Below are 231703 nucleotides of genomic sequence, written 5' to 3'. Positions count from 1 at the left end.
TGAGGGTAATCACAGACTCACAGTGATGTTGAAAAAGACAGCTCTAAGAAAGGCCAGCGATTTTTCAGGTGCTTGGAAGTTGCTGCAGAGTGGGGTTGTAAAATGCTCCAAAAGCAGTATTTTGAAGCAAGATTTAACAGCTTTTAAAAGTGAAGGCATTGACACAAACGACAGAATGAGCCTTAGACAGCCTTCTCTAAAATTTCTTCCAACTTTCCCTGTCCTTCAGAACCAATGAAAACACTTGCAGTATGTTTCATGGCACATCTTTATTCAAGACATCTATATCCCATGTGGCCCTGATCAGAGGAAACAGAAATAGAGAACTGTACTGATGCTTCTGTGAGAGTATCACTTATGCCCTTGGTTGTTAATGAGGTCTTTGCGGGCCTAATAGGAGATGACAAACATACTGTCTCGATCTATCCCAGGCTCATGTCAATTGTCACTAATGATTGGTCACAGAACTCTTTACAGTAACCTGAAGTTTTTTCAGAAACTTATATCTAGGCAACATCAAAATACAAAATAAAACTTACCATTTCTAAATTCAGCTTGAACCATATAGCGTGACAATTCTTAACTTTTAATAGCATTGTCAAAATTATGAATTAAGCCCTTTTTGTACACAAAGTTTTGTTCTGTTCATAGCTCCTCTTCTTTATTTAAGGACAAGAACTGGCGACAAATTTCCATCATCATACCAGGGGAGTGTGCGTGAGGCATGTCAGGTATCAGAGGGGCAGCAGCTCCTTGACCAAATTAGAGAAGAGACAGAAGTGAAGCAAACCCTCTAATACCACCTTGACAGTGCAGTGTCTCAGATTACAAAGTCACCATGCTATGAAAGTTTTCTCTCATTGTTTTCTGAATTTGAATTTGCTAAGCTCAACTGGTTGAATAAATGTTATGCCAGGAGACTGTGAAATTCCTGATGGCTATGTCTCACAGACCTTTAAACCACCCAAGTTCCAGGGATAGGGCATGGCATTCAATAAATGTGTCAACAATATGTATTGGAATCCATTCTCCTTTTATAATTTTAGCTACCCAACTATCTATGTGCTGTCATTTCACTGGTTCTGCCCTTGACCAAATCATCCTCCAGCAGAGGCACCAGACAGGGGCATGCTTTTTACCACAAACAATGAGAAGGAAAATGGCAAGCCCATTGGCAATGGACACTAAAAGAATATTTTTTCCCTTCCTTTCTCCAAAGATTTAACCAAAAGTAATTAACAGAGGAGGCTGAGTGGCTATTAAAGGGTATTATTTATTAGATGTATCTTCTCAAATTTTCATAGACAAGCTAGTTGGGCAGGAAACAAGAAACAGATCAGGGAGCTTAATTTGTATAACAAATTTAGCATAAAAGCCTGGTTTGGGGATGTCCTTTTCAAATCTTCCAGTCTGGTTTGATCATATCAAAAAATCTCAGTCCAAAAGGAGATATTCTGGAGAAGTCATTATTTCTTGAACTATATTACTACACAGGTAAGAAATTTTAGAGAAGTCCTACTTTTTAAGAGATGGAAACCATCATAGCTGTGACCATATATTCCTGTTGTAGCAAACAGTGGGTCAAATGTCATCCTGGATGTCTACTTAGTCACTGAATACTTTGCACGTGGATAGAAAATGAAGAAAGAAAGAGCAGACATGATTACCCAGCACTCCGGTTTGCACGTGCTAGGCCTACCTACAGTTCACCATTCAGAATTGATCCATGGCATCGCATAGCGGTAGAGGTGGCTGAGAAATGTCATCTAGCTGTGTGCCCACAGAGAAAAGGAAACAGGGTTTGAAGAACATGTAGCAGCCCTGACACAAATACGAAAAAAATTCAGGCAAGTCTCTCATTTCATTTCCCACCAGAGACTTCAACAAACATTTATTCAACTTATTTATTCAACAAATATTTATTGCTCCACCACTGCACACCAGGCACTGTTCACCAAAATTATGATGGTGAAATATGACAGGTACAGATTCTGCCCTTATGGAATCTATGGTCTAGGTCCAAGAAAGGTGGGTACACAAGAGAACAAAGATATAATATAAATAATTATAAAAGACAAACTTTTTTATAACTGCTACAGTTGCTAGAAACAAAATTATAAGATGTCCCTACAGATTATCACCTATTCTCTATTTAGCTCTACTCTTGAACTCATTATCACCCATCATAGCCCATTCAGGGTTTGTTTGTTTTTAACAATGTAATTGTTTAATTAATTTCTTAATAGTGAAATAAAATCTTTCTTTTCATATTATATTCTTCCATTTAAAGCTAGTTCTGCTCATTGAGACTAAGCATAGCAAATGCACGTCCAGTCCTATCTTTGTCATATCAAGGCCTTCAATAAAATCAACACATCTTTCAGTTCTTACTCCTCATCTTATCTTTTGCACGATAACAATTCTCACTTATCCAAAATATTTCTCACAATTACACCTGCTCATAAAAACAAATTTTGTTCATTTGAAGAATGTCATCAGAACAACCAGGAACACAAATCAGTGGCACAGGGACCAATCAGGGATCCCCCTGATGTCAATGATGTCAGTCACACATGCATTTAGAACAAGGCTTTTTGAGGGCACTTATGTTTTAAAATGTAGGTTTTATTATTATTCAGGTATAGCGAGGTCACGAGATCAGGAGACAACCACCATTGAAAAGACAGTTTGTTACTCACAGTTCCCCAGAGGAGGTGACACGCATGCAACACCACCCAGGGCCACACAGGGAAGTGCAAACAGAGGGCAGAGGGATTGAGGAGAAATGTGGATAAGGGCTTTTGTTGTGGCTTCTTTTGTTGTTGAAAGTTCTTTAGCTGCCTAGCCTTTATTGTGGTTTCCAAGAAAAGGAACAGGTGAGGCAGGGTAAGCAGACCTAGAATTGGTTGGTTTGAATAATTTCAGGTGACACTGAGATGTAGGGGCTTTCTCTAGTTGTCTAGTACCTGGCCCTTAGGTGATAAGGCCAGGGGGACAGTGGCACCCCAAGTGGGAGCCTCCAACCAAAGGAGGTGGCTGGGCATGGGCTCTGGACTAGCTGATTTGTATTCGAACAGCGGGCTCACTGGCAAGTCATTTACTACCTCTAGGAATTGGCCAGCCCTGGGAAGGGCAGTCTTTCCAGGGTCAGCTAGGCTAATTATTTACATGATGTTAAAGCATCAGGATTAAAAGACATGCTTAATACAATTGATTTGTACATATTGACCACCCCTCCCATGGGAAAATACCTGATCCCAAACCTTATGTAGGAAGAATAGAGCAATATCTGTCCATCTTGGAAGGAAATTTTTTTTAAGATATTCATGTGTTTTTCCTTCTCTACTTTCCCTCCTCTGGGTTCAAACTCATGCCTAAGGCTCTTTGTAATTCCTCACTTCAAGAATGTTTACAAAGTAGAAAGCTGGCTCCCAGGCTCCTGAGGCCTCTGTGCCAGCAAAGATTACTGTGTCTCACACAAGGCAACAAAGAGGAGAATTTTCTATCTTCAGGGTTTGAATCATGAAGAAATATGCAGATATTGTGAAGACTCTAGAACACAGGCACTTAATCCCAATTTCTAGGTACCACAGAGGCCTCTCTGTGAAGGGAACATCAGTTTATTAATTCATACAGGTGCTCCTAGTCATTGAGCACTGACTAGACCATGTGCCCATCATTAGTGTATTAGTTTGCTAGGGCTGCTATAACAAAGCACCTCCAGCAGGCAGCTCAAACAACAGAAATGTATATTGCCACACGTTTCAGGAGGCTAGAATCCAAGATTAAGGTGTTAGCAGGATTGGTTCCTTCTGAGGGCTGTAAGAAAGAATCTGCTCCATGCCTGTCCCCTAGCTTTTGGTAGTTTGCTGATAATCTTTAGCATTCCTTGGCTTGTAGAAATATTATCCCAATCTCTGCTTTTATCTTTACATGGTGTTCTTTCTCGCTGTATGCATGCCTGTGTTCAGATTTCCTCTTTTTATGAGAACACCAGTCATATTAGATTAGGGCCCACCCTAATGGCCTCATTTTAACGTGATCACCTCTGGAAAGACCTTATCTCCATGTAAGGTCATACTGGAGCTCAGAAAACAGCACCCCAAAATGAAGTCCTCAGAAGCCAAAGTTTTTCTCTGACCTCCTGTCCTTCTGTCTCTCAGTCTCATTCTCCCCTGAAACCAGCCATAGAAACCAGAATCCCTCTTCCCCCAGGCAGGTCATAGAAACCAGAACCCTTTTCTGAAAGCCAGCCATAAAACCTAAAATTATTCTGTGGAAAAAAAAAAAAAAACTGACCATAAAGAAATTATCTGACCTATCTTGTTTAACTATAGGTCATGAGACCCCCATTCTAGGGAGGATCCTGCCCCACACCCAGAAGGAAGGAAAGCACAGTCAGAAAGGCCGAGAAGAATCTAGGCAGGCCTTGCTGAGTTTCCCTACTCAGTCTGCTAGCCTTAGATCACACCCTTTTTGTCCAATAATATTTCTACACGTCTGTCCATGTTTTGGTGAACCTAAGCATAAAAATAAACAATTTCCCCTGTATCTTTGAGTCTTCATTCCGAAGGCTCCTGTTAAATAAATACGTATGCCTTTTCTCCTATGAATCAATCTGCCTCGTGTCAGTGATTTCTCAGGGACCCTTTAGGAGGCCGAGGGCCCTGGTCCCCACAGTCACACTCTGAGGTACTGGGACCAAGACCCCAACGTATCTTTTTTGAGGGATACAATTCAACCTATAACAAATAGAGAGAAAATAATGAACAAACAGGTAAGGTTCCTCCTCTTGCATAGTGTGCATTCCAGTGATATTTTGTAATTTCCCACCCATTCGATGAGATGATGACACTGCAAATTGATTTCAAGAAAATATAAGTATTCCTTGAACATAATGCACTTTTGGTGTGACAATCTACAAATCACATAGCTTGTTCCTGATGCAAAGGACAGAAATCAAAGCAGTATCAGAAAATAACAGGGCAGAGGGAAGGGGCAAAGTCATTTGAAGAAAGCTGCTAAGAGGCAGTTGAGAAGTCATTGGATTAAGAGGGGATTCTGAGACTGGAACGTAGCCAGCCAATCGCAAACTTCCCTCACCTTTCCACGCACTTTTCCCAGGGATCAAAAGTCCCCCTGCGTACTCAAACACAAACCAAAGCATTTGCAAGAGCTTCTCTCAGCCAGGTAAAAATATTTAACCAGGAGGAGTTAACAATCCCTTTACAAGTCCAGGTAGTAGCAGAAGGGATTTGCCAGACGGCAGGCAAGCTTCACCGGAGCTGTGATCTGGTCTCACGGAGACTTTGGTAACAACTTCCTCCTCTGTACTGTCCACCCTCACCACATTTTACAAGCCTCAAGTGCCGCAGTCCCCAAACATGCTTGGATTTAATTCCATTTGGATTTTCCCCCTTTGGAAAGAAAAAACATCATTTTAAGTGGGATGGGGCTGACTGAGGTTTGGGGGTAGGTGAATGGGGAAAGCAGAGTCAAGGAAAGACTTTACCAAAATAAATCTTTTTTTTTTTTCTTTTTTATGGAATTTTTTTGTTTGTTTGTTTTTTGAGACAGAGTCTCACTCTGTTGCCCGGGCTAGAGTGCCGTGGCGTCAGCCTAGCTCACAGTAACCTCAAACTCCTGGGCTCAAGCAATCCTCCTGCCTCAGCCTCCCGAGTAGCTGGGACTACAGGCATACGCCACCATGCCCGGCTAATTTTTTCTGTATGTATTTTTAGCTGTACAGATAATTTCTTTCTATTTTTAGTAGAGACGGGGTCTGGCTCTTGCTCAGGCTGGTCTGGAACTCCTCAGCTCAAACAATCCACCCACCTCGGCCTCCCAGAGTGCTAGGATTACAGGTGTGAGCCACCGTGCCCGGCCCAAAATAAATCTTAATAGTAACTCTCACGCCCCTCAGGCGGTGGAAACTTCCTCTCCTCAAACTACACATCCACATCATTGGCCAGGGAATTCCTGCTCATTACTCCTCAAAACTCTCTGTGCACATACTAGACAAGCTAAAGCGTGACATGCACAGAAACTTGATTTTTTTGTGTGTCCTGCACATTGAGCCCTAAAATGTTTCTAGTCTTGAAGAAGAAAATCATAAAAATGTTTGCTATTAAAATAATCCCTTGGCACTCATCTTAATTCTACGTCACCCAACTACAAGAAAATCTTCATCTTTATTGACTTTTTTATCAAAAATAATTCAGGTTAATGGCGGAAGGGGGCTATAAGTTTTCTCTCTCTAAAGTCTCCTTTCCAAAACACCATTCCTTCTTGAAGTTAGGATTTAAATTTCTGAAAGCAATTTTATCTGAACTTATGGAGACCTCAACTCTCAGATGGTTTAATGGCTCCATTCTTTGGGAAATATACATCTATTTCTTCACAGAATTTAAATCTCTTATCCAAACAGGTTCAAAGCAGCAGTCCGATTACTCTTTCTAATTCACATTCCAGAGGAGTCCCAGATGTCATTTGGACAGTTCCATCCGACTTCCTCACTCACACATTCCCCTGTACCTGGGTGAGAACAAAAGCCTGCCCAATTGCCCTCAACAGTCTATACAGGAAAATATTCTTTAAAAATAGACTCTTCAGGCTGGGTGTGGTGGCTCACACCTGTAATCCTAGCACTTTGGGAGGCCAAGGCAGGAGGATCACTTGAACCTAGGAGTTTGAGACCAGCCTGAGCAACAGTAAGATCCCCGTCTCTACAGAAAATAGAAAAATTAGGCAGGCATGGTGAGCACACCTGTAGTCCCAGCTACTCTGGAGGCTGAGGCAGGAGGATCACTTGAGCCCAAGAGTTTGAAGTTGCCATGAGCTATGATGACGCCACGGCACTCTAGCCTGAGTGATAGAGCTAGACTCTGTCTTAAAAAAAAATTTCTTCAAAGAAAGAGCCTAGACATTTGCTCAAAACAACCGTAGTTTTTTTCCACATTAGTTTTCCACGTAGATTGTATCAGCTACTTTTCTGCTTGCCCCTAAAGATTAGGGATAACAATTTCCAAAGGTAAGGCATTGCAATCAAGCATCTTATACACTTGATCTTTTGGCAAGAAGAATCTGAGAGGTAAAGTAGAGAGGAGATCTGAGCTCAGCCCTCAGGTCCCAGAATCATGTCTATTTCCTTTTTCCACTCAACAAACATTAATTGAGTGCTTACTATATGCTAAGCATAATACCAGGTCCTGAGGATAAAAAGATGGTTACTGTCGTCTCTGTCTTTGAGGTTTCCATAGTGTAGCAAACCAGGTAGACCAGCAAACAAAGGCAGTGACACATTTTGAAAGAAATATTTGAAGTGAGAACTCTAGGAACTGTAAAGGAGTGATTAATCTATTTGGGAATAGCTACAGGAGAAAATGGAGAAATAAGGGAAAAGTGTCATTTGAACTGAGCCCTGAAGAATGCTTAGATGTTTGTCACAACATCTAACGGAAGAAGCATGTTTGCAGGGGGTAGGTGGAGAGGGGAGGGAGAGAGCAGAAAAGAGGAGGTGGGGAAGGGGAGGAGGAAGGAAAAGGAAGGAGGGAGAGAGAGGTCTAGAATGTAGAGCAACTGGAAGCTGCATTCCAAATATTACCCCACACTTGTTTTCTTGGGCTTACACTTAACTAGAAAATTTCATATAAAATCAAAATTTCCAGATTCCTTTGTAAAAATCGGAAGTTCTAGCAGCAGAGTTCCCACATTCGCACATGGAAAAATTGACAAGTGCCCAGTGAAGGCTGCTCCCTATAGACAGGGTACATTTTCTCTGGCTTTCCTCTTTAGCATTTGCTACCTGCCTGGCTCCGTAGAGCATTGAGGACATGGTGAGCAATGACGGAGGAAGGTCAAAAGTAGGCTGGTTACACAGGCTGTCAAATGCCTACCTGAGCAGCTTATGTTTAGCTCAATGTTTCTACTGCTATACTCTCACCAAACTGGCCATCCACAAGCTGGATCAAATAGTTGATTTGTTTTCCTTATAATTCTTTTCCAAAACCTTGAGACTGGCTGCCGCTCATTTATATTGGTGTACCAGGAAAAGAATATTGGTTACTTATAATCATAACTACCTGCTCAGAAAGACAGTTTCTATTAAATAGAAAATGCTCAGTTCTGTTGAGAGTTAATGGCTTTGGACTTACAAATTTTTAGAGAAGAATTCAGAGTTTCTAAGGCTCTCCAAAAGGGAGGAAGCACATGAGGAAACGGGGAGGAGACACCAAATGAAACCATGAAATTTGGACACTGACGAACCAATGGGTCAATGAAAATTCTTGGTGGCAGGATGGCCCAGGGGATTTTAAGGACAGGGATGGCTAATGTATGGTTTTAAGTTGTTTACTGCTCAGTGAACAATGGCACCCATGCAGCCCCAGGTTTTCAGTAAAGTGAACACCAAAATGGTTTATGTGATATTGGGCATTTAAATATCCAGAATCTCACAGAAAGCTTCAGAAGAGGTTTAGATGTCCACAGGCATGGAATTGTGTGTTTAAGCTAGATATCATAGGACAAGAAAGCTTTGGCTAATATTAAGTTTATGCTAGATTCTAATCACTGACGAAGTAATATTAAAACTATTTATTAAATTATTTTATGACTAATATTAATATTTAATGATAATGTATTGTTTTTCTCTAAGAAGCAATGTGATTCTCAGGAGCTCTGACACCTGAACACATTTGATGACCACAGGGCAGGAGAAGCCTGCCTGAGGTTCTTCAGTTCTCTACTTGAGAAGTGGTTCATGGAACTCAACCTGAGAAAAACCAGCAGGTATTTTCTCCAAGTCTCTACTTGTCTCGTGGAAAGATACTTCCCTTGCAGGCACAGACCCTGGCAAAGCCCGTGCCAGCTTGCCTACTTGCCCTTTGTTAATAAGTGCAGCTCTACCTGCGTTAGAATTGAATTGCGAAGTCTCACCAGCTGGTGAAACAGCTTTGGTCTATAATTCACCTTCTGGCTCCTGGTCCTCGTGCCTGATGGATGCAAATCCCCAAGCTTGCCATTTCATTCCGAATGGTGCCTATAGTAAACCTTGAGTCTCGCAGTAAATCAACTCATAATCCTGCCTTCAGCAGGAATGAAATGTGTTCCTCGAATTTCCCAGTCTGGAGACTCTTGCCAAGTCAACAAAGGCCTGCCAGGTGGTTGGGGCTCGAGCAAGCATCTGCTCAGCTTCGTGTTTGACCAAAATGACCACCGGGAAGCATGTATTCCACAGACGAGCTGTCAGCATCAGCAGTGAAAAAAGCCCCCAAGTCTGCCTTTAAAAGGAAGCTGTATGTTGTAATTCACTTCTAAATAAATAATTCCCACATATCCACTGCGTCCCTGGGCACAGGATCTCATATCCCTTTTGAAAAGGAAATATGCAGTGAAGGTGGCCAAATTAGGTATCTAATTGAATTAAAACATACTGATTGAGTGCCTGCTGCAATAATGGTGACTGGCAGAGTTCTTTACACTTTACAATATTTTTCACATACACTCTATATATTTGAGTATCACAGCAGCTCATTATGAGAAAAACAGGTATTACTGAAGATCAATGTTTGTAACAAGTACTTCCAAAAATTCAACTATGAAGTACAATTTCCCACCATAAAATAAAGTACAAATAAGAAATATAAAAAAGCCCTTCAGATCTTAATATAACTAGAAATTCAAGATTAAGGCCATTTATAAAGTCATTAAAGTAAATTCTACTACAGAAATAAATTACACATCACATTGCATTATTATTACAGTAGTAATACTCTTTTATTGTCTGCATATGCTGATAATAAAGAAAAATACTTCTTAAAAGCTATAAACTAAACTTCCCACATAAGTTTGGGTTTAAATAAGCCACTGCTCCCAGCCCAAAAATCTATATTTAAAGTACTATATCATAAATGAAATGGAAAAAAAAATTCATTCATTATAGTAATAAATACTATAATACAGAACAAAATTATAAACTCTCATTGTAAGGCAGAGAAAAAGATTCAAGTACATGGAGGAGCATACCACATTCCTAGAAAGGGAGAAAAGAAACAAAAGACAGCATAATGTGTAGAGAACTGGCCAGGTGTGGTGGCTCATGCCTATAATCCCAGCACTTTGGGAGGCTGAGGTGGGAGCATCACTTGAGGCTAGGAGTTCAAGACCAGCCTGGGCAACATAGTAAGAACCCTGTCTCTACAAAAAAATTTTTAAATTAGCCAGCATTGTGGTATAGGCCTATAGTCATAGCTACTCGGGAGGCTGAGGCAGGTGGATTGCTTGAGCCCAGAAGTCTGAGGTTGCAGTGAGCTATGATGACACCACCACACTCTAGCCTGGGCTACAGAGTGAGACCCTGTCTCAAAAAAAAAAGAAGAAAAAAAAAATATGATAAAATGACACAAAATTAAATTTATGCAAATCTAAATGTGTTTTAAAAGAGAACCTTAAAACAAATTGACACAGGAAAATTGAAAATAAAAGAATAGGAAAAGAGTACCCTAGATAAATGCTAGCAAAAAGATTTTTTTAAAGATGTATAAATAGTAATCCAACAAAATAAAATTCAAAAAAATGTAGTATGGATTCTCTAGTATTTCAAAAGGTTATAAATCCACCTAGAAGATTCAATAATCAACTACTTTTTTATGTACCTAGCCATTTAGTTTTGAAATATATAAAGCAAAATCTATTAAGAGTTCCAAGGAGAAATTTAAAAAGCCACAAGGGACAAAAATTACACAGTTCTCAGATTCTAGAAGATCAAACGGTTTTATTTTTTTCAAGAAAATTTAGGGAAGATTTTAATAAGACAGTTAATAAGTTTGATGTAATAGATAAAAATATTTAACTCTGTACCCAATAAACAAAAAAATGCACATTATTTTCAAACACACAGAACTTTCATAAAAATTGACTGTGAATATTGAGTCACAAAGACATTCTCAATAAATTTCAAACAGAAGAAATTACTCAACACAATGGAAAAATTAGAAGTTAAACAACAAAATAAAGATACCACACCACCAAAAAATAAATGAACCTACAGATTTAAAAATTAACTTCTAAGTAACTCTTCGATTAAAGAGGAAATCAAAATTCAGATTGCAAATGGCTGAGAAGTAAAAGTCATGTGAGTTCTAAATACCAATACTTATTGGTACGTAACCAAATGGAACTTAGTGAAATGTGTGTGTGTGTTCATACTGTTCAGAAAGCAATCTTTAAACTGAACTAAGCTTTCAGCTCAAGAAATTCAAATAAATAAAATTGAAAGAATGAAATAATATAGATAAAAAAGCAGATATTAATCCAAACTAAGTAGAGTTGATCAATAAAACAAAAAGTTGATTCTTTGGCAAAAAGCTGTAAAAACAGCAAACTACTGACAGATCAGATCATTGGTCAGGGTGGGGGAGAGCTACAAACAGACATCAGCAATTAGCGTGTGAATTTAATTTCATATACATCTATGCTGTCAATGTTATCAATTTCTTCCTCTCAGCATAACTTTTAAAATAATTTACGTCTGTCTTTTGGTAGAGAAAATCCTAGAATACATGAGTTCCTACCTATTTCTCTCTGTAGACCTTGCTCCCGAAGAGCCCTGTAGGCTGACTCAAAAAGGAGCATCAATGGTATCAAGCATTCCCTTTGACAGGACAGTATGAACTCCCCTTGCTGCAAGGCCAGCCTTGATCCTATGTTCCCTTCTGCCAGGATCCCTAGGCCTGAGTTCCCCATCTACTGAAGCTCGGGATCCTGTGCTGACCATCTCCCTCCCTGCCCCAGACCACAAGACTGTGGTAGACACTGCCTTAAAAGCGAACACATACCTGATTGTCTAGCCTTGAATGCCCCTCTTGGGACTGCAAAAATGTCAATCCCTGATTAACAAAAGGAACAAACAAATGAAAAAAAGATAAACCTAAGAAGCACTTATGTAATACAAGGGGGAAAAAATGAGATAAAAATGATTTGAGGAAATAATAACTGGATACGAAGAGCAAATCAGAGAGATCTGGCCAATGAAGGAAGAAAAGAGAACAAATGAAGTAGGAATAATCAAGAACAGACCAAAAAAGATGTTTTAGACTGAGAGGGGTCACTGTACTCCAGGCAATTTACTGAAAAAAGATTCATGCCTAAATAAATGCAGTAAATGTTTACATTTAAAATAAAGAATCTTCAGGCATCCAACCTATCAGCAAATCCTGATGGTTTCTTCCTTTGAAATATGGCAGCTCCAGGACCCACCCACATCTCCCCATCTGTTCTCTGGCCCCCCTGGGGACCATCACCTCTGCCCTTCGCTATTGCAGTCATCTCCTAACGGAGCTCCCTGATGTTCCCCTTGCTCCACACAGGACCCAGAGCAAATCTTTTACAATCTGAGTCACAGCATGTCTTTCCTCTGCTCAAGCCCTTCCAGTGGCTTTGCATCTCCCTGACAGTAAAATCCAAAGCATACAAGGCTCCGTAGCATCTGCCTCCCCCCAACTCCCAACCTCTTTTGACCTTCTCTCCTGTCAATGCCCACACCCTGCTCACTCCTCTTGAGCAAAAATGACCTCAGTGCTGTCCCTTCCCAAATGTGCTCTATCTCAGTGCCTTTGATCTCGAGGTTTCTTCAGCCTGAAATGTTCTTCCCCGAATGTCTACATGGCAGACTTCCTCCCCCTCTTCCTTCAGGCTGCAAGAGCAGCCTCCCCTGCCACCCCATGCACAAGAGGACCCACTCGCACTCCCCTCTCTGTCCCCTTGCCCTGCTTTATTACTCTTGATTGCATTTGGTGCCTATTTATTGGTGTGCAGTGAAGAATTAACCTTATCAGCCGGGCGCGGTGGCTCACGCCTGTAATCCTAGCACTCTGGGAGGCCGAGGCGGGTGGATTGTTTGAGCTCAGGAGTTGGAGACCAGCCTGAGCAAGAGCGAGACCCCGTCTCTACTAAAAAAAAAAAAATAGAAAGAAATGATCTGGCCAACTAAAATACATATATAGAAAAAATTAGCCGGGCATGGTGGCGCATGTCTGTAGTCCCAGCTACTCGAGAGGCTGAGGTAGTAGGATCGTTTAAGCCCAGGAGTTTGAGGTTGCTGTGAGCTAGGCTGACACCACGGCACTCACTCTAGCCCAGGGAACAAAGCGAGACTCTGTCTCAAAAAAAAAAAAAGAGGTCTGGATGTTGACCTTGGCTAATGGGAGGTGGTTTCCAGGCCCCTGGAATGTCTTAGCTCATAGAAATGTCTTTGTCTGGAGGCTTTGGTCACGGGACAGTCTAACAGTATGATTTATGATGGGGCTTTGGCCCACACCATATCAGTTCCCACCTCCAGGAGAGGCTAGAGACTAAAAGACAGCTCTGTGGACAGTACGTGATCAAGGCTCAATAAAAATCTCTGGACACCAAAACTTGGGTGAGCTTCCCTGGTTGGCAGTATACGTATTATCATACATCATGGTCTGGAGCAGGTAATGCCATTTAGAACTCCATGCAGGAGGATGACCAGAAACTTTGGCGTCCTAGGTTCTGCCCTGTGCATCTCTTCCTTGGCTGGCTCTACTTTGTGTCCTTTCCCTGTAATAAACCACATCTATGAGTAAAATAGCCTTTAGTGAGTTCTCTGTGTCCTCCTAGTGAATTATCATACCTGAGGGTGGTTTGGGGAATCCTCCAAATTTACAATTGGTATCAAAAGAGAGGGCAGGGCAGTCTTGTGGCAACTGTTCCCTCAGGATTTGCAGTTTAGCTAACTTTGGGTAATTGGGCTATTGTCTTTCCCCTCCTACCATCGTCACCCCAATTAGGCTGCCACCGTCACAAGGTTTGGTACATTGCTATGTACCTAGACCCTACAACTGTGTCTTACACATAGAATATGTCCTAGGACCTTCACCACATATTTCCTTTTTCAATTATCTATGCCCTTTTCAAAAGGGATGTGAGATCCTGTGCCCAGGGCTGCAGTGCGTATGAGTCACTGATTTATTTACTATTTGATGGAATAGTTTATAAAACTTAGGCTGTGATGACTTTTAATGGGGAAATTTAAACTCATTGCATTTATTACATTTAAACTCATTAATTTATTACATTACAATGTAAACAACTGTTACATTGACTGATTTCTCCATTTTCATGTTTTCTTTCTATTTCATTCTATGTACGTATCTTTTGGTCCTACTTAGCCTAAGTCATAACTTGTTAGTTCTTATAGTTCATCTTATGTCTTTATCCAGCATTTTTAAACACCTTTCATAGAAAGTTGATCTTAATTATAGCTAGACAGTCTTTTAAATATTTTATAAGTGGTTACAGTAAAGCTTTTTATTTAGTTAAGAATATGCTTAAACCTATATTCATCTAATCACCAATATCAAAATCCAAACAATTATTTTTAATTCTTCTTTTTAATCGAAAAATTTAGTGTCTTTGTCTGAAAGATGCCTTGCTTTATTTTTTTGTGTGTGTCTTCATTATCTTTTTCTGGGATTCTGCACCATATCATTTGAAAAAAAATTCTTTTTCTTTAGCATTCAATTTTGTAAATAATAAGAGAAGTAATCATTTAAAATCATCAATATTAACTTCTGTGTTTATGTCTTACAGTTTATTAGAAGCAGTACAGCATAAAGGCAAAGAGTGTGAAATTTGGAGCCCAAATGCTGGGGTTCAAACCCTGGCACCACTTCTTATTGGATGGATGATTTTGAGCAAGAAAGTGAATTTCTCTAGGCTTCAGCTTCCTCATTGGAAATGAAGAATAATAATAGTAGCCATCTCATTGGTTTACACAAAAAGAATTAAATGAATTAATATATGCACCCAGAAGAGTGCCTTGCACATAGCAAGCACTATTTATTATTATTATTATTATTATTTTCTCCTTTCTTTGTGTTTGATTCATCTTTCAGTGTTCTGATAAATGTCTTTGGAAAGTGTCTTTTTCTTTATCCAAGAAAGCCATGTAGTTACTAATCTTTTGCAATCTTGCATATTTGAATATTGGGTTTTGGGGTTTTTTTGTTTTGTTTTGTTTTTGTTTTTTTGCATTTTCACATAAGCACAAGAAATTGGTGGAGTATAGGATTCTTGGATAATAAATTTTAATTTTTTCCCTGAAAGCTGGTAAATAGCATTTTATTGTCTTCTAGCACTTATTGTTGCAAAAGACAATGCAATTTTTGTCCCTTGAAGAAGAATTGTTTTATCTTCTTGGATTAATTAATCAATTCAATAAATATTTATGGTGCTTATTCTTTGCATAAGACAGGCTGAGCCTGTCTGCGGAGTAGGTGTATATATGTATTATGTATGTAAGTTTCTTTGAGTGTGTGTGTCTACAAGCTGTTTCAGGACTTGGCAGGTGCCTTCCACATCAGTGCTATCAGACTCCTTGTGAAAGAACCCTGCCTTTTAATGAGTTTACCATTAGGGAAAAAAAAAAAAATTGGGACACTGCCTGGTTCCACAGTGTTAAATGAAAATAACATTCAGAGTTGAGTTAATCTGATTGCATGGGATCTCTTTTCCCCCTTGCTGCAAATCAGAGCAGTTTTCAGCTAACAAGAATGGGTGCCCTACTTGAACGGGCAGCAGGCATTGCTGCTAGTCAGAGCAGCACTTAGCATGGCATTGCCATCATTACATCCCCAGGTTCGCAGCAATGAAACTCCAGGAGCGGCAAAGTCAAATCAGTTCAATTGTCTGATTGTTCATACTCATAAAGTAGGGAAGCTGGCAGGGGTCCGGCATAAAACTTGGAGTTCTGCAGTGGAGCTCCTTTAAGGTAATTCATTGCCCTCTGCAGTAGCTTAAATCAGAGGGGCCAGCATGGTCACAGTAAATGCAGCTCCCCATACTGCTTGAGAGCAATATCGCAGATAGCCGGCTGCTATGCTAGATGTCAAAGGTGCACTAAAAGCACTAGGTTTTGATCTACCCCATTCCCGAGAAGTACAATGGATGGGCCTTTAAGCACTGCCATAAAAAAAGATTGTGATTAATGAAGCAGCACAACTTAATAAACCAAGTTGACTCCCGCTTCCTTCTCCTAGGCATTTTCACTGTCCACAAAGCAGTTCTTTTACTTAGCAGCAGGGACATGTAAAATGTTAATCATCAATCTGTGGGCCATTAAAGAAGTTGCTTTCCCTTTCTCAAGTTGAAAACCAAGGGGGAAAGATAATAGGTTTGGTTAACAGAGCTGTTCACATAATGGAGATGTACGCTGGAAAGCTTTGATGGAGTCAGCGTGGGAGCCCTTGAGCACTAATCCATACTGCTCTCGGGACCACGAGTTCAAATCCTAGCTGGGGCTGGGAGGCTCAGGACGGAGGCTGGGGTGAGCGTCTTGATCGCAGCTGGACCAGCGGGAGGTTACTATACCTGAGTGGGGCCAAAAATAAGATGAGAAGGCACAGAAGCTTTCTGTGTCAGCAGACAGGGCACGGGCTTGCTGGTACTGTCTGACCTTATATGGCCTTCCTCCCTCCACAGAGTGCCAAAGCATCCTTCCTGGGAAGGCAAGTGGCCGCAAGGGGAACCCTGGGCAACAGAATCTTCCCTAGTCTAGAGAACAGCGCAGTTTTTCGCTAACTCTCCAAAGCTTAATAAAAGATTTTCTCTGGGAACTCAAAAGTACATCAGTCAGAGCAGCACAATTTTAAAATGTACTCATGATGTAGGAATTACTTTGGATAGGGTCGGGGTCAAGAGTCAGAAACTCAAGGAAATACCACTTCCCTGCAAGAACGTTTAGCCTTCAGCTACCTTTGCTTCCCCTAAAAATTAAATAGGAGAAAGACCATTTTCCATCTTTTGAAATCATGCACTCCTACAGTCTGTCTGCCTGTCTGTCTTTCTTTCTTTCTTTCTTTCTTTTTTATAAAGAGACAGGTCTTGCTCTGTCACCCAGTGCAAGGGCTCCATCGTAGCTTACTGCAGCCTCAAACTTCTAGGCTGAAATGATCCTCCTGCCTTAGCCTCCTTAGTAGCTGGGACTACAGGCATGAGCTACCACACCAGGCTATATATATATATATTTTTTTTTTTTTCATTTTCTTTTAGAAATAGGGTCTTGCCATACTGCCCAGGCTAACTCCTGGTCTCAAACTCCTGGGCTGAAGCCATCTTCTGCCCTAGCCTCCCAATTCACTGGGATTACAGGCATGAGCCACTGCACCAGACACCTAGTCTTTTTTTACGTGTTTTTCCTCAGCATACTTCTCCTGAGTACCCAAGTTCAGACTCCATGGCCCAATGAAAATCCGTCTATTACTAATCCAAATGGTCCTTTCAGTCCAAGAGAAATCAAACATGGTCAAATATGTGGCACTCAATTTCTCAGAAAGGACATGCAAGTAATGAAAAAGATGCTAACCACCTTGAAAAGTAGACTATGGCAGAGAAATGTCCGGCAGTTTATACTGGGGCCACGCTTTTCATTGTTTTATGAGATTTCTTGGAACACAAGCATGAACTTATGGGACAGCTTACTGAGTCCGTAAGTGGGCTTCCTTTCTCCTCACATCTCACCTGAATTCACTGGATGGTTATAAAACAATAAATGCTGGTCAAATGAGCCTGAACACTATCTTCAAAACCTTTTATTCATCAAGATGACCAAATTATTCTGCCACTTTCAGCCTCTCATCTCTCTTCCACAGAGCAAACAGAGCAGTCATTCCAAAACACCTGATCCTCCAATCAAAGCAAACCACACCTTGTTCTCTGGCATGCCCTCTGCTTGAAATGCCCTCTCCCCTCCTCTTCCCAAAAATCTTCTCCAGGAAGCCTCCCCAACACTGTATACATGCTGCATACACCAAGTGCCAACAGGAGAGTTTCTGCATGCACCTTGTCTCTCTGTCTCTCTGACTTAGCACCTATGCTTTAACAATTACTTTGGGCTGCACATCTCTTAGTACAGATGAAATAGAATATCTTGTCTCAGAGTACAGAAAACCTGTAATGTTGGCTGCACCATACTTCCTATACAGGACAAATGTGGGGAGGGGACAATCAGATCAAAAGAGTGGGCTACAGATCTTTTTACTTGCTTGCATATTAAATACATTGTTTTCACATAGGGTTTACATTACAGATCAGTAAGACAGCAGCGTTTTCCAAAAACACATTTGACAAGGATTTGAGAAAACTTCCATCAGCGGCATCAAAGATAATAATGATGTTAATGGCGACATGAAGTGAATTTGGAAGGGGTTGATGATAGGAGCAATTAAAGCCCTTCCCAGAAAACCCTTGGAAACATCTCTACTGGTTGCAATCATTCACCAACTATAAGTTCCTATGGGCAGGGTCTACATCTTATTCACTGTCACACTTCTAAGACCAGGTAGTTTGCATTCAGTGGATGATTCATAAATGTTGGCAGAATTAATTAATTAGTTAATCAACCCAGAATCAATTTTGTTTAAAACATTTCCCACTTCCCTAGGCTGCATGATAAAACTCAACTTCTTATGATTACAAGAAAGGCTTTTCACAGATTTACCCAAGCAGTCTTTCCAGATTCATCTCTTGCTTCCTCCTACCTGTCCCAAAATGTTGACCACTAACTAGCCACACAACTGCCCACCATTCCCTAAACATCTCTCCCAGATGCAGTTCCCTCTACCAGGTAAACTGCTCATCATTCTCTGTGAAACTTTCCCTTCCCTTTTCTCTCAAGAGAGGGAGACCCTTTGTTGCTTGACTCCAATAGCATTTTTCTTTTTCTTTTTCTTTTCCTTTTCCTTTTTTGAGACAGAGTCTTGCTCTGTTACCCAGGCTAGAGTGCCGTGGCATCAGCCTAGCTCACAACAACCTCAAACTCCTGGGCTCAAGTGATCCTCCTGCCTCAGCCTCCTGAGTAGCTGGGACTACAGGCATGTGCCACCACACCCGGCTAATTTTTTGTTTCTATTTTTAGCTGCCCGGCTAATGTTTTCTATTTTTAGTAGAGATGGGGTCTCACTCTTGCTCAGGCTGATCTCAAACTCCTGGCCTCAAGTGATCTTCCCGCCTCAGCCTCCCAGAGTGCTAGGATTACAGGCATGAGCCACCATGCCCAGCCTTTCGCTAGCATTTTTCTAATGCCTCCCTCACTTGTAGCACTGGGTTCAAGGAAGTTGTTTTACGTGTCTGTCTTCTCATGGACCTATGAGTGCCCACTTTACTATTCTGGGCACAGTGACTGGCAAATACTAGGAATGAAATTAATCTTAGTTAAATCAACAAATCAATGACTGAACCAATAAAGTAATCAAGCAGCCACCGGGGAGTTACAAAAAGCTCACATGCTCTGTCTACCTATGCTTTGTCAGCCATGGTTCTTGGGGACTTAAAAAAGGTAGATCTTAATTTTCTACAATAGTACTCTAGAAATGTCTCCAATTTCAAAATTTTATAAATTAAAACATTTCATTAGGAGATTTCAATTCTCCCTCCATTGCCTTTCAAGAAATGGTCCAAGATGACTCTTAAAAATCTTTTTCCAGCTTATGAACTCAAGTTTAAAAGTTGGAGCACCTTTTAAGATCTTCTACTTTGTGGGAAAGGTATATGATAATTAACTCTCTTCATAAAATTTAGTCAATTCCCATCTCTTATATATATCCAAGTTTTCCACTTCCATCTTAGGTCTTGCAGTGGTGAAAATTTACAGTGATCATGGTCATTCAGTGTAGGAAATGAATTAACATTCTCCAGAGGTCCCTCATTTGTATGGTGTATTAATAGCCTCCTTATGTAAATTTTGGCTCTTACCTTACTGTTTATTTGCCTGCTAGCTGGTTGTATGCAATTTAGAAAGGAGAGCAAGAAACATTTGATTTCACATGATGTTGCTTAAAAGAATGGGGAGGTGGGGGAATGGGTGGGGTCAAGCAGTGAGAGGAGAGTTACAGTGGACATATTTCATAGCTGTCAGCAAACTCACAGTGCTCAACGAAGCCAACGCTCATTCCAATCAGATTTTACTCCTTGTGTCCAGTGGATTTTGCCCTTATAAATGCATTATGGGAAAACAAAGGGGGATATATATCTGATGGGATTTTGAGGACACCTGGTGCAAGAAGATGTGGAGAGTTAGTCAAAGGGTGCCACGTCCTAAATAAGGAGAACTTTGGATTGGGCATTTCTGTAGAAAGAGGAAACTCACTCATGAAAGCCATACCAAAGAACCTTCCAGAGCCACCCTCAATCAAGTGAAGAATTGGACCAGAATTCCCTAATTTTACAGAGATTGCTAACTGTTCATTAAAATCTGTTTTCCCTTTTTCTTGGACATACTGCTAGACTGCATTTCCTGGTCTCCTTTGCAGGTAGGCACGGTCTGGTGATAGAGTGCTGGCCCATGGCATGTGAACAAAGGACGTGTGCCACTTCTAGGGCAAGCCCATAAAATCTCCCATGTATGCTCCTACACATTCTCTTCCCCTTCTGGTGATGGGGCTGAGGAGCCCCCCAGGCTACCTTGGGATCCATCAGTCAGATGGCAGAACCCTCTCAGCTTGGGTCCCCAAAACACCATGTGGTGCAGAGAACCCAACTACTTGCCACAGACTGTCCTAGAATTTTAAGTGAGCATGAAATAAATGTCTCCTGTGTTAAGTCATCACATTTTTGTGTCTGTTTATTGTCGTGGCCTAGCTTACCCTAATAAAGAACCCTTCCAATTCTGGCATTCTAGGATCTAAGTCATGAATTATTTGGTCTTTCATTTGGAAAGAGAAGCACCTCCAGCTCCACCAATTTTGGTTTGGAGATCATTTTGGTGATGAAACAAAATAACTTAATTATTTATAATTTGAATATGAAATCGCTCATAATGTGAAATTATTCACAATTTCCCATCATGCCTATCATGTGCCAGACACTGTATCAAGTGCTTTATGTACATTATCTTTAGTTCTCAGAATCATCCTGCTTGGTAGACATCAGGTAACAGAGGTGAATTTGCTCTACAGCACTCAGGTGTAAGAAATGGCGCATTATCTTATCTTTGTAAGTCTAGACAGAGGTCACCTCTCTACCATGATGAGAGTCAATATCAGTCAAATTTGGGGATTCTAAAACATATGAGAACAAAAGTAGTTTACGGGGGGCCTGGAAAGCAGGGGAGGGCTTCTAACATTTAGACCACCAGACCCACAGCTCAGGCCCATGTGGTCAATTCGCAGGAAGGTGGCTCTATTTGTTTTATGACTCACATGGACTTCTTAGGCCATAGCTCCTGTTAGTCCTCCTGATACCTATGAATTAGCCATACACCTCTTACTAAAAACATCATCATCTTCCCTCTCTCTATGAATTAATCTCTTTTCTCTTTCCTGGGGTAGGCTCCCTTTGCCTCAGCAACTCCAAGTTATAGCTCTCACCCATTTCCAGAACTCTTAAAGGGAGGTTGTCATACTGGGGCCTTGCAACTCATGTCATATGCAATTAATGTCCTGAGGCACAAGATCTGCTTACCTTCTTGAGATGGAGAACAGCATAAAGACACAAAAGTCAGTATATTAACAGATTATCCTGCCATGTTCGGATGACAGATTGAGGTTCAAGTTGCCCAAGGCCACAAACTATTCAGTGGCAGAGCTTCAGTTCAACCCAAGTCTATCTGGCTCCAAGGCTGAGAGAATTTTCTACCATCCCACACAGCCTCTTCTAGGAAAATTCAAGATGCTACAGGCTAAAGAGGGTTTTTTTTTCTCACCCAAGTAGCTACTTTCTCATTATTAAACATACATATGGTGGCAGTAGGAGGGGTAGAGGAGAGACATACAAATAAGCAAAGAGAATTGGTAAAAATCATTAATTTGCAATATCATTTTGCAACTAGGGTTTTAAAGTCACTTATCTAATGAATTATTTTCATTGAAAAACACAGACAATTAAAATCTCATTTGGCCCATCTTAGTGACAGTCTTATAAAGATTTCCAAGTTAAAAAATTTAGATACATAAATATTCTGAATATTTTTCAGGAAAGCAAAGAAGGATTTTAATACAACAAGAAAGCATAATTTGCTTTAATGTAAAAATGTGGCCATCCTCAGGCTACACAATGGTGATTTAGGAGGCCTGAGTTCTAGTCCCTCCTCTAATAGTAAGTACATTAACTTTGGGTGAAACATAATTTCTTTGGATCTCATTGTCAGTATCTGTCCTTTTAGCTCTCACATTTTCTAATTCTACATTTCTGGGAAGTTGGTATCTCACTTGTAAAATTAATGATATTTCTTGGTCCATATTTGCAGCTGGTGTAGTGTAAAAAGATGTAACAGCAAGAGGGAATCAGAAAAAGGAAAAAAGGAAGGAAAGAAGGAAGGAAGGGAAGGAGAGAGGGAGGGAGAGAAGGAGGATGGAAGAAGAGAAAAGAGATATTTTCTAATCGTTGTTCCTGTTTTTCAAGGCTGATCTGAGAGTTGCTTGAAATTCTGTTGCATCCTTTGGAATCAGTCTGAAGTATTTCAGACTTTGAGTGCTCCACTCCCACTGGCAGGCCCATCTCTCCAGAGAAGATGAGATGAAACAGGATGTCTTAGCCTGACACCATTAAAAATTTGATTTATGTACCTCTCTTTGTTCTGATTCCATGCACTTCATGCAACTTCCTGATTATAGTCCAGCTTCCAAGGTCTCCAGGGACACAGTGTGATGGTCAGGCTGATAAAAGTTTTGTAGTTTGCATAGGTTCTATTTTTCACCATAAATTGATAAGCTGGCATGTCACTAGATGCTATCAAATGGTAAGTATTGTTGTGTTGACCAACAAATATTTAGTCGTCTAGGAAGGCAAAAAAAAAAAAAAAAAAGATGGGACAAAGGCAAGTGGAGGCAGAAAAATTCACTGGCAGATACAGTGCCAGGCTCAAAAGAACCCACCCATTCCCTCATGACACATCAAGAGGGAGTGGCTTTTCCGTGGACTCACAGGGTCCACAGATGGCCAATAACTAACTGTCCAAGAAAGATTTCCTTGATATGACAGAGCAGAGAGGACACCAGGAAACATTCTACAGGCCCCCATTTGGATTTTCTCATCTAATGGCCTAAGTTAGGTACTGATTTTCAAATCTGTATCTCAAAACACCATAGGCATTCATGCTCTAGTAATTTTGAGTGTGCTGGCTAGCATCACATAGCCTTCTATGTCATTGATTTGATCTACTTTTAAATCTCAGCTTCCTCTTTAGTAGCTGACTTAGTCAAGTTACTTACAAGCAGCATTTTCAAATCTTTTTAATGGGCATAATAGACCTGGCTCATTAAGTTATTGTTCAGATTAAATGAAATTATGTGCAGTGCACATTTAACACACATGCCTAGGACATAATGCCTAGGGCATAATGACTGCTCAATACATGTTACCTTAATAATAATAAAAAGTTATCATTATAAGGATTATAATTGCTGGGCAATGATGGATCAATATATTGCAAACTTTTTACTTGTCTTGGAGACCCTCGAAGACAGAAACGGATCTTATCTAACATGTCTAACCTTAGTGTCAGGGCACAACATGTGGTAAGGCTCAAAAAATATTTTTTAGATAGGATATACATCAAACGTTGCATAAACCACAAATCACCACCACACTCTCTTCCCACTCTATCTCTTAAGATATCCCCAAAAGCCCTTTAATGGTAGGCAAACATCCCATCATCTGCAACATACATGTGATCTTCCAGAACACATCACTCCCTACTTCCTCAGTAAAAGAATTCACCAATCCTGCCACCATCCATGACACTCTCTAACCTCACCCACGGCAGACATATGTACTTGACCCTCACTTCTCACCCTCCCCTTCACTGTTGTTGCCAGCACTCTGCTCTCCAAGTCCTTACCAACAAACTTTCAAAGCCGAATAGAGAATTCCAAAACACGGCAACACACCGAGGGTTTCTTTTGGTCACCAAAGCATCCTGAGGCTCCATGACCTGTGGGTGGTGACCAATAGGACACAGAGCAAAAGAGTTATCCAAGCCAAAGTGCAAACCCATGATATCAATAATGATTTCCCCAAATCCCTCCAACAAAAGGTGATTGTTATGGCCACTTTGAGGCAGTCATTAGCAAAAGAGTCTCCACAATATTTGTGAGGACTTTGTGACTAATCTAGCAGATGGAATTTTTTTTTTTTTTTAGAGACAGGGTCTTGCTCTGTCACCCAGGCTAGAGTGCAGTGGCATGATCAGAGCTCACTTGTAACCTCAAATTCCTGGGCTCAAGCAATCATCCTGCCTCAGTCTCCAAAGTAGCTGGGACTATAGGCATGCCCCACCACACTTGGCTATTTTTTTTTTTTATTATTTTTTGCAGATACAGGGTCTCACTATGTTGCCCAGGCTGGTCTCGAACTTCTGGGCTCAAGTGATCCTCCAACTTTGGCCTCCCAAAGTTCTGCGATTACAGGCATCAGCTATCGTGCCCAGCCCCAGAAGATGGAATTCGTAAAGGTTCACAATGAAAAAATCCACTAGGAGATAAGACTTCTAAAGGAAGTTAGTTGCTAAAAGAAGATGCCAGCAAGCTAAAGGCAAGAATGTTCTTATTACTAAGCCCTATACTGACAAAATGTAAATCACTGTTAATTAAAATTTTTTTTAAAAACTTCAAGTTTTACAAGCATCAGGATTCTAAACCTACTCTCTTTTCATACCCAAAAATGTCACCTGTGATGGTGCCAGCTTTGGGCTTTTACCACTTCTCCTGGAAGGCTTTCTTTGGGCAGAGGATGGCAAAAGAAATTAACTGGATAAACCTAAATCCATCAAAAAGCTAAATAAGACATACTGTGAAAGGGTGAATTTCCTAATTTTGAACTGTTTAATTAAGTTTTAAAACAAAAAAAGGAGCAATGAGCTTTTTCCCCTTAGGAAGGGAGAAATAGCAGAAATCACTTTTGTGTTTATACTGAAACAAGTCCACTGAGCATCCTCTATAAACATTAAATAATGATCACATAATATCAAAAATGAAAATGTCTTATTATTTATTAAACTGCATACCATGCTCACAAGAAGCCTTTTAAATGAGATTCTCAAAGAACTTTATAAATGTTCTGTCATTATCATTCACCTTCATTTGAAAAGGTAAGTATCTTCATCTCCGTTTCAGCATTAGGGGTTAACAGAAAGGTTAAATGAATTATATAAAGTTATATTAAAAGCCTGAGAATGATAGAGACCAAGGTTTGTTATCCCTTGAGAACTACGTCTTTCTTTGAAAAATTAAGCAACTTATCTAATTATTTTTAAGAGAGTGTTTCACAAAAATACAGTATTTTATCTGTACATCATGGTCTAGAAAGAAAAGTCACAAAATAATAACCATGCTAAACAAAAAATCAGTTTGGTTTTGAGAATCCTTTCTATTCTGTGTACCCACCCATGTGGCTGGAGATTTGAAATGCTATTTAAGTCTCATTTTCCTTCAGAAGCTAACCTCTGTGGAATAAAATGCTGTTAAAGGGGAAAAATCTTTTCTGTCATTTGACTTTAACTTATGATAAATTAGCTTCAACTAGTTTCTTAGAAAATTGCCCAAGAAATGACTACAGAAAATTAAATACCAAGACTTCAAAGAGGTAAACACACAGCCTTCAAATTCCGACCTCAGAGAATAATCCTCCCTTTCTCATGCTTTGGAGAGATGTGAGTAAAGAAATCATACTAGGGCATGGTAATGAACCATCTTTCAAATGACTTTTCTATCAATCTTCTTTTCAAAGGGTAATAAAGTGATGATTATTTCTAGGCCGTTTCTGGGAAGTTATCATCTCATTTCAACAGTCACCAGTAAAGGACTGCACTCTGGCGTTATCACCAATGGTGATAAGGGCAAGAACTGGGTGAGAATTCAATAGACAAGGTTGTTAAAAGCTATTTCCTAGAAAATTAAAACAGAGAGAGATCAAAAGAATTGTGTTGGGTCTTAAGGAATTGGTAATCATTTCCTTCTAGATTAAAAATGCAAATCTGATTTATTACCTAGTGAAGGAAATCCACTAGCATTTGAAAGTTTTATTTCTTTCAACAAATATTATCGAAAGCACGTTAGGTGCCATGCTTTGTGCTAGATGTTGGTGACTGATTGAGGACAAGACATAACAAGCGCATCTGTGTCATGACTTATAGAACCAGAGCCATCAGTCTCACCTAAAACAACAGTAACAAACGACCACCACCAAAGAAACAATTGTTTTCAAAGCACTGACTCAATGATTGTTAGGGAGTCTTAGCCACCCCCCAGTACTCGTTTTGCAAAGCCACAGAAAATAGTAACAGGGTAAGAAACATTAAAGAAACTATATTTAATTCTACTCCCCAGAGCCATGAGAAGCTTTAAGACAGCATGGGGCAGAAGTCTCTCCAGGACCCTATACAGCCTCTAGGAAAGAAACCCCAATGTCCTGGATGCCTGCAGAAGAGGGCTCTGGAACGTGGCTGCTTCTCTGTTCCCCAGAGGCAGATCCCATCTGTGATCTGGGCTTTGTGTTCAGATGAGGATTATGGAGTCTGTTTTTCCTTGGTGGTTCCTAAAACCAATCCTAGCTGTGTCTTCTCCTTTGCCCTAATTTTCTTATCCCAGTCTGAACCTGCTGCCCACTGGCAGATAGGGTATGGGTCACATCTCTGGACTCAACATCTTGCCAGAAGTCAAATTTTTCTTTTTTCTTTTTAGCATTAACTAGAAATCCAAATGTGGAACAAAAAACAAGCAAAAAGAAACATGAGACAGAGCTTTTTGAGGGCACAGAAATGCTACGTTCACCACTGCATCCTCATCACTAATGAAGTACTGAGAAGGCACTTAATAAATATCTACTGAATAAAATTGACTGACTGAATGAATATTCCACCCTTTTGTGGTCGCCAATCACTCAAAGCCAAGAATGTCACATCAGTATTTGCATGCAAGCAATCCCACAGTGACCTTTGCCCAGCAATTTGCCTTTTAAAAATATTATTCTGTTGATTTTTCTTAAAACAAAATAAAACAGCACATCACAGAAATTTGAAATCAAAATGTATTTGCTTTCAAGTTCCATTCCAGGTAACAAATATTTGGCCAATGAATTGATGCCTTTAGTTCGACCCTTGGATAGGCAAACTCTGCCTCTTCCCATAGTTGAATGCAGCACTGAAGTGAGTACCAGTTGATTCCTTATTGATTCACAGAAAAGGATAAAGCTGTTAAGTCCCTGAAAAATATTTATTTTATCCTCATTGCCAATCAAAAAATCACCCAAATTTCCCACCTCCCACCACCCCCGAGACCAAAGTAAAGGGGTAGAAATTAGCCCTTGTATAACTCAAACTTACAAGAATCAGACACAATCATCGGCAAACTAAATTTTTGGTTTTCCATCGCCCTAAGCAACATTTCCTCTGAAGTATAACCAAAGAAGGCAGGAGAGTAGATTGTAAGAGCAGGTTTAGCAGCAAGTCAGCTAACATAAGAACCAAAGATAATGGTAAGTTGAAAATTTTCAAACCCAGGGGGTTTGCTGTTGGTAGATTGGAGCACCTTATAATAAAAAAAGGAGATGCAGGAGGAGAGGGGAGAGCGTTCCCAGCCCTCTACCTCTCTTGTGTGAAAAGCTCATGTTTGCTCTGAGGTAGGGCAACCCGGCCCAGCATGCAAGAGGACAACTGATCCCCCAAACATGCTACTCAGTGTAGCTTCCAGTTCTTCATGGGAAACTGGCAACATATTCTCAGGCAGTACTTTAAAATATATACGGCATACTTTAAGGCTTGGGAACTCTGCACCTGGAAGGAAGCAAATATCTGGGAAGCCTGAAATCACATCTTCCTGACATAGGGGTAATTTAACCTGCAATATTACATAAGCAACTTTGGAAAAAAGGAGTGGTGTTTTAAAGGTTGATTTAGTCAACTCTAACTGATAATACCCCTGAGCTTAAGGGAAGAGAAACCCTCTCTTAAGAATTTCCAGTTTTTCATAGCTTTGTCTCTTATTTAAAAAAAAAAAAAAAAAAGGGAAAAGATACAAGAGCATTTGTTTTAGATTTCCCTTTTCCTTTCTTTCAGGAAAACCTGAAATGCTCAGGCATTGTAGAATTCACTGACAATACCTCAAACCCCTTTAGATTTCACCAGGATACTAACTGTTTACAGGTTAGCTTGTGCAGAAGGGTGCTCCAATCTGTGCATAGACACCCTCGTTCCATTGTTTTCCCTATTGTTGCTATTCAAAGTCCTATGCTGTGGAGAGGGGAGAGGAGGAAGTCACATAACTTTTTTTTGTACATGTACAGACATAAATACAGTCTGGGGGTGAGGTGATGAATAGCGGTGGAGGAGTGCTGTCTGCACATGCAGTGAGAAAATAAATTAAACTCATCCCCCTGGTGCTTTAGCGCGCAGCATTCTGCTGCGAGGGTTCCAAGCGACCAGCTAAAGCAATGAGGTATAAAGGAACGCCATTCCCAGCTGACTCGTCCAAGTGTCTTTCCGAGGAACTTGAGGATGGAGATGCAGAGTGCCCTGCACAGAGGTCAATACCTAGGAGACCTCAATCATCATACACCAGTGAGGCCTTGGGTCAGGGGCAGAGAGAGGCTCAGAAGGCGTGTCCCAAGGAGCCCACAGTGTAAGGCGGTCCTGACGGAGACTCGGGTGTAATTAATAACGGTTGCGTCAACCAATCGATGTCACCGTAGAGCTCATGGCAGGAGGGGCCAGCACATGGCCATCTTGCTTCTCCCCTTTTCACAGTCGTGTATGATCTTCTGGGGGATTTCTAGCCCTCTCCCTTGCCGGATGTCCCGCAGCTGGTTCTATTTTGACCTCGGGTCCAAAGGTGGAATTTATCCGTCCAGGGGAATAGTCGTTTCTTTTTAAATCTGCAAGGAAGACAAGTAGGAAGGTAATAGTGGATCCTCAAGAACCTACCATTCATGCAGATAGATTGGACTTTAGGCTTTGGCAAGTGTTCTGAGAGGTCTCTTCTTCCTCAGGCCATGGACACATGGCACTCAAACCCCAGACCATGTCCAAACTAAGCCTCCTCTCCACCACAATGCCCACGAGAGACCCTAACTCCCCCATGCTTTTTAGGCACTGTTTGCAGGGCAGAGATTCAATATGCAATGCCCTATATGGCACAACCTGGCCAGAGCTAAGCGAGGCAGAACTGGAAACTGGGCATTTCCACTGCAGAGGGACGGGCAGGGCAGGGAGGGCAGCTGCTGGTGGCTCCAGAGCAGTGGTCAGTTTTCTACAACAAAAGCTATACCTCAGGTTTGGTGCTGCCTGAAAAGTTCCATCCAACCATCAGATCCTATGCTTCCTAAGGCCTCCTTTTTCCATTTGAAAAAAGAAATTAAAAGAAAACATTAATAATAGGGGTAACTTCTGGGAAAAAGGTATGGAGGAAAATGAGTTTTAAATGTTTGGTACACCTTTTTGTGCTGCACTGATTATATTTGGTAACCTGAAACATGTATTTCTTATATTAATTTTAATGTTAAATGGGGATTACCTGGACATAAGCTAATACATATTTTATATACATATATATATATATATTTTTTTTTTTTAGACAGGGTCTTGCTTTGTATCCCAGGCTAGAGTGCAGAGGTCATCACAGCTCACTGCAACCTCAAACTCCTGGGCTCAAATGATCCTCCTGCCCCAGCCTCCCAAGTAGCTGACTGGCTAATGTTTTTATTTTTTGTAGATATGGGTCTCGCTCTTGCTCAGGCTGGTCTCAAACTCCTGACCTCAAGCAATCTTCCTGCCTCAGCCTCCCAAAGAGCTAGGATTACAGTGTGAGCCACCATGCCCAGCCTATATTATATTTTAATAAGAACCAACATTTATTGAACATATACATATGTCACTTAATTGAGTCCTCACACCAACTTTATGAGACAGGTGGTATTATGCCCAGGTTACAGATAAGGAAACTGAGGCCCAAGGTCACATAGCTTGTAAAAAGCAGAACTGGGATGTGAGTTCAATCTGTCTGGCTCTAGATCCCATGCCCTTTCCACTAAACTGCCTCTCTTTAAAAAAAAAAAAAAAAAAAAAAGTAAAGCATAATCAAACAAAAAAGAAAAATTGCCTCTAATCCTGTTTGACAGACAACTTTTTTTTGTTCAGATTACCAAATGTGAGTAAATGAAGATATTTCTTATTTCTATTTAAATGTTAGTTAAAAACTAAGGTTTTGAAAAGAAACATGAATTAGGACTAGAAATGGAGAAATTACTGAATTACTCACTCAAAACCCACCAGTGTAGTATAAAAAAAAATTATCTCAACCTTAATCCTACAGAACAGCTAACTGGGCTCAAGGGTTAGAAGCAGCAAGTTATGTCTAGAGTCTCCCTGCCTCCCGGCTGGTCAGTGTAGTCCCTGTGTCTTTAAGAATGGAGGCTGCCCTGTACAGGGTACAGTGAATCAGACCTGGGGAGAGGCCAGCGCCTGAAGACATGGAGTTAATGGATGGACTCCAACCTGCAATCATGGGATGACTCAGATACCTGCCAGCTCCTGCCTCCTGCAAGACCCTCACTGGAGGCCCCAGTGGCCCTCAGCTTAGCCCCTTCCTGGGCTCCTTCTGACCAGAGAGGAGGCCACTGGGCAGCTCAGCTCTGCGGTGGTCTCTTTGCCCAGGCAGGGTGCGTGATTTGTAAGAGCAAGTCCCGGCAGTCATGAGAGTCACGGCCCCCCACTCCTTGACTGCTCTGTTTTGATCTCCCCATCTCCCACCCTCCTCCACCACCCCTGGCTGACACACTATATTCCCTCTGGGCCTGGAGGCCTGCTCCAACTCCCAGTCTTTTGCTAGGTCTTGCCCACAAGAGTTCACCTATCCAACAAGACCAGAAATTGCCCCTTTTTGTTACAACTTTACACCTGCTCCATCCCAGGTTACGATGGCGGGTGCTCTCTTACTGATTTCCAATTCAGGGTATGATCATTTACTAGAAGGCAGGAAAGGCTACTCAACTTAAAATATGTGAAATCCCATTTTAAGGGCAAGTTTGGTGTGACCAAAGAAAAACAGTGAGCAAGCTGAGGCGGATGGAAAACCTCCCTTCTGAGACAAAAGAAAAGAACGCAACAGAGCTGGAACTGCCAATTTGGAGGGCACAGGCTTCCAGCTGCTTGCTTTTCTAGTAGGAATATTTTCTGTGGCAACTGTATTGGTTTCAGAGAAAGTGGACTATATTATTGAATCAGATTTTTTTTAAAAAGTATTACAACGTATGCTTAAAGTGGCAGGTTTTTAGCACCATTTTAATTGATGGCCATTATGTTCCTCCACACCACACCCTCCGAAGTGTCCAGTGGGTAGATTAGAATAGAAAACAAATGCTGTGGGCACCACGCTGCAGCCATGATCCAAAGCAGAGGGGCAGAGACCTGCCTCGGTCAGATTTCACCCCATTTAAGTCAGTGAAAGTTTTCCCTTGGAGTGACTGTGACAAGTATTGGGCCCCATGTTGTTTTATCACATTTTGGCAGAACCTAAAGTAAATCCCTGTCCTTTTAATCCCTTTAGAGACTTGAAAATTTTGCAGTCAGAAAGTCAGGCTCTGCGAATGACTGCGAATGAGATAAAAATGTGATTAAGATTTTCTACTCTATCCCAGGTTACAATGGATGTTGTTCTATGAGAGATTTACTTAGAGAAAAATAGAACTGTTGGCGGCATACCCGGGAGTTTGAGCTTCCGGCAGCAGGAGTTGCAACGATGTTTTGCAATGAAGTTTCTAATTGCATCTTCCCCCAAATTGGCTGGTCCAAACACCATTCCTCTTGATCTAGAGGAAATATCAGAATATCAATTAGATCACAGCTAAGGAAAAGGAGCTCAACTAGGATTCTCTGAGATACCGAACAGTATCCCGTAGTAACCCAGTAAACTTGAAGGAGCCAACAAAGAACAGAGCACTTTGGGGAAGCAACAATGTTAGGTTTGCAAATTTAAAATTCAAATGCACTTAAATCTTTGTACCCAACTCCAAGACCTACTGTGAAACGCATTTCAACGCTAATCTGATAGAATAGCGAATTTTCTGTGTACCACATTAAGACAAAATACAGCAAAACCCTTTTTAATGCATATGGGGTGAGAGGATGACATTCATTACCAAATGTTCTCCTGGAATACCCCAAAGGTAAGGTATAAAGTAAAAGAAATTTGCTATTGGAACACACCTTCTAAAAAGATACATATACATTGTTTCCAACCCAAATAATTTTCTTACAACAACCGTCCTGAAAAACAAATACCAGAATAAACCCTAGATCCAGTAGTCATAGCTCTTTCAAAAGCCACTTTCTACCCTGCAAACTGCAATATAGCTGGCCTCTTCCTGGAAAGACAAGGCTATTAGATAATGTGATTGTGGCAGTAAACTACATATGCTCCACAAAGATGAAAAAATTACAAATAGAATCAGTATATATAGGGGGACATTTTGAATACTCTGTAATTATAATAGGTCCCTAGCAGATTCTAAGATCAATGTTCATCCAGGTACAACCATAGCATATCAGGTACAACCATTATTCTTCAGACTTTGACACTTTTGCACAGCACAGAACACAGCACACCACAAACACTTCCCAAGAAACTTTACGAAAGCTAATATTTTATTGTAATGACATGCAGAGTGGAAACAGCACATTTTAAAATCTGAACTCAATTACTGCTCTTAAATACCATGTCTTAAGAAAAAAGAAAAGCAAACTATCACAAAAGGAAACAATAAACTTCGCTTCTAAGGAATGCGGTTTTTCAAAAGGATTGTGGTGTAAAAATGGACTTTTTTCCATCCGAGGACTGAAACATTTATCTCAATTTCCACTTCCTTTTGGCAGAATAACAGTAGCTGCTCTGAAGATGTGCCAAGCTCAGAATGAGGGCTGATGTCAGTTTGATCTCAGATTGCCTCTTTGCTCTGAGGCGAGTAGGTGGAGGAAATCTCTTGGGAAGACAAAGTGAACAGACACCCAGGATTAACTTTCCCGGTCACTCAATCGCTTTTACAAAGTACAGCTCTGGTGGTATTTACCGGGCTGCACAAGCTGCCTCCTGTTAACTGTTCCCCTCTCTCGGTCCATCTGGTAAGGAACCACTTCAATAAGGTGAAACTGAAGGTGGCAAAAAAGTAGACTCACTTGGTATTTAGACCAGAATTCTCTGACGCTCGTAAAGTGAAAACGAAGGCATTATTTTAGTCATTTAAATTGAAGAATTCCTTTTTTATAGTCTCTCCAGCCTGACCCTGTTGGGAATATTTCACTCATTTGCATTCCGTACCTGCCATTTCTTCCCTCCCAGTAAAGCACGAAAATTCCCAACGTAGAGATGTAGCATTGATTCTCAGATACAAACGGTACACTAAATCATTTCCCTCTCTACAAGCTTTGTGAAAGTTAAAACCAAATAAGCAAAATTACCACCAATGTATATATCAGGGGTTCAACTACTCCCTGTGCAGGGGAGAGTGGAGGGGGGTTGTAGGGACATTCATTTACATCTATACACTACAGGACGCCTAGAGCCTTGCAGTCTCAGATAACCGAGTTTAAAAAAAAAAAAAAAATACAAGTAGCTGTTTTCCAGATTTTTCACAACACAGGAAAAGCAGGTGGTAGCTTGGTTCCACATGCGAGGAAACGCTAATTAGTGCCATCTATACATAGATTTACTAAAGAACATCTCATCATCGTCTCATACTTGTCAAATGCCCAAAACCATCAAGGCAGTAAGCTAAAAAGATATAATCCCAAACTACCAATAACCGAGGCAGAAGTTTGGGGAGAGTTAAGAGACAATGGGCATTAGAAACAATCTTAGAATTTACACCACAAAAACATCTCTTTTGGTAGAGGATCATTCGCTTTCATCGACCCCTTTTCCTCCTAGGCAAGTTACCATCTTCTCCGAGCTTCAGTTTTCCCATTTGTGAACTGGGATTGAAAATGCTTACTCCCATTGTTGCTAAGGCTAAAATATTATAAATTACGTGGAAACACTCGCTCAGATCGGTGCTTCTCAAACTTTAATTTACACCCAATGACCTAAGGATCTTATGAAAATTCAGATTCTGGTTCCGTAGGTCTCGGGAGTTTGCTGAGATTCTGCCTGTCTAACAATGTCCCAGATGATGCTGATGTGGTTGATCCGTGGCCCGTGCTTTGTGTAGCAAGGGCTTCAACACAGAAGGCATTCAAAAATGTGAGCCTCATCAAACTAATTAGATGTAATTCCCCACTGTCGTGAGAAAACAGCATTCCTTGTTATCTTGACCATGAAGACCAACTGCACCCAAAATTGGGTGACCCCACAAAACCAGGCCACAATGATACCATCCCATCAGTGTCCTCAAGTCCCAAAAAATAAAAGTTGCCACAAGACAGAGGTTGTCAACCCTGGTTGCCCACAGAATCACATGGGGAACTTTTAAAAAATACAAGTATCAGGGCCCTATCTTCAGAGATTCTAATTTGATGCCAATCCTAGGCATCTTTTTTTTTTTTTAAAGTTTCTCAGGTGACCTTAATAGAAATTGAGACCCACTGGCCTATAGAATGCAATTAAATACTCAACTGTCAAGTGGGATAATATAATTTTAAAATTCTAAAAGATGGAATATTCAGGTCATATTAAATGACATATGCCAAGGTCAAAATTTAATAAATGATAGACAGTATACATAAACTGCATTCATTATATATGCAAAAAAATTTTACTGCAAAATTATAAAGAAAGTACTTACAGTACAAGTTTCCTACTACTAACTCTTGGGCACACAAGGCTACTGAAGAAATAATATTCTTAGCTAAAAACACTGTAGCTCTGCTAAAGTGAAAAATAATAATGTCTTTATGTATACCCTAAGGGTTACAACATGGGCTCCACAGTCAAATAAATATCATAGAAATTAGATGCATATGAACAATATGGATCACTTTTACCTTGTCTAGCTCACCTAGTCCAATTAAATGTGTAATACACTTTTAGGAGATGGACCTCTTTGCATAGAAGTCTACGTATTTAAGAAGCCAGGTGTGGTAGCTCACACCATTAATCCCAGCACATTGGGAGGCCAAGGTGGGAGGATGCCTTGAGGCCAGGAGTTCAAGACCAGCCTGAGCAACACAGTGAGACCCCCATCTCCACAAAAAAATTTTAAAAATTATCTGGGCATGGTGGTACATGCTTGTAGTCCCAGCTACTCAGGAGACTGAGGCAGGAGGGTCACTTGAGCCTGGGAGTTGGAGGTTGCTGTGAGCTGTGATCACACCTCTGCACTCTAGTCTGGTGACAGAGACCGTGTCTCAAAAAAAAAGAATGCTACATATTTGTAGCATAAATATTGCTACATATATGTAGCAATATTTATATGTAGCATAAATTTTGCTATATATATGTAGCAAAAAATATGCTACATATTTAGATTAAATCATTCAGTAAAAGAACAGAGCATTAATGCAGTGAACATAATATGAGTTCTTCGGGAAGGAAAGTAAATATTTCAGGTTGTATTGTATTGGGAGTGGCCATTTATATAGTTTATATATATTTTCTACCACCCAGGGATCAAGTATAGACATTTATGACAACTAAAAAGTAAAAACGCTCTGTGTGTTAGCAGTTCTCAAAGAGTGGTCTTTGGAGTATCAAAATCACCTGGGAACTTGTTAGAAATGCAGATTATTTGGCTCCACCCCAAAACTACGGAATCAGAAACTCGAGGGGTGGGGCCCAGCAATCTGTGTTTTAACAAGCTCTGCTGGTGATCATGATGCAGCTCATGTTTGGGACACTATTGTCTGCCATGTTGATCAATGCTTAACGAGCACCATCACTTCTTCCTACTCCACCATTAACAGAAAAACATAACCTCATTTTCTCTGCTGCCAAGTCTTCCCAAAAACTTGCTTATGGAATAAAATGCCCATGGGAATTCAAGGACATGCAGGTGACTCACCCTTTATATAATTTAAACTTCAGCTACGAATTAATTCAGGTAATCTGATACTTCATATTTAAGCCCCATTGTTTTGGCGTCTCAGATTTGCTGTTACTAAATAGCACACTTTAAGCCCTCAGTTTCATTTCATAAGCATGTGATGGAAGATGCCACCCATGATAAGATGCAATGACTCCATTGTGAGGGCAACAAAGGAAACTGTGCTTCTCTTATGACGTTAATTATTTTCATGTCAAAGCCTGTAGAGGCTAAACTTACCCATATTTTTCTTGTGTTTCAGCCACTAGAACACTTAGAGTCAAATCTGCAACCCAATTCGGACTACTGCACTGGTCCTTATAATTTCCATTTATGTGTATTAACTCCAGATTTAATCTTATTTTATGTCCATGTTTTCTTTTTACCCCCATTCCCTAATCTATACTTTTTTAAAAATCTTATTATATTGGGTCTATAGACATAAGCTGCCTCAAAACCTTTCTAGGATCTAGGCAAGAAACATATATGTTTATAAATTATTTTTAAAAACCATTTACAATGTGTTAAATGCAATTTTCTAAATGATAACACATAAATTAACTTACTGTTTGTCTTCAGGTTTTATAACAGATGGATCTGTCAAATTTTCTCCAACGCCTCAAAAGAAGAAACAAAATTCATTTAGCAAATGGAGGTTTCATTTTCTTAGAAATTCAAGAAGATAATAATCAAATCCTAATTTCTTATTTTAAAATTCAGTCACTCTGTGGTAAATTACATATCATGTAAATTAAATGTACTATAAAAATTGTCCAAGAGTCTTTGAAAATTTACGTTAATGCACTGTCTTCCCCCATCCCCTCTGTTATAATAAACTTCTAGGCCACAAATGAATGTTTTAGTGGTGTGTTTGCTGTTACCAATGGTGGCATCTGTCATTCATTTCTCACTTGTGTATACTAGACATTCTTAATTTTATTTTTCTTGAACTATTAGCAATCATAAGAGTATTATCCTCATATCCTTATTTTACATTCTATTCTCATTTATATCTATGAGTGCATTGATGTTCAGAGACATTATGTCATTTGTCAGAGACTGCACAGTCTAGGCATGGTCATAACAGGTTTGAAGCTGAGCCAAAGTTGGTGTTCCTCCCACTAGTCTGTGGTCTTCTTAGGTGGACTCCATCAGTGCTCAGCAAGGTGCATGGTGCTGTATAGTTTTGCAGGTACAACCTCTGCTCCATCAAAGAGACACATCAAATGATATATATATATATATATATATATAGCGTTTATAAACAGTAGAATAAAAAATGACACTAAATTTTTGATCTAGGTGCTAGTTATACCTGTGTGCTCAGTTGTGAAAATTCTTTGAGAGGTAGGCTTATGCTACATGCACTTTTCTGAATGTATGTTAGTCTTCAATAAAATTTACCCTTTAAAAAATGACACCAAAGCCTAAAAGGATAACATAGGTGCAATTTAAAGCTGAAATTTATCAAAATAGAGATCAAAGTGAATCTCGTAAAATGCAAACAGTGAGAAGGCTGATTTCCAATGGTGGTAGCATTCTAGGTCCACCAGTTAGACAGGTGAATGTACCATTTGGGCACAATCCAAATTGTGTGATTTCTGAGATCATTCTCTAATTAACACTGGTTCTCTTTGCTTGAAAGAGATCAGTGTTGTCGAAAAATTATTTAAAAATTACATGAAATTTATAACATTGTTATGTATTTCTACTTATTGAAAAGACTCAGGTTTTCTAATTTTTTAAAAACAACTTATGTTTTCTAATCTTTTCTTAAAAAGATTTTTGCTATGTTCTGTATGTTTTACAATATGCCAAACCTTCACAAGAAACTGTCATCCTTACAGACTTTTATCCTAAGAAACTGACTTCCTTAGGAAAATAATGTGGAATAACCTAGACCTTGGAGTAGAAGTTTTCAACATTTTTTGTGTTATGACCCTGTTTGTAAATCTGGTAAAACTAAGGGAGCCCATTCTCAGAATAATGTTTGAAAATGCATAACTTAAGTACATAGGATTATAAAAGAAACCAAAGATACTGAAATACAGTTACCAAAATATTTAAATACTTACATTAGAATACATGGGCCTCTTTATTAATACACTAAATAACAGATCTAGCATAGGTCTATTAACTACTATAACATCCAAGAAGCGGCAAATATAGACAGTATTTTGAGATATCTGCCAACATTGTAATATGCTATGTTAATATCTATAATTCCTATTGCAAACAGTCACAGGTACCACTAATACCACTGTGGTTTGTGGTCTACAGCATAACTGAAGGAAATGATGAATTTCAGTCACAGGTTAGCGAAAATAAAGGTGTGATGGATTTTCTCATCAAAGTGTACAGACCCTCTGAATTCTATCCTGGGACCCTTTCAGAACCCCTGGCTTAGAATCTCTTTGTGCACTGATTTCGAATAGGGGTGGAGAAAGCAAGGCTGAAACACAAGCACAGGGGAAGTGTGTAAAATGTGCTTTGCTTGGCCCTTACTCTTTTTAAACAAAAAGTCATAGGAAGAAGCTGGGCTCTTTATATTTTTCTCATCACATATATAAGAAGGAACATCATAGAGAGACCCTGCTTTTCTAACCACGGAGAAAACAGAACAACAGACAGAAAGAAGACCCCAACACCATCAGTAGAGAGATTAAAGGCTACAAATCCTTTACCTGTCTAAGTGCAGACCTAACTTTAAGCCTGAAGTCTACAGCAAGGATGAAAGCCTTAAGCTGATGTCTGAGAAAACTGTTAAGTTTAAGCTAGGAATATGCACAGTACCTAAAGACGTAATGTCGATTAGGAAAAAGGAAGTTTTGTAGGAACAAAAAAAAGTCTATCAAAATCGCATCAGCCTCCATTTAGTTTAAATCTTGCTGCTCATTAGGCAGAAGCGAAAGGATCCGCGTTCCACCCACAGCTCCATCACCTTCTAGGTGTGTAGCCTGGATACCCTCCTTAACCTCTTTGAATCTCAGTTTTGTCATCTGAAAGTGTGAATAATTATGAGCCTTGTCTTGCAGAGTTACTGAGAAGATTAAATGAATCATTGTACACAAACTGCTTGGCAAAGTATCTGACCCATAGGAAGCTATAAAATGTTAACTGTTATTTTTATTATCTTTCTTCTATTAAAGACCTCTTGTGAAGTGAAATTTTACTCTTTGACCATTGGCAAAATCATGTTTCCGATTATCTCAGTACTGTGTTCTCTAATGAACAGAACCTCTTATAAGAATGAGGATAAGGAAGTATCCACAAACCTTTCTACCCCTAAACCCAATCTGACAGTTCAAGGTTAGCTAGTAAATATATATTTTGGGGCCCTCAAGTGGCAGAAGGACCTTCCAAAGTATGAAAACTAGAGAGCAACGCTCCCATATACCAACAGCATTCACACAATCACGCCACACCACTAGCTGTCTCTCCCAGATACACAGGAATCACCAAATTGGCAAATTGTAACATCAGAGCTCCTCCTACCCACATATTTTACTTAATGTTTGGAAAACATGGGAAAAAAATAAGACATTTTGACATCTAAAAATCCCAATGATATCTCTTTACCAGCTTTAACAGAGTAAATGCCCATGTCTAGGATGTGCAGCAGGCCCTTATAAGCAACTCAGAAACTCACATTCTGACCCAAACCAGCTTTGGGTACATTTACATCTGTGGAAAGAAGCTACCTTCGTTGTAGCAGCAGAATTCATAATGTTGATGCTAAAGCTGACTTATTCTGGAAACTATTTTGTTGAATAAGGGATTAGTATCTCCAGAAGTCCTTTGAAAAATAATGAGCGAAAAAAAATGCTATGAACCATTATAATTTGAAATACAATTATTTTTAATTTCCATTGCTGGGAAATAAATGTTGGAGTTTAAATATAATGATGATGATTCGGGCCCTCACACGTAGGGTTTTTAACTGGAAAGAGACCAGAAAACTTCAGTATAATTACAAGTGACTGGAAATTGTTCACGCCTCTCCTTAGAGTACAGCTTCCTGGCCTGGTGTGGCAGCTTCTGGGTTAATGATTGTCACCCCCTTGGAAGAAAGCAAAGAGGGGAAGAAAAGAAGAAAGTGAAAGAACAGACTACCCGAGTTAAGTCTCACTCCTTTCCCTCAGAGCAGTAGGGAGCCACAGAACACTGATCAGGTCCTTATTCTACAGAGACCGAAGCTGGAATCTCCCTGCAGTACCATCAGGGTCACACAGCTGAGGGTAGAGTCCCCACAACTGCAGATGAACCTCCATTTTAAAGGGTCACACAGAGATTAATACTAACAAAAACAATAACATTTACTGAGGGCTACATGTCAGGAACTTGTCTCATTTCCACCCCTTAGCAACCCTACGATTTGAGTGCATAATGCTATTGTCCCCATTTACAAATGAGGGAAGTGGGACTCAGGGTGATAGCTCTGCGGACCGTGCAGCTAATGCATGGTGGGGCCGGGAGTCAGACCCCAGCACTGCAACTCCTGAGCCCTCCTCCTCACCGCTGCCCCTGAGCCTCTCCACCTCCACTCTCGCCACCCAGGCAATGCACATCGTCTCTCCAAAAACTAGAAATACAAATAAATGAGATACAACACAAAACTGAACTAGAAACTGTTAAGAGACTTTAAAAATACATTTTATTTTCCCCATTTTTCCTTTCCAAGCTGGTTTGGATTAAATATATTAATACACATAAGCCTTTAGTCAAGTGGCTGGCACAAAATAAGTACTTAGTAAATGTTAGCTAATACTATAGTAGTAGTAGAACGGTTTATAATTGCTATTATAGGATTCACATTCTTCCACAAATTCAGGCCTAACCAATTGGTCAAAACTCTCCGATAAGTATCTCAAATTTCATTACACTCATTCTATGACGTCCACTCTTCCCTTCTTTGAAGGTCAATGTTTTGACATAGTTTATTTGGAGTGGCCTATTTCTGCAATTCACATAATTGCCCAGTAAAAGAATAAAGTTAATTCTCTTTTCCCCCCAAGACTATCAACACAGCATTTATTCTGTTTAATGTCACTTTGGATTACTAAGAGACATAAAAATCCCCAAACATAAACATCATTAAACAAAAACCTATTTAAGTGGAATACAAAACACACTGAAGAGTCATCATTAATTCCTTAAAGTTTTTCTTTGGTTGTTTTTTTGTTTCTGTTTTTCCTTTTTAAACAACTCCACCCAAAGCTCAAAGCACAAACAGTCAAGTACAGATGAAAACAATCTTTCCCCAACTTGAGCTACAACAACAGATGCCTTGGGCATCAATGCTCTGGGTTTATATGGATCCAGAACTTCCTGGTTTAAAAGCTGAATCATGTTGGTCATTTTAACTTTGTTTATATTGCTTCCTAAAATACTGCGTTTGAGGGTTAGAAATAGAATTCAACCCTGTGAATAGCCCAACTCTCAAAGGACAGAAGTACTTATATATAGTTTAAAAATTGCCTCTGCATCCTTGAGCATGTGACTTAAATTTCAATAATGTGACTTTGCAGTCTTGCTGGACTTTGCTTACGATGCCCCAGGACTGTCTGTTTATCTAGACTTTTCCAGCCTCCAAGCCTGGCTTTCAGCATAGACTCCCAGAACTGGAGAGCTGGGAAAGTCAAAGAGGAAAAGAAAAAAGGCCCAAGTTGTTTAAATGAACCATAAGATGGTTATATCCTCTAGGTAGGAAGCTCTTAAGGAAATAAAAGATAGTAGAGTGAAAAGAAAAGAATGTGGATGGTCAAACCAGCTTAGGTCTGTATCCTGGCTGCCCCTTAAGCAGCTGTGCAACATTGGGCCAGTTATTTAAACTTTCTGGGCCCAAATTCCCTATAATATCTACCTCAAGGTGCTGCTTCTAGGATTAAATGAGATAACTTCTATGAAAGTTCCTGGGCTAAATCCCTTATTTAAGACCAAAGCCCCAGTCAGTGAGCCCAAGGACTAAACTTTGGCCTTAATACATATTTCGTTCTGTCCCTGCGTGGAAAGCCTGCTAGAGATACTCTGTTTGTGCTGTAGGATTATAAGTCACTGCGAGGTGGTGATAGTAGAGAGATGTGCTGATCAAAAATTTCCCTTAAATAAGAGTGCACTATGTTGCCTCTCTCAGACTGAGTGCGTACGTACTTTCATGAACTATTATATCAAGGGACACAGCAAAGACAGCAAGCTAAATTATAAATTGCTAAAGCAATGATCTTAAAATCATGAAAAATTCCCACAATTTAAACTTTCCTGTATGTATTAAATGCATACCTATGCTTATTGTGAACATAAGACTAAGGTAAAGGCATAAAACTGAAAAAATCACTTTTGGTACAAAATTTTTGTGCCAGTGATTTTGGTACAAAGATCACTCTCCCTTTTAGTTCAAAATTTCAGGTGTCTTTAAATTTTAAGCAGCTAATCATCTGCTTACATTTTTCACTCCATCTAAGTGGGAAATAATATAGTAGGTACCATGGTCATTACTGCACAATGACTCTTAAATAAATGTCCCCATGTCCCTTCAAAACTAGATAGAGCAACTCCATACATTGCCCATCCTGGTTCTTACAAGATCTCTTTACACTTTGCCTCATGCTTGTTATAAGTCCTACATCATCAATCACCTTGCAAATCTAAAACCAGAAGCTCTCCCCGAGTATATTCATAGGTCCAGTGAGAGAAAGCCAACATCAGCTCCTCCAGGGTGTTGCTGGGGATGATTTCATCACCATTGTTGTTGTTGTACTTCCGGAACTCCCCTGTCATATACTTCTCAATGGTCAACCATTGGTTGGCTGAGTGGCAGTAGATTAAGAAAGCTTCCAGGAACCTGCCAGGAAAAAAGAGGCCATTGATCCCCACAAGACAGCAAAAGCAGGATTTACCTTACTACATGGTCAGTAGCAGGAAAGATTACTGAATGCTAGTCTGATGCAGCCTCAATGCACATGCCCTTGCCTTTTTTATGGAAAGACAGGATACAAAGATTAAGAGTTTTTCCCCACATTTACCCACCTCACTTCCCTTTGAGGAAATCTTCCAACTCTTTCATGAGTAAGGGACCCAACTGTGCTTTATAAAGTTCCTTGTAAATGAAACAATAAAGCTTTACTATAGGTCCTCAGCACCAAATTATGATTTGTCTCAATAAATGAATCCAAGTGTACAGAGACACTCAAGTGAAAGTAACAAGAGTTCATTCTTACAAAGTTCCTAATCTCTATAAGATATTGGGGGAAGAAACCATGCTTAAAATAGAAATGTTTTCCTGCCATAATGCTCCTAGACATTAGTAACTACACCCAGGATCTGTCTGTTTCACATAATTTAAATGTTAGTCATGGGCTCTGCCAGAACTTCTTTTTTCTGCTCACCTAAGTTCTGTGATTTCAGCTAAGGTATCCCTAGAATGTCTAATTCTCCTTCTACCCGTCTCCAAAATTATGGAAGGAAGAACCCAAAAATAATGTCGTAGGGAACTTCCCCATGGGTCTGATTTCTCACGACTAAGGGGCTGAAAAGAGACTTATAGAAATCCCTACTAAAATGAAGGACCAGAATGCCAAGATCTTCTTACCTTGGCGTGTAGGGAATGGTTTGTGGCTTCACTTGGTTGAAGGTATAGATCAGTTTTTGAGCAGCTCTTTGCTGTTGAATTTCCTACAAAATGGGGAACATTGATAAAAATGTTGGTTTACTATCACAAACCTATGATGATAATGTGATTTTTAGCTATATTCATCTCCCACCACTCCCCAACCCAAAGGCAAAAGCCCTACAAAGTGAAAATAACAAAACCTACTACCTCTAAAAAATAATGGGCTCCCCTTTGGGTTGGAGATAATGGCCTTAGATAATGATGTAGCCAGACCTCTTTTCTTTGGCCTATACATCTGGACTATGGGTCTCTAAGTATCAGACTTACCCTGAGGCAAAGATGAAGCACAGTACTCTCCTGGAAGATTTTATGCCACATCTGCACAACCTCAGGCAGAAAGGACTTCACAATGAAAACCTGCCCTGGCTTGAGGACGTCATCCTCAGACCAAGTGCTGATGACTCTCATGGCTTTGCGGAGGCCACCATCCATCTCCTCTCGGGACAGCACCTGGATCATTGCAGCTCTCCCATGCTGGGACCAAGAGGACATGCTCTTATCAAGGTTCAAAGGGGAACTCTCCTCCAGCCTGTAGATAGTTATTTCTTCTCCTGCTACAAAGAGGAAGGTGAGGGATTCAATGGGATCACTGTGTCTGCAACACTGACAGCGTCCCCAATATCAGTGCAGAATCAATTCAGTTGCCCAAATAATCACAAGAGAATGGAACTAGCAGGGACTGGAGGATCTGACCATGTTTCCACGTTATTTACTGTCTAGTAAATCTGGAAAGGTAGAGAAGGGACTAAGTGCCAGAAGATACACAAGAATTAAGTTGTTCTTACTAGAGACAATAACTAGACAAAAACAAAACCAAAGTGATAACAATATGCTTCTTCTGTTAAGAGTCCATTTAACCTCATGTCTTTGTTCATTATCATCCCCCTAAGGAGTCTTATTTTTCTAATTGCTCTTCCCATAGCATATTAATACAGGTTGAGTCTTCTCTATCCAAAATGTCTGAGGCCAGAAGTGCTTCAAATTTCAGATTTTTTTCAGATTTTTGGAATATTTCCATATACATAATGAGATACCTTGGGGATGCAATTTTACGTAATATTTCAAATAATTTTGTGCATGAATCAAGCATTTGATTGTGTATTGACTATGACCTGTCACATGAGGTCAGCTGTGGAATTTTCCACTTGTGGCATCATGTTAGCACTCAAAAAGTTTCAGATTTTGGAGAATTTGAGGTATTGAATTTTTGGATTAGGAATCCTTATGCTGTATTAAAAATTACTGTCTATCTGCTTAGATAGCTACTATATGTAGTTCTGTGCTTTATACCTAAAAAAGAAAACAAGAGTGTTTTGGCAATTTTTTTTTTTTTTGCTCCCTTTGGGATATTACACCATTGAGAATGCATGATTTAACCCAGCTGGAGCCAGTTCATACTCCAAGGTCATACTCCAGAGCCTTTTCCTCTCTCCTTTGCACCTTGGGACAAGTTACATAAAGCCTCAATTTCCTCATCAGTAAATGGGGATGAAAATAATGTCCATTTCATTGGGTTGTTGTAAAGATTAAACAGCTTAACATGGTTAAAGTGAACTAGAACCTCAGATACAAACTCAATCCCACTTGAGGATTTCAGATACAAAATGCTACTTAACTGCTATAGAGTGTCTACTTTTAGGCTGTTGAACATGGAGCAATTCTTTTTCAGCCTAGACTTTACCAATGGTTTAACACATTAACTGCCACACGAGTTGTATTTAACTCACGCTCATTTTGAGCCCAGCACCTAGTGAAGCATATGTAACTCACACTTCTCTTCACCTTGGGAGCTGTGTGAACTATTTTTAAGTTGCATATAACTCACTCACAGAAAACAATAAAAAAAAATTCATTAAATTAGAATCATTTTGTTTTCGAAGTTTTTATTCTATTTTTGTAATAAAACACCATGGCCTCAAGGAAAAAGAGTTTTTTTCTAGTGTGGCAGTCAATGTGTTAAATACTTATTAACAGAGGTAACATAATCTATACACACCTTCTGTTGAAGCTGTGATTCATTTCCTCCTTACATCTTTGCTTCAAATGAGTTTTTTTGGTGAACACTGTACTGGTTTACCAAGAAAGAACTCTATTCCTTCACTCTAGCACCTAATTCCTTACCAATAAACACATCTGGGTAATGCTTAGTAACATATTTTCAAATATTTATCCTTGATGCCCAGATAAATAAACGCCACTTTAGATCTCTTTGGCATTCTAAACCCCTAGAGGCTTTAGAGCAGAACTATTGATTTGCAAGACCAGCCATGAAGCCAAGCGGAAGTAAAAGTCATCTGCATTAGCTCTCAGAAGCCAACCTGGTCTGTCCCCCATGTGAACAGTGTGAGGAGAACCAAGATCAAGGACAGTGTGGGGACATTTATTATATTGTCAATCGTCTCACGCCTTCTCCTGCCAGACAGAGAAACTTTGGTAGCCCTGGCTAATGTGAGCTTGTTTTTCTTTACTGCTCCAGCCTTTAAAAATGGCATTTGCTGTCTGAGGTAAGAGCAATTAGTGTACACGAAACAAAACAAACAAACAAAAAACAATACACAAAGCATTTCTCTTCACATGCCTGTTGGCTTTCACCATATTGACATTTATCGCTTTCTTCTGTGCTTATTATACATGGCTGGTTTGTTCTTTTCTTTCCTACTTACTTCCAGCCTTGAGTCAGCGGATGCCAGGTGCAACATTATTGCTTTCTTCCCAACGGCTGCTCCTCATCGGTCCCTATGCTCACAGTATTCGATTTTGACCCTACATGCCGGCTGTGGCAGTTAACAAGAGTGTTCCCTTTAGAAACGAATTTCACTAAACTACAACCACCAGCAAAACAAAACCTTCAACTGAAATGAGGCAATGTGATTTCTCCTTTGATTTACTCAGATGGTTATGCCATAGCCTCGAGAAGGTAGAAGTGCTACTCACCAAACAGTTGGATTGGTGTAAACGGTATGGTCTGAGAGAGCCTCATTAAATTATTCCTTTCAATGGCTGCAAACAAAAACAGATTTCCTATTTTAAGTATGCACCAATGGCTTGGATTTACGGAAGGACTCTCCACATCAATATACTGAGCTAATGCTAAAATATTTAATTTCAAAGACCGCTTATTTTTACCATTATCAAAAATATTATCTATAATACAGTTTAAAAAAAAAAAACATGCCTTAGGAAGCATATCCCAGTCTTAGAAACATTTACATGAGATTATAGCACATGGTCTGAGGTAGAGCTATCACCTCCACTCAGGAGAATGCCAAATCATGTACTAATCCATACATAGGTGGGACTTTCTTTTAAATGGCATTTTAATCTGCGGTCTTCATTCTCCGCTTTTCCTTTTCCGAAGCACGGTGGACTGTGGAGACACCTACTGTTCACTTCGCGCAGTTCACCTTCTTTTCCCAGAGAGCGCTGAAGGCCAATTTTAATTAGAAGCAAATGAAGTGCATTTTCCTGTTATGAGCCATACCCTACCAGATCAGAGTCACTGTGGGTTTCGGTATTCCTCACCAGAGACTTAAGTTGACAATCGGAGTAAAATAATAGATAAATGCTGAGCTGAAAAGCCCAGTTGTAAGAGCCTGGAACGAGGAGTCTGGAATCCTCTGAAACACTTCACTACAGAGGGGAATTCAGGATAAGGCAGTCAGTCTATTGCTGGCCCCTGAACAAATGACCTTGATATAATGATAACAGTAATTATAGCACCCATAAGCTCTTACACATGTACCAAGCTTCAGATTGTGTAAAAGCTTTGCCCGTGTATTATGTCATTCAACACTAAGAGCAATGACCCCCAAGGAACCACCTAATGGCACAAGTCCAGTTGGTTTTATATTGCTTTGCATTTCAAAGTGTTTTCCTCTTAATTCTCAACTAGCCCCTTGGCAGACTGTTCCTCAGGAAGGGCAAGTACAATTATTCCCACTTTGAAACACAGACAACTGAAGCACTGTGAAGTGATGTTGCTTAAGAGAGTCAAGACCCTTAACATCTTTGTTTAATAACATCTTTGTTGAACTTACTCTGTGGGATTGGCATTCATTCAGTGGTCGTGTTCACTGAGGGCCCAGTGAGGGTACAAAACCATCCCTCGAACAGCAACTTTCAGGTCTGTTTTTTCCCAATACAAAACACAAAAATCTCTGGCATTGGGCTGGCTTTGAGGTTGTGAGGAATTTTTACATCCCAAGGTCGTCTTTCACCTTCACAGTTAGAACTTGCCAATACAAACATTTTTCAAAAAATCCAAATTTTCTTAAATTCTGAAAACTTGTTTTCCTACGTCAATGGCAAAGTGAGAAATCTGAATGTTTTTCCCATTAGCGTGAACAACTTTTTCAAGTTGGGAACCGTACAAATAATACAGAATTCATCAATGTTTCTGTTTACAAATGCAGAACCACAGACATTTAGTTCAGTTGACACGTCTATGTGCACATGCATCCTACCTGAATAATGATGGTGGGGCTCTTGAGGGCTTTTTAAGGAGGCTGAGATCTCTGAAATTATAGAGAAGATTGGCATTTTAATTACTTGGCTGGAGATAAATACATGCTTATGAATATATTGCCTTCAAAGTTTTTATTGAACAGGTTAATCAGAATGGCTTCTCAGTATTTGAAAAAAGCTTGCCTAATATCCTTTAACCACATTATTGTGCATGGTATCCTGACAGCTTCCAATCATCAATGTAATATCTGCAAACATATTTATATAGGGAATTAAAGAAAGACAGGTAATATTAGCCTCAAAGATGTATTTCCTCTGAACCAATTACACCTCTGGGTTGCAGAAGGCACGCAGCTGCCCATCATACTTCATGACATCCCAGAAGCACGATTCTCTGAGCTCCCTACCAAGATGCAGAACCCATAGGAAGACATTATTAATACCAAGTTATTAGGAGACTACTTCACTGACTTAAAATAACAACAAAATGATGAAAACACATTAAGAGCTATATCCCAGAAACAAAGGATGGGTTGGAAAATATAGCACCAAGGGATTTGTTTGGTTACACAAAGACTTTGTGTTGGGAACACCTCCTCCAAGCTTAACTCATTCTCTTCTATCTGCTCTGGTCCTAAATGACAAAGCTCCAGAGAAATCCTTTGCAACAGTTTTGCCATTTCATAAAGTCAAAATTAAAGTGGAGAACTTTTTGTCTCATGGTGGCAACTGCTTGATACCTAGTAAACAACATAATGAGCCCAATGGCACAGATCTCTCCAGCTTCTTGTTGCTGGATCAGGAAAGGAACAAGAATCATTTCCTTTGGGGAGGACTAGGAAAAAGTAAGATCAGCAGAAAAGGCTCCTCCTTTATGAATTCATCCAATAAAAGGAAAAAGTATTTAGCTCCTACTATTGTTCACCCTAGGCATGAGAGATGTCAATAAGATGTGGTTCCCATGCAACAAAGAAAGAAAATATACTACAAAAGACATATAATCACAATACAGTTTGTTAAGTAATATATGTAATAGAGGTATATAAGGATTATGGAATACACTAATTCCGTCTGGAAGGTGGGACCTTCATAAACACACAGTATGAAATACTTAAATGGTGTGGTCATCTGAGTCTAACAAAGCTAAATTCCAATCCTGGCTTCACCATTTAAGGAGCTGTGAGACCTCATTCATATTAATTCAACACATATTTATTAAGCACCTACTGTATGCTGGGCACTGGGCTATGCTCAAGAGAAAGCAATAATCAAAACAGATAAGGTCTCTGGCTACATTCTAGTAAAGGGAAATAGAAAATAAATAAACAAGTAAATGTATAGTATATATAGTATAGTATGTGTGTCTTATATACATCAAGGTAAGGTTAGAAAGTGTGGGGAACAGGGAAGTTGCTATTTTATACAGGGTGGTTAGGCAAGGCCTCTCTGATAGGATGAAATTTGATCACAGCCTAAAGGAAGAGAGTGGGTGAGGTATATGGATAAAGGAAGAGTATTCCAAGCAGAAGTAACGGCAAGTAGAAACACCCTGAGTCAGGCCCATGCTTGCCTCATTTAAGGAAGAGAGTGTGGCCAGAGTGTAGTGTACCGAATGAAGTGGGAGAGTTGCAGGGAAGCAGAACAGAACCTGTAAACTGTGTTTGGACTTTGCTTTTGTGTTTTTTGAGACTCTGTCATCTGGGCTAGAGGTGGCGTCAGCCTAGCTCACACCAGCCTCAAACTCCTAGGCTCAAACAATCCTGCCTCAGCCTCCTAAGTAGCTGGGACTACAGGTGCATGGCACCACACCCAGGTAATTGTTTTCTGTTTTTAGTAGAGACGGGGTCTCGCCCTTGCTCAGGCTGGTCTCGAACTTCTAACCTCAAGCTATCCTCCCGCCTTGGCCTCCCAAAGTGTTAGGATTACAGGCATGAGCCATTGTGCAGGGCCTTGGACTTTGCTTTTACAAAGTGAGATGGAATGCAATTTGAGCAGAGTGACTTGGTTCGACTTTCGGTTTAAAAGGATTATTCCAGCTGCTGTCTGGAACTAGACTATTGGAGAGCAATAGTTGGGAGGCCATACCATAATCCAAGGAAGAGGTGATGGCAACTTAAAATACGGTGTTTGTGGAAGTAGCGAAGTGATCAGATTCTTGATATATTTGTAATGATTAATAATGGACGGGATATGGGGATGTGAAAAATTGGGGGGCAAGTATGACTGCAAGACTTTAGCCTCAGAAACTGGAAGGATAGCATTGCCATTTCCTAAGATGAAGGAAGAGAGTGTTGGAACATTTTGTTTGAGATTCCTTTTAGACCCCTACATAGAGGTCATAATAAGCGATTGACCACTTACTTCTGCAAGGCAGAAATAATAAATGAAAGAGATCATGGATTTGAGCCTGGAAATTTGAATTAGGATCAGGTTGTCATGAGCACTGAAAAAATTTCAGGGGTTTGCAGTCCATCCTTAGGCAATAGGGAGCCATTGCAGACTTTTACACAAGTGAAGATTTATCATTCATAATTCTGATAGGAACACAGGAAAGTTTAAAGGTAAAGAAACCAACCAGAATGCTAACACAAACTCAAAGGAAAATGAAAGTATACACCTTTTATTTAGGAAAATAAATGTTGGCAGTTTTAAAAGTGGAGCAGTGGGATAGAACACAGACAACTTTAAAGATGCGAGTGTAGGATGGAGTTAGAAAGCAAGACTGATAGCTAAGAGCGATGTGGGGTGGGCGGGGGGAAGAAGATTGTAAATGACTAATATTTCCAGCTTGGGTGAAGGAAGAAGAGGCTATGAGAAAGATCAAAAGCAAGTCAACAACCACATAGGACACCCAGAGAAGCACAGCCTCAAGGAAACAGAAAGGAGACAGTACCAAGCAGGAAAAGTGGTCAACATCAAATGCCACAAGTTCACTGAGGACTAAAAAGAGGTCAAGTGACTTAACAATTGGAGTGGAGTTTCAAGAGATTGACAGGGACAGACACCATGGGCTGAAGATCAAGTGTTATCACTTTTTCAACTAATTTAGAGATGGTGGATAGGAGTGGCAGTTGAATGCTAGCTAAATCCAAAAAAGGACTATTTTTTCTTTTGTATAGAAAATGACTTAAGGCCAGGCCTGGTGGCTTACGCCTGTAATCCAGGCCAGGTGGGAGGATTGCTTGAGGTCAGGAGTTCGAGACCAGCCTGAGCAAGGGCGAGACCCAGTCTCTACTAAAAATAGAAACATTAGGCATGACGGTGCCTGCCTGCTGTCCCAGCTACTTGGGAGGCTGAGGCAGGAGGATTGCTCGAGCCCAGGAGTTTGAGGTTGCTGTGAGCTGTGATGACATGTCATTGCACTCTAGCTGGAGCAACAGACCAAGACTCTGTCTCAAAAAAAGAAAAGAAAAGAAAAAAGAAGAGAGGAGAGGAGAGGAGAGGAGAGGAGAGGAGAAGAGAGGAGAGGAAAAGAAAAAAGAAAATGACTTAAATTTGGTAGTAGGTTAGGGAACAGAAATCAACAACAAAAGAAGTACTGAAAACTTGAGAAAACAAGAACAAGACCGTAGAAGATGAAGGTGCCTACTCTACATCAAGAATGTGGAAAGGAGCTCATAGATTATGGTAAAGTTTGAGAGCAGCTATGAAGAGTGGCTTTACCACAGAGCTGTCTCACGTGACCTAGTCCTGTTTAGCCATTTGGGAATAGGGTCCTACTGAAACCATACAGGAAAAGGCACCTATACACAATCTTATGAATGGCTCTTAATGAGCAACATGTAAAAAAGTGACAGAGTTGTTGAATAGTTGAAATGACCTCAGTGATCACACTCTCACCCCCAGAGAAAAATGGGAAAATCACAAGCAAAAACAGGTCATTCAAAAATTTTTAAATCAGACATCAGTCTTGATTTGTCTGTAGAAAGATACTCACTGTTCTATTTTTCTCCTGAACTTCCTACATTGCATAGTAGACAAAAATCATAAATACAATTATAAGAACTACAAAAATCTCAGGACAGTGAACCTCACCATTAATAAGATGAAAAAATAAAAATAAAATATTTAAATATAAAAACTTACTGTCAATTCCATTTGAACTTCTCAACCTGTTTGAAAAAAATGAAGCCATTTAGATAATGCTGCTTTAAATCTGTCAATGTTCAAAAGCAGGAAAAAGCATTTGAAATAGTAACAACACAGCGTATATATTATATATACACACACATATAAATAAAATATATATACAGTCATTCATCACATAATGACATTTTGGTCAAAAGACTGCATATATGACTAGGGTCTCATAAGGTTAAAATAGAGCTGAAAAATTCCTATGCCTAGTGACGTTATAGCCATCATGACGTTACAACACAGTGCATTGCTCATGTGTCTGTGGTGATGCTGGTGTAAATAAATCTACTGCACTGCCAGGCACATAGAGTCTAGCACATACAATTATGTACAGTATATAATACCTGATAATGATAATATATGACTATGTTCTTAGTTTATGTATTTATTTACTACGCTATACTTTTAATCATTATTTTAGGATATACTTCTACTTCTTAAAAATAAAAAAAGTTAGCCGTAAAAACATCCTCAGGCAGTTCCTTCAGGAGGGATTCCAGAAGAAGGCATTGTTATCACAGGAGATGACAGCTCCATGGATGTTATTGCCCCTGAAGACCTTCCAGTGGGACAACATGTGGAGGTGGAAGACAGTGATATTGATGATCCTGACCCTGTGTAAGCTTAGGCTAACGTGTGTGTATGTGTCTTAGTTTTTAACAAAAAACCTTAAAAAGTAAAAAAAAAAAATTAAGGATGGAAAGAAGGAAAATATTTTTGTATAGCTATACTATGTGTTTGTGTTTTAAGCTAAGTGGTATTACAAAAGAGTCAAAAAACTAAAATTAAAAAGTTTATAAAGTAAAAAAGTTACAGCAAGCTAAGGTTAATTTATTATTGAAGAAAGAAAAATATGTTTCTATAAATTTAGTGTAGCCTAAGTGTACAGTGTTTATGAAGTGTGCAGCGGTGTACAGTAATGTCTAGACCTTCACATTCACTCACCACTCACTGACTCAACCAGAGGTACTTTCGGTCCGGAACTTCCATTTCCAGTAAGTGCCCTACACAGGCGCACCATTTTTTATCTTTTATACTGTATATTTACTGTACCTTTTCTGTATTTTTACTGTACCTTTTCTATATTTAGACATGTTTAGATACACAAATACTTACCATTATGCTTTAATTGCCCAGTATTCAGTACAGTAACATGCTGTACGGGTTTCTAGCCTAGGGGCAATAGGCCATACCATATAGCCTAGGTATGGAGTAGGCTATATTATCTAGGTTTGTATAAGTACCCTAGGTGATGGTCACACAATGATGAAATCCCCTAATGACACATTTCTCAGAAAGTATCCTCGTCATGAAGGGATGCAGGACTGTATATATATTGAAAGTAAAGTATCCATTATATCTGATCCCTATCATTATCAATAGAGAAGTTTATAACCCTACAAGTATTTTCATAGAAAAATGAACACCAGATATGAATGTAAGTCATTTACTGTGTTTGCCCTAAGCTAATTGAAAAACAGTTGTATTTTATTTAATTAGCTATGTGATCACACAACATATATAAAATTTAACGTATTTGTGTTGTTCTGGATCAATTAAACTAACGGGTTCCTGAACTATGCAAAGTAGATGCCTACAAATGAGTCTATGAATGTCTCTGGACAAGCCTACAAATCAGTTTCATTAGCCCACGTGGCCCCTAAATGTTCACAGGCTGAAATTAGCTCTCTTTTAATTGTTACTTGCCCTGCTCAAGTGCACAAGTGGCCACAGGCAAGTCTGAATAAGTGCATTCAAAGAATATCTCCACCCTTGAAGGTCTTTAGGGGAGAAAGTACAATTACAATTATTGTTTAATTTCATGCTGCAATAAACCACTGCTCTGCATGAGCACAAACTACTAAACTTTTGGGAGAAGAAAGTCATGTGTCCTTTAAGTCTGGAGGCAGACTCACATGGAGACCATGAAAGCTCCAGAGAAAGGCCATCTTTAACTGAGCTAACTGCAAACTGAAAGTCACTTTCTACCTGCCCGGTAGCAACTGGCCCTTCCATAGAGTAGATGGTTTTAAATTCTAGCCCCAATAGTTATATGGAGAGTCAATTTGTTGATATAACTACAAAAGTCCAGAAAACACTACAAACAAAACAAGATTGTTTCAAATCTTTGTTTGGTTGGTTTTCAGATTTTATTTCTCTGAATAAATAAAATTCCAGGAGGATACTCAAGTATATAACCCTGTGAGTTTTCTATCATCTCTCTCTCTCTCTCCATCCTGTCTTCCTTTCCTTCTCTGTCTCAATACTTCTCAGAGTTACTGCTTTGACTATTAGGATATTACTGAGAAACCAAAAATAAGAAAGATCAGCTTCATAAGCTAAAAGGAAAGAATTGAGGGAAAAAAAGAATTGTTTTTAAAACTAAAAAATAAACATAATCAGGTGCTCAGTCCATTTCTTTAGGGAAGATAGATTTCTACTCTTTAATGCAAATTTACAATCTTATCTACCCAAAAAGATATGATAAATCATTATTCCATGTGCTGGTTTTTTGACACTGAAAAGAAGAATGTTTAATCTGCTATAGAAGTATGTATTTCATTATATTCTTAAAAGGCACTCGAGTGATACCTTATTGCCAAAAACAGAAAAACTTGGAGAAGAAATTATTTTCATTCTCGCTAACAAAATGTGTGCTTTTTTCCTCCTTTCCTGACCAAATTAAATCTTTGTTCCTAATTAGGTCAAAAAGCAGAAGCCGTTGGCATGGATGAGGAGAGACAGGAACACGCATACACTGCTGGTGGGACTGCAAACTAGTGCAACCCCTGTGGAAAGCATTATGGAGATACCTTAAACAGATTCAAATAGACCTACCATTCGATCCAGCAATCCCATTATTGGGCATCTACCCAAAGGAACATAAGTCATTCTATGACAAAGACACCTGTACTCGAATGTTTATAGCAGCACAATTCACAATCGCAAAGATGTGGAAACAACCCAAATGCCCATCAATTCATGAATGGATTAGTAAATTATGGTATATGTATACCATGGAGTATTACTCAGCCATAAGAAATAACAGTGATACGACATCTCTTTGGTTCTCCTAGAGAGAGTTGGAACCCATTATATTAAGTGAAGTATCCCAAGAATGGAAAAACAAGCATCACATGTACTCACCAGAAAATTGGTTTCCCTGACCATCACCTAAATGCACATTTGGGAATGATACCAATCGGATATAAGACTGAGGTGGGGGGGTGGAGGGAGGGGATGGGCGTATGCCTACATGATGAGTGCATTGCGCACCGTCTGGGGAATGGTCACGCTTGAAGGTGCTGACTCGGGGAGGGGGGGGTGCGAGGAGGGGATGGGTGTATACCTACATGATGAGTGCAAAGCGCACTGTCTGGGGAATGGACACGCCTGGAGTTCTGACTCGGGGGGACAGGTGGTACATGGGCAACGTATGTAACCTGAACTTTTGTACCCCCATAATAAGCTGAAATTAAAAAAAAAAAAAAAAAAAAAAAAAGAAAGCAGAAGCCAAAGACTCTTCAAGAGAGACAGTTCGAAATACTCACAGGAAGTTCCTATTGAGGTCTGTGCTCCGGGAACTCCACGAAGAGTCTTCACTCAGGTCCTGAGCAGGAGAGAAAGGCCATCAGACGTGCAGCCAACATACTCCCACCCCAATTTTCCAGTAACGTGTTTACAAAATACACTCCTTGGAGGACAATTCTTTTTCCTTCCTCTAGCTTAATATTTCTCTTTTAATAAACATACTAAACCCAAGCTAGAAAGATGCAGAATGTCAAAACAATATCAGAGTAACTCAATGTGTCAATGGACTTGAACAGAATGAAATTACTTTTATGAGGACATCGAGGAGAAAATGTAATATATGAAAGTTTTTACAGGAATAGGACTAAATGTACAAAATCAGGTAATGACTCAAAAGAAAGAATGAAGGTACAAATTGACAGACAACATAGATCATCACATCATGACGTCCTATCGTCAGTAGATTATCGTTTCAGGTGACAATGATTATTTAAACCTTGAATTTACCTTATTCTATTTCCTATTTAAATTCAACTAATATTTCTTGAGAACTAATACATTTCAGGCATTACTCTAGGCATTGCATAGGTGTTATTTTTATGTCCACTATCAGTAATCTCTTAAGGTTGACATTAGCCCCGTTTTAGAGATATAGCTAGTGATGCTCATAGGTTAATTGATGTATATAGCATTGAAACATAGGAGGTGGCAGAGCCAGAATTTAAGCTCAGGTCCTTGCCTCCAATTACCCTCAAACAGTCTTATATTTTCTTCTCAAAACCTTTCACAGATACCATTCCTAAAAGAACATCTAAGGTTCTCAGTACATATTCATACAAGTCGCGTTTCTACAGTTCCCAAGTTCAAACAGTTAATATGTATTCAAAGAAGACTCAAAATTAGATTTCTTGGGTTACTCTAACTAGTCACACTTCCCACATGGAATAAAACTGTGGTCCCCAAGCCCTGGGCCGTAGACCAGTACCCCGTCCATGGCTGGTTAGGAACTGGGCCACACAGCAGGAGGCGAGCAGCGGGCCAGCAAGAGAAGCTTCATCTGTGTTTTTAGCCGCTCCCCATTGCTCACATCGCCGCCTGAGCTCCTCATCCTGTCAGATCAGCGGCAGGCATTAAATTCTCATAAGAGCACAAACCCTCTTGTAAACTGGGCATGTGAGGGATCTAGGTTGTGGGCTCCTTACGAGAATGTAATAATGCCCAGCGATCTAAGGTGGAGCTGAGGTGGTGATGCTAGTGCTGGGGAGCAGCTGCAAATACAGATTATCATTAGCAGAGAGAGTTGAGTGCACAATAAATTTAATGCACCTGAATCATCCCAAAACCATCCCCCCCCCACCACCATCCATGGAAAAATTGTCTTTCATGAAATAGGTTCCTGGTGCCGAAAAGGTTGGGGGCTATTGTACTAAAACAAGGCAAATATTTGTAGATGGTAAGAAAAACAGACGGCAAAATCAGAGAATCTCAGCGTTGGAGAAGCACGGAGGGTCCTTTACCCCACAATGCTTGCATCCCCTCTGTCATGTCTGCAAAGAGGCTTGTTCAGCCTATGCTTGACTAACCACACTAGCAAGGGACTCACTCCTTCCAGAAATAAACCAGTCCATGCTTGGAAAGCTCCAATTGCTAAAAATTTCTCCTCAGATTGGGCTGAAATCTGTCTCCCCATAGCTTCTATGTGTTGATTCTAGATCTACCTCTTTAAAAGTGTGTAGAAAATACCTTATTTTTCCTTCCACGTGACAACTTTTATATATTTGAAAACAGTTTCTAAAATTTCTGAAATCTTTCTCTCTCATGCTGACCATTCCCAGGATAAATTATTGGGTAGAAAAGGTAAATTTCATAAAGAATAACAAAGAAAGAATAATATGAAGATGCTAAAAAAAAAAAAGATTGAGCAGGGATCCAACTTCAAAACAAAGACTAAAGTGAATACTGATTAAAAAGTAGAAGTCAATTAAGGGCCATAAAGGTCAAGAAAAGTATTGCATGCTAGAATTTTTTTTTTTTTTTTAACTTTCAAAATATTTTTACCTCTTGAGACTGCTTCAGGTAATCACTGACTTGTATAGCCTGTTGATCAATTTCTTTCGTTTTCATTTTCTGGTATAAATAATGTTCCAGATCTTGTAAAAAAGGAAGAAAAAATTAGAAAATACATGAAAATGTGTTACATTCAAATCACAGTTCCCAAATAGAAAAATCTGAACACAGTACATTCATTTAAACTTGGATATAGTTTTCTCTTTCTGTTTTTAGCAAGTTTTATCAAGTTTCCTTTATCCTTTTTTTTTTCCTCAAGAGGTTGAAAGCTACATATTCTATTTCTATCCTTCTATACTTTTACATTTATTACAACTTATACTTCTCTGTCAAAGTCAAGAATTAATGATGCATAATTTGTTCTCTTATAAAACAACACCTTTAGTAATGTGTTTGTATTTACCTTCTCCTGTATACTATAGCCCAGACTTTCTTTAAAATACATAAAATTTTAGTTCCAAATTGTTAGGACTCCTTCCTTAGCAACTGCATCAAGCATCATAGTAGGCTACTTAAAAGCAACAACAACAAAAGAAAGATAGAAAGGAATGTCATCAAATAGGTTTAATTTTTAGCCTTTTCTTTAAAAGGATGATGAGGCTCACTATTGCTATTTTTCTTTTAACCTGGTACTTACTGCAGATAGTAGGTAAATAGCAATTATTTAATAAATACTTGGTTAGATGAATTCTGAGAATAATAGTTATTAAGACTCCTGAATAAATGCAGGTGATAATAGTAGTGTTTTTCCCCCAATGATTTTGTGCTAGAAAAAAAAAAATAGTATACAAGAAGTGTAAGAAAAAACTTACCTAAAAATCATAAAATTTTCATATATGATATTCCTTGTAGTCTTGGAATATCATAAAATTATGATGAATATGATTTAAATGATAGCACAGTATTATAATTAAAATAAAAGACCTATAGGAAAAGCTAAATATATACTTTCCCTTTTCATAGATAATTTCCTGGGGACCTTACTTTTTGTGTTTAAAAAGAGCTACCTGACAGGGCATCTCCCTTTCCCCAAACTTTCATTTTTTTAAATTCTTTTTAAATGAATTCTTAGCTCAGACATGTTTCTGAAAAACGAGCTTCTCAATCCTGGATGTGGTTTGAGAAAGACTACGGGCCTCGTCACCCACTCAGATTGGCCGGGCACTCAGTCTAGTTCCCCAGCCTTACCTCCCTCTCTGCTCATGTGACCTCACCAGGTTCTTTCCCAGAAACCTCCTGCCACATGCATCTTTCTCTGTTTGAAATTTATTGGAAAGAATTTACATAATTTAGGAAGAATGACATATAATTACCTAAATATGGATTATACTATTTATAAAAAAAATAGAATACATGAGATCTATATATAACATAAACACATGACGTTTATAAATAAAATGAATATATTTATAATTGGTCCCAGAATCATGTCTTTAGGTGTGGGATTTGATCTACTCAAATTTATTGTTGCTAGTAAACTGTGTGATTTAAGGCAAGGCAAGTAAGCTCTGGAGCCATATCTATAAATTGAGAGGATTCTGAATAATTTAATTTCTAATATCTCTTTCAGCTTAGAGTCTATTTGATTCCTCAGTGATTTAACAGAGTACTTTTTAGACATAAATCAGAATTTCTCTATCTTAGCACTGACATTTTGAGTTGGATAACTCCTTGTCATGGGGGCTGACCCACGCGTTGTAGGATGTTAGCAGCATCTCTGGCTCTACTCACTAGATGCCAAGAGCACTTCCCGCCCACTTTAGTTGTGACAACCAAAAATATCTCCCAATAGGCAAATGTCCCGTGAGGAAGGCAGGGTGGGGTACAAAACCACTACTTTTTGAGAATCACTCACCATAAGAAGCAAGCAGGATTTTAAAGAAACACAGTAGCATAAATTTCAATGCAATTTCTAATTTGCACTCTTTTTTTTTCTTTATTTTTTTTAATTTTTTTTTTTTTTTTTTTTTTGGAGACAGAGTCTCACTCTGTTGCCCAGGCTAGAGTGTCGTGGCATCAGCCTAGCTCACAGCAACCTCAAAATCCTGGGCTTAAGCAATCCTCCTGCCTCAGCCTCCCGAGTAGCTGGGACTACAGGCATGTACCACCATACCTGGCTAATTTTTTCTATTTTTAGTTGTTTGCCTAATTTCTTTCTATTTTTAGTAGAGACGGGGTCTCGCTCTTGCTCAGGCTGGTCTCAAACTCCTGACCTTGAGCAATCCTCCTGCCTCAGCCTCCCAGAGTGCTAGGATTACAGGCGTGAGCCACCGCGCCCGGCTTCTAATTTGTACTCTTAAGTTTAGTATTTTAGATGATTTTAAATCTTTATGACGCCTTAATCACATAGTCTTTCTGTTTAAAAATTGATAAAGGTCTCTAATGCAAGAAGTTGAAAATTTTGATCATTGCTGTCTTTTCTGTTCATACTCTGCCCTCATCCTACCTGTCCTGACTTACTGCACATTCCACGCCTAGCTCATGGCCTTCATTCCCAGCTGGTTCATCTGTCTTCTTTGCTCTACAAATACCATTAGTAAGCTTAAAGGATACTTGCCCACAGAATAAACACCACAGGTGTGCAATATTAAATAACCAACTTTAACTCAAACCACTGAATTCTGTGTAAGGGTCCATAGCAGTGTCACATGTACTTTAAGAATTTATAACATTAGACAATCTCCTACCCTGTAAACCAGGCTAGATGAATGCCCTCTGGGAGAAACACTCTGAGTCAGGTACAACAGGTGTGAGTATAAGAGACAATCTAAATCTTAATTTCTCTTTTCTGGATTCCTTTAAACAAATGAAATTTTGTTCATAAAAATTAAAAAGAGAAAAGAGCTGTTTTCCTAGGAGAGTATTCCACCACCTCTTTCCCTCATTTCCACCTGAAAGACCAGGAGTCTTTTAATGGCCTAAAAAGCTTACCCTGAGAAAACTCTACCAGGTTTTTTGTGTTCTAGAACTGTAAACTGTTACATACTTATCTGACTAAATTTGGACCCCGTAAGCCAATTCTTGTTGCACTCCTCTTCTTCTGAGATATTATTTTCTCCTGGCTCTGGATTTAATTGGTCACTTTGACAGCAGGCATTGATTGTTATGATCTGGAGAGAAACACACTTGTTAGAACACAGTCACATGAATCCAAAAGCATTTTGAGTCACATTAATAGAGGCACCACGGTGAGGAGCGTGGTTGTTAATACACTAGCTGCATATTAGAATCACCTGAGAAGTTTTGACACCCAGGCTGGCAGGACACAGGCACCCATGTGATTTCTCTTTGCAGTTGTGGTTAAGAACCAGGGTGTGGAGCAGGGGTTCTCAAACTCGAGTGTGCATCAGGGCTAGGGTGCTGGGGTAAACCACAAATCACTGGGTCTCACCCCCAGGATCTCTGATGCAGTAAGTCTAGAAGGAGGGAGAATCTGAATCTCTACTAAGTTCCCAAGTAATGCTCACGTTGCTGATAGGAGATCATATTTTGAGAACCACTAGTATGGAGTAAAAAATCATAGGGCTTGGAGCCAAAGAACTGGTTTTGAAATTCTAACTCTGTCACTTAGAAGTTATGTGAACTTGGGCAAATCATTTAATGTCTCTAACTTCCATCCCCTTCATCACTAAAATAAAAGATAGCCAATAATATGGCTGCCCTATGTATTTCCCAAGTATGGAACAAATAGGATAAATGGGTAACTACAAAGCACTAAACAAATGCAAGTTGAGTACTTGAGCTCAGTTGCAATTTCTAGTTGAACTCTAGCCATTTGAACTATTCCAAAACTAAATCTACTTAAATGCATATTTCACGGGATTCCAGCAAGTCATGGCATTTTCCCTGAAAGAACAGCTTTCCTTATTGAGCTAAATCTCTCCCCTGCAAAGTAGTTTTACATAATTGTCTCGATATTTGTCTCTTCACTTCTGTTTCTCATTCTAAAAAGAAGGCTGAAGTATTTTTTAAAATGTGTCCAGATTATTATTTGGAAAAATAAGTGCAAAATGGAAAAGTGAAGCAGGGTATTCAGACCGTGAAAGGTGAATTCATGCAGAATTGCTAATTCAGATCTAAGACTTTCTAACAATGTATAAAAAGATTCACTGAATGAAAATGAAAACAGCATACCAAAATTTGTAGGATAGAGCTAAAACCATGCTTACACGGAATTTTATAGCACTAAATGCCTATATCAGAAAAGAAAGCCTCAAATCAATGAGCAAAGTTCCTACCTTAACAAACTAGAAAGAAAAGAGCAAGTTAAAGCCAAAGTAAATAGAATAAAGAAAATAATAAAAATAAGAGGGGAAATCCATGAAATAGAAATCAGAGAAAAATCAATGAAACCAAGAGCTGGTTCTTTGAGATGATCAAAAAAATAGACAAACCTGTAGCCAGACCAATCACGAAACAAAAAGAAAGCACAAATTTAAAATGTTAGGAATGAAAGGAGTGATGTCACTACAGATCTCACAGATAATAGGAGGATAAGAGACTATAAAGAACATTATGCCAATAAATTCAACAATTTAAATTCCTTAGAATACACAAATAAGCAAAGCTCATTCAAGAAAAATTAGACAACCTGACTAAAACTATATCTATTTCAGAAATTGATTTGTAGTTATTTGTAGTTAAAATCTTTCCACAAAGATGGTTTCATTGTTCAATGCTACTGAATATTCCAGATTGAAATAATATCAATTTCTTACAAATTCACCCAGAAAACTGAAGAAGTGGGGACACTTTCCAACTTATCAATAAACCCAGAATCACCCTAATACTAAAACCAGACAAAGATATTACAATAAAAGTGAACTAAAGACAAATATCCCTCAAGAATACAAATGCAAAAACATCTTATCAATGTTTTAGCAAAATGAATGCAATATATTAAAAAATAATACATTATGGCCAAGTGGGGTTCATCTCAGAAAAATTGATTCAATATTCAAAACTAATTCTAACATAACAAAATCAATTAATTCATCATATTAACACAATCAAATGGAGAGCCATCTAATAATCTAGTTGCAGAAAAAGCATTTGACAAATGCCGTCATCCATTAATGATAAAAATTCTCTGACAACTAGGAATAGAAGAAAAGTTTTTCAACCTGATAAAGGGCATCTACATAAAAACCTACAGCTAACATCACACTTAATGGTAAAAGACTAAATGCTTTCCCCCAAAAGCAGATACAAGGAAAGAAAATTTGCTTTTACCACTTCTATCCAATATTGTAGTAGAGGTTCTAGCCAGTGCAATTAGGAAAGAAAAAGAAATAAAACACATCCATATTGGAAAGGAAGAACTAAAACTGTATCTATAAACAGCATGATCATTAATATAGAAAATTCTAAAGAAGCTACAAAAAACCTACTTAAACAAGTACTTTTAGCAAGGTTATAGAATACAAGACCAATATAAAAATATATTCCTGTATACCACAAACAAATAATCAGAAATCAAAATTGTTAAATAATGACAGTTATAATAAAATTTGAAAATATGAAATACTCAGGGATACACTTAACAAAAGATTTTTAAGACTTGTACATTGCAAACTATAAAACATGACTGAGAAATTGAAGAAGATCTAAATAGAGAGATATAACATGTTCATGATTCAGAAGACTCATTATTGTTAAGATGTGAACTTTCCCCAAATTGACATATAGATTTATGGCAATTCCATTCACAATCCTAGCAGGCTTCTCTGTAAAAATTGACAAGTTGATTTGGAATTTACATGGAAATAAATGCAAAGAACATAAAATAGCTATACAACTTCTTGAAAAAGAAAAAAAAATTTGGACCTGTAATATATGATTTCAAGACTTATTATAAAGTTATTGTATTCAAGATAGCATAATATTGCCATGATAGACAGAAATTGATCCATATATGTTATAGATCTACACAGTTAATTTTTGAGAAAGATGTCAAGGCAACTCAATAGGAAAGAAATATCTTTTTACCAAAAAACAATAGAAAATTTTGGTATTAATATTCATGAAAGAGAGAGGGAGGAATGCATGGAGGAAAAGAGGGAGCTCAGTTTTTCCCTATTACCATATACAAAAATTATCTCAAAATAGATTCTAGATCTAAATGTAAGAACTAAAACTATAAAACTCCTAGAAGAAAACACAAGAGATAATCTTAGTGACCTTGGTTTTGGCAAAAAAAATTTAAATGTGATACAAAAGCAAAGACTATAAAAGAAAGAAAACATTTTACTTCATCAAAATAAAAAATTTATATGCTTCAAAGAAAATTTATGAAAATGAAAAGGCATGCCACTGAGAGAAAATACTTGCAAAAACATCTATCCAAGACAGGACTTATATCTAGAATATATTAAAAATTCTTACAACTTTATAATAAGACAACAACCCAATTTTTTAAATGAGCAAAATATCAGAACATGTCACTAAAAAAGATACAGTCATGTGCCACATAACAATGCTTCAGTCAATGACAGACCACATATACAATGGTGGTCCCACAAGGTTATAATGGAGCTGAAAAATTCCTATCACTTAGTGATGTCATAGCTGCCATAATATTGTAGCATAATTATTTTATTTTGTATAAATTTAGTAAAACCTAAGTGTACAGTGTTTATAAAGTCGATATTAGTGTCAGTAATATCTTAGGCCTTCACATTCACTCATCACTCACTCACTGACTCACCCAGAGCAACTTCCAGTCCTGCAAGCTCCATTCATAGTAAGTGCCCTATACAGGTGTACCATTTTTTATCTTTTATACAGTATTTTTACCATACTTTTTCTATGTTTATATACACAAATACTTGCCATTGTGTTATACTGGCCTACAGTGTTTGGTATAGTAATGTGCTATACAGTTGCAGTCCCCACCCCTGGGTCTGTTACCTGTTAGGAACCAGGCCGCACAGCAGGAGGTGAGCAGCAGGCCAGCAAGCAAAGCTTCATCTGTATTTACAGCTGCTCCCCATTGCTCGCATCACCGCCTGAGCTCCACCTCCTGTCAGATCAGTGGTGGCATTAGATTCTCATAAGAGCTCAAACCCTACTGTGAACTGTGCATGCGAGGGGTCTAGGCTGGTGCTCCTTATGAGAATCTAATGCCTGATGATCTGAGGTGGAGCTGAGGCAGTCACGCTAGCGCTGAGGAGCGGCTGCAAATACAGATTATCATTAGCAAAAAGGTTTGACTGAATAATAAATGCAATGCATCTGAATCATCTCGAACCATCCTCCCAGCCCTGGTTCCTAGAAAAACTGTCTTTCATGAAACCAGTCTCTAGTGCCAAAAAGGTTGGGGACCGCTGCTGTATAGGTCTGTATCCTAGGAGCAATCTATAACATATAGCCCAGGTGTGCAGTAGGCTATACCACCTAGGTTTCTGTAAGGACACTCTTATGATCTTCACACAATGACAAAAAAGCATTTCTCAGAAAGTATCCCCATCGGTCAGTGATGTGTGGCTGTACAGATGGCAAATAAACACATGAAAGATGTCTAGCAGCATTAGTCACTATAGAAATGCAAATGAAACCACCATGAGCTACCACTACACACCCACTAATACGACTAAAATTAAAAAGACTGAGTATACTGGATTAGTGAGCGCTATGGTTTGAATGTTTGTCCTCTCCAAAACGGATGCTGAAACTTAAACCCCCGTGTAACATATGAAGAGGTGGGCCTTTAAGAGGTGATTGGGCCATGAGGCCTCTGCCTCTTGAATGGATTAATTCATGCGTGGATTAATGGACTAATGGGTTATTGAAGGAGTGGCTTAGTTATCAAGACAGAGAGTCTGTTATAAAAGCTAGTTTGGCTGCTTTCACGAGCTCCCTTGCCAAGGGACACCCTGCACCACCTTGGGACTATGCAGAGAGTCCCCACCAGCAAGAAAGCTCTCACCAGAGGTAGCCCCTCTGTGTTGGACTTCCCAGCATCCAGAGCTGTAAGAAATGTTATTAATTTCTTTTCTTTATTAACTATCTAGTCTCAGGCATTCTGTTATAGCAACACAAAGCAGGCTAAGATACAGAGAATGTGGAACAGCTGAACTGCTCATAGACTACTGGTGGGCGTATAAAATGTTACAATCACTTTGGAAATCAGTTTGGAAGTTTCTTCAGAAATTTAAAAAACCATTTACCCCATAACTCTGACATTCTGCTCCTAAGTATTTACCAAATAAAAATTAAAACACAGGTCCACAAAAAAAGATTTGTACACAAATGTTCATAACAGCTTTTTCTGGAATATCCAAAAACTGAAAACAATCCAAATGTCCTTCAGCAAGTGAGTAGATAAACAAAGTGCAGAATATCCACTTTAATGACTCAAACTTATATCTTCACTCCTTCCTGTAGAATGCTATTTTGTGTAGGCGGCAGTTTACAATAAAGAGAAATGAAGCTATGATAGGCCCCTGGCTTTTATAACAGATCCAATCTCATGATAACCAACCCATTCCCTCCATAATTCATTAATCCATTAATTTGCCCAAAACCTAAAGGAATAGCATACACTTACTGGCACTTGTAGTCCTTGTGTATTCCTCCTTTTCTTTGACAATCTCTTGTCTTTGGCTAGCATCTTTGCTGTGATCCAAGCTGACTGCCCTATTTCTGAGGATCTTGAAAGATCTGTAAGGGAAATGGTCTACATGAGAAAGTTTATGACAGGATGGGAGGCCCACTTTGTTTTACAGAAAAAGCTGAGAGAATGGGAAGAATTTGAATACAGGTAAGAGTCATAGATAAAAAAAAAATGGTAGCAATGAAAAGAATTTAATACTGTTTTTTAAAAAAAAATGTTTACTCCTTACTTTTCATCTTAGAGCTCTTCATCAATTTCTCCTCCTTGTGGAATCTAAAGCTATGACTCCTAGTGAAAGGCCTGTCTCTGCGGAGAGAATTGATCCAAAAGGATGTGTTTAGCTGGAGCCACGGTCCCACCTTTGAGCAGTCACTACTCGGGGCCAGTCTTGCTGAAGAACTATCAGACAGGGAGCTGCCCTGGCTCTGCGACTGGCATTGTTCACTCTGAGTGAAGTCACTGCTGCAAGTGGAGGGCAAGCAGGTTTGCCATTTTTTCTTGATGCTAAACACACCAGTTTCATCACCTTCTGAAAATGCCCAGTTCACATATCCACCTCCAGTCCGCATGCTCTTGACTTGGGAAGGAAGGGAAGTCACTGTCAGGGGTGCAGGGGTGCAACTCAAAGTGGGTAGAACTTGCTCCGCCTTGCCTGGCTTGGCTGGTATCTGAGTGATCGGCTGGTGCTGCTCCACGGGCTCAGCCACTGATGCCTGGTCTGCGACAACGGGGCTCTGCCAAGTCAGGTGAACAGGAACCTCGCTGTGCATGACCTGTTCAGCTGCCAGCACATCTGGACCTCCTTCCACAGATGGTCTGGACAGAGGCAAAATAGTTTCTACAGAAAAAGGAACATGCTTTAGACTAGAAGGGACAGGGAGAAATTGGCCATACTTTGAGTGTGCTTGCCTATTAGGAGACACCCCAAAAGCAACTCTCCTATTTTCTGTTTCTTGCTCTTCCTGGTCATCTCTTACATTCAGTGCCTCTCTCTGACTATCTGTAGTCTCAGGAAAGGCCCCCCTCTGCACTCTTAGGGGATACTGGCCTCTGGCCTGGCTCCTCAGCAAAGAAGGGGGCATGCTATAATACTGGTATTTCTTCTTCCCAGACATCTCCATGCTGCCTAGAACCTCTGCAAAGATGATATTGCTCCAGCTGTGGGGAAGTTTTCTGCAAGTAGAGTGTTTTCTGTTGGCCAGGAGAGACTCATCTTCTTGCAAGGTGTCAACAGCAGACAGGACTTTTAGGGTATCCACAGTCAGGGCAGAGAGGTCCTGCAGGTGTCCCACCTGGCTGTCCAAAGACATTAAGGAGTCCTTTATAAAAGACACTTTTTCATTCATTTCTTTCAGCTGGAAGTACATCTCTGTAACCCTAAGAGTGAAGGGAGAGAGAAAAGCAATAAGCACGTTAAGTCGGTGGGGATTTGCCTTGCTCTCTCCTGCCCTGTTTCTATCCTTAGGCGGCTCCTCAGACTGGGCTGCTTCCCTGAGTTAGGCCTGTCTTCTGCCTTCTTCTCTCTCCAATATATATTCTCAGCCCAGGTGATGTGCTCCACTCCTATAACTCTCACTATTACCCCACAGAGGAAAAATTACAAATCTACATTTCTAGCCCTTTATTTCCTTCTAAGATATCCAAACCACATTTCTAGCTTCCTGCTACTTATTCCTTCAATCATCTGATCAATCATCCCATTGCTATTCATTAATATATTTATTTATTTACATGACAAACACTTGAATACCTCCTATTGGCAAACATTTCACTATTGTAATGGGAAAAGGAGATCCTGAGGAAGCAACTAGAATGACAGGAACAGAATTAATGATCAAATATGTAATTAAGAAAAAAAATTATAGGTCTTTAAAAAAAAAAACTCCAACTCTACACTTCAAATAGGCTTCCCAAATTCCAAACAGAATCCATTTCAAAAGACCTATATTCAGCCTGGAGCAAATTTTTAAAATGATTTTGAATACTTTACCCCAAGATTATGATACCCAACTATTGATTCATGTATAAGCAACAAAACACATCTTCAGTTATGCAAGGGCAAAAATAAATTACAACTATTATGTACCCATAATAATTTAAAATTTTAAATTTAAAAAATAAACTATAAGTGGAATTAAATGTAACAATCTTTTTTTTTTTTTTTTTTTTTGACAGAGTCTTGCTCTGTTGCCCGGGCTAGAGTGAGTGCCATGGCGTCAGCCTAGCTCACAGCAACCTCAAACTCCTGGGCTTAAGCAATCCTACTGCCTCAGCCTCCCCAGTAGCTGGGACTACAGGCATGCGCCACCATGCCCGGCTAATTTTTTTCTATGTATATTTTTAGTTGGCCAGATCATTTCTTTCTATTTTTAGTAGAGAAGGGGTCTCGCTCTTGCTCAGGCTGGTCTCAAACTCCTGACCTCGAGCGATCCACCCGCCTCGGCCTCCCAGAGTGCTAGGATTACAGGCGTGAGCCACCGTGCCCGGCCTAAATGTAACAATTTTATTTAGAGAAAAGTGGAGAGTGAAAGAAAATGTTGGTTACTATTCATCTGTACAGTCTGCGTAAATATCTCTATAGAGGGATGTTTTGTTTTGTGTACCCCCAAAAAGGATGTGTTGAAGTCTTAACCCCAAAACCCCAGAATGTGATCTTATTTGAAAATCAGGTCTTTAAAGAGGTAATCAAGTTAAAATATAGTCATTAGGCTAGATCTTAATCCAATATGGCTGGTGTCCTTATCACAAGGAGAAATTTTGACACAGACACGCACAGAGCGATGACAACGTGAAGACACATGGGGATACGTTAACCATCTACAAGACGAGGAACACCAAGGCTTGCCAGAACACCAGAAGCTAGAAGAGGCAAGAAAGGATTCTTCCCTAGAGACATCAGAGAAAGCATGGCCCTGCCAACACTTAGATTTTGGAGTTCTAGCTGTCAAAAGTGTGAGACAATAAATTGCTGTTATTCTAAGATACACAGTTTTTGGTATTTCGCTATAGCAGCCCTAGGAAACTAAGACAGTTAGCTAAGCTTACCAATCAATTGAATAAATTATAACATATATCAGATTTGAATACATAAAAAGAAACTTGTATGTGAAAACATAATACAAAATTTTAAAACAAAAATAAATTGGAAAATTAGTATTCTAACAAATTTGATGAGGCATTGATATTCTTTAATAAATCAAAAGCTTTTACAAAGTATTGAAGAAAAACATTACAAAGACTCTTAGGGACATGAACAGATAGTTCACAAAGATACAATACAAAAGACATGGAAATACAGTACAATAATCAATCTTACTAGGTAATCAGAGATAAAAATTAAGGAGATAATGAGTTCTTCTATATTGTAATATTTGGTTTTTTTTTTTAAAAAAAGAGTAAAATAACACAATGGTGGCAAGGATGCCATAGTGTGACATAACACATATAAAGAGGCTATAATTTCACCATGCTAAAGCAGACAGATATTTGTTACATGATGAGATAGAATATTACACAGACATTGTTGATAGTTATTTTCTGTGGATGTCAATTATGCAATGCATTATGTTTTTAATTTAAATTTGGTATAAAAATTTTATAAGTAGACCTGGCGCAGTGGCTCACGCCTATAATCCTAGCACTCTGGGATGTCGAGACGGGAGGATCCCTTGAGGGCAAGAATTCGAGACCAGCCTGAGCAAGAGCGAGACCCCCATCTCTACTAAAAATAGAAAAAATTAGCCAGGTGTGCACCTGTAGTCCCAGCTACTTGGGAGGCTGAGGCAGGAGGATCACTTGAGCCCAGGAGTTTGAGGTTGCTGTGAGCTAAGCTAACGCCACAGCACTCTAGCCTGGGAAACAGAGCTAGACTCCGTCTCAAAAAAAAAAAATAAAAGAAACAATAAAAGTTAAAATATATTTATAAAGTATATGCAATTATTTTCAGAAAAGGTTTTTGATGTGTAAGAGGGGAAAAAAATACAAACTTGTATCATTTTAACTGAAAATATATAGAGGACTAAATGGAAAAAAAAAGCCAAAATTTTCAGTGAGCTGTGTCTTATGATACTGTTTTTTTTTTTCTTTTCTTCCTCTGTTTTGTTCTTCTATTTGGGGGAAGGGAATACAGTTCCAATTTTTCAATAACAAAACTCTCTGATAAACAGGATTAAAGCACAAACCAGCAGGAGAGGGAATCTAACAAACAGGTGCACGGCTGACATGACCATTGCAGCAATGAAAAATTATCTCCAGTCTTATCTGGGAGCAGGGAAAGTGGTGATTATACCATGAAGAGGTTAACACTCAGTTGTAACAAATACTTCCCAAAATAGTGTTAGACTTCCCATCTCTAGAAGACATCTCAAATCATAGGGATTGAAAGAACTTCTGCTTCTTACTGGGAGCTTTGTAAATAGGAATTAAAAAAAAAAAAGAGGGTGGTATTTTCCATTTTTATTATATTCCATGTGGGTTAGAACCCTCTCTTTCTTGCTTCTGCTATATAACTCAACTTCTATAACTCAATAGAGGCTTAACAAATGCTTTCTGACCTTCTGGAATCTGCAAAATTAGAATTGGCAAGGATGATGTGGGAAAGAGCACAAAATATATGTATATTCCTTTCCAAATATGCTTAATTAGAGCCTCTCCATCCAGTGCACTGTTTCATCTAATTCAAAAACAGTACAGTCTGAACAGCAGTAATGGAGACTCATTAAGTTCCATTAGCAGCAGTCACATCGAATGGACACAATAGCAACCAGCAACTATTCACAGCAACAGGTAACAGGCTTCAATAGAAACCTGTTAGACAAGTAACCTGGTCACCTTCAAATTGGGGCCTCTTGCTTTTACAGGTGCTTATTTACTAAAGCTCAACGTCCTGTGAAGCATATTTTAATTATATTCCTAGACCACCAGCTACATTAATTTAATCTAGCCTTTTAGTCATTCTGACACATAAAATAAATTCTTATAATTTTAGTTCCCTCTGTGCAAAGCATGAGGATAAAGGAAAGACAAGAATGGTAATTGTTTTATTGGGGGCCTTTGGACAAGATCCTTCAAAATGAGATAATAGCAAATATAATTATAATCATCATGAAAATCAGAATGTTCACTGAGTGCTCACTATGTGCCAGGCATTTTACAAAGGTTCTACATGTACTATTTTATTTAATGCACATAACAACCCTATAAGGAGGCATTACTTTTATCCCTTTCATAGGAAAGAGGTTGGGTCACATAGTCAGTCACGTGCCTGGCCAGGGAGGAGTCGGGCATCAAACGCAGGCAGTCTGACTTCACATTCAATGGCATTAAGCACTGCATTGCAGGACCTCTCAGCAAGTCAACCGGGATCGAGGCGAGTTTCTTTTCGGGGTACCTAAAGTCCCATGAAGTACTAAATGAACTTCACCAACATTTCCCAGGCAGAGAGATGTTCACAAACGTTCCTCAATAACGTTTCACAGTCAAATAATGATGGGACCTGCTCCGGCTGTAACTCTCTACTGTCGAGTTACAATGCACATTATGTTAAAGCATGTAAATTTTTAAAAACCACAGCATTTCCCAAATATAATGCACTCAAACATGCTCAATATGAAAAAATAACTAAAAACATCTTACTCCACAGAACAGAGAGAGGGAAAAGCTGGCTTACACTACTAGGGTCAAAAAAGAAGCCAGTGTTGCAAGGAGGGAAAGAAAGCAAGGTATAAAACAGCCTTACCACACTCTCTTTTTTCCACTTTCACAACTCACTTAATTCTAGAAGGAGTAACATTCATCGGGTGTCGGGCATATGTCGGGGAGGAGGGGCTGGGTGTATTCATACCTAATGGGTGCGCTGCGCACCGTCTGGGAGATGGACATGCTTGAAGCTCTGACTTGGATGGGGCAAAGGCAATATATGTAACCTAAACATCTGTACCCCTGTAATATGCTGAAATTAAAAAAAAAATCTAGAAGGATGTAGGCAATCTCTTCTTCAGAGGTAAGCAAAAGTACAAATATCCTCCTGATCTCTTTGCCCCCCCCCCAAACCATTGCTCAGTTACCTTAGGAAATATTCTCCCCTCCCTCTCACACCTCATTTATGAGCTCCCCAGAAATGATATAAGCAAGGATGACAGTATAAAAACAGCACCACCGGCCACGCACAGTGGCTCACACCTGCAATCCCAGCACTCTGGGAGGCCGAAGCAGGAGGATCACTTGAGCTCAGGAGTTCAACACCAGCCTGAGCAAGAGTGAGACATTGTCTCTACTAAAAATAGAAGAATTAGCTAGGCATCATGGCATGAGCCTGTAGTCCCAGGTACTCGGGAGGCTGAGGCAGGAGGATGGCTTGAGCCCAGGAGTTTGAGGTTGCAGTGAGCTATGATGACGCCACTGCACTCTGCCTGGGGCAACAGAAAGAAGAGACTCTGTCTCAAAAAAAAAAAAAAAAAAACATTGCCATTGAGATTGCTCTATCAAGAGAGAATATTAACTATATTTTGCAGTCAAATTAGAGCTTCATTAAACTCTTTGGAAGTATCCATAGTTTCAGAAGCTACATATCCACCTAACTTCTAATCCTCTACTCAAACCCCAGGAAAAGAGTCATATATAATAGTATAGGATAATTAATGTTTTTAGGATTTTATTATCATTGAATTATTTGTTTATAAATGTCTGGTTCTCAAGCTTTCCCTCTATGTCACTTGGCTTCTGGTACCACCTTCTCTTCGTTCTCCTTATACTCCTCTGCCCAGTTCTTTCTGTTCTTCTCCATGAGTTCCTCTTTCTCTGCCCATTGTGCAGGTGTTGGCACCACCTAGGGTTCGACCAACTCAGCCCACCGAGTTTCCTCACTCTACTTGCTTGCTGGGCACAATCACTTCCTCTGGCATACTTTTAGTTTCCTACAACGGGCAGATGACTCCTGCAATTGACTCTTCCCAGAGGCAGATGATCTCCTTCATCCAAAGACTCCTGGACATCTCTGGCTAAATGTGCCACAAGAATCTTAAGCTCAAGAAATCTACATTGCTTTCTCCCCGTACCTTTTATACATTCTTTGTCTGGATGGCACCTTCTTTCAAAGCTTGATTACCCCTGCTAGAGTCATCGTGGACTCTATCCTCTCCCTCAGCTCACATCTAATCCCTAACATGACTCATGAATTGTCCTTTCTAAATATGTCTCATTCATCCCTTTCACTCCCACCACCACTCACCTGGGCCAGGCTGTGGGACTCACCATGCACTGCACCATTCTCTCAAGGGTCTCCCTGGCTCCGGTTCTGACACCCAAATCCACATCATCACTGAAGGTAAATCTGTCCATATTGCAGGCTACCTAAAAGCCTTCCTTAGTTCATAGTTTAAAGTAAGGAGCTCTCCGTGAACTTGTCCTAGTTCAAATCTTGGGGGAACAGAGTAGGCTATCTCAACCCCATCTTATCTATTTATTTCCCTTTTCTTAAGGTTTGGAAGGGGATTTGTGTTTAAAGAGAAATTATACTCATAATTTTTGGAGTCTATGTTTGCAAAATAATAGATAACTTTCATTGCACCCTTTCTATTAGCACTCTGCCACATGGGTCATCTATATTATCTCATTTATCTTCACAACTCTAAGTGGCAGGTCTGCTTTCATGTCCATTTTACAGATAAGTAAACTAAGACCCAAAGAGGTTCAGTCAATTTGCCCAAGTACAATAGCTAGTAAGCAGCTGCAGTGGGACTTTGTCCCAGCTCAGTGAGCTCCTAATATGGGTGTATGCTTCATACAAAATTGAGAACCAAGCTGGCCCACAGGACTCAGTGAGCACAGCTGTAAGGGGGGCAGACTGTGTGGAAGAGGGAAAGGGAAACAGAAGTCATACAGCTGTTATGTAATAAACATATTATTTAGGTAAAATAGGATTTGGTGGGCTCACAAATCTATGATATTCAATTTTGAATGTCAAATTCAGTTTGATATTCAATTTTTCCCACCATTAAATCTGATCTGAAATTGAATCACCGACATAAACACATATTTGATTGAATATGGTATCAATGGAAAAGTCCAGATTTATATAAATATGACTTACGCCCATAGTGAACTATTTAGAAAGCTCTTAATGTGATTCAGTTTTAAATAAATAAAACCATATGTAAGGATTCACATCTATCTATCTGATATTTGGACATCAGAAAAAAATAGTTGCATAATAAGGTATAACATTTTATAGTCAGTTTCATCTATATTCAAAAATGAAGGAACACATTTAACTTCTGTCAATTTGCTTCCACTTACAAGAGCAATTCTGTGTTTTAAAAAATGCATATCATCACATATAGTCTTGCATATTTTAACACGATCCATGCGCCCACAATTAGTAATGCATCCATCCACAATAGCTTCTGTCCCGTTACAGTTTCCTAGTACGTTGACTTTCTCCAACATATCTTCTCCTCTTTCCTCAAACCTCCGACTGCCCTCCCTGCACCACCCTCTCCCCTCAAATCACACGTACCCACAGGTGCTCTTGGCGGAGGACTTTGCCTCAAGAACTGTGTGCCCACTACCGCGTCTGCATCCTCTCGTACCCTGACCACACGCTCTCCTGTTTCCCTGCTTGGGGGAAAAGCCCAGACCCTCCATTAACCTGCCCCTCAACGACTTCCCTTCAGCAAATGGCCTCCTCCCTCCTGCTTCTGCAGCTTCTCCCTTGCTGATGGATCACCTCTAGGACCATACAATTGTATTTTGGTATTTGCACATGAAGGAAAAAAGACAGTGACCTCACCATGTCCCCACATCCCACCTTGCTTCCCTGCACAGTAAAACTCCTCCCAAAAGCCAACTGTATGTAATTGCTGTCTCCACTTCTATTCTCTCTTCACCCACTTCAGTGAAGCTGCCACCAACTCCAGTACCCAACCATCGCTATTCAGGTGCCCAGCGATTCCTCATCCAACTAGCACACTGGACTCCACCTCGCCGGGGGCCTGCCACTGCTGCTGGACACAGCGTGCTGCCCCCGGCGGCTGCATGTGCTGTTCCCCCAGCGTCCCTGGCTGGCCCCCGCCCCTCACTTCTTCAGGCCTCTCCTCCCCAAACTGCACCAGACAGTCCAACCCAACCCCCAACTCTGCTGGGTCTCCCACCACCATCATTTCCTATTCTCTTAAACTACTTTATTTTTCTTCATAGCTCTTTTACTGCTTGATATTAAATTATATATTTTAATGTGTTTCCTTGCTTACTTTTGTTCCCCACTCCCTTTGTTTGCCTCACCACCTACAAACACACACACACACACACACACACACACTAGAACACAAGTCCTCTGACGACAGGGACTCTAGTCTCCTATTCACCATTTATCCCTAGCGTAATAACTAGAAGAGTGCCCGGAACATAGTAGATGCTCACTAAATAAGCATTAGTTACGTGAATATTATATGCTACTAGATGCTTCAAATTTTTGAGAAACCAAACCTCTGGGATTTGAAAGTGGATCTTTCTACTCTTTTAGACATTCTAATAGCATCAGGTTTTGGTAGCAGTTTGGGAATGAGAAAGATACATAGCTGTCACCTTTCTGATGTTACTCGGATTCGTTCCTCACAACTACAATTCAGATTTTCTGTCTTCTCATGGAAGTATTTTTCCACACACTGCTCTTCAAAATCATGAAGTTTTTTCAGATCTTCCTTACTCAGGTAGAGTTCTGTAAAAATAAGTATGGTGCTTAAAAAGAATCATTACTCACCCTAAACAGGAAGCTGGCTATTAGAAGCATGAGCTTCTTCCACTTGTGTTGAAAATGATAAATTGTAGCTGGTGTGACAAAAGTTTGCTGCCTTGTCACACTGAATTCCCAATACTAATGGAGAAGCATTACACAGAAACACCTGGAAACACCAGTCTGAATCTCTCCTACCTATTCTTTGAAAATGACTTATGTATAGAATCATTTCTCGTGGATATTTTTGTAGGTTAGAATGTTTACACACATTAAAAAAAATTCACCATATTTATATACAAATAGGAAAAGAATCTGATTATCTCTTTTTTCTCTCTGCCAACTCTTTTAGCTACCAAAATGATGATCAGTAACTTATAGGTTAAAATCAAGATTAGAAGAAGGTAAGGTCTATTGAAATTAATCCACTAAGTATGAGAAAGTTTTACCTTGTTACACTGAATTTGTATACACTAAGCCCTCTATTGAAAAAAGAGACATCATCATTACCGGTCAATGGCTAATCGAGGCTGTAACATTCCCTGACATAATTATAATTATGATAATTATATCATATACAACGTGTCATTAAAAGACAAATCTCGCCAGGTACAGGGGCTCACATCTTTAATCCTAGCACTTTGGGAGACCAAGGCAAGAGGATTGCTTGAGGCCAGGAGTTCGAGACCAGCCTAAGCAATAGAGCGAGACTTCATCTCTACAAAAAATTTTTAAAAATTAGCCGGGCATGGTCTCAGCTACTTGGGAGGTTGTGCTAGGAGGATCACTTGAGCCCAGGAGTTTGAGGTTGCAGTGACCAATGACGATGCCACTGCACTCTAGCCCCCAGGCAACAGAGCAAGACCTTGTCTCAAAAAATAAAATAAAATTTAAAAAGACAAATAATTTTGTGATATTATGAGGCTGATACAATTCTTCATCAAACTTCAACATTCACATTTGGTCTACCACATTGGCTCTCACTCTTACCTAACAAAATAATACATCATCTTTTAAGCAAGTTTCTAATACTTAGAAAATATAAAAATGAAATGATACCGCTAAAAGGATAAAATTGGAAAATTATCTTTCTTGAACGGTTTCACTCAAATGGAAACAAAAAGAACTAATGCAGTTCTCCAGAATTTATTAAAAATACAACTGATCTGTTATTTTCCACTAAAATGAAAACAAAATATTAATTTTTTTTTTTTTTTTTTTTGAGACAGAGTCTCACTCTGTTGCCCGGGCTAGAGTGAGTGCCGTGGCGTCAGCCTAGCTCACAGCAACCTCAAACTCCTGGGCTCAAGTGATCCTCCTGTCTCAGCCTCCCGAGTAGCTGGGACTACAGGCATGCACCACCATGCCCGGCTAACTTTTTCTATATATATTTTTAGCTGTCCATAAAATTTCTTTCTATTTTTAGTAGAGATGGGGTCTCGCTCTTGCTCAGGCTGGTCTCGAACTCCTGAGCTCAAACGATCCGCCCACCTCGGCCTCCCAGAGTGCTAGGATTACAGGCGTGAGCCACCGCGCCCGGCCAAAATATTAATTTTAAATCAAAAATATGGCTAAAATGTTCTGTCATTGTGTTCACAACTCAAGCGCACATGTTTTCTAATTTATATGGTGTGGAAGAATCTTCCAAACACTGAAAAAATCTAGTCTCTCCTACCCCTACCCAACTATAATGTCCGTTTGCATTAAAAAGTCTCCTATGAGCAAGAAACTTTATGTCATGAGCCTTCTGTGGATCCCTGAGAGCAAACTATCCAAACAGCAGTTTCAGCAGGGCCTGGGGGCTCACACCCATAATCCCAGCTACTCAGGAGGCTGAGGTGGGAGAATCTCTTGAGCCCAGGAATTCGAGGCTGCAGTGAGCTATGACCACACCCCTGTACTCCATCCTGGGTGACAGAGCAAGACTCTGTCTCTAAAACACAAACAAATGAAAAGCGATTCCATTGACAAGTGCAGCTTGCAGTGTGGACGCTTTCCTATAAGTGTCCACGAGGTGGCACTGCTGCCCCATGTGTAAATGTCTTCATGTAAAGGACTGGAAGCAACTTTATGAAAATTCAAGAGTGTTCCAGAGCTCAGAGTAAACTCACCTCTACCTATCAAAGAATTTACTTGAGTTTTATATGAAATCATCCTATAAGCCCAGACCAAGGTGAGCCCAGGAAAGTTTCTTTCAATGTGATACTAGGCAATCTGGGCAAATCCTAGTTAATTCCAGAAGCTGTCAAGTGATTCACACTCTACTGTTAGGTTGCAAAGATTCTGTAGCCAATACCTGGGACGGCTCACTATTAGAAGCCTGAAATTTACAGTATAATTATAAGCCTTCAAGTTAACTTCTGTTGTGCTTTGGCTTCCATATAAAGGCTGAATCTCTTGAAAGAAAGAAATGAGAAAGAAAAAGAAATCTTCAACGTGACTCAAGAGGAAAAAAAAATGCTTCACAGAGCCAACTACCACAAGCAAAACATATCATCCTGTCAGCCCTAGAATAATATACTGCACGGGATAACCCTATGGACCCACCTAAACATACAAATAATCCACTGTAGCTCATCTGAAACACCTGAAATCAGGAGTATTTCAGAATTCAGAATTTTTCCTCTCTACTTTTAGGAAGGTAATATGGTAATATACCATAAATGAAGTGAAATTCTTAGTTAAGGCTAGGGCAATTCCTAAAATCAAACACGTTACTATTTTCTGCAACAAAATCGATGAATATTCACACTACAAAGGATAAAAAGAATAAATGGCTTCACCTCAGGTCCTATCAGCCTCTTCTGGCCAAATGAGTCTTTCTCCAATTTATGAAAAAAAAAAAAAAAAAAGACTTTCAGTTTTCAGAGATATTTTGGATTTAGGAATTGTAATAAAAGATTATGGATTCATGCCACCTATTTCCAGCATACCTAGGAATTATCTGGAAATGGGCCTGGTACCAATTGTGGAACTGCTTGATAGAAACTACAAAAGGGCTGGTCACACGGTGGCTCACGCCTGTAATCCTAGCACTCTGGGAGGCCAGGACAGGAGGATCGCTTGAGCTCAGGAGTTCCAGACCAGCCTGAGCAAAAGTGAGACTCCGTCTCTACTAAAAATAGAAAAATTAGCCAGGGTGCGTGCCTGTAGTCCCAGCTACTCGGGAAGCTGAGGAAGGAGGATCACTTGAGCCCAGGAGTTTGAGGTTACTGTGAGCTGGGCTGACACCACAGCACTCAAGCCTGGGCAACAGAATAAGACTCTGTCTCAAAAAAAAAAAAAAAATTAGAAACTGCAAAAGATCTATAAACCCACAATAAGCAATGTTCTTTTTTTAACAATTAATATGACAGCCACATCATGCAGTCAAGATTTGGCTAAACAAGATGAAGTAGGAAAACATCAAATTATGTAGGCTTATGCTTTGAAAAAAGAACTAAAAGATCCATATTTCCACATCCTGACTCACTATGTTCCCCGGGCTGGAGTGCAGTGGCTAGTCATGGGCTCAGTCATAACGCACTACAGCCTTGAACTCCTGGGCTCGTGCTATCCTCCTGCCTCAGCCTCCCGAGTAGCAGGGACCACAGGTGCACATCACCATGCCTAGCCTCTGAGCTGAAGTTCCTGAAAATAAGAAACATCCATTTCAGGATCACTTCCATACTCAGTAGATTACAGAACCAGAGAACCATGATTCTGTTTAATAAGTTAAGCAAAGCCTTGCTTATCTAATTCCCTGAGACACCAAGACCTTCTGTAACTCCTTTCTATTTGAATTCCATCTTCCACAACAGAGAAAAAAGTACGTGTCACATGACTACTCTCTAGGAGTTATTACGATGAGTTCTCAGGTCTGCAGAAAAAACATAGGTTTTCCAGGTGACACAATGCCCTTCCACATTCAAACAGAGACTCTCTTCCTACCTATTACTTTCTTTCAAAGTATCCATTAATCTTGGCAAAAGGCACTATGACGACCTGACGACCAACCACATAGGGAGGTCGGAGTATTTACTGAGACCCAGGCACCAGGTGATTTTCTATTTTAATTAACTCCCAGAGCCTTCCCTCCTGCGCCCTGAATTTAATTTACAATTTCCTGGTGTGTCTCTGCCTTGTATCTCCGCTTTTGACTCTCTTCCTCTTGCCTCACCAGTAAAAACTTACTTAAGCCCACATCACCCTCTTCTTGGTCACCGGGCGCTGGGTGGTGGCACAGGCGGCGGAGGAGCAGGCACACGTGGCTCAGGAGAATCAGAGGCGGGGGGAGCCAGGGCTTCTCGTGGTAGGTCATGATGTAGCGATAGCGGTTGTATTTCCACAGCTTATTGGAGATGGATTTCAAATCTACGTAAACATTGCTGTCAGTTGTAGCAAGAAAGGGACAATGTTTTAATATGAAATCCTGAAACGTCACAGTTTCTTCATTTTCCAATTTTTATGACTGGTTCCCCTGACATTGCCAGCAGTGGGCCCATAAAAATAACATCCACTGCACTTATGATTCTTCTTCCACCAAACATAAGACATCAATCCCCTTTCACACTAAAATACGCTAATCAAAATAACAAGCAAAAGGCAGAAATTACAATCAGAAGAAAATGCAAATATGTTCAACGTAAGGAACAGAAACTGCCCTCTGGAACTCAACACTATTCTTGGGTCGCCATCTCTTCCACGTAAGAAACTCTCTTTCAGTCCATAATTTATTCTTCATGGCAAACAGCTTTAATGTTCCCCTATATCATCAACCTTACGAAGATACCATCCTAATGTCAAATGTGAGAACTGCTAGAATAATCCTAGTTAAAACACCCAAACGAAAAAGTATCAATGAAGAAGAATAGAAAGGGAAGAAGAATCAATTCATCCTAAAATAAATCAATAAGCTGAGCTGCTACAAGAAGCTAGATAAATTATTTCAATTAACTTGATAGTGAAAGTAACTTCTTATTGGTAGGTGACTTTGGATTTTCCCTTTAACTACGTCAGTTATAATATGCAGACAGTAGAGTGAATATCGATATTATAGAACTTAGGCTAGAAGTCATGGTTGGGAGGAAAGTTATTCTAAAGCAACATATCATCCTTCACTTCTTCACTCTAATGATATGGGGGTCGGGTGACACAATGGAACATCCTTCTTAACATTTTCCTTACGCTAACAAAAAATTTAGCTTCTTTACAGAAAGGTGGCAGAGTAGAACTTGAGGAGAGTGGCCAAATTTAGCAAATAAAAACACAGGCAACCCTAAACCTGAACAGTGATAAAGAAAAGGAGCCAGAAACACCCTGGAGAGAGCCGGCTCAGGGTAAGATTAGGAGGGATCTTTCACAGAATCCATGCAGAAGGTGATGGAAACACTGATGACTGGGTCAGAACGGTAGTTCTCAAAGTGGGGTCTCTCCACCAGCAGCCTCAGCATAATCTGGGAACATGTCAGAATGAGAAACTCCAGAGGTGGACATTCTAGCACACTGCGTCTCAGCAAGCCCTGCGGGTGTGTCACGCCAATCATGACTGCACCTTCCGCCAGCAGGTGGCGACCTTCACAGTGTATTGCAGGTTCTTTTTAATCATTGGTGTGAAGGATTCTGTCTGTACACGGCTCCTGGACAAGGAGCCAGATCTGGGGCTGTTCAACTGGTTTGGTCCACAATGTCTCATCTCTGGAGTGAGAAGACTCGTCTATGTAAGGACTTCTCAACCTCTCTTTTGATAGTGGTCGTTTTTGAGCAACAAAAGTCTCACACCCACTTATTATTTGACATATCACAAAACAGCTATAATAATTAAATGCCAACAAATTTATAAATTCCTAAAATGGCAGGGCTGAGAGAGGGGAAAGCTATCTCATAATCTTGTAACAAGCAGGAAGGTATATCCTCCCCCTATACATATAACAAGTCATTTTTTTAAGTATTCTGATTTATTTTCACTAACCTCCCATACCCTACCTTCTCTACTCTCTTTGCTTAGGTTCTATAAATTGAGTTTCCCTTTTCTTACCTTTCTGTCTTCAGTGAGATAATCAATGAATAAAATACCTGGCACAGTGCTTGGCATATAAGACGCATTCAGAAAATACAAAATTCTTCCCATCACCTCACTTGGTTTCTTTCATCTATTAAACAGTTATGTGCCAGGCACTCTTTTCAGTGTTTGGGATAAATTCATGAGCAAAAAAAGGCAAAAATACTTGTCCTTGTGGAGCTTATATTCCAGTAGTGGCACCATATGACAGAAAAACATAATACATACATAAATTATGAAATATATTTGCATCTATAATATAAGTAGGTATAAAGAGAGAAGATTAAGAGGGATGAGGCATGCCAAGAAGATGGCAGAAGAAAGGGGGCTGCACTTTGTAATGCTTAGGCTAGACCTAATCAAAAAGGGGCCCTTGGGCAAGCCTGGAGGGGAAGCGAATGAGCCACGGTGATATCTGGCAGAAGAGCATTCTAGGCAGAGGAAACAGCAAGTGCAAACACAATAGTGTTGTTTGAAAAACTGTGAGGGGCCAGTGTGGTTGGAGATGAATGAATTGGGGGGAGGAGCAGTATGATGCATGATTTGTGAAGTCACAGGGAAACCAAATCACACGGAACCATATAGGTCACTGGAGGAACTTTGACTTTTACCCAGAGGTAAATGGGGAGCTATTGAAGAGTTTGGAGCAGAGGAGTGACATCATCTGATGTATGTTTCCAAAGGACCATTTGGAGCCAGGCACAGTGGCTCATGCTTGCAATCCTAACACTTTGGGAAGCTGAGGCCAGAGGATCACTTGAGGCCAGGAGTTCGAGACCAACGTGGGAAATCTAGTGAGACCCCTTCTCTGCAAAAAGATAAAAGATGAGCCAGGCATGGAGGTGCACACCTGTAGTCCCAGCTACTTGGAGGGCTGAGGCGGGAGGATAGCTTGAGCACAGGAGTTTAAGGTAGCAATGGACTATGATCATGCCACTGCACTGCAGCCTGGGTGACAGAGTGAGACCATCTCTAAATAAACACATGGTTGTTTGGACTACTGTGTTGAGAACAAAGTATAGGGACTGAAGATAGAAGCAGAGAAATAAATTAAGAGTCTCTAGGGGGCCGGGCACGGTGGCTCACGCCTATAATCCTAGCACTCTGGGAGGCCGAGGTGGGCGGATCGTTTGAGCTCAGGAGTTCGAGACCAGCCTGAGCAAGAGCGAGACCCCATCTCTACTAAAAAAGTAGAAAGAAATGATATGGACAGCTAAAAATATATATAGAAAAAATTAGCCGGGCATGGTGGTGCATGCCTGTAGTCCCAGCTACTCGGGAGGCTGAGACAGGAGGATCGCTTGAGCTCAGGAGTTTGAGGTTGCTGTGAGCTAGGCTGACGCCATGGCACTCACTCTAGCCTGGGCAACAGAGTGAGACTCTGTCTCAAAAAAAAAAAAAAATGAGTCTCTAGGGTAACAGTGGGGTAGTGAGAGGTGGTTGAATTGATGATCTATTTGAAGGTTGAGTTAAAAGGAGTTCCTGACAGTTTAGAAGTAGAGGTACAAGAGGAATTAAGAATGACTTCAAGGTTTTTGGTCTAAATAACTGAAAAGATGGAGCTTCAACGGAAACTCACATGTAAGTGTATGCTGGGAAGGAAGGGAGATGAAGAGGTTGGACATTTTAAATTTTAGAAAGCTATTACATTTTTAACTGGTGATGAAGGGGGCAGTTGGAGCTACACGACTGGAGTTTAAGAAAGAGAGCCAGGCTGGAGATATAAATGGGGACTGATCAGGATATAGGGGAAACTGAACAAGACCACAAAAAAGCACAACTAAAGGAAGAGCAAGGTCTGGGCCCAGGGACAAGTCAATGCGGAAAGGCTGGGAGAAGAAGATGATCCAGAAAAGGAGAAGGAGAAGTGAGATGTGAGATCAAAGAAAACAGAGAATGAGGTATACTTGGAGCCGAGTGAAGAAAGTGGATCAAGAACTCCGTAGCCAACGTTCAACTCCATCAGCTATTATATTTTCATGATTCTAACTTACTGCTTATTTACAATTCAGGGTTGCCTTTTGTTCTGTTTTTATTATACTGTCCTTTCTCTCTATAGTCAGCTGTCCATATCTTTGGGTTCCACATCTGTGGATTCGACCAACCACAAATCAAAAATAATAGGGAAAAAAATGGATGGTATCTCTGTAACTGAACATATCCAGACTTTTTTTCTTGTCATTATTCTCTAAATAATACAGTATAACAACTATTTACATAGCATCTACATTGTATTAGGTATTATAAGTAACTGAGAGAGGATTTAAAGTATACAGGAAGACGTGCATGTGTTAATTGCAAATACTACACCATCTTATATTAATATGAACGACTTGAGCATCCATGGATTTGGGCATCTGTTGGGGGTCCTGGAACCAATCCCCTTGGGTACAGATGGATGATTGAGTTTATTACTTTATTGCTTCCTATGCTCTGCTTTCTTATTACCAACAGTTTCATGCCTACATCTTAAAACGGTAATTATAAAACATGGAACACACAAAAACCAAAGGTTACATACTCAAAATACATGTGAATCTACTCAACATGTCTGGCCCACGCCATGTTTTATGTAAATAGGATAATTACATTTAATTAAAATAACCTACTTGAAGAAAGCAATCAGCAGGTTCACCATGATGATATACTGCACAAAGAGGTAGACAGCTTGTAGGAATGGAGTAAGGAAAGATCCAGGGGGACAAGACGTCTTGTTTTCACAAACTGCAAGTAAAGAAGAAGAATGGGGGATGAGGTGAATCACAGTCCTACAACTCTAGACAAACATTTAGCACATTAACTGTGCAGAATACCACTCATTTTACACATTTTTAAGATTCGGATGATTGTTTTGTAGATTTTTTTTAATTACTCTGAGTATCTACAAAGGTGCAGTTTCTGCATGATGGCAAAATCCCCTACGCACCATCTATCTCTCCAGCATAGACTTCTCCATATATCATCCAGTATGGCTCAAACACAATATCTCGGGCTAGGCTCCAGGACGGTGGCTCCTTTGGCGACAGGATGGCCTTGCGCGCCACTCCGAAACTCAGCAGGACTATAGCCATCATGATCACAATGTAAAACATGTTCGCTGTCTGCAAAATAGCACACACAAGAATCTTACCACAGATCTAGAAGTCAAGACAAACCAACCACTAGCAGCCATCATAATTACACCTGACAGTAATAAGACTGTCTAGTCATTGAGTAAAATGCCCTGGTCCATGAATAGCTGGATTTTCTTAGGCTACACTATTTTGTTTTCTCTGCACAGATTGTGTTTCAAGTCAATGTGGTCTATGGACCAACATAAATGTGCTGAGAGCAGAGAATCTATGCTTCTTTCTTTAAGCAGTAATGAAATGCGAACACCTTTTGATTAGCAAATATCCAACTTTTCCCCATTGGACCAGAGGTTAGGAAAGGAAAAAAATATGGTGTATTCAAATTAGTCCAATGGCTTCTTATTCCCAGATTATCTTCAGGAATTGATTAGAGTGTGAAAAATTGATCAGGCCAATTTTGTGCCTTCTACTAAATGTATATCAACTCAATGCATTTGTGCACCATGGCAGAGAGAGTATGCACCAAAATTCCCAGATGTATTCCAAGAGCTGCTCTTTATTTCTTAGCTTTGTTTCCACTAGGCTGGTGCCACAAAACCTATTCTAGCCAATAGGCTGTGGCGTGCTGGTGACTCCAGTCACTTCTTGTCCAGAGCAGTTAAAAGCCATTAGACTTTCTCCATCCTAATCATTCCCTGACAGCAGAGACCTTGGAAGCCACATGTTGACATGGATGTGTCACAAGACCAAGGGATTCTAGATCCCTGAGTCACTGCATGGAGGACAGCCCCTATGAGCACTCATCAAACCTTGCATTAGGGAGAAATAACCTTGTGCTAAGTCACCAAGCTATACTGGTTATCTCAGTATAGCCTATCTAATAAATACTGATGTCACCAAGACCAGAGAAAACATTTATCTAAGAGAAAAATGTAAAATAAGAAAATTCTGTCTTTGGAGTCCTGAAGGTTCTCCCCTTTTTGTCCTCTTTATTTGTTTCAGCACTACCTTGCATGCTCCAGAGGTTGCCCCTGCCCTGCCAGTGAGTATTCCAGAAGGAAAAGCCAAAGATGATCTTCGAATACTATACTTCCTGGAGGACAGGTCTTAGGTCCTTGTAAATAACCAGATGGAAAAAGCTGACACGACAGTACAGCAAGTTCAGATGGCAGACTGGAGCCTGGTGACCCACTCTGGAGCCCTTGTTCTCCACGTACACCCAGGAGGAATTTACTTAATCTCCATTTCCTTGATGGAAGATGTGTATAATAATACTACCTATTTCACAAATACTATTTGCTACAAAGATTAAACGAGTTAATATTTACAAAGTACTTAAAACCGTCTGTGGCCTGGAGTAAGCACTATTTAGGAGTGTGGTAGATCAGCTGGGTGTGGTGGCACACACAGCTACCCGGGAGGCTGAGGCAGGAGGACTGCTTGAGCCCAGGAATTGGAGGCTATAGTGAGCTATGATCTCACCACTACAATCCAGCCTGGGTGACAGGGCAAGACCCTGTCTCTGGGGGAAAAAAGAAAAAAAGGCATAGTAGGGAGAGTGAATGAGTGAGTGATTAAAGAATAAATTGATATTTTAGCAGAAAATACTATTGGTGGTAGCCACATACAAATCTGGCCTTCAAGAATTATTGTGCTCAGAGACAAATTTGACTCAATCCATGTCATCTGGCCCCAACCAAAAGGTTAAGTGGAAAACCTGATCAACTACTCCATGTGCTATCCAAGGACATTTGTTAAATACAAGTTTTTGATTATATGGAAAGCAGTGATAAAATCATCTCATTCTTTGTGCTTTTATAAATAATTCTGAAAGTTAAACTATTGCATATGAACCATGAAATTAGGCAGAATCATTAAAAAGAAGCCATGGTATGGCCGGGCGCGGTGGCTCACGCCTGTAATCCTAGCACTCTGGGAGGCCGAGGCGGGTGGATCGCTCGAGGTCAGGAGTTTGAGACCAGCCTGAGCAAGAGCGAGACCCCTTCTCTACTAAAAATAGAAAGAAATTATCTGGCCAACTAAAATATATATAGAAAAAATTAGCCGGGCATGGTGGCACATGCCTGTAGTCCCAGCTACTCGGGAGGCTGAGGCAGGAGGATCGCTTAAGCCCAGGAGTTTGAGGTTGCTGTGAACTAGGCTGATGCCACGGCACTCACTCTAGCCAGAGCAACAAAGCAACATTCTGTCTCAAAAAAAAAAAAAGAAGCCATGGTAGCACACACCTATAGTCCCAGCTACTTGGGGCACTGAGGCAGGAGGATCACTTGAGCCCAGGAACACTGTCTCTAAAAATTAAAGAAAAGGGAAAAAAAAAAAGGAAAAAGAAGAAGAAGAAGAAGACCAGGATATAAAACCAGATGTACTCACCATTTTTGCAATCATGGTCACATATGGACCTGCATGTTGATTCACAGCAAAGAAGTCCAGGAGTCGTGAGAACCAGAATATAATGTCTATGCAGTAGATTAGTCTTCCTGCTGTGTGAAAAGGAGGATCACCCCACCGAAGACCGAAACCAACTGAAAATAGGCCAATTGCCAACGTTTCTATTACGTTCCAGTATTCACTAATCCATACCTTAACCTTTTGAGTAAACTTCCCAGGTTCCGAAATACAGATCTAAAAGAAGAAAGAGAAAAATGGAAAGAATGAGGTACAACCTAAGAATTCTATCAATACCATCTTCTTGAATACATCAACCACTCGTTTAAAGAGTAATCTGAATCCTGCCAAACCTTAAATCACACAGAGATTTTAGAGACTTCAGTTATCCTTGGAAATAAATTATTTAAACAAATCTATAAATATACCTTAATGCCACTGTTAATGCTAGACAATCACTTGAAAACACAACTAGAAGTCAAAAAGAAAAGAAGCACTTTTTCGAGCTTTCTATAATCCTAACCTAAAGTCTCGGCAAAACACCAAGATGTTTTAAAACTCAAAATTGTAATGAATCTGTATGGCTACAATTCTATTTCATGAAGCACAGCAAAATGCAAGGAACAGAAACCAAAGAAACCCGTAATCTAGTCTTACTACTGCTATTTAGTGAGTTGTTGACAAACTACTAAGAATGTGATATTGGAACTCACTATTATAAGAAATTACTTCTGAAACATCATATCAGATAAACTGAAATGTAAAATAATAAACCTATTTTCCCTAAAGCATAAAAAATGGCATAATTCAGATAACATTTCTCCCCTGAATTATTTTTAATAATCTATAAACTCCACATAGTAATTTAGCAGGCAGTATAGGCATAATTACCAAGCATACATCTACCTAGTATATGATGTTTGTCATATTACCTCCAGGACAAAATAAACACATGTAAGTGCCTAGACATAAAGATACATATACATTGACATTCAAGACAGTCTCATAACTATTAATATTTGTGATTGCAGTTATAACTGCATAGAAATGATAATTATTTTTAAGTGATTCATTATAAGCTAGAAATAAAAAATTTGTTTTGTTTTGTTTCTTGGACTACTTGCCCCAAAGGGATTTTCAAATTCAATTTTCAAAGTTGTTTGGTAGGATCTTTCAAAAGTTATAAATGTATTCCTTACATATTGCACAATTCCAGCCATTTCTGTGCCACTCTGAGAGATGAAACTGATAATATAAGTAATACTAAGCTATAAAGATCAATCCCACCCCCCAAAAAAATTCAAGGAAATCAAAAAGTTGGCGGGATTTAATAAAAACTAGATGGCATCATCCACCATTCTAGGACTGGTAAACACACTAACACGTCCACTTTGAAGATGACTGCTTCCATGCTGTAGCAACCAGCAGAAAGCAGTTGACAAGGATAAAGGGTTAAAATTAGGGATTTACCCTCCCCGCAAATAACCCCTTTGTAGCATGCAAATCAAGATCAGCAGTTCCTGTCTTCCCCCACACCTGTGACATGCCCACTTCCATCACCAGAGCCAAGAGCATCTCTGAGCAGAGGCATGTAGAAGACAAATGTGCAAGGGATAACTCACCTCCCTGACTTTCTCAACAGCGTTGGTGAAGATGTAAATGATGACAAGCCACTCTTGCACACTGGGCTGGGACTGCATCTCCACCAACACGGTGTAGGTGAACAGCATGAGGAATGCCAAATATGCCATCTGTGAGGGGAACACACATTCCCTGGACGTGAGTGACAGTGAGCATGGAGGATGCCAAGCAGACGCAGACCCAGAAACACAGGCATGAACTTCAACAGAATAATACGAACATAGAATTGGGACCACCTTCAGATTATTGAGGATCCAATATCTAAAAAGGCACAAGAATCCACGGTTTTCTAGTCTAGGATTTAATGGTGGAAAGGAAATCACTGTTCTTAGCTCCATGGAAGGAGATACTGTCTCTTCCTGTTGGCTGCTAGCCCTGCACATTCCAGGACTAACACTGTCAGACTAACAGCAAGCCAAGGAGGAATCACGTGCCTTTCCCTCCATCTTAAACACAGAAAATATGTGTGCTAAGCATGCCGGATAAGCTAAGCAGCACCAGTATTTTTTCAAATAGCATATTTCCAAATACAGTGAATTGTGATATTTACAGCTGCTGGGAGTTTTATTTTATAATGTGTTGAGTAAAATATTTTGATTAATAGAAAAGTCTTGTCCAACTGTAAGCCCTTGTAATTAAGAACTGTTTATTAATGTTTTTATCTTCAGCACTCAGCATTCCACCTGATATGACAGGTATTCAATAAATGTTTGTTTAGTTAATGTGTATATTATACCTAGATTCCCAAACTCTTCAAAGAATTAAACATAGTGAACACACACGTTATGTTTAATAGTTTTTTAATCTTATCTAATGTTCTTATCTTCTTAAGATAGATTTCTCAGAAGCAGAATAGCTGTGCACGCACATTGAATACTGGAAAAAATATTACCAAATTACCCACCAGAAAGGCTTTCTCCAATTTCACTATCTCCAACAATGGACAAGACTGTGCAATCCTTTAAATAGCTTCAGAGACAGCACACAGTGCTCACTAATCAATATTGCATTAAAAATCCTAGATCAGTTGACAGAAAAATGTGGGTAGGTGTTCATTCTCACAAGAATCATGATATAATCTTGATCCCTATATCTCATATCTTTTTGAATTCTACTTGACAAGTCTGTTTCTAAGTCTAGTTCTGCACAGAAAACATAGAGAATGTCTTAAATCATTATTGACTATACAAGAGTAGTATTACTTACATCAGATAATATTTGGGGCAGTCATAATGGATATTACTGCCTATGAGTTAAGAAACTATAGAAGAGAGGCATATAAGAAAGTCAAGGTAAATTTCATTAATTCTATACTTCTCTCAGTCTATGTTTCGATGTCTGAGTATTTTTGATGACCCCTTAGGGATATAATTTAAATAAATTTGTTTCAGCAGTCATTTTAATGATCAAGTAATCATTTTTTTTTTTTTTACATTCTTGTCATTGGTTTCATGGTGGCCAGACAACTGACTCCTTAACACTTACTCTGAGGTATATCTTTGGATCTTCATACATTTGTCAGTGTTTCTTTCATTATCTACACTTTGTTATCCCCTGCCCTATATTAGAGTCATTTACATATACAGTCTCCCCTCTCCAACTGTAAGCTCTTTGAAGACAGTATCTATATTTTACAATTTCTTCTCTTCCCCCTCGCCCCCACTCCCCTCCAGTACCTAGTGTACTAGGTTCTTAAAGACAGCAGTAAGCTCGCGGTAAAACCTAATTGAATGATCAGGACCTTATGTTACCTTTCAGCCATAATGCTTTCTTTCTAACATATATAATGTATGACTGCATGAATGACACAGATTTATAAACAAAAGATTATAAACATATTCAATAAATAAATATTCAGCTTGAGAAAACAGCACAGGTTCCTCAATATGAGAACAGTTGGGTTCCTAAAGGCTCTTTTAAGTCCATTTACTCATCCATTGAAAGTGACATTACACAAGGATACAAGCAACCAAATATTCACACCTGGGTCAAATTGAGTACTAAAACACTCCAGATATTGGTGGTATTGCTTCTGACTCTTTTTGTTTCTTTCCAATTATTAAAAATTTGATCCAAAAATATTTGCATTTTTGCTTTTTTATCACAACATGTGTAGCACAAAACTGCTTCAATAAAGCACATACACCATGGTCTAGCAATGCAATAGCCAAGACTAAAATACAGTGCTCATTGCCAACACCATCTGTTATGATGGGCAGACTGGCTGGCCTTGTCCTATTGCTTACCTTGCTGCTATTTCTAAAAGCTCTTGAGCTAGAAATGTCAAGGAAAGAAACACTTAAGTACTCTTTTCCCAATGATGTGACTGTGGTTAAAATTCTCTTAGCACTCCTATCAGAGTCTCCTGAATAATTTGCTACATAGTCACAAAAATAATAAAACCATCATTTTATAGGAGATTTGATTTTTAAAACAGATAAAAGTTATTCAGAGCTATGTACTTATTCAGTAAGTATGTGAAATAAGTGTGTGATTGACCAAGTAAATATTTTGAAATATAACACAGTTAGAAAAATATCCTTTTATAGTCACATTTTAAATGTTTTAGAAATACAAAATCTTGGCCATGAGCAATTCAAGTATAGATAAGCATTAGAAAAATAAATACAATAAAATAAATGTGAAAAGCACTCAATATATCTAAAGTAGGACTACAGTTCATGCTTTCCCTGTAGTCCTACTATCCATAATAGATTTAGTATTTGTTCACACAATTCAGCTTTCAACATTTTTCTTGCCCTCTATATATTTTTAAGTACATGCTACTGAAGACAAAAACAAACACTAGCATTTTTTGTCTACATAACACATGATTCCTACAAAGAAAACCTTCATTCAATTGCTGATTTTCTTGCTCAAGATTGGAAAAGAATCCACCCGCCTGTTACTTTATTCTACAAACACTGTTGCTAATTTTATTGTTCCACAAATCTCCAAATGCTTAATCTCAGCTATGCTAACATTGGCACTCCAAGAAACAAAAAAATGTTGGTTCTCAAACTCCCAAAGTAGGAGAGCTCCTCCCTAACCTCTCCTCACCTTCCCACAATGCTCCTTCCTACCTCCTTTGTCATGCCCTCACTTTGTTTGCTATACTCCTAAGTTTTTTTCACAAATCGGCAAATCAGGCATATCATTATCAATATTATCATTACTATCAACAGCCATTAATACTACATATATTGTTGTAATGAGACCAACCGTATAAAACCAAAACTTGACAATCGGAGCACTGTAGAATTCATAGACCTTTCTAGTCCATGGAAGGCTCTGGGGCCCACTCTCTAAATCAAAGCGCTGATTTTCACTCAGCTTCTCATCAGGGCCCCTTTCCACATCATAGTCTTTCTGTAAAATAAACAAGCATATAATCACTTTTTGTCAGCAGGTTAATTAAAATATTGATAGGCATAGACATCCAAAAATATAATTAATATATTTATTAATTAATTAATAAATTAACTGGGTACCCACCTGCCAAATTATAATCTTAGCTTTAAAGGCAAAGAAAACTCTGTCTGTCACACAAATATCTTTGACCAGCTAAGGAGCATAGAGTATTTCTGACATGTAATCTGAGTCCCAAATAATCAAGCCCAAAGTAAGAGTAGTTCCAAGGATTTAAAAATGGTCCCCACTTTTGTTCTGTTTAATCTTTTTTATCTGTAATTTTGAACTGTCAGGATACTCATAAAATCCCTGTGAACTCAATCGCAGATGGTACAATTATGTCCTTAATACGGGAGGACAAAATGGACTGCAACAACAAGGAAGGTCATGGGAAAGGTAGGCACAGGGTTAGGAGTCTGGCCTTTGATAGCTTCCCGACTTATTTATAGCAGAGGGTCTCATTGCCTGGAGTTCATGGGCTCTCTGAGCTTCCACGGTTCACCCTTCAACCATATGCAAGTATTTCTGTTGTACATGCATTTTTCTAGGGAAAGAATCAAACCTTTCATCAGATTCTCAAAAGTTATGTGTTGACCCTTGTAGGTGAGGAGCAGTAAGTATATGAGTGGCAGCACAAGAGTTGCCTGAATGTAGCTACACAAATGCCCACACAGAAAGGCTTTCAAAAAGAGGGGAAAAGAAATGAAAAGGAAAAAAGCATGTATAGCCTGGTTATCTTTGAGAAGGGGGAATATAAGAGTGGAGGAAGGGAAGCAAAAGAGATGTCACTCTACTCTATAGATTTCTGTATGATTTTAATTTTTAATGGGGAATGCATTTGAGTTATACGTTTTTAAAAGAAATATTGAAAGAAAAGAATGGAATGTTCTCTGCCGTCTCTCAAAGGGGTCCATTTCTTCAACCTAGCCACGAAAGTTCTCTCTCTGGTGTTAGACCTACAAGATTAGCACGATTTTTCAAGCCCAGGAATGAATCAAAGTTTGCTTGAATTGTCCATATAATTACAAGAAAATGTGATTTTTTTGAAGCCTCAGGCATCTACATGCGTTATTATCAGTGCCTGATTATTCGGTTATTTTACTTCACTTTGGGCAGTGGGATTGCAGTTGGGACTTAGAGATGTAGGAACCGGTCCGGTTCCTAACAAGTTTGAACCAGCCTAGAGTTAAAATGGCTTAAAACCAATTAGAAAAGTCATCATTTACTGAGATTTTAATGATGGCAATACCATTTCAGAAAGACCCCAGAAAGTAATTTAAATAATGACTTTGTTATTAAATAACTTCTCATTTTTTTTTTTCTAGGAATGTTTCATTAGGTCTTAATTACTCCTGACAGTTTGGTGTGGATTGTAAAGTACTGATTGAGCCTGTCTCTGAGTTGAATTCAAAAACACCAACTGCTATGATGAAGGCAATGTGGGAATATAAATTCAGATTCAGAATTTATTTATTTTTCCTTACAAGAAGCTAAAACCAAAAATATTTGGCTTAGCTAACATTTATTGCCATTAAATACCTCTCTCCTCACCTCTCTTTATCCTTTCTTCCCTCTCCCCTCCCTTTCCTCTCTTCTCTTTCTTTCTTTCTAACAATAATCTGACACCAGCAGGCACACAGAATGAAATTATAACTACAATAACCAACTTTACTACAATCTATGCCTATTTTCCATTGTATTACATTTTTCCTATTTAATGATGCTGTTACAGAATAGAATAATTTTTTTCATTGTGTCTTATCACAAATCTAAGACTGAGCTCATCTTTCCCCTTGCACACCTGCTCCCTTCCCAGTTATGCCTGTGTCCCTTCACAATGGCCTTGTTTTACCCAACAGCCTCTCCATCGTATTTGCTATCTCCCTCTGGCCCATACCTTGTGTTCAAACCCTATTTGACTCTTCACTTAAAATGTGTCTTTTCCTCTCCATGTCCATTGCTACTGACCTTGGTTAAAGCCTTCATTGTTTCTCACCTGGACAGTTACACTGGCCTATGTTCTTCCTGTTTCCAGCCTATCTTCTTTTTTTTTTTTTTTTTTTTTTTTTTTGAGACAGAGTCTCGCTTTGTTGCCCAGGCTAGAGTGAGTGCCATGGTGTCAGCCTAGCTCACAGCAACCTCAAACTCCTGGGCTTAAGCAATCCTACTGCCTCAGCCTCCCGAGTAGCTGGGACTACAGGCATGTGCCACCATGCCCGGCTAATTTTTTCTATATATATTTTAGTTGTCCAGATAATTTCTTTCTATTTTTAGTAGAGACGGGGTCTCGCTCTTGCTCAGGCTGGTCTCGAACTCCTGACCTCGAGCGATCCACCCGCCTCGGCCTCCCAGAGTGCTAGGATTACAGGCGTGAGCCACCGTGCCCAGCCTCCAGCCTATCTTCTTGATAAACACTGGAGGCAGAATTATTTTCCTAATACTCAAATCATCTCACTATGCTGGCAAACACATTCACCAGTTCTCCATTACCTACATTTTTTTTTTTTTTTTTTTTTTTTTGAAGACAAGGTCTTGCTCTGCCAGGGAGGCTGGAGTGCAGTGGTGTCATCACAGCTTACTGTAACCTCGAACTCCTGGGCTCAAGAAATCCTCCTGCCTCAGCCTCCCAAGTAGCTGGGACTATAGGTGTGCACCACCATGCCCAGTTAATTTTTTCTATTTGTTAGTAGAGAAGGTGTCTCGCTCTTGGCCAGGCTGGTCTCAAACTCCTGACCTCAAGCAATCCTCCTGCCTCAGCCTCCCAGAGTGCTAGGATTACAGGTGTGAGCCACCATGCCTAACCATAAGCCATTTATAATAGAACAGATTTCAAACCTTTCTTCAATAAATAATTTAAATTGAAAAATGGTAAGGCATTGTGGCTATTCTGCATGATTATAAGCCCGGTGGTGGCAGAGGCCACATCTGGCTGAGTTAGTTCATTGTCCCCAGAACCTCCTATCTTGTCTGGCACATGGGAAGTGGCCATTAAATACTCATTGAATGAATAAATTGACGTGGCCACGTCCAAACCACCTGGGTGGGCAATTGTTATTAACAGGTCTGCTATATTGCAGCCAAAATTTAATTTCTCAGGGAATTGTGAGAACTTTCTATATGTTTAATGTTCATAGCACACTGAATTGCCATTCAAGGAAGGAATTCTTTCTCTAAGAGTCTCCCCTTTAAGAATGACTGCATAGCAGAATGCTCAACTATCCACAAGGCCTTAAGTGTTTGTGAAAGTGTATACTTTTATGAACTTGTGAGAGCCAAATGTGAGGTTATATCTACTTGCAAATTACTATTTGTTACCACCTGTACAAAACTGCCAACAGATTTACATATTTGTTTACAAATAGATAGAGAAGCGGCATTTTTCACTATGCATTTCCAACAAGCAAACTAAACTTAATGTGAGCAATTAAATAAACGTAAAGCCAACCACATATAAACATTACATTCCATTTCTAAAAGGGTTAAGTCAACACTGAATTTCTTCTCTTTCCTTAAAAAATTTTAAAATGGCCTAAACTTATCAACTGTATCATCTAGGCAGCACAATCGCAAAGGTGACAACTTGACTGGCTCAATTGTACAAGGGATAACTTCTCACACACTCTACAGAGGTTAGAATGTACCTGCCCTCTTGGATTCTAAGAACACCACATGTGTTCAGAAAGAAAAGAAAAGAAAAGAAAAGGAAAAGAAAAAGAAAAGAGAAGAGAAGAGAAGAGAAGAGAAGAGAAGAGAAGAGAAGAGAAGAGAAGAGAAGAGAAGAGAAGAGAAGAGAAGAGGGTAAGGGGGAAGGGAAGGGAAGGGAAGGGAAGGGAAGGGAAAGGAAGGGAAGGGAAGGGAAGGGAAAAGAAAAGGCGCGGTGGCTCATGCCTGTAATCCTAGCACTCAGGGAGGACAAGGCGGGTGGATCACTTGAGGTCAGGAGTTCAAGACCAGCCAGAGCAAGAACGAGACCCCATCTTTACTAAAAAAAATAAAACAAAATTAGCCAGGCAACTAAAATAGAAAAAAAATTATCCAGGCATGGTGACGCATGCCTGTAGTCCCAGCTACTCAGGAGACTGAGGCAGTAGGATCGCTTGAGCCCAGGAGTTTGAGGTTGCTGTGAGCTAGGCTGATGCCACGGCACTCTAGCCTGGGCAACAGAATGAGACTCTGTCTCAAAAAAAATAAATAACTAAAAATAAAAATAAAAATAAAAAAAAGAAAAGAAGGAAGTCAAGGAAGGAGGGAGGAAGACAGAGAGGGAAAGGAGAGAAGAACACATAAATACCCAAACAGGGGTGACAGTCAAAACATCTAACAACCGATCTGGCAGAGGCATTAACCAATCAGACTGGGTGCTCAACTCCTCACAACACAGGCCAGCCTTAAAAAACTAATTATAATTATTAAGTAGTTTTCAGTTAATATTTATTAAATATGTCTTTAAATATTATAACAAGTACCTCACAAATGCAGAAGTACATCAGGCACGATGCTAGGTCAAGACGCTTCATTAAAGTATTAAGTACCAGAGAAGATGTTTATTATGCCTCACAGCAAATGACAACTTTATAAGCAATGGTCCAAGATAAGACAAAAAGTAAAGAATATATTCACAGCATATGGTCATTTTGCAGTAAATATAAGCCACAAGAGAAGTAGCTCAAGTTACCCATGAAAGAGTACATAGCTAGAACTCAAGTAAAACTATCCATAGCCACTGGATATAACAAACGAAAAGATGTGTAGTGTAGAACAGTGAAGACTGACACAAATTCAACTTGCATCTTCATAAAAAAAAAAAAAAGAATTTAAGGATATGAGACATTCCTCATTGTAGCTTTAGAGGTATAGTAAGGAAAATAAAGGAAAATAAAAGGAAAAGGAAAATAAAAAGTTACACAGCCATCAATATAATAAAGTCTTTGATGTTGGCTTTGAAGTAGAAATGGAATATTTTATTTAATTATGTAAGAGGGTTAATTAGGTCTATCATGTATGTTATACCTGACCATAGCATAATATGATTAAGATTATTCAGAAGAGAAGTATGATTGATGAGTCAAAGGCATTTTAGAATAATGTCTAACCCCAGGACCATGTGTCATCATTGGCCCGAAATAGTAGCAATACAAATTTCTGTTTAACAGATTGCTATGTAAATAAATTTTAAGGATATATATGTTTTTGTGTAGTCAATATAATGAAAATGTAATTCACTGTGATTTTGCACTAACCGCATGAGCACTTTCTTTGGAACTGCTGGAGTTCTGGTCACCGTAATACCACGTAAACTGGAAGTCCTGGGACTGGGGAACGTGTGACATCTCAGCTTTGCTTTTAAATTCCAATGTCAAAATGGTGGGAGGTAAAAGAATACTTATAATGATCTGTTTAAAAAAAATCAAAATAAGTAGCAGGAGTTACACAGGGGTACATGTTACGCAAATAACAGAACCAGAATTTAAGTGTATATAAAATGTCAGACCCATCCCCAATTCAATGTATATACAGCCTGATTCCATACATATTTTTTGAATCAGCTCTCTCAGTTCTAGAAGTGAATCCCTAGAAAATACTCATGAGTACAAGCATGTATGGGTAAGGATATTCACTGAAGGGTTATTTGTAAAAGCAAAAAAAAAAAAAATAGCATCAACCTAAACATCCATCTAGAGAGAAACAGCCAGTAGGGAACAACCAAACAGTGGAATACCATGCAACCATTAAAAACACAAGGGCAGGCTGGGTGCAGTGGCTCACGCCTGTAATACTAGCACTCTGGGAGGTCAAGGCAGAAGGATCACTTGAGGCTAGGAGTTTGAGACCAGCATGGGTAACAGCGAAAATAGTTAAAAAATTAGCCAGGTGTGGTGGCGTGCACCTGTAGTCCCAACTACCCGGGAAGGAGTATCCCTTGAGCCCAGGAGTTCAAGGTTGCCGTGAGCTATGATTATACTACTACACACTCTAGCATGGGCAACAGAGCAAGTCTCTGTCTCAAAAAAAAAAAAAAAAACCACAAAGGCAATGTTGAATATAATGAAAAGTTATCCATGCTGTATTATTAGGTTAAAAAAAAAAAAAAAAAAAAAAGCAAATTACAGACATTCCTTAGTATCTGAGGGGAATTAGTCTCCCCCAAGGATACTAAAATCTTAGGCATCCTTACATAAAATCTTAGGTATCCTTATAAAATCCCTTATATAAAATGGCTTAGTACTTGCATATAACCTATGCACATCCTCCTGTATATTTTAAATCATTTCTAAATTACTTGTAATACCTAATACAATGTAGATGCTATATAAATAGTTATTCTGTGTTAGTTTTTTTATTTGTATTGTTTTTTTTTATTATTGTGTTATTTATTATTGAGTTTTTCCCAAATATTTTTTATCCTTGGTTGATTGAATCCACAGATGTGGAATCCCTGGATATGAAGGGCCAACTGTATAGAATATATAGTGATTCATTTTTGTAAAAAAAAAAAAAAAAAAAAATTAAAATTTTTTAAAATATGTTGGTATACACATTTGCCTTTAAAAGTTTTAAAATGTGTATGCCACATTGTTAGTATTTACCCCTAAGGATACTACAGCAGGGCAGTAAGAAATATTATTATTTTTTAGGCTCTCACTTTGTCACCCAGGCTGATTCACCCAGGAATGCGGTGGTACAATCATAGTTCACTGCAGCCTCGAACTTCTGGCTTCAAAGGATCCTCCTGCCTCGGCCTTCCAAATAACTAAGATTACAGGTGCACCCTACCATGCCAGGCTAATTTCGTTTTTTATTTTTTTGTAAAGACAGCGTCTCACTATGTTGCCCAGACTGGTCTAGAACTCCTGGGCTCAAGCAATCGATCCTTTCACCTCAGCCTCCCAAAGAGCTGGGATTACAGGCATGAGCCACTGCATCCAGCCAGAAGTATTATTTTCTAATGAGTACATTGCTTTAATAATTTTGAAAGCCATTAAGTAGGTATTGCCACATAAAATTTATTCCTATTATAAAATCAAGAATATAAAAGCACACCAAGTGTCACCTTCTGGTAGTTCTATCTCCCATGCTACACAAATATTTTCTCTGCCAGTAAAACCCAAGGAAGGTATAGATCCGGACATCCACAGTTTTTGCATTATACTGCCATCATTCATGAATTATCAACAGTCTTTTCAAAAGAATTTTTGTGTTCAATTTGTATGGCCTTTCAAGGTAAAGAGTTTAGAAGATTCACTAAATGCTCTGAAAATCAACTTGCTGAACACAATCTCTTTGAAGCTAAAATTAGCCCTTCATATTCTGGGATTCAGTGATCAAAAATAAGATTAAACCTGAATATCTAACATTCATGATTAAATACAGTAAACTGAAGTCATATCCTGTCAACCTTTCTTTTTTTTTCATGATGAAATGACCTTTTATCATTTCGTTTAAAACTTGATCTCCTGTGAAGATTTTCTGGACTTTCTCCAGTTCTAAAAGGAGTTTATGTGTTTTCTTTTCAGATATAGAACCCAAAATACATGCACTCTTCCAGGTCTGGAAAAATCATGGTTACCAAGCGTAATGATAATATTGCACTAATTAATTCCTGACCCACTTTCTGAAGAGGCCTCACATTCTGTCGTCCTTGTCCATGGCAGAACAATTGGCTTAGGAAAACAATATTCAACAGCATCAATATCCTATCTCCAAGGGATAGGTTGGAGCCTGCTATACGAAAAGCATTTAAATGAGTTTTTCCATCCAATAGCTCTACACAGTCTTTCTGTAGTCTTCATTCAGTTGGAATTAGTTTTACTAGGACATCTTACAATTATTTGCAAGTGTGTTCCCAAAACTCACCAGCCACGCACTGATAAATTAGGATCCAGGCACTGGAGAAAAATGGTTTACTGCAGGTCAGAGTCATTAAGTAGCTAAGTCAGCGTTTTGCCCTAAAACTCCATGTTTTGGGGCAAAAACATTTAGTCTTACGTCACCTAAATCTCTTTTTTGGTATGAAGTATATGAAGAACAAGAATTCATTAAGTTCTCAGTAACAGGGATTTGTAGCAAACTAAAGTATGCACAGGACACAAACACGAAGAGAATTATTTCTACCAGCTCTCTATATCCCACTCCCAGAACATTTAAAAAGAGTTACTGCTTGAGTAGCTAGGCGCAGACACATTCACATCTCTGCTTCATCATCTCCAAGACTGAAATCAAAGCAGATCAAAGAAGAACTTCTGAAAACAACTGTCGTTTCTCCAATTTTTGTTAAAGAGGAATCTACATGAAATAATTTTTGATTGACATTTCTCTTATTTCTATAATCTCACCAGTGGAAAATGCGCAAGGTCTTTTATATATGGTATACCTTCTATCTTCTATTTCTTTGAGTTTTCTGCAGTGTATCCACCAAAAGTATATTTTTTAAAACAGTCATTCTATCTGGGATACATCACATTTTTAAGAATTCTAGAAAGAATAAAAGTGAAATATAAAATAGAGTCTTATGTACCTCTTAATATTCATGATTTATCTCCTTTTATTTGGTTTCATAAGCATATATATTTGTTAAGCTTGGCAATAACCCTAAAGTGTTAGGCTTAGGTTTGATGTTAAAGGTTAAATGTCCATAGTGGTCAACTAAATTACTCTTAATAATTTAAGATGAGGCTGGGCATGGTGGCTCAGGACTATACTCCCAACACATCGGGAGGTCAAGGCAGGAGGATCACTTGAGGCCAGGAGTTTGAGACCAGCCTGAGCAATATAGCCAGACCCTGTCTCTACAAAAATAAAAAAGTTAGCCTGGTATGGTGGGGTGTGCCAGCTACTCGGCAGGCTGAGGCAGGAGGATCAGGAGTTTGAGGTTGCAATGAGCTATGATCACACCACTGCACTCCATCCTGGATGACAGAGTGAGACCATGTCTCTAAAAAATATAAAAAATAAAAAATAAGATGAGAGATGAGGCTGAGAATTTTGAGATGGTTAGTGATGTGAACAAAAAATGTCTCTGAGGGCAGCCTTATGAAACAGTCACCTGTTTCCTGAAACAACACATTCCACGAGCAGAACAGAAAATTGCTGATTTTATCTAGTTTGGTCTCTGTTTATTATCTGTATTCTTACGCTGACAAAAATTTCACTAAAAAGTCTCATTTACTTTTTTGATAATTATCAGAAGTAATGGCATTTAATAATAACAAAACCTTGCATACATTTGTACAGGTACATGGTTTTAACCACTTTCCCACGAGTATATCTTTGTGGTGGACAGGGCAGGTCCAATTATCTCCATTTTTTTAAAAGAAACTGGCAGTGGGAGATAAAGTACTTTTTACAGATTCTTCTGAGAAGGTCCCAGCTCATCTGTGAGAATCAAAGATATTAATTGGTTTTCCTGAAAATATACTTCTGGAACAAGAAAAAAATGGAACTCAAGAGTACAGAATTTTCACACTAACCTGACATTCAACTCCAGAATGCAAGTAAATTTACCTTTAACCAAGAGTTTTTCCTCATTTTCAGGCGCCCCATCCACATGTCTGTCAGCAGCATTTGGGTGCACGTATGCGAAACAAAGGGCCGCAGCCCTCCAGACACAGCCAGCTTCAGGCAGGTGAAATTGCTCCAGTTCTTGAGCTCGTACGTCAACAGCTTCATGGCCATCCGCTCATTCTGCTTGAACGCCTTCTCCAACACGTCCAGGGCGAGCTGGCCAAACTGTCTGCAACGACACGGTGCCGAGTGGAGAAAACAAAGGCCAGGGAGAGGCCTGCATTTTTAGAAATATTTTAGAACATTTAGAAAGATTCTAAAAGATTAGATGTGAGACTCAGAAAACACTAATTAGTTAGGTTTTATTAAAAAAAATAGCCAACCGCTGACTAATCTTAGTTTGCAGAAATTATGTTAAAGACATTGCTGCTCAGGAAAGGGACTGGTCGCCCTTTTCTGAAGGAACAGAACTCTGGGGTTTACACTGCGGCATACAGAATCTAATTTACACCTGAGCTATTCCTGGGGAGAACCCACTCCACACTGTACGACAACCTACACATAACTTGGCTTGGGGCTCTCCGATAAGCCCTAATAAAAAATTGTTTTCACAGAAAAGACTATTCAGAACTAAACTAGCAACTAAAGAAAAAGTTGTAGAACCACTTTTTTTTTTTTTTTTAAAGATTTTCCAAAATATACAGATGACTTCTGGAAGAAACTAGACCTAAACCTAGAGACAGCCTCAGGGGATTTTCCAGAAGGAAAATTTTCTCTGAAAAGCAGACACGGTCATTCTTTGAAATTTTTAAAATCAGAATTACAAATTAGTTTCCATTAACTCTAGCTTCCATTCTTGCTTCACTGCTATAACACTCGTAATTTTTTAAAAATCAAGAAACATGTTTAACTTTTCAATCTTCCACCACTACTCTCTGGTTCTTTACTACAATGCATTTATTTGTTTTCCCACCTGAAAGATACTAAGAGAAAACAACAAATCTTAATTTAACTTAGCATTAAGAAGTTTGAGAGTTGGCCAGGGGTGGTGGCTCACGCCTGTAATCCTAGCACTCTGGAAGGCCGAGGAGGGAGGATCACTTGAGCTCAGGGGTCCACTTGAGATCAGGGGTTCGAGACCAGCCTGAGTGAGAGAGACCCCATCACTACTAAAAAACAGAGAAAAAATTAGCCAGGCATGGGGGCACGTGCCTGTAGTCCCAGCTACTCGGGAGGCTGAGGCAAGAGGATCGCTTGAGCCTAGGAGTTTGAGGTTGCTGTGAGCTAGGCTGACACCATGGCACTCTAGCCTTAGCAACAGAGTGAGACTCTGTCTCAAAAAAAAAAAAAAGAAGAAGAAGAAGAAGAAGAAGAAGTTGTTTGAGAGTTGGGAGGGGCTTTCAAAATCATTAACTGAATATTTTATAGTTTGGCAACTAAAGCCCAGAAATCTGGTCAACTGACTCGTCCAATTAGTAAACAGCTGTACTCATGACTTCCTTTATTCACAAAGCTCCTTGAAATACTTGAAGACCTTTTGAATAACGGATAGTCCCTAAAATGCACAACCATAAGTCCACTTGTCTTACAAGTTCTAAGGGGAGGGAGATAAAAGCGTCTAACCATTCTAAGAACTGTCGATGTTTAGTATGAACTGAAGAGAGAACTCCTACTTTGAGTAATTTTTCAACTCTTCCGAGGCATCATCCACCATGTGGCTCTCCTTAGCTTCGTGGGCCATGGCTCGGTAGAGGATACAAGCAATCACTGCCTTCACTGTGGCCTCCTCTCCGTGCTGCCAGAAGAACATGGCCATCTTCTGCCTTTTCATTAGCACGGCCCAAACCAGCAGGTCATTGTGAGGGTAAATGAAGCCAGTCGACTCGAGATCGTCTGATATATTTTGTTCTTCTTCTGACTTCTTCCTTGATATATGAAGGACTGCAGACTTTTCCTATTGGAAAATAAAATAGGACTGAGTTTCCAAATACTCAGATGCATGATGTTTTACCTAATGCAACATGGCAGGTATCCTAGAGGTATTTTTTCAAATCACTACTAAGAAAGAGATGGAAATAACAACAGGACTTTAAAAGCCAGCATGCAAAATTTAAACCTTTTTATGGTAATCTATTTCTTGCTGCATTTAACAGATCCAGAGTCCCCGAGCTGAGATATCTTAAGTTCATTTAGCATACCTTAAAGTGGTACCCCTTTGGGATAGACCCAGTAACTACATGACAACTTTCAATTTCTCACGGAAATGGGATTTAAAAAAAAAAAAACCAACCTGGACTTAGCAAATAGATTCGGTATCTTCCCCTTAGAAAAATGTTAGCAGTGTTGCCAACATGCAACCAAATAGATTGGTTTTATATTTCCTTTCCTTTATTCTATCTCTCCATGATAGTAATAGGTGATAATAAAATAATATATTCTCCACGTGGTAAACCTACCCTTTATAGCTCATCTCAAAAGCCCCTCAGCACCCCTATGTGCTCCTATATCACTTTGGTTTTGGTGCTTTTTTTTTTTAATTTTTATTTTTAAAGATAGTCAAGTGAAGCAGCGGGAGTGGAGAAGGAGCAAAGGAATCTGTAACTGGCTGTGATCAATTAGTTGTAAACACCACTGCACTCAGACCAGCCACCGCCTGTATCACTTTGTACGTCTCCACTTCAATGCTCATCACACTGTTCTATGGTTATTGCTTTGAGGAAGGTGGGACCATGTCTCACAGTACAGTATTATATCTTCTCCTGCCCACTCACCTCCCAAGTTGAACCAAGCACTCAGTATAATGTTTGGAAAATAATAAAGACTCAACATTATTCTTTTCAGTTTGAGGTGTCATAGCAAAAAAATTGTCATTTGTTTTCTCTATTTCTGTAATTAAAGAAATTTGTGTTCATTGGTGGTGCCCAAGGGTGATTTTATAAAATACCTTTTCATCCCAGGAGCTGTGGAAAGCAAACCTCTTTCAGCCAACAGAGTAACCACTTCCACGGCAACTCTTGAGCAAAAGCATTTATCCCCTGAGGAAAGTGGGACCAAGGGGGACATGGGGCGAGGAAGAATACTGACACAGCATACGTGCATATACGCACACATACACACAGCATCGTTGTCATACTGTGACGTTTGGATAGGATTAATTTCCAGAAAGCCCCACTGGGGAAAAAAGAAGATGCAAAAGATCAGTGTGGGAGAGACCTGAAGGAGAAGGAAGCAGCCTTCACATGCAAGTCGCCTTAGGGAAAGGGTGATAAGGGTGTGGTGTTGGACTAGCGATCACATTTCTTTCAGTTCCATCTCATAGACTGCCTGCCTGAGTCACCGTCTGGACATGGCAGAGGTAGGAACAAGGAAGAGAGGCTGAAGTGCAAGCCCAGACAATCATTTAGTTGCCAGTGCCATGTGCTGGCCCTTTGCTCCTTGTGGTTAGAGGACAGCTGTGTTGTGCTTTTGACTTGCACCATGTGTTTATGGCACCTGTAAATGGTCCCTTTGTTTGCACCTCCCTTTCTCCAACATCAAGTATAGACACAGTCTCAATATGCAAAACCCACTTCACTTTCAAGTCTGAAAACAAGTGAGTCGTACCTTGAGCTTGTATGGCTGGGCAGTTCTAAAGAACTGGGAATGCAGCGCACTCTCCGTGGACTCCTTTCTGTTTCCCGAGTGGCGTTTCCGGTGCTGGGAAAGGTTTTGAGCAAAGCTGGTCATTCTCTGGCACATGTTATTTTATTTTTAAAATAAGACAAAAATGGGGAAAAGAAGATTACAGTGGTAATGACATTCTATTTCTAGACAAAAGTGAAAACCAAATATAATGTGCCCTACCAAACATCCAATGGCTCTCTCTGCCCCTCATCCATGCTCAGCACCCAACAAGAACCTCTCGTGAGCTCCTTATTGTGCACACTGTTATTTCCTAACATCTCAGAGAACACACTTTTTGTTCCCTATTATATATCTGCATTCCTTCTCTATGTGGAAATTCCATTAGAATCAATGGATGTTCTCTACCTGCAACAAGCTCAGAACAGGCAATAAAGATTTACTGTTCTGATAAGAAAAAGTTCCCATTCCCAAACAGCTCCAAGATAAAGGCTAAGTTAGAAAGTTGTACAATTTTTCCAGGTGTTATATAATGCAGCCACTGGAATTCCAGTGGCTAGGCCCAGTAACAACATGAGTCATTGCTATCAGCGTGAGGTTTTCATCAATGAGAAACAAAAACAAAAACAAGCATTTTTAAAGGAACTAATATAATCTATGATACAATCCGTAGGCTTTGAACTGCTTTATTTATTTCCAGCTTGTGCTTTATCTAAAAACAATTGGACAAAGAAATAATACCAAATTATTATTATCATTGTAATAAAGAATTAATAGTATCGTTATAGGAATAATCATAATGACTATTATTACTAACAGTGCCTCTACACTCTCTATGTGTATCTAAGAACATCGATTTTTCAGGGATTATTTTATTTAACCCTTCCAATAGCTTTACAAAAGGGATATTAACATTGCCATTTTGTAGATGAAGAAACACACTGAGAGGTTAAGTCTATTGCTCAGACTTACCCAGCTACTAGTGAGCAAAACTAGGATTCAATCCCAGATCTTTCTTACTCCCAACCATGTGCTCATATCTATTAATACTGTGATCTAGTTTACTATGAAACACAATAAACTCTTGACTCCTTTACTGGGGAAAAAATCAGAGAAACAGGTACATTCACACTGGTGGGCCGGTTCTAGAAATGGCACTAGGGAATCTTCCCTAGCAAGCTCCACACTGGGCTGCACCAGGCCACCGTCAGTCCTCATAGCTGCCACTGGGAATCTCACAGCAATGTGCATTTTGTTTAAATGAAGTAGCTGACACCTCCTTAAGTAGATCCCTATGGATCCCTATGCCTTTAAAATCTTAACAAAGAACATTTTCTATGTGAGATTTGGATTTCCTTTTGTTTTGTGTTGTTTTGGTTTTTTTAATTGTCAAAATCCATGTCGGGCTTTCACTTCACCTGATTCTTTACAAGTTATGATCCAAAGGAGCCTGATAGTCTAGGCTCTTTATGTGATCATACCCCAAACTGCCTTTCCAGTCTCAGCCCTCCTCACTGACACTTGTTCTCTAGCGACAAAATCTCCTTGTCACTGCACAAACCTACCCCAATGTCCAAGCGCTGTGCTCTCACTGCTCCTGCTCCCCTCTCAACAAAAATGCCCAATTCTACCCTTCCTAATGCTGCCCTTATTTTCTAATAAGAATTAGTCCCCTCAGGTTGCTGAGCTTTAAGGGCAATTTGAAAAAACAGGCAATGTTTTCTCTGCAAATCTACCAATCAACAGCTCTAATTTTATATTCCTAGACTTTCAACACTATAATGGAAAATAAAATATGTATAATTTGTGTTTTCAAGTACATTCTGCATGCATCTTCCAATGTATTCCCTACATGTTTATTCCAGGGTTCTGATCTCCAGACTGTGGGCTATCATGAGTTTATAGCTCTCATCCTATTAAGCTTTTGACATCTTTATTTTCAAAGAAAGGGAAGGAACTGGTCATCTCTCCCTCTAACCTGTCTCAACATATTACTTCTATGTCCATATAGCACATATTATACACCGCTTTGTATTATATTGTGGCAAGTTGCATAAATCTGTTTCTTCTAGGCATTTCTAAACTTCTGATCTTCATGTTGTCCCCAGCCCAGCATGGCAACACTGTCCATAGTACTTGAGATACAGCAGAAAATAAATGTCCGTAAATAAGAATGCCCATTTAGAAAGTATTCCCATCTGAAATTCCCAAGCCATTTTTCTAAAGCTACAATTCCTGGTTATTCTTAATTTTACTAGAGCAGTTTTCAATTATGCTACCTTATGTTTCCTGTAGAGGTGGTTGTAGAGGGCTCTGAAACTTTTTCTAGTGTAGCTGCTGCGATACGCTCTACCAATGAGGTATTCTACCACCAAGCCAATGTCAATCAGTGTTATTCTGTAGCCCGAGAGAAGGGTATGCTGCAACAAAAACATGCAATAAATTATAACTTTTAGTTCTCTTTTTCTCTCTCTTTTGCCAAGCCATTAGAACACAGCCAAATTAATTGCAAAGAGCTACACATACTGTTTAATCATCTTTACAAACTGATCAATTAATATGACCAACTATTGATACAATCTGCTTTTCAGAAAGAAAAGGATCTGAGCCTTAATATGTCTATTTTCATAGACATTAAATGTGTGCTTACATCTGTGCACTCTTTTGCTCATGCTCTCTCTCTCTCCTGCTCCCTATCATGCACACAAACACACAATTGAATGAAATACATTTAAATATAGTTTTTAACTAGAAATAATACAACTACTACAACAGAAGTAAAATCATAAAGTACATACTGAATGTATGTGACCCAAAATTAACATTGGGTCAACTTTTCACCCTCTCTCTGTGTTAAAATGGCCATAACACTCTGCAGTGTGTTGACTACATTATATGTGAAACAAGAACATAGAAGGAAATAGAACAAATATAATTAGGAACATAGAATGACAGCACCAAATGAGATACCAAAACACGAGGCTATGCCAAGACAAATGTTAGGATGGTAGGAGGAGGACCGAGTGGCAGATTTTTAACTATGTGAGTCTTAGTCTGAATGAAAATTATTTTGACCCTTAAATCTCACCTTACTACTGCTTCATAACTGTTCACAGTGAATTTTTAAAGGCATACAGGGTGCTAAACAAGGTTTCTGAAATGGACAGATTGTGAATAATGTTCACAAAGCTTGGAATAGGAAATAAGGTTAAATATATGAATGTAAATAATTTAATTTAATAATTTACTTTTTCCGGGGAACATCAAAAAAATATTCTTATTGCTGTTAGTTAAAAGCATATTTAACCTATTTCATCACTTTTTCTTTTTCAGTTTACTGCAACAGTCTTTAAGGAAATAATTTAAGGAAAATCATTTTGATATAGCACACATCAATGCAAACTAAATTTACATCAGTGCGAACACTTTTGCTTACGACTAATTTGCCAATTACATGTCTTCCTTTCACTCTGGCTTTCCCACCAAGTCATCATAACCAGAAAGTCCACATTCTTTCCAGTAAGATATAAGAGTTCAGGAAAATGAGAGAAGAACTTTTAAAATGTGTCTTGGATGGATTTTAACTGTAGTGACAAATAAAAAGCACTCCCAAATTTCTGGGGATGTGAATACAAGTTATTGTATTACAAGAGAGAAGAAATTAAGGTATAAAAGTCTGTTAAAATTGGGAGGTTTTGGTAAATAACAGGGGATCAAATGATTTTATCTTAAGCCTGTCCTAACTCAAAGTTCAATGAGAACACCATAAGCAAAACACAAGCGAGGGTATTGAACAGTGGGATCCACTCCGAGTCCCTAGAACAATGCTTAGACTCAGACTCACAAAAGCAAGAGAGTCCATGAGCTACCAGTTATATTCGAAACAATAATAATAAAACTAATGGAAATAACATATTAGTCCGCTAGTAAAGATAACAGAACCACAAAGTTCTCTATTTTTAGCTGGTATTATTATCATCATTGACACCACTATCACATCATGCTGAGCTGAAATGTTGCATGTCTCTGCTTCATGTTTTATCACCAGCTCATGTCACTTAATTGGTGGATCAAATCTTTAAAAACATAAAGTAAATTAAAGAAAAAAATGTAAGCATGTACTTTGGTGGTGAAATTATTCAGAACCACAGGTAAAGAAGATAGGTAATTAACAAGAAAATCCAATTTCATATTTTATGGAGCAAAATCTGGTGATCACTTTATCACAGAGCTGAGGCGATATACAAAGATATTTTCACACCTTCATAATCAGGTTACCTGTTTTACATCTCGAACAAGATGATGCAAGAGCATATTAGTAGGTCCTTGTTTCTGCAATAAAAAACAAAAGTGAAAATTATTCCCTTTAATTTCCATGTGCTGAGGAGAAAAAAAACTTTATTTCAGAATGCATAAGTAATCCAGAATACTGAAAATTTTGTTTAACATCTTTAGTAATGAGGCTTAAGCCAATTAATTCTAAGGAAGGTGTTTCCCAAGAGAAGATGTGATCAGATGAAATATTTTTCAAGCCAAGATGTATATATGTAGATAGTAAGGACTTTATGTGGTAAGAAGCAGAAATAAATTTTAAATAATTTATAACTATCCTTTATCATACATAAATGTTATCATATAATTACAAATCCTATTATACAAATACAGTCCATCAGCAGATATTTATTGAAAGTTTACTATGTTCAATCAGGAACTCACTGACAAATCTTATATAAGCACTGTTTTCCTGGAGTGTTTACAATAGTAGAGAAACGGGTAAAACTAAAAAAATAACAGTAACAGGATGATGTGTGGGCTCAAAAGGAGTTGCAAATAATTTATACTCTAGGAACAGATCACTATAAGCTAACTGTGGAGTATCAAAAAGACAGGACTTGAATAGATCTTTGGCAAAAAGATAAGATTCAAAGGACAAGGAGAGATATTTCAAGAAGTGGGTGTCACTTCAGCAATTGGTGTTTTCACAATGAGAAAGTTAGTCTAGTTTCAATAAAGGGTTTGCATAGGAAACACACAGGAACAGTATTTTAATAGTTGTCTTAGGTTGAGATACTTCCAATAACACAATAAAAAACAGTTTGTTCTATTCACGTTTTTTTGTATTTAACTATATCTTACCAGGATAAAATGGAATTGGTAAGAATGTTTTCTCCTTTGGTTGAAAACTCTGTCTCTCTCTAAACTATCTTTATACATGAACATTCAAGGAGAAGGGTAAATCTTGAGCTAATTATAAATACACCTTAAGGGAAATGAATGACAAAATCTTCCATACTCACTGTATTATAGAGCTCTTCCAGTCGAGGGATGGTAAGAAAGCGATGGAGATTCACTCCATATTCTATTAAGAGTTTCACAAAATCCACCCGATCCATCACTAAAGCATCTAACATTGCTTGTTCCAGTGCACCAGGCTTCAAAAGGTATAAATAAATAAGAGATATAAGGAGAATTAAGGAAGTGGAAATAAGTAAAGAATTATACATATTTGAATTCAAAACTACACAGGCATAATAATGATAAAATACAGTCTTACTAACATGCTGGACCTCTGAATAAATGTGAACACATCTTAAATAAATCAAGAAACGTGCCATGCTCTTGCATGGGAAAACTGACTATTGTAAAAATCTCAAAGATTCCTAAATTTATGTACAGGCTTAATGTAATTCTAATAAAAACCCAAGGTGATGGCTGTTGTTATTGTTCATCTTCATTTTTTGTTGTCATGTTTCCATCTAAACTATACCTGGCTTCTGAGTATAAATCCCAAGTGGAACACATTCATTTAGTTTTGCTCCTTCCCAAAACTTCATTAAAACTATGGTAAAGGGATTTTTTGAAGTAAGAAATCCCCAAGGACAAGGAGGACAAGAGTGGGGACAAGAGTACAACATTTCAGAAGCTGTAAAGCAGATGGTCAAGAGGTAATTGACTTAGCGGTCCCCAGAAAGCCAAATAGGTGAAGTGGGAAATGTCAAGAGCCAAGCTGGGTCTGGCACGGTAGCTTGCACCTGTAATCCTAGCACTTTGGGAGGCCGAGGTGGGAGGATCTCTTGAGGCCACGAGTTAGAGGTCAACCTGAAGAACATAGTGAGACCCCCCGCCTCTACGAAAAATAGAAAAATTAGCTGGGCATGGTGGCACAGGCCTGTAATCCCAGCTACTTAGGAGGCTAAGGCAGGGGGATTGTTTGAGTCCAGATATTTGAGGTTGTAGTGAGCTATGATGACACCACTGCATTCTAGCCTGGGTAATAGACTGAGTCCCTGCCTCAAAAAAAAAAGAGAGAGAAAGAAAGAACGAACCAAACTGATCTATGCCACAGAATTCCAGCAGCACCAAAGTGAAATAAATGTATACAGGCTGAATCCCTAATGTTGGTTCCTTCCCAGTCATCTCCCCTGTTTGACTCCCATAACACCAGCAACAAGGCTTGTACCTTCCCATCGGGGATCAGAGGATTCTTTTCTGGTAATGCCATCAATACAAGAGAAAAGACATGAATATGCTGGCATCTGGGGGTTCCCCAGCTAAGGGTGGTCAGATCACCTTACTGTGAAGCTGACACCTATAGGCAGGCTCCAGCTACAGGCTCAGAATTTCTAATGAGCTTTTTAGCCTCGACCCTTAAACAAAAAGACCAAAACAAACAGATCAAAAAACAGCAACTAGAAAAGGATAATGCAGGAAAAAGAAAGCTTCAAAAGAGCTATCACTAATATCCTCAAAGAAATAGAAGATACTGTATTCTGGATGCTAATGAAAAAAAGGGAAGATACAATCAGAGAACAAATTTGCTCTTAGAAATCAATAGATTAACAGTATGCTACCAGAAAAGCAAAACTTCATAAAGGCTTGAATATTAAAGTTGAGGAAATCTGGCAAAGAAAAGATGTGGAACATGATAAATAGATAAAGAAAGATAAGAATATAGGATAAGAAAAGATAAGATTAGAGGAGCAATCCATAGGTCCAACATCCTAATAGGAAATACAGAAAGAGAAAGTTACAGAGAAAAGTTAAGGGAGTTATGAAACTGAATGGAATGAAATGGAAACACAAGATAGCCCAGTTGAAATCATGTGCCCAGCACAGTGCATATACAGACTCACAACACCACACATCATTGTAAAATCTCAGAACACCGCAAAAAGAAGATATAAAAGAAACAATGGATTTCCAGTTTTTGATGAATTTTGAGATTATGTTTTTGAAAAGAGTCAAGAATAATAGAGTGTTTCAAATTTGTCATAGCAATGGTTGACAAAATGAATGTAAATAATTATTCAGTTCTCAGCTTGTTGTAATAAACTCTAATCAGTATTCTAGGAAAGAGAGTATTCAAGGAATAAGAAGCAAAAGGAATATTTGAAATCTAAAAAGATTACCAGATAGGAATGAAAAAAGGATAAAATACATATTAGCTTAATTAAATTTATCGAGTACTTATTAAACAGCAGCTCTTACCTAGCACAGGTGTATGGAAGGCTGTGAGAAACAATATTAGAAATGATCCTTGCCTCCATAAAACCACTAAGCTTTGTTCAACATACAGCTTCCTATCCTATGCTAGGATAATGAAAAGGAAATGAAAAAGTTCTACAGTGTCTCTGCATGTCTTAGGAATGACATGATCCTATAGGAAAATATAAGGTACTTTAATACATGTGACTAAATATAAAACATAACTTATTTTCTTTTATTTATTTTTATTTTCAGTAAACTTTTTTATGCGTTTCTGAAAAGGTGATACATACATATGGTGCCAAACTCAGACAAATGGGTGTGGAGTAAAACATTACGCTCTCTCCTCTCTGCTCAGGCAGTGTTCAACCTAGAAGCAACTGCTATTTGTTAAATTTTTCCTGTTTGTATGTTCTGAACATTTTCTTGTTGGTTAGTTCAATCCTTTCTTCATTGTTTTGTACAAATTCTTTATATATTTCGGATACTTACCCTTTGTTGTCTATGTAACAAATAACTTCTACTGTGTTGGGTTGTCTTCACCTTTTTTGGTGTCTTTTAGTAAACAAGGTTTTAAAATTTAAAAAAAAAATACTAAATAAAAGGTCAAAAAGGATCAGAAAACAAAAAAAAAATTTTATTTCTCAACAGCAGTGCTGGGGGCTGGAAGCTAAGCATTCAAAATTCTGCAGAAAAATTAGTTCCAATTATGAATTTAAGTATAGCCAAACATGTAAGTCCTCAAAATATTTATCTCCCATACTCCCTATTTTAGGAAGTTACTGAAGGATGTGCACCATCAAAATAAAGGGGTAAACCGAGAAAGAAGAAGACATGGACACAGAAAACAGACACTCTAACACAGCAAAAAGACAAAGGGAATACCCAAGATAATGGAGGTAATTCCAGGATGACAGCTGAACACCAGGAATAGAAGGCAAAGAGCCCGCCTTGTAGCTGTAACACCAATGGGACATAAACGTGAAATTTCTACTAACAAAACTGATGAATCAGAAAACTGCAATATGACATTATAAAGAAATAAGGAGATTTATAAATGTTAGAATAGTCAAAAGTACTAGCTCTTATGACAACTATCATCTTTTTTTAGTAGCCTTTTAATATCATTTGATGTTTTTTAAGCAATGTGTATATATTCATTTCACCAAAAACAATACACCTGTGGTAAAGTCACAACTGTAATCTGTAAAAATGAAATGTTAATAGTGATGATCATTAGCATTGTGAGTAATATTTCTTTTTTGTTTTCACTAATTTTAACTTTGAGTATGTATTACATTTTAAAACAAAAAACAAATGAGATAAATTTTCAGTTTTAAGTAACAATATAAAAATCCACCCATTCAAAAATAAATTAAAAATCCTTCCGTTTTGTCTTCCCCCAGATTTCCTTTTTTAGTTTCAATTAGACTGTAGAGCCAGAGAAAAAATGTTTTCAGGGAGACAAAGTAAATAAGAAAAATGTCTTAGCTACCCCTGGGAACCAGCTACAGAGATGTCACCCTCACATCTCTCCCAAATCAATCTATCTCTCCTCTAATTTTCTCTCTTGCCCCTTCCTAACAAATCAACACACCAAATATTTCTTCCAAATAACTTCCTTTTCACTGTACCTTCCAGTGTTGTCCATAAATTAGGATATGTTTCTTGGCAATGTCCATTCTGTCCCAAGCCATTGCCAGATGTAATTGTTCCGATGCTGATAAATTTGTGCCTGGAGTAGAGAAACAATCATACATTCTTTCAAAATATCTACACAAAAAGCACAGAATGTTGTGCAATGTAAGAAGAGGAAGTGGGAAACAATGGCAGCCCCATTCAGATACTCACCCTTCAGCAAAGCTGTCAGGATTGCTAAATCAAGGTCTTGTTGCTCTTCAGAATCCGCATCAAATATGGTAATCTGCACCAGTTGAAAAAACAGAAAGCCATACATTTGGGAAATTACCAAAGAAATGCTTTCAAAGAGTACCCAAAGAATTCACACCTGAGCTAATGAGGGAAACAGTCTTCATTTTGTAATGTTAAAACAACATAGACTTTAAAATGTTTTACTTATAGAAGAGAAAAAGTTTTATATAGGGTAACAAGGAATTGTGGGCAAATAACTAAAAATTCCACATTATACTAGAGGAAATACTTATGAAAAAATGTTTACATGCTACAATAGAAGAATCTCAATGTCAATTTCTAATAAAAATAAAGTCATTCCTCCTTGTGAAGGGATACAAAACGAGATCCTTCTGTTTACCTAGACTTAGAAACCAAGACTTTTGCTTTTTAATGAGAAATGAATCCTCAAGCGTTTGTCATAAAATTAGTGAGGCAATTACAATGGACCCAACAAGCAAGTACAAGGGACAGCACCATGGTCTTCACAATGTCAAGTCAAATAAGGACTTTGCCTATAGTTACAAAGGGTCACCTGCTATTAATGAGTGTATCTCAGTCTTTCCAAATTAAAATATATTTCATAATAGAAAGAGCTGGTTTAACAGAAAAGAATCAAGACTGGCAAGTCCTATTCCCGGTATGCCACTGACTAGCCAATCTTGGGTAAATACCTTAAGGCCACTGAATCGCAGTTTCCTCATCCACAAAGTGAGAGGGACCTGCTGGATTATCGCTAAGGTCCCATAAAGATATAAAAACTATGCTTCTACAACAATCAAACACTGGCTCCTCTCACCTGACATGCCCTCCATGTGCATGAATAAAATCAATCCTCCATAGTACAGGAGGTGGGAAGCCAGTTTCTGTGATGTGCAAACCCTGTGCTGCCTCCTCCTGCCCCCTTAATCATTACACTGCTCATCAGTTACTCTGCTTGACGACAGGAAGAAGCAAACACAAGGGCAATCTCTTTAATATGTGCTTTGTGTAACTTACTTAGTCCTGTGGGAAATACAAAGTGTAGCAGACTAAGAACTAGATTTTAACTCTGAGCTTCAGTTTCAGTTCTACCATGTGTTAACTGCATACCTGTGCACGTCACAAACTCTCCAGCCTTGCGGCTTCAACACCTCTAAAATGGAATAAACAACCACTGCCATATTGAACTCACTCACAGGGCTATTTCAGGTGAAAGCTCACTGTTCATTGTAAACATGGTTGTTATTATTGTTGTTAGGTCAAATAAAATCCCAAAGGATTTTTCACATACATTTGTCATGCTTTCTATGGCCTGAATATTTTCTTTTTTTTTTTTTTTTTTTTTTTATTTTTTGAGACAGAGTCTCACTCTGTTGCCCGGGCTAGAGTGAGTGCCGTGGCTTCAGCCTAGCTCACAGCAACCTCAAACTCCTGGGCTCAAGCGATCCTCCTGCCTCAGCCTCCCGAGTAGCTGGGACTACAGGCATGCGCCACCATGCCCGGCTAATTTTTTGTATATATATATTTTAGTTGTCCATATAATTTCTTTCTATTTTTAGTAGAGACGGGGTCTCACTCTTGCTCAGGCTGGTCTCGAACTCCTGACCTTGAGCGATCCACCCGCCTCGGCCTCCCAGAGTGCTAGGATTACAGGCGTGAGCCACCGCGCCCGGCCGGCCTGAATATTTTCAATGTTTTTTTTGAGGCTAGGTACTTAAATATTACCAAAATTTTTGCTTGGTTTGGTCTAGCCTTCAAATTCTAGAAAGATCACTATCAATCGTGACATCTCTACATATTTATTATAATTTTCAGCTTATATATGACTTGGGTCATTGATAGAAATTTTGACCATAGTACCCTAAATCACTGAAAACTTTTCCTGAGTCTACATTATGGTCATAACTTATAGTTTGTGAGCTCCATCTTCTATCCCAGAGTTTATTCCCACATTGCCATTGACCAAAACATTCCTAATGCTCTCCTGCAGGATTTACTCAGGATGCGATGGTGCAGTCCTCTAACCCAGCAGACGTGAGTTCATTGACAACACAAAGCTGTTCCCTTACCCTCTAAAAATAATTATGTGTAACATTCACCAAATTTGATAATTTTCTGTAACACTGCTATACTACCTAAGTGCTTTTTCTCAGGTAGAGTCTGGAATTTGAAGCATGAAGAGTAGAGTGAGTGAGTGAGACAGTAAGAAGCCAAGTTTACTGAATTTAAGGGTCAAATTCGGTAGAGTTACATAGACCCAAGGTCAAAATGAAAAAATCCCATATTTTTTAAAATCATGAAAATAAATGTCCCAATTGTAAATTAGCATTTTACAAATCAGTTGAGTCATCAACCCATCATACTCACACAATCCCTGTACGCCATGCATTCCATTAGAATTTGAAAAAGGTGTTTAGACTGTTTAAGACTAAAGTTGAAAATGTTCTGAATCATGCAGATGATCTCCTCTTTCACCTGAGGACGCAGCATCCTGGGAGAAAAATAAATGGTCATGACTTGAGCTAAGGAACAAGGAGCAGCATCATTACAAGAAAGCCCATCTGCCCCACCTGACTGAGAAGGTGTCTGAGGGTAGTTTTGCCAGAAAAGCAAATGAGCAGGAAGCAGATAGAAGCGGGAGCCCCAGGAGAAGGCTGAATTTGAAAGTGAGAATGGGTTGATCTGTCACAACCCTGAAAAGAATTCACTCTGAAGCAGAGATCTTGAGCTGAAAGATTTCCGGAGAGCTGCGAAATCATGAGCATCATATTCTTCAAAGACTCTCAAACCACACAATGTTTCAGAACCACTCATGCAGGGTGACTTCAGGAAAGGGAGTGGTGTGAACTAATTGGGAGAAGTCAGTGGGTAGAAGGTAGCAATAGAGAGCTAAAGGCTGAACAGGGAGAGAAATCGCAAGGAAGGAGACCCTAGGGAGTTGTTAGAATATGAGCAGTGAGTAAATATCTACTAAATAAATTAGTGGAGTCAGCATTTTAGTTCTTAGGCACTGTATTTACTGACACAGTAGAAACATCTCAGTTTTGAAACTGAAAGACTCACACTGGATATAGGGATGGCTAGAGAAAAAACTATCTTCTTATTTGAAAAAGGAAAAGAATTCAAGCCTGAAATAAGCATGATATGTCATGTAAATGCTGGGATACCAATTTCCCCAATTCCTCCTATTTTTACTAATGGCAAATCAATCTGAAGGGGACCTGGGGCCAGCACTGGTCTCCTTCATCACTGCAGGGTTGTTATGGCTGTCATGGCCAATTGTTTGAGCCCCTCCTCCCTCCCTCCCCCTGGAAATGCCTTTTTCTGAAGCTCAAGCTTCCCTATTAAAGGCAGGCCATTATTTGGCTTAGAAAAATGACAACTCTCATTGATGGAAGGCATTTTGGTGTTGATCAACAAATACAAAGCCACTGAAAAATGAATTCCAGCTTCAATCTCTGTACTCCAAGGACACAGGCACATACGAAGGCACAGCTTATAAGAACTGAAACAGAGGAATAGATGGCACTATAGTTTCAAAAAGGAAGAGTCAACAACTCACCCCTCGTCTAAGTGTTTGTGGGTGAAGGCCAGGAGGTCCGCAGCTCTGCCTGTGCCCTCGCACACCACCACTGGGTCCTTGTCCTTGACGGTCTCCCACACTGCCAGGATGACATTGGGACCTCCTTCCACCACCAGCCTCACCACGGGCACACCTTGTCCAGAGCCTATTTCAGGCCACAAACAATACCACACTGTTGTTACAAAGGGTCCCTCCCCCAGCTAGATACCACTCAGATTTCCAGACACCAGTTTCTCCATTGCCACACATGCCCACTCCCGGCACTGAGCCCTCTTTCTCGTTTTACCCACACGTGCTTAGATCAGGACCACACCAGAAACTTGGATTTCAAATAACACGTAGTATCAATATGGCAAGAGCATTGTCAACCTTTTGCCAGGTAAAAAGGTAGCTAAAAGGCTTTCAGTAATTTTTTAAAAAAAATAAGTAGTCCTCAAGAAATTTTAATCTTTCCTTGTAGGAAATTACAAAAGTATCTAAAAGTAAGCAGAACAATATAATGCATCCTTGGACCAGAACCTGGGCTGGAAAAGAAGGAAAGATTTTTAAGAATATATGAATAAATAAATAAATAATATATATAATGAATCCCAATGTATTCATCACTCATCTCCAAAAATGATCAACCTTCAATGATTCAATAAACTTTTAGTGGTGGTTATTTCTAGGAACGAGGTGGGATAAGCAAGCCTCAAAGATTTTTTATATTTCCATTTATTCCATTTTTCACTGTTTGAATTCTTTATCATGACTAGATATTACTTTACTAAAGCAAGGAAGATCAGATAAAAAGGAATGACTGAAGATTCTCTTAAAAAAGATATTAAACAAAAAAGTTATAGAATAATATGCATAGTATTATCCTATTTATTTTTTAAGACCATGTACATAGATATGAATTTTATATGTATGCACACACATAGGTATATTATTTATAGTGTGTTATATACATAACCGGAAAACTCTGGAAGGATACACATCAAACTATGAACAGTGGAGAAGGGAGGAGAAAGTTTGGGAAATAAGTTGAAAAGGGACTTTGGCCGGGCGCGGTGGCTCACGCCTGTAATCCTAGCACTCTGGGAGGCTGAGGCGGGTGGATCGCTCGAGGTCAGGAGTTCGAGACCGGCCTGAGCAAGAGCGAGACCCCGTCTCTACTAAAAATAGAAAGAAATTATATGGACAACTAAAATATATATATACAAAAAATTAGCCGGGCATGGTGGCGCATGCCTGTAGTCCCAGCTACTCGGGAGGCTGAGGCAGTAGGATCGCTTAAGCCCAGGAGTTTGAGGTTGCTGTGAGCTAGGCTGACGCCACGGCACTCACTCTAGCCCGGGCAACAGAGTGAGACTCTGTCTCAAAAAAAAAAAAAAAGAAAAGGGACTTTGTTTATTCTATAAATTTCTTATTTCATTTATGTTTTTATACCACACATACATTGATATACTACATTTAAATCAGCATTTTTCCTTTTGTTTTTCAAAAGTAGAAAGATTGGCGAGCAATACACTCATCCTAAGCAACAGTGGACTTTCCTCTGGGCCCCATGTGCTCAGGGGCCCACTCTGGCCCTCCTCTGGCCATGCCGCTGCCCTCATGGTGAGGAGTCTACAGGGCCAAGGTTCAAGGCAAGCCCGTGCCTGCTCCCCTACTTACTAGAGAACCCAAGACACCAAAATCTCTGCTTCCAGGGTCTGCTTCTGCCTCTGCCCCAGCTGTGTCCTCCCCAAGGACATACTTGCTAGAGGCAGCTGTGTGGGGTAGAGGAGAGGTAGATAGAGTTTTGACATACAGACCTGGGTGTCCTGGGGACCACAAGTGAGTGAGGCCCCTGGCACTGCAGGGGTGAGCCAAGGGTTAGAAGAGAAGCAGAGGGCAGGCCACAGGGGAGAGCCCAGGTATGAGCTCCCCTCACCACCATGTTCTGGCTCAGTACTTCCCAAAATCCAAGAATTCCCAACTTAAATCTGGCCTTCCAACTATCTGTGTCAAAATAAAAGTCTAGTATATATTCTGTACAGTTTTAAAGCTTGATTTATGGGATTTAAATATTTAGACATATTGTATTTGGGCTTCTATATGTATTCTTGTGTCAGACTGTCCAATGTTAGGGGTGGGTCTGTTAGCAGGCATCCAAGGTATCAAGAAATACTCCGCTGAGTCTATTTCATTGCTTTGATGTTCTGTTTCTTTTTCTTTTCTGCATACCTCCACCTCCATATTATTTTCTCCATATTACTAAAAAAGCAAATCTAAGATGTACCAACTGATAGACATAGGGTTTCTCTAATGATATAGTTTTATGAAAGCTAAATGAAATGCAGGAAATGGTTTAACAAGGCACAAAAGTATTGGAAGAGAATTTAGGTAACTATTTCATTAATTTTAGAATAGAAAAAAACTTTTATAAGAGAATTTCTTATATCCCATGTAATGGAATATTATATAGGCATTAAAAATGTGCTAAATTATGCTTATTGACATGGAAATACATCCATGCTTAGTGGGGAGAAATGACTTTAAAAGAAGCATGGCTGAGCATGGTGGCTCACATCCGTAGCGTTAGTACTTTGGGAGACCAAGGCAGGAGGATTGCTTGAGCCCTGGACTTTGAGGCTGCAGTGCGCTACGATCACACCATTCCAGACAGGCAACAGGGCAAGATCCTGTCTCTTTAAAAAAAAAAAAAAAGAAAGAAAGAAAAAGAAGAAGAAGAATGGATGTGATATCACCCTGGTTTTTGTTCAAAAAATATTGCTCTGTTGGGGGGCTGGGTTTGTATGTGTGTGTAGAAAATTTCTGAAAGCATACATATGAAAAAAGTTAACAATGGTTAGTTTTGATAGTATAAAACACTATCTTTTTCTTCTCTTATATACTTTCTTTACTTTATCTGAATGTGAAAGTATATAATAATTTTACCATCAGAAAAAGAAATCCATGTGAGCATTTTGCAGAAGAGGGGAAAAGAGAATTCAATATCTATGGGGTACACTTTTCTTGAAGCCATAAACTAATTCCTAGAAAAGTAAATATATTTATGGTTGTGTTCTACAAAAAGGATTTACCGATGCTACTAATAAAATTTGTTTCAAAAGAAAAAAATTCCAAAGTTCTTGCTGATAAATCTCACTAGAGAGCTGCCTCCACTGCAGGCTCCCAGATCAGCTTTGATACATAAGAATTTGGGGTTTGTTGGGGGCATTTTTCTTTTGTCTTCTCTTTCTTCCTTGTGTGCGTGGAGGGCCCATCATGTGATGTTTTTATATGGGTTCTTCTTAGAATAGTAAATGTTACCAATCCACTAGAATTGACTCCACATTCTTTCTCCACAGTCAGCGAAACTGTCCAGATAAATCCTAAATTTCAAGATCATTGGAGGTGGAAATGTCACCTGCCGCTGTAAGCCAGCTCAGGGCTGCTTGCATGCACACAAAAAGTGGGGCTCAGCAAGGAATAAGAAAGACAATGGCGCTCATGCTTCTCATGGGACACACATTATAGTGCCGCAAACAACCCGGGCAAGGTAGGTGGTGAGCCCAGGTCAACAGAGGCAACAGGACATTTCAAGTCACTAATATTTCAGGCCCCCAGTGGGGCCTCCCCTGCGGGAATTCTTCCTCAAGGTTGTTCTCCTTCTTCCCTCTGCTGTGTTGGTCTCCCTTCCCCCCATGCACCCCGACCCCACAAAGGACCACACACCTGATCTCTCTCTCTCCATTTTCTGACCTAAATGAGCCTCAGAACCTTTATTCACACAGAGTGACTGGCAACAATTCCCAGAGTCCCTCCCGTCCCTATCCTTCTCCACAGCCATGAGATAACCACTGTACCAAGGGAGGGAAAAAGGAAAGAAAGAAACAGACATTTGTTAAAGACATATGGTGCCCCCAAAACTATTCTAGACACACCTAACGTACTTCTTCTCAATTCTGACAACAAAAGTCAGAGGTAGACAGTTCTTTCCATTTTATAATAAGAAAATTGTTTGACAGATGTTGACACCATTGCCCAAGGCCGCAGGCAGTAAACGATAGAGCCTTTATCGGTCTGACCTCACTACATTCCACTCCCTCAGGAGATTAAGGCCAAAAACTAAATAGCCTTTTTGGACTTTCACTTTTCCAGACAGCACTCAAAAATGGAACATGACTTGAGCCTCCTGAGGGCATTCCCACTCCCTGGCCCTCTGCCCTAAAGGAGCATTCTGTGGAAGATTTCATTCAGCACAAGAGGCAGGGGCCCACCTTCCTCTGCCTTGGACCAAAAGCCTCCCTTTTTCCATTCCGCACCCAGCCCCCCTGCTCTCCGTAAAGGATTCGCCTCTCTCTGCCCAGTGATGTGCACCAATTCTGGGCCTCCCTTCCTTTCTACCTCCTATAGACACTGCTACCAAAATGGCCCTCTTGAAGCACCACTGTGAGCATGGCACAACCATGACACCTCCCAAGGACCCTATTTCTAAACACCCAGTCTGGTTTTAACCCCTTCCCTGTCTGGGACCACTCCACTCACACATGACATGTCCTCTTCCCAGACCATCAAAGCTCATCCCTTTACTCCCCTCAGTTTCCTCGTCGCTCTTCACCCCTTCCCATTCCCGCATTGAAAGCTTCCCTTCTCTCTCCCTCCGTATCCCCAAACCTAAGGGCTCTTCCAGGCTCTGCTAAAGTCTCCATCTTCCCATGATCCCTCAAAGATTTCTTCCTCCCTCCCACCTGTCACTCACAAGCCTGCACCACCTTACATCCTGCTTTCTTCCAGCTGCAGGTTCCCACGTGTTAACTTAACCTCTCTGGCTGCTCTAAGGCAGAGGCGAACATGGGCCCCTCTACTCTGTGCAGGTGACAATGGAGCACCTTGCTCCTCCGCAGGCCCCCAACCAGACCTTTTGGCTGAGCCCTCTGGTACTCACGGCTGTGTATTTTCTGCAGAGAGAGGTGCTTCTCCAGGTTCCTCCTGAGCTTCATTTCATTTCCATACTTGCCCACAGTGCCGTCGTCGGAGAGGATGAAGTGAGAGTGCATGCTGTTGAGTGTGGTGAGCTTGCTGAGGGGGTTACCCAGAGTCTGGTACAGAAACACCACCTGAGGGACAGCAAGGACGAGAGAGCATCAGAGTTCAAGATCCTTCCCTCAGCTTCACTGCTCCAAAGACCTGTCTCCATGCACTAACAGAGTTCCTGGTTGAAGGTAAAAAGTATTACTTGCTACTTAGAGCAGTGCTGCCCAAACTATCTGTGATGAAGGATCAATTTTTTTAATTTCCCATTTTTTATGGACCAATATGTGGTCTTACTATGCATAACTAGGAGTGCTGTTGAACTTGAGACGCACAACACAAGTTCAACAACGCTCTACATACCATGTTCAGCAAGATCAGCCCACTCGCCATGAGATTGGCTGTCACAGCATGGTCACATTGCTAACAGTGGTTTTAAATAGTTATTTTCCATTTCTGTACTTACTTTGTTTCAGGCCATTAAAAAACAGTTCAAGGACAAATAGCATTTCATTCAATACAAAACATCAAAACCTTTATTACATTTATGGACATTTTCTTACGCTGCTCCTATTCTTATTTGCTTTTAGAGGCAAAAGCACAATATTCAGAGTCAGAGAACCCAAGTTTAAATCAAGGCTCTTTTATTTACTAGCTTTAACTCGGAGTAGTTACTGCTTCCTCTTTCAGGCTTATTTTCCTCATGCATAAGGATAATGATGATGGTAAATTCCTAGTCAGAGGGTTGTTGTGAGGCTTCAAATAAATAGTGCACATAAAAAGTATTATGAATTTTACAAACATTAGACTTTAAAAGTTGCCTTTTAAAGTGACTTAAAAAGTGGCTTATGCCTGTAATCCTAACATTTTGGTAGGCCGAGGTGGGAGGATCGCTGGAGGCCAGGAGCTGGAGACCAGCCTGGGCAACATAGCGAGACCTTGTCTCTACAAAAAACAGAAAAATTAGCCAGGTGCAGTGGTGTGCCCTGAAGTCCCAGCTACTCCGGAGGCTGAGAGAGGAGGATCACTTGAGCCCAGGAGTTTGAGGCTGCAGTGAGCTAGGCTGATGATACGGCACTCTAGCCCTGGCAACACAGTGAGACTGTGTCTCAAAAAAAATAAAATAAAATAAAAATAAATAAAGTGACTCAAAAGAAAAGCAAGTCAAGAGAGACATACAAACCCATAACAATGTATGGAACTTTTTTGGATAATGAAATCAGACAATTAAAAAATTATGAGACAAAGAAAAACTCAACTGGACTGAATAGTTGACAATACTCAGGAATTACTATTAATTAACTTTTTAGGTATGATAACTGCATGGTGGTTTAATTTTTTATTGTCCATATATTTTTTAAAAAACTGCTGAAATAGTCACAGATGAAATTATTTGATGTCTCAAATTTGCTTCAAAATAATGAAGGGGGTTGATAAGGGAAGAGAAGAAACAATCGCTATGAGTTGATAACTGTTGAAGCTGGGACATGGGTGCATAGGAAGGAATTCATTATTCTCACCTCTCTAGTGTTTAACATGTTTGAAATTTTCCAAAATAAAAGCTAAAGTAAATCATATGCATGTCTATATTAGTAGACATAGAGAAATAACTATGTTAAATAGTTAAGCTCACAAAGCAAATTCACAGCAGTGTATTTCTGTTGTTAAATTTGTTTAAAATACACATTTTTTTTGTCATTTTTTTTTTATTTAATTTTACAGAATCAAAGAGTCTAACAGTATATCTTGTTAGATACAGTATGTCCTCATAATGTATACATTATTTCTTGTACAATGATATGAAATAATATGGGAAATATTCATGATAAATTATTAAGTGAACAGTGCAAGTTAAAAACAATAGTTTCATATTTTTTTCCCCACCCCCCCTTTCCCGAGTCAGCACCTTCAAGTGTTACCACTCCCCAAACGGTGCGCAATGCACTCATTGTGTAGGCATACCCCCATCCCCTCCCCCACCCCCCACCTCAGTCTGATGTCCAATTGGTGTCGTTTCCAGATTTGTAAAATACACATTTTTTAAACTATTCACATGCACACATACATAGCAAAAATTCTGGAATGATACACATCAAAATATTAACAGTAGTTACCTTTTTTCTTTATACTTTTTCTAATATCTGATATTTTTACCAAAAATTTATGTTAGTCTTATAAATGGACAAGCATATTTCCTTTAAAAGAACTCATACATAGGAGCAAAGAGTCAATGCACAAGAATGAAGTCGAGAGTAAAATGAGATGAGAGAAGAGAACTAGCAAGGGAAAAATTAAGACTATTCCTTGTTTCACTATGTGAAAACCATTGCAAGAACGTTGGCTACTACTCCAAGAGAAACAAGAGCCACTAAAAAATTTTGCACAGAGGAACAGCATGATCTGCTTTGTATTTCAGAAGAATCATTCTGACTACTGTGTTGAGAATAGACTTTAATAGGAGTCAAGGGTAAGAGTAAGGAAGTTTATTACAATCATTCAGGCGACAGATAATGGTGGCTTGGACCTGCTCAGTAACAGTGGAGGTAATGAGAAGAGGTCAGATACTGGGTACATTTTAAAAGTGGAGCTGATAGTTTACTGATGGATCCAGTTTGAGGCATGAGACAAAGACATCATTCCAGGATTAGTCCAAGGTTTTTGGCTTGAGCAACTACAAGGATGGGATTGTCATTTTCTAAGATAGGGTGAGGGAAGTAGTAGGAAGTCAGCCATTAGTTCTGCATGTGTTACATTTGGGATGTCCGTTAGACATCCAGGTACAGTGTTAAGTTGGCAGTTTGGATACGTGTTCATTTCCTTTTGTTGTGAAAGGATTGTCTACTTACATCTTTTCCAATAAGATCTCTCTGGTTCTCAATGACACCCCAAGGAGGGATTCCAACTGTCCAGATTTTTCTCAAGCACTGAGAGGAATGAGCTTTCAGGGCATCTCCAACATGCTTGGACACTCCTATGAACAACCAGTTTAAAAATCAAACTTTAATTCAAAAATCATGCGAAACACAGTGACTGCCAGAAAGCAACAAATAGACAAGTCTATGCAAAAGGCAATGCTAAGGGAAAGCTACTAGCTTGTAGAATTAGTTTTTGGTATCTTGGCTTCCTCTTTTTTTCCTCAACATCTCTTTCTCCTATCATTGACCTCTCTCTACCCGAACAATTCTCCTCTCGCTTTGGGCAGTTCCTGCCTACAACCTCAGATCTGCTCCCTCTCTTGCCTAAGAACGCTCTGTGCATTGTCCTTCTTCAGCAAGCCCAGCCCTGACATCATGAATGGTTTTCTTTCTAATTTTCTCCAATGTCCCAGCAAAACATCCTGCAGATATGTCCCTTGCTTCATTAAGGCAAATGAATTTAACAGCTTTATATTCCAGACACAAATATTCCAGAGCTAATACATTAAAGAGTAATACATTAATAGTTGTCCTCCTGGGATTACTAATAACAACAGTAATTACAGAAGCCAACACTTACTGCCACATAGATTTCAGTAAGTGTTGGCTACCTTTATATGTATTTACACTTTAAGTAGGAACTTTTTTTTAGTCCATTTTATAGGCAAAATTTATGGCACAGAGAGGTTAAATCAATTGCTCAAGATTATAGAGCTGGTAATTTGTAGAGCTTGGATTCCAGTCTAGGTAATCTGACTTTAAAAAAAAAAAAAAGAGTTTATTTTTTAAAGAAGTTTTAGGTTCACAGCAAAACTGAATGGAAAGTTCAGACAGGTTCCTGTGCCATCACACAAACATAGCCTCCTCCATTGCCAACATCACCCACCAGAGTGGTACACATGTTACAACTGATGAACCTATGTTCATGTATCGCCACCCCTGGGAGTCCATAGTTTACATTAGGGCTCACTCCTGGTGTTGTGCATTCTATGAGTTTTCACAAATGTATAATGATGTGTATCCACCGCTGCAGTATCATACAGAAGACTTTCACTGCCCTGAAGTCCCCTGTACTCCTCCTGTTCACCCCTCCTGCTCCCAGCCCCTGGCAACCACTGATCTTTCTACTGTCTCCATGGTTTTGCCTTTTCCAAAATGTCATATGCTATAGTTGGAATCAAAGAGTAAGTAGCCTTTGAGATTGGCTTAATCTGAACTTTAGTCACAACACTGCATCGTAAGACTTACTCTTCCTACATAGAGTATTGACTTCTGTATGTGTCACTAGCACAGGAAAAAACAAACAAAACCCTGCATATTGCATGCATGTGATGCTTAGAGCCTAAATCATCTTTTCTCTTGCATCTTCCCCTCCTATCTATTTTCTTTTTTTTTTTTTTTTTTTTTTTTTTTGAGACAGAGTCTCACTTTGTTGCCCAGGCTAGAGTGAGTGCCGTGGCGTCAGCCTAGCTCACAGCAACCTCAAACTCCTGAGCTCAAGGGATCCTCCTGTCTCAGCCTCCCAAGTAGTTGGGACTACAGGCATGCACCACCATGCCCGGCTAATTTTTTCTATATATATTTTTAGCTGTCCATATAATTTCTTTCTATTTTTAGTAGAGATGGGGTCTCGCTCTTGCTCAGGCTGGTCTCGAACTCCTGAGCTCAAACGATCCGCCCACCTCAGCCTCCCAGAGTGCTAGGATTACAGGCGTGAGCCACCACGCCCGGCATCTCCTATCTATTTTCAAAACCTCTCCCAGAGGCAACTTTAGAATCAGGGTTTGGCACCACAGGCATACATCAGTACCAAATGTGGAGCCATCCACCCCAAAAGAGATTCTGATTCATAGGTTTGGCACAGTTGGCCAGCATGGTTGTGGTTCATATGATCCCAATACAAATTTTATGTTGAGACTCTCTGTAAAACCTGATCTGACCATGCCATTCCCCTACTCATTCTCCTGTTCAAAATCTTTTCAGGGGTCCCTGCCACATAGAGAATAAAACTCCAGCATGGCACCCAATCTGGCTCCGGTCTACTTTGCTTTCCCTGTCCCCTGTCACATGGTGCACACTCCAGCCAGGAGCCTTATCACTTCTTTCTACACAGGTCTTCATCTCCAGCTGTGTGCCTGGCCCTGAGGTCTTACTGGAAGACCTCTTTTTTCTACCCTTTCTTCCAGATCAACACCAAGTGCTATATCCTTCCCCCAAGGTGCCCTCAGCTGAAACTGGAATTCATCTCCCTCTTCCTCATATTCCCAAAGACTTCCTTTGTATCCCAGCTATAACCCAGTCAGCATCAATTTCTAGTTCTTGCTTTTTGCTGTCACAGCCTACCCATTACTAAATAAACCCAGGGCCCACGTTACTCATCTCTCATCCCCAGCACCTTTCCAGATGCTTTATACATATTTGGACTCTTAAGGATGCAGCATTCGATTTAAGTAAATGCCAAAGATTCATGCCGAATCAGGTTCAACTGCAGTTAAGAAGCCACTCAAGAATAGACAGAAGCTCAGAAGCAGAGCTTCTCCAATTCAAATGTGCACAAGAAACATCTGGGGATGTTGTTAAAATGCAGATTTGGATTCTGCAGGTCTGGGCAGGGCCTGAGGTCTGCATTTCCAGCAAGCTCCCAGGTGATACTGATGCTGCCGGTCCAGGGACCCCTCACTGAGGAGCCAAGCCTTCAGGGGGGTTGTGACTGAATCAGGCCAGACTGACCATTGTTTAGGGGAGCTCCAAGTATTTCTCATTTCCCATTTCCTTTGTTATTTAGTCACCTTTACACTACTGTATTTGTATTCCTTTAGGTTAGTTAGGCCTAACCTAAAATTTAGGAAAAAAGCATTAAGTAAAATAAGGCATGTAATCTAGTCGATTATTCAAAGAGAAAGCCTTGCCCAAGCCTTCCTTTTTCTGTACTGTGCAAAACTTCCCTACCCCACCCCACTTCTTTACTGGAAATAAAATCAGTGCTATACAATGGACTTAGAACTCTGCCAACTTCAGTTTCTTCCAAGAATGTGAAACGATAATTATCTCTATAAAATATACAAGATGAACTACCAGGTTACCTACTAGGGACAGGCCAGATCCCCTGGTTTTATTTTGCTTTGTTTCTCAGTCATTTGCTTCCTTCATTCCTTTTCAGTCAAAAGAAATTGTTTTGTTAAAGCGGTACATGTTGCTAAAGGCTTAGGCAGATGTCTGGGCCCTGGCCCCTAGCCCCTTACCAGGAAGGAGAACTAACTCACAGACTCTTCCTAACCTGTAAGGCAAAATATAAACATTCTACAAGTGCTACAGGCCGTAAATGCCACAGAAATTAAGAGACAAGCCGGGTGCAGTGGTGCGTGTCTATAGTCCCAGCTACTCAGAATGCTGAGGAGGGAGAATTGCTTGAGGCCAGGAGTTCGAGATCAGCCTGGGCAACATAGTGAGACCCTGTCTCTAAAAGTGAATTAATTAATTAATTAATTAATACTGAGAAAAAAAAATTTAAAAAGGAACTTAAGAGACAAAAGTGAGCAGCTCTGGCTGAGATATTCAGAGGCTACTTCGAGGGTGTGTTGGCATCTAGGGTAGATCTTAAAGCACTGGGTAGAATTGGAGAGGACGTGTTGGCTAGGGCATGCCAAATCAAAGAGAGAAAAGGAAAGGGAAAATAGAAAACCACAGGTTAGTAACAGATTGGTAAGAGATAAGGGTTTATGGAGTCACTGGTTCTCAATCGTGACGCACATCAAACAAGCTCGAGCCTGAAATCTTCCACTTCATCTGGGGCAGAGCCTGTATATGTGCATGTTTTAAAAGCTCCCCAGGTGATTCTAACGTGCAGACAGTTCATAAAAACTAGAGCAAAGGAATAAGGTTTGGAGACCACTGTACACAGTTCTTAAATGTCAGATTTCAAGGAATATAAAAGAATCAGTGATAAAGACAGTGAATGTGTTGGCAATCATGTAGTTAAAAAAAGAAACAACCAAAAAAGTAATCATCTACTCATGTCCAATACACTCAGTGCAAGTTTCGTGCACATTTCTGATGTCCCACGTCTAAGAACCTGACAACGATCACGAGTTCAGCTCAAGTCCAGGCTCACATACACCACACACTTGCATGGATTCAATGTCCTATCTAACCTCACCACAGCGTGAAGCTCAGGAAAGACCATTTTCTTTGCCAGAAGTTTACCCCGAAGTTATGTTAAAATAGTATATTTTGACAACCATAAAAACACATTCCAGGAAAGGCCTATGATTCTTCTGAGTTTATTTTCCCGTCACTAGGTTTTTCATCTTTCTCCCTCCCAGCGTCACATCTCCCGGAGCACTGCAGAGCAGAGATGAGGTGACACACCGCCTGCCTGCCAGTTAGAAAGAGGAAATGGAAGGAAACAAGAGAGCAAGCAGGAAGGCAGGCAGGTAGATGGACAGGAACGTGCTTTACCGGTGTTGATGCCTTCAGTTATGATCCACGCTCCCGTCGTCTCTGCAGCTTTGACCAAACCTTGGCTGAAGATCCCTTTAAGCTTGGAGGGCATCTTAAAGTTCTGGATGCCCCCATGGACAGAGATCACCAGCTTGGGCAGTTCCATTTTCCACTCTTTCAACATTAAATGTAACAGATGATCCAATTTTGTATCATAAGAAGTTCTAATATACTGCAAAACACGAACATGCACGTGAACAGCAAATAATGAAAATAATGAAAAATAGATGCCAGATACAGAAACAATGAGGACACAGCAGGGCAGAGGCAATGGCCGGGACCTGAAAGGAAAGGTCTGGGATCTCTTTAAAAGTTCATCTTCATGTAATGGAAATATTTACTTTTAAAAGATCCCACACCCCCTTTAAGTTCCTTCTGGGAATTGCAAGTCACTGCAGGGAAGCTTCCTCCGGTTCTCAGGGCTGGCCCACCCGTGCTCTCCAGAAGGTCTGGGGTGTGGCAGAAATACTTCAAACGACTGGCCAAAATCACTACATCAGCAAACCTCTTAATAAAACGCCTTAAGAAATAAGTGAAATGGGACTTTTCATATGGCTTTTAATTTACTTGGCCATTTCATATATTTGCAAAATTTAAATTAAGGTTAAGCAGCACATACTTTTTTTTATATGAGGGAGGAGTGAGGAAGGGGGTTCAATTTCCCTTTTTTTGAGACAGAGTCTCGCTCTGTCACCCAGGGTAGAATGTGCAGTGGCATCATCATAGCTCACTGCAACTTCAAACTCCTGGGCTCAAGCAATCCCCCTGCCTCAGCCTCCCAAGTAGCTGGGACTACAGGGTACACAACCACTCGCAGGGCTAATTTTTCTATTTTTAGTAGATATGGGGTCTCACTCCTGCTCAGGCTGGTCTTGAACTCCTGAGCTCAAGAGATCCTCCACCTTGGCCTCCCAGAGTGCTGGGATTACAAGCATGAGCCACCATGCCCGGCCCATACATTTAATTTATTGTAAATTTTATCTTTTAATCATTCCTTTATACATTATTGTCCCTCTGAAAGCATTTTTTTCCCCAAATAAATACTTTTCATCAGTCAACTCTGAATAGTCAATGCAAAGAAAAGAAAAGATGAGGAAAATCCAAACCAGCAGGTAGCCCCAGAGTCATTTTTCACTTTACCTAAGATTATGTTGCATGACTGGCTTGCTTTCTCAGCAAGTGCAGCCACATATAGACCTTTCAGATAATATTGAGAAGAGTTTACCTTCCTGAAGCATATGCGAACCAACAGCAAGAATAAGCCAGATTTAGAGAAAGAAATAAGGACAATAAGAAGCCAAGAATTATAAAACTATACCAAACACAACCACAGGTGGAGATCTCCATACATGCACATAGGAATTATCACATTATGCTCCAGAATATGACAGCAATTTAAAACAATTTCCCATTCATCCTTGAATTTCTTAACACATAGTCTCTTTATTTCATAATTAAAATATTAGAATTCCTGAACATTGGGATGGTGTAGCTATTAAAAAATGTGAGGGGGGGTGGGGAGGGAGGAAAAAAAAGAAAAATGTAAAAAAAAAAAGAAAGAATATAAGAATAATTAGGACTCAATTTACAAGTGAGGTAACCGAGCTGCCATGGTTAGTGGGGAAAAAATATAATCTTTGTGAAATGGTTTATGTTGCTGCAAATAATGAACCAGGGTAGAGGATGCAGCACGTTAGTTCACCTTCTCTCTGACCCACTCTCTCCCAGGCACTCCTCTCCTTCCACTGTCAGTACTTTTAGTCCTAGAAGATATTTCTCCCTGAAATTTCAGGTTAAACAACCTTGATCAACTAACTTATCAGCACTAGAGACTTTTCTCCCAAAGGCCAGCTCAAGACTATGCTAAAGAGTCTATGACTCACTGTTTCCTCTATCTTCTCTGTAACTAACGCCTTAGGCAGGATCCTGCTGGCAGAGCTTCACTGCAAATCCTAGGTGGAATAAACAACTGGTAAGGGGAATGCAAGAGAGGGAGATAAATAACCAGCTCTCAAGCTCACACCTGTAATGCCAGTACTTTGGGAGCTCAGAAGTTTGAGACCAGCCTGGGGAACAGGGAGGCCCCCATCTTTCAAAAAAATTTAAAATCAGCCAGGCGTGGTGGCACATGTGTGTAATCCCAACTACTCGGGAGGCTGAGGCAGGAGGATTGCTTGAGCCCAGGAGTTTGAGGTTACAGTGAGCTATGATTGCACCATTGCATTCCAGCCTGAGCGACAGAGAGAGACACTGTCTCTAAAATAATTTTTTTAAAAAACCAGCTCTCCTAATCTTTCCAATGTAAACATGAATTGCAATTCTGGGCCTAAATATGAATGCTATCCTCTTCTCTTCTGAAACACTAAATAAAATGCATTCAGCTACACAGGCTGTGGCAGGAGCTGAATGGGAAGCATAAAGCATAATAGTTATCAGAAAATATGTCTAGCAATATTTTCAGGTCTCCTAAATGCACCATATACTCCCTTGGTGTTTGCATATGCCATTCCTGGTGGCTGGAGTGGTTGTACCCCTCTGCCTCATCTGACACCATTCACCCCACCTTCCAGATCTCAGCTTAGCTGTCCCTACTTTCAGACACTTCCTTCACACACACAACCCCCTCAAAAACAAGGGAGTTGCTCTTCTCATTCTCTACAAAGAACCTGTATTCCCTTTTCATAGCATTTGCTCTCTATGGTAATTATATATTTATTTCCTGTTTCTCTCACTAAACTATACGTAATGTTAGTACATAGAATATGTCCTCTTTGGGGCATAGCAAGTATGGGCACCCAATAAATATTTGTTGAGTGGATGAAAATATGAGTAAATGAAGGGGACTAGGTAAGAATAAATACAAGTCCAGGCATGGTGGCTCACTTCTGTAATCCTAGCACTTTGGGAAGCCAAGGCAGGAGGATCACTTGAGGCCAGGAGATCAGCCTGGGCAACATAGCAAGACCTTGTCTCAGTAAAAAAATTAGCCAGGTATACTGGCATGCCCCTGTAGTCCTAGCTGCTCAGGTGTCTGAGGCAGGAGGATTTCTTGAACCAGGAGTTCAAGGCTGCAGTGAGCTATGATCATGCCACTGCACTTCAGCCCGGGTGGGTGACAGGGCAAGACCTTTTCTCTTAAAAAAAAAGAAAAAGAAAAAAAAAAAAAGAATAAACAAAAGCTAAAAGAGGAAGAGTAAAACTTAAGGGTAAAATACATATAGGGTTCTTTAAGAATCAGCTTCCAAAAAGGATTGGAGAAGGGAATGACAGCAGTTTTCCTGCCAACTAAAGAAAACATCAACACACAAAGTTAAATGCAAGAGGATTAATAAATGGAAATGTAGATTATTGTGGAACTGTATTTTGAAGTCTTATTAGGATTGCATTATTAGCCATCTGATGGTCGCACTCTAGCGTAGAGCTGATTCAGAGCTTTTCTGAGGTGGGCTCTACCTGCAGCTTCCCCAGAGAAAGGTGCTTCTCATGAAGCAGCAGGTAGTTAAGATGCTAAGAGAAAACACCTGAGGGATAGCTGGCCTGTCAATGCTATGGAAATCACATGCAAAATTACCATGTTAGGGATAGCAGGAAAACTGGCCTACAAAGCCCAAGTATTATCATTCAGTAGGCACAGAGAGAAATTCTCCCATATTCTTTCTGAGAAGAGGCCCTCACAGAAGCTTGGGGGTGTGAACAGTCCTAAGTTCCTGGTAATTGCTATGGTCATGCTTCAGCTAACACCTGCTCCTTGGGAGTAAATTTCTGCATTCCTTGAGAAAAAGGCAGCTCTTTGGCAATTATCTCAGGGCAGTATGCCATTCTCTTCTGCACAGAGTAGAAGCTTGCTGAAAGAAGTCAGTCAAACAAAGAGCTGGCCACACCACACCTGGAAAAGGTACAATTCCCCTCGGACATAAAGGAAAGAGAGGATCAGGCCATTTTTGTCAAGTGAGTCAATAGCATGGATCATTTTGCAATAGAACCAAGTCATCTGATTATCTATACTTGCAGGTACAATTTGGAGACACATTTGGAGATTATCTTCTGTTCAAAACCAGCAAGACAATTTGGGTTATTAGCAAACCTTGGAATGGTAGGTATGCTCGCCATCTTGGAAATTAATTGTGCCAAAGGCATCCGTAGGGCTTTTTGTTGTGTGCTTTTCAACAGACCATTGTTCATTTTCACTACTCTTGGCAGCTGAGATGGTCCAGGCATAATCTATTCCAGGATGTTCTCCAATCAATCGGCCACAGTAACACCTTAAATTCAGGGAAAAACAAAACAACTTCAGAATAGAAAATAGATACAATGGATCTAAATTTTTCTAGAGTAATGTATAGATGCCATATATTAATTCTTAAAACTTCACATTAAGATTGATATTAGATTTATAACCATGGATTATCTTCTAAATTTGGAAACATTCTCAGTGGTTCTCCTCCCTTGGCCGTACATTAGAATAATTCTGGGAATGTTTAATAAAACACAGGCATATCTTGGAGATATTAAGGGTTAGGTTCCAGACCACTGCAATAAAGCAAATATCCTAACAAAGTAAGTCATACAAATTTTTTTCCCGGTGCATATAAAAGTTATGCTTATACTACACTGTAGTCTATTAAGTATGCAATAGCATTATGTCTAAAAAAGCAATGTACATACCTTAATTTAAAAATAATTTATTCACAATCTCAAGTATGTGGAATCAACCTAAGTGTCCACCAAATCATGAGTGGATTAAGAAAATGTGATGTATAATATATGATGGAGTACTACTCAGCCATAAAAAGGAATGAAATAATGTCTTTTGCAGCAACTTGGATGGAACTGGAGACCATTGTCCTAAGTGAAGTATCTCAGAAATGGAAAAACAAACAGCACATGTTCTCTCTAATGGAGCTAATCAATGGGCACACACAGGCACAAAGAGATGTAAAGGTCATCGGAAATCAAGAAGAGGGAAGGAGTAAGGAGGGAGGGGTAAAAGCCTACCTACTGAGTACAATGAATACTATTAGGTGATGTGCACGCTGAAAGCCCAGACTTAAGCATTATACAAGATATCCATGGGCCACGCATAGTGGCTCATGCCTATAATCCTAGCACTTTGGGAGTCTAAGCAGAATTGAGGCCAGGAGTTCAAGACCAGCCTGAGTAAGACCCCATTTCTACAAAAAAAAGAAAAATTAGCCAGGTGTGGTTGCATGCACCTGTATTCCCAGCTACTAAGGAGGGTGAGGCAGGAGGATGGCTTGACCCCAGGAGTTTGAGGTTGCAGTGAGCTATGATGATCCCATTGCCCTCTAACTCCATATGACAGAGCAAGATCCTATCTCAAAAAAAAAAAAAAAAAGGTATTCATGTAACAAAAACATTTGTACTCCCTTAATATTTTGAAGCAAAAAATAAATAAATAATAATAATAATTTATTGTTTAAAGATGCTAACAATCATCTAAGCCTTCAGCAAGTTGTAAACTTAGTGCTGGGAATGGGGATTCTTGCCTAGATATTGATGGCTGCTGACTCAGGTACCCTCATTCAGTCTCAATTCCAGACTAAGTTGCTCTCATGAATTCAAGTGCATCCAACAAATCATAGTTTATATGTGACTAATAAGTGAACTTGGAGATTATATTATCTTGTTTCAACCAGTGCATTCCTCACAATATGAACAAGCACTTTAATAAGCTTTCTGTAATAAAATGACAAACTGAAGATAATACTAATAACATAAATACAAACAAACAATAAGAAAACAATAGAACCAACACATCTCTTTCCTACTTCTCATATAAGCTTTCTGTAAGCCACATGACAAGCGAAAGGAATAAATATGAACTTAGACTTTACATCTCCTTTTAAATAATAATATTTGGGAGAGAACAAAGACCTTTTGCTATTACTAAGTAAAATAAAATATTTTAATATTGTCCATTTATCTATTCTCTTTATCATTCATTTTGTTTCTATAATGTATGTATTCAGAGCTCTTCATTTTTCCAAAAGAAAAAAAAACAATATAAGGCATGCAATATATTGTATAAGAGTACATATAATTGATAAACAAACATAAATATAATACATATATTAGGATACATATCCCCAAAAGTTTAATGATACAGTACACAATAGAATGTGCAAAGACAACTCCATCAACAGCAAAAATCTTTTGAGCATGCATTCTAATATATGTATGTTTATTGATAAATTATATCATCTGTTAATGTCAATCTACATATTATATATTTATAGTTTATATAAAGGAAATCACAAATTCCCCAAGTTATTCATTGTAGCTCTGTTAATAATTATAAAAGATTGCAAATAATTAAATAACCTAAATGTCCATCAACAAGGAACCAACCAAATAACTTATGAACAACCATATTCTGTAAAAAAGAAGTAAAGCTCTCTCTATCTTGTTACAGAAGGAGCTCTAAGATATAAGGTATATGGTTAAGTGAAGAAAGCAAAGTACGTAGCATGCATATTATCTGCTATGGTCTGAATGTTTGTGTCCTCCTAAAATTCTTATGTTGAAATCCTAACCCCCAAGTGATAGTATTTGTAGCTGGGGCCCTTTGGAGGTGATTAGGTCATATGAGCAGAATCCTCATGACTGCAGTTTAGTATCCTCATAAAAGAGGCCCCAGCTAGAAATACTATCACTTCCACCACGTGTGGATACAGCGAGAAGGCACAATTTTGAGAAAGTGGGCCCTCACCAGACATCAGATCTGCCAGCACCTTGATCTTGGATTTCGCAGCCTTCAGAACTGTGAGAAACACATTTCTGTTATTTATAAGCCACTCAATTTATGGTATTTTGTTATAGCAGCCCAAATAGACTAAGGACTAAGGATTTGTGGAAAACAGAGTACTGGAGAAAAATTAAAATATGTATTTATGTTTGCTTATATACGGATTAAAAACTCTAAAAGGAATCACAAGAAACTAATAACAGTGGAAACCATGAATAGGGGAAGTGAAACTGGGCTGCCTCTCCCTAGGGGCAAGAGTAGGTGGGAGATGTTTCACTATACCCCTTTTCATACCTTAGTCATGATCCATGGGAAATTTTTTAATATATCAATAAATTTTAATTATTTTTAGATTAAAAAGTAGAAATAGAAATCTCAGGCCGGATGCAGTGGCTCACGCCTGTAAAATCCTAGCACTCTGGGAGGCCAAGGCCGGAGGATTGTTTGAGCTTGGGAGTTTGAGACCAGCCTGAGCAAGAGTGAGAATCTGTCTCTATTAAACAGAAAAAATATATAATAAAGAAATCTTAAATCTCTCTTTAAAAATCCCCCAATGGATTGTTTTTTCAACTCTGGAGTTTATACATCTCAATTTAGTGATGAGTGTTCTAAAAAACACATTGCGATAGACTTCTAAGATTTTGTGTGTAGCCCATGCAAAGGCTCTAAAGGGCAACTGAAGTCAGTAAAAGTAGACAGAATCAACACATATTACTAATACCGATCCACCCTGGAAGGTGTTTCATAAATGTGAGGCTGAAGAATCCAAAGTCCTTCTTAGGTACAACTGACAAAGTGCCGGAGTGTTTCTTAAGTTCAACCAAATTGACCAGAATATTTTTTTTCTCTTTTTTTTTCTTTTTGCCCTTTTTTAAAAAAATTTTGTTTGTTTGTTTTAGAGACAGGGTCTCACTCTGTTGCCTGGCTGGAGTGCAGTGGCACAATCACAGCTCACCATAGCCTTAAACTCCTCCTGGGCTCAAGCCATTTTCCTTCCTCAGCCTCTCAAGTAGCTGGGACTACAGGCCCGAGGGGGGTTTTTGGATTGGTTTGTTTTTTTTTGTTTTTTTTGTTTTTTTTGTAGAGACAGGTTCTTGAACTCCTGGCCTCAAGTGATCCTCCCACTTTGGCCTCCCAAAGTTCTGGGATTGCAGGCATGAGCCACCACGCCCAGCCCAAACTATAGTCCTAATGTCATAAATACAGTATAACAATCACAATAGCCAATGCTTATATGGAGCTTTAGTGTTTACCAGGCATTTCACATATACTCTAAATTTGCATTAAAAAAGCATTTTAAGTTGTGTTTTAAATTTAGAAATTACAAGAAGCAATTTTAATAAGCTACTGCAAGGAAGAGTCAGGAATGAATTGCTATGTCAAACATCAGAGTTTAGAAGCAGCTTTTATAATATATGAAAAAAAGTGCATGAAACAGGACAGGATGGATGCATGGATGGCCGGACATATGTACACGTAGACGGAATGGACTAAATTATTCACATTCAATTATATTTTCAGTGATTTTTATAATCATGTTTATGAAATATTTCTATTCTCTGCCCAAGTCATATTTCACCATTTTATGCATTATGTACAATATGGTGAATAAAATTTGACAAAAATACAAATATAGAGGCTAAGGGTTATAATTTAGATGAGTGAAAAGAGCCTCTCTAGGAAATCAATTTGACATCAAGAGAGTTCTTATCTCTTTAAAACGAATATCAAGAAGCAGAGAAAATCTGTCACTTATTATAAATAATCAAATATAGTTTCTACTTGTGACCCTCACCTCACCTTGAGTAATCAACAGATAAGTGTTCTGTTTAGCTGTGTGGATATTAAATTTCTGTTTTCTTTCACTTTCTTATCAATATATAAACAAGCCAATTTATGGCCCAGGACATCAATAGACATTTAAAGTGCAAATTGTTTGCCTCATTTTCTTCCTATAACTAAAGCTGATTCTCTTCTTAAAGGGAAATTCATATTCCTAAATTGATGTATTTCCTTTGTAAGAAGGGCTTTATCTTATTATTTCCACATCTGTAACCCAATTATATTGTTTTTAGGAATGAAATTTAGTGACTAATTTTAAAATGAGAATTGGATAGATACAGCAAGAACTTTAAAAACTGAAGACATTTTTCTTTTCTACATTTTAGAATATTTCTCTAAAACGTATACATTTCCTTTTTTATTATTCCTTTCATCTATTAAAATCTTCAGAGCTGGGTTTGTCTGTAAGCTCCAATCAGTCTAGTCACTGATTCTAATGGAAGTCTAGCAACAGCACAAGGCTCCATGAACTACTCTCCCATGACATTCTTCCTTCCCCACACTGGACATAGAGACTAGGTGTTCTTCAAGCCAATAATTGCTTTTTCGCAATTAGATGCCAGTATGCACCCACCATAAAGTTTTAACTGAAAAGGGCTGACAATGTCAAGTGTTGGCAAGGACACACATTTGCTCTGAAACAAAAAAATTTTTTAATTATTATTTTAAGGTGTTAATTTGAAATCAATATTGTCAAAGGCAAAAGGTACTCTAAATCGTCGTCATACTTGATTGTAAGGGTCAGAAGTCACTTTGAATCTCAGATTAATATTATGAAGCCTGCCAAGAAAAATATGTGCGTGCAGTAGTCCCCTCTTATCTGCAAAGCGTACGTTCCAAGCCTCCCAGGGGAAGGGTGAAATCGTGGCGAGGACTGAACCCAATTGCTGTTAATCGGAACATGTTTCTGTTCATGTCTTCCACCTACAAGGTAATGCCTTTTTCATCTTAACTTACTCACTTAACTCACTTATCACATACTGTGACCATAACTTTTGCAGTTTGAGGTGAGACAGCAAAACTAGCACAAATTTCTTTTTCCTCTTCACAATTTCACAGGTAGAAGATTTGTTCTTACCACAGATCTCAGCAACCTCTGCTAATTATTTTTTTTTTCTTTCCTTATTAGGCTGAGAACTTTCACCTTGTCACTTAAAGGAAGCAGAGGCTTCTCTTTGGCATATCTGAATTTCCAGTATCACTACTGTCATGCTTTGGGGCCATTGTGAAGTAAAATAAAGGTGTAAAGGTGACTTGAACATAAGCACTATGATACTATGACAGTCGATCTAATCACCAGACAGCTACTGAATGACTAACGGACAAGTAGCATCTACAGCATGGACACGTTGGACAAAAGGATAATTCATGTCCCAGGTGGTATAAAACAAGACAGCATGAAGATTTCTTCATGCTACTAGGAAGGGTGCACAATTTAAAACTTTGTATTTTTTATTTCTGGAATTTTCCAATTAGTATTTTCAGATCATAGGAAACTACAAAAACAGAACATGAAATGGTGGATAAGGAGGAGAGACTACAATAACCAAATTTCTAAACTTTCTTTTCAAAAAATGGCATTCTGTCTAGGTAGGGAAAGATGAGAAAATTTTTTTAAAACAATTTTTTAATGGCATCCCAGTCCACAGTCCCCACTCCCTGATCTAGGCTGTAATGCCTACAATGCCCTGCCTTGAATGCCCTGAAAAAGTCCATCTTCCTCTTGACAATTCTCCATTCTAAATTCCAGTGTCTATATTCTAATGTACCATTAATCCTTTGGATTATTAAGGTGCATTATATAATAGTAAATGTCATATTTAGCTTTTATATTTTGATCTGCTTATCTGATAGCAAATATATCCAATGAGACAAAAAAAAAAAAAAGGTAAAGAAATCTAGAAAGGACCAGAGCCCTGTTTCCAAGAAGTCCTAAAGAGACAATGGAGTCAAATACATTTCAGTACATGGTAGAAAAATGTGGCTGGCTGTTATAAACTGAATTTTGTTTCCCCAAAATACATATGCTGAAGTCCTGACTGTATTTGGAGACAGGGCCTTTTAGGAGGTAATTTAAGTTAAATGAGGTCATAAAGGCAGGGCCCTAATCTGATAGAAGTGGTGTCTTTACAAGAGGGAGAGCCCCCAGGGCTGTGCACACACAGAGAAAAGGCCAGATGAGGATCTAGCCAGAAGGCAGCCATCTGCAAGCCAAGGAGAAAGGTCTCAGGAGAAATCAACCCTACCAATACCTTGATCTTGGATTTCCAACCTCTAGAACTATGAGAAATTCATTTCTGTTGTTTAAGCCACCCAGTGGGTGACATTTTGTTATAGCAGCTCTAGATGACTAAAGCACCGGCTACAGAAGGTGGGTTGTAGCTGACAAGCAGTGGTGCTCAAAGACAAGCACTAAAGAGCAGGCAGCCTGGGCCATAAACAAGAAGCATCTAGGCAGCAATGTGGCCTGGCACAAGACCACTGGGCCAGGAGATGGCCAACGCTGCGCAAATTTCCACTCTCCTCCAGGGCCTGCATTTCCTCAACTCCAATACCGAAAGGATTGGTTGGACGAGGTGGTCTGTAATGTCCTTTCCCTTCCTGTCATTGTGTAACTGAGAACATGTAACAGTCCTCACCATCCAGTACCCTCTCCTGAAAGAGTTGATCAGTAAGTAGGACATGGATGCTGGCCGTGCAGCCACTCCATGGAACAGCCACTCCAGGTAGCACGTGGTAAGAAATTACAGAGGAGACAGAAGTGTGTACTGTTTACAATCTCTTCAAAGACCCAGAACATGCACAGGTGATGAACACTTCAGGGTGTGTAAAAAGCAACACAAAAGCATACATGAATGGTGGGGTTCAACCGAACAAGGAAAACAGGACAAAAAGAAAACAAACCAGAATATGGAGGATAACACTGGGGTTGCATAGAAAAGGGCTCTGAATTCAAAGGGAGGAACAGTAACCCCACAGGCACGGAATACACCTCATCGGGATCTGTTAGTCTCAACAGCTTTTGGAGTAAGGGTCAGGCTTCAAAATGAAAAGGCATCTATTCATAAACTGAAAGCAGATAAGGATTCATCTGGCTACCTTTTATTTAGAAAAAGGTAGAACATAAATTGAGATAACCTCATCCACGTCTGGAGAGATAACTCATGACTCTTTTATAGGACTGTTCTTCAGTTTGAACAAACTTTTTTCTAAGTATTTTTCTAGGCTAATAATCTATTTGATTTGAGTCAATATAGTTTTATTCTATTTTTTACCAGTTCATTAAATTGTGGCAAAGTGGCCCCATAAAAGGAACGGATCTTCTCCAAACTTAAACAAAAAATTTTCATGTTTATCCCTTTAGCTATAACTTGCAGAAGTCCCAAAGTACATTTCACTTACAAGTATTAAAAGCTCACTTTATGAAGATGTTAATTCCCTCTCAAATTATTTTATAAATTCAATAAAATACTCATCAAAATCCTAAAAGGATTTTTCAGGGAACTTGACAAAGTGATTCTAAAATTTATATGGATGTATAAAAGTGTCCAATAAGGTAAAAATGGGCCGGGCGCGGTGGCTCACGCCTGTAATCCTAGCACTCTGGGAGGCCGAGGCGGGTGGATCACTCGAGGTCAGGAGTTCGAGACCAGCCTGAGCAAGAGCGAGACCCTGTCTCTACTAAAAATAGAAAGAAATTATATGGACAACTAAAATATATATACACAAAAAATTAGCCGGGCATGGTGGCGCATGCCTGTAGTCCCAGCTACTCGGGAGGCTGAGGCAGTAGGATCACTTAAGCCCAGGAGTTTGAGGTTGCTGTGAGCTAGGCTGACGCCACGGCACTCACTCTAGCCCGGGCAACAGAGCGAGACTCTGTCTCAAAAAAAAAAAAAAAAGGTAAAAATGATTTTTAAAAAGAATAAAGCATAAAAGACTTCCCCTACCAGATATCAAGATATATTATGAAATGGCAATAATGAGACAGACTGGCATTTGACATGAATAGAAGTAAATCAATGATACTGAAAAGAAAGCTCAGAAACAGAGCACAGAGAGATGGGAATTTGGTCTGTAACAGAGATGGCATCAGAAATGAGTGAGGCTCAGGCTGGGCACGGTGGCTCATGCCTGTAATTCCAGCACTTTGGGAGGCTGAGGCAGGAGGATCGCTTGAGGCCAGAAGCTCAAGACCAGCCTAGGCAACATAGCAAGACCTTTTCTCTACCAAAAAAAAATTTTAAAAAGCCAGGTGTGTTGGCGAGCGCCTGTAGTCCTAGCTACTTAGGAGGGTGAGGCAGGAGGATCACTTGAGCCCAGGAGTTTGAGGCTGCAATGAGCTATGATTGCACCATTGCACTCTATTCTAGATGACAGAGCAAGACCCTGCCTCTAAAGAAAAAAAATAAAAAACAAAAAAAAACCCCAAAAAATCCTTAGTTAATAAATAAAATTTAAAAATAAATCATGAAAAAAAAAAAAGGAAAGGAGAGAGGCTCAGAGGGCCCACTCAGTAACTGGTATTGAGACATTTAGCTCTCCCTATCAAAAAAAGAAAACCAGGACTTAGTGATAGGCAAAAAATGAGCTCTGACTGTTTTTAATAACTGGATGTTGTAAAATAGATGCTTTTTCAGTATTTTCACATTAGTTACCTCAGAAGATTGTGGGGTTTGGTAGGATATGGACAGGGAGAATTTCTGAGGAAAAAAGTAGGAATTGGGGAGAGTAAATGAGGCCTTTTCACTTCTTACATTTGCTTTGAACTTCAGCAAAATTTTAAATAATTACTAAAAAGAAAGAAAAAAAATTTGAGGAAAAGGTGAAAGAGGTCAGCCAAGAAGAAACTCTCCCCACCCAAAGCCCCCTCCTTTTCTCACTCCTCCCATATCTGTGAATGCTGTTTTCCTTTACCCGTGACTTGCTAAACTGGGGGTTCCAAAGTTTTTTTGCAAAAATAAATTTAATTTTGGTTCAATCTATAATATAAACTTCAGGCTATGATCAAAATTAAGGAAATGTCACTTCCTTCCATTTCCAAAAGAGAAAGGTAAAACCAGTTACCTAGTTTAATATGCAAATCACTGTTAAAATTTGTATTGCACTGAACAGTTGTTTTTGTTCATAAACACACACATCACCTGCAAGGCATAGATCAAACACAATGCCATGTGTGCATGAAGCATCTTCATTATTCAAATAAAATGTGATAGTAACATTAAAATGTAATGTTTTACAAGCATATCCACTGGTAGAAGCTCTTGCCAAAAGCCCTTAGCCACTTACATGTCTAAGTAATTCAAGTAGTCTATTACATTCAAATAATCACTCTCCATTTAAAAATCTTTTTTAAAAAACTGGCCTTGTTAAGGTAAATAGCACACACCTTTCACTGAGTCCATTCATGATGAGAGGAAACTGTCCCAGTGAAATTTAAACAGGGTGTCTGAAAGTTAAAAGGAATCTTATTTAGCTAAGTCTTACCTGATTAAATTCTGGCAGACCTGGCATACTGGAGCACATCTAAATTAAAGAAATAAAACCTCTGTTAGTTTGCTGATGCATCTAAAAACATATTTAATGCTTACACAGTGAATGTCTATTATTTTCCATGGTCTAGAAATCAGGGTTTGCTGAATTTTCATATCTCACTTTCCAAATATTCTGTCATTTATCACATATATTTAATTGTACTGTAACAACTAGGATCTAATTAATCGAACATTGAGTTTGGAACCAAAATACCGAGATTTGAATCTCATTAATTTAACAATTCCTCTGACCCCTCATTTTCACATCTGAAAATAATATCTGCCTCATAATTTTATTAAGAGGATTATCTGAGATAATATATGCAATGTGACTCACAGTACCCCGTACATTACAGTGTGTATAACAGTAGCTGGTTTTTTTTTTTTTAGAGAGAGTCTTGCTATGCGGCCCAGTCTGGTCTTGATTTCCTGGCCTCAAGCAATCCTCCCACTTCAGCCTCCTGAGTTGTCTGCCTCAGTAGCTATTATTGTTATTAAACTATGATCATGACAAAGACTTCCTGAGAATCAAGTAAGAAAAAATATATATAAACAAGTTTAAAGCCATAAAACACTATCAAATCAAGGGACAGTTGGTATGATTATAATGATTACCCCAATTAATCTTTTTTTTATGATTCAGAAGAACATTCTGTATTTGGGGGTTAGCATTGTGGTCATCAATGATTATATTTTCAATGCGAAAATGAACAGAATTTTAACAGAGAACTCTAGTTAAAATAATGGGGAAAAGGGTAGTGCTTATAGAATAAAGGTCACACTAAGTTATTCAGAAACTAATATTCAGGCCTTTCACATCTTTCTGCCGCAGCCTTTTGGGAATGTCTTTTCTCAGAAACTTTACTTCAACAAGTTGAAAATGAGAAGGAAAAAAATGTTATAATTAAGTCTATCAGATTTGTTTCTTATTGGGAGCTATAAGAAGAATCCACAAAAGAGATAAACTTTTATCAAAAATTATGATAGTGAACTATCACCCTTTTCCTGTCCCTCATAATGAAGAAAACTGCACATAAGCTACAATTTGGGGAATCCTACTAGGATCTTTTTAAAAAAGGCTGGCATAGGAGGAGCAGCCATAGTCATCCATTAACTTTTTTTACAATCCCACAAAAATAGAGACTGGTTGTCTTCCTTCATAAAATGTAGCATGCTTTGGACTATCGATGGAATTAGGAGCATTAATATTCTTTAGGAGTTTATGGGCTAATGATAGACTTAGTAATTTCATGCCTTTTTGTGACGTTCAAGGTGATTGTAAAGACGATTATCCATTTACAGAAGCAAAGGGAGCCACCTGAGCTTAATCTGCTTTCCACTGCAGGCACCATGACATTACGAGATGTTATAAAAGATGAAGGGAAAAAACAAGGTTATCTTGGCATACTGTAAACATTTTGTAAGCAGGTAAAATGAGAATTTCCAATCACAGGGCTTGAAAATCCTAGGTAATTCCATGAGGGTGGGACTAGTAAATGTTTAACCAAGTCAAGGAACACTATTTCAGTCATCCCCAAGAACTAGAATTTCAAGAACCTCATCATGCTACCCCTTCATAAGCATCTGGTTATAACTTCTAAACTTTAAATGAATGTAAGGCCAACTGCTCAAAGGAATCTAAAAATAGAGTGATTGCCCTAGTTAAAATATTGCTCTTCTATTCCCCTTTTAATTTTTTTCCTCAAGGGCAATGCCCTTCAATTTTAATTTCATGGACTCATTACCCTGGGGAATTTTCCATAGCCCTTTCTTCCCCTATCTTTCACCGGCAGCAGCTTTTCTGAACTTTGTCCTACAGGTAGAGCTTCCAAAGGATTATCATGAACTCTGAGTAGTCAAACTCATTCCATTCTGCTGCCCATTATCTGCTCAAACGAAAAGCTTATGGGGGGAAAATGGAACTAAAATTACCTGTTTGTATCCTCTGAGCACAGGGTTCTGAAATATCCCAGTCATTATTTTCCATAGATACTTTAGTTAAGGATAAGGAGCATTTACAATATTTTGAATATTCAGTATTCAGAAGTTGTAAATTATTTATCCAAACCTGGCAAAATGGATGCAACACAAGACAGTTCCCTAGTGTCTATCCCCTCATCCAGAGGAACAGGAGCATCAAGTGGAATGAAATCCATTACAATATTAACGGTGATGTTGTTACAATTCAATTCTTTCTTCTTTATACTTCATTAATTCATTAGACAGACATTTATATCAAGAGCTGACTATGTGGCACTATGTGTTATAGACACTGGGGTTGGAGTGAGGTACAAAATTGACAAGGTTCCTGTTCTTACCAGATTTTCTACAATAATCGTGTATACTCTTATAAAGCGAAAGAAACATTGAAAATACTAACTTTATAGATATTATCAAATCCTCTAGACAAGTCATATTTCTAAATTTCTATAAACAGTCCGTCAAGTAGTGTTGCTTTAGAAAAAAATATGTAATTATAAATTGTACCTGTGAGGATCTTTTGAGCTGGGTATGACTTTGTTACATTCTCTCTTGTCAAATACTCCTTCAATCCAGGATTTCTGGGCCTAAACAGAAAGTGTCATCATTTAATACCCTAATTATGTAAGAAAACAGTGTAACCACAGTAGTTCAGGTAGGTAAGATACATTTAAGGATCGTGGATGATAATTAAAATGCCCAGACCAAACATAAATAGGCTAAACATTTACGGGCTTCTATTACAGATGACACAGACACAGTTAAGCCAAGTGTGAACATTAAAATACAAGTTACTTGGTCCAAAATCTCACCTTGAATAACAAGATCCCTAAATATACAAACCTCTGGCAAGGAAGTAAAGACATAACTGGTGTGTTCTCTTAATTCTGCTAAAAGGTACTTTCATATCTTGCACCATAAGCCTATGGAGAGAATATCAAGCTCTCAAAACTTCAAAATTCTCACTCATAAAGTCCCACTGTGGCTAAGATTTCACAGGAAGCTGGAAAGAGGAGAATTGCAACCTCAGCAAGATTTGATGCACATTCTGCAAGCATAGCTTACCACTGGCTGTGCAGCTTCAAGTTGCACAGGCTATGACTGTCCCTAAATCCAAGTGGGACATTGGTACTCACTCTTCCCCTTAATAAAATCCCTTCCATTCTACAAAATTCAAATCACAGCCAAGCTCCTCCATAAGCTGTATTGCACGTCCAGGCAGAGGACACTGCATCCACCGTGACAACTAACTAATGAGCTTGGCCTTGTCCTAATATGAAAACATTTCAACACAGGAATAAGTGTGCATGTACCTTTGTACACACATATGTATGAGAACAGAGATGAATGTGAGCTTTCTACAAGGGGGCTTTTTCAAACTCCACATTGGTGCAGTTCCCACCTCATTCTTATATCTGCTCACATCCTACCACAGATGAAATGCACTGGGCCAGAAAACAGGTTACAAATGCAGCTGTGGCGCCTCATTATCACACTACCCGCAGGTCTCCAGATGATTACAAATGAGGCAACTTACATAATTCTTTACATGGTTCAATGGATCTTGTCCAATATGTGCCAACCCTAAACGTAGTGTTCACCACTGAACACAACACTAGATAATCAGCTCTTGTTAAGCAAAAGGGAGGGAGGAAAAAAAACAAAGATTGATTGATTGGTTCCTGTGTATTTAAAACTTATCTATAAGCAAGGAAAACTTCCCAGATCAAGGTCAGATTCATCACAAATCATTCTACCCTCTTATCTTTTTGCATAGTCAGCAATATTTTTATACATTAAAAGAAATTCACTAAATTGGCAAAGCACTAAAAACATAAACTTGGAAAAATCCAGAGTCATAGCATTTAAAAGGAACTAAACAGAGAATTCACAATCTATTTATATCAATAAGAAATGACACAATCTATTTATATCAATAAGAAATGACACAATCTTTTAGAATCAGTTAAGCCCTGTCCCTTACTCAAAAACAGTAACAATTTCATTTATGTATTCTACAGACATTTATTAAGTATTAAATTTTTCAAAGCACTGACAAAGGTGCTACAGAGGAGTCAGTTTGTCCTCAAAGAATTCTTCATTTTGAATTTCAAAATATCTGAATCTATGAATTCATTCAACAAATATTTTAGACTGGTTGCCATGTTGCATGCTGGGATTTCTACTGGCAAACAAGACAAAGCTCCTGCTCTCAAGGAAATTAGAGTAAAAAGGAGGAAACAGAAGAAATTGATATTATTAAACTTCATGTACACCAATTAGCTATTAAAAACAGATGTGAAAAAAAGTCTATGATTCAGGAGCCTAAATATACAAATTAAGCAAGCTGCGCTCAACTATTCTCTCTTTTAAAAGGCTGGAAAGTAGGATTATCTGGGCAAGTTACTCAATTTCTTCATGCCTGTTTGCTCACCTATAAAAATGGAGATCATAATAATACATCATAGAGCTATCTGAAAGGATTAGATAAATTAAAGGCTTGGAATTCTTCCTGGGACATAATAAGGCTCAAAAAAGCTTAGCTATTATTATTGATAATATCAAACATAAAAATTAACTTCTGATCGGTGGGTGGCCTGGGAACTGAACTTTGGTGTATTTTTTTTTTTTTTTTCATAGAAAAATCCCTCTTGACCTCCAAATTTCCCTCATAAGTCTCTTGTACTACTTTACAGTCCACTTTCCCCTCCTGGACTCCAGCTCCTATAGGCCCAGTGCCAGTCATTTCTGTTGCCCCAGGGCCAAGGCAATGATTGTAGAATGAGTAATAAAATGAACACACCTAAAATAGAACTTCAGGAACCTGTATATACAATTTTCCCTCCAAAGGTGTAAACAGGAAACCTGTGTCTTAACAAGAACATAGAAATTTTCCTCCTGCAATTCCCGTATCTTATCTCAACAGTACCAGAAAAAGAAAACAGCCTTAATTGCAAGTGTTTCAAACAGTTGTCAATCTAGAACTTTACTTTTCCCCCCACCTCATAATAGTATCCTTTTTTATATACTCTCCAGCACGTCCAGTTCAGCAGAGAACCAAATGTTTGTTGGTTCTGATTCAATAGCACAAATCCATATGGAAGAAACATCCAATGTGCTGGCATCTGCCACTAGAGCAGCCGTGGTAGTTGAGAGTGGGGATTATGCCATTTCTGCAGTATCACGGCAGTCTTCAGAGACTGGATGTTTTTGTTTGTTTTTTAATTGTTGTGAGTTGTGGGAGGGAAAGACAGAGGAGAAAGAAGGGAAATAGTGTTGGTCTCAGTGTGCCTCACCCTAAAACTTAATCAGACTTTCCATCCAGTCCGAAGAAATGTCCAAAAAATGAACAAAATGAGATATCTTGGGGACAGGACCCAAGTCTAAATGAGAGAAAATCAGCAGGCCCAGTTCTTCAAAAAGATGCAAGACCCAAACCAAGGTCTCGGACAAAAAAAGGAAGACCGGATGCAGTAAAGAAACAGGTTAAGACCAGTAAGAGCCAAGATGGCCATGTAAACTACCTCTGCTTGCACTCTTTGCTCATTATCCCCTGCTTATAACGTATTAGCGTGCTAAAAGAAACTTCCACCAGTGCCATGACAGTTTACAGTCTCCATCATAACCTCTGGAAGGTACCGTACACAGTATGAAAAGAAGGGGAACACCTCAATTCCTGGAAATCTCTGTCCTTTCCCCAGAAAGCCCATGAATACCTACCCCTTATTTAGCATATAATCAGGAGATAGCCATAAATAGAGTTCTCCAGCAATGTACAGGTGCTACCTTGTCTATGGGGTACTCTGCTTGCTGTTTGTTTGTTTAACGCATATTGCTTTCGTTTCCAACTTAAGGCTCACACTTGCATTCTTTCCTGAACAAAGCTAAGAAACTTCTTGGCCTTCAGGCCAGACCCCAATTTTGGGGTCCATTTTCCTGTGTCATAAACACGAAATTCATTTATTTTTCATGCACAACTCACATACACAGCCTAAAGTTAGTTTTATACAATATTTTTAAAATTTTGTGCATGAAACAAAGTTTTAACTGCATTTTGACTGCCACTTGTCACATGAGCTGAGGTGTGGAATTTTCCACTTGTGGTGTCATTTTGGCACTAAAGAAGTTTTGGATTTTGGAGTATTTTGGATTTCAGATTTTTAGATTAGGGATGCTCAACTCGTATTTTCTACTCTAAGGCTTTTTACTGTTTCCAGATAACAGATTCTCTCAGGGGAATTTCTGAAAAAGCATAATCTTAGAGGTGTTCCTGAATTTTCAAAACATGATTTTTTTTAACATCCACTAAAGCTCCATGATTGGGGGTAAAAGGAGACTAAGATACCAGGTCATTTGTTTTCTTTTTTTTTTTTTTTGAGACAGAGTCTCACTCTGTTGCCCAGGCTAGAGTGAGTGCCGTGGCATCAGCCTAGCTCACAGCAACCTCAAACTCCTGAGCTCAAGCGATCCTCCTGTCTCAGCCTCCCGAGTAGCTGGGACTACAGGCATGCGCCACCATGCCCGGCTAATTTTTTCTATATATATTTTTAGCTGTCCATATAATTTCTTTCTATTTTTAGTAGAGATGGGGTCTCGCTCTTGCTCAGGCTGGTCTCGAACTCCTGAGCTCAAACGATCCGCCCACCTCGGCCTCCCAGAGTGCTAGGATTACAGGCGTGAGCCACCGCGCCCGGCCAATTTGTTTTCTTTCTACAACTTTTTTGCACCTTAACAAAAATCTAACATCTATCAGGTACTTCTGCAGTAGAACTGACAGCTTACTCCCATTCTCATGTTCCCCATTCTATCTTAACCACATCCCAGCACTAAGAGTGTTCATTTGCATGCACTGGGCTATCCTTTCTCTCTTAATCTTATTGTAATCCACTTCAAAAGAAGGCGTTCTTATTTATCTTGAAATCCACAACAGTAGAATGCATCAAATAGATAAGTATAAACTTATTTCCATGCTCCAGATCAACATTCGATATTTTCTCTACAGAGCTTCTCCCTTGAAGCAAGAGCCCCTTCAAACTGAGTGCCAGGCAGATGGACTCCAGGGTGCACCAACCATCAATCTGTGGGTTCAGGAAAGCTCCATCGGTGCAAAGCCAGCCCACCCACTCGGAATAGTCAGTTCAGGACCTTCTGCCGCGTTTTGTCTGAATTCTGCAGGGATATCTCATCTGACTCACTTGATCCAAGAAGAACAGTCTCAGAAAAACAGCGTCCAAACCGAGAATCAAGGGCCTGTTCCACCAACACTGCCATGAGTTATGTGGACTGATTTTCCACTGTATAGTCTTTCCAGGAGGTATGATTTGGCAGGGCTTCACAAAGAGTACACAAGATAACCTTATACATTTTTCTAGTTTGGGGTGAGAAAAGGTGGCCACTATTTGGCTGGTAGACTTTTTTTTTTTTTTGTAACATCTCTAAAAACAGAATGTGAAATGTCACTGCTGTGTAGGTAAGAAATTTTACTCACATTTCATACACTGATTTGTCGAGCAAATGCACTTGGAACCTCAGAAGGAATTTCTAGATCATATAAATTCATGAGGAAATGAGTAAAACATTTATGAATCCTCCACAAGGCCAAATGGAGAATAAGAGGAACTCAACAGTGACCCTTCAAGTAAAGTTTATCATAAAGGTGAAGACTAAAGTGATACCATACCCCTTCCTCCCGCTTTCCAAATTGGATAAAGGCCTCATGATTTCAGCCCAAAAACCCAATTTCAAAATAGCAGTGAAAGACACCTTTTCACTCAGATGTTACGCACACTTCAGGGTTTGACTGGTCTCCTAGGGAATTAAATATACAAATAAAACATTTATAAGTTCAGATCATGTTAAGTCATTTTGATAAGAAGGAAAGAGGCAACGGAAGAATTGTTTGTGAGTATTCTTTGCAACTGTCCCTGGATAGTAAAATACAGAGCCTTAATTGAATGCTGGGCTTATTTGTAGTACAACCATTCCAATCTATCAAGGTTTTCCAATTAGATGCACTCAATCCTCTCCAATTTTCAAGCAGCAAAATACTCACAAATTTGTTGTCTATGTACACAGATGGACTTTATGCTCCAAATATCCTTTTACATTACCCAAAACTTTACTGAGACTATATCTGAGTGAACTACATAGTCTAAAAAACCCCTTTCTTGGGTTGACCAGTGAAATTATAATACTGACTTTCAGGAAACTTACCATCCTCTGGGACAATAAAGCCTTTACTAGGAGTTACAGGTTAAATTTTATTTATGTCATTCACAGTAAGGTTTAGATAGGCAATGGAGATTATTTGTCTTATTTTGTTAGTGTAGCATAGCAGAAAAAATACCAAAACAGGAATTTGCTTCATAAAATTTGGTAGAGACACATACCACATACGTAACTTAGACAAATTCAAAAGCTTTGCTAAAAGAATTGAGAGAAGACTGGAAGATGAAAAGTAAGACAGAGAGAGAAATGATTTCAAAAATGTGGGCAGTTTCATTTCTATTCCACTTTCAGGAATATATCATGCCCAAGAGCAGTAGTTCTCAAAATTTTGTGGCTTAGGGGCTTAGGATCCCTTCATACTCATAAAACTTATCAAGGACTCCCAAAAAGCTCTGTGTGTGTGTGTGTGTGTGTGTGTGTGTGTGTGTGTGTTTTAGAGACAGGATCTCACTCTGTTGCCCACACTGGAGTACAACCTCCAACTCCTGGGCCTAAAGTGAGCCTCCTGCTTCCGCCTCCCTAGAAGCTGGGACTATAGGCATGTACCACCATACCTGGCTAATTTTTTTAATTTTTATAGAGGCAGAGTCTCACTATGTTGTCCAGGATGGTCTCCAACTCCTGGCCTCAAGCAATTGTCCTACCTCAGCCTTCCAAAATGTTGGGATTACAGGTATGAGCCACTGCACCCAGCCTCACAAAAGCTTTTATTTATACAAGACATGTTTTCCAATATTTACCATATAAGAAATTAAAACTTGAACTTTTAAAAATATCTACTTGTTAGTTGATTTGAACCTATTACGTGCTAATATAAAAATTTTCAAAAAAATAAGTTTATGAAGAGAGCATTGTCTTGGTATTTTTGCAAATCTCTTTCATGTCTGGCTTAAGACACTGGATTCTCTTATTTGCTTCTGCATTCAATCTATTTCAATAAGTGGTTTTGTATGAAGCATAAAAAGAAAATCAGCTTTACACAGACATGTAGTTGAAAAAGGAAAGAGTATTTTAATAGCCTTTGAGTTAATTGTGTACTCATCATGTAACCTTGGGAAAACTCCACTGTATACTCATGAGAGAAGGAATAAAAATGGCAAATAGCATCTTAGTGCCATTATGAAAATAATTTTGACTCTGAGGACCCTTTGAAAGGGGTCTCAGGGACTTCTAGGAGTCCTTAGACCACACGTAGAGAACTACTGCCCATGAGTGACTGTGTGTAGACACTAGGGCAAGGTGTGTGAGAGCAAGAATATACCATTTCCTAGCTGGTCTCAGTTCCCACATACATATCTTCACCTGTATATCTTAGTCTGCATATTTTAGTGCCTACCACACCCACTCTCCCAAAGACTTCATTAAAATCAGTGACCTTGGCGAGGTGTGATGGCTCACGCCTGTAATCCTAGCACTCTGGGAGGCCGATGCAGGAGGATCGCTGGAGATCAGGAGTTCGAGACCAGCCTGAGCAAGAGTCAGACCTTATCTCTACTAAAAATAGAAATAATTAGCCAGACAACTAAAAATAGAAACAAAAAATTAGCCAAGTGTTGTGGTGAGCACCTGCAGTCCCAGCTATTCATGAGGCTGAGGCAGGAGGATTGCTTGAGCCCAGGAGGGTTTTTTTGGTTTTGGTGTTTTTGGTTTTTTTTTTTTTTCTTTTTAGACAGAGTCTCGCTCTGTTGCCAGGGTTAGAGTGCCGTGGTGTCAAGCTCACAGCAACCTCAAACTCCTGGGCTTAAGCAATCCTTCTGCCTCAGCCTCTTGAGTAGCTGGGACTACAGGCATGTGCCACCATGTCCGGCTAATTTTTATATATATATATATATATATATATATATAATTTTAGCTGTCCAGATAATTTCTTTCTATTTTTAGTAGAGACGGGGTCTCACTCTTGCTCAGGCTAGTCTCAAACTCCGGACCTCGAGAGATCTTCCTGCCTCGGCCTCCCAGAGTGCTAAGATTACAGGCGTGAGCCACCGCGCCCGGCCGAGCCCAGGAGTTTGAGGTTGCTGTGAGCTAGGCTGATGCCATGGCACTCTAACCCGGGCAACAGAGTGAACTTCTGTCTCAAAAAATAAAATAGAATAAAATAAAATAATAAAATAAAATAAAATAGATAAAATAAAATCAGTGACCTTGGAAGCTTGTGGCATATGGGACCAGCCCTTCATAACCCATGGGCAGGATACATTCTACCAGCTCATCTACTCTGCCTTTAAAACATTGACACTTCTAAGAAGACTAGGTTTACTCATACACTCATTAAAAAATATTTAACTCATATTATTAATATTTATAAATTATAAATAAATAAAAGAGTGTCCCAAATGCCAATGGAGAAGCACCTATGTTTATTAACAGATACTAAATAAGGAGTAAGTCATAAATGGTACAAGAGTAGGACATAGAACTCTGCAGGAGAAATTCCTTCTGCCTGCAGATATCTGAGAAGTCTTCATGGAAGGCACGGAATTTCGGAAGGTCCTTGAAAGACAACAAAGGTTTTGAGAGGTGATGATGGAAGTCCATGGTGGTTAGAAAGGCAGAGATTTCCCTTCAAGAGAATTTAGAAGAGGTTCATGTTAAGGTGATGATAAAGGCCATGAGGTCACTGAGAAGCAGAGAACAGAGAAGATTAAAAAAAAAAAAAAAAAAAAAAACCAAGAATTTTTAGAAACATCTAAACTTGAGAGTGCAGAAAAAAAGGAGTTCAGGGAATGAAAAACAGAGTTACTAACCAGGATAGTGGCATGATTAGGGAAGGGAGAAAATTTCTCTCCTTAATAAATACAGAGGAGGCAGCTAGTCAGTATAAGATGCTCTTGGGAGAAACAACATTATAAACAACCCCACTAAGTCAAAAATATAAAGCAAAAGCCAACATTAATGTAGCCTTTCATATATGCCAAAGGTTGTGCTAAATGTTTTATGTGCTTTAGCTAAAGTAATATTCCCAACTGTGTGACTAATAACAATACTTACTCCCTTTTTACATAGGAGGAGCAGGTTCCATATAATATCAACACCAAAGGTGCTTGACAGCCACAACATTTTGTAGGCAAAGTTAAGAGAAAGTTTATTTTATGTTGAGGAAACAGGACCTTGTTTGTAGAGAAATGATAAGTCAACAAAAAAAGAGAGGGTGAGCACAGTGGCTCACGCCTGTAATCCCAGCACTTTGGGAAGCTGAGGTGGGAGGATCACTTCAGGCCAGTTGTTCGAGACCACCACAGGCAACACAGCGAGACTCTTTCTCTACAAAAAAATTAAAAAGTTAGCTGAGTGCAGTGGCACACCCCTGTAGTCCCAGCTACTCAGGAAGCTGAGGCAGGAGGATTCCCAGGAGTTTGAGGCCAGCCTGGGCAACGTAGCAAGATCCCTGGTCTCTAAAATAAAAATAAATAAACAAACATAATAGTAATAAAATAAACAAAAATTTTATTTCCAGAAGACCAATCTCCTTATACATTCACTATGGCTTTAATGTTCAGAAGTTTCCAAATATGTACAGCAGAACTCTGAAAACATATGAATATTGTACAGCAACAAAGACAACTAAAGATCAGAAGACTTCAACCAAAAAACTTCAATGAAAAGAGTGCTCGGTTTTTCTGATTATATATCTACAAAAGTCATGTTTTATGACTTATGAAGTAGGATGCTACAGAAGAGAAAGAAGAGAAGGAGAAGGCAGACGAGAGGGCTTTGGTGTTTCATTGCCCCCTGATCTGGGCAGTCCACTCATCTGCACCAACTCAGCTGACTGGGTATATAAAACTCACCTCATTTACCCCATTTAAAAAGAAACAATAGAGTCTTACGGAAAACTTAACCCATCCAAAGCCACATCTGTCACTTCTCCCACCAAAACCTGTCCCTCTCCCGTATTCCCTCAGGGCTCCCCAATATACCCAAATGTCCAAGTTAGAAACCAGGGCAACATTCTTGATTCCTCCCAACGCTTACTTTCCATTCAATCAGCCACCAAGGTCTATTCATTCCACCTCTTAAATATCTCTTGCATCTGCCCACCTCTCTGCATCTATATTACCACTACCCTAGTTAAAGTCACCATAAACTCTTGCCTAGATTGCCTCCCAGGCCTTTCTGCCCTCAATTTTCTCTTCTTCAATCCATTCTCTGCAATGAAGCCTATAATCTTCTTAAAGTGAATAAGTGAACAAGTCATTCTTCTGCAAAACCTTCAAATTTCCCCAGTGTCTTCAGGATAAAGTTCAAAAGTCCTTCACATGGGCTGCAGTCCACTGCCTATCATGTCTTGAGTGCTCCCTCTCCCACCTCATCTCTTGCTCCTCTCTACTTCAATCTCCACATTCTACATATACTGAACACCAGCTTGAGCAAGAGCAAGACCCCATCTCTACTTAAAAATAGCAAAATTAGCCGGGCATGGTGGCACATGCCTGTAGTCCCAGCTACTCGGGAGGCTGAGGCAGGAGGATCGCTTGAGCCCAGGAGTTTGAGGTTGCTGTGAGCTAGGCTGATGCCACGGCACTCATCCAGGCAACAGAGAGAGACTATGTCTCCAATAAATAAATAAATAAATAAAAATTAAAAAATATAGCTAAATATACTGAACAACTTTGAATTTTCTGAATTCACGTCCCAGTGTTCTCTACATGCTGTTCTCTCTGCCTGGAATACTCTCCACTCCCCTTCTTTCTCTACCAATGTAGACATCATATTTTCTAGAAAACTTCTGGAAACCTCCAGTCTGAAACAGGACCTCCTTCCAATGTGCTCTTTGAGCCTCTGATGCTCATTCTCACACACAGAACTGTCATGATCTATTGGGGCCCACTGTCCTCTAAGTCCTGGAAAACAGGGAACTGTCTTGTTCCTTCCAGTATCCCTGGGGCCTAGCTGAGTTCTGGGTACATATATGAGCATTTTACCAGTGCTTTCTAATGTATATCCTGCAGAACAAGGATACTGTATTATGCAGGAGAAAAAGAAAATGTTTTGTGGCTGTACAACTACAAACAAGTATTGTGACTCTCTACAAGGGATAAACTATCCATTGTCCTCTTACATATATCAGCAAGGATTTTTTCTCTGAGGGTACCATACACTTGTTTCTACAGGATGCAATTTTGGGAAATTCTTTTCCAAGACATTTCCAACAATTATCAATGAAGAATGCCCCTTTCCCTAAATCTTTTACCTTTATTTAAGATTTTTATCTTAATCTTTGTGGGTTTTATCTTAACTTAAAATACAAAGTCAGGTGCAGTGGCTCACACCTATAATCCCAGCACTTTGGGAGGACAAGCAAGGTGGGAGGATCGCTTGAGACCCAGAGTTTGAGACCAGCCTGAGCAACATAGCCAGACCTTGTCTCTACAAAAATTAGAAAAATTATCCGGGTGTGGTTGTGCGCCTGTAGTCCCAGCTGAGGAGGCTGAGGCAGGGGGATCCCCTGAGCCCAGGAGTTTAAGGTTGCAATGAGTTATGATGACACCATTGCACTCCAGCTCAGGCAACAGAGTAAGACCTTGTCCCAAATATATATATATATACAAAATATGAAAATAAGATTTTTTAAAATCTAATCTTTAAAATTTTTAACTTAACAGAAAACTCTTTTAACTTAATTTAAAAGATCTTAAAAATCTTTAATTTTTTATTGTCTTTTAAAATAATGATTTAGGGTAGGGTCCAAACCAGTTTTTTATTCAGGAAAAAAAAAAAACTCACATCCAGAATAATGATTCCTCTAATATTCTAAGAGGAAAAAGATGTTTTAATAGAATAAGGGTGGTCCAGGAAGTTGAGACTCAGAAGTCTGCCAGTGGGATACTAAGAATCCTGTAACAAAAGTTGGCAGATGTGAAATATCACTTGCTAGGCTAAAATTTCCCAACGCCTGTTTCTTGCTATTACACTTGATATTCAAAGATCCAATGTTGTTTAGAAACTAACTGTACTTTCAGTGCAATTGAGGAAGGAAAGGAGAGGACACCTGCCTCTACGTCACTGAGGAGCTAAACTACAGAACAGGTTTCCATTTTCACTGGGATTTGATTATGAAGACATTTCTTCTCTATTTAATTTCTCCTGCTATTATAAGATGAGAAGAAATACATTTTATCCATAAGAAGTAGACCTTGAAATGACCCAAAAAGGCAATAATAAAGGAGAGATTTGAAAAAAGAAAAGCAGCTTTTCTTTTTTGAAGAATGTGTCACTCAAATGCTCCTAACATTTTGTGATTGTATAACAAAGAGGAACATTACATACCTTAGCCACCTCCAGTTGCAAACCCAGGCCGCCCAATAAATATATAATTTTTAAAACCACTATCATTATCTGTAGGTCAAAGAATAAAACTGGAAGCCCCTGGAATTCCAGGCCTCAGTCTGCACCTTACAGCAGCTCTTCCCTTGAGTTAAACTGAAAGGAGAGATGCTGTCCCGGAGAGGACATCCACAGCGAAGGACCAGGAAGGGCTCTATCGGGGCACGTGGCTCCTGCTCCTTCACCAACCCTGCTCTTCAACCAGATATTTGCTAAACCCAAGTGCTCACCAGAAAGATTTCTTTCTCCTTTTTTTTTTTCTCTTTTGAGACAGACTCTCGCTCTGTCGCCCTTGGGTAGAGTGCAGTGGTGTCATCGTAGCTCACCGCAACCTCAAACTCCTGGGCTCAAGAGATCCTCTTGCCTCAGCCTGCCGAGTAGCTGGGACTACAGGTGCACACCACCACAATCGGCTAAGTTTTCTATTTTTCGTAGAGACGGGGTCTCGCTCCTGCTCAGGCTGGTCTGGAGCTCCTGAGTTGAAGCAATCCTCCCTCCTCAGCGTCCCAGAGTGCTAGGATTACAGGTGTGAGCCACCTCACCCGGCCAAGATGCAATTTCTTTCTGAATTGTCTTTGAGAGAAGAGTTGCTTCTCAAGAATAGTTTTCCTTTTAAGGGCAGTGGTTATGTGGAGCTTAAGCCAAATATAAGCCCTAGCCTCTCTGTTGACTTCAAGAATAAAGATCCAATCTGTAAAGTCTTACACTAGTTCAAGATTTCCCCCTTATCTGGCATTCTGAAGGCTGTCCTAAAAATGCTAGTTAATTTTAGAAAGATTTTACATTCTAAGACTTTGGACCCTCTTCTCTCTGCTTGCTTGACATTGGGATCAAAGAGAAAAACATCCTGCTTAGGAGGCTGAGTTTCTCTGGGCCAGATAAGGACAAGATTGGGTTTGCTTTCTTTCTTTCTTTTTTTTTTTTTTTTAATCCCTCTAATGCAGATAATAAAGGTAGTTCCAAGATCAAGGAGCCAAAAAAAAAAAAAAAAAAGATACTAATAGTGGTGACAATGGTTAGGGGGGATTAACTGATACAGACCAAGGATCTTTACAGGGTACTTTTACCCTGTAAACTTAAATTCATCTGGGAGGAAAATTCTCTTTCCTGAGAAGATTATAAGATTCAATTTACAAAAACCTCCTAGCCCTTTGAAAGATCAATGAAGGATATATCTACTTTCTTTAGAAAGAAGCAAGATGTTTTCATATTCACAGGTTGACCTGGTCTGTAAGATAATATTAACTGCAGGGTAACAATTTATTCAGCACTCTCTAAGTGCCCACCTTGCATAATGCAAAGCACTTTTGTTTATTAACTCACTTAATCTGCCCAAGAGTGCCTGGGTGTGGTTATTATCCCCATTTTATGAATGAGGATACTGAATCTTAGAGAGGTTGAGTAATTTGCCCAAGTGACACAATAGCTTATAAAAATGACACGAGGATTCACATATAGGCAATCTGACTTGAGTCCACGCCGTTAGCAACTTCACTACACCTCACTTACTCACAGAATTTGTGCTAATACCAATCCCTGAAACAGTATAGTGTTTTAGGGCTTTCAAAGCATTTTCCTAAATATATGCTCATCAAATCCTTTGAGGTCCCTGGTAAATAATAATGAGTGAGATCAAGAATATATAATGCCCTGAAAAACCTCTGCCACATAGCATGTTCTCTGTGGGAATCCTCAGACCCACAGAAGTATCAGGAAGATCATGAACCCTTAGAAATTGTACTAAATTTTGTGTGGATATGAATACATATATTTCTCAGGAGAAAATCTCAAGAGCTGATCAAAACTAAGTGCCATACAAAGGATCTGAATAGAAAGTTCACCAGAGACCAAATGGCTAATAAGCCCATGAAAAGATGCTCAAAATTATTAGTCTTCAGGGAAAGGCAAAACCATGTGGTACTTCCTCACAACCACTAGGATGGCTATAATCAAAAAGTCAAACAATACAAAGGATGGGGGGAAATTGAACTATCAGAGATTGCTGATAATAATGCATATGATGCAGCCATTTGGGAAAAAATTCTAGCAGTTCCTCAAAAGGCTAAACACAGAGTTCCCATTTGACCCAGCAATTTTACTCCTAGGTAACTACTGCGCCCAGCCAGTATGCTGGAATTCCACAGAGAGATGACAGGAAACACCTAAATAAAGAGGGAAGCAAGGAAGCCCCTTCAGCTGGGATCAGCTGGGAGCTTGCAGAGGCTCCCCAGTGCCAGAAAAGTGAGTGACCCCCAATGGTCCACATTTCCTATAAGCCTAGGCATGGGAAAGCCCCCTGACCCACCAGGCCCTGAGAGCTGCCTGGAGACCACATGGTACATTGCTCCAGAGAGGAAGCTCAGGCTGGGTCCCACACACCTCCCAAGTCCTAAACAGCTAGCTGTAGCACAGCACCATTTTGAGATCCCAGCCTCCACTAGACTGCATCCTCCCCTGGAGACCCAACAGCCTCTGAATCTTCACATTCTTGGAAGCCCATTGTCAACTCTGCCCACAGCTAGGCACTGCCACTGGCTACTGCCACCAGGGCCAAAGCATATGCCATTGGTGGTGACTCCACCACCCTCAGTAGCAGTGTTGTCACACATTTAAAAGCATTCTGAGTCGCTGGGCATGGTGGCTCATGCTTATAATCCTAGCACTCTGGGAGGCCAAGGCAGGAAGATCGCGTGAGGTCAGGAGTTTGAGACCAGTCTTGGTAAAAGCGAGACCCACATCTACTAAAAATGGAAAGAAATTAGCTGGTGGTGTACACAGAGAAGCACTCTTAGGAAAGTCTGTCCTATTGATAGCCATCACTTGGAGCTAAAACAAGAACTTTGTAGCCACCTGTTTATGGCTGCTGGCACTGAAACAGTCTCCCAGCCCTACCCCAGCATTCCACCAGGGGCCTGGGGATCACCCTGTCCCTAACTCACACAGTAAGTGCCCACACCTCCACCTGGGGCAGGGGCTGAGGACAGGCCTGCCTATCCCAACTCCACCCCACCCCCAGTGCCTAGAGACCCACCAACAAAAGGCCTGGAGACTTCCCTGCCCCATGCACCACCATTGGCAACTGAACACTTTTCCTGGGGACCTGGTCCCAGCCTACTCCTGTCACTTTCAACATTTTTTAAAGGAGAAGAAATTTTTTTTCTTCACAGGCATGGTGGTGTGTGCCTGTAGTCCCAACCACTCAAGAGGCTGAAGCAAGAGAATTGCTTGAGCCCAGGAGTTTGAGGTTGCTGTGAGCTAAGTTAACACCATGGCACTCTAGCCTGGGCAACAGAGTGAGACTCTGTCTCAAAAAAAAAAATAATAATAATAATAAGGGCACAGCAAACATGAGAAAGCAAGGAAATATGACACCTCCAAAGAAACATAAGAATTTTCCAGCAACAGATCCCGATGAAACTCTGGGGAAAGAATTCAAAATATTGATTTTAAGGAAGTTTGCTGAGATACAAGAGAATACTGAAAAATAATACAAAGAAATCATAAAAATAATTTAGGATAGAATGAGAAACTTAATGAAGAGATAGATATCATAAAAGAGAACAAAACAGAAACAGAAATTCAGGAACTGAAAAATTCATTGAATGAAATACAAAATACATTAGAAAGCTTCAACAATAGACTAGATAAAGCAGAAGAAAGACTTTCAAGACTTGAAAACAGGTCTTTCGAAATGTCCCAGTCAGACAAAAATAAAGAAAAAAACAATAACAAAGAATGAGCAAAGGCTACATGACATATGGGACATTGTAATGTGAACAAGTATTCAAATTTTTGGTGCTCTAGGAAGCAAAGAGAAACTGAAAGGGATAGAAAACATATTTAATGAAATAATAACTGAATACTCCCCGAGTCTAGCAAGAGATTTAGATATCCAGGTACAGAAAGCCTAGAGATATCCTCAAAAAGATAAAATTTAAAAAGGTCTTTTCCAGGGCACATTATAGTCAAACTGTCAAAAGTCAAAAACTAAGAGAATTCTAAAAAGAGCAAGAGAAAAGTGTCTAGTCACTTATAAGGGAATCTCCATCAGACTAACAGCAGATTTCTCAGAAATCTTAAAGGCCAAGGGAGAATGAAATGATACATTCAATGTGCTGGGAACAAACCCTGCCATTCAAGAATACTATACCCATAAATGAAAGAGAAAGAAAGTCTTTCCCAGACTACCAAAAGCTGAGAGAATTCAACACTAGGTCAGCCCTACAAAGATGTTTATGGTCTGGTTCAGGTGGGTGTTTGAAAACAAGAAAAAAAAAAAAGAAGAAGAAGAAGAAATGTTAATGGGAGTCCTATGCGTGAAAGTGAAAGGATGATATTTACCATTATGAAAACACACGAAAGCATAAAACACACTGACAGAGCAAACACACAAATGAAGAAGAGTAAGGACTCAAATGTTACCACTCTGGAAAACCACCAAACCACAATGATAAACAATAAGAGACAAAGAAAGAATCAAAGAATATACAAAACAACCAGAAATCAATTAATAAAATGACAACAATAAGCACTCACATATCAGTAATAAGCATGATTGTAAACAGATTAAGCTTTCCACTTAAAATATATATACCAGCTAAATAGATAAAAAATCATGATCCAACTATATGCTACCTACGAAAGACTCATCTCACCTATAAAAGACTGAAAGTAAGGGATGGAAAATGGTATTCCACACAAATGGAAATCAAAGTGAGCAGGAGTAATAATACATATGTCAGATAAGACAGATTTTAAGTCAAAAACTATAAGAAGACAGATAAAAATTTAATGAATAATTTCATACATAATCCTTCACTCATACCTATGACTGTACCATGAAACTCTGAAAGTTCATTTAAATTTTAGCAATACAATTCCTGTTCTGTGACCCGTGCCCTTTTCTTTATTGTCAAAGATGCAGGACTCTGTAATGATTATGGAGAACCTATTTTGCTAAATTCTAAATCCAGTCATAAAATGAAACTCTGAACAGAAGATCACCATGCCCTAATTTTTCTATTTTTAGTAAAGACAAGGTCTCACTCTTGCTCAGGGTGATCTCAAACTCCTGACCCCCATCAATCCTCCCACCTCTGCCTCACAGAGTGCTGAGATTACAGGCATGAGCCACTTTGCCCAGCCCAACACGATGTTTTTATACTTACCTTGATGTACATAGACACAGTGAAGTGATTACTGCAGTCAAACAAATTAACATGCCCATAATCTCATATAGTTACTTTTCTTTCATTCTTTCTTTGCTGCTTTCTTTCTTTCCTTCTTTCTCTCTCCCTCTCTTTTACCACAAAAAAAAAAAAAAAAAAAAGTACCTACAATGTACTCTTTGGGCAAATTATCACTATACAATAAAATGTTTCTTTTAAAATTTAAAGAGCAAAGCTTTAAAAAGAGACAAAGAAGGTCATTATGCAATGACAAAGGGATCAATTCAGCTAGAGGACATAACAATTCCAAATGTATATGCACTCAACACCAGAGTACCCAGATATATAAAGCAAATATTAATAGATCTAAAGGGAGAAAGAGACTCCAACACAGTAATAGTTAGGGACTTCAACACTCTACTCTCAGCATTAGACAAATCATCTAGACACAAAATTAACAAAGAAACCTTAGATTTAAACGGCACTTTAGACCAAATGTACCTAACAGATACTAATAGAACATTTCATCCAGCAGCTACAGAATACACATTCTTATCAGCACATGAAACACTCTCCAGGATAGACAATATACTAAAACACAAAACAAGTATTAACTAATTGAAAAAAGTCAAACTCATATCAAGTATCTTCTCAGACCACAGTGAAATAAAACTAGACATCAGTAACAAGAGAAACACTGGAAGCTACAAATTCATGGAGAATAAACAACATGCTCCCAAATGGCCATTAGATCAAGGAAGAAATTAAGGTGGAAATAAAAATATTTCTTGAAACAAATGAAGATCAAACACGCGATACCAAAACCTAAGGGATACAGAAAAAGCAGTGGTAAGAGGCAGATATATAGAAATAAACACCAACATTGAAAGGGTATAAAGATTTCAAATGAACAATCTAATCATATACTTCAAGGAACAAGAAAAGCAGGCAAGCATGGTGGCTCACACCTGTATTCCTCACACTTTGGGAGGCCAAGGCAGGAGGACCCCTTGAAGCCAGGAGTTTAAGATCAGCCTGGGTAACACAGCAAGACCCCATTTTTGTATTTTTTTTTTTTAACAAATGCTTCTTAAAAAGAGAAGACATACAAATTGCCAACAGGTATATGAAAAAATGTTCAACATCACTAATCATCAGGGGAATGCAAATCAAAACTACAGTGAGGTATCATTTTACCCCAGTTAGAATGGCTAGTATTAAGAAGACAAAAAATAACAGATGCTGGCAAGGATGCAGAGAAAAAGGAACCCTTATACATTGTTGGTGGGAAAGTAAATTAGCACAACCAATATGGAAAACAGTATGCAGATTTCTCAAAAAATTAAAAACAGAACTGCCATACCATCCAGCAATTCCACTACTGGATATTTTTATCCAGCAAAAAGCTGATAAAAGCAAATGCAACTACTATATTTATATTCCCATTATGAAGAAGTTTGTATGAGAATCTTTGTTTTTGTTTTTAATTATGATGAAATATACAGAATGTAAAATTTATCATCCTAACCATTTTTAAGTGTGTAATTCAATTTTGTTAAGTATATTCATGTTGTTGTGTAACCAATCTCCAGAACTTTTTCATCTTGAAAAACTGAAACTCTATACCCATTACACAACTCCCCTTTGCTCCTCCCTCAGCCCTGTCAACCATCCATTCTACTTTTTGTTTCCATGAATTTTACTTCTTTAGATACCTTATAAGTGGAATCATATAGTATTTATCTTTTTGTGTCTGGCTTATTTCCCATAGCATAATTTCCTCAAGATTCACTCATGTTGTAGCATGTGTCAAAATTTCCCTCCTTTTAAAGGCTGAATAATATTCCCTTATGTGTATATACCACATTTTGTTTATCCATTCAGAAAATATATTTCCTTTTTTTTTTTTTTTTTTTTTTTTTTTTGAGACAGAGTCTCACTCTGTTGCCCGGGCTAGAGTGAGTGCCATGGCTTCAGCCTAGCTCACAGCAACCTCAAACTCCTGGGCTTAAGCGATCCTACTGCCTCAGCCTCCCGAGTAGCTGGGACTACAGGCATGCGCCACCATGCCCGGCTAATTTTTTGTATATATATATTTTAGTTGTCCATATAATTTCTTTCTATTTTTAGTAGAGACGGGGTCTCACTCTTGCTCAGGCTGGTCTTGAACTCCTGACCTCGAGCGATCCACCCGCCTCGGCCAGAAAATATATTTCTAATAATCAGTCACACATGGTGGCATGTGCCTATAGTCCCAGCTACTCAGGAGGCTGAGACAGGAGGATCACTTGAGCTGAGGAGTTAGAGGTTGCTGTGAGCTATGATGATGCCACTGCACTCTAGCCCAGCCAACAGAGCAAGAAACACCTTGTCTCAAAAAATAAATTAAATTAAAAATTAAAAAAATGAGAAAATCTATTTCTATATATCAGTGGTATAGTTGTTGGTCTAGTGGCACTCAAGGTATTTAGCTCAACTTTTTTTTTTCTGTATACTCATTGAATATTGGATAGCTCAACTTTTAATGCCAAGAAAGAGACATGATTATATGATATTTGTACTCTAGGAAAGAAAAAGCAAGCCAACTAAAGCTGAAACTGAGCTCAATTCCATCAAGAAGCATCTCACCATCCCTCTATATCTCAAAAATAAAAGTTTTGGAACAGGGCATGGCTCATAGTTGGCACTCAGTCAATATTTGTTGGCTGAATGAATCTAGAAGACTGACTGGTGGACAAGAAAATACTCTATGTATGATCTTGATTGCTCCAGCTCATCTGAACATACTATTCAAGAGAGCACCAATATGTATCAACATGGAAAAATATCCAGGAACTATTGTTAACTGAAAGAAGTTATGGATCAATATGTACAGTATGATTCCATTTATTTAAAAACACATGCCACACCAGGTGCCGTGGTGCATGCCTATAATCTCAGCTACTTGGGAGACTGAGGAGAGAGGATCCTTTGAGCCTAGGAGTTCAAGGTCAGCCTGGGCAACATAGCAAGACCCCATCTCTACAAAAAAATTTAAAAATTATCCAGGTGTGGTGGCATGTGCCTGTAGTCCCAGCTACTCAAGAGGCCGCAGCAGGAGGATTGCTTGAGCCCAGGAGTCTGAGGTTGCAGTGAGCTAGGGTGATGACACCACTGCACTCTAGCCAAGGCAAAAGAGCAAGACCCTGTCTCAAAAAAATAAATACTTATTCTAGAGACTTCTAAAAAAAAAAAAGAAAAGAAAAAATAAATAAATAAGTAAAAACACATGCACAAATCAAAGAAAAATACATAATCATATTAATATAAAAGTACACCTAAATAATATATTACAAATCCAACAGTTTGATTGCCTCTGGATTGGATCGGGAGTGGGTGAGGGGTAGAAAGAAACTTTCTGTTTGAATTTCTATTTGTAGTGTTTGAATTATTTAAAATAAGAAGTTATTTTCGGATTGTTAGAAAATTTTACCTGGAAGGGTAATCTGTTATAAGAATACACCAGTTTAATTTACCTTGCATGTACCTTTTCTCAGAAACCTACTGGAGAACATATTCCATCAAAATAATGGAAGAAATTTCGTGAAGACTAAGACACGAGATACAGGAAACAGAGCCCAGCATAACAGAGGGGCAGAGTGAATCCCCACGATGATTATGGAGAGAGCTCAAAGTAACAGCTGCATATTAAACATCAAGGGCAACCAGTCTGGATTGGCAAAGCAGGTTAGAAAGCTGTACTAGAAATAAAATAATAGCTGTTAAATCTGAAATCTTGACAGAAAATTTAGACAACCATCAAGGAATTTATGGTAAGATTGGTAAGAAACTCTGCAAACACACACAAAAAGACTGGTAAAAAAACAAAATTAAGAAAGGGAAAGTAATCATTGTATACTCCGTAACTCAGCTCTTAAATAGTGTGTAGGGATGTTGACCTAACTAAATATTGACCTAACCAAAAATTATGAGATAAATATATTCAGAGGATGAATCAAAGGAACAGGTAGGATGTGTGTGAGTGGTAGGGGCAGGAAAGTAGAGGAGAGTTAAATCGACACATTCCACACTGGAAAGTCGATGCATGATAACTAAACCTGGAAAACCAAGAAACAGCAATTATAAGCATTATTTAGAGACATGAGTAAATATCAACTAGCTAAAAGAGATGAGCATGATTACTTCTGAAAAGCAGCAGGAAATGATGGAGTGGTCTGCTGTTTTTGGTAATAAGGCTTATGAAATTATTTGATTTACATAAATCATGCTTATGTAAAACTTCAGTAAAACTAAGAAGTAAAGAAGAAAATCACTACTGAGACCCACATCATAATGCTGTACCTGACTGTGATGGATTTTACAGAAAATAGTTGCCATGTAGCCTTCTGATGTGCCACAATGAAATAACTGGAGTTACAGATAGAATGGCCACCTTCAGTCGCAGCATTGTGTGATTCTACCAGAAATGTGGTAAAAGTCATTATGCTGAGACTATCTGGGCTCTTTAGACTACACTGAAAAGTCATGACGTAAAACGCAGTGAGTAGCCAGATATGGTGGCAGGTACATGTAATCCCAGCTACTCAGAAGGCTGAAGCGGAAGGATCGCTCAAGCCCAGGAGTTCAAGACCCTGTCTCAAAAATACAAAAAGCAAAACCCAGTGAGAAATAAAAAGAAGAAAGAAAAACTAATGACATGTTTCAGGCACAGTATTTACCAAATGTTTGACAGTTTAAGCGTAAATGTCCCGCCCAAAAAGTTAGGTATAATAAAGAATTGTAAATAGGCAAGATACCAAAATGTGTATCAAATTGCCAATATGTTGCTTGGTTCTTTCCCCTCCCCTTCGGGGGACAATCAACTCAAATGATATTCATGCCCTTATCTAGCAAGACAAGTTTAATATTACCAACGTGTACTCGTCTCCAACTTTGATCCAAAAAAGAAAACTCATGCTAAATCCCATCCCAGATGGTTAAAATCTCCTTGTGGGAAACATAAGAAACAACCAAACGGATTCTTAGTCAAGCCCAGATGCCAGTCCGGCCAAAATACCTAATGCTTTATCAGTCACGGAGCAATCTAAAGCAGATGACAACGTGAAATATCAACATTTGTATACGGGGCGGAAAGCAATTGAAGAACTAAATTCCCACTTTAGCAGTTAAGATGATCGATCACCTTTCTCCCTAGAACAAATGATCACAATCATGTGTATGGCTACAACACCCCTGTTTTCAGGGTTTTAAAGCACTGACTTGAGTTCATACCACGGCTCCACGTTTCTCCCTAAGCTTCATTCTCCTCACTTTAAACCAGTGTGTATTTGGAGGGGGGGGAGTGGGGGGAGGGGTGTTAATGACACCTAGACTTTATAGGATTATCGCCAGATTAGCAATTGCAGGCCTGGAGGGCGCTTGTAATCCTAGAACTCCCGGGAAGCAGAGGCTGGAGGATTGCTTGAGCTCAGGAGTTTGAGACCAGCCTGAGCAAGAGCGACACCCGTCTCTACTAAAAAGAGAAAAATTAACCAGGTGCAGTGGCGCGCGCCTGTATCCCAGCTACTCAGAAGGCTGGGGCAAGATGATCGCTTGAGCCCAGGAGTTGGAGGTTGCAGTGAGCTATGATGACATCACTGCACTCTAGCTGGGGCAATAGAGCAAGACTCTGTCTCACAAAAAAAGGGGGAAAAAAGTGCAAACTCTTAACCAGCTGAATATTTTAGGCATTATTCTAAGCGTATATGGTATAGAGCATTTCATTTAATCTTCAAACGATAAAACATATTATCCCATTTTCCAGATGAGAAAGTGGAAAAGCAGAGGTTAAGTCACTTGCCCAAGATCATAGGTAGTGATGGGGCAGGGATGCTAATTCAGGCTACCTGGCTCCAGAGAACGTGCTGTCAGCAACGAGCCTAGGTTGAAATGAGCTAACGCTTGTCGAGCATCCTGTACTATGTCTGAAATTTAACGTGCTCGATACATGGTACTTATTAATACACACTGTGTTCTAGTCCAGACAAAACAGCTGAGAGCCAGTCTGAGGTTTGACCGCCTTAGAAAAGACCAAAGCACGGCCAGGATCTCCCTTCCTCTTCCTGACTCCACAAGCTCACTCCTGTCCCTAGCTTTGCGAGCGCTGTCCCAGCGGCGAGGAGCGCCCTCCCTCTCCAAGCCCCCAGAGCGTCCTGCGCGCCCCGCGCCAACAGTGGAGAGGAGCCGGCGCGCGGGACTTGAGGCTGGGAGTCTGGGGGACGCCGTCAGGGACGCGAGTGCACAGCGGTGGGGCCGACGCTTACCTTACCTTGAGGCACGGGGACGCGCAGGGACGGGGATGGACGGCGGCCTCGGCGCTTCTCCCGCTGCCTCCGAGAGCCGCGACCCCCGGCTCGTCTGGGTCCCTGCCCTCGAGCCGTGCCCCCTGCAGCTCCGAAGCGCGCATTCTGTGCTCCCGGCTCCCAGCGCAAGCCGGCTCTGAGCTCTTCTCCCGCAGGTCGGGAGCGGAGCCACAGAGCTGCTTCCTCCCCGGGGTGTTTCCCCACCACCCCCCCAAGCGGAATCCCCGAGCCGCGTTTAGATTTCCACTCTGACACCACCTCCGCGCTGGCCCGCTTCCAGCTCCAGGAACGGGGGCTGCGGGACCTGCCCTTGTGGGGTGTCCTACCTTAGCTGCAATCTCAGATATGTTAATCATCTTCGAGTGGAGACCAGAACACTTGAAAGCCGGTATTTCGTAAATCCTAGCAATTCTAGATTCTGCTTAAACCTTGTGGGCCTGGCCCCACCCACAGCCACCTAAGGCCCTGGGCTCAGATCTAGTGAATCGCCTAAGGGCCTCATGCCCCGCCGTGGGATCCGCCTGAAGGTACCTGTAAGCGCTGCATCGAAGGCTGGGCTTTCATTTTTGATTTGCAGGGCCCGCTACCAAAGCCCTGTCTGAGCTGTGACTGTGGAGGCAAAACTCTGGGCTCCACCTCCACAAGCTGCCTTTTACAGCCATGTGGATTTGTCACAATACCTTTCGGCCTCAGTTACCTACTGCATAAAAAAAAAAGGTGACTTCCACCTTACTTAGATCAAAGAAGTACAATGAGGGTCAAATGGAAAGGACACTGTCACCAGACATGTTTTATGGCATAGTATTGTTATTGCTGAGCCAGTGTGGTAGGGTGCGGACACCAGAGACAAGCTAACAGCACCGCTCTGACCACCTGTGACTTACTGGGCATGTCAAGGGACCCCTCTGGGCCTCAGTCTACTTATCGATGCAATGGGAATAATAGTGAAAAAATCCTCTTCCTTCACAAGGTTATAGTGAACAGAGGAAATCATTTAATGTGCTCTATATGTAAAGCACCATATAAATGCTTTGGTTATTTCTGTTATTTTCGGTGGGTTCCTCTGACGAGGCAATCTTGATTAAAGCTGTGGTCAGTAATTTTGGGTGGATCCCAGAGGTGACACAAAGCACACAGGCAAGGCGATGCTCACTTTATTACAAGTGTGGTAATTAAGTAGTCATTCATCCATAAAAACTCACTTAAAATTAGGGACACCTACCAATGTAGTCAGGATTTTTCCCCCACTTCCCAATGAGGTTTTAATGAGTATTTCTTTGTTTATTAGCAAACTGGAACATATCATATGTGTATTGGCATTTTGCTGTTGTTTTTGCATTAACAGTTAATCTCCTGTGTATCTTTGCAGCATCTCCTTCAAAGAGTTAATCTGTAAACAGTTAACAGGTTCAGAAGCTTTTCTAAGGCAAGTAAGTGCCTCTTGATCTGTGTCCTTTACACAACTTCTTTGCTAGGTTTCTCAACACTAGGGAGCAGGAGCTCTTAGAAATCTTCAGACACACCAGGAAGACCAGCCATTTGGCACCCAAGATTCTTAAGAATCTTGGTGCACTGTGACTACCATCTTCTAGTTTAATCTCTTTGGTAAATTTACATGTTAGGATGATCTTATATTCATATATTGTTTTTCAGATCAAGCTTCAAGGCACTCAGAGCCTAAAGTACAAGGGCAATTCCCAAAGCTTAAGGCATCTAATATGCTAGTTTACAAGCTGCCTTTGATTCCCAAGCTGCATCGAGAAACAGCTGAGGCATTTGTTGAAAGTGCAGATTCCCAGGCCCCACCCACCCCACCCAGATCTCTTATATTAGGATTTCTGGGGTGGGGCCCAGGAATCTGTAATTTTCACAAGCCCTTCAACCAACTGAAAAGCTTGTCTATAAAAGTCTTCTGGCCACAAACATAACTATGCCGAGGGCTAGCTATGAAATTTAAATTTTAGAATGTTCACTAGTAGTCTAGTGTGATCTGATTAAGGCCAACAAATATTTCCTGAGCACAGACTGTTTGTCAGGCATCATGCTGGGCATCAGGAAAACAAAGATGAATAAGACATTGTCCAGTCTACAAGGAGCTCAAGTTTATAGGAGGAAGATGAACAATCAAACATGAAACTGTACCTGGGACACCATTGGTAACTCTCATCAATATAAATGGCACTTTCCTTTCTCATTCTTTCCCCCTTCGTCCCTTTCTTCCTTTTCCCATTCTTTTCTACCTATGTTTTCATCTCTCTCCTTTGTCTGACCTCCCTTTCTGCCCTGGTTTTCTAGATTTGCAACATTTCTAGTGGACCATGTGGACATTGTCAATGTTTGACTCCTGACCTAACATGGTCTTAAGATGCTGCTCCAACTGTTGAGGTCAATCTTATGATTTCAGAGTGGAGGTGAACCGCTAAGAAAAATGAGTGTGACAACTTTATTTTTTAGGGTGTGAAGATCTTTATGAGTTCCAATACTCAGGCTACTAAGGGGTAGTTTCAAATATATGCATTCTATTCCACGAGAAAATGTTTCAAGCTTAGATTTGGATTTGGTTTCTTTCCCATTATTTGGGTGGGGGTGAGGGTTGTTGAAGGTTTTGCACAATAATACTTCCGGCCTTTCTAGATAGCCCAGGAAAAAAATGACAAATAAATAGCTCTATTTCTTTGCACCAAGAAGAACAAAGGCCAGGTGTGGTGGCTCACACCTATAATCCTGTGCTCTGGGAGGTCAAGGAGGGAGGATCAATTGAGACCAACAATTTGAGACCAGCCTGGGCAACAGAACCTGTCTCTACAAAAAAATCTTAAAAATTGGCCAGGTGTGGTGGAACACACCTGTCATCCCAGCTACATGGGAGTCAGAGGAAGGAGGATCACTTGAGGCCAGGAATTCAAGGCTGCAGTGAGCTATGATTGTGTCACTGCACTCCAGCCTGAGCAACAAAGTGAGATCTTGTCTGCAAAAAAAAAAAAAGAAAGAAAAAGATGAAGAAGAAGAAGAAGAAGAAAGGAAGAAAGAAAAAGAAGATGAAAAAACATCATGGGAAACCTCTTGCCCCACTCATCATGATATAGTATCATTTCTGGTTCACATTTCTCACTTTGGGTCACCACTGGTTTCTTTTCAGAAACATAAAGGAAACAAAATAAATGCAGTGATGTTCCGAAAGGGTCATGGAAACTATAATAAGCCTAGAGGGCATTCCACAAGTGGGGAAAGTGTAAGGGTACGGATTACTAACTTAACAAATCAGATAAAGGTGCATCGTTAGTAGTGAAAGGCGAAATTCAGCTCTCCCAATCCAATCTACCCTTGTAGTAACCCTTTTTGTTTTCAGGCCTTTCTAGTCAAACCCGAAGTGCTGAGTTTGAATTCCACCCATTCATTTCCCTAAACTGCAAATCAAGTTTCTTCATTCTTTCTCTTTCTCTTTTGAAAGGAAGCAATATATCATATTTTCTTTTGCTTGTTGAATAATTTTTTCTCTTATTCAGTATTTTTATGGGAGTGTGCTCCAAATTTATTTCTCTATTTGCCATGAAATAGATTATTTCTCCTGTCATGAAAACAAAGATTAAAATATTCCTGGTTGGCAAGGTGAAGAAATAGGAGTGTAAGAATATATGTTGTAGCACTCTTTGTAATAAAGAAAAAGTACTATTAAGCTGGCCCGAGTGCAGTGGTGTTTACAACTAATTGATGACAACCAGTTACAGATTCTTTTGTTCCTTCTCCACTCCCACTGCTTCACCTGACTAGCCTTAAAAAAAAAATTTTTTTTTTAAAAAGAAAAAGTACTAATAGTTCAAGTAGCCATCAGTGGATGTTTAAGAAAATAAACTGGTGTGTCTATACCATTAGACATCATGCATCTTTGAAAAGAATGAGTTACATTGAAATATACAGACATGGAAGGGGAAAAATAGCAAATAGTAAAAGTAAAAATGATTCTATTTTTTTAGAACATAAATATAGGCTGGAATATTCACAGGAAAGTTCTAGGAGGATACATGCCAAACTGAATTGCTAACAAGGGAAGATATACTTATTAAATATAATAAAAAATTATCATCTACCAGTGAGATGTTTAAAAAATTATTTGTTGCTTGTCTGGAATTCAAATTTAACTGGGCATCTTGTCACAAAAGATTGTTATACAGCCTACACTGGTAGCTTCAGGCAGCTGTGGGTGCTTTACAGTGTACCTTATAAACATTGGCACCAAGCCTAAGCTCCTTTACGGCTTAACTGCACCTTCACGTTAAACTTTGAATGACTCTTAAATGGAAAAAAGAAGGGTTATTAAAATTGGGTGAGTGGCCATCTTCTTCACCTTGTTTAAAACAAAGTTGACACTGTATATTGTTTAATGACCACAAACTCTTCCCATCCCAGTGAGCATACCACTTTGCAACATGACTCTGCAATAGCAGTAGCCTTCCCATGCAAAGGTGGAGTCTCCATCCACTCACGTGAATCTGAGCTAGATTTGTGGCCAATAAAATGTGACAAAAGTGACCTACTTTAAGTTCCTGAGCCTTCCATTCTTTCTCATTTTTGCCTCAGCCAGCATTTACATGGTCCAGCGTGCAAGAAATGTTTATTCAACCCAATTATATTGAAGTAGCCTTACTATCTTTACCCTTTAATAAACTATCATACTTGTTCAAAATTACCCTCTCTTACTTGAAAAGGTACCAAGAAATAGATGCAAATTGCTAAGCCTCTATATTCTATGGGGCTCAGGAATTCTCATTTAGAAAAAGAAAAGCATGAAGAATAAGTAAGCTGAAGTGTTGTAGCTTTTTATGGCATTAATATGCTTGGGCCAGCATGATTGTTATCTACAAGGAGAAACAGGACATATTGCACATGTATTAGTATCATATTTCCCTAACATATTTTACAAAGTTGTGATAGCATAGTGGAAAACAAAAACCACAAAAGGAGAAGGTGATTACTGCCAATAATGCAACTCATCATCAAGATAAGCAGAAATTAGAAGACAAATTCTCATATGGGCTGTAAACTATATCTAAAGGACATGGTATAAGTATTTATACTCTTAAAGTTACATCTAGGACAGCACAGACAGGACCCAGGAAGCCCAGTGACTACTGTTCGAGGCTGTGGTCAGAAATGGAAAAGGTTCTGTGATCATGATCATGGGACCAAATTCAGGATCAGGACCATACAGAAAAGCAAATGTATTTCAGGACGATATGACCTAGACCTCTCCGGATACTTGCCCTTCTTTCTCCTTCTGTTAAAGATGAATGAACACTTGATACTAGGTATGGTTCAAGAACTAGGAGAGCTGGATGTTTGTCAACATTCTCTCAATAGAATTGCAAGATTTTCAGTATAACTTCTTCTAGAATGGTAATGTAAGCCCAGGGTTTAAAGAATTCACGGACCAGCACGAACGCAGGAACTGCGTTCTTTCCTTGACTCTGGCAGGATCCTGCCCAAAGGTGTCAACGGTGGATTTGCATACTATTGGGAAAACCAAGGGAAGGGCAGAATTGTTTCTTCTCTGCAAAGATACCTCTTGTGTGTTAAGTTCTGAATCAGGTGTGTGCCTGCAGCACTCAGAAGGCTGTCACACGGTGCTGCTGGACCTAGAACTCACCTCCACTGTACTTTAGAGGAGCACACTCCTCCATATTCCACTCCTCTCCTTTGAATAATACTAGGAACTACTTCAAAAAGTTGCACATACCTCTTTCATTTCAGAAGCACTCTTATTTTTATGATTATAAAAGCAATACATCCTAGTTTTAGAGAACTGGGGAATTTAGAGGGGTCTAAGGGAAAGGAAGAATGGTCTCCTATCAGAGAGAGCGAGCGAGAGCGAGAGAGACAGAGAGAGAGAGAGAGAGATAGGTGAATCACTGTTAATTCTATCTCTTTGAGCTAACCACTGTCATTATTTTAGTGCATTTCTTCTTTTTGTTTTATTGTTTGGATTCAGTTGAAATATTTTAGTATATTTCTTTCTAGAAGCTCTCTTTTCAGTATTTCTTCACCCAGTTCTCCTCATCAGCTCCTTGTCTTGCACTTTCAATGCCATCTCTTTTAAGGAACTGATAGTTAAATGGATAAATACTGACATTAGGAAAAATTTTATTTTGTGGTATTAAATGGAACTAGACCCAACAGACTGAACCAAAATGAAGTCACTCATGCTGAAGTTCCACATCACCAAGCTGAAACTAAATTGTTTATCTCGTCAGGAGAGAGATAATAGACAAATCCCCACACAAGCCAGTTTTAGTCAGCATAAGGAAGTTCTTCTGCTTTAACTTTATAAGGAAAGTCACTTTGAAACAACCAATCTGCTTCCCATTCTCTGTTCCTGCTTTCCTCAGCCCTTTTCTGTCTATAAAAGCAACTTCCTCTGCTCAGCTGCTCACGGGAAGACTCATTCTATCTTATAGAATGAGGCGTTACCCAATTCTAGAATCTCAAATAAAAGCTAATTTAGGTCTTTAAATTTATTGCAATTTTGTCTTTTGACAGTGGAAGTAGTAGTATCAAAAAAGTGGTTTTCTTTTAATATTACTCACTGTATGCAGTGGCAGTTAGTAGCAATAGAATGGTATCTATTAAGATAGAAGTCTATCTGATAGCAGAGTGCCCAAGCCAAAGTCCTCCTTCCCTAACATTCATAAGCCACACTTCTTCTTTGCCAACCCCACCACTACCAGCATGCACAGAAATTATAAACATTGCTATGTACAGAAATTAGTTACATTATGAGCTACATTATGAGCTGGAGATAGGCAAGACCCAGGGGAAAATCTGTTCTGGGTTTCAAAAAACTTACAAACTAGCTTACAGAAGACAAATTCTTTCTAGGAGAGAGATTGCCTCTGTTTCTATCACTGAAATAAGGGAACAGGAATAAGTGCTTGAGTAACATTTGTGACAGGAGTTAACAAGGTAACCCCTGGTGAGGAAAGAACTATGGTAAATTTACATAGGATTATGTAGAATGGCTAAGAGTCGGAAGAACAAGAGGGCACTTCTTCAAAGTAACTTCTCTGTGAGGCTTTGTTTATCTCTTGTTTTTCTTCATTCTTCTTCTTTGTCTATGGAACTCATTTATCAAAACTCAGCTCCACACAAGTGTGTGCATGTAAAACTGGGGAAATCTGGAAAAGGTCTGTAGATTGTCCCAATGTCAATTGGCTAGTTTTGATATTGTACTGTAATTATGCAAGATGTTACCACTGGGGAAATGTGGGGGAAGGGTACTTCCTGTGAGTCTGTAATTATTTCAAAAGAAAAAGAAAAACTCAGCTCCAGAACTTTCTGCAGCATAGAGTTTTGCCTAATAACCAGATTCACATCACCTTTCATCTGGGCTTATTGTCCCTTCAACATTTAGTATGCATGTGTATTTATATATACATTGTATATATTAATATGCCTTTTACACACCTTGTGACCTAAACGTCACACATATATAATACTGTCTTGTTTCCCAGCTGTGTCATAAGTGTACATATCTTGACTCTCCCAAGGCCGTAAGCTCTGTCTTTGTACTTTCTTCCTTGATGCCCCAGGACACTAAGCACTGCTTAGTCCTTGGTAGGTACACAAAATATATTACTTAAGTGACTGAAAAAGTGAGAAATATTAAAGGAAATAGGTAGTTAAAACACTTGGCCAAGTTGGGTTTTTTAAACACAATATAATCTGTCACCCAGAAAATATTTACTATCCCAAGATTACAGTTTAAAGGCTGTATTAGCCTGTTTAATCCTAGTTATCATTAGAAACAGGTCGCTATCAACAGAAAAGCACAAAGGTTAGTCACCAGTGTGTTGTTTTAACACTTGCCATAGAGTATCTACAAGAGTTCATTGAGGGAAATGCTGAAAAAGCACTTTGCTAACTCTAAAATCCACCCTTCTCCCAGGTAATCTTGTCTGAATCAAAGGGTGAGCGGGTTTGTTTGTTTAATCTGAAAACCTGGGCAAAAAAAGGACAGGTAAGTTTTCAACTTTATGAGATATGTGTACCTTCAAAATCAATATGAATGCTATCTCCACATTAAGAAATATACTGACTTAATAGAGTATATTCTTAGAAAAAGTATCCACTTTTTTAAACTGCTATTTACAGGTTGAAATATATTGGTTGTAGCCTAGAAATTGGGATTAACTTTATGATTCTATCCAATTTGGCCCTATGTGATACAGAACAACCTACAAAATAAAATATTTAGTGAAATAAGCAAAGATCAGAACATGTGCATGGTATTGTAATTCTACCATTTATGCTTTTGAAACGAGAGAGAGAATTTTATACACACACTCTCTTTGAATATTTCACCATCTTCGTGTATTATCTTCAGAAATGTTGCTTATCATCATGTTCATATAAAAACAAAACACAAATACAGGAAAACCCCATAAAACAAATTAATGTCTCAGTGAATTATTACCAGGTGACCGCTCTTGTAACTATCAACCAGGTCAAGAAATAACACTTTTCTAGCCTCCCGAAAGCCTCTCCATGTGCTACATCTCAATCACAGTCTTGTCCCTCTCTCCTAAAGTAACAGCTGTCTTGACTTTTATAGAAATCCTTTCTTTCCACTACCCTAGCTTTTATAACTTCCTTGCATTTCTTTACAATTTTATTAGTCAAGTATGTATCCTTGGCGTCTTCAGTCAGCCTCACCCATTTTTTAAAAAACTGATTTTTTATGATTTTGGTTTGGTTTGGTTTTTAAGAGATGAGGTTTTGCTGTTGCCCAGGCTGGAATGCAGTGGCATGATCGTAGCTCATTGTAGCCTCAAACTCCTGGGCTCAAGCAAACCTCCTGCCTCAGCCTCCAGAGTAGCTGGGACTACAGGCATGTGCCAAACACACCCAGCCAATTTTTTTTTTCTTTTCTTTTTTTTTAGAGATGAGGAGTCTCACTCTGTTGCTCAGGCTGGTCTTGAATGCCAGGCCTCAAGCAATCCTCCCACCTCGGCCTCCCAAAGCACTGGGATTACAGGTACGAGCCACCACACTCAGCTGTTTCTTTTAATGTACAGGTTCTCCTCCATCTCTTTCTTTCCTTACACTTATTCTATGGAATAATCCAGGCCATTTGGTCTATAGAGATTTCCTCTAGTCTAGATTTTGCTGACTGCACACTCGGGGTACAGTTCAACATGGGCCTCCTACCTCTCCTTCCTGTAAATTGACAGCTGAATCCAGAGGCTTAATCAAACACAGGTTCGGTCCTTTTGGCAGGATCTAGGTAATGATGTGTTCTTTCATAAAATGCCAAAAAATGTCTGGTTTTTGTACCTTTTCATTGTCAGCAGATTTGATGTTCAATGCCTAGACTCATTAATTTATTGGAGGCCTGTAATGGGGTAATATGCTAATCCTATCATTTTGTTTTCATTTATTAGCTGAAACAATTGTTTAAAGAAAGACTTTTACTCATCTATTTTTTGGTTACCCACTTCTATAGTGCACACTGGAAAAGCTTGGTTCTTTCCTTTTATTTTCTCAGTTTTCAAAATAATGTATGATTCTCTGTCATCCTCAGAAGGAAACCAACTTGTTTGTTTGTATTGTTGTTTGTTTGTTTTTAGAGATGGAGTCCCGCTCTGTTGCCCAGCCTGGAGTGCAGTGGCTGTTCACAGGCATGATCATAGCACACTTCAGCCCCAAACTCCTGGGCTTAAGCAATCGTCCTGCCTCAGCCTCCTGAGTAGCCGGGACTACAGGTGCGCACCACCGCACCTGGTCGTTTGTTTTAAACAATTATTATGAATTCATAGATTTAAGCATATCTGATGGGTTTTCAACTGTGGGAGCCAGCCTCAAAGATGGCCCCCAACAACCACTGTCTCTTAATATTCACATCCTCATATAGTTCCCCTCCACACTGTACATGCATTGGCCTGAGTAACCAGTCAGATATAGCAGAAATTATGGCACATCACTGCTGAGTTTAGGTTCCAAAAGTCTTGCTTTCTGAAGTTTCCAGGTTCTGCTCCCATCTCCCACTTTTATCTTTGCTTTCCTCTTCTATTTTTTTCCTCTTGCTTAATTTTTATTTCACTCTCAGCAATTTTTCCCCAATTCAGGCCCTTCTGGAAAGAAACCCCACAGGGGCAGTTCCAGGGGTTCTTAGGGGCTGGGCCACACGATGCCTGTATGCTTCACCACAGGCCGCTGGCCCTCTCTTGCTAGTGGGAGTAGCCAACCCCCGTCACCCCCCAGTTTTAGCTGCCATGCTCTAACTAGCCCACCACAATTTTAGTAAACATCTGTTGGCCTCCTCCCTCACCGCCTCCCCCCTTTTAGGTATTTTATACTTTGCAAAGCACTTCATTAGCTCATACCTGTCCACTCATATGAAACTGTGTAGGCCCTGGGAGGCTGAGTCACTCTCACTGTGCCCAAAGATGTAGCACAGAGAGGTTCTGTCACTTCCTTAGACCATCCAGTGTGCTGGCTGGGACTTGCGTCTCCATCTGTGGACTCCTCAAGGGTCCAAGATGACATCAGAAGCATCTTCCTGGACTCCTTTCCCCTTTCCTGGTCCCTCTCCTCCCCTCAGGTTGGTGCTGTCACTTCCTGAGAGCTCCAGCCCCACCTCCCCACCCCCACCCCCATCACCAGGCTCCCCACCAGCTCCTGGTACCCCCTAGACCAGCTGAGATTAAGCAGGATTTAGGGACACAGGCAGCCCAGGCTGCAGATGTGAGGGATGCGGGGCCAGGCCCAGAGCCTAGAGGCTTCCAATCTTGCATCCTCCTGCCTGTGGCCATCTGTCCATCACCCCAGGACAGGGCAGGCAGACAGAGAGGCAAAGCACTGGAGGCCCCAGAGCCCATCCTTCCCTCAGCCTAGGGGACATCACAGCATTTAGGTGTCAATCATAATTTAAACTGATCAGCCTTTGCATAATGTTGTTTAAGTCATTTCTAAATAAAACAGAAATTCAGAATGTGCTATTTCCCTGGGATATGGGAACAAAAATCAGCTTCTGAGAGTGGCCTTAAGAAGCTTCTGGGAGAAGAACAGGGTGTCTTGGGGTATCAGGAACTGCCCCAGGCATCTCCTCTGAGAGACCAGCAATCAGATGACCTCACTCTCCAAAAGGCTGGCCCTGGAGGGCCACTGTTACTGGGGTCTCAGGAATGCAGCCTGATGAGGCTTCCTGGGGTGTTGACTGGGCCAGAACTCAGGCAAAAGCTCAGTTCTCAGCAATAAGGAGCAGAAGAGGTCAGGAGGTCAGCAGCCTTGGGGGCTTACCAGGAGCCCTGGCCTGGTTCTAGAAGCCAGTGACAGGGAGGGCTGCCCCAGGAACCAGACAGTGGAGGAGTGTGGGTGAGCACGAAGGTCTGAGCTGGGTTTGAGTGCAGGCTAAGAAGTGAACGAATTCCGGATTCAGGCAAGATGGTGCCCAATAGCAAGGCTGGGATGGGGCCCCTGCCAGGACTTCTTTCCAGTCACCTGTGATCTCTTCGAATTCTCCATAGTCTCTAGGGTGCCAGGTTGGGGTGCAGGGACAGTGTAAGAGAGACACAGCGATGTGGGAAGAGGAGACAAGGGCCTCACCAGGCCAAAGCATGTAAGAAGGACAGGAGGCAGCAGCCCAGCGGTGGGACACCCTGGAGGGCGGCTAAGTCAGTCCCAGCAGGTGAAGGCGGTCAGGAAACGCAGGTGACCAGCGGCCCCCACTGGCTGGGCTGAGCTGGGCTGAGCTGGGCTGGAGCTGTGTGGGTGTGTTGCTTAGCTGAGCTCCCAAGGTCAGGTCTGGGGTCGGCTTCAGGTCTGGGGTCGGCTGCACCCCCACCACAAGCTGGCTTGGCCCTGCCCCACCCACACCTTGCAAAGCTGTCACCACCAGGCTCCCAGATTCCACACTGCACTTTGGGAGGAGCTGGCCACCTGTGGGCACCTTTGAGTTCCTCCTGTTCTGAATCCACCTGAGAGCCTATTGCTTCCTTCTGCTCCCTCCCACACAGGTTATAAGAACATACACAGTCTGTGACTGATTTCTCCCAATCTGGTTGTATTTTGGGTTTCGTAGAGCTAACATCACCTAGTTTGGTATTTATCCTGCTTTGTGTTCTCTGCACTTTCTAGATCTGTGGTTTGGTGTTTTTCATTAGTTTTCAAAAATTCCTAGTCATTATCACTTCAAATGTTTTTTGTTTTTCGGTTTTTTGAGACAGAGTCTTGTTCTGTTTTTTTCTGTCTCCTGGGCTAGAGTGCAGTGGCATCATCCTAGCTCACTGCAACCTCAAACTCCTGGGTTCAAGTGATCCTTCTGCCTCAGCCTCCCAAGTAGCTGGGACTACAGGAACATGTCACCACACCTGGCTAATTTTTTTCTATTTTTAGTAGAGATGGGCTCTCATTGTAGCTCAGGCTGGTTTTGAACTCGTGACCTCAAGAGAGCCTCCTGCCTCGGTCTCCCAGAGTCCTTCAAATGTTTCTTGTGTAACCTACTCTCTTCTCCTCTTGGAATTCATGTTACACATACTTATACATTTCTTTTTTTTTTAATCAAAGGGATGCCTGCACCCCCATTACATTCTGTAATTGTCCCACAGTTCTGGGATATTCTGTTTTATCTTTTTCATTCTTTTTTCTCTTTACTTTTCAGTTTTGGAAGTTTCTATTGACCATTGCTTCAAAGGAGAGTTGTTGATTTCTCATTTATTCAGATTTTTTGTTGCTGTTGTTGTGGTGGTGGTGGTATTGGGATTGATGACTTCCTATCCCCTTTCATGCCAGACCAGAAAGTAGAAGTCTACTTAGTTTTGTTGTAAATGTTTTGGGGATTTTAGTTTTGCCATTTATTTTACACGTGGAGATTTAGGAGGACCAAAAAACTGTACATCCACTCCCGTCTTCTCAGAATCAGAAAAGTAAGAGGTACTTGGTACAAATTAATTCAATGTGACAATTTAAGTTAATTTCCTGGGTTTAAAAAATAATTTTATAAACATGTAATTGTAAATTATTAAGAAAAAGATAAGAATTCCTTTAGAAAAAATAGAAAAATATTTCCAAATGGGCAATTTACAGAAGAAATTGAAAGAAACATCAAGCAAGATTTTTAAATTCATTAGTAAATTGAGAAACACCAATGAAAAAACAATAAAATATCAATTTGAACTCTGTTAGACTAGTAAAAATTAGAAAGCTGGGTAACACTAAGTGTTGGTAGGGTTTTAGTCTATAGGCACTCTGTGTTTGTTGCGGGGTAAAGGGCTGGGAAGAAATGTGGGCATAGACCAGGGCTACCACTCAGCAGAGAAATCTGGACCTCTTAGTCAAATTAAATAGATACATACCCTGTGATCCAGCACTGCCGTTCTTGGATATATATCCCAAATAAACTCTAACACTAGGTCCATGAAGGAACCATATGAGGATGTTCATCATAGTTTGTAGTACAGGGAGTTAAAGGTAATATTAGTTTCCATCAGTGGAGGTGTAAATAGGTACAATGGCTAAATTCATAACATACAGAATTTATATTATGTAGCAATTAGAAATAATAGATCTATACCACAACAATATGTATAGATTTTTTTTTTTTTCTAAGACAAAATATTTCTCTGTTGCCCTGGGTAGAGTGCAGTGATGTCATCGTAACTCATTTCAACCTCAAACTCCTGGGCTCGAGCGATCCTCCTGCCTCAGCCTCCCGAGTAGCTAGGACTATAGTCACATACCACGAAGCCAGGTTAATTTTTTCTATTTTTAATAGAGACAGGGTCTCGCTTTTGGTCAGGATGGTCTCAAACTCCTGAGCTCCAGCGATCCTCCCGCCTCAGCCTCCCAGAGTGCTAGGATTACAGGTGTGAGCCACCTCACTCAGCGTGGACATATCTTTTTAAAAGACAAAGAGTTAGGGCCGGGTGCGGTGGCTCACGCCTGTAATCCTAGCATTCTGGGTGGCAGAAGCGGGAGGATCACTCGAGGTCAGGAGTTCGAGACCAGCCAGAGCAAGAATGAGACCTCCGTCTCTACTAAAAAAAATAGAAAGAAATTAACCGGACAACTAAAAATATATAGAAAAAGTTAGCCGGGTATGGTGGCGCAAGCCTGTAGTCCCAGCTACTCGGGAGGCTGAGGCAGGAGGATTGCTTGAGCCCAGGAGTTTGAGGTTGCTGTGAGCTAGGCCGACGCCACGGCACTCTTGCCCGGGCAACAAAGTGAGACTTTGTCTCCAAAAAAAAAAAAGACATAGAGTTAAGATTAAATAAAGCATAACTGGGAAGCATAAAACTAGATGGTGGGAGCTGAATAAGGAAGTAAGGGAAGTAAGATTGAATCAGCAGAGATCAAATTATAGAGAACTTAAAGGCTTTACCAAGGAGTCCTATAGGCAGCAGGAAGGTTCTAGAGGTTTTTCATTCAGGAAATGAATAGATATTCTATGTTATATCTCACATCAAATTCCCACCAAACACTGCTCAGGATCACACTCCTCTTTTTCTCCAGCCCCACAGTGGTACATCTTGTCCCAGGAGGGTCCATTGAGCTCCTACTACAACCTCTCCCTCTTTGCTGGCCTCCGCACTTTCAGACATCCTCCTTTTACTTCTTCCACTTCTTCAACTTCATAACCTGACCTCGTCCCACCATGGTCTAGGTTGTTTGTTCCCCTGGCATTCTATGCTTACTTCCACCACTTTAATGGATTCATGAGTTCGTTCATCAACTACTTAGTGATCCCCTACTGCCTACTGCACATCTGCCAGGGGCTGAGCTCACAATGCTTAGCCAAAAAAAAAACCTAAAGCCTGCCCTTATGTAGCCTCAAAGCAGAGAGGGAATCTATATTTTAGTATTCTATTTGTCACTGTAGAATATATTGTACTGTATTCCAACTGTTTTCTTTTATCTACCCAAAAGATTATGAGTGCATAGTTCTAGCACATTGTAGATGCTCAATAAATGTTTATTGATTGAATGAATGCATGGATGCTTGGGAGAATCTGACACACACAGCCACAAGAATTATCATCAGTCCTGGATTGATCATGGCAATCTCTTTCTGACAATGACTAATCACAATTGTAAACTCTAGGCCAAACTTTTTCTGTGAAGTGATAGTAAATACTTTAGACTTCACAAGCCATATGGTGTCTATCACAGCTGCTCGGCTGTGCCATCATGGTGCAAAAGTAGCCACAGATAAACAAATGAATTCCAAATGTGATATTTACAAAAACAGGCCGTAGGCTGGATTCGGCCCAGGGGCCCTCGTTGGCCACCCCCTGCTCTGAATGATGCCACTTTTGTCAATTTTCAGGATTGCTTTTGGGCCTGGTTCATACTCTACTCTTCAGTCAGGTAAATTTATTTGTCACACCAACATCTGAGTTTACCTTTCAACCTGTTTCTGACATTTGCAGTTGTGGTGTTGTGAAAGAGTATGTAATCTGGAGCACGACAGACCTGTTCTATTCATTGGTTGCTTTTAGGCAAGTTACTTAGCTTTTTTGAACCTCTATTTCTTGAATATAAATGGAGATTTTATTTTTAATCCTGACTGTGAAGATTAAGTGAGATATGTATATTGAGAGCTGAACACGATGCCTAGCACACAGTAGACTGACAACAGATATCCACCCCTGACCCCTTTGCTCAGTCATGGTCTTTTCTTCCTTTAAATCAAATTGGCAGATATTTATGGAAAATTTACTACATCCAAAACACAATTTCAGGTACCACTAAAACTATTATAAATCTTCCCTGATGTCTATTTTGACCACTAGTTCTCAAATTTGGCTATAATACAATTTACCTGGGAGACTATAGGTACTGGTGCTTGGGTCGCAACACTAGGTTTTGTTTTTTGTTTTTTTTTGAGACAGAGTCTCGCTCTGTTGCCCAAGCTCGAGTGCCATGGTGTCAGCCTAGCTCACAGCAACCTCAAACTCCTGGGCTCAAGCGATCCTCTTGCCTCAGCCTCCCGAGTAGCTGGGACTACAGACATGCGCCACCATGTCCAGCTAATTTTTTCTATTTTTAGTAGAGACGGGGTCTCACTTTTGCTCAGGCTGGTTTTGAACTCCTGAGCTCAACAATCCACCAGCCTCGTCCTCCCAGAGTGTTAGGATTACAGGCGTGAGCCACTGCACCAGCTCTAGGTATTCTTATATAAATGTTATAAAGAGTAGCCTGGGCATCAGAACTATCCCCTGCAAATTTGAGAATTACTGCTCTAGACCATGACTTTGGCTCCACTCAAGTCAGATAGCCCCTTCCTTACATATTTGCATCTGCCTCTTCTTTAACAGTTAGAACTTATATGTACATCTTTATAGAACTAGAGTTGATTAGGTTCTTACATATGTTGCTCACTCATATTTGAATATATCTTAGGGAGAGTAGAACAGAAGGGAATGAAACAACCATCTTCCTTTGTGTTGGACATTTATTGTTTAACCACCAACTGTACATTCCTGAGATGGCAACTGTCTTGATTTATTTTTTGGGGATCCGCCTCTGCCCTACCCTCAGTCCACTGGGCCTGCTTGAGACCTTTACCAAATCCTGGCCCTAGAAGCTCTTCTTTTTCTTCTCCCTCTTGAAGGAATACATCCTGCCATCTAGAAGCTCTTAAAACCAGTGGCTTGGATCTCTTAGCTGCAGTTAGGGTTGAATAGAGTTCACTATGTGAGTGAGTGTCATGATTCTGTTTCCTAAGACTGCTGAAGCAAAGACACTGACCTTTTCCTGCTGGATTGGAAACTGAAAGACTATGGTTCCTAGAGATTCACAGCTATTTTACAAGCTCAAGGAGAAAGCTTCTCTGAGAACAGAATAACAGAGAGACAGACAGAGAGAACATTTTGAGCCATAGTACTTCGCTGTCTCTCAAGTCAGGTGCACCATTAAACTGCTCCATGAGCCAGCAAACTCTCTTTTGCTTCTACTTCTGCCAGATTCAGTCATTCTACCAGATTTAGGTGTTCTGTCACCAGCAAGCAAAAAAATCCCAAACTAATAGAGCCTCCTTTCATCTCACCTCCTTCAGAACTAAATCTAACCACCAGTATACACAGAGATTATATGCCAGAGTCAAGCGCCAATTATTCATTCAACAAACATGTATTCAGGGCCTAGGATAAAATTCATGGTCTAGGAAGAGGAATGACATCAGTATACCATCATTAAGAACTGCACAAATGTTTGTGGAACAAGTACCCATTAAAAAGCCGTACTTCTACTGTATATGAGGGCCTATGCTAGGTATTGGGAACAGAAAAGGTCATAAGATAGAGTCTGTATTTTCCAGAGTTTGCCATGAAATTGTAAAGACGGCATGCACAAAAAAGATAGGCAGCAATCTGGGATATTAGATGCATGGATTCTCAAGGATGGACATCAAACCCAAAGTAAGAAGCTTAGGTAGAAAATCTTAAGGGAGCACCAGTACTATAACATCTTTGTTTCCCTTTGAAAGGAAGAAGGACCAAGGGCTTTGAAAGTTGTTCTGTCATTTTTTTTTTTTTTATAGACGGGGTCTCACTGCATTGCCCAGGCTAGAGTTCAGTGGCATGATCATAGGTCACTGCACCCTCCAACTCCTAGGCTCAAGTGATCATCTCACTTTAGCCTCCCAAGTAGCTAGGACTAAAGGTGTGCACCACCATGAACAGCTAAATTTTTTTTTGTAGAGATGGGAGTCTCATTATGTTGCCCAGGCTGATCTCGAACTCCTGGCTTCAAGCAATCCTCCCCCCTCAGGTTCCCATAGTGCTGGGATTATACGTGTGAGCCACCATGCCCAGCCTGTTCTGTCATTTTTTTTTTAATATTGGAAAAAAGGTATTTTGTGGATTTTATCTGCTTACAAATTAATCATGCTAATTTTTTGAAATTTAAGCATTACAAAATAAATAAATAAATATTACAGAAATCTCATTCATTCATTCAACACTGTTCATTGTGTTCCTATAATGGCTTATTATGTGCCAGGCACCATTATATACACTAAAGTTTTAGCCGTAAATAAAACAAAGTTCCTAATAAATTACATTCTAGTGTCTACAAAGTAAAAAGTAAACTTTCTCATTCAATAGTCACTTTAAATAGGTGACCAGTCCTACAGACATTGCAAGTGTAGATACTGGCATTTATTTGTTTTTATTAAAAAATGATAAGATACTATACTTAATATTTTTTGACACTTAGTTTTTTTCTTAGCAATATAACTTGGACTGGTTTCTCATTAATAAATATAGATTGACCTCACTCTTTTATGAGTTATGTAGCATTCCATTGTATTTAACCACTATCCTGTTCATTAACATCTGGTTGTTTCCAGGTTTTCACAATAATGAGCAATGTTGTTGTAAAAAAATGTTTATCATCCCTATAATTTTTCAAACACTCATAAGAAAAGTGTTAAAATTCTCCAAAATAGAAAGATACGATTTCAGGTAAAGACTCTATCTTCTACTTACTTTTGATTCATCACTGACTTATTGAATACTTAATAAGATTTTATACAAGTGGTTAGAAAATCTCTTCAAAATCCATTAATATAAATGCAGAATTAAAAAGAAAAAAAGAAAATAATCAGTCGCTATTTCCACAAAGTCTTCTATGTGCCCGGGACTGTTCTAGGCCTCAAAGAAAGCTAATCTGTATTTTTCTTGAAATAGTGTCACCACAATTGACATGGACAAGAAAAGAATCAGTACTTTTCTAATGAAAGTCCTACTATTATACCCAAATATGATTTTTCTTTCAAGGAAAGAAAATAATCGGGATATCGATAACAGGCTTTATTTAAAAAACTGTCACGACTATTTCAAATAGATTTCAAGAAACAAGAAAAAAAAATCATCTTACTGAATAGAAACACACAGCCATAAAACAATATTTGTATTAGAACCTCATTTGACATTCGAATTCTGCCTCCAGATGTTCCATCCAGTTTCCAGCTTGGCTACTTCCAATATTCAAAATTATTTATGTCATTTTGTTCACATAAAATTGTCTCCAGTCTATTTACTGAACAGTCCAACATAACATCAATGCAGAAAGACATTCCAATAACAGTTCAATTAACAAAACAAGCTGTTTAATTAATAAAAACAATTTTTTCAAGAAGAAACTGAAGCAGTTTCGTTATGCATGCTTCATTGTGCATTTTAATTTCTTGGTTTTAGCCTGTGATCACTTAAACACAACCATCAAGCAAATCTAAATGGTTAACTGTAATTGCAAGATTATGCCTTGCGCATTTTGTGGTGTATAAAATGGAGCATAAGGGAAAATAAACATAAGTGAAAGCAACAAAGAGGTTTATTCACTTACCCTCTTCATAACCACAGCCAGCGTAAATTTCACTCAGCCTTCGGCCATTGAATTTTGTCCTGAAGTTTCCATGCACCACACAATCAGATAAACCCCAGCTTGTGGGAGTAACTAATGGAAATAGTGCCGTAAAAAGATGTGCCAAACAAATTTCCATGTGCTTAACCTAGAACGGAAAAAATAGTAATGTGAACTAAGTAAAAAGTTTTTATCTGTTTTTAAACCAGAGGGTGTAATTTCACTTTTAGCAGGAACTTGTGACTAAGATTGTCTGGTAAGGAAATGATTAACACTCCTGTCGTCATCAGCTTGAGCTCTCCAGCTGCAAAAGATCTGCAGAAGGAACCTGATCAATCCTGGGCATGTATGTTGTGAATACACTGTCCATGGAGCTGGCGTTTAGCATTTCAACTCTGGCGTTAGGTTATTCTAAATAAAAATACATTTAGAACCTCTGCAAATTTTATTAGTGGTTATTTTTACAAAACTATTGCTCTAAAAAGTTTTATGTGTTTGTTTTTTAATATTTAGAATGGAGTAGTTTCCATGCAACAAAGAGAGCAGGGAATCTAAAACAAGAAGATCTGAGTTTGAATACTGACTTTATGATTCATGCAACAACCTTTAGCACATCTTTAACCTTATTGAATGTCAGTTTCCACCCCTGCCAAGCAGGAACAACTCTTATTTCAACAAATGCCACCTTCACGCCATGGGACACATGAGTAGCAGAATATTTTGTAATAAAAGGTTTTATTTTTACCTTTCATTTTTGTGCCCCACATTAAAAGATGGATTATTTCTTAGTCCCTTATTCTCAAAATTCCAAAAGTTTACAAGTAAAACTGGCAGGATCTCTTGTTCCCTCAGCCTTGTTTGTCTTACCCAACTGTGATCATTTGTAAAAACTTCAGTGCCCTTTTGAACTTCCAGTTGTTGCCAGTAGTTATTCTTCTGGAGACCAGGGGCAGGGAAAAATGAGGGATAACTAATTAATAGGTATATATTAATATAATATGGAGGCACTAGAAAATCATCAATGGATTAGTATTTTTTCTTTAAATGGTTGTTATGAATAGTAACTAGCACATGATCAGTCCTTCATAAATGCATCTAGAAGAAAAACAAAACAAAACAAAACAAAAACAAAAAAACTCACCCAGAAAAGAGAAATGGCAGATTTATTTAGATAAGCTTCTGTGCAACATCTTGTGAACAGGAACCTGAGATGGTATCGCAATCACATGGCTTCTCTTAGGCCATACCACGGAGTTTCACTCCACCAACAGGGCAAAGTAGATGGTGCATTTCCTGCCAAATGGCCGATGAAAGTCAAAACTGGATCTCAAATGCAGTGCGGTAAAAAACAACTTAACAGCTAGTTGTTGTGTCTATTATGCTATACACTTTACTTTCCTGATGGCCCTTAGATTGCTGATTTAGAAGTAGATCGATGACTCAGAGTTCTTATCATCCTTCCTGAGGTATTTTGCATGAATTGCCAAATTAGTTTTAAGAACTCATATGCATCTTCCTCTCCTCATCCCACCACCCCCCCACCAAAGAAAGCAAGCTTTAACTATTTCAGTGTTGTAAAACTATTCTGAATAAATTCAACTAGTTCCTGCCTCTACACCCATATATTGTTTTTGTCTCCAACATATAACAAGTATTCTGAGAGTGTTTCAAATGTTCTATGCCTGCTCTCCCCAACCTCCAGGCTAGACCAGTGCCGGTCAGGTCCCTGGCATGTTAGCACGGCAGGAGGTGAGCAGCAGGCCAGTGAGGCTTCATCTGTATTTACAGCCGCTCTCCATCTCTCACTTCACTGCCAGAGCTCCACCACCACCCCCCTGCCCCTGTGGGCACCCCACTCTCCGTTCATAACAAAATTGTTTTCCATGAAAGTAGTCCCTGGTGCCAAAAAGATTGGGGACTGCTGTTCTATGTAGCACCTAAAATGGTGGGCACTGGAAGAAAAAACTGAGCAAGATGCCTGTCTAGAAGATCCCAGCACTCATTGCTTCCACAAAGACAGCCAAAACAACAAATAAACTACTTAACAAAAAGGAGAGTGCCAGAATATGCCAAAGAAGTAACAGAACGCCTAGTATCATGGAAACTCTGGACATCCACATAGAGAACAGAAGGATACACCAGGACCCTACCACCCCATCCCCGAGCCAGGGTCAGCTGGGAACCAGAAGGAATTTCTTCCTATAGCAAAAAGGGAAGCAAGAAGATCCCAACAGCCCCCACCTTGGCGGCCTATAGTCCTCACTACTGGAGTTCCCGGCAGTTCTCACGGTCACTAAGCGCAGCTGATAAAACTGCCTAGAGACCATATAGTTGTGCTTCCCCCATAGAAGAAGCCAACACTGTGCCTTGCCCTCTGTGGCCTGACTGGCTACTGCATAACACCATCTTAGAACTGGAACTACTGCTGGAGTTTGTTTTGCTTCAGGGGTGAATAGACATGGCCCCTTTTCATCCCTAAGGCAACCAACCCCAAACCACCCTAGCCCCATGGCCTGACATCCTCAAGCTAAGCTGTAAGCAACTATTATACTCTTTCATGTGGGCCAAGCAGTGATGGAACTGTTCCACCTACCCATCTCCCCACCCTCTCAGCCAGAGAGGAATCTGCACAGTCCCTCCTGAGGAAATGGTGCTTTGGCAGAACAGGTCCATCTACAGAATCCCTGAACCCAAGCTGCTAGTGGGTACCTCAAAGTCACAGAGTCTGGTGCTGTGGGCAACCTACATCCAAACATGCCACAGAGAGGAAACTTGCACCCCAAGACCCAGGTGCCACAATAGGTTCACAGGACCCTGAGCCTAGGACCCTGGCCCCACAGCTGCCCCAAGTACCTGCACCTGGAACACAGTGTCATGAAAGCTGCTTGTAGGCCATGTCAGACCTGATACCAAAAGGGATCCCTCAGCTTAGTCTCCCCATTGTGGGGAAAATGATAATAGGAGGCCCCCAAAGCCCTTGTCAACGAGGGTATTAACAACCTGTAATGATGACACTGCCACTACCACAAACTTCTACAGCCTAGGCTTCTGAGGCACCCACAGTTAATAGTGACATTGAATGTAGCCAAAGAGGCTGCATGGGGACTATACCACTGCACCTACCCAGAAACAGAGTCATCACACCTTTCCCAACTGGCCAGTAAGAACCAATTGCAGGTAAAATCTTTCTCTACAAAAACCACTTTTGAAAGTTTGGAAAAGGCAATTATTCCACCAAATGCAAAGATATCAACACAGGGACATGAGAAACATGAAAAAGCAAGAAACCATGATACTACCAAAGAAACATGATAACTCTCAGTAACAGATCTCAGTAAAAAGAAAATCAATGCACTGTTGGAAAAGAAATTCAAAATAATAACCTTAAGGAAACTCAACAAGATATGAGAAAATACAGATAGTCAATTCAACAAAATCAGGAAAATAATTCATGATGTGAATGAGAAATTCAATAGTAAGATAGATGTCATAAAAAAGAACCAAAGACAAACCCTGCATCTGAAGAATTCAATGAATGAAATAAAAACACAATAGAGAGCTTCAATAGCAGACTTAATGAAGCAGAAGAAGAATATCTGAACTTAAATATAGGTCATTTAAAATTACTCAGAGAAGAAAAAGAAGTAAGAATGAGAGAGAGTGAAGAAAAGCTATAAGATTTATGGGACACCAGTAAGTGAACAAATATTCTAATTGTGGGAATTTCAGAAGGAAATTTTATGTAAATTTTATGTATACATGCAAAAGTATAAAACTCAGAGGTAGAGCAGATACACAAAGAAGAAAGAGAAAAAAATTAAACTTTATCACACAAAACTGCAATGATAAACAATAAGAGAGGAAGAAAGGATATACAAGATAACCAGAAAGCAACAAAATGGCAGGAATAAGCCCTCACCTATCAATAATAACTTTAAATGTAAATGAATTAAATTCCCCATGTAAAAGATATAGACTGGCCAAATAGATTTTTTTTAAAATGACTCAACTATATGCTGCCTACAAAGAAACTCACTTCACCTATAATGACACACATAGACGGAAGGTGAAGTGATGGAAAAAGAAATTCCACACAAACAGAAACCAAAAGCAAGCAGGAGTAACTGTATTTATATAAGATAAAATGACTCTAGGTTAGAAACTGTAAACAGAGACAAAGAAGATCATTATATAATGATAAAGAGATCAATTCACGAAGAGGCTATAACAATTCAAACATATATGCACCCAACATTGGAGGACTCAGATATATAAAGCAAATATTGGATCCACAAGGAGAAAGAGATTCCAACACAATAATAGCTGGAGAATTCAACACGACACTCTCAACATTGGACAGATCATCTAGACAGAGAAATCAGCAAAAAAAAAAAAAAAAAAAAATTAGGTTTAAACTGCACTTTAGACTGAGTGGACCTAATAGACATTGACAGAACATTTCATCCAACAGCTACAGAATACACATTATTTTCATCAGCACATGAAACATTTTCTAGGACAGATCACATGATGTTAGGCCACAAAACAATTCTCAAAAAATTTTAAAAAATTGAAAACATATCAAGTATCTTTTCTGACCACAATGGTATTAAACTAGAAATCAGTAACAAAAGGATGTTTGAAAACTATACAAATATGTGGAAATTAACAACATGCTCCTGAACAACCAATGAATCAATGGAAAAATTAAAAAGGAAATTAAAAATTTGTTCTTAAAACAAATGAAAATGGAAACGCAGCATACAAAAACCTATGAGATACAGTAAAAGCAGTGTTAAGAGGGAAATTTATAGCAATGAATACCTACCTTAAAAAAGACAAAGATTTCAAATAAATAACCTAACAATGCATCTCAAAGAATTAGGAAAGCAAAAATAAACAAAATCTAACCTTAGTAGAAGGAAAGAAATAATAAAGATGAGAGTAGTATAAAAGAAATTGAGATTAAAAAACAATGCAAAAGATTGACATATGAAAAGTTGGTTTTGTGGAAAGATAAACAAAATCACCAAACCATTAGCTGTACTAACAAAGAAAAAGAGAAAAGACCAAAATACATAAAATTAAAAATAAAAAAGGCGACATTAACCAATACCACAGGAATACAAAGGCTGATTAGAAACTCTTATTAACAACTATATGCCAACAAATTGAAAAAACCTAATGGAAATGGATAAATTCCTGGACACATACAACCAACCAAGATTGAACCAAGAAAAAATAGAAAACTGGAACAGATAAAAATAATGAAATTGAATCTCATTAAAAATCAGAGAATTTCTGGCTGGGTGTGGTGGCCCATGACTGTAATCTCATCACTTTGGGAGGCTGAGGCAGGAGGATTGCTTGAGTCTGGAAGTTCAAGACTGGCCTGGGTAACACAGCAAGATCCCATTTCTACAAAAAGCTAGAAAAGTAGCTGGATGTAGTAGCACATGCTTATAGTCTCTGCTGTTTGGGAGGCAGAAGTGGGAGGTTTGCTTGAACCCAGGAGTTTGGGGCTGCAGTGAACCATGATTGCACCATAGCACCCCACCTTGGGTGACAGAGTAAGACGTATCTCTTAAAAAAAAAAAATGAGAGAATTTTCCTATTGAAGAAAAGCCCAGGACCTGATGGCTTCAGTGCTGAATTCTACCAGACATTTGAAGAATAAATAACTTATAATAATTCTTCTCAAACTCTTTCAGAAAATCAAAGAGGAGGGAAATCTTCCAAACTCATTCTAAGAGGCCAGCATTACTCTGACACCAAAACCAGACAAGGACACAATAAGAAAAAGAGAGTGCTATAGGCCAATATCCCTGCTGAACATAGATGCACAAATCCTCAACAACTTACTAGCAAACTAAATATATCAGCACATTAAAAAAATCACTGACCATGGTCAAGTGGGATTTATACCAGGATGTAAGAATAGTTCAACATACACAAGTCAATAAACACAATACATCACATAAACAGAATGAAGGACAAAAAACATATGATCACCTCCACAGATGCAGAAAAAGCATTTGATAAAATTCAACATCCCTTCATAATAAAAATCTTCACCAACTAGGTATAGAAGGAGTGTACCTCAACACAATAAAGGCTATATATAATAAATCCACAGCTAACATATTAAATGGGGAAAAGCTAAAAGCTTTTCCTCTAAGAACTGGAACAACATAAGGATGCCTACTCTTACCACTTTTATTCAACATAGTACTGGAAGTCCTAGACAAAGTAATTAGGCAAGAGAAAGAAATGAAGAGCATTCAAACTGGAAAGGAGAAAGTCAAATTGTCCCTGTTTGCAGATGACATGATCTTTTATCTATAGAAAACCCTAAAAGCTCCATCAATCTCTTAGAACTGAAAAATAAACTTAGTAAAGTTTCAGGATACAAAATTAACATGCAAAAATCAGTAACATTGTTATAAACCAACAGCTACCTAGTGGAAAAAGAAATCAAGAAAGAAATCCTATTTACAATAACTACCAAAAAAACACTGAGGAATAAATTTAAGGAAGTGAAAGAAAGATTTCTGCAAGGAAATCTACAAAAGCTGAAAGAAATTGAAGATATCACAAAAAAGGGAAAGACATTCCACATTCATGGATTGGAAGAGTTAACACTGTAAAAATGACCATACTGCCAACATGATCTAAAGATTCAGTGCAATCCCTATCAAAATACCAATGACATTCTTCACAGAAATAGAAAAAACAATCCTAAAATTCATATGGAACCACAGAAAACCCTGAATAGCTAAAGCAATATGAGCAAAAAGAAGAATGCTGAAGGCATCACACTATCTGACTTCAAAACATACTACAAAGCTCTAGTAGCCAAAACAGCATAGTACTGGCACAAAAAACAGACACATAGACCAATGGAACAGAATAAATAAAGTAGAAATAAATCCAAGTATTTATAGCCAACTCATTTTTGACAAAGGTGCCAAGAATGTTCAGTGGGGAAAGGACAGTCTCGTCAATAAAAATGCTGTGAGCAGCTTACCTGTATTAAAAAAAAAGAAGAAAATTGATGTTGAGAAAACTGGATATCCATTGCAGAAAAGTGAAACTAGACCCCATCTCTCACCATATACAAAAATAAAATAAAAATGTATTAAATACTTATATGTAAAATCTGAAACTATGAAACTACTATAAGAAAACATTGGGAAAATGCTTCAGGACATTGGTCTGGGCAAAGACTTTTTGGGTAAGACCTCAAAAGCACAAGCAACAAAAGCAAAAATAAATAAATGGGATTAAATTACTCTAAAAAGCTTCTGCACAGCAAAGGAAACAATCAACAGAGTGAAAAGACAGTCTACAGAATGGAATAAAATATCTTCAAACTACCTATCCAAAAAGGGATTAATAACCAGAATATATAAGGAACTCAAACAACTTAATTACAAAAAAAAATTAAAAATGGGCAAATGATCTCAATAGACATTTTTCAAAAGAAGACATACAAATAGCCAGTAAGTATATGAGAAAATGCTCAACATCACCAATCATCAGGGAGATGCAAATCAAAATGACAATGAGATATCATCTCATCCCAGTTTACATGGCTACTATTAAAAAGACAAAAAATAACAGATGCTGGTGAGAATGCAGAGAAAGGGGAACACTAGTACACTGCTAGTGGGAATGTAAATTAGTACAGCCACTATGGAAAACAGTATGGAGTTTCTTCAAAAAACTAAAAATAGATCTACCATATCATCCAGCAATCCCACTGCTGGGTATATATTCAAAACAAAGGAAATCAGTATTTGAAGAGATATATGGACATCCTTGTTTATTACGGCACTATTCACAATAGCTAAGATATGGAATCAACCTAAATGTCCATCAGTGGATATAGTTAGAAATAAAATGTGGTATATATACACAATGGAATACTATTTAGTCATTAAAAGAAGAAAATCTTGTCATTTGCAGCAACATGGATGAAACTGGAGGCATTATAAAATAAGCTAGGCTCAGTAAGAGAAAGAATGTTCTCACTCATATGTGGAGATAAAAAAGTTGATCTCATGGAGGTAGGGAGGTAGAGAACAGAATGATGGTTACCAGAGGTTGGGAAGGGTAGATGGTGGAGGATGAAGAGAGATTGGTTAATGGGTAGAAAAATATAAATACATAGAAGGAATAAGTTATAGTGTTTGATAGCACAGTAGGGTGACCATAGTTAACAATAATTTATTATATATTTCAAAATAGCTAGGAGAAAAGACTCAAAATGTTCCTAATACAAAGAAATGATAACTGTTTGAGGTGGTGAGTATCCTAATTACCATCTTTTGATCAATGCACTTTGTATGCATGTATCAAAATGTCACATGTGACTGGCCAGGTGCAGTGGCTCACATCTATAATACCAGAACTTTGGGAGGCCAAGGCAAGTGAGTCACTTGAGCCCAGGGATTTGAGGTTACAGTGAACTATGATTGCACCACTGCACTTTAACCTGGGCAATAGAGTATGATCCTGTCTCTGAAAAAAAAAAATCACATGTACTCCTTAAATATTAATATGTACAATTATTATGTATCAATACAAAGTGGTGGACACTTCATAGGTTTGCTCTACACTCATTTCCTTTTGTTAGGCTACAATTAGCTAAAAAATTAGAGAAAAGTCACTCACAAACACACAAGCTTTAAATCACCCTCACTGTTTATCATTATAACAGTGTTTGGCACATTGTAAGTACTGAATCATCAGTTTCCATTACAGTCCTCCTTAGTGTCTGTGGAGGGAATGGTTTCAGGAACCCCCACGGATACCAAAATCCACATAGGCTCAAACCCCTAAAGTAAAATGGCATTGTACTTGTATATAACCCATGCACATTTCTTTGTATCCCTTACTTATTTAGTTAGTTAGTTAGTTAAGACAGGGTCTTGCTCTGTAGCTGGGGCTAGAGTGTAGTGGCATGATAACAGCTCACTCCAACCTCAAACTCCTGGGCTCAAGTGATCCTCTCAACTTGGCCTCCAAAGTGCTAGGATTACAGGTGTGAGCCACCATGCCTGGCCTTTTCCCTGTATACTTTAAATCATCTCTGGATTACTTATAATACCTAATACAAAGAGGGGCAGGTATCCGGTGGTGGGCACCCAGGACAGGGCCTGCAAAGGGCATGAGGGGTGGGCAACCGTGGAGAGGATCCAGGGAAGGGCAGGGTGGACTCCCAGGAGGGCCCACTGAGGGGAGGGAAGTCAAGGAAGGGCATCCAGGGACCAGCACCCAGGAGGCACAGTGGGTGGGTACCTCGGGTAGGGCACCCAGGGGATGACCATCAACCCGCACCCAGGATAGGGCCTGCATAGGGTATGGGGCAGGGGGAATTCACAAAAGCCACCTGAAGAGGGTCCCAGGGGAAGGCCAGGCTAGCCACCCAGGAAAGAGCCTGGGCACCCACTGTCTCAGAGCAGAGGCAGCCCTGCACCTGGCCTCCCAACGTGGACACCTTCGGAGTGGGGGCTCCCTTTCAGCCCTGCCAGTGGCCTCTTTCCACTGCAGAGATAAACTGTGTTTCCTGCAGGTATAACTGTGCTTCTGAGTGACGGATTGTGCTGACATTCCCCCAGTTCTCCAGTTAAACCTTTGTTGCCCTATTTCCCCTTCCTGGATTTCCCTATATCTGGTCATATTCAGGTTTGGTTCCGTCATCTGTGATGAAGTTATCATGACTGTAAATAATGGTCCCAGCCAAGCTAGGTCTGGGATCCTGATTGCTTAGAGTGTTAGGTTTTTATTCGCCCAGCTTCAGGGGTCCTGGATCCCTGAAAGCTCAGCATAATCCCTAGTAGGCGTTATCAGGGAACCCACTCTCGGTCGCTTCTCCAAGCATTCCCTCAGTGATCTGGACATGGGAGCTGCAGCTTTCCTCCCCAACTCCTGCCATCTCTCTCCTGTGACAGACCTGCTTGTCTTCCTTGCCTTCCCCTTCCTCAGCTTACTTTCATGTTTTGGGTTTTGGAGGAGCACCTTCTTTGATAAGTTCCTGAGCTGCATAGGGGGAATTTTTGGACTCATATTTCAGCAAGTAGCTTTACTTGATATCTTGGCTGGGTGTAAAATTCTAGATTGGAAATTGTCACCAAGAATGTCACGTCACAACCTCATGTCTTTCTTTCTTTTTTTTTTCTTTTTCTTTTTTCACTTCAGCCTCCCAAAGTGCTGGGACCTCACCATTTTCTTGCTGCCAGCTTTTCCACTTAGAAGTCTACTGCTGTTCTTATTTCCAGTCCTTTATATGTGAACTGCATTTTTCTCTGAAAGCTTTTAAGAGCTTTTCTTTATCCCTGATGTCTTGAAATGTCATGATACGTCTTGTTTTGGGTCTTTTTCATATCATGTCACTGGGCACTTAGCGGGCTCTTTGAATCTAGAATGGGGGTCAGTGAAACACGGCCCTCAGGCCGGATCGAGCCCATTGCCTGTTTACCTAAATAAAGTTTTATAGAAACGTTTCCATGCCCATTTGTTTCCATATGGTCTAGGGCTTTTGCCATACAGTGGCAGAGTTGTGGTGGAGCCCATATGGCCCTTAACGCTCAATTAAAAAAAAAAAAAAGATGGCTATTTATAGTATCAAAAAGAAAAGTGATAACAAATGTTGGGAAGGCTATGGAGAAAAGGGAACCCTTGCACACTGTTGATGGGAATGTAAACTGATGCAGCTATCATGGAAAACAAAAAATTAAAAACAGAATTACCATATGACCCAGTAATATCGCTTCTGGGTAGATACTCAAAGGAAATGAAATCAGCAAATCAGCACCTCCTAGAGATATCTGTGCTCCCTCGTTCATTGTAGCATTAGTCACAACAGCCAACACATGGAAATGACCTAAGTGTCCCTTGATGAATGAAGGCATAAAGAAATTATGGCATATATATACAATGAAATATTATTCAGCCTTCCAAAAAAGGAGATTCTGCTATTTGTGACAACATGGACAAACCTGGAGGATGCAGACTAAGTGAAATAAGCTAGACACAGAAAAAAAAATATTGCATGATCTCACTTATATGTGGAATCCAGAAAAAGCTGAATACATAGAAACATAGAATAGAATGGTGGCTACCAGGGGCAGAGGGGGTAGACTGGAAATGGGGAGATACAGGTCAAAGGGTGCAAAGTTGCAGCTAGGTAGGTTGAATAAGTCTAGAGATATAATGTGCAGTGTGAGGACTATAGTTAATAATATTGTCTTGTATACTGGAAATTTTCCAAAAGAGTATATTTGAGGTATTCTTACCTACCATTTAAAAAGGCAACTATGTGAGATGATGGATACATTAATTTGCTTGGCTGTAGTAATCATTGCTCTATGTCTTTGTATATCAAAAATCATGTCATATACTTTAATGTATACAATCCTTAGAGAGTTAAGAACACATTGCATTCATGAATAAAAATAGGATTGTTATTTTAAATGAAAATATTGAGAAATAATAGCTATTAAAAATTAAAAGTGTGATAGCAGAAATAAAAAAAAACCCACAATAATATGGTTGGTTGGAAGATAAAATTGAAAAAAAAAATCTTTCAGAAAGTAAAGTGACAGACAATGATGTGAAAAATAGAGTGGAAAAGCTAAGTAAATTAGGAAACCAGCCCAAGAGTTTTAAGATAGAAGAGAAAAAACAGAGTCAAGGGTATTGTAAAAAAAATTGACTCAACAAAATTTTCCAGAATACATGAGCCTGAATTCCCAGACTGAATGAGTCTATTGAATACCCAGCACAATAGATGAAAAGAGAATCAAACTGTTGTGAAATTCTAGAACAGTGGCAACAAATAAAAGCTCCTATAAACGTTCAAGAGAAAAATGCCATACAAAAACTGAAGAGTCAGAAGAACACTGGCTATGTCAACAGCAATATTGGAAGCTAGAAGGCAATCATCCAATGGTATCAAAATTTTGAGGGCAAATTATTTCCAATCTAGAAAACAAATTCAGCTAGGCTATAAAATGTGAGATTAAATAAAAATATTTTCAGGTATTCAAGACGCCCAAATTTTCCTCCCATGCTCACCTTCTTAAGAGCAACTGGAGGATTGGCTTCACAAAAACAAAGCATAAGGAAGTATGGTTTTGGGGGAACAGGAAATCCAATGAGTACAATTGAAGAGAGTCCACAGGATAACAGTGAAAAGAGAGCCCAAAACAAGTGCTGTGCAGCAGGCCCAAGGAGTCACTAGACAGAATTGCACAAGCTTGGAGAATGTGGGGAAATTTTCTTCAATGAGTTGTAAATGATGAAATACCTAGAACATACTGAAGTAATTTACAAACCGTGGGGAGAGTTTGGGCTCAAAATACCGGTAAATACATGGAATACTAAGCAAGCAATAAAAAGCAATTATTAATTCCAGGAAAATAATCATAGTGTGTGCAGATAAGGAATCATAGTACAGTATATACACTCCTGGGAATAGCATTTAGATAGTCATAATACTAAAAATCCTGAATATTGAACTAGCCAAAGTTACAATATATTTATATAGGGAAATAGGTGTGTATATGTCTGTGGTGGGGATGGCAGAAGAGAGCTAAATTCTCAGCTTTCGTGGTGAGATGTCAAAACATAATCTCTAAAGCTAACCAAGAAATAACAATAAAAACATATTATTTAGGGATATGGAGCTATAAAACAAAATAATCAGCTGGAAGAGTGGAACCCTAAACAAGCAGAGCAACACATATAAAAATGAACTTTTAAAAAACTACATGGCAATGAATCAGCCAACCAGGAGATGAATTTAAAAAAAAATTCTCCAGAATGAATGAGATATGGTAAAAATATGTTAACAAGCATTTAATCCACTGAAATGTAGGGCTAAGACTAAATATAGGAATTATGATTACAGAGAGAATGTAAATGCTTTAAAATTGACAAAGTAAAAGTAAGTAACAAAAAGTTAGAAGGAGAAGGGAAATAGAAAAAAGTATAAGAATGTTAATTTCCTTGTCTTTTACTAAAGGAAATCAGTTAATGTGATCTAAAATTGCAACATCTAGGTCATGCAGTATTCTTCATGATCTTTCCTTTTTAACTTTTAAATAATCTTTTATCAACAAAAATATCTAGTGGTGAAGAAACATTTATCTCTGATGTTGAAAATGGGGAAGGTAATGCATGTGTCGGGCAGGGCAGATATGGGAAATCTCTGTACCTTTCTCAGTTTTGCTGTGAACCTAAAACTGCTCTAAAAATAAAAGTTTTTGAAAAAGAGAAACATTCATCTGAAATTTAGCAATTTCTTCTACTTCAATTTCTTTTCTTCTATTAAATTCAAGTAAAATTGTATGTAATACCTTTCATTACCAGAGGCACATATTAATAGAATGATGTCATTTGATAAAACTGTTTCTATCTACCTTTCCTTCCATCTGTATATTTCCATCCATCCATCCTCCTATCCATCAAACGGGGTTAGACGTGACGCTCATCTAGTGTTATTAAATATTACTTGTAAGTTAACAGCACTGTCACTTTTTAAATTCTTCTTTGCATTTATCTGTAGAGCTTAAACTTTTACAAGTATGCTTCTTTTTATTAATAGTAAAGCAAAGCCATTATATTAGAAAATCTTTGGGGATTTCAAGCCCATCAAAAGGTCACAAAAGTATGTTAGAATAACAGAAGAGTGTTCTAAAAATCGGGCAAATTTGGAAACAGTTAAATATATGTTTAGCCATGACCATGTATTACTTTGATTAAATAAAGAAAAAATGATGAATTCAAATGTATGTGTACAACAATAGGTAAGAAACAGCAAGCCAAAATATTAACTCTGGTTGTCTCTGGAAAATGAAATTTTAATTTTTCTACATCTTTTTATGTCTTCCTAAATTTCCCAAATGGGCAATATTCTTTATATAATCAGAAGTAGCATATTCATTATTTTAAAAATTAATCGATAGATTTAGTTATGTAGAGATAGAGAGTTATGTCCTAGGTTAGCAACTTTGCCAGGTAGACTTTACAGCTGCTTGTTCAACAATGGAACACAGTAATCAAAGAATAATACCTGTAAAGTTTTTTAATACCTGTAAAGTTTTTTAATACCTGTAAAGTTTAGGGCTGGAATGCTGTTAACACTATTGAACACACCTACACTTTAGCACCTGCAGTTTTACAAGCTCAAGTTAGAAAACCTATCATATTAATAAAAATATTGTCTCCAAATTTTAATAAGCATTATAGAATTACATAGTAATGCCCTCCGTAATTCTGATAATTAACACCTTTCATCTAAAGGGCAAGCCAACATATTTTAAAGAGTTGATAAAAAATATTGAGCTATTGATATGGAGAATACTATTTTTAAAAATTCCAACTGTTCAAAAGACTCAGAAAGCTGTAGAAATATTCAAGTAAAATGTATAGGAGTAATAATGACTACAATATCACTCTATCTTGGACTAAAAACCAAAACCAGAGAGATAAAAAAACAGAATTAGATTATAAATAAAAAAGAATAACATTTGTATCTATCAAACTTATTCTAGTAGGTAAGAGAGGAATATATATGTCTTTTTATATATTATCCTTTTAACATATTGTTAGATTTGTCAATATTCTGCAGATTTTTGTGTTCATGTTCATGAGGGGTACCGATGTGTAGTTTGGTGGTTTTTTTCTGTATTAATAATATACTTGTCTGGTTTTGATATCAAAGTAATTTTGGCTTCATAAAATGAACTAGAAAGTCTTTCCTCCTATTTTTCTGAAGGAGATCACATTATTTCTTCCTTAAATGTTTGGTAGAACTCTGCAGTGAAACGACATGAGTATGGAGTTTTATTATTGGGAGGTTTAAAGCTATTAATTTAGTTTCCTTAATAGATATAGGATGTTTACTTATCTAATTTTTCTTGAAGGAACCTTGGTAGTTTATGCCTTTAAAGAAATTTGCTTGATCTAAGTTCTCAAACTTATAGGAATAAAGCTGTTTGTAATATCTGGGACACCAATGACATGAATATTGCACATTTTGATATTGTCCCACAGGTTGGTGAGGCTCTGTCCATTTTTAAAATCTTGTTCTCCCTGTTTTTCAAACTCAATGATCTCTATTGATTTCTCTTCAAGTTTGCTGATTCTTTCCTCTGTCTTCTCCATTCTGCTACTTAGCACACTATTGAATCTTTTATTTTATACATCGCATTTTTTCTTCTAAAATCCTCCTGCCTCAGCCTCCCAAGTAGCTAAGACTATAGGTGTGCACCACCATGCTCAGCTATTTTTTTTTTCTTTTTTTTTTTTAGAGATGGGGTTTCGCTATGTTGCCCACGCTACTCTTGAACTCCTGGCCTCAAGCAATCCTTCCACCTAAGCCTCCCATCTGCAAAGCCAGCAGGGGAATTACTCTCACATGGAATCCCTCCCACACTTTGCATCTCTCTGACCTCTCTCTTCTCCTTTACCGAAAGGGCTCATGTGATTAACTGGCCCACCTGGATAATACCCCTATCTTAACATCAACTGGTTTGGGACTTCAATTATCTGCAAAATTCTTCACAGTACCTGAGTTAGTATTTGATCAAACAATTGGATGTTATACAAGGGGCTAGGAATCACAAAGCCATCTTAGAATTCTGCCACCACAGGATCATATCAAAAGGACACAAGAGGCCAGGCACAGTGGCTCACACCTGTAATCCTAGCACTTTGGGAGGCCGAGGTGAGAGGATCACTTGAGGCCAGGAGTTTGACACCAACCTGACCAACACAATGAGACCCCATCTCTACAAAAAAAATTAAAAATTAGCCAGATATGGTGGCACATGCCTGTAGTCCCAGCTACTTGGGAGGCTGAGGCAGGGGGATCACTTGAGTCCAGGGGTTTGAGGTTGCTGTGAGCTAGGATGATGCCACTGCACTCTAACTAGGGGGACACAGCGAGACCCTGTCTCCAAACAAAACAAAACAAAAACAAGACACAATGTACAACAATCAATGCATATAAATTGCTAGAATATTATTTAGATCTGTGGACTCAAGAGAATCCAATAGCTGGAATTGTTTAAAAGTGACTTTAATCCGTGTTAGTCTCAGGCAGCCTCAGGTATTGTCAGAGATCGCAGATAGTTATCTATCAATCATCTATCTACCTAGCAGAAAGATAGTGAAAACATACATTCCAAGTACTATAAAGAGAGAGGGACCTGAAATGGTGTCCACCATGAGTTCCCTCCAGTCATTATGTTATTTCATCCCCATCCTGCTTCTCTGAGGTTTTCGTGTCCCCATTGTCTGAGGATACCAAGGCTCAAATTTGTTTAGAGAATGACACAGTGATGCACAGCTGACACTGACTTCCATCCAGGAACCATGTAAATACTAAAGTGCACTGCCAACATGAACCAGTATTCACGCAATAAATAATACAATATATTTTAAAGGAGGGAGGAAGGGGCAACTTGAAAGACTTCCCAGCGGCTAAATCTGGGATAATTTGCGCAAAAAAATAATGATACTGATGAATAATTCACAGACTAAAATATATGCCCACTAGTCCACACTGATATTAATAAAGAACTTAATAAAGACATGGGGGTGAAAGGAAAGCTGTTCCTTTACAGAATTCCAATTAATAAATGCTGAAAGCATGACAGAAACAGAGTATTACCATTTTACATATACCAGAGCAGTAAGTATTTCAGGCAAGAATCAACAGATCCTAAAACTTGTGGGCAGAATATAAGAAATGGGATATTTAGTCTCAAAATAAATACAAAAGAGAAGACAGTAACTTTACAATAGAGAAACTGGCAGATACCGCCTTAACCAGATAATCAAAGTTACTATCACTGATGAGACAAGACGACATCTTGCGCCTATTGGTATGATACACTGGGAAGGATCCAACATCACTTCCATCAAGTTCTTACCAAGAATACATAATTATGAGAAACATCAAACCAAAACTGAGGGCCACCCTACAAAATACCCAACCAGTACTCTTCAAAAAGTATCAAGGTCATGAAAGGCAAAGAAATTCTGAGGAATTTTTTTAAAGAGGTCTAAGGAGATACAACTACTAAATATTAATATCATGACCCTGAATTGGATTCTGGACTTCTTAGAAAAAGAATGTTAGTAGGACAACAGTGAAAGCTGAATAAAGTCTATAGATTTCATTATTTTTTTGTTTTTGACATATATCTTGTAAAATAGTGGTCTGAAGTCACTCTTTCCATATCCTCATAATTGCATATTAGAATTATACCAGTGTTAATTTTCTAATTTTCATAATTGTACTGGGGCAATTTATTACATTAGATAATCTAGGTGAAGGGTTATAAAACTTTTTAAACATACACCTTATCTCAATTTATCCGTAATGAAATTCTGCCAAGTTACCTGAGGTTTACTTACTAAACAATTTTTTTTAAGACAAGAGTCTCACTATGTCACCCAGGCCACTCTCAAACTCCTGCCCTCCCAAAGTGTTGGGATTATAGGCATGAGCCAAGTTAGCCCTAAACAACTTTTCTTAAAAGATGGAATTATTTCAGATCTCTCTCTCTCTCTCTCTATATATATATATATATACACACACACACACACAGTGCCTGACTTATGATGGCTTGAATAACAATTTTTCAACTGTACCATGGTGTGAAAGCAGTATGAATTGAGTATGTTCAATTTATTATGGGGTTATGTTGTCATAAACCCATCGTAAGTTGAAAATATATCATAAGTTGAAACTTTCAATTCCAATTCCTATCCTGCAACTTCTAGTAACAGTTAATAGAACGAAATGGAACTATGGGAAGCATGTTTATTCTAATGAACAAGGTAGGTTCTCTCAATCTACCTTAAGATTACAAGAATTACACCAGATGATGTATGTAAAGTACTTAGAACATTGCTTGACAATAAACAGTCTCTCTGAGGTAGATACTATTTATTATTTCTCATTTTACAGGTGAGAAATCTGAAGCTTGAAGATGAAAAGTAACTTGCTTAAGGTCACATAGGTAGGAAGTGGCAGTACAACTTTGAACTGTGTCTGACCACATATTATACAGTTTGTCTTATTAATGTCAACCCATTCTTAAATCCTGCACAAAACATCAAGTTTTCTCTCTCTCTCATTGGCATTTACCATCTTTCTTGAATTTTGGGTCTAAGGTCATCAACAACAAAAAACACACAAGCAAGGAGGAGTTACTCAATTACAAAGCCAAAATTCTGGATGCAGTACAAAAGTTAATTAACTTAGTCACTGATACATAACTCAAACACAAATTACTTTATTTAACAATGAAATAGTAATAACAACACAATAATTTAGTTGTAACAAAGCCATCAACAGAGCAAAAACCCAAAGCTAATTAAGAGCATTGCTTCAGCTCAAATTAGTTATCTCCTTTAAACAGGAAAAAACTACCTTTAGTCTAGTGGTTCTCAAACCTGTCTGCACATTAGAGGAATGGACAGAAAGAGGATTGGTGCTTTAAAAAAAATAGCTATATCAAGGCTCACCTCAGAACAATTAAATGAGAATCTCTCAAAAGTGGGTTCCAGGCAGATTTTTAAAGTGCTGTCAGTGTTGAGAACTACAGGTCTAGAAGAGTAACAATAAAAACCATGCCTTCAAAGCAATTCAAAACCAAGAAACTGATCATATTATTTCTTTTCTCTTATTCTGGGAAAGGAAAAGGGGTCAGGCACTAACGCATTTCTCATTGCTCTTTATCCATTTTGGATTGCCCATGGTAGACCTTAATAAGCATCAAATATTGGAAGTTATGCAAACATGCTACCCAAACTGAAATTCTCCCTACTTCACATTTAGAAAGCTCTTTTAGTTAAAACAATACTAGCTTTCAGAAAGAATCCCTCACATTTTAAATTTGCATAGATGTTCAAGTCAGCTTTGTTCAACTAAAAGTCAATAAAATGTATTAGAAAGTATTTTATTAGTAACTGCTATTATAAAACAATTATTTATTTCATGTACCACAAATAAACTTTTTGGTGCTGATGGGAGGAATATTTGAGTGTTTCCCACCTATTTCTAAAACTGCCAGAATTTCTTTTCATAAGATCACTATCTTCAAATTTAAAGTCTAAACAAAGCTTTTTTCCTTAAGAATGCATACATAAAATATGTCCCCAACAACTGCACTATATCCTTGACAAATCCCTATTGGGAGGTTCAGTAGTAACTGCAGATATTTATTGTCAAAACAACCTTTCCTCATTTTTAAGGTTTGGAAATGATATCACCTCAAGTATGGAAAAAAACTTTTTCCTTAAGAATACACGAATTCACTTAGAGACGTTTCCTCAAATTCAATGAATCCCACTTATTCAGTTCCTTATGTCAGGACTCCATGTCAACCTCAGCCACTTCATTCTTGTCCTGAAGTGTTGCTTCTGTCAGGTTGTCTCCAGTTGCATCTTCAATGTCTGCCAGATCAATAGGTGGTAAAGGATTCCTCCAGTACTGGAAGGTATTATACTGCCAAAATTCTTCATTGTGCTTTACAGAAAAAAGAAAGAAAGAGAAAGAGAGAGAGAGAGAGATATGAAAGTACATTAGTGGCTTAGAAAAAGTTAAATTTTTTTTTAAGAGACAGGGTCTCAGCTGGTCCAGTGGTAGTGGGTCATCAGAACTTATTAACATTAGTGTCACTAAAGTTGGTATACATCCCCCCACTGCTAAATTTGACTGGCTAAAAAGAAAGAGAGAGAAGACTAGGTCTCACTCTGTCACCCAAGCCGGTGTGCAGTGGCTGGATCATAGCTCACTGCAGCTTTGAACTCCTGGCCTCAAGCAATCCTCCCACCTCAGCCTCCCAAAGTGCTAGGATTACAGGCATGAGCCACCACACCTTGATCTCTCCCATTTTTAACCCAAAGAAAACATCTGAAAATAGTCTTAACATTTTTTAACTTTCAATGAAGAAAATAAAAATTTATTTTAAAAATACACAATCACACAGCCCTTATAATGTATATTTGGGTTTTTTTTGAAGACCTTCCAAAAAGTATTACAACATCAATATGGTGAATAGCAAGAAAATCTTAAACTGATCATTTTATTAAAGAGACCACTTCATGCATAACATGACTAACTTTTAAATCAATGTATCAAAATTTTAAATGAATGCTGACCCCTTAAAAATTCAGCAGCTTACTCTGAATGGCTACAAAATTATTTCAAGTAACTGTGAAATGAAGCTGATGTTCCAATGAAGTTTAAAATTGGCACAGAATTTCACAAGCATCCCTAAAATACTTTGTGCAAAGGAAACAGCATTGAAATCACATACAGGCTTCTCAGGTGACAATTCCGAACATTAACACCTTTGCCAGAATATCTCCATCTATTCTATTACGTTGTATTCTTACTTTAAGTTCATAGTTGCTATAGCAGAACCAACAGAAATATAACGGAAGGTACATAAGTAATTTAAATTTTTCTAGTAACCACAGTACAATAAAATAGGTGAAATTAACCTTAATATCATATTTGACCTAACATACCCAAAATATTGTTTCAACATGTAGTCAGTATTTTAAAAATTAATATTATACATTCTTCTGGGTCATACTACTAAGTTTCCAAAATTTGGCATGTATTTTACACTTCCAGCACTATTCAGACTACTCACTTTTCTTTTTTTTTTTTTGAGACAGAGTCTCACTTTGTTGCCCAGGCTAGAGTGAGTGCCGTGGCGTCAGCCTAGCTCACAGCAACCTCAAACTCCTGGGCTCAAGCGATCCTCCTGCCTCAGCCTCCTGAGTAGCTGGGACTACAGGCATGCACCACTATGCCCGGCTAATTTTTCTATATATATATTTTTAGTTGTCCATATAATTTTTTTCTATTTTTAGTAGAGACGGGGTCTCGCTCTTGCTCAGGCTGGTCTTGAACTCCTGACCTTGAGCGATCCACACGCCTCGGCCTCCCAGAGTGCTAGGATTACAGGCGTGAGCCACCGCGCCCGGCCATGACTACTCACTTTTCAATGCTCAATAGCCACATGTGGTTTAATGGTTACTGTACTGGAGAGCACAAGTTTCTTTTTAAAAAAAGTGTCATCAGGAAGAATTCATTGTTGTATACTCTAAGGCTTAGAGAATCAAGAGTCTTCTGGGAATTTCTTAATATTGGGATAAAGATGTAACAAGTCAAAGGTTACCAAGAAAAATTTCACTTTAATAACAAGATGGAGTTAAAAACAAGGTCCTAGTTTTCTTTGTCTTTTGGGAAATCTATTGTTCAAATTATCTACTTATAAAAGCTGGATCAAAAAAAGGTCCTTTAATGTTAGCATAACCTAGTAGCTAAGAGCACATACTCTGCCACCAAACCTGGGTTTGAAAGAACTACCATCCACTAACTCTGATCTTGACCTCATCAATAAAATGGAGAACCGTTACAAGAATTAAGGTTTAAAAAAAAAGAATTATGTTTTAGCACAGTAATTGCTCAAAATTGCTAGGTATTATGTTTCAATAAGCCTATGAATCATGAATCACCTTCTCCTTAGAAAAACATTTCCACTGACTTTCTGTTAAAAATGTGGAACACCCAAGACGCAACACTGGCAGAGCAATGAACCTGCATAAAGTAACACTAACATTAAAAAAAATGCATGAGGCCTGGCTCGGTGGCTCACGCCTGTAATCCTAGCATTCTAGGAGGCCAAGGCTGGCGGATTGTTTGAACTCAGGAGGTCAACACCAGCCTGAACAAGAGCGAGATCCCGCCTCTACTAAAAAAATAGAAAGAAATTAGCTGAACAACTAAAAATATATAGAAAAAATTAGCCGGGCATGGTGGCACATGCCTGTAGTCCCAGCAACCTGGGAGGCTGAGGCAGTAGGATTGCTTGAGCCCAGGAGTTTGAGGTTGCTGTGAGCTAGGCTGACGCCATAGCACTCTAGCCCTGGCAACAAAGTGAGACTTTGTCTCAAAACAAAAAAACAAAAAAAAAAAAACCCACACAAAAACAAACAAAACAAAACTGCATGAACATTTAATGAATACCTGTTTTTATTTTAGTTCTCTAGAAAAAAAAAAACAAACAAAAAAAACATCTGAAACAACTTAGGAAATACTCTGAAGTTCCAAGACAGAAAAGATGTACCATTATTCTGCCTAGATTCCATTCTCAATGCAGAAAGTAAGTATTTGAAGTAGTATTTCCTAAATGAGATCTCAAGGGTGAGGGAAGAAACTTAAGCCCTATTCTGAGCATAACAGAAACCAGGCATTTACTGCACTGAACTGAAAAAGCTTTTTACTTCTCTATGTTTTTGTTATATCTAGTTTTCCCTTGGAAATGAGCTGTAAAACCCTTAAAACAAAAAGCCTGTGTCTTTGCAGGCAGGAAGGAAAGAGGGAAACTGGAGAGAGCATGTCCCTCACTTAGGTTTGCAGAGGAGCAGCAGCTCCAGGAACCAACCTAACAAAAAGAAGGAACATGTGGTTACTGGGCTTTTGTCAAAAGAAAAAAACTAGTCTTGGGGAAGGAACCCCTGGAGCCAAACTTTTTCCCTGCCACGTACTTGCCACGACTTCAGGAAATACAGAGCTGCCAGATCTACAGTCACTGCTGTGGGGGAAGATACAGGTAGGTCTAAGGGATTCTAAAGCAGGTGTCTTCATAGCAGTCTACTGAAGAACTGCCATTGTTCTCCCAACCTCTCATTTCCTTATTTCCCTCTTATCAACTGTGTGGCATACTGTAGTCAATGTATTCTGGTAGGAAACACAAGCCTATGGCTCGGGTAACAAAAAAAGTGTGAAAAGCTTTCAAAAAGTTTTCAAAATACGAAGTCCCTATTTCCAAATCTCATAGGTTTGGATGACTATCATTACCATTCTGAGTGAGCTGATTTTGAATATGTAAGAGCAATCTGAAGAAAAAAGTCTAAAATAAGGTTCATGTTTTCTGAATTCCAAAAAAACCCAGGGGTAGAAATATTTACAATGCATTACTTTCATCCAAAATGATTAAATCTAAAAGATAATTTCTGACAACCACTGGGGTGGGGGGGAATCAGTCTCGACTATGAAACTCATTATTTTATTGGCTTTTTCACATGAAAATTCAGCATGCTACAGAAACTTCAATTTTTTCTTGGAAAGGCATCTGATAAACTCTGTCATAAAATACTGAATAGAAAAATGTTGGGTGAATACTATGCTGTAGTGGCTGAAGAGAGTTTGGTGAATTCTGAGCCCTTTACTTAGTTATTCCATTCCCAAAAACCCCTGGGGTAAGTCATTCCAGAACTGTGAAAAAGCAGTCTGAATTCCTAAGTCTACACCAAAGCTGTCCAATAAATACATGTGGCCACAAACATAATTTAAAATTTTCTAGTGGCCATATTAAAAACGTAAAAGGAACTTGTAAAATTAATTTTATTCAATCCAATATACCCAAATTATTTCACATGTAAGCAATATAAAAATTTGAACTGTTTTATTTTCCTTTTTTCTTACTAAACGTATGAAATCTAGAGTGTATTTTGCACTTACAAAACATCTCACTTTGGACTAGTCACATTTTACATGTTCAGCAGTCTCACATGACTAGTGGCTGTCATACTAAACAGCAGATATCTAGGCAAACCTAGCCAAACATACATCTTCTCAGGATTCTTAAGGTCCAGAGGAACAGGACCCTCCCCTAATGATTCTCATATACGCTTTACTTTAGGGCCCTCATTAGTTTTCAACAACAACCCGTTTTCATAGGATCAGATTTAACACTAAGCTTAAAAAGCTTTTCCCAAGAAATGGCAGTCCTTCCTCTCTGCCAAAAGAGCTGTAACAGCCTACACTCCGTCCAATGAATTGACGGCTACCACATCAGTCGCCCTCTAAAGAATCCATCCCGAATTCTAGCATAATCACCGTTAAGCCAAGGAAGGCACGCTACACCTTTTCCTGATGTTTGTCGTTGGGCTGAACCTCTCTCCGTTCACGGTCAACGTCTTTACCAGGTTCTACGGCCGGTCATGACCCCCACGCTCCGGCTTCCCTCTGACAAAGTGCCGCGCTGAAGCGGCAAGGCCACTTCCCCACGCGAACACCGTGTTTCCCCCTAGACTGGGGAAGTGCTTTTTGCCCGTCGGACTCCCTCGCGTGTTGCTGGGGGGTCAGCGTCCATTCCCAGAGCGGCGACGCCAGCTTTTCGCCTTGGGGGGCGTCTTAACGAACACAGTCCTGAGTGGGGCTATCTGTTCCTTCCCGGGCGCGTTGTGTGTCGCGGGAAAGACCAGTCCCTTCGCCCCCTCACCCACCCCCGCCCCAACCCCTACCTGGCGCCGGGCGGCCCCCCAGTCTCCGCTCGGGGGCCCTGCGCGCCCCGCCCCGCCGTCGCCACCGCCCCTCGGGGGCCGGGCGCCCCGGGGCTCCTCCCCCGGCCCGCGGGGCTGTACGGGCTGCTGTAGCAGCAGCGGCGGCTCGCCCGTTTCCAGGCCGCGGCCCTCAGACTCCTCGCCGCCTGGGGCGCTGCTGTCCCCGCTGTCACGGCGCTTGTTGGGCGAAGCCGAAGACTCTGCCATGGCCCCCGCGTCGATTTTGCGCTTTCGGTGCAGCTCTGGGACCCCGAGAGGCTGCCCAGGATGCGAGGTCCCCGGCGGCTGGATCCAGAGCGGCGAAGACGGCAGCGGCTCCTCCGTGAAGTCACAGAGCAGGAGCCGCTTCCAAGGCACGTGGAACGCCACCGGCTCGGCCGCACGCCGCTTGGCCATGGGCCCAGAGGCTCGGGCTCCCGCCCGGCGCGGGAAACCGAGCGCCGATAGTTATGGGTGTGGAGGGCGAGGGCGGAACGCGCGAGGGCGAGGCCGAAGTCCAGCGAGGCTTCGACAGGCTGACAGAGAGGGTGGAGGGGACGGGGCAGCCCCGCCCGGGCGCAGCCCGCGCACACTGCTCTCGCGGCCTCCGAGGTGCGGCCTGGGCGTTGGGGAGCAACCGCGAAGCGGCGGAGATTCGAACCTGCGCACAACGTGCGCGCGCGCTCGCGCCGGCCGGGCGGAGCTGCTGGTTGGTGGAGGCTCACGGCGCGCGCTCCCGAGCGCTCTCGCGGCCGGAAGTGCGCGCCCCGGGGGGAGGCGGGAAGGCGGCGGCGAGCTCATTAAAAACCCAGGCGAGCGGCCCGCGGAGGGGCGTGACTTTGTTTTCTCCGGGTGTGACTGCGGTTGTACTGCTCCGGGCTAGGTGAAATGGAGTACATTCTAGACACTTCTTGAGATTTAAGGCGTTTTCTTAACTGTGTATGTTAGTGTTTCCTTCCTCAAGTCAGTGACCACGGGGACATCTCCATGACTTTAAGACAAGAATTATGCAAACTTTAAATAAGGTAGTAAGAGGCTTTATGCTAGGTTATTATTCAAAACAAACGACTGAAGGGAAGTCAGGGCTGAGGCAAAAGCTAACATGCAAAAATCACAGACAAAAAACGAAGTGTGTATTTTGGGGCGGCTGCTGTAGAAATTGAAGTAGGCACCACATTCCTCGAAGATCTCTTGATTAAAAACTTACTGATGAAGTTGCAGACGAGATGTGCAGCTCTTCCAAAATAGCTGGGTAGTTGGCAAGAACGACGCCTGGAGCACAGCTCTTCTCTTTTCCAGCTGAAACCTAAAGTTGTTTGGCTCTGAAATTATGTATGGAGCCTGAGTTCCCTGCTTACTCTGTGCGGTGATCAGTCCATATTCCAGAAGTTTCATTACAGCAAAATTTTTTGTTAGAAAAAGTGAGGTGGAGACGACCAAAGCATATTTACTAGAGCTTATATTTTAATCGTTTGATAAAGACAGTAACCAAGTAAACAAAAATGAAAGAAAATAAGACTGTACCAGTGCTTTGAAGGGGGAAACTAATATTCTGAAGAAAAAGTATGCAAGGAAGATTATTTTAGCTGGTAGATACTATCTAAATATTAATTACCCCATCCCCCTGCACCTCAAAGTGGTTGTGAGAGGATGGGTTATTTACTTCCCAGGCACAAAAATATAACAAGGTAGGGGAGTAAATAATAGCATTTGTTTGATCTTTCCATTCTCTTGTTTGAAATTGATAACTCATGTGTCTCAAACAGATGAAGAATTTGCCGTTTTCAAACCAGTGGTACAGATCAGCCATGAAAGAGTTTAATCCCAGCCATCAGATGTTTTGTTTGAAAGGTTTTGAGGGAACCCTGCCCAAAAATGATAGTGTAGTTTAGCTAATGGTTTATTGCTTTGTGTTCCTCTCCACGGACTTTCTTTTTTTCTAAATTGTAAAATTTATCATATGCACAAGGTTGTATAAAACATGCATGTAGATAGAAGAAGGATAGTAAGACACCCAGCACTCGGTTTCAGATATAGAATACTACCAGTACCAGAATATGACAAGCTCCCTATGTGTGCCTCTGCCACTGGTGTCTCCCTCCCTTTCCCTCACTCCTGGTAATTGCTGTTTTGAATTTTGAGTTAATCCTTCCTTTGCATTTTCTTTGTAACTTCCCCATCTGTATGTATATTCCTAAATAACATATTTTTGGTGTAGCTGGTTGTTTTTTAACAGGTTTATTGGGGTCTAACTGACATACAGTAAACTGTATGTATTTAAAGTGTGCAATTGTACATAAGCATACACCTGTGAAACCATGATGCACATATCAATCACCCTCAAAACCTTTATCCGCCCCCCCGCCAGGTTACCACTGATTTACTTTCTGTCATTCTAGATTAATTTACATTTTCTACAGTTTTACATAAATGGAATTATATATTATATACTATGTTTGGCTTCTTTCAGCATAATTATTTTGAGATTCATCCATGTTACATGTTCTTTCACTTTTATTACCAAGTAGTATTCCATTTGTATGGGTATATCACAATTTGTTTATCCATTGATCTGTTGATGAATATGGGGGTTGCTTCCTGTTTGGGGCTATTATAGATAATGCTGTTTGAGAACATTTGTGTATAAGGCTTTGTATGGATATAGGCTTTCTTTTCTCTGGGTAAATACCTTTGAGTAGAATGATTGGATCATATTGTAGGGATATGTTTAACTTTTTTTTTTTTTTTTTTTTTTTTACTTTGGATCCATCATTTACACTAAAATGTTTAACATTTTAACAAACTGCTAAACTGGTTTCCAAAGTGTTGTCTCATTTTACATTCCCACTAGCAGTGTATGAGTTCCAGTTTCTCTGACACTTGGTATGGTCATTGTATTTTAGTCATCCTAAATAGGTATCTCATTGTAGTTTTAATTTGCATTTCCCTAATGACTAATGACGTTAAACATATTTTCAGTGCTTATTTGCCATCTGTATGTCTTCTTTGGTAAAGTGTTCAAATCCTTTGCCCATTTTTAAAATTAGGTGGTTTGTTTTCTTATTTTCCTTATTTATATACTTTATATTTTTATGCATACAATGGTATTTTTATTCTTTTATATTAAGTATTCCATCACATGAATTCACTTCCCACTTCACTGTTGACAAACATTTGAATGTTTTTCAGATTTTTGCAATTATAGTCTGCTATGAACATACTAGTTCATAATTTCTAAGGCACATGTGCAAGAATATCTATCTAGAATGGAATTACTGAGGTATAGGGTATATGCATCTTCAGCTTGATTAGGTAATGCTAAAGTTTTCCAAAGTGCTTTTACTAGTTTAATGCTCTTAATAGTAGTAAATGAGAAATGTTTTTGGACATATCCTCACCAATAAACTTAGTATGGTCTGATCTGATCAGTGTGAAATGGTTCTCATTGTGGCTTTAATTTGATCTCCCCCAGTGAAGTTGGACATCTTTTTATGTTTATAGACCATGCCTGGAGCAGTAGTCCTCGCCTTTTGCTCTTTGTGATGCCTTTTGTTGAATAAATTCTAATCTTAAGTGTGGTCTATTGTCAATCTTTTCTTTAGTTGTTTATAGTTTATGCTTTTTTGGTCTCATTTAGGAGTTAGGCCATTCTACCACCTCCTCTGCTTCAAGACAACCCTTCCTGACCCCAGTCTCTGTTGGGCTTAGTTTGGATCTCTAGCCTTTGGTAAAAAACCGGTATATTTTTTGCCTCTTTTAAAAATTGGATTGGTTGGTTGTTTTTTTCTTACTGGTTTATAAGAGTCCTTTTTATTTTCTGGGAAGTAATTCTCTTGTGGTAATAGGTGTTGTAAATATTATTATCTTCTCCAAGTTTGTGTCTTGTATTTTCACTCTCTGTGATGGCTTAATTTTAATGTTGCCAAATTTATCAGTCTTTTCTGGTTTGCACATACTGAGTCTTGTTTAAGGAATCCTTTCCTGTTTCAAGTTCTAAATGTTTTCTAGTTTTATATCTTTGCTTCCATATTTAAATCTTTCATCCAATTGGAACTGATTTGTGTATGTATGGTGAGAGTAAGGATTCAAGTGCATTTTTCTTCTCCATATAGAATAACTAGTTTTCTCAATACCACATATTGAATAATTGTCCTTTTCTCACTGCTGTGCAGTATCTGTTTTGTCTTAAGTCAGATTTTCATAAATACGTGCAACTGGTTGGGAGCTCTCTATTCAGTTCAACTGGTCTGTTTGCTATCCTGTGCCAGTACAATTGTGTCTTAATTACTATGGCTTTATAATAAGTTTTGATATCTATAGAGCAATCTTTGACATCTTGTTTTTCAGGAGTGTCTCAGCTATACTTGCCCTTTGAACAATATAGAAGATTTCATATAGAATCATCTATAATATTTTGTTACCCTTTGGAATTTTGATTATAATTGCACTGAAACTGTAAATCAATTTGGGGAGAATTCTTTTCTTCACAATATCAATCTCACTTCCTATCCAAGAATATTATATGACTAATTATTTGGGTTTTTTAATGTCTTTCAATAAAGTCTTATAATACCATAAAGAGCTTATATCTTTTGTTAGATTTATTCCTAGATACTTTATAATTTTTGTAGATAAGTATCCTTTTTCTTTTTAAATGACATTTTCTGAGCTTTTGTTGGTGCTCTGTATTCTCTTTAAAAGGCCCTGGAAGTAAAATTTGAAGTTACTTTACCCTAAGTTATATATAGTACCAGATCCACTTATTTAAGGAATTTGTCCATTTTGTCCAAGTCATCAAATTTGTTGGCACAGTATTTTCTTAGTTTCTCTTTTTTCCATTTCATTGATTGCTACTTAATTTGGGTTTACTTTACTCTTCTTTCCTTAGCTTCTTCTGGGAGAACCTAAAGTCATTGATTTTGGTCTTTGTTCTTTTCTAATAGAAACACTTAAAGCTATAACTTTCCCTATAGCACTGCTTTGGCTGCATCTCACAAATTTGGGTATGTTGTATTTTCATTATCTTACAGTTTGAAATACTTTCAAATCATTTTCCTTTCTTTTTTGTTACTCTACCTCCTATCCTGACTTCTTTTGATTAATTGAATATTGTTTTGAATTTCATTTTAATTTAACCTATTGGCATTTTAGCTATACCTCCTTTCATTAATATTCAGTGGTTGCTCTAAGAATTGTAACATAATTCTTTAATTTTAGTCTATTTAAACATTGTATCACTTCATGAAAAACATAAACACCTTGCAGCTCCCCTGCCCCATCCAGATGCATAGATGCCCCATCCCATAATTTTGTATACAAAGCAGTCTTATTTCTTTTCCCGACACTTCTTAACTTCTTATGGATAATGACCCAGAAGTCATCATTAGTAACAAGAAAGCAGTAAAGAATGGAAACTTTTTTGTAATTGTCTTCTTGGTAAAGAAGGGATACACACTCATACACTTACTCTGCTTATCTTTAAACTTGCCTGTTTCAGACTGACTGAAGCCTCACAGCAGTTTAGGGTGGGGAAGTAGTTTCAAAATGTTTAGCAACTACTTATTTGCCAGGCCTTTTACATATGTCATTTAATCCTAAAAACTTTGAGGCAGATATTGTTGCCAATTTAACAGACAAACCTCTCTTCTAAGCATCAGATTCATGTCAGCTTCTCATGAGCCCAGCCTGACTACCCTAATTACAATTGCGATTCACTCTACATTTCCCCTGACTCTTGATTCCCCTTGCTTGTTTTTTTCCCCCATAGCATTATCACCTTTCAATCTATTATATAATTCTCTTATTTATTATTCTTATTGTCTCCTTTTCTAGAACGTAAGCTCCTTGAGGGTGGGATTCTTTGGTTTTTATTTTATTTTGTTTTTTTCCACTGATATACTTAAGTACCAAGAATAGTGCATGGTATGTATTAAATGCTCAGTAAATACTTTTGAATGAATATTCATTTCCACTTGGGTGTTTCACAGGCACCTCATACTGTCCTCCATTGTCTCCTATATATCATCATTCATCTATCCAGGCACCTATACTGGAAGTATAACTGTATACTTTCACAGTCTTAGGTTCACTCATTGATTTATTCTTTGAATAAATATTGTGGGCATCTGCTATGGGCCAGGCAAAATTCTAGACACTGGGATTACTACAATGAACAAAATAAAATCCCTGCCCCCTGACTCTCCGAGTGAAGCTAATATTGGGGGATATAGACAGTAAGTAAGCACATCTATCAGGTGCTGAGGAAAAACAAAAATAAAGCAGGATAAAAAGGATAGGGAGGGATAGGTGGTCAAGAAGGGCCTCTCTGATGAGACTTGAGCAAAGACCTGAAGAAAGGGGCAAATCACATGTGCATTGGGTGAGTGATCCTAGGCAGAGGTAATAGCAAATGCAAATGTCCAAAAGTACAGAATAGCAAAAGCATGAGCAAGGGACAGCAAAAAGAGCCAGTGTAGCCTTTTTTTCTCTCAATGTTTTATTTTGGTTAGTTTCTATGTCTTCAAATTCACTAATCTTTTCTTCTCTTGCGCCTAATCTGCTGTTAATCCCATACACTGTATTTTTCATACCACATAATGTACTTTTCCATCTCCACAAGTTCAATTTGGGTCTTTTTTTAAATATCTTCCATAGCTATATAACTTTTTGAACATATGGAATACAGTTATTTTCACTGTTTTAATGTCCTTTTCTGCCAGTTCTAATATCTGTCAGTGGTTTCAATCGATTGATCTTTCTCCTCTCTGTGGATTATGTTTCTCTGTTTCTCAGCACACCTGGTGATTTCTGACTGGACACCAGATATTGTTGAGTTTTACTATGTTGGGGGCTAAATATTTTTGTATTTCTATAAATATTCTTGAGTTTGTTCTAGGATGCTGTTAAGGTACGTAGAAATAGTTTGACCCATTTGGGTCTTACAAGATCTGGCAAGTGGGACCTGAGCTTTGTTTAGTCTAGGGCTAATTATTCCACACTACTGAGACAAAAGCTTTCTCTGTGCCATACCCAGTTCCCTGTGAATTATGGTCTTCCAGCCTGGGTATGGAAACGGGCACTCTTTTTGGCCTTGTGTAAGCCCTGGCTTCTGTTCCTTCTACATACTTTTAGGTGCTGCTTTCTCTAGCCTTGGGTAGTTTTCTCACACACGTGCACTGATAGGTACTCTGCAGATCACTCAGGGAGGATCTCCAGTGTTCTACGTGCAGCTCCATCCTTTCAGGTACTCTGTCCTGCAAACTCTCGCTGCCTTGGTCTCCCTGGACGGTCGACTTCACCTCCTCAATCCAGAGATTCTGTAAGACTTTTCCAGGGTTTCTCCTGACGATCCTATATCCTGATCAATAAGTAGGGCTCCTCTTGTTTGTTTTCTGTCTCTTGGCAATCACTGTCCTTTGTTGGCTGATGTCCCATGTTGTGAAAAAACATTGTTTTATATATTGTCCGGGTTTTTGGTGGTTTTATGTTAGAGGGTAAATTTGGTCTGTTACTTCATCTTGAGTAGAAGCAGAAAACTCTTTCCCAAAAGATTTTACTTTGACTTCAAGGATGTATTATAGTGTAACTTTTCACTTTAAGTTATGATTCCTGTTTCCTTATTATAAGAAATTGTATTTATTATATGTTGTAGGAAATTGAACTTCAGTCTGTTCATCAACCTTGTAATATTCAAACCACTGACTATCATGTGCCTGATCTTATGTGATGAGCTCAACCAGTATAAAGAAAATTGTACAGATTTCTTAAAGACTGAAATATAGATCCTTGATTGTGTGTGTGTGTATGTGTGTGTAAGTCCTACTTATCCTTCAGGCCCCAGTTCAAACGGCATTTCTTCAGGGAAGTCTTCTCTAAGTCAGCACTCTCCTACCCCATTGTATGTGCTCACAGCATCCTGTACCTGTCCTTTATAATGGTTACCTTAATACTTACAATTATGTAATTACTTGTTTGACACCTTTCCTTTGATATACAAGCTCTGTGATGGGAGAAACAATGTCTATCTAGTCAACTACTGAATCCCTAGAACTAAGTTTGTTGCCTGTCACAATGCAGGTTCTCAAATAAATATTTGTGGAATGTGTGAAAAAGGGAAGCTCACACAATAATCAGGTAGGATACTGACCAGGTCTGGGTTTCTCCACTCAAAACCATCTTTTCCCAGGCTGTCTGCAGAGGTAAATTGCCAAATAAACAAAAAGACATTGCAGCTTTCAAAAGGATTTAGTGCAGTTTTCAGTATTAGATTGGCTATCATCCAAATGTTAATACGAGGTTATGTTGGTGAGGATATAGAGAAACACATATTTTCCTTGTTTTAAAATGTAAATTGGTATAATCATTTGAGAGCAATCTGGCAATATTTGTGAAAACTTAAAAATGCAGACACATATTCAGCAATTCTACTTCTAGGAATTTATATTCCAGGTACAGTACTGACAGTAGACAAAGAAGTATGTACAGGTTTATTCATTGTAGTATAATTCTAAATAGCAAAAGATTGGAAACAACCTAAATGTTACTTATTAGTAAAGTATGTTATATCTTATATATTAATATTAATACTATATTAGTATGATTAACACAATATATTATTAATGATATATAATGGAGTACTGTGCAGCTATTTTTTAAATGAAGTAAATTTATGTGTATGGATATAGAACAATTGGCAAAACGTAATGTCAAGTCAAAAAAGCAAGATACACAATAGTATATATTGGCCAAAATATGTAGGCAAATCTCGGAGATATTGTGGGTTCAATTTCAGACTACCACACCACAGTAAAGCAAATTTGCAATAAAGTGAGTCACACAGTTTTTTTGGTTTCCCAATACATATAAAAGTTATGCTTACTCTACACTGTGGTCTAAGTGTGCAATAGCATTAAGTCTAAAAATACAATGTACAGATTTTAATTAAAAAATAATTTATTGCTAAAAAATGCTAATAATCATCTGCACCTTCAGAGAGTTGTAATCTTTTTGCTGGTGGAGGGTCTTGCCTCGATGTTGATGGCTGCTGACTGATCAGGGTGTGGTATTCAAGGTTGGGGTAGCTGTGGCAATTTCCTGAAATGAGATAACATTTTTGTTCCCTCAGTTGACTCTTCCTTTCATGAAAGATTTCTCTGTAGCATGTGATACTATTTGATAGTATTTTATCCACAGTAGAATATTTTTCTTTTTTTTTTTTTTTTTTTTGAGACAGAGTCTCACTCTGTTGCCCAGGCTAGAGTGAGTGCCGTGGCGTCAGCCTAGCTCACAGCAACCTCAAACTCCTGAGCTCAAGCGATCCTCCTGTCTCAGCCTCCCGAGTAGCTGGGACTACAGGCATGCGCCACCATGCCCGGCTAATTTTTTCTATATAGATTTTTAGCTGTCCATATAATTTCTTTCTATTTTTAGTAGAGGTGGGGTCTCGCTCTTGCTCAGGCTGGTCTCGAACTCCTGAGCTCAAACGATCCGCCCACCTCAGCCTCCCAGAGTGCTAGGATTACAGGCGTGAGCCACCGCGCCCGGCCCACAGTAGAATATTTTTCAAAATTGAAGTCAAATCTCTCAAACCTTGTGGCTACTTTATCAACTAAGTTTATGTAATATTTAAATCCTTTGTTGTCATTTCAACAATGTTCACAGTATCTTCACCAGGAGTAGATTCCATCTCAAGAAACTACTTTCTTTGCTTATCCATAAGTAGCAACTTCTCACCCTTTCAGTTTTTATCATGAGATTGCAGCCATTCAGTCACATCTTCAGGCTCTAATTTTTTTTTTTTTTTCCTGAGATAGGGTCTCACTCTGTTGCCCCAGCTAGAGTGCAGCAGGGTCATCATAGCTCACTGCAACCTCAAACTCCTGGGCTCAAGCGATCCTCCTGCCTCAGCCTCCCAAGTAGCTGGGATTATAGGCATTTGCCTTGCTAATATTTCTTTCTTTCTTTCTTTTTTTTTTTGTAGAGTCTATGTTTTGCTCTTGCTCAGGCTGGTTTTGAACTCCTGATCTCAAGCAATCCTCCCACCTCAGCCTCCCAAAGTGCTAGGGTTACAGGAGTGAGCCACTGTGCCTGGCCTGGGCTTCACTTTTAATTCTGTTTCTCTTGCTTTTTCCACTACATCTGCAGTTACTTCCTCCACTGAGGTCTTGAACCTCTCAAAGTTATCCATGAAGTTGGAATCAACTTCTTCCAAACTCCTGTTAATGTTGATATTTTTGCTTCCTCCTGTGAATCATAAATGTTGTTAATAGCATCTAGAATGGTAAGTCCTTTCCAGAACGTTTTCAATTTACTTTCTCCAAATCCATCAGAGGAATCAGTTTCAATTTAAAATCACCAGCTTCATTAGCCTCTAAGAGATTCAGCCTGGTTTTTGAAGCTTTAAAGCCAAGCATTGACTTCTCTAGCTATAAAGGCCTACCATGGCATCTTTTTCCAATATAAGGCTGTTTCACCTACATTGGAAATCTGTTGTTTAGTGTAGCCACCTTCATCAATTATCTTGGCTGGATCTTCTGGATAACTTGCTGCAGCTTCTATAATACATAAGCACTTACTGCTTCACCTTGCACCATTATGTTATAGAAATGACTTCTTTCCTTAAACTTCATCAGTCAACCTCTTCTAGCTTCAGACTTTTCTTCTGCAACTTCCTCTCCTCGCTCAGCCTTAATCATTTCAAGATTTTGATTGAAAGTGAGAGATGTGCAACTCTACCTTTCACTTGAACATTGGAGGCCATTGTAGGGCTATTAACTGGCTTCACTTCAATCTTGTTATGTTTCAGAAAATAGGGATGCCTGAGGAGAGGGATGGGGGGGAATGGTTCATTGATGGAGCAGTCAGAACCCATACAACATTTATCAATTAAGTTTGTTGTCTTACAGGGGCCCAGTTTGTAGTGTCCCAAAAGAATTAAAATAGTTTTAACATAAAAGATCACTGATCACAAGTCACCATAACAGATATAATAATTAAAAGTTTGTCAATACTCACTCCTGTGCCACTAATAATGAGCTTGAAATATTTTAAGAATTACCAAAATGTGACAGAGACACTAAGTGAGCATGTTATCAGAAAAATGGCACTGATAGACTTGCTTGATGCAGGGTTGTCACACAAAAAAACATATCTGCAAAGCATAATAAAATGAGATAATGCCTGTATTAAAAAGATATAGGTAAGACATATTTACATTATATACCTGTATGTGTGCATATCTATATGTATTGTATTTTCTAATCTTTTTGTAATGCACAGAATGTTTCTGGAATGATACTATTATCAGTAGTTGTCTATGTGGTGGGGTACTGGGGAACAGGGATAGAAGGCATATGGGACACATCTTTGAGCCACCTCAGATTATATTGGTGTCACTGGTATCTTGTATGGATGGGTTGCAAGTTTCTTCACTAGAGGCCAACACTGTTATCTTCCCCTAAGCAAATTATTACTAGTAGATAAATTCTTTCTCTCTCTCTCCCCACCCCCCCTTCCATGGACTATTCTTAGGGCATTTCTTTCCAGCCGGTCCAGAGACATTCCCATGTAGTTAGGTGACTGTGTCTCTTTGTGAAACAGTAGCTATCTTGATAACAAGTAACTTTGTATTTTTTCCTTATTCTTCTATGCTGCTTCTTTATAATCTACAAAATCATAGTTTTTCTTAAGCCTACAAGACTGACATCGCAGGGCAATTAAGTAAATTCAATTAAAGAGGGACAAGCCTTTCTAAGGAGAGATGGGACACATGAAATTTTCACATTTGCCAGAACACAAGAGGAAGAGGTGACTTCCTCATGAGCTACCAAGACAAAATCTGAAAAAATTTTACATTCTTGGCAATTGTGCATTAGCATCTATTTGGAATAGCTGGGGGTCCCAGTCACAAGGGATGTTTCTACTCATAAGCCTTTTTCATGGCCTTCCGTGGGATGCTCAAAAGAAAGATTGGTGACATGGCAGGAGACTGGAGAGATACCCCTTGGAAGGCGAAGATACACATTAGAGCTGCTGCTGAGGTGGGGTAGACACAAAAGCTCACCTATTTCCCTATAAGCAAAAGCCTTAAGTTGCTGATGAAGGACGAGCAAACATTTTCCCAGGGAACAGACATGGCTTTTGGGGAGTAGAAGCAAACCTCTTCTGCCTCGGAGGGAGGGGTAGGAAACCCTCTCATTCAAAGGACAAAGACAAAGATCCTTTATTTCTGGAGGAAAAGTAGAAGCACAAATCTTCATTTTGGGGAAAGGGACAGAAAATAATTTGGCACCTAGCATCCTCCACTGCACTACTACTGGGGGAGAAGCAGGAAATTCCTGCTGAAGATCAATCACAAATACATAAGAGGAGGGATGGGAATGCTAAAAAAGACCCACTTCTGAGGCCTAGTTGTGCAAAGCCTGCCCAAGAGCCTGAGAACCCACCTTACCTGCACAGTCCAGTGCTGCCACTACCAGCACCTGCACCCAAGAATTAGTACATCTGCACCTGCTAACACCAGTGTCAGTGTATGCCACTCAAAGGCCCAAGGATAGGCACATTCAGCCCACTGCTGCCACCAGTGGGGCCCAAGGACTGGCCCACGTAATGTCCTCATCCCTAGCAAAATTTCACCACAGCCTCCATTAACTCACAACCACACCTTAAGCAGCCTCCCGAGTAGCTGGGACTACAGGCATGCGCCACCCATGCCCAGCTAATTTTTTCTATATATTTTTAGTTGTCCAGCTAATTTCTTTCTATTTTTTAGTAGAGATGGGGTCTTGCTCTTGCTCAGGTTGGTCTTGAACTCCTGACCTCGAGCGATCCTCCCACCTCAGCCTCCCAGAGTGCTAGGATTACAGGCGTGAGCCACCGTGCCTGGCCTATTGTAGATTTCAAAATAGTTAGAAGAGAAGAAATTTGAATGGTTCTAACATAAAGAAAAGACAAATATTTAAGTTGATGGATATCCCAAGTACATTGACTTGACCTTTATGAATTTATGAATGTATTAAATTATCACATGTACCCTGAAACTATGTACTATTATGCATCAATTAAAAAGATATAAACTGGCTCGCTCTCTCTCACACATACACACACTAATCACCTCTGGAAACACCTTCACAGACACACCCAAAATAATGCTTTACCAGGTTTCTAGTTACTCCTTGATCCAGTTGACATCTAAAATTAAGTCCACAAGTCTGCTCCCTGTCAACTTGGCACCCACGTGCATTTCCTTAAACCATACTTAATTTCCAAATGAAGACAATAATAAATAGTTCCACCTAACATGATGCAACTACACTACAAACTAATTCCTTCTCCAGAATTCGGCTTGTAGGATTTCAAAATTCAGGACTTTAAACTTCCAGAACTTTGGACATTAGGGATTTTAGACTTCAGGGATTTTGATCTTTCAGGATTTCAACATTCAGGATTATGGTGTTCAGGACTGTGTCCTTTGGGATTATGATCAGCACTGAAAGTAAGGGGTCTTGGAGGCTGGACACTCAGTGGACGCTGAGGGTAGATGGGGGAAGTAGCAGCAGTACTCAGGCACTGAACCTGAAGACAGAGGCCAATGGAGAAAAATACTGCAATCAAATTTCCTCCCCACAACCACCCTTCTCACTGTCCCTGTGGACTAGCCTCCTCTGCCACCCTATACTCCCAGCTGGGGGATAATTTGGTCTTTTGGCATCCGTGTTATAGCACTTGATGCACATGTTAAACTTCTTGGTCTGCGCTCCTATAGGAAAAAAGACCTTAAATCAATTGATAGGATTTGGACAGGACTTACAGTGGGGAAGGAAAACAGAAATTGTTAGGGGCCAGAGGGAGCTCAGTTCGCAGGTGTTGGAATAGCCGATTAAAACAAGAAAAAAATGAAAGTAACAGGGCTTTAATCAATTACTGAAATAGTATTAATATAAGCAAGAGGCTAAACCAGAGAAAGCACCAACTCGTCTCTTTGATTTTTCCCCATGGAATAGTGCAACAGCTGAGGGTCAGGTGGATCAGCGCAGGTAGTCTTCTCACTGCTGAGGGAACTCTGAAAAGTCTCCTGCAGTTTTGTATATCCCTGGGGTGAAAGTGGGGAGGGGGAGAGGGAAAGGAGTAGAAAAAGTACCAAGTCAGAATGCAAAGTGTCTTCAATCCTCCCCCTCACACGCACACATACACAGTGAGTCTCAGCAGAGGCACTTGGCTAAGAATGCAGATATGCTTAAGAGCATGACTGGTGGGGTGGCCCAAGTCCTTGCCTGCAATTCCCTCTAGAAGTCCAATGCGCTATCCAATGCATGACAGAGCCCAGTGCGATTCCCTTTAGAGACTGCAATGCACTGGCTGTGCCCCAAGTCTGGTGTGGAGTGGGCAGCTTTTTCTTGTGATGCCTGCCAGGCAAAGCCTTTGTAATTAAATGTTTGGACCTGAACATTCACACAAGTTTTTGACCAGGAGCTGGACACCTCAAAGATAATCTGTTTTCAGGGCTCTTTGGACCAATCCAATATAAGTATAATAGCATTGATGTATTTTTATGCCTGTACTTCCCCATCTTGTCTCACTTTCAAGGAGTACTCTGCATGGACTGTCCCCTCCGGTGTGGTCCAGCAGAAATAATATAGAACCTCAGCAGGAGAAAAAAAGCCAAAGACTGAATGGCTCCCTGAGTACTCAACTGTACTCACTGTAATAGGAACAACTGCCTGAGCCAGCCACCAAGTACACCCTTGTTTTTACAAAAGAAGGCAGCTTCTGCCTTCTGCTGCTAGGCTTTTGTTGAAAACATGTGACTCACTGAGGCCTTAAGACCTTTTGGCTTGATATCCCCATTTGGGGGTGGGTCTACTTGGACTTGATGACTAACAAGATGAAAAGAACCTAACAAACCTTGCCAGTCAAATAGAAATAGTATATTCAGGAGTGTAGCTGGCCTGGCCCCAGCAGCTTTTTAGTGCTACATGAAAAAGTGGCAGCTATCTTTCTGGGGGTAAATTTATGGCCAACTACACTGCCTAAAGGAAAGCCACTGGTTCAATGGGGCCCTTGATTCCAAGTTTCCCCTAAACTCCTAGGCCTATTTCACTGATTGTTTGGCTAAGATGAAACATAATGGGGTCCAATGAGCTGTTGCTGTTCTGCTTTAGTGCCAGCTACGTAAGACCAAAAGCAGATATGGTTACTCCTCTCAATTGACAGAACTCAAGGCAGTCCTCATGGCTGTAGCCCATCAAATATTCCCTTTGATGAACCTATGTGTTTACTAACTTTGGGGCTGGAGTCTGCCACATGAAATCCTAAAGGCTGACAGATTAGAGACACCTCTCTTTGGCCATTAAAAATCATGGAAATTGCTAAGTTTTCCTAATAATTAAATGAATATTAAACTAGATGCCATTTTTTCTCACAAAGGCATATCTTGGAAATATTGTGGGTTCAGTTCCAGACCATCACAATAAAATGAGTTACACAAATTCTTTGGTTTCCTAATGCATATAAAAGTCAAGTTTAAAATGTAGTCTAGTAAGTGTGCAATAGCATTTTATTTAAAAGTACAAACCTTAATTTAAAAATACTTTAATCACTACAAAATGCGGACAGAGACACAAAATGAGCACATGCTGTTGGAAAAATGGTGCCAATAGACTTGCTTGATGCCAGGTTGCTAAACCTTCAATTTGTAAAAAATGCAACATCTGTGAAGCATAATAAAACAAGGTGTGGCTGTATTGACAAAAAGGAAAAGCTCAGCCATATCCAGTACTGACCATGCAATGGATGCACGATTGTTCTTAAACACAGTTGCTGGCATGTATATTGGTTCAGTCTTTTTGAAAAGCAACTTAACTGAAAATGCACATACATATTGACTGAATGATCGCACTTCTAAGAAGCTATCAAAGAGAAATAAACATGTAAGACACATGTACTATCATGTTTATAAAGTGGGAGTAACCTTCCATGAAATTTTATTTATTCCCTCTCTGCTACCTACTATTAAATTTTATTATAATTCCCACCAAACTTTTGGAATCTGTATCCATACCTACCATTTTACCATTTTTTACAGTTCCTCCCAGGGTTCCACTGAAACATTTTTCAAAGGGTTACTTACCATTATTACAACTAATGCACTGCTACCAACCTGCATGTTTTTCTATCACTGTATAGCAGTCAGCGGACACTGAAATTACATTTACAGAAATTGTCTACCACATGTTTTTAAACACACACATAAAAGCTCATATGACCTAATAAAAACCCTTTGGAATAGGTGGTATTAATCCTATCTTTCAGATGAGAAAACAAGCTCAGAATGGCTCGCCTGAGATAACAATAGTTCAGGAAAATGAACCCAGGAAATCTAAGTGTTCACCCTACTAATGGCTGGTCCTGGAGGCCTCCTTCAACTGGTTTCCTTTATAATTCTTTTTCTATTACTTAACAAAATGAAAGATTAATCTTTTTTTTCTTGGTAGATTC

General features: G+C 39.3%; 2 protein-coding genes across 3 annotated transcripts; both read right to left on the bottom strand.

Moving 5' to 3' along the window:
* Positions 1-27088: 27088 nt before the first annotated feature.
* TRPM6 (transient receptor potential cation channel subfamily M member 6) lies at positions 27089-190950 on the bottom strand. 2 transcript variants are annotated; one of them, XM_069476383.1, is made up of 40 exons: positions 153767-153787; positions 151283-151294; positions 147928-148007; positions 145394-145432; positions 135383-135560; positions 131257-131470; positions 126730-126854; positions 123798-123969; positions 118859-119024; positions 117664-117787; positions 115255-115327; positions 115038-115138; positions 111216-111350; positions 110197-110250; positions 108198-108338; positions 105901-105993; positions 103971-104251; positions 102298-102526; positions 98037-98189; positions 92608-92754; positions 89367-89495; positions 87730-87981; positions 85194-85368; positions 84877-84991; positions 80401-80594; positions 76080-76212; positions 66727-67874; positions 66432-66544; positions 60870-60993; positions 57875-57966; positions 55837-55895; positions 52235-52260; positions 48148-48198; positions 46619-46684; positions 43952-44238; positions 43604-43686; positions 42651-42856; positions 36582-36633; positions 31706-31812; positions 27089-28881 (listed from the first exon to the last, which is right to left on the bottom strand). In XM_069476383.1, the coding sequence occupies exons 1-40, from the start codon at positions 153785-153787 to the stop codon at positions 28748-28750; spliced, it is 6084 nt and encodes a 2027-aa protein (XP_069332484.1). In that variant the 3' UTR covers positions 27089-28747. The 2 variants fall into 2 exon arrangements, with proteins under 2 accessions (XP_069332484.1, XP_069332483.1); XM_069476382.1 differs by lacking the exons at positions 151283-151294; positions 153767-153787 and adding an exon at positions 190823-190950 and having other exon boundaries at positions 105901-106026.
* Positions 190951-209125: 18175 nt separating this feature from the next.
* C7H9orf40 (chromosome 7 C9orf40 homolog) lies at positions 209126-215690 on the bottom strand. Its single transcript, XM_069474115.1, has 2 exons — positions 215192-215690; positions 209126-210392 (listed from the first exon to the last, which is right to left on the bottom strand). Exons 1-2 carry the CDS (start codon positions 215624-215626, stop codon positions 210234-210236), a joined length of 594 nt encoding a protein of 197 aa, XP_069330216.1. The 5' UTR covers positions 215627-215690; the 3' UTR covers positions 209126-210233.
* Positions 215691-231703: the final 16013 nt, after the last annotated feature.

The sequence above is a fragment of the Eulemur rufifrons genome, chromosome 7 (genome assembly GCF_041146395.1).
Source record: "Eulemur rufifrons isolate Redbay chromosome 7, OSU_ERuf_1, whole genome shotgun sequence".
NCBI lineage: Eukaryota > Metazoa > Chordata > Mammalia > Primates > Lemuridae > Eulemur > Eulemur rufifrons.
The sequence above is the reverse complement of the archived record's forward strand: the minus strand, read 5'-3'. Positions and strand labels throughout refer to the sequence as shown.

What these genes read in the sequence shown, in the direction of transcription:
- TRPM6 (XM_069476382.1), bottom strand. An exon ending in CTATGCTGGAGAGATAGATG is followed by an intron (nt 84,992 to 85,193) that starts GTGCGTAGGGGA and finishes CTTTACTTGCAG; the next exon opens with TTTGTGAAAACAAGACGTCT. An exon ending in GCCCCACCATCATTATTCAG is followed by an intron (nt 46,685 to 48,147) that starts GTAGGATGCATG and finishes TTTTGTTTGCAG; the next exon opens with CCATTGAAAGGAATAATTTA.
- C7H9orf40 (XM_069474115.1), bottom strand. Translation starts at nt 215,626, where the DNA reads ATGGCCAAGCGGCGTGCGGCCGAGCCGGTGGCGTTCCACGTGCCTTGG. An exon ending in GGGGGGCCGCCCGGCGCCAG is followed by an intron (nt 210,393 to 215,191) that starts GTAGGGGTTGGG and finishes TTTTCTGTAAAG; the next exon opens with CACAATGAAGAATTTTGGCA.